Source organism: Salvelinus namaycush, chromosome 29, assembly GCF_016432855.1.
Source record: "Salvelinus namaycush isolate Seneca chromosome 29, SaNama_1.0, whole genome shotgun sequence".
NCBI classification, from domain to species: domain Eukaryota; kingdom Metazoa; phylum Chordata; class Actinopteri; order Salmoniformes; family Salmonidae; genus Salvelinus; species Salvelinus namaycush.
In genome coordinates, this window is record NC_052335.1 from 31,996,365 (window position 1) to 32,284,722 (window position 288,358).

Here is a 288,358-nt window from a genome sequence, read left to right on the forward strand (position 1 = left end):
CGCGTCTCCTCTCCCATCGATGGAGGAAAGGGTCCTCCATCACACCAGTGTTCTCCACAGAATTGGGTCGGCGATGGACCAAATGATGGAGAGGATGGATCGATGGGAGAGGAGTGGCCTTCCCACCTCATCTCCAGCACCCCCTCCTCCAACACCTCCTGTTCCTGTTACAGTATCCGGCTCCGGGGCTCTTCGGCTGGCGCTCCCACGGGAGTATGATGGAACGGCGGCCGGGTGTCAGGGGTTTCTTCTCCAGCTGGAGCTTTACCTGGCGACCGTTCGTCCTACTCCCTCCGGAGAGGAGAGCGTGAGCGCCCTCGTCTCCTGTTTGACTGGACGAGCTCTTGAATGGGCCAACGCAGTGTGGAATGGCCCAGACTCGGCGAGGGATCATTACCCTGAGTTCACCCGCCGATTCCGAGCTGTGTTTGACCACCCACCAGAGGGTCGTGCGGCGGGTGAACGGCTGTTCCACCTGCGTCAGGAGACGAGGAGCGTACAGGACTTTGCCCTGGAGTTCAGGACCTTGGCTGCAGGAGCAGGGTGGAACGACAGGGCCTTAATAGACCATTTCCGATGTAGCCTTAGGGAGGACGTCCGCAGGGAGCTAGCGTGTCGGGACACCACACTCACGCTGGACGAACTTATTGACATGGCCATCCGTCTCGACAACCTGCTGGCTGCCCGCGGACGTTCGGAACAGGTCCTGTCGTTTCCACCTCCCAGCCCTCCTGCTCCTATCCCTATGGAGTTAGGGGGGGCAGCGTCAAGGGGGACCAGAGGAGGAGTGTCCTCCTGCACCAGTTGTGGTCGGCGAGGGCACACGGCCGACCGGTGCTGGAGGAACTCTTCTGGGAGTCGGGAGGGCAGGCGGAACACTACTCGATCACCCCAGGTGAGTCAGCACCAGACTTACCCAGAGCTTCCTGTTAGTCATATGTATGTGTTAACCTATTTCCCCGGGTTTTCTCCCTCTCTACAGCATAAGGCGCTAGTCGATTCAGGCGCAGCTGGGAATTTCATTGATCGGGGGATCGCATTAAGGCTAGGGATTCCCCTTGTGTCGTTAGACCTACCTTTCCCCGTGCACTCCTTAGATAGCCGACCATTAGGGTCAGGAATGGTCAGGGAGGCCACGGTACCACTGGACATGGTAACGCAGGGTAGTCATAAGGAGCAGATTAGTCTGTTCCTTATCGACTCACCTGCGTTTCCAGTGGTATTGGGAATTCCCTGGCTAGCTCAGCACAACCCGGTGATTTCCTGGCAACAGGGGGCTCTTAAGGGGTGGTCAGAGGAGTGTTCAGGCAGGTGTCTAGGAGTTGCCGTTGGTGCGACTACGGTGGAGAGTCCAGACCAGGTTTCCACCGTGCGCATTCCCTCTGAATATGCCGATTTGGCTATCGCCTTCAGTAAAAAGAAGGCGACCCAATTACCACCCCATCGACGAGGGGACTGCGCGATAAACCTCCTGGAGAACGCTGCACTTCCTAGGAGTCACGTGTATCCTTTGTCCCAGGAGGAGACAGCGGCTATGGAGACATATGTTACTGAATCACTGGGACAGGGATACATTCGGCCCTCCGCATCACCTGTCTCCTCGAGCTTCTTTTTTGTGAAGAAGAAGGATGGCGGTTTACGCCCGTGCATTGATTATCGAGGTCTAAATTCCATCACAGTGGGGTTTAGTTACCCACTACCTCTCATCGCTACGGCGGTGGAATCATTTCACGGGGCACGCTTCTTCACAAAATTGGACCTGAGGAGTGCATATAATCTGGTGCGTATCCGGGGAGGAGATGAGTGGAAAACCGCATTTAGTACTACATCTGGTCATTATGAGTACCGCGTCATGCCATATGGGTTGAAAAATGCTCCAGCTGTCTTTCAATCCTTCGTAGATGAGATTCTCCGAGACCTGCTCGGGCAGGGAGTGGTAGTGTACATTGATGACATCTTGATCTACTCTGCCACCCGCGCGGCGCATGTGTCTCTGGTGCGTAAGGTACTTGGGCGACTGCTGGAGCATGACCTGTATTGCAAGGCGGAGAAATGTGAGTTCTTCAAACAGGCCGTTTCCTTCCTGGGTTATCGTATTTCCACCTACGGGGTGGTGATGGAGGATGACCGCGTTACAGCCGTGCGTAATTGGCCGACTCCGACCACGGTGAAAGAGGTGCAGCGGTTTTTAGGGTTTGCCAATTACTACCGGAGGTTTATCCGGGGTTTTGGTCAGGTGGCTGCTCCCATTACCTCACTGCTGAAGGGAGGACCGGTGCGGTTGCGTTGGTCAGCAGAGGCGGACAGAGCTTTCAGTCGTCTGAAGGAGCTGTTTACCAATGCGCCCGTGTTGGGGCATCCGGACCCCTCTTTAGCGTTCATAATGGAGGTGGACGCGTCCGAGGCGGGGGTCGGGGCCGTGCTGTCCCAGCGCTCGGGCGAACCACCCAAGCTCCGCCCTTGTGCCTTCTTTTCGAGGAAGCTCGGTCCGGCGGAGCGAAACTATGATGTGGGGGACCGGGAGTTGTTAGCTGTAGTCAAGGCTCTGAAGGTGTGGAGACATTGGCTTGAGGGGGCGAAACACCCTTTTCTCATCTGGACTGACCATCGTAATCTCGAGTACATCCGGGAAGCGAGGAGACTAAATCCGCGTCAGGCTAGATGGGCCATGTTTTTCACCCGGTTTCAGTTCACCATCTCGTACCGACCAGGCTCCCAAAACACCAAGGCCGACGCGCTGTCCCGTCTCTATGATACCGAGGAGCGGTCCGTTGAGCCAACTCCCATCATTCCACCTTCATGTCTCGTGGCACCGGTGGTATGGGAGGTGGACGCGGAGATAGAGAGAGCCTCACGGTTAGAGCAGACCCCTCCTAACTGTCCAGCGGGGGTTCAGTACGTGCCAGGAGGGGTCCGGGATAAGCTAATCCGTTGGGCTCATACTCTCCCCTCCTCGGGTCATCCTGGCATCGAGAGGACAGTGCGAAGTCTTAGAGGGAGATACTGGTGGCCCACGTTGGCTAAGGACGTGAGATTTTATGTCTCCTCCTGCTCGGTGTGCGCTCAGAGCAAGGCTCCTCGGCACTTGCCTAGAGGGAAGTTACAGCCCCTCCCCGTTCCACAACGGCCGTGGACACACTTATCGGTGGACTTTCTTACCGATCTTCCCCCGTCCCAGGGAAGCACTACGATTTTGGTCGTTGTGGATCGGTTTTCTAAGTCCTGCCGTCTCATCCCGTTGCCCGGTCTCCCTACGGCCCTGCAGACTGCGGAAGCCTTGTTTACCCATGTCTTCCGGCACTATGGGGTGCCTGAGGACATCGTTTCTGATCGGGGCCCCCAATTCACGTCCAGAGTTTGGAGGGCGTTTATGGAAAGACTGGGGGTCTCGGTCAGCTTGACCTCGGGTTTTCACCCCGAGAGTAATGGGCAGGTGGAGCGCGTAAACCAGGATGTGGGCAGGTTTCTGCGGTCATATTGCCGGGACCGGCCTGGTGAGTGGGCGAGGTATGTTCCTTGGGCTGAGCTCGCTCAGAACTCCCTCCGCCACTCCTCAACGAACATGTCCCCGTTTGAGTGTGTGTTAGGTTACCAGCCGGTCCTGGCCCCATGGCACCAGAGTCAGACCGAGGCTCCTGCGGTAGAGGAATGGGTACAGCGCTCCAAGGACACCTGGAAAGCCGTCCAGGATTCGCTAAAGTTAGCAGGACAACGGCAGAAGAGGAGCGCTGACCAGCACCGCAGTGAGGCCCCCGTGTTCACACCGGGGGACAGGGTCTGGCTCTCGACCCGAAACCTGCCTCTCCGCCTGCCCTGTCGGAAGCTGGGGCCGCAGTGTGTGGGGCCGTTTAAAGTCCTGAGGAGAATAAACGAGGTGTGTTATAGGTTACAACTCCCTAGGTATTACCGTATTAACCCCTCGTTTCATGTGTCTCTCCTCAGGCCGGTGATGGCTGGTCCCCTGCAAGAAAGTGAGGTGCCTGAGGTCCCTCCACCCCCTCTGGAGATCGAGGGGTCCCCGGCGTACACAGTACGTGCCATTCTGGACTCGAGACGCCGGGTGAGGGGCCTACAGTACCTCGTGGACTGTGAGGGGTACGGTCCGGAGGAGAGATGCTGGGTTCCGGTGGGGGACATTTTAGATCCTACTCTACTGAGAGACTTCCACCGCCTCCACCCGGATCGCCCGGCACCTCGCCCTCCGGGTCGTCCTCGAGGCCGGTGGCGGCGCGCTGCGGGAGCCGCGCGTCAGGAGGGGGGTACTGTCACGACTTCCGCCGAAGTTGACTCCCCTGCCTGTTCGGGCGGTGCTCGGCGGTCGTCGTCACCGTCCTACTAGCCGCCACCGATCCCTTTTTCGTTTGTCTGTTTGTTTTGTCTTATTAGTTGCACCTGTTTTTTGTTTCGTAATTAGCTTCCCTATAATTAGGAGTTTAACCCGCCCTTGTTTTGTGCGGGATTGTTTTTTGTTACGTGTGTGTATTTTGGGTGTTTGGCAAGTGTTCTCTCTGCGCCCTGGATGTTCGGGCTTATTCAGTTTTTGTTAAGTAAAAATATAAGGAATATTTTTCCCAAGCGGCTCTCTCTCTCTGCGTCTGGTTCTTTCGCAAACCTAGTCCCGCGTGACACGTATCACATGTATATACTGGATTTTATACCATCTACTGCATCTTGCCTATGCTGCTCAGCCATCGCTCATCCATATATTTATATGTACATTATCTCATTCACCCCTTTAGATTGGTGTTTGTGTGTATTAGGTAGTTGTTGGGGAATAGTTATATTACTCTCTAGAGACAGCAGGAGCGGTAGAGATACTCTTAATGATCGGCTATGAAAAGCCAACTGACATTTACTCCTGAGGTGCTAACTTGCTGCACCCTCGACAACTACTGTGATTATTATTATTTGACCATGCTGGTCATTTATGAACATTTGAACATCTTGGCTATGTTCTGAATCACAATACATATAGAATTATGAGAATCACAATACATATAGAATCATGAGAATCACAATACATATAGAATCACAATACATATAGAATCTCAATACATATAGAATCATGAGAATCTCAATACATATAGAATCATGAGAATCACAGTACATATAGAAATCATGAGAATCACAATACATATAGAATCATGAGAATCACAATACATATAGAATCACAATACATATAGAATCTCAATACATATAGAATCATGAGAATCTCAATACATATAGAATCATGAGAATCACAGTACATATAGAAATCATGAGGATCACAATACATATAGAATCATGAGAATCTCAATAAATACAGAATCTCAATACATATATAACCATGAGAACCTCAATACATATAGAATCAAAATACATATAGAATCTCAAAACATATAGAATAACAATACATATAGAATCTCAATACATATAGAATCACAATGCATATAGAATCATGAGAATTACAATACACATAGAATCTCAATACATATAGATTCACAATATAAGGAATCATGAGAATTACAATACATATAGAATCACAAAACATATAGAATTACAATAGATATAGAATCACAATACATATAGAATCATGAGAAACTCAATACAAATATAGTCACAAAAGATATAGAATCATGAGAATCTCAATACATATATAATCATTATACATACAGAATCATGAGAATCTCAATACATATAGAATCACAAAACATATAGAATCTCAATATATATAAAATCACAATACATATAGAATAATGAGAATCACAATAAATATAGAATCTTAATACATATATAATCACAATACATATAGAATCATGAGAATCTCAATACATATAGAATCACAAAACATATAGAATCACAATACATATAGAATCATGAGAATCACAATACATATAGAATCATGAGAATCACAATACATATAGAATCATGAGAATCACAATACATATAGAATCTCAATACATATAGAATCATGAGAATCTCAATACATATAGAATCACAAAACATATAGAATCGCAATACATATAGAATCATGAGAATCACAATACACATAGAATCATGAGAATCTCAATACATATACAATCACAAAACATATAGAATCACAATATATATAGAATCATGAGGAATCACAATACATATAGAATCTCAATACATATAGAATCATGAGAATCTCAATACATATAGAATCTCAATACATATAGAATCGCAATACATATAGAATCACAATACATAAAGAATCATGAGAATCTCAATACATATAGAATCATGAGAATCTCAATACATATAGAATCACAATACATATAGAATCATGAGAATCTCAACACATATCGTATCGGCACCTAAGTATGGTGATAATATCGTATCTTGAAGTCCTTGGTAATTCCCAGCCCTAACCAGAATCAGAGGATTCTGTGGAAAATATCAGATGAACAATGCTTAGAGACACGGCGTGAACTCATTCTATAATGAGTCCAACTGTAAATAACTCATTCTATAATGAGTCCAACTGTAAATAACTCATTCTATAATGAGTCCGACTGTAAATAACTCATTCTATAATGAGTCCGACTGTAAATAACTCATTCTATAATGAGTCCGACTGTAAATAACTCATTCTATAATGAGTTCGACTGTAAATAACTCATTCTATAATGAGTCCGACTGTAAATAACTCATTCTATAATGAGTCCGACTGTAAATAACTCATTCTATAATGAGTCCGACTGTAAATAACTCATCCTATAATGAGTCCGACTGTAAATAACTCATTCTATAATGAGTCCGACTGTAAATAACTCATCCTATAATGAGTCCGACTGTAAATAACTCATTCTATAATGAGTCCGACTGTAAATAACTCATTCTATAATGAGTCCGACTGTAAATAACTCATTCTATAATGAGTCCGACTGTAAATAACTCATTCTATAATGAGTCCGACTGTAAATAACTCATTCTATAATGAGTCCGACTGTAAATAACTCATTCTATAATGAGTCCGACTGTAAATAACTCATTCTATAATGAGTCCGACTGTAAATAACTCATCCTATAATGAGTCCAACTGTAAATAACTCATTCTATAATGAGTCCGACTGTAAATAACTCATTCTATAATGAGTCCAACTGTAAATAACTCATCCTATAATGAGTCCGACTGTAAATAACTCATTCTATAATGAGTCCAACTGTAAATAACTCATTCTATAATGAGTCCAACTGTAAATAACTCATTCTATAATGAGTCCAACTGTAAATAACTCATTCTATAATGAGTCCAACTGTAAATAACTCATTCTATAATGAGTCCAACTGTAAATAACTCATCCTATAAGTAGTCCGACTGTAAATAACTCATTCTATAATGAGTCCAACTGTAAATAACTCATTCTATAATGAGTCCAACTGTAAATAACTCATTCTATAATTGACTGTAAATAACTCATCCTATAAGTAGTCTGACTGTAAATAACTCATGGCACATTATGAATTAGCTCCCAAAGGCACTGTAGTCTACAGAGATATGGGCTCATAGTCTCCTATACCCACTGACAGAGATATGGGCTCATAGTCTCCTATACCCACTGACAGAGATATGGGCTCCTAGTCTCCTATACCCACTGACAGAGATATGGGCTCATAGTCTCCTATACCCACTGACAGAGATATGGGCTCATAGTCTCCTATACCCACTGACAGAGATATGGGCTCATAGTCTCCTATACCCACTGACAGAGATATGGGCTCATAGTCTCCTATACCCACTGACAGACGGCCGGTATGTGTCTGTACATGGCCACATGAGATGTTTCTGCCTGACTGGCCATCTAATATCTCTCCTCTCTCCCTCTCTCTCTTCCTCCAAGTCTCCCTCTTCATCTCTGCGCTACAATGACCTTTCTTCCAGGGGAGCCGCCAGGGAGAGGCATTAGCCCTGGATAGAACACACATAGTCGTAGACTCACTGAGCCCAGTTTAGCTGGAGAAAAGTGGAGTGTACAACAGAACTATAATGTACTGTATGTGAATGGGTTGGCAGGTAGCCTAGCGGCTAAGTGTACCGTATGTGTATGGGTTGGCAGGTAGCCTAGCGGCTAAGTGTACTGTATGTGTATGGGTTGGCAGGTAGCCTAGCGGCTAAGTGTACTGTATGTGTATGGGTTGGCAGGTAGCCTAGCGGCTAAGTGTACTGTATGTGTATGGGTTGGCAGGTAGCCTAGCGGCTAAGTGTACCGTATGTGTATGGGTTGGTAGGTAGCCTAGCGGCTAAGTGTACTGTATGTGTATGGGTTGGCAGGTAGCCTAGCGGCTAAGTGTACCGTATGTGTATGGGTTGGTAGGTAGCCTAGCGGCTAAGTGTACTGTATGTGTATGGGTTGGCAGGTAGCCTAGCGGTTAAGAGCGTTGGGCCAGTTCGAATCCCTGAGCCGACGAGGCACTTAACCCTAATTGCTTCTGAAAATTGCTCTGGATAAGAGCGTCTGCTAAATGACTAAAATGTAAAATGTACCTCTCCTGACGTGATTTCTTCTAGTCATTCTTTGTCCTAGTTTTCTGTTAAACTAGGATGAAGTTGCCCATGGATGCTGATCTCAAGTCAGTTTTTCTTCCAACGTCCCTAATGGTTGAGCTCAGAATGGCGAGTGTATAGTAGGCTTGGGCGGCAGCCAGATTTTCATATCGTCATGGTCCTTCTCTCATCCAGGGATTTACAGTATTACCGGCATTACAGTATTACCGGCACCCACCCGTAGCACGCGCTACAGCAGGTATATCTCACTGGTCACCCCCAAAGCCAATTCTTCCTTTGGCCGCCTCTCCTTCCAGTACTCTGCTGCCAATGACTGGAACGAACTGCAAAAATCACTAAAGCACCAGCTGTCAGAGCAGCTCACAGATCACTCCACCTGTACATAGTTCATCTGTAAATAGCCCATCCAATCTACCTCATCCCCATACTGTATTTATTTATTTATTTGCTCCTTTGCACCCCAGTATCTCTACTTGCACATTCATCTTTTGCACATTCTACCATTCCAGTGTTTAATTGCTATATTCTAATTACTTCGCCACCATGGCTTATTTATTGCCTTACCTCTCTTATCCTACCTCATTTGCACATGCTGTATATAGACTTTTTCTACTGTATTATTGATTGTATGTTTGTTTATTCCATGTGTAACTCTGTGTTGTTGAATGTGTCGAACTGCTTTGCTTTATCTTGGCCAGGTCGCAGTTGCAAATGAGAGCTTGTTCTCAACTAGCCTACCTGGTTAAATAAAGGTGAAAAAAAATAATATAAAAAAAATTAAAAATTGCCCACAAAGGTTACTAAAAATGCACGAAAAGCCCATTGGGCCTCTATTACCAGAATGCTAACAGAATAAGCACAAACTAATAGCAAAATCACATAGAAGCTGTTAGCTAAATGGTAACAAGCGGGGAAAAAAAGCACAGAACTAATTGCAAAGACAGGCAAATCCAGCTCATAAGGTTAAACAAGTATAGCTAGTAGCTACCGAATGTCATTTTCGGTGAGTGTGGACATTTTAGAAGCGAAAATGAACGAGAGAAATTGTGCAAATGAACAACTTTGTGATGCATGGTTTTCTTAAAGGAGTCTAACTGTAAATAACTCATACTAGAATGAGTCTAACTGTATTGGGTGAGTAACTTGATTAGGGCGTCCATCCACAGTGCTCAGAATGACAGAAATCATATTTAGATTATTGTAATTCATATAAAAAAGAACATGCAAATCGAGGATGCAAGAATGATGCGGTCTTTCTTACCGAATTCTGATGTTCACTTTGAAGATGTTAGAATGACTGTCAAGATGTACTTTTCCTCATCAACAAGACAAGTAACGTACAGCAGAATCACTATCTTATGTCAATCTAATACACCCCCACACCATAGTAGAAAAGTTGACCGATTCTATTGGTCAGCTTGTGGAGAAAGAAGTAGCCTATTGCAAACAGACTCTGGGACAGTTGTGGGACGACAGATCCGGGCTCTGGCTGGGTCACTCAAGGACATTCAGAGACTTGTCCCGAAGCCACTCCTGTGTCATCTTGGCTGTGTGCTTAGGGTCGTTGTCCTGTTGGAAGGTTGAAACTTCGCCCCAGTCTGAGGTCCTGAGTGCTCCGGAGCAGGTTTTCATCAAAGATCTCTCTGTACTTGGCAACGATGAACGGAGCATCGATCTTTGTTTGCCAGTCCCTGCCGCTGAAAAACAACCCCACAGCATGATGCTGCCACCATGCTTCACCGTAGGGATGGTGCCAGGTTTCCTCCAGACGTGACGTTTAGAATTCAGGTCAAAGAGTTCAATCTGGGTTTTGTTAGACAAGAGAATCTTGTTTTCTCATGGTCTGAGAGTCTTTAGGAACCTTTTGGGAAACTCCAAAGCGGGCTGCCACTCCTTTTACTGAGGAGTGGCTTCCGTCTGGCCACTCTACCATAAAGGCCTGATTGGTGGAGTTCTGCAGAGATGGTTGTCCTTCTTGAAGGTTATCCCATTTCCACACAGGAACTCTGGAGCTCTGTTAGAGTGACAATTGGGTTCTTGGTCAGCTCCCTGACCAAGGCCCTTCTCCCCTGATTGCTCAGTTTGGCCGGGCGACCAGCTCTAGGAAGAGTCTTGGTGGTTCCAAACTTATTTGATTTAATAATGATGGAGGCCACTGTGTTCTTGGGGACCATCAATGCTGCAGAACTTTTTTTGGTACCCTTCACCTGATCTGTGCCTCAACAAAATCCTGTCTCGGTGCTCTACAGACAATTCCTTCAACCTCATGGCTTGGTTTTTGCTCTGACATGCACTGTCAACTGTGGGACCTTATATAGACAGGTGTGTGCCTTTCCCAATCATGTCCAATCAACTGAGTTTACCACACGTGGACTCCAATCAAGTTGTAGCAACATCTAAAGGATGATCAATGTTAACAGGATGCACCTGAGCTCAATTTCGAGTATCATAGCAAAGGGTCTGAATACTTATGTAAACAAGGTATTTCAGTTTGACATTTTTAATAAAAGTGCAAACATTTCTAAAAACCTGTTTTCACTTTGTCATTATGGGCTATTGTGACATCATCATGGGGTATTATGATGTCATTATGGGTATTGTGTGTAGGTTGCTGAGGATGTTTTTATTTATTTAATCTATTTTAGAATAAGGCTGTAATATAATAAAATGTGGAAAAAGTCAAGCCGTCTGAAAACTTTCCAAATGCACTGTACATATGGTATATATGGTACACCGCCCAAGTCTACTGTATAGGCCTAGAGACGATCCTATACCTGTGCTCACAGCCAGTGTTCTCGGTTGCTCAGGTTAGATTTGTGATACATCCCCTAGTACAGGGCTGCCCAACCCTCTTCCTGGAGATCTACTGTCCTGTAGGTTTTCAGTCCAACCCTAATTTAGCATATCTGATTCAGCTAGTTAAGATCTTGTTGAGCAGCTAATTAGTAGAATCAGGTGTGTTAAATTAGTGTTGGACTGAAAATCCAGAGGACAGTAGATCTCCAGGAAAAGGGTTGGGCAGCCCTGCCCTAGTACTTAAGGTTATGATTCAGAGAGGATACACTGATCCTAGACCTGTGCTCACAGCCAGCGTGTTCTCTGTTACTCAGGTTAGATGTGTGTTATGTCCCCTAGTACTTAAGGTTATGATTCAGAGAGGATACACTGATCCTAGATCAGTGCTAACAGGCCAACTTCTAGACCGAGTGTTCTCTGTTATTCAGCTCAGTGAGAGGTCTTGTTCTGATTCTGACAACTAGTCAGTCAGACACTGGGATAAGTTTGACAGATTCCCTTTGAAGCTAAACCACACCAGCCAGACCCCAGGCACTCTCTCTCTCTCTCTCTCTGTCTCTCTCTGTCTCTCTCTGTCTCTCACTCTCCATATCTCTCTCTCTCTCTTTGACTTCATTTTAATGGGTATGGTGTGTTCCTTCCCCTGCAGATGGAGATGTTTAGTTTTTTTTCTCTCTCTCTGTCTGTCTCTCTCTCTGTCTCTCTCTCTGTCTCTCTCTCTGTCTCTCTCTCTGTCTCTCTCTCTGTCTCTCTCTCTCTCTCTGTCTGTCTCTCTCTCTCTCTCTCTCTCTCAATTCAATTCAATTCAATTCAAGGGGCTTTATTGGCATGGGAAACATGTGTTAACATTGCCAAAGCAAGTGAGGTAGACAATACACAAAAGTGAAACAAACAATACAAATTAACAGTAAACATTACACATACAGAAGTTTCAAAACAATAAAGACATTACAAATGTCATATTATATATATACAGTGTTGTAACAATGTACGAATGGTTAAAGCACACAAGTTAAATAAATAAGCATAAATATGGGTTGTATTTACAATGCTGTTTGTTCTTCACTGGTTGACCTTTTCTTGTGGCAACAGGTCACAAATCTTGCTGCTGTGATGGCACACTGTGGAATTTCACCCAGTAGATATGGGAGTTTATCAAAATTGGATTTGTTTTCGAATTCTTTGTGGATCTGTGTAATCTGAGGGAAATATGTGTCTCTAATATGGTCATACATTGGGCAGGAGGTTAGGAAGTGCAGCTCAGTTTCCACCTCATTTTGTGGGCAGTGAGCACATAGCCTGTCTTCTCTTGAGAGCCATGTCTGCCTACGGCGGCCTTTCTCAATAGCAAGGCTATGCTCACTGAGTCTGTACATAGTCAAAGCTTTCCTTAAGTTTGGGTCAGTCACAGTGGTCAGGTATTCTGCCACTGTGTACTCTCTGTTTAGGGCCAAATAGCATTCTAGTTTGCTCTGTTTTTTTGTTAATTCTTTCCAATGTGTCAAGTAATTATCTTTTTGTTTTCTCATGATTTGGTTGGGTCTAATTGTGCTGTTGTCCTGGGGCTCTGTGGGGTGTGTTTGTGTTTGTGAACAGAGACCCAGGACCAGCTTGCTTAGGGGACTCTTCTCCAGGTTCATCTCTCTGTAGGTGATGGCTTTGTTATGGAAGGTTTGGGAATCGCTTCCTTTTAGGTGGTTGTAGAATTTAACGGCTCTTTTCTGGATTTTGATAATTAGTGGGTATCGGCCTAATTCTGCTCTGCATGCATTATTTGGTGTTCTACGTTGTACACTGAGGATATTTTTGCAGAATTCTGCATGCAGAGTCTCAATTTGGTGTTTGCCCCATTTTGTGAAATCTTGGTTGGTGAGCGGACCCCAGACCTCACAACCATAAAGGGCAATGGGCTCTATGACTGATTCAAGTATTTTTAGCCAGATCCTAATTGGTATGTTGAAATTTATGTTCCTTTTGATGGCATAGAATGCCCTTCTTGCCTTGTCTCTCAGATCGTTCACAGCTTTGTGGAAGTTACCTGTGGTGCTGATGTTTAGGCCGAGGTATGTATAGTTTTTTGTGTGCTCTAGGGCAACGGTGTCTAGATGGAATTTGTGGTCCTGGCGACTGGACCTTTTTTGGAACACCATTATTTTGGTCTTACTGAGATTTACTGTCAGGGCCCAGGTCTGACAGAATCTGTGCAGAAGATCTAGGTGCTGCTGTAGGCCCTCCTTGGTTGGTGACAGAAGCACCAGATCTTCAGCAAACAGTAGACATTTGACTTCGGATTCTAGTAGGGTGAGACCGGGTGCTGCAGACTGTTCTAGTGCCCGCGCCAATTCGTTGATATATATGTTGAAGAGGGTGGGGCTTAAGCTGCATCCCTGTCTCACCCCACGACCCTGTGTGAAGAAATGTGTGTGTTTTTTGCCAATTTTAACCGCACACTTGTTGTTTGTGTACATGGATTTTATAATGTCGTATGTTTTACCCCCAACACCACTTTCCATCAATTTGTTTAGCAGACCCTCATGCCAAATTGAGTCGAAGGCTTTTTTGAAATCAACAAAGCATGAGAAGACTTTGCCTTTGTTTTGATTTGTTTGGTTGTCAATTAGGGTGTGTAGGGTGAATACATGGTCTGTTGTACGGTAATTTGGTAAAAAGCCAATTTGACATTTGCTCAGTACATTGTGTTCATTGAGGAAATGTACGAGTCTGCTGTTAATGATAATACAGAGTATTTTACCAAGGTTACTGTTGACGCATATTCCACGGTAGTTATTGGGGTCAAATTTGTCTCCACTTTTGTGGATTGGGGTGATCAGTCCTTGGTTCCAAATATTGGGGAAGATGTTAAAGAGTTTTAGTATAGCCAATTGGAATTTGTTGTCTGTATATTTGATCATTTCATTAAGGATACCATCAACACCACAGGCCTTTTTGGGTCGGAGGGTTTTTATTTTGTCCTGTAACTCATTCAAGGTAATTGGAGAATCCAGTGGGTTCTGGTAGTCTTTAATAGTTGATTCTAGGATTTGTATTTGATCATGTATATGTTTTTGCTCTTTTGCTCTATATTCTTTGTTATAGAGCCAAAAAGATTGGAGAAGTGGTTTACCCATACATCTCCATTTTGGATAGATAATTCTTCGTGTTGTTGTTTGTTTAGTGTTTTCCAATTTTCCCAGAATTGGTTAGAGTCTATGGATTCTTCAATTACATTGAGCTGATTTCTGACGTGCTGTTCCTTCTTTTTCCGTAGTGTATTTCTGTATTGTTTTAGTGATTCACCATGTTTTAGTGATTCACCATCTCTCTCTCTCTCACTCTCTCTTCCTCTCTCTTCCTCTCTCTCTCTTCCTCTCTCTCTCTTCCTCTCTCTCTCAGCTGCAGATGGTGAATGAAGCTTAGTTTTCCACACCTCCTAACTGCTGCAGCTGTGTTACGGGGAACGGCCAGCCCTCAGCTGTGGTACGGGGGACGGCCAGCCCTCAGCTGTGGTACATGGGAAGGCCAGCCCTCAGCTGTGGTACATGGAACGGCCAGCTCTCAGCTGTGGTACGGGGGACGGCCAGCCCTCAGCTGTGGTACGGGGAACGGCCAGCCCTCAGCTGTGGTACGGGGAACGGCCAGCCCTCAGCTGTGGTACGGGGAACGGCCAGCCCTCAGCTGTGGTACGGGGGACGGCCAGCCCTCAGCTGTGGTACGGGGGACGGCCAGCCCTCAGCTGTGGTACGGGGGACGGCCAGCCCTCAGCTGTGGTACGGGGGACGGCCAGCCCTCAGCTGTGGTACGGGGGACGGCCAGCCCTCAGCTGTGGTACGGGGGACGGCCAGCCCTCAGCTGTGGTACGGGGGACGGCCAGCCCTCAGCTGTGGTACGGGGGACGGCCAGCCCTCAGCTGTGGTACGGGGGACGGCCAGCCCTCAGCTGTGGTACGGGGGACGGCCAGCCCTCAGCTGTGGTACGGGGGACGGCCAGCCCTCAGCTGTGGTACGGGGGACGGCCAGCCCTCAGCTGTGGTACGGGGGACGGCCAGCCCTCAGCTGTGGTACGGGGGACGGCCAGCCCTCAGCTGTGGCTGCCGGCAGGAACCCTACTTCTCTCTATCCAGATGAGGTAGAGCAGCTTTATGTAACCCTAACCTCTACAGGCTCGCACACATCGATGTGGATCTAGCGTTCGTCCGACGATCGTTCAGCGCGCTGTGTTTTAGGGACTGCCTGCTGTCGACATTGTTCACGCGATTCTACATGTCAAATCGGTGCGCAATCGGTTTCTCAAATGACGTTCAGAGGTGCTCAGTAATCTGGGCCAGCAAACGCTACTGGTGTGTCTGAGCCCACACTTTCCAATTTCGTGAGAAAAATGGGCCACCATAGTACGGTTAGAATACGGAGATGCACATTGAGAAAGAAGTTCGACATTCAACAATATATTAATATTTTACTCATTCATTGATTCCCCTGGATCGATTCGATTTAGGCGGTGTGCAGAGGCTCACAAAGCAAACTTCATCCAAGGTTGCCATTACTCACATTTACAAGGTTGTCACTGCTCACATAAAATAAAAAATTGTCTAGACAGAGTGGATCACAATTAGACTGGGAAGTTTCAATTCTACCATGGGTCTTTGCAGGAGCGGTTTTTCATGTTTTGTGTTAGGCCTATGTTCCGGGTTTGTCTGTCTGTTGCAGGTTTGAATGAATGGGACCGTGTGTTCCATGCAGCTAAAATAACAACTGTTTCTCATCTACAGCTATACAACTAGGAAACTGTAGGTCCACTCCTTCTAGCTGGCATTCTTCCCAACATGACTCAACTCGCTTTGAAGTTAAACAAACACAAAAGTGACAGTCCAAACTTGTCTAGGAGGGAAGAAAAATAGAAAGACAGGGAGAGAGAGAGAGACAAGGAGAGACAGAGAAAAAGAGAGAGAGAGAAAGAACAAGAGAGAGAGGGAGAGAGAGAGGGAGAGAGAGAGGGAGAGAAAGAGAGAGAGAGAGAGAGAGAAAGAGATTTAGAGACAGAGAAAAAGAGAGAGAGAGAGAACAAGAGAGAGAGAGAGAGACAAGGAGAGATAGAGAAAAAGAGAGAGAGGGAGAGAAAGAGATTGAGGGGGAGAGAGAGCACCCCATAACACTGCAAAACACAGTAAAAAAAAGCAGTGTATCCTAGCAACAAGACTGCGTAGTATTAGAACCTGCTAGCGCTGCAGTATCCTTCCTCTTTGCACTGAGATCGGCAACCTTGAGCCCCCTCACCCCCATCCCAGACCCCCTGCTGCTACCAGCCCCCGTCAAAACCCCGAGGGTAACTTTCATCCCCCTTCCGTTTAGATTTTTTGATTTTACACCCCATAGGGTAGCTTGTGGCACCCCTCGCTAGAGAACTAGTGTACCAATAGCTCATCTTCTAAAGGGATACTGGGTTCATAGCCTGGTAATAGATAGTATACTGTAAGCTATGCAGCAGTACGTGCTGTGTATATTAAAGAGTATGTGAATATCTAGCTTGTCTAATCGTCCGAACATAGAGCTGAAAGTCCCATATTGTCTCAGCAGAGCAGAAAACATCAATGGTTAGCTGGAGATAGTTTCCAAAAAAACACGTTTTGCTCATGTTCTTCTCATCGTATCTACTCCGGAGCAAGCCAAGAAGACCAGGAATATGGAAGATGGCTGACGAACCTCGGCTCTTTTGTGGAAGAGGCAAGGAATCAAGGATGCAAGGATTCAAGAAAAGACTTTTAAAGATTCACCCAATCATTAGATCAGTCAAGGAAATTGTTCTGTAGTAGGCCACAGTGGTGATCTGATCATCGTCATTGATCATCAACATTGTTACCACCAGACAGAGAGATCAGAGATCTGAGAGAAACACTCTAGCCATCTTTCACCAAATATACTATAAGGTAACATTGTCCCATGTAGGCTTTAACCTTACAACAAGATGAAAGCCAAGGTGAATGGAGGCGGAGTCAAAATCTACTGAGCTCCTGAAACAGAGACAGAAAAAGAGGTGTGTGTGTGTGTGTGTGTGTGTGTGTGTGTGTGTGTGTGTGTGTGTGTGTGTGTGTGTGTGTGTGTGTGTGTGTGTGTGTGTGTGTGTGTGTGTGTGTGTGTGTGTGTGTGTGTGTGTGTGTGTGTGTGTGTGTGTGTAATCTAAATGAGATATTGTTTAGAGACCAAAGAGGATCTCTTTCTAATTGGCAGATAGACGGGTCATCTCCTTTCAGTGTTATGAGATGACCCCATATTGGGAAGAACTCTGCACCACAACAACCACAGAACTGTGATGCTAAAATCAAACGTATAATATCATGTTGTGTACTCAATTTTTTGGGGGACTTTATATTTAACATCTCTCTCTCTCTTTCTCTCTGTCTCTCACAGATGATATAATGGCAAGTAGGAGATTGTAGTTAATACATAAGATAGCTTACAGCTGTAGACCTAAACATGTGATCAGCTGTTGACCTAAACATGTGGTCACCTGTAGACCTAACCAGGTGGTCAGCTGTAGACCTAACCATGTGGTCAGCTGTTGACCTAACCACGTGGTCAGCTGTTGACCTAACCACGTGGTCAGCTGTAGACCTAACCATGTGGTCAGCTGTAGACCTAACCATGTGGTCAGCTGTAGACCTAACCATGTGGTCAGCTGTTGACCTAACCACATGGTCAGCTGTAGACCTAACCAGGTGGTCAGCTGTAGACCTAAACATGTGGTCAGCTGTAGACCTAACCACGTGGTCAGCTGTAGACCTAACCATGTGGTCAGCTGTAGACCTAACCATGTGGTCAGCTGTAGACCTAACCATGTGGTCAGCTGTAGACCTAACCAGGTGGTCAGCTGTAGACCTAACCACGTGGTCAGCTGTAGACCTAACCACGTGGTCAGCTGTAGACCTAACCAGGTGGTCAGCTGTAGACCTAACCATGTGGTCAGCTGTAGACCTAACCATGTGGTCAGCTGTAGACCTAACCAGGTGGTCAGCTGTAGACCTAACCAGGTGGTCAGCTGTAGACCTAACCATGTGATCAGCTATAGACCTAACCATGTGATCAGCTATAGACCTAACCATGTGGTCAGCTGTAGACCTAACCACTCAGAGAAACAGCCTTTTCACAATGATCCGATCCAGGCATTTTCTATTATGGCTTTTCCCCTATAAGCTCTTTACAATGTCCATGGAGACTAAATCCCTGGGGGTAGAAACAGCCTGTTGTCTTTATACTCTAAAGGCATTTACATTTTGATCACATCATCCTGTAAACTGGCACAGGTGAGACTAGTGTCCACAGTGACCTTAATATCTCCATGTCTGATGTAGGCTACGCTGTTGGGACTCGCTTCAGATTGTCTGTCTCTCTGTGTGTGTGTGTGTGTGTGTGTGTGTGTGTGTGTGTGTGTGTGTGTGTGTGTGTGTGTGTGTGTGTGTGTGTGTGTGTGTGTGTGTGTGTGTGTGTGTGTGTGTGTGTGTGTGTGTGTGTGTGGGTGAATTTTGGCCCATTCCTCCTGACAGAGCTGGTGTAACTGAGTCAGGTTTGTAGGCCTCCTTGCTCGCACACGCTTTTTCAGTTCTGCACACAAATCTTCTATGGGATTGAGGTCAGGGCTTTGTGATGGCCACTCCAATACCTTGACGTTGTTGTCCTTAAGCCATTTTGCCACAACTTTGGAAGTATGCTTGGGGTCGTTGTCCATTTGGAAGACCCATTTGCGACCAAGCTTTAACTTCCTGACTGATGTCTTGAGATGTTGCTTCAATATATCCACATAATTTTCCTCCCTCAAGATGCCATCTATTTTGTGAAGTGCACCAGTCCCTCCTGCAGCAAAGCACCACCACAACATGATGCTGCCACCCCCGTGCTTCACGGTTGGGATGGTGTTCTTCGGCTTGCAAGCCTCCCCCTTTTTCCTCCAAACATAACGATGGTCATTATGGCCAAACAGTTCTATTTTTGTTTCATCAGACCAGAGGACATTTCTACAAAAAGTACAATCTTTGTCCCCATGTGCAGTTGCAAACCGTAGTCTGGCTTCTTTATGGCGGTTTTGGAGCAGTGGCTTCTTCCTTGCTGAGTGGCCTTTCAGGTTATGTCGATATAGGACTCGTTTTACTGTGGATATAGATACTTTTGTACCTGTTTCCTCCAGCATCTTCACAGGGTCATTTGCTGTTGTTCTGGGATTGATATGCACGTTTCGCACCAAAGTACGTTCATCTCTAGGAGACAGAACGCGTCTCCTTCCTGAGCGGTATGATGGCTGCGTGGTCTCTTGGTGTTTATACTTGTGTACTATTGGTTGTACAGATGAATGTGGAACCTTCAAATCAAATCAAATTTATTCATATATCCCTTCTTACATCAGCTGATATCTCAAAGTGCTGTACAGAAACCCAGCCTAAAACCCCAAACAGCAAGCAATGCAGGTGTAGAAGCACGATGGCTAGGAAAAACTCCCTAGAAAGGCCAAAACCTAGGAAGAAACCTAGAGAGGAACCAGGCTATGAGGGGTGGCCAGGCCTCTTCTGGCTGTGCCGGGTGGAGATTATAACAGAACATGGCCAAGATGTTAAAATGTTCAAAAATGACCAGCATGGTCAAAAAATAATAATCACAGTAGTTGTCGAGGGTGCAGCAAGTCAGCACCTCAGGAGTACATGTCAGTTGGCTTCAGGCGTTTTGAAATTGCTCCCAAGGATGAACAAGACTTGTGGAGGTCTACAATTTTTTTTATTTGGTCTTGGCTGATTTCTTTTGATTTTCCCATGATGTCAAGCAAAGAGGCACTCAGTTTGAAGGTAGGCCTTGAAATACATCCACAGGTACACCTCCAATTGACCCAAAGTATGTCAATTACCTTATCAGAAGCTTCTAAAGCCATGACATAATTTTCTGGACTTTTCCAAGCTGTTTAAAGGCACAGTCAACTTAGTGTATGTAAACTTCTGACCCACTGGAATTGTGATCAAATCAAATTAAATATATTTATATAGCCCTTATTACATCAGCTGATGCCACAAGGTGCTGTTCAGAACCCCAGCCTAAAACCCCAAACAGCAAGCAATGCAGGTGTAGAAGCACCTGATACAGTGAGTTATAAGTGAAATAATCTTTCTTTAAACAATTGTTGGAAAAATTACTTGTGTCATGCACAAAGTAGATGTCCTAACCGACTTGCCAAAACTATAGTTTGTTAACAAGACATTTGTGGAGTGGTTGAAAAACGAGTTTTAATGACTCCAACCTAAGTCTATGTGTCACGTTCTGACCATAGTTCTTGTGTGTTTTGCTTGTTTTAGTATTGGTCAGGACGTGAGCTAGGTGGGCATTCTATGTTGTGTGTCTAGTTTGTCTGTTTCTATGTTTGGCCTAATATGGTTCTCAATCAGAGGCAGATGTTTTGTGTTGTCTCTGATTGGGAATCATATATAGGTGGCTTGTTTTGTGTTGGGGTTTGTGGGTGGTTGTTTCCTGTCTCTGTGTTTTCTCTGCACCAGCTAGGACTGTATCGGTTTGCCACATTTTGTATTTGTTAAGTGTTCACGTTTATCGTTATGTATTAAACATGTTGGTCCGATCCCTGCTATACCTCCTCTTCAGACGAAGAGGAGGAAGGCTGCCGTTACACTATGTAAACTTCCGTCTTCAACTGTATAGGCCTAAAGGCAGAGACGATAAGAAGACACAGTGGCAGAATAAATTCAACCACACCTTTGTTTCATCACAAAACCAGAGAGCAACATCTGTCTGGTGAAGCTTGGTTTTCAACAAAGCATATTGTATGTAACAAACAGCATGGTGAAGCTTGGTTTTCAACAAAGCATATTGTATGTAACAAACAGCATGGTGAAGCTTGGTTTTCAACAAAGCATATTGTATGTAACAAACAGCATGGTGAAGCTTGGTTTTCAACAAAGCATATTGTATGTAACAAACAGCATGGTGAAGCTTGGTTTTCAACAAAGCATATTGTATGTAACAAACAGCATGGTCAAGCAAGTTAATGTTTTCAACATTTCTGGACCACTAAACAACAAGGAGAGTTACCACAAGTCGCAAAGAAAACAGGAGCTGACTCCACTATTCCAGAGCTATTTAAACTTCAACATCATCAAATCACCTACGCTTAGTCTAATACAGTGACAACTAAAAGATACCAAAAACTATTTAGTCCAATCAACGTAAGCTAAATATGATGTCCATGTTTCTGATGTGTGTGTGTGTGCGTGTCCGTGTAAGTAGTAAAAACATGTTGACTCACCCTACTGGTAGAGAAACACCAATACCATCCTCCTCTCTTTCATGTTGATGAAACAGTCTATCACTGTCATACAGTACACGCTTACATGTTTTGTTGTCTTCGGCTACATGGCTAAAATGCTTGCTCGCTAGCCTAACTTCCATTCATGGGCAACGTTAGCTACTTAACATTAGCCTTCTACATCTAGCTACATATTGAACTTCCATCCTCTCAGGCCAAGGGCACAATGTATGAATTCATGATTGGATCACAATCGCCATCATAATCATCGTCCAGTACAGAGAATTAAGTAAAACCACAAGTCCAAATCCCTATCTCCATCCATGGATAAATTTAGGAAAGGACAATTTTAGTTAGCTAGCCACTGGAGAACAACAACACAACGGGATGCAACAAGTCAAGTTGTTTCTGTCAATAACGTATGCTCTCGATGTGATTTGGTAGGAGAGACGTCAAATCCAAACTGGCTTCCCTTGACACTTTATTTGGTGCGCCAGGATCATTCAAAGCTGAGATCACTCAGTTTAGCTCAACACTGATTGGCTATTATTTTATACCATTTTTTATCAAGGGAGGTCAAATGTTCGCTGGCTTCCCTTGCATTCAATGCTACGGGCAGCAACAATGTCATACTCTTTTGGACCAGACAGCATCAGATAGATGGCCTACACATACAGAGACAGAGGGGGCGCTGTTCGCTAGCTCGGATGCATTCTCCGGTTAGATACATTCAGCCTCTTGAGAACTAAAGGAAAATTATGAAACAGAGAGACGAAAGATAAATTATTAATCTATTTTTTTCTTGGTCAATTTTTTGGAGAAGCCTGGCTTCCCTTGGCATCCATGAAAACACGCCACTCACTAGACTCATCTGAACGTCCCCCGGTACCAGTTGAAAAAAATGAATGGAAGTATATACGGAGACCTTTAAGTGCCAAAAATCAGGGGTTAAATACATGTAGCTAAATGATCGTTGGTACGACCTTCTTAAAACAATTCCATATAGCTTAGTAGAACCCTACCTCCGGCATAGTCAGGGCTTGGACTGTAATGGGTTAAATAGTTTCATATGAGTGATTTGACTGATCTGGTATTGGTTACACAAAATCATCATCAAACACCATCCAAATAGCACAGAACAAATGTATAATAAATTGATGTTGACTTCGTTCTATAGCCCCTTTGTTCTATGAAGTCTTTGGTCTTTCCTTCCTCTAGGCTACACAGAGATGAACTACCTTCATATTATGACATTTTGATTGTTTCTCCTTTGTTTTCATTACTTAATAGAAGCCTGCTGCTGAGAGACAGAGTTCTCTGAGGAAAGCTGTGTGAGTGTCTGCTGAGAGACAGAGTTCTCTGGGGAAGGCTGTGTGAGTGTCTGCTGAGAGACAGAGTTCTCTGGGGAAGGCTGTGTAGTGTGTCTGCTGAGAGCCTGAGACTGCTCTTCTCTGCTCTGAGCTGCAATCTGAATGGCCTGTAAAACTCTCATACATACAGAGGGATAGAGGGATGAATTAAAGGGATGACTGATAAAGGGATGACTGCTTGATGTACTGGAGAAGACAAACGCTTTCACCTCGATTCCTGAGCTTGGTTTTCTGAGCAGGCAGTGGACAGGCGTTTAAAGTCCCTCCTCTGCTTTGTCTGGAGAACAATACCCCTAGCCAGATGGCCAAGCATTCCCAAGGCAAAAGAGGGAGACACTACGAACCCAACAACCCCACAAACTCTTATAAGACCCCCACAGGGGGAGCACAACGTCTGGAAGCCAGGCTAGGGCTGACTCAAATCAAAACAGAATGCCATTGCTTTTTCTGTCCAAGTTGCAGAAACAGGACTAATCCACTGTTGGAACTCCTGGAACAAGTCAGAGAGAAGAGATCCCCACTCCAAACCCTGACCCCTGACCCTTCGCCACCCAAAACCCAACTTCCTTAATCTCATTAGGTAATACAAGGGAAATTATAGTTAGAGAGAAATGTCTGACTTAAGGTCTGGCTCAACTCAAATGAAAACAGAAAGTGTTTCCAGAAAGTTCCAGTCTACTCTTGGCACCTGGAAGAATGAGAGCGGGCTGTAGAGCAGCAAGAGGAAATGACTGTTCAGTAAACCAGATCGAGGTAACAATTCAACAACCCTTCCTGAAGATAGAAACAACAGTTTCACTTCTCAACAATCAATTCCAGATGCCTCACTCTTCACCCGTTTAAATGTCTCTATGGTTCCATTCCAAACAGAACCCAAGACCTCATCTAGGTTCCATTCCAAACAGAACCCAAGACCTCATCTAGGTTCCATTCCAAACAGAACCCAAGACCTCATCTAGGTTCCATTCCAAACAGAACCCTATATCTCATCTAGGTTCCATTCCAAACAGAACCCAAGACCTCATCTAGGTTCTATTCCAAACAGAACCCAATTTCTCATCTAGGTTCCATTCCAAACAGAACCCAAGACCTCATCTAGGTTCCATTCCAAACAGAACCCAAGACCTCATCTAGGTTCCATTCCAAACAGAACCCTATTTCTCATCTAGGTTCCATTCCAAACAGAACCCCATTTCTCATCTAGGTTCCATTCCAAACAGAACCCCATTTCTCATCTAGGTTCCATTCCAAACAGAACCCTATTTCTCATCTAGGTTCCATTCCAAACAGAACCCTATTTCTCATCTAGGTTTCATTCCAAACAGAACCCTATATCTCATCTAGGTTCCATTCCAAACAGAACCCAAGACCTCATCTAGGTTCCATTCCAAACAGAACCCAAGACCTCATCTAGGTTCCATTCCAAACAGAACCCTATTTCTCATCTAGGTTTCATTCCAAACAGAACCCTATATCTCATCTAGGTTCCATTCCAAACAGAACCCAAGACCTCATCTAGGTTCTATTCCAAACAGAACCCAAGACCTCATCTAGGTTCCATTCCAAACAGAACCCAAGACCTCATCTAGGTTCCATTCCAAACAGAACCCAAGACCTCATCTAGGTTCCATTCCAAACAGAACCCTATTTCTCATCTAGGTTCCATTCCAAACAGAACCCTATTTCTCATCTAGGTTTAATTCCAAACAGAACCCTATATCTCATCTAGGTTCCATTCCAAACAGAACCCAAGACCTCATCTAGGTTCCATTCCAAACAGAACCCAAGACCTCATCTAGGTTCCATTCCAAACAGAACCCTATTTCTCATCTAGGTTTCATTCCAAACAGAACCCTATATCTCATCTAGGTTCCATTCCAAACAGAACCCAAGACCTCATCTAGGTTCTATTCCAAACAGAACCCAAGACCTCATCTAGGTTCCATTCCAAACAGAACCCAAGACCTCATCTAGGTTCCATTCCAAACAGAACCCAAGACCTCATCTAGGTTCCATTCCAAACAGAACCCTATTTCTCATCTAGGTTCCATTCCAAACAGAACCCCATTTCTCATCTAGGTTCCATTCCAAACAGAACCCCATTTCTCATCTAGGTTCCATTCCAAACAGAACCCTATTTCTCATCTAGGTTCCATTCCAAACAGAACCCTATATCTCATCTAGGTTTCATTCCAAACAGAACCCTATTTCTCATCTAGGTTTCATTCCAAACAGAACTCTCATCTAGGTTTCATTCCAAACAGAACCCAAGACCTCATCTAGGTTTCATTCCAAACAGAACCCTATATCTCATCTAGGTTTCATTCCAAACAGAACCCTATATCTCATCTAGGTTCCATTCCAAACAGAACCCCATTTCTCATCTAGGTTCTATTCCAAACAGAACCCAATTTCTCATCTAGGTTCCATTCCAAACAGAACCCCATTTCTCATCTAGGTTCCATTCCAAACAGAACCCTATTTCTCATCTAGGTTCCATTCCAAACTGCATCCTATTTCTCATCTAGGTTCCATTCCAAACAGAACACAAAATCCTCATCTAGGTTGCATTCCAAACTGCATCCTATTTCTCATCTAGGTTCCATTCCAAACAGAACCTTATATATCATCTAGGTTGCATTCCAAACTGCACCCTATTTGTGTTTTTTTGCAGCTAAAAGGAAAGTAAGACTGTCATCACTTCCCAGTCCAGCCAAGGTGCATGAACTAATAATCACCTCTGATGTACATGATAATTTACAAGAAGCCTTCAGCTACTCTGGAGGACAACTGAATAGAGCAGAATAAACCTAGTCTCTCTCTCACGTTCTCTTTCTTTCACTCACTCTTTTTCTCTCCATCTCTCTGCTCTCTTCAGATGTGAAGGAACTTGTAGGTTAGCTCTCTGCTCTCTTCAGATGTGAAGGAACTTGTAGGTTAGCTCTCTGTTCTCTTCAGATGTGAGGGAACTTGTAGGTTAGCTCTCTGCTCTCTTCAGATGTGAAGGAACTTGTAGGTTAGTTCTCTGCTCTCTTCAGATGTGAAGGAACTTGTAGGTTAGCTCTCTGCTCTCTTCAGATGTGAAGGAACTTGTAGGTTAGCTCTCTGCTCTCTTCAGATGTGAAGGAACTTGTAGGTTAGCTCTCTGCTCTGACCATCTGCTGTTACCTGGAGGTCTCCAGAGCTCCAACATATGTATAAAGATGTATAAAAACATGAAAATGAGGCAACTGTTTCCACACTAATTAGCAGAACACTAGACTATTAGAAAAAAGGGTTCCAAAAGGGTTCTTCGACTGTCCCCACAGTAGAATCCTTTTGGGTTCCAGGTAGAACAGTTTTTGGTATCAGGTAAATCTCTTTTGGGTTCCAGGTAGAACAGTTTTTGGTATCAGGTAAATCCCTTTTGGGTTCAATGTAGAAGCCTCTGTGGAAAGGGTTCTACATAGAACCCAAAAGGGTTTTAACCTGGAACCAATAAGGGTTCTCCAATGGGGACAGTCGAAGAACCCTTTTAGGTTCTAGATAGCACCTTTTCATCTAAGAGTTTTTTTGAGAGGACTCGAGTCTTACAACGTTGTGCCACCTTGACGTTCCTCCGGAGGAGAGGACAACCTTAAATCTGCATATTATCTCAATTCAAGGTGAAGGTTAGGTGTAGACTATGCTGAGTGACTCCTATTCAAAAACTTTGCGATCGAAAAAGCTGACAAGTAAAAATATGCCACATAGGGTCCTCCTGAGGACGACAACTTGCTGACTTTTGGCTGGCTGGCCGTTTCTCTAAAGGTCACCTGAAGTGTGTCTGCCAGACAGAATGGGTATTGCCGAGGTCATGGTTTACCGTGTCTAATAGACAGAATGGGTATTGCTGAGGTCATGGTTTACAGTGTGTAGCCAGCCAACTAGAGACTTGTTTGTCACCGTGCCACCTGGCCCCATTATCGACACCTTTCTATTCTCTATCTCATCTCATCCCAACACAGCAGGCCAGAGATCGATGTGATGGCCTCGTCTCGACCACTGCATTCTGCTACACTCATCAAAACCATGGTGTTTATAGACCACCAAGGACAGGGTATAAAGAGGTCCTGAACATTTTGTGGTGCTGAAAGATTAATGTATCACTTTAACTAGATCAAGACTATTTTCATCTGCTACCTTGTGTTCTCTCACATTATAATGTCACCATGACGACTGATGATTATCATCAATAGGTAACACACTGGCATACTTAGATATAGGTTCACTAAGGATGTGTCATTGTGACCGCACCCTGTGTGTCACATTTTTCTTATAGTTCTAAAATTCAGGCAACATCCATTGAACCATGAAACCAACACACACACACCTCTGGAGATGATGTCATTCACAATTGGTCAACCAGTGTGCTGCCAAACCCCACCACACCCATCCCCTTCCTCCACTCCACCCCTTCCTCATCCCCCTCTCTCTCCCTCCACTCCACTGGCTCCTAGGCCAGGCGTGGTGGATCCATCCACCCCACTGAGAGAGAGAGAGAGAGCGAGAGCGAGAGCGAGAGAGAGAGTTTGGCCAGACCTGCTCATTCAAGGGTTTTTCTTAAACCACGAAATAACACATATGGAATCATGTAGTAAACAAAAAAGTGTTAAACAAATCAAAATATATTTTAGACTCTTCAGAGTAGCCACCCGTTGCCTTGATGACAGCTTTGCACACTCTTGGCATTCTCTCAACCAGCTTCATGAAGTATTCACATGGAAATAATTTCAATTAATAGGTGTGCCTTGTTAAAAGTTAATTGGTAGAATTTATTTCCTTCTTAATGCCTTTAAGTCAATCAGTTATGTTGTGACAAGCTAGGGGTGGTATACAGAATATATCCCTATTTGGTAAAACACCAAGTCCATATTATGGCAAGAACAGCTCAAATAAGAAAAGATAAACGACAGTCCATCATTACTTTAAGACATGCAGGTCAGTCAATTTGGAAAATTACTAGACCTCTGAAAGTTTCTTCAAGTGCAGTTGCAAAAACTATCAAGCGCTATGATGAAACTGGCTCTCATGAGGACCGCCACAGGAAAGGAAGACCCACAGTTACCTCTTCTGCAGAGGATAAGTTCATTCGACTTCCCAGCCTCAGAAATAGCAGCCCAAATAAATGCTTCACAGAGTTCAAGTAACAGACACATCTCAACATCACCTGTTCAGAGGAGACTGCATGAATCAGGCCTTCAAATAAAATAAAATGTTATTTGTCACATACGCCGAATACAACAGGTGTAGTAGACCTTACTGTGAAATGCTTACTAATAAGCCCTTAACCAACAATGCAGTTTTAAGAAAAATAAGTGTCAAGTAAAAAATAGATAAGTAAAATGTTTTAAATAATAACAATGGCGAGGCTATATACAGAGTCGATGTATGGGGGCACCGGTTAGTCGAGGTAATTGAGGGAATATGTACATGTAGGTAGATTTAAAGTAACTATGCATAGATAATAACCAGAGAGTAGCAGCAGCGTAAAAGGGAGGGGGGATGCAAATAGTCTGGGTAGCCATTTGATTAGATGTTCAGGAGTCTTATGGCTTGGAGGTAGAAGCTGTCTAGAAGCCTCTTGAACCTAGACGTGGTGCTCCGGTACCGCTTGCCGTGTGGTAGCAGAGAAAACAGTCTATGATTAGGGTGGCTGGAGTCTTTGACAATTTTTAGGGCCTTCCTTTGACTCCGCCTGGTATAGAGGTCCTGGATGGCAGGAAGCTTGGCCCCAGTGATGTACTGGGCCGTATGCACTACCCTCTGTAGTGCCTTGCGGTCGGAGGCTGAGCAGTTGCTACAAGAGGCAGTGATGCAACCAGTCAGGATACTCTCGATGGTGCAGCTGTAGAACGTTTTAAAGATCTGAGGACCCATGCCAAATATTTTCAGTCTCCTGTTGGAGTAGTGCCTGGCCATTCAGTCATGAGTGAACAGAGAGAACAGGAGGGGACTGAGCATGCACCCCTGAGTGGCCCCCGTGTTGAGGATCAGAGTGGCAGATGTGTTGTTACCTACCCTTACCACCTGGGGGTGGCCCATCAGGAAGTCCAGGATCCAGTTGCAGAGGGAGGTGTTTAGTCCCAGGGTCCTTAGCTTAGTGATGAGCTTTGAGTGTACTATGGTGTTGAACGCTGTGGTGTAGTCAATGAATAGCATTCTCACATAGGTGTTCCTTTTGTTCAGGTGGGAAAGGGCAGTGTGGAGTGCAATAGAGATTGCATCATCTGTGAATCTGTTGGGGCGGTATGCAAATTGGAGTGTGTCTAGGGTTTCTGGGATAATGGTGTTGATGGTGTTGATGTGAGCCAATACCAGCCTTTCAAAGCACTTCTTGGCCACAAACGTGAGTGCTACGGGTCGGTAGTCATATAGGCAGGTTACCTTAGTGTTCTTGGACACAGAGAGTATGGTGGTCTGCTTGAAACATTTTGTTGTTACTACAGACTCAGTCAGGGACAGGTTGAAAATGTCAGTGAAGACACTTGCCAGTTGGTCAGCGCATGCTCGGAGTACACGTCCTGGTATTCCGCCTGACCCTGCGGCCTTGTGAATGTTGACCTGTTTAAAGGTCTGACTCACATCAGCTACGGAGAGCATGATCACACAATCGTCCGGAAACGCTGATGCTCTCATGTATGCTTCAGTGTTGCTTGCCTCAAAGCAAGCATAGAAATAATTTAGCTTGTCTGGTAGGCTCGTGTCACTGGGCAGCTCGTGGATGTGCTTCCCTTTGTAGTCTGTAATAGTTTGCAACCCCTGCCACATCCGACGAGGGTCGGAGCCGGAGTAGTACGATTCAATCTTAGTCTTGTATTGACGTTTTCCCTGTTTGATGGTTCGTCGGAGGGCATAGCGGGATTTCTTATAAGCTTCCGGGTTAGTGTCCCACTCCTTGAAAGCAGCAGCTCTACCCTTTAGCTCAGTGCGGATGTTGCCTGTAAGCCATGGCTTCTGGTTGGGGTATGCAGTTGAAGTCGGAGGTTTACATACACTTAGGTTGGAGTCATTAAAACTCGTTTTTCAACCACTCCACAAATGTCTTGTTAACAAACTATAGTTTTGGCAAGTCAGTTAGGACATCTACTTTGTGCATTACACAAGTCATTTTTCCAATAATTGTTTACAGACAGATTATTTCACTTATAATTCACTGTATCACAATTCCAGTGGGTCAGAAGTTTACATACACTAAGTTGACTGTGCCTTTAAACAGCTTGGAAAATTCCAGACAATTATGTCATGGCTTTAGAATCTTCTGATAGGGTAATTGACATCATTTGAGTCAATTGGAGGTGTACCGGTGGATGTATTTCAAGGCCTACCTTCAAACTCAGTGCCTCTGCTTGACATCATGGGAAAATCAAAAGAAATCAGCCAAGACCTCAGAAAAAAAATTGTCTGGTTCATCCTTGGGAGCAATTTCAAAACGCCTGAAGGTACCACGTTCATCTGTACAAACAATAGTACGCAAGTATAAACAGGTATAAACACCATGGGACCACGCAGCCATCATACCGCTCAGGAAGGAGACGTGTTCTGTCTCCTAGAGATGAACGTAGTTTGGTGCGAAAAGTGCAAATCAATCCCAGAACAACAGCAAAGGACCTTGTGAAGATGCTGGAGGAAACAGGTACAAAAGTATATTTTTCCACAGTAAAACGAGTCCTATATCGACATAATCTGAAAGGCCGCTCAGCAAGGAAGAAGCCACTGCTCCAAAACCAACATAAAAAAGACAGACTACGGTTTGCAACTGCACATGGGGACAAAGATCGTACTTTTTGGAGAAATGTCCTCTGGTTTGATGAAACAAAAATAGAACTGTTTGGCCATAATGACCATCGTTATGTTTGGAAGAAAAAGGGGGAGGCTTGCAAGCCGGAGAACACCATCCCAACTGTGAAGCATGGGGGTGGCAGCATCATGTTGTGGGGGTGCTTTGCTGCAGGAGGGACTGGTGTACTTCACAAAATAGATGGCATCATGAGGTAGGAAAATGATGTGGATATATTGAAGCAACATCTCAAGACATCAGTCAGGAAGTTAAAGCTTGGTCGCAAATGGATCTTCCAAATGGACAATGACCCCAAGTATACTTCGTAGTGGCAAAATGGCTTAAGGACAACAAAGTCAAGGTATTGGAGTGGCCATCACAAAGCCCTGACCTCAATCCCATAGAAAATGTGTGGGCAGAACAGAAAAAGCGTGTGCGAGTAAGGAGGCCTACAAACCGGGCTCAGTTACACCGGCTCTGTCAGGAGGAATGGGCCAAAATTCACCCAATTGTTGGAAGCTTGTGGAAGGCTACCCGAAACGTTTGACCCAAATTAAACAATTTAAAGGCAATGTTACCAAATACTAATTGAGTGTATGTAAACTTCTGACCCACTGGGAATGTGATGAAATAAATAATTCTCCCTACTATTATTTTGACATTTCACATTCTTAAAATAAAGTGTTGATCATAACTGACCTAAGACAGGGAATTTTTACTTGGATAAAATGTCAGGAATTGTGAAAAACTGAGTTTAAATGTATTTGGCTAAGGTGTATGTAAACTTCCGACTTCAACTGTACGTACAGTCAATGTGGGCGGGACGTCGTCGATGCACTTATTGATGAAGCCAGTGACTGATGTGATGTACTCCTCAATGCCATCAGAAGAATCCCGGAACATATTCCAGTCTGCGCTAGGTGGTCTATAGTTTTTTCCACTCTGGTTTAGAGGTCGACCGATTATGATTTTTCAAAGCCGATACCGATACCAATTATTGGAGGACCAAAAAAAGCCAATACCGATTAATCGGCCGATTTTTTAAAATGTATTTGTAATAATGACAATTACAACAATACTGAGTGAACACTTATTTTAACTTAATACATCAATAAAATCAATTTAACCTCAAATAAATAATGAAACATGTTCAATTTGGTTTAAATAATGCAAAAACAAAGTGTTGGAGAAGAAAGTAAAAGTGCAATATGTGCCATGTAAGAAAGCTAACGTTTAAGTTCCTTGCTCAGAACATGAGAACATATGAAAGCTGGTGGTTCCTTTTAACATGAGTCTTCAATATTCCCAGGTAAGAAGTTTTAGGTTGTAGTTATTATAGGAATTATAGGACTATTTCTCTCTATACGATTTGTATTTCATATACCTTTGACTATTGGATGTTCTTATAGGCACTTTAGTATTGCCAGTATAACAGTATAGCTTCCATTCCTCTCCTCACCGCTACCTGGGCTCGAACCAGGAACACATCGACAACAGCCACCCTCGAAGCAGCGTTACCCATGCAGAGCAAGTGGAACAACTACTCCAAGTCTCAGAGCGAGTGATGGGCTGGGTGGTTGATGGGCTGGGTGGTTTATGGGCTGGGTGGTTGATGGGCTGGGTGGTTTATGGGCTGGGTGGTTCATGGGCTGGGTGGTTTATGGACTGGGTGGTTTATGGACTGGGTGGTTGATGGGCTGGGTGGTTGATGGGCTGGGTGGTTGATGGACTGGATGGTTTATGGGCTGGGTGGTTTATGGACTGGGTGGTTGATGGACTGGGTGGTTGATGGACTGGGTGGTTGATGGACTGGGTGGTTGATGGACTGGGTGGTTGATGGACTGGGTGGTTGATGGACTGGGTGGTTGATGGACTGGGTGGTTGATAGACTGGGTGGTTGATGGACTGGGTGGTTGATGGACTGGGTGGTTGATGGACTGGGTGGTTGATAGACTGGGTGGTTTAAGGACTGGGTGGTTTATGGGCTGGGCGGTTTATGGGATGGGCGGTTGATGGGATGGGCGGTTTATGGGCTGGGCGGTTTATGGGCTGGGCGGTTGATGGACTGGGCGGTTGATGGACTGGGCGGTTGATGGACTGGGCGGTTTATGGACTGGGCGGTTTATGGACTGGGCGGTTTATGGGCTGGGCGGTTTATGGGCTGGGTGGTTTATGGGCTGGGTGGTTTATGGGCTGGGTGGTTGATGGGCTGGGTGGTTGATGGACTGGGTGGTTGATGGACTGGGTGGTTTATGGGCTGGGTGGTTGATAGACTGGGTGGTTTATGGGCTGGGTGGTTGATAGACTGGGTGGTTTATGGGCTGGGTGGTTTATGGGCTAGGTGGTTGATGGGCTGGGTGGTTTATGGACTGGGTGGTTTATGGGCTGGGTGGTTTATGGGCTGGGTGGTTTATGGGCTGGGTGGTTTATGGACTGGGTGGTTTATGGGCTGGGTGGTTTATGGGCTGGGTGGTTGATGGGACGGGTGGTTTATGGGACGGGTGGTTTATGGGACGGGTGGTTCATGGGCTGGGTGGTTGATGGACTGGGTGGTTGATGGGCTGGGTGGTTGATGGGCTGGGTGGTTGATGGGCTGGGTGGTTGATGGGCTGGGTGGTTGATGGACTGGGTGGTGTATGGACTGGGTGGTTTATGGACTGGGTGGTTGATAGACTGGGTGGTTGATAGACTGGGTGGTTGATAGACTGGGTGGTTGATAGACTGGGTGGTTGATAGACTGGGTGGTTTATGGACTGGGTGGTTTATGGGCTGGGTGGTTTATGGGCTGGGTGGTTGATGGGCTGGGTGGTTGATGGGCTGGGCGGCTGATGGGCTGGGCGGTTTATGGGCTGGGCGGTTTATGGACTGGGCGGTTTATGGGCTGGGTGGTTTATGGACTGGGTGGTTGATGGGCTGGGTGGTTTATGGGCTGGGTGGTTGATGGGCTGGGTGGTTTATGGGCTGGGTGGTTTATGGGCTGGGTGGTTTATGGGCTGGGTGGTTGATAGGCTGGGTGGTTGATGGGCTGGGTGGTTTATGGGCTGGGTGGTTTATGGGCTAGGTGGTTGATGGGCTGGGTGGTTTATGGGCTGGGTGGTTTATGGGCTGGGTGGTTTATGGGCTGGGTGGTTTATGGGCTGGGTGGTTTATGGGCTGGGTGGTTTATGGGATGGGTGGTTTATGGACTGGGTGGTTTATGGACTGGGTGGTTTATGGACTGGGTGGTTTATGGACTGGGTGGTTTATGGACTGGGTGGTTTATGGGCTGGGTGGTTTATGGGCTGGGTGGTTTATGGGCTGGGTGGTTTATGGGCTGGGTGGTTTATGGGCTGGGTGGTTTATGGGCTAGGTGGTTGATGGGCTGGGTGGTTTATGGGCTGGGTGGTTTATGGGCTGGGTGGTTTATGGGCTGGGTGGTTGATGGGATGGGTGGTTGATGGGATGGGTGGTTTATGGGATGGGTGGTTTATGGGCTGGGTGGTTTATGGGCTGGGTGGTTGATGGGCTGGGTGGTTGATGGGCTGGGCGGCTGATGGGCTGGGCGGTTTATGGACTGGGCGGTTTATGGGCTGGGTGGTTTATGGACTGGGTGGTTGATGGGCTGGGTGGTTTATGGGCTGGGTGGTTTATGGGCTGGGTGGTTTATGGGCTGGGTGGTTGATAGGCTGGGTGGTTGATGGGCTGGGTGGTTTATGGGCTAGGTGGTTTATGGGCTAGGTGGTTGATGGGCTGGGTGGTTTATGGGCTGGGTGGTTTATGGGCTGGGTGGTTTATGGGCTAGGTGGTTTATGGGCTGGGTGGTTTATGGGATGGGTGGTTTATGGACTGGGTGGTTTATGGACTGGGTGGTTTATGGACTGGGTGGTTTATGGACTGGGTGGTTTATGGACTGGGTGGTTTATGGGCTGGGTGGTTTATGGGCTGGGTGGTTTATGGGCTGGGTGGTTTATGGGCTGGGTGGTTTATGGGCTGGGTGGTTTATGGGCTAGGTGGTTGATGGGCTGGGTGGTTTATGGGCTGGGTGGTTTATGGGCTGGGTGGTTGATGGGATGGGTGGTTGATGGGATGGGTGGTTTATGGGATGGGTGGTTGATAGACTGGGTGGTTTATGGACTGGGTGGTTTATGGGCTGGGTGGTTGATGGGCTGGGTGGTTGATGGGATGGGTGGTTTATGGACTGGGTGGTTTATGGACTGGGTGGTTGATGGGCTGGGTGGTTTATGGACTGGGTGGTTTATGGGCTGGGTGGTTTATGGGCTGGGTGGTTTATGGGCTGGGTGGTTTATGGGCTGGGTGGTTGATAGACTGGGTGGTTTATGGGCTGGGTGGTTTATGGGCTAGGTGGTTGATGGGCTGGGTGGTTTATGGACTGGGTGGTTTATGGACTGGGTGGTTGATGGGATGGGTGGTTTATGGACTGGGTGGTTTATGGGCTGGGTGGTTTATGGGCTGGTTGGTTGATAGACTGGGTGGTTTTGGGCTGGGTGGTTGATAGACTGGGTGGTTTATGGGCTGGGTGGTTGATGGGCTGGGTGGTTTATGGACTGGGTGGTTTATGGGCTGGGTGGTTTATGGGCTGGGTGGTTTATGGGCTGGGTGGTTGATGGGCTGGGTGGTTGATGGGCTGGGTGGTTGATGGGCTGGGTGGTTTATGGGCTGGGTGGTTTATGGGCTGGGTGGTTTATGGGCTGGGTGGTTTATGGGCTGGGTGGTTGATGGGCTGGGTGGTTGATGGGTTGGTTGGTTGATAGACTGGGTGATTTATGGACTGGGTGGTTGATGGGCTGGGTGGTTTATGGACTGGGTGGTTTATGGGCTGGGTGGTTTATGGGCTGGGTGGTTGATGGGCTGGGTGGTTGATGGGATGGGTGGTTGATGGGATGGGTGGTTTATGGGCTGGGTGGTTGATGGGCTGGGTGGTTGATGGGATGGGTGGTTTATGGACTGGGTGGTTTATGGTCTGGGTGGTTTATGGGCTGGGTGGTTTATGGGCTGGGTGGTTGATAGACTGGGTGGTTTTGGGCTGGGTGGTTTTGGGCTGGGTGGTTGATAGACTGGGTGGTTTATGGGCTGGGTGGTTTATGGGCTAGGTGGTTGATGGGCTGGGTGGTTTATGGACTGGGTGGTTTATGGACTGGGTGGTTTATGGGCTGGGTGGTTTATGGACTGGGTGGTTTATGGGCTGGGTGGTTGATGGGCTGGGTGGTTTATGGACTGGGTGGTTTTGGGCTGGGTGGTTGATAGACTGGGTGGTTTATGGGCTGGGTGGTTTATGGGCTAGGTGGTTGATGGGCTGGGTGGTTTATGGACTGGGTGGTTGATGGGCTGGGTGGTTGATGGGATGGGTGGTTTATGGACTGGGTGGTTTATGGGCTGGGTGGTTTATGGGCTGGGTGGTTGATAGACTGGGTGGTTTATGGGCTGGGTGGTTTATGGGCTAGGTGGTTGATGGGCTGGGTGGTTTATGGACTGGGTGGTTTATGGGCTGGGTGGTTTATGGGCTGGGTGGTTTATGGGCTGGGTGGTTGATGGGCTGGGTGGTTGATGGGCTGGGTGGTTGATGGACTGGGTGGTTTATGGGCTGGGTGGTTTATGGGCTGGGTGGTTTATGGGCTGGGTGGTTGATGGGCTGGGTGGTTGATGGGCTGGGTGGTTGATGGGTTGGGTGGTTGATAGACTGGGTGATTTATGGACTGGGTGGTTGATAGACTGGGTGGTTTATGGGATGGGTGGTTTATGGGCTGGGTGGTTTATGGACTGGGTGGTTTATGGACTGGGTGGTTGATGGACTGGGTGGTTGATGGACTGGGTGGTTGATGTACTGGGTGGTTGATAGACTGGGTGGTTTATGGGATGGGTGGTTTATGGGCTGGGTGGTTTATGGGCTGGGTGGTTGATGGGCTGGGTGGTTGATGGGATGGGTGGTTTATGGGATGGGTGGTTTATGGGCTGGGTGGTTTATGGGCTGGGTGGTTGATGGGATGGGTGGTTGATTGGATGGATGGTTGATGGGCTGGGTGGTTTATGGGCTGGGTGGTTTATGGACTGGGTGGTTGATGGACTGGGTGGTTGATGGGCTGGGTGGTTGATAGACTGGGTGGTTTATGGGCTGGGTGGTTTATGGGCTGGGTGGTTGATGGGCTGGGTGGTTTATGGGATGGGTGGTTTATGGACTGGGTGGTTGATGGGATGGGTGGTTGATGGGATGGGTGGTTGATGGGATGGGTGGTTTATGGGCTGGGTGGTTTATGGACTGGGTGGTTGATGGGCTGGGTGGTTGATGGGCTGGGTGGTTGATGGGCTGGGTGGTTGATGGACTGGGTGGTTTATGGGATGGGTGGTTTATGGGCTGGGTGGTTTATGGACTGGGTGGTTTATGGACTGGGTGGTTGATGGACTGGGTGGTTGATGGACTGGGTGGTTGATGGACTGGGTGGTTTATGGGCTGGGTGGTTGATGGACTGGGTGGTTTATGGGCTGGGTGGTTGATGGGCTGGGTGGTTTATGGGCTAGGTGGTTGATGGGCTGGGTGGTTTATGGGCTAGGTGGTTGATGGGCTGGGTGGTTGATGGACTGGGTGGTTTATGGGCTGGGTGGTTGATGGGCTGGGTGGTTGATGGGCTGGGTGGTTTATGGGCTGTGTGCTCTACTGACCAGGGCCTAGAACCTCATTCTGTCGGATGGGAGCTACGCTGATTGGAATGAAAGAACAGATCAGACAGCAGGTTCAGGGACAGATAGAGAGACAGAGAGAGAGAAAAGAAAGAGAGACCCACTTCCACCATTGTTTGTCCAGGAATGCAACCTGTGTGACATCCTGACAGACAGGCTGTGTGTTTTCTACAATACCCAGCTGAGAGGTTCCCTCTGTTGATCTGTGTATTCATCTTCTATGGCTCCCTGTGGGTCTCTCTATCTCGCATATAAACAGGACCGCCTAGTCAGTACTGTAGTGTACTGTACAAGCCTTGAGGTGAGGCGAGGACTAGTCAGTACTGTAGTGTACTGTACAAGCCTTGAGGTGATGCGAGGACTAGTCAGTGATGTAGTGTACTGTACAAGCCTTGAGGTGAAGCGAGGACTAGTCAGTGATGTAGTGTACTGTACAAGCCTTGAGGTGATGCGAGGACTAGTCAGTGATGTAGTGTACTGTACAAGCCTTGAGGTGAGGCGAGGACTAGTCAGTGATGTAGTGTACTGTACCAGCCTTGAGGTGAGGCAGTACACATTACCATGACAAATGGACCACTGAAAAACAAATCAAATTGTATTGGTCACATACACATATTTAGCAGAGTCTAAGAATACTGAAGTCTGAAGGCAGAATAATGTGTCTAAGGCTGGATAAACAGGATACGAGCAGTAGAAACATCCGATTCCTGTCTGTTTCTGTTTCTGCCCCAACCAGTCAGAACTAGATGACTAGATGACAGAGAGCAGAATGGAAAAGAACACTGCTGTGAAATCCATATGAAAAAAGTACAGAATGAAACTCAATGTTTTGTTCGACTGGTGATGTTTGATATCTTCCAAATGTTTATCTTATAAGCATAGTAGTAATAGTCTAATGGGGAAATTGAAAACTAAATAGGCAGCTTTAAAAAAAAAAGTTAACCAGAATTTGTAGTGCTGTAATAAACCATCTGGTGATGTTTGATATCTTCCAAATGTTTATCTTATAAGCATAGTAGTAATAGTCTAATGGGGAAATTGAAAACTAAATAGGAAGCTTTAAAAAAAAAAGTTAACCAGAATTTGTAGTGCTGTAATAAACCATGAATACTTGAGCCGTGCTTTTCACATATTTAGTTACTCCATCTCCGTTCTCTTTCCTTCAGGCCTATTTGTTCAACAGAACATGTACACAGACTGAGTGTCTCTATAGACTCTCTACTTCTCAATGAATCACTGCCACTTGTCTTTGCTGACTTAATTACTTTTTTAACTGGAGAGAAGCCCATTCAGGTAGGCTAGGCTCACAGGAGAGTTGCCACACAGCTGAGCCAGGTGAGTGAATAGCCTCACCTTCTCAAGGTGTGGCATTACACACCAACACAGTTCAACTAATACAGACTGAATGACTGTGGAGGGGAGCTAGAAGCAATAGGTGAGACAGGTGAATGTGAGATGCTGACTCATGTCCTGTGGTGAATACAGAGTGACAGAATTTCATATATATATATATATATATATATATATATATATATTTAACTAGGCACATCAGTTAAGAACAAATTCTTATTTACAATGACGGCCTACACCGGCCAAACCCGGACGATGCTGGGCCAATTGTGTGCCGCCCTATGGGACTCCCAATCACAGCCAGTTGTGATACAGCCTGGATTTGAACCAAGGAGTCTGTAATGACACTTCTAGCACTGAGATGCAGTGCCTTAGACCACTGTGCCACTCGGGAGCCCGAGACGGACGGACGGACGGACGGACAGACAGACGGACAGACAGACAGACAGACAGACAGACAGACAGACAGACAGACAGACAGACAGACAGACAGACAGACAGACAGACAGACAGACAGACAGACAGACAGACAGACAGCTTGAGACTGGTGCCGGAGGGGATGGCTGCCGTTTCGAGGGCGTTGTAACTTTTTTTGTAAATTATTTTGTAAATTTTTCTGCCACCATTTCTTATGACCGAAAAGAGCTTCTGTACATCAGAACGGCGATTACTCACCTCGGACTGGACGAATATTTTTTCTTTAATGAATCGGAGGCGAAAGATTTACGTCTCCTCCCGGACCAGGCCCAAATCCACATCACTCGCATGAAGAGGAAACGCCGATACAGGGGGCGCAGATCCGGGTGCTTCATGAGAATTCGTCGTCGAGTGGATAATCCGCCTTTACCATCCGTCCTACTGGCGAACGTGCACCAACGGGACATCAAAAACTATAATATCTTATGTTTCACCGAGTTATGGCTGAACGATGACATGGATAATATCAAGTTTGCTGGGTTTTCCGTGCATCGGCAAGAGAAATCAGCAACCTTCGGTAAGACGAGCGGTGGTCTGTGTTTATTTGTCAATAACAGATGCTGCGCGATCTCTAGTATTAAGGAAGTAATCTATATTTTTCGTAGCCGTCTATTTACCACCACAAACCGTTGCAGGCGCTAAGACCACACTAAATGAGCTGTATAAGGCCATAAGAAAACAAGAGAATGCTCATCCAGAAGCGGCGCTCCTAGTGGCCGGGGACTTTAATGCAGGAGACATTGAATCAGATTTACCTCATTTCTACTAGCATGTCACATGTGCAACCAGAGGGGAAAAAAACATGAGACCACCTTTACTCAACACACAGAGACACGCACAAAGTTCTCCCTCGCCCTCCATTTGGCAAATCTAACCATAATTCTATCCTCCTGATATCTGATATCAAACGCCTGAAGGTACCACGTTCATCTGTACAAACAATAGTACGCAAGTATAAACACTCTGGGACCACGTTACCATCATACCGCTCAGGAAGGAGACGTGTTCTGTCTCCTAGAGATGAACGCACTTTGGTACGAAAAGTGCAAATCAATCCCAGAACAACAGCAAAGGACCCTGTGAAGATGCTAGAGGACACAGGTACAAATGTGTCTATATCCACAGTATAACGAGTCCTATATCGACATAACCTGAAAGGCCACTCAGCAAGGAAGAAGCCACTGCTCCAAAACCGACATAAAAAAGCCAGACTACGGTTTGCAACTGCACATGGGGACAAATATCGTACTTTTTGGAGAAATGTCCTCTGGTCTGATGAAACAAAAATATGACTGTTTGGCCATAATGACCATCGTTATGTTTGGAAGAAAAAGGGGGAGGCTTGCAAGCCGAAGAACACCATCCCAACTGTGAAGCATGGGGGTGGCAGCATCATGTTGTGGGGGTGCTTTGCTGCAGGAGGGACTGGTGCACTTCACAAAATAGATGGCATCATGAGGTAGGAAAATTATGTGGATATATTGAAGCAACATCTCAAGACATCAGTCAGGAAGTTAAAGCTTGGTCATGTCACGTTCCTGACCTTATTTTCCTTTGTTTAACTTTGTTTAGTTGGTCAGGACGTGAGCTGGGTGGGTAGTCTATGTTATGTGTTTCTATCGTTACAGAATCACCCACCAACGAAGGATCAAGCAGCGGGTTAACGGGCAGCAGCAACAGCGCAAGAAGGAGGAATGGACATGGGAGGAAGTTTTGGATGGCAAGGGTTGCTACACATGGGAGGAGATCCTGGCTGGAAGAGATCGCCTCCCATGGGAACAGCTGGAGGCAGTTAGGAGAGCAGAGGCAACCGGAGAGAGGAACCGGCGTTATGAGGGTACGCGGCTAGCACGGAAGCCTGTGAGTCAAGCCCAAAAATTTCTTGGGGGGGGGGGGGGCTACAAGGGAGTGTGGCGAAGTCAGGTAGGAGACCTGCGCCAACTCCCCGAGCTTACCGTGGAGAGCGAGAGTACGGGCAGACACCGTGTTATGCGGTAGAGCGCACGGTGTCTCCTGTACGTGTGCATAGCCCGGTGCGGGTTATTCCACCTCCCCGCACTGGCAGGGCTAGATTGAGTATTGAGCCGGATGTCATGAATGGCATACATGGCACCAGCCTTACGCATGGTGTCCCCGGTTCGCATACACAGCCCAGTGCGGGTTATTCCACCTCCCCGCACTGGTCGGGCGACGGGGAGCATACAACCAGGTAAGGTTGGGCAGGCTCAGTGCTCAAGGGAGCCAGTACGCCTGCATGGTCCGGTATATCCGGCGCCACGTCCCCGCCCCAGCCCAGTACCACCAGTGCCGGCACCACGCACCAAGCCTCCTGTGCGTCTCCAGAGCCCTGTTCCTCCTCCACGCACTAGCCCTATGGTGCGTGTCTCCTGCCCATTACCACCAGTGCCTACACCACGCACTAAGCCTCCTGTGCGCCTCCAGAGTCCTGTGCGTCCTGTTGCTGCTCCCCGCACTAGCCTGAAGGTGCGTGTCCTTAGCCCGGTACCTCCAGTTCCGGCACCACGCACCAGGCCTACAGTGCGCCTCAGCCGGCCAGAGTCTGCCGTCTGCCCAGCGGCGTCTGAACTGCCCGTCTGCCCAACGGCGCCTGAACTGCCCGTCTGCCCAACGGCGCCTGAACTGCCCGTCTGCCCAACGCCGTCTGAGCTGTCCGTCTGCCAAGCGCCGCATGAACTGCCCGTCTGTACTGAGCCTTCAAAGCCGCCCGTCTGTCATGAGCCTTCAGAGCCATCTGCCAGACAGGAGCCGCTAGAGCCGTCCGCCAGACAGGAGCCGCTAGAGCCGTCCGCCAGACAGGAGCCGCTAGAGCCGTCCGCCAGACAGGAGCCGCTAGAGCCGTCCGCCAGACAGGAGCCGCTAGAGCCTTCCGCCAGACAGGAGCAGCCAGAGCCTTCCGCCAGACAGGAGCAGCCAGAGCCTTCCGCCAGACAGGAGCAGCCAGAGCCTTCCGCCAGACAGGATCCGCCAGAGCCAGCCAGCCAGGATCCGCCAGAGCCAGCCAGCCAGGATCCGCCAGAGCCAGCCAGCCAGGATCCGCCAGAGCCAGCCAGCCAGGATCCGCCAGAGCCAGCCAGCCAGGATCCGCCAGCCAGTCCGGAGCTGCCCCTCAGTCCGGAGCTGCCCCTCAGTCCGGAGCTGCCCCTCAGTCCGGAGCTGCCCCTCAGTCCGGTGTTGCCCCTCAGTCCGGTGGGGTTAATTTGGAGGGTGGCCATTTGGAGGAGGCTACGGAAGCGGGGATTGACTATGGTGGGGTGGGGACCACGTCCGGAGCCGGAGCCGCCACCGTGGACAGATGCCCACCCAGACCCTCCCCTTGAGGTTCAGTTATGCGGCCGGAGTCCGCATCTTGGGGGGGGGGGGGGGGGGGGGGTACTGTCACGTTCCTGACCTTATTTTCCTTTGTTTAACTTTGTTTAGTTGGTCAGGACGTGAGCTGGGTGGGTAGTCTATGTTATGTGTTTCTATGTGGGGTTAAATGTGTTGCCTAATATGGTTCTCAATTAGAGGCAGGTGTTTGACGTTTCCTCTGATTGAGAACCATATTAAGGTAGGCTGTTCTCACTGTTTGTTTGTGGGTGAATGTTGCTGTGTCTGTGTCTGTGCACCACACGGTACTGTCTCATTCGTTCACGTCGTTTATTTGTTTTGTATTTTGTCAGTGTTCTGTTTTGGTTGGATCTTCATTAAATTTCATTATGTATTCAGCACCCGCTGCGCATTGGTCCGCTCAATCACCTATAGACGATCGTTACAGGTCGCAAATGGGTCTTCCAAATGGACAATGACCCCAAGCAAACTTCCAAAGGTGTGGCAAAATGGCTTAAGGACAACAAAGTCAAGGTATTGGAGTGGCCGTCACAAAGCCCTGACCTCAATCCCATAGAAATTCTGTGGGCAGAACTGAAAAAGCGTGTGCGAGCAAGGAGGCCTACAAACCTGACTCAGTTACACCATCTCTGTCAGGAGGAATGGGCCAAAATTCACGCAACTTATTGTGGGAAGCTTGTGGAAGGCTACCGTTTGACCCAAGTTAAACAATTTAAAGGCAATGGTACCAAACAATAATTGAGTGTATGTAAACTTCTGACCCACTGGGAATGTGATGAAAGAAATCAAATCTGAAATAAATCATTCTCTCTACTATTATTCTGACATTTCACATTCTTAATATAAAGTGGTGATCCTAACTGACCTAAGACAGGGAATCTTTACTCTGATTAAATGTCAGGAATTGTGAAAAACTGAGTTTAAATGTATTTGGCTAAGGTGTATGTAAACGTCCAACTTCAAATGTACATGTTTCAAGCAGACCACCATAGTCCTTGTGCCCAAGAACGCCAAGGTAACCTGCCAAAATGACTACCGCCCTGTAGCACTCACGCCTGTACCCATGAAGTACTTTGAAAAGCTGGTCATGGCTCACATCGACACCATCATACCAGAAACCCTAGACCAACTACAAATCACATACCACCCCAACAGATCCACAGATGATGCAATTTATATTACACTCCACACTGCCCTTCCCCTCGACAATGCCTACTTCCCCTCAGGAGACTGAAAAGATTTGGCATGGGTCCTCAGATCCGCAAAAAGTTCTACAGCTGCACCATCGAGAGCATCCTGATTGGTTGCATCACCGTTTGGTATGGCAACCGCTCGTCATCTGAGGGTAGTGCGTACGGCCCACTACATCACTGGGGCCAAGCTTCCTGCCATCCAGGACATCTATACCCGGCGGTGTCAGAGGAAGCCCCAAAAATTGTCAAAGACTCCAGTCACCCAAGTCATAGACTGTTCTCTCTGCTATCGCATGGCAAACGGTACCGGAGCGCCAAGTCTAGGTCCAAAAGGCTCCTTAACAGCTTCTACCCCCAAGCCATAAGACTGCTAACCAGTTAATCAAATGGCCACCGGACTATTTGCATTGACCCCATTTTTACGCTGCTGCTACTCTGTTTACTATCCATGCATAGTCACTTCACCTTTACCTACATGTACATATTACCTCAACTAACCTCAACCAACCTCGACTAACCTCGACTAACCTCAACTAACCTGTGCCCCCGCACATTGACTCTGTACCGGTACCCAGGGTGCTCCGTGATATTCTCTGCCCACCAGAGAGATAGAGAGAGAAAGGGGAGGAGAGAGATTCCAGCCTGAATGATGACCCGGTGATAAAATCAGACAGAAAAGAGGTCGAACACACAAACACGTTCACACACACACACACACCGGGCCCAGTAATGACGCAATTAAAGCAATTATGTGTGTAGGTGTTAAAAGTCACAGTTTAAAAAGCCATTCTATTTTATGGTGTTTCTCTGCGTGACTAACAGAGTCTAATTTGAATCTAATTTAGTCCAAGAGCTTGAGTTTTATGGTGCGACTAAATTATTACTCAAAGAGTTAGTGTTCCTCTAAAAATAACATTAAAATCAACTTAATGAAACATCAAAATGGTTTATCTTCACCATATTATTAAGAAACAGAAAGATAGCCTAGGTCTAGTTACAAAATCAAAAACACTTTTTCACAGCATTGTCATTCTCTGGAGAACCCAGTTCCTAACTGAATAACACCATGGTAACCAGCGCTAACTCCTGAAAGACATAATGGATACAGAAGACGGATCATTTATCAATGTCTGTGGCCCACTGTTCTAAATCATGGCCTTTAACTCTCAACAGAGTTTAATTCCGGTGCTGCATTCCCTAAAAACTGACACACACACACACACACACACACACACACACACACACACACACACACACACACACACACACACACACACACACACACACACACACACACACACACACACACACACACACACACACACACACACACACACACACACACACACACACTAAAACCAAATTAACCCTTGAGGGGTCATCTGCTGCTGGGACCAGAGCAGGGCGGGTCTGTCTCTAATTAGCATATATAGCTAATAGACTAACCCTCCCACAGCTGGCCTAGAACTGTTTACTAATTCAACACTTTAAAACTGGTTTATGACTGTCTAATCCTCATTAATAACGGCCCCAATTATACCATCAACAACAGTGATGTGATTTAGACTGCTATACTCGAGAATATATCTTGCACTGTCTTATTTACTTAAATGGAAATCAGACTTCTGCATATTAGATAAAGTGCACCAACATTTGCACTTAGGCCTATACTTTTTGTGAGAAAGTTTGCTTTCTTAGCAGCTTGGTTGAGCGTGAGGTGGATTCCCAGGTAACTATGACTAATTTACAAACTACACTGACTCTCATGTACAGGCAGCAATGTAATGAAAGAGAGAGGGAGGGAGGGAGGGAGGGAGGGAGGGAGGGAGGGAGGGAGGGAGGGAGGGAGGGAGGGAGGGAGGGAGGGAGGGAGAGTCTACTGTTTGCTGATGATCTGGTGCTTCTGTCCCCAACCAAGGAGGGCCTACAGCAGCACCTAGATCTTCAGCACAGATTCTGTCAGACCTGGGCCCTGACAGTAAATCTCAGTAAGACAAAAATAATGGTGTTCCAAAAAAGGTCCAGTTGCCAGGACCACAAACACAAATTCCATCTAGACACCGTTTCCCTAGAGCACACAAAAAACAATACATACCTCGGCCTAAACATCAGTGACACAGGTAACTTCCACAAAGCTGTGAACGAGCTGAAAAACAAGGCAAGAAGGGCCTTCTATGCCATCAAAAGGAACATAAATTTCGACATACCCATTAGGATCTGGCAAAAAATACTTAAATCAGTTATAGAACCCATTGCCTTTTATGGTTGTGAGGTCTGGGGTCTGCTCACAAACCAAGACTTCACAAAATGGGACAAACACCAAATTGAGACTCTGCATGCCGAATTCTGCAAAAAAATCTTCAGTGTACAACATAAAACACCAAATAATGCATGCAGAACAGAATTAGGCCGATACCCGCTAACTATCCAAATCCAGAAAATATCTGTTAAATTCTACAACCACCTAAAAGGAAGATTCCCAAACCTTCCATAACAAAGCCATCACCTACAGAGAAATAAACCTGGAGAAGAGCCCCAGGACAGCAACACAATTAGACCCAACCAAATCATGAGAAAACAAAAAGATAATTACTTGACACAATGGAAAGAATTCTCAAAAAAACTGAGCAAACTAAAATGCTATTTGGCCCTAAACAGAGAGTACACAGTGGCAGAATACATGACCACTGTGACTGACCCAAACTTAAGGAAAGCTTTGACTATGTACAGACTCAGTGAGCATAGCCGTGCTATTGAGAAAGGCCCATGTAGGCAGACCTGGCTCTCAAGAGAAGACAGGCTATGTGAACACTGCCCACAAAATGAGGTGTAAACTGAGCTTGCACTTCCTAACCTCCTGCCAAATGTATGACCATATTAGAGACACATATTTGTGACATCACAGCAGCAAGATTTGTGACCTGTTGCCACAAGAAAAGGTCAACCAGTGAAGAACAAACACCATTGTAAATACAACCCATATGTACATACATTTATTTTCCCTTTTGTACTTTAACTATTTGCACATCGTTACAACAGTGTATATAGACATAATATGACATTTGACATGTCTTTATTCTTGTGGAACGTCTGTGAGTGTAATGTTTACTGTTAATTGTTATTCTTTATTTCACTTTTTGTTTATTATCTACTTAACTTGCTTTGGCAATGTTAACATATGTTTCCCATGCCAATAAGGCCCTTAAATTGAAATTGAATTGAGAGAGAGAGATTTGATTCTTATTATTTTCATATTGTAAACATGAGCTTGGCAATATGTACATTGTTACGTCATGCCAATAAAGCAAATTAAATTACATTGAATTGAGAGAGAGAGAGAGAGAGAGAGAGAGAGAGAGAGAGTGAGAGACAGAGAGAGAGACAGAGAGAGAGTGAGAGAGGTCTTTGTAGGGTCAGGAATAGGGCTGGGCGGTATACCTTATTTTACTATATACCGGTATTGATGCACAGACCGGAGTTTTTACTTTACCTTCTATAGCGGTATTTCAATGTTTGGTTTGTTAAATGTGATACGCACATAGTCACGTAGTCAGATTGAACAGTGTAAATGAAGAAAGTCCCTTTGAAATCACTCATAATTTATGTTGACACCCTAGGGTCATGAACTACACTAGGGTCATGAACCACCCAGAAAGCCTACTTAGAACATGTATTATTCAGAAACATCAAATACTGTTAAATACCATCAAATATGTGACAAATATCATGATATGATATTTTGTCCATTTCGCCCAGTCCTAGTCAGGAGGCGTGGCCTGTGAAGGGACTATCCGTATTTGCATATCTGTGCTATTTCAACCCAGCAGCACTAAGACACAGAGACAGACAGGTTTAGAGAAATGTATTGGTCTCATCAGGTCTGGAGCCTTACAAAAAATACAAACCAGACCTCAGGACAGAACTGTAGACACACACACACACACGTACGCACACAGACATGCACACACACACAAAGTCAAGTCACCACAATGCACTGCAAGTCTTACTGTACATGTGCAACTCAACTGCATCATATTTCAGAGCCTTGGGTGGAATCCCATTCCAGATTCCAGACCACCAATGATATAAGTGAATGCAGACAGTGGCTCCTGGAAACAGAACACAAGTGACTGCTGTACTATACACACAGACACACGCAATATAACATCCATATAGGCTACATAGTTTCTGTTCAGGCTCCACTCAATGCTCGGTGTCATCACCGAACCTAGCCAGCACACGCTGAAATCAGCATGTAGCCTATATGGATGGAAGGTTAGCCTAATGCAGGCACTGACTCCTGGACATAAAACAAAAGTCACGCACGGTTGTATACATAGGCACACGCAATGTACAGGCAGTATAGTTTCAGGCATAGTTTTAGTTCAGGCTTCAATCAAGCAAAGATCTTTAATAACCCATCCCATCAAAGATCTTTAATAACCCATTCCATCATTTACAACCCATCCCATCAAAGATCTTTAATAACCCATTCCATCATTTACAACCCAACCCATCAAAGATCTTTAATAACCCATTCCATCATTTACAACCCATTCCATCAAAGATCTTTAATAACCCATCCCAGCAAAGATCTTTAATAACCCATTCCATCATTTACAACCCATCCCATCAAAGATCTTTAATAACCCATTCCATCATTTACAACCCATTCCATCAAAGACCTTTAATAACCCATCCCATCAAAGATCTTTAATAACCCATTCCATCATTTACAACCCATTCCATCAAAGATCTGTAATAACCCATCCCATCAAAGATCTTTAATAACCCATTCCATCAAAGACCTTTAATAACCCATCCCATCATTTACAACCCATTCCATCAAAGATCTGTAATAACCCATCCCAGCAAAGATCTGTAATAACCCATTCCATCAAATATCTTTAATAACCCATCCCATCAAAGATCTGTAATAACCCATCCCATCATTTACAACCCATTCCATCAAAGATCTGTAATAACCCATTCCATCAAAGATCTGTAATAACCCATTCCATCAAAGATCTGTAATAACCCATCCCATCATTTACAACCCATTCCATCAAAGATCTGTAATAACCCATTCCATCAAAGATCTGTAATAACCCATTCCATCAAAGATCTTTAATAACCCATCCCATCAAAGATCTTTAATAACCCATCCCAGCAAACAGAAGTCTGGAAAAAGAAGTTGCATGTAAAGCATCCATTGGTGTTTCAATACTTGTAGGCTAACCTCCATCTCTCCAGGTTAAGAAAGCTCAACTTTAGATGTGTGTGTATAGAGCTAGTTATCCCCAAGAGGAGAGAGGGTGTGTCACCAGACTCAAGCTCACTCAAAAATGCAATTACACTGACCCCCCCCCACTACTACCAAGCCTACCCACAACTTCACCCCAGCAATACCGCCACCTCTCCCTAGCCTAACCCCCCACCACCTCCCAGCCAACCCCCTACTACCAAGCCTCTTTGAAGGCCTTTTGTTTGCTTGCCTGTCTCGCGCCCCTTGCTTGCTCTCTCTCCCTCCTCTTTCTTATTAAGGGGTAGAGGAGCCAGAAATGTGGCGAGGGCTATGTGGGGGATCTTTTTGAGTGGAGACCAGGCAGAACAATAGTATTCTGTAGTTGTTGGTTGGATTCATTCTTTAAGAGGATGCCAGCTCTAGAATTCCCACTCCTCCCCTTCTTCCATCCATCTGCCCATCCTCCCACTCTGGCACAGTGGTCTCTCATTTAGCACCTCGGTAACGGTTTTAATGTTTGTCTGCTAAAGTCCCCAAGGCTTCCTTGGCATCTGGATGCCTTGACTGAAGCTACAGAACTCAGCATCCAGTCAGCAACTAACAACTGTTCCCCTTGGACTTCAAACAACAGATCTACACATCGCCTCCTCTCCTCATCCATCAGCTTGGCTCTGACTGACTGACTGAGTCAGTCAGACTGACTGACTCTGACTGACTGACACTGACCGAGTGAGGAGAGAGCTGGGATAGTGGAGAGAATGTCCCCATCAAAAAGATGTCAGATTTAATTACAAATATATATACATATTTTTACATGTACAGATAGAGTAATCATTCCCTACAGTGAGTCTTGTGTTGACACACAGTCCATGCCAGTCATGGAGACAAGCTATGGAGATCCAGATTGTCTGACAGTGATGAGCATAGGGTTGTACAGTACAGTGTCAGCCCAGGGCATAGACGGACGGTTTGGTTCAGGGGCTTCGCAAGAACATCACTTAGCATAACATCAGCTTAGAGAGGCTAGAGAGGTGAGCCCTGCCCAGCCCCATTCCGCCACAGGCAGACAAGCACACACAATATTGCTGTTACGCAATGATGCACAAACATGGCCAAAAAATGTGTTTGTGTGCAGATTAAAAACAGCTCCGCTTGCTAACATGCTGCTAGGATACGGTATATCTACCTTCAGGGTTTTAAGATTCTAGAATTCCTGGAATGTCAAAAGACACCAGCTATGGAATCCGAACATAGAAGGATATTTCCTTGAGGAAGCGCACCCGTGTTGCGTTCCTAAAACAAACGAATCAGAGGCTGGATTTAGGCGGCCTGTCTGTTTGTATGCTACAGCCAGAAACAGACTGTATTTATCCTAAAGAACAAATCACTGTGGTGTGTTTGTGAGTGAGTGAGTGAGTGAGTGAGTGAGTGAGTGAGTGAGTGAGTGAGTGAGTGAGTGAGTGAGTGAGTGAGTGAGTGAGTGAGTGAGTGAGTGAGTGAGTGAGTGAGTGAGTTGTGAGTGAGTGAGTGAGTGAGTGAGTGAGTGAGTGAGTGAGTGAGTGAGTGAGTGAGTGAGTGAGTGAGTGAGTGAGTGAGTGAGTGAGTGAGTGAGTGAGTGAGTGAGTGAGTGAGTGAGTGAGTGAGTGCGTACGTGAGTGAATGAGTGCGTACGTGAGCGTGGGTGGGGTAATGGTGGTGATGTGCAGATTAAACTCGGCTTAGCATCCTATTTCATTATGGTATTTCATCCAACACTCTGCTAAAGCCTGGGTATTTAGGTCTTAGAACAGCGCATTGATTTCTAGTCCGCTTGATGCATTTCAAATGTCCCCTAAGCAGAGAGACAGAGACCCTTAGCAGAGAGAGAGACCCTTAGCAGAGAGAGAGACCCTTAGCAGAGAGAGAGACCCTTAGCAGAGAGAGAGACCCTTAGCAGAGAGAGAGACCCTTAGCAGAGAGAGAGACCCTTAGCAGAGAGACAGAGACCCTTAGCAGAGACAGAGACCCTTAGCAGAGACAGAGACCCTTAGCAGAGAGAGGAAGAGAGCGAGTACAGAGGCACAGAGACACAGAGAGAGAGAGAGAGAGAGAGAGAGAGAGAGACAAACATCCAATCGAAATACTGCATACAGAGTTTTGCAAGACCGTATTGCAAGTGCAAAGAAAAACTCATGTAGATCAGAATTGGGCCAATACCCCCTCCATATTTGAATAGAAAAAAAGAGCCATCAAATTGTACAACCATCTAAAAACAAGGGACCCCAAAACATTTCATCACACAGCCCTACAATGTCAAGATATGGAACAAGAGAACAGTCCCCTCAGCCAGCTGGTTCTGAAGCTCACTTCACTAACCAAACCAACCACAAAGAGCCTCAGGACAGCACTCAGAAAATCTGGCCCAACCAAATCATCACAAAGCAAAAAGAAAAATATATCACCTATTGGAAAGACACCACAAAAAATCTAAGTAAACTTCAATGCTATTTGGCTCTAAACAGACAGTACTTGGTGGCAGACTATCTGACCACTGTGACTGATAGAAAACTGAGGAAAACACTGACTAGGTACAGACTCAGTGAGAACAGTCTGGCTATAGAAACCGGTCGTCACAGACAAACCTGGCTGCCCAGAGGACAGGTTGTGCTAACTCTGCTCCAGGGGAGAGGTAGAGACAGAGCTGCATTTCCTATTACACTGTGACAAATACTCAGACATAAGATAATCTTTCTTTCCCCAAATTTTAATTCATTACAAAAAATGTGAAACTATAACAGCTGAAGAATTTTTTACAAATATTTATTGGGTGAAAAGACTAAATGTTTTGGCAGCCAAATATGTGTCCTCCTGCTACAACCTGAGGGACAGCCAGTGAAAATGTAATGTAATGTCAATCATATTTCCCATTTTGTTTTGGCTTTCATACCATGTGATGGGGCTTCTCAGTCATGTTACTGCCTTACAGCTATTGCTTTAACGGATTCATATTCTCATTGATATTGATGCCTTATTGCTGTTGGTCACACTATTTTTTTTATATGTATACTTTGACAATGTAACTAATTTAACTTATCATGTCAATAAAGTCTCCTGAATTGAATTGAAATTGAGAGAGAGACCCTAAACAGGCCAGAGAGAGAGAGAGAGAGAGAGAGAAAGCTCCTCAAGAGCCAAAGACAACAGTGATAATCAGTGAACTCATCCAAAATCAATTTGCCTGAGACCTTCTAAAAGCGATTAAAATAGTCTGCTCTTCTTCCTTCAGGGCCGTGATACTCAGTGACCTAATTCACCACACATCAATCTGATGGTAGGACACTGAAGAGGCTACTTAGGCATCCATTGTGTGTGTGTGTGTGTGTGTGTGTGTGTGTGTGTGTGTGTGTGTGTGTGTGTGTGTGTGTGTGTGTGTGTGTGTGTGTGTGTGTGTGCACATTACCTGTGTTACAGTAAGCATCCCAATCATGACTTCATCTCAGGATGAGAAGCTGATTTAAACACAGCAACAGTGAGGTAATCACAACAATAATAATAGTTTAGTCCAACACATATGGTGCTGGCTGTCTGTCGGGGAGAAAAAAAACAGTCAGTCAGACTGTCATATGGCAGGTTGATCCACTGCTGTACGGGCCTTGACTGGATCCGTCTGGAGGAGGGAGGGGTACTCAGGCCTGGGCAGCATCACTGTCCAACGTGCCTGTGTTATGAAATAGGTCTGTCTGTCTGAAGGGTCAGTCTGTCTGAATGGTCAGTCTGTCTCAGAGTCAAATAGTGATGGCTCTGCTTCTTTAGTCCCTACTGCTGGTGGAACGTCTAATTCAAAATTTAAAAAGTACTTAGTTTACAGCAGGTATTCAGTGCAGCGAAATGCTTACTTGCAAGCTCCCTCAACAATGCAGTACAAATATCAATACTGATGTTATCCCCCCTTCTCCTATGCATTTAACATCCCAGCTCACGCCCGGCTGGTATGGACCATTGAGATGAGATGGCCATTGGACAGGTGTGTACAGGTGCATACAGATGTGTGGACCGATGTAGGCCATGACAAGTGTATGGCAGGTGTATATTACAGGTGTATTACAGGTGTACAAACTTACCATTGAGTCCATTAGGGATGCTCCTGTGATGGTGTGGCGCTGACAGGTCATCCATGGACCTCCTCTGGAAGGTGCTGCCCAGCTTGCCCTCCCTCTCCGTGGGCAGCTTGTGTATGTGGTTGTGGCTGTGGTGGTGGTCGGGGCTACCTGCGCTCCCCGTGCTGGAGGTACTACTGCCATCCCCGAAGTCCCGAACTATCCCTGTCCCGCCGTTCAGGTTGGTGAGGCTGGACTGAGAGTCTATGGAGCTCCGGGAACCGGCTCCGTTCCTCTCTTCATCCAGCATGAAGATGATCTCCTTCAGGTCCGTGTTCTCGCGCACCACTGTCTCCTGGTTGGCCTCGAGTTCTTTGAGCTTTAGCTGGTAGGTGCCCACCTCCTTCCACATGGCGTTCGCTGAGTACCGGCCAAACCGCTGCCACTCCCGGGACAGCTTCTTGCCCTTCTGCCGGTCGTCGTCCAGGAAGCAGCAGAGCTCGCGGAGCTCGTTGTTGTCGTCCTGGAGCTTCTGGTTGATCTCCTTCAGGTTGCGGATCTCGTGCAGGTGCACCTGCAGCCTCCGGTTAATGTCTTTCATCATGTTTCCGTGCTCGATCATCAGGTATAACTTCTCGCTGTCCACTCTCCTTAGCCTGTTGACCAGCTGCTCCTTGCCCCATTGCAGCAGCTCTTCGTCCGGTAGCTGATTCAGATCTGGCTCATTGGGTCCCTCGGACGGGTTTTTAGCCATGTCTCCGTCTGTGCTCTCTCCTCGGTCCAATAACGGTACGGAAATAAGCTGGATATTTAGGCTAAACTATCCGAGTCTCAATTGCGGAATTGTATTGAAATGTGAATACATGATAAGGAAATGATGCAAACAGTGGCACTTCGGATGGAAAAGTTCAATTAAACAAATTAAAATGGCAATGAAATGTTGGCTATTGCAACCATGCAGAAGACTGCACGCACAACTCTTTCAAAAAAAGATCACTGTCGAATCTTTGCAGTGCTTCTTGGTATTTTTTCATTCGTTCATAAATTGTGTATATATTGTGCAAAAACAAAACATGCGAATGTTTACTGATCAAATCTCCATCACTCATCTGAGAACTGTCAGGAGACCCATGAGCATCCCACCGCATGTGCACATCGTGCTCCGCACGTTCCACAGTGGAAGAAAATAACGAAAATATCCACGAAAATAAATAATTATTCAGATAAAAATCCAACAGAAATGTGCGCTTGGAAGGAATAAAAAAACAACTATTAGCCCTATATTTACTATACCAGCATGTTGCTTTTCCGAGACAACGGAAACGAACGAATTTTACAACAGACACAGTGCTCGACCTATTTCAAAGATAAGCCTTTTTTCCCCGAAGTGGTGACTGGTTAGTGCCTTGGCAGCGGATTGAATCCCCGAGCTCGTTGGGAATTTTCACGGTCCTCCCCCGCTTCCGCAGACTGTAGAGTAGCGCAGACTCGGGTTTGAAATGGTACAGTAGAATCTCCGTCAAGACGGCCAATCAAGACGCAGGCAGGTAGCGAGATGGAGAGCGTGCCAACTCCATGCAATGAATGGACCAGGAAGGAACTTCACACGTTATGAGAGGTGAAAATACATGAATTATCAATAGAATTAATAAAATGGGTCTGTTTTAAAAACAGCAATCTGCAATTGAAATGGTCAGTTCCAGGTGATTTGAGACAGGAATAGAAATTCAACAGAATAATTATGAAAATAGACCACTAGCTATTATTTTGTATTTTTTTCTATAACATTGTCAGTGGTTCATTCTGAAAACTACATCATGATTATTTCAATGATTTCTATATGATCTGCTATAACCATGTCATAAACATGATGATACCAGCCACCGTAGTCATAGACTGTTCTCTCTGCTACCGCACCGCAAGTGGTACCGGAGCGACAAGTCTAGGTCCAAGAGGCTTCTAAACAACTTCTACCCCCAAGCCATAAGACTCCTGAACAGGTAATCAAATGGCTACCCAGACTACTTGCATGATCTATTATCTATGCATAGTCACTTTAATAACTCTACCTACATGTACATATTACCCCAATTACCTCGACAACGTTGCCCACCCACATTGGCCCGCTATTGTTATTTACCGCTGCTCTTTAATTATTTGTTATTCTTATCTCTTACTTTTCTTTGGTATTTTCTTAAAACTGCATTGTTGGTTGCCTATAAACATGTTATTAAAGTAACACAATGAAGCACTCTCTTGCTTTTAGTCAACTGAATGGCATAGCCCTCTTAATTGCTATTCGCAAATGTTAGCTTTAGTCTACACATCATTGCACTGGCATGTTGACCCAATTCCAACAATGGATACACCATTTCCAAACTTTGGACTAATTAATAAAGACACATCAAAGCTGAGGCTACAGAGAAAAATAAATATCACACTTGAGATTGACTTTTCACAATGTCACCCATCATAAAAATCTAAGTAGAGCCCTTCCACTTGCTATTCAGTCAACAGGTGTCTAAAATGAGGTCATATGGGGCTGCAGGTAGTCTAGTGGTTAGAGCGTTGGACCAATAACCGTAAGGTTGCAAGATCGAATCCCTGATCTGACAAGGTAAAAATCTGTCATTCTGCCCCTAAACAAGGCAGTTAACCCACTGTTCCTAGGTCATCATTGAAAGTAAGAATTTGTTTTTAACTGACTTGCCTAGTTAAATAAAGGTTAAATAAATATAAAAATGCATGTAAACAAAAAAGATACAAAACATGAGAATCAATGTTCTTGGTTTGTCTGCAGGTTCACAGCGACACCTTGTGGATAAAAGTATTCTAACCTTCAGGAGCTCAGTGATGTTTGGTCAATTATTTTTTATTAAAATACAGTAAATTCACTCCAGAGGCACTGTGGTAATGTTGGTTAGGAAGTTCATCAAATGAGTTAATATACTTTATAAAGCTCTTTATATTATGTGATAAATGGTATACTGCATAGTAACCTTTATATGATGTGATAAATGGTATACTGCATAGTAACAACATGATAAGGGTGTATTAAGCAACAAGGAATCAGTACAATAACAAACACTCCTATGTCAAGTCTGTCCTAGTAACTCTCTTCATCACATAGAACCGTTATATTTAAGATATTATAAACTGGGTGGTTCAAGCCCTTATGCTGATTGGCTGAAAGCTGTGGTATATCAGACCGTATAGCACGGGTATGACAAAACATTTATCTTTACTGCTCTAATTACGTTGGTAACCAGTTTATAATAACAATAAGGCACCTCTGGGATTTGTGGTATATGGCCAATATACCACGGCTAAGGGCTGTATCCAGGCACTCTGCGTTATGTCGTGCATAAGAACGGCCCTTAGCCGTGGTATATTAGCCATATACCACACCCCCTCGGGCCTTATTGCTTGATTATATTATTTCACCATTGATACAAAAAATAAACAATTGTTCAAAATCGATTTATTAAAAATAGCTAGATATTTGAATAAGCTGCTTCATTGAAAGAAAGAGGTAATTTGCTCCACTAGGAAGTGTAAGGAATAAGACAAGTAAGTTATAGAGAAGTACTAGTCATGTTCAGGCCCCAGTCAGGTCAGGCTGCGGGTGTCTGTCCTCTGTGTCTGATGTTACACACCACTCCACTCTTTGGTCTCAAAGACCCAGTGTCCAGGATGTCAAAGGACTGGCCAGGCAGCAGGCTGACATCAAACCTCTGGAGCAGCTTGGCCATCACTACCTTGGCCTCCATCTGTGAACAACAGATCTCTTTAAAAGGATGACAAATCTGGTGTGCTCAACTATAAAGAAGTCTAAATTGGAGGCAGAAGTCCAGGAGTAATCTAACTAGGATGGATAATAGGATCAGCAGAGAACACTCCCAAATAAAGTTGTTTCAATGTATTTCATATGGACAGTCTGCTCACCTGTGCGAAGCTCTGTCCCAGACATGAGCGTGGTCCCAGGGAGAAAGGGTAGTAGCAGTAATAGGGTCTTCAGGACAGAAACAAACACAACATGTCTGTTAGCTCTTAAAGAGTGACTGAATGCACAGATTCCAAATGTGTTTTTCTGTTGCTCATTAAGAGAAATTAGGAGGGTGTATCCTCAAAATAGTCAGAATGAATCTAAGATAACTCAAGAAAGCTGTTATTAATTAGGGCATTTTTGTCGACAAGGTTTTAGTCGCGCAATTTTACATCTAGCTAAGGTGTTTGGTGCAGTATAAAATGCATAAATTGTTGTCTTATGTAAACAAAATCCGGTCCGCTGTGCTGCTGGGCAGGTCTGTCTCACTGTCTGTGTGTTGTGCCGTACCATTGGATGGAGCACAATCACCGCAGCTGTTTCTCTCGTGTTAGTGGGAAATGTTGAAATCAAAACCCAACACACATGTAAGTAATGATGAACTCTTGTACACAAATCTCACAAAACTCCTTTTTGGACGATACGGACTTAAATTAACCTACTTGCACCTTTTAGTCAATTTTGGCACTGGAAGAAATGTTTCTGGCTAATATCGATGTCACATATGCCGTTTTCAACGAGAGAAGTTGATTCGAGTTCAGTTCTGCTTTAATCAATTCAAATGTTGTAAAGAAACAATAAAACAATAAAAACGTATCGTGTGACTTACTTGGCAGCGTCTGGATGGAACCTCTCTGGGTCAAACTTCAGTGGGTCCTCAAAGAACTTATCCAACCTTCCACAGACATACGAATTGAACTGTAAACAGACAAGATAGGGGGCAAACTGTCACCTTAGAGAAATAAAAAGGCTCTCTATTTGGTTAGGTCAGGGTGTGATTTGGGTGGGCATTCTAGTTTTCTATTTCTTTGTTGGCCGGGTATGGTTCCCAATCAGAGGCAGCTGTCTATCGTTGTCTCTGATTGGAAATCATACTTAGGCAGCCTGTTTTTCCACCCTAGTTTGTGGGGAGTTGTTTTGCACAGTAGCTGAGAGCCCTGCAGAACTTTACGTTCGTTTATATTGTTTTGTTGTTTTGACGGTATTTCATTATTAAATTATCATGAATACTTTCCACGCTGCGCTTTGGTCTCACTCATTCAACGACGGTCGTAACACAAACAAAAGATTTAAGACAGTTTAGTAAATAAAATGAGTGCTGAGGTGTTGACTACACTGTTAAAATGAAGGGAATTGTAACACCTAAACTAGTGGCAACTGAGCTGCCACCAACTTGAAGGAGACAAAACCATATCTTTGCTGGAGTATTTAAACACATCATCCTGAGATGTTTTGAAACATTACTTGGTGTGTTGTAACAGCACTAAATCAAATATTGTGCAACACCTTGCCAGGGACTGGGAGCACTAACACTATTTTGGTGTTTCGAGTTCTGTCTAGTGCAGAACTAGATCCCTTTATCTGGTGTCTTAATGTTTAACATTGTGTTATGTATTTGATCATTTACCATGATACTGTATACCATTTTGGCATGCATTGTCAAGCACAGTGTTCAAACCACCAGCAGTAACTGGAGGTTGAACTGCAAGCACCGAGGACTCTGCAGTTACCTCTTCCTCTGAAACTCATGAATGTGAGAATGGGTGCTGTCCTCACTGAACGTCAAATTGTCTGGTTGGTTTTGATATCCGTTCATCATGATCCATTACACTGCACGGCACAACAAACTGCTTAATACCAATATAGAAATACAGTCTTCCTTCTTCAAACATGTAAACAACATTGTGTGAAAGAATCATAGTCTAAAAATGTTGAATTACCCACAATCCTCTAAAAACAGTCATGCGTTAAGATAAGAAATGCAATGTGATTAAAACCAAAGACTTCCAATGAGTTCAATCAATCTATTGTCTCTCACTTTGGTTATCCTCATAAAAGATTATTACATTTTGAGTAACATTAAATCAAATTTGTCACATGCGCCGAATACAACAGGTGTCACGTTCCTGACCTTATTTCCTTTGTTCAGTCTTGTTTAGTTGGTCAGGACGTGAGCTGGGTGGGCATTCTATGTTATGTGTTTCTATGTTTGGTTTAGGGTTGTCAACTAGCCTGATATGGTTCTCAATCAGGGGCAGGTGTTTTACATTTCCTCTGATTGGGAACCATATTTAGGTAGGCTGTTCTCACTGTGTTTGTGGGTGATTGTTCCTGTTCATTGCGTTCTTCGTTGTCTGTATGTTCACATGTTCAGGTCTGTAGCGTCGTTAGTTTCATTTTCTGTTTATTGTTTTTGTTCGTGTTGTTAAGTGTTTCCAATAAATATGGAAACATACCACGCTGCGCTTTGGTCCTCCTCTTCCACCTAACGACGAGCGTTACAACAGGTGTAGTCCTTACCGTGAAATGCTTACTTACAAGCCCTTAACCAACAATGCAGTTAAGAAATAGAGTTATTTACTAATTAAAGTAAAATGAATCAAATCAATCTAAAAGTAACACACTATGAAAAGCCAACTGACATTTACTCCTGAGGTGCTGACTTGCTGCACCCTCGACAACTACTGTGATTATTATTTGACCATGCTGGTCATTTATGAACATTTGAACATCTTGGCCATGTTCTGTTATAATCTCCACCCAGCACAGCCAGAAGAGGACTGGCCACCCCTCATAGCCTGGTTCCTCTCTAGGTTTCGGCCTTTCTAGGGAGTTTCCTAGCCACCGTGCTTCTACACCTGCATTGCTTGCTGTTTTAGGCTGGGTTTCTGTACAGCACTTTGAGTTATCAGTTGATGTAATAAGGGCTATATAAATACATTTGATTTGAATAAATGTACATAACAATAACGAGGCTATATACAGGGGGTAAGGTAGGGCTACTGAGTCAATGTGCGGGGGTACAGGTTAGTCAAGGTCATTTCTAAGTGATTATGCATAGATAGTAAACAGCAAGGAGCAGTGTAAAAACAAAGGGGGATCAATGTTAATAGTCCAGGTAGATTAATTGTTCATTAAATTGGATTTACATTACATTGGTGAAATGAAATTAAAAAATCCTTGAAAAAAACTTGCATACTTTTGGGGGTATTTTTACTTTATTGAGACAGTTCTGAAATTACAGAGGGGATACAGACAATTGGGAGAAACAGATTGAAGGGTTGGGGTGGGGAATTGAACCCTGGTCTACAGTGAGGAAGGAGTGACCTGTCTTAACCAGGTGTGTTACCTCTAGACCACAGGCTCTGCATGACTTATATTCATTTTTATTAAATATATGTTGGTAGTTTTTTAGTTTCAATTTCAATTCAGCCCAGAATAATTTTTACAGTGTGGCCGAGTAGTTAAAATTTCAACTAAATGTACCATGTATTTTTATTTATTATTAACTTTTTACCCCTTTTTCTCCCCAATTGGTAGTTACAGCCTTGTCCCATCGCTGCAACTCCTGTACGGACTCGGGAGAGGCGAAGGTCGAGACCCATCAGTCCTCCGAAACACGACCCTGCCAAGCCACACTGCTTCTTGACACACTGCTTGCTTAACCCGGAAGCCAGCCGCACCAATGTGTCAGAGGAAACACCGTCCAACTGGCGACCGTGTCAGCTTGCAGGCGCCCGGCCCGCCACAGTAGTCGCTAGAGCGCGATGGGACAAGGACATACCGGCCGGCCAAACCCTCCCCTGACGACGCTGGGCCAATTATGCGCCGCCTCATGGGTCTCCCGGTCACGACTGGCTGCGACACAGCCCGGGATCAAACCCGGGTCTGTAGTGACGCCTCAAGCACTCCACTCTGGAGCGCAAAATGTGCCATGTTACTGCCCCTCCTGTTTCTAACCTGTCTAAGTAAAGCATTAAAAGAAAAGAAGTGGAATTCCACCCCAAAAAATTATCCTTAGGCCCTTATCATCAATCAATATTTAGGCTATAAACCATTTGTATTTCTAAACCATTGATTGTATGAGAAACACCGTTTTTTAGTTTTGATGCTGCCTTTCACATGAAACCCCAAAAAGTGTTTCACACCAATATTCAAGTTGAAAACCCACTTTGGTTGTTTCAGAGTTCCTACAATTCTGTTTTAAAACACATTCTGTGTATTAAAACATTTACATTGGGTTCACATTCAAAACACCCAGATCTCAGCTTAGGTGCTCTACCTGTCATAGTTCCATTACACAATCAGGGTGTTTTGAGACATTTTATGTTTACAGTGTAACAGAAGAAAAGTCAATGATAGAAAAATTCTAAATCTATCCATTAAATAAATGGGAGCCATACTGGCTTAGACAAGGCTACTTCATTCCTTTACTACATTGAGGTATGAGCCATACTGGCTTAGACAAGGCTACTTCGTTCCTTTACTACATTGAGGTATGAGCCATACTGGCTTAGACAAGGATACTTCATTTACTACATTGAGGTATGAGCCATACTGGCTTAGACAAGGATACTTCATTCCTTTACTACGTTGAGGTATGAGCCATACTGGCTTAGACAAGGACACTTCATTCCTTTACTACATTGAGGTACCACAGCGTATCACGTTACACCACAACTACACTTAGAGATATTATCATACAACAACACTCATCCACATTGTTTTTGAGGTGACTACTCACGAAGCATGAGACTCCTGCTGGGATGGGGATGCCGTTGATGACGATGTCGTTGGGGATGAAGCGAGAAGTGCCTGGTGCTGTAGGGTACAACCTTAGAGTCTCCTTCAAAACCTGACGGGGGGGAGATGATATGAATCAAACACACCATGCTGATTAATTAACGATGTGAAGCGTTACCTGACCCGAGACTTGAACACTTGCGTTAGCTCCCTGAGGTACATTCCACTGGGCACATACGTCAATTCAACGTCTAGTTTTGATTTATATTTGATTGAGTTGTCAACATGAATTAAACGTGAAATCAACAAAACATTTCACCATGTCATTGGATTTAAGTTAAAAGTTGGGTGCAAAAAGACGAAATGGCCTCGTCTTTTTGCAAATCCAATCGGTTTTCCACGTTGATTCAGCGTCATCGCATAGATGCTTTTTAGTTGAAATGACGTGGAAACAATGTCGACAACCAGTTGTTGCCCAGTGGGATGTAATAGGCTTTAGCTCAGCCGGCTAAAACAGTCTTGTAGCATTCAGACGAACCGGGTTTACATCCAGTTGGTCACAGTTAACTGCAGTTAATATAGTACAAGTATAGTTGAGATGGCACCGACAGAAATGGCAGCTCTGCTTCTAGCTCCTAAGCAACTTTGCAGAATTGCTTTTTTGTACAGTATGAAATAGTATACTAGATAATTAGTAATGACAAGACAACACAAAATTGACATGGGACAGGTAGATCATTTACCTGAGACAGGTAGGTCATTTCCCCCAGGTCGTCGAAGTTGATTTCCTGTTTCATCCCGAGGACGTCATCCACTTCCTGCCTCACCCTGGAGAGGTCAGAGACACTCACAAACTCAACCAACCTGTTTTTATTACAGAAATGATCAATAACCAAAATATAAATTATGAAAACAAGTCCTACTGTCACGCCCTGATCTGTTTCACCTGTCCTTGTGATTGTCTCCACCCCCTCCAGGTGTCGCTTATTTTCCCCAGTGTATTTATCCCTGCGTTTCATGTCTCTGTGCCAGTTCGTCTTGTATGTTTCCAATCAACCAGCAGTTTTCCTGTTCTCCTGCTTTTTGCATTTTCCTTTTTTTAGTCCTCCCGGTTTTGACCCTTGCCTGTTTCTGGACTTTGTACCCACCTGCCTCATCATTCTGCCTGCCTTGACCACAAGCCTGTCTGCCACTCTGTACCTCCTGGACTCTGATCTGGTTTTGACCTTTTTGCCTGTCCACAACCATTCTCTTGTCTACCCCTTTGGATTAATAAACATTGTAAGACTCCAACCATCTGCCTCCTGTGTCTGCATCTGGGTCTCGCCTTGATAGTACGAACTAGCACGGAGAGACAGGAAACACAGGGATAAATACACTGGGGAAAATAAGCGACACCTGGAGGGGGTGGAGACAATCACAAGGACAGGTGAAATAGATCAGGGCGTGACACCTACTTCGTCAATATCTCTGGCAGCCTTCCCAGTTCCATGATGGCAAAAGCTAGTTGATTGGCTGTTGTCTCTTGCCCTGTCAAGATTAAAACAACAAAAACACTGTCACTTTTGTTTCTTCAAACTTCAATTGTGCGGGAAAAACTATATTAGTAAGATGGAATAAAAGAAAGAATAGCGCTTATTTCAGGGAGACGTACCAGCAATGAAGAACGTCACAAAGTTGTCCAGCATAAGCTCCTCATCATCGTTTGCTATGTTTTCCTCTGAAATGATGGAAATATATCAGTTTACAGCATTGAGACAGTAGTGCTACTCAGGGCCCGATTAAGAACTCATAGGCACCGTGCCAAACACACTTTTAAGACAATACGTTGGTGTTTCCTTTATTTTGGCAATTTCTTGTTTTTGCCTTATGTATGGGCTTAGGCTTGCAGCTTATTTCATTTTCTTTGTATTAATCAGTTATCCAATCAAGGCAGTTAATCCAATTAATCACGGTACTCCATTTTGTTTATCTGTCGGCCCCAGCCTCGAACTCAGGCCCTGTGTGTAGTTAACTGACCCTCTCTGCCCATTCATCGCCATTTTACCTGTTGTTGTTGTCTTATCTGATTAGCTGTTGTTGTCTTACCCATTGTTGTCTTAGCTAGCTCTCCCAATCAACACCTGTGATTGCTTAATGCCTCGCTTTATGTCTCTCTCTGATGTCAAAATGCCTTGTATACTGTTGTTTAGGGTAGTTATCATTGTTTTATTTTACTACGGAGCCCCTAGCCCCACTCAACATGCCTCAGATACCTCTTTTGTTCCACCTCCCACACATGCGGCGACCTCACCTAGCATAACTAGTGCCTCCAGAGATGCAACCTCTCTCCTCGTCACTCAATGCCTGGGTTTACTTCCACTGTACCCGCACCCCACCATACCCGTCTGTACATTATGCCCTGAATGTATTCTACCACGCCCAGAAATCTGCTCCTTTTATTCTCTGTCCCAACGGACTAGACGACCAGTTTTGATAGCCTTTAGCCGTACCCTCATCCTACTCCTCCTCTGTTCCTCGGGTGATGTGGAGGTTAACCCAGGCCCTGTGTGTCCTCAGGCGCTCTCATTTTTTGACTTCTGTAACCGTAAAAGCCTTGGTTTCATACATGTTAACATCAGAAGCCTTATTTTACTCACTGCTTTAGCACACTCCGCCAACCCCGATGTCCTTTCCGTGTCTTGAATCCTGGCTTAGGAAGGCCACCAAAAATTCTGAGATTTCCATACCCAACTACAGACATTTTCCGTTGAGATAGAACTGCCAAAGGGGGAGGAGTTGCAATCTACTGCAGAGATAGCCTGCCAAGTTCTGTCATACTTTCCAGGTCTATGCCCAAAAAGTTCAAGCTTCTAATTTAAAAAATGTATCTCTCCAGAAATAAGTCTCTCACTGTTGCCACCTGTTATAGACCCCCCTCAGCTCCCAGCTGTGCCCTGGACACCATATGTGAATTGATTGCCCCCCATTTATCTTCAGAGTTCGTTCTGCTAGGTGACCTAAATTGGGATATGCTTAACACCCCGGCCGTCCTACAATCTAAGCTAGATGCCCTCAATCTCACACAAATTATCAAGGAACCCACCAGGTACAACACTAAATCCGTAAACATGGACACCCTCCTAGATATTATCCTGACCAACTTGCCCTCCAAATATACCTCTGATGTTTTCAATCAGGATCTCAGCGATCCCTGCCTCATTGCCTGCATCCATTATGGGTCCGTGGTCAAACGACCACACCTCATCACTGTCAAACGCTCCCTAAAACACTTCTGCGAACAGGCCTTTCTAATCAACCTGGCCCAGGTATCCTGGAAGGATATTGACCTCATCCCGTCAGTAGAGGGTGCCTGGTTGTTCTTTAAAAGTAATTTTCTCACCATCTTAAATAAGCATGCCCCTTTCAAAAAATGTTGAACTAAGAAGAGATATAGTCCTTGGTTCACTCCAGACTTGACTGCCCTTGACCAGCACAAAAACATCCTGTGGCGTACTGCACTAGCATCGAATAGTCCCCACGATATGCAACTATTCAGGGAAGTCAGGAACCAATACACAGTCAGTTAGGAAAGCAAAGGCTAGCTTTTTCAAACAGAAATTTGCATCCTGCAGCTCTAACTGGGACACTGTAAAGTCCATGGAGAATAAGAGCACCTCCTCCCAGCTGCCCAGTGCACTGAGGCTAGGAAACACTGTCACCACCAATAAATCCACGATAATTGAGAATTTCAATAAGCATTTTGCTATGGATGGCCATGCTTTCCTCCTGGCTACCCCAACCCCGGCCAACAGCTCAGCACCCCCCGCAGCTACTTGCCCAAGCCTCCCCAGCATCTCCTTCACCCAAATCCAGATAGCAGATGTTCTGAAAGAGCTGCAAAACCTGGACCCGTACAAATCAACTGGGCTAGACAATCTGGACCCTCTCTTTCTAAAATGATCTGCCTCCATTGTTGCAACCCCTATTACTAGTCTGTTTAACCTCTTCTCTGATTCTTTGATCCACCTCTATGCAGATGACACCATTCTGTATACATCTGGCCCTTCTTTGGACACTGTGTTAACAATCCTCCAAACGAGCTTCAATGCCATACAACACTCCTTCCGTGGCCTCCAACTGCTCTTAAATGCAAGCAAAACTAAATGCGTGCTCTTCAACCGATCACTGTATATAGATTTTTCTATTGTTATTGACTGTACTTTTGTTAATCCCATGAGTAACTCTGTGTTGTTTTTTGTCGCACTGCTTTGCTTTATCTTGGCCAGGTCGCAGTTGTAAATGAGAACTTGTTCTCAACTGTCCTACCTGGTTAAATAAAGGTGAAATATATATATATTTTTTTTCATCTGTGGAGATGGGAGAACCTTCCAGAAGGACAGTCATCTCTGCAGCACTCCACCAATAAGGCCTTTAAGGTAGAGTGGCCAGAACGAAGCCACTCCTCAGTAAAAGGCACATGACAGCCCGCTTGGAGTTTTCCAAAAGCCACCTAAAGACTCTCAGACCATGAGAAACAAGATTCCCTGGTCAGATGAAACCAAGACTGGACTATTTGGCCTGAATGTCTAGCGTCACGTCTGGAGGAAACCTGGCACCATCCCTATGGTGAAGCATGGTGGTGGCAGCATGTTTTTCAGCGGCAGGGACTGGGAGACTAGTCAGGATCGAGGCAAAGATGAACGGAGCAAAGTACAGAGATATCCTTGATGAAAACCTGATACAGAGTGCTCAGGACCTCAGACTGGGGTGAAAGTTCACCTTCCAACAGGATAACGACCCTAAGCACACAGCCAAGACAATGCAGGAGTGGCTTCGGGACAAGTCTCTGAATGTCCTTGAGTGGCCCAGCCAGAGTCCAGACTTGAACCCGATCGAACATCTCTGGAGAGACCTGAAAATAGCTGTGCACCGACGATCCCCATCTAACCTGACAGAGCTTGAGAGGATCTGCAGAGAAGAATGGGAGAAACTCCCCAAATACAGATGTGCCAAGCTTGTAGCATCATACCCAAGAAGACTTGATGCTGTAATTGCTGCCAAAGGTGCTTCAACAAAGTACTGAGTAAAGGGTCTGAATACTTATGTAAATGTGATTATTTCAATTTTTTAAATTAGCAAACATTTCTAAAAACCTGTTTTTGCTTCATCATTATGGGGTATTGTGTGTAGAATGATGAGGGGAAAAAACGATGTAATCAATTTTAGAATAAGGCTGTAACGTAACAAAATGTGGAAAAAGTCAAGGGGTCTAAATAATATATAGTGTATACATTTCCCTTTTTTGTTGAAAATATAATTTATTTTTTATTTTGCTGCCTCTTGGGCCCCCCATGGGCCTGGGCCCAGGGACTTAAGCCCCAGTAAGTCCCTGCATTAACCTGGTGCTACTGAACCTCATCAATAACATCACTGTTTTAGCAAGTCACATGCAGAGTCACAGGTAAAAGGTCTCCAATGTTAGCCTGGTCCCAGATCTGTACAGATCTAGGATCAGGCTACTACAACATGCCTTTGCCAGCCGTCTTGAGGATCTGTGTGAGGATGTCTTTTGGAACGTCCTCTCCGTTTTGGATGGCCATTTTCCTCTCGTTGATCCACTGTCTGCCTGTCGAACGCAGCAGCTGACAAGACTTCTTCACCTCGTTGATGAACTTCTTGTTCTTTGGGTATAACTACATATGTAGGATCTTAATTTGATTACTCTTTTTAAATTATGTGAATTTTCCTGCACAGCAGGAAATGCAAATGTGTGTATTGAATGTTTAAAGAGGCTTGTAAAGTTTGTAATTTCCACTTAAAAATGTCAGACTTGATATGCCCTGATGTAAAATGTATCAACCCCTACAAAAACAAAAAATGTCCATTAATTATAATCCACATAATAATTCACATTTCTGTTGCTGCAGGATTATTTTCCTGCTGTAGCAAACGAGCTCAAAATAAAATCCTACATCTTTAGAGATATGTCATCCGACCATTTATTTAAATTCCATCTAGGGACTGTGACGCTGTAAAACGCATTATGGTGCATTTAGCCACATCTTACAGGCTTCCTACATGGAAAGATGACAACAAGAGACTAGAACAAACTGTTCATGAGTGTCAATGTTTTCACTGTATTTGTTTCTTATAAAATAGGATTGTATCTGATGAAACTGTAGGATTTCAAATAGATAAATTCAATAAGCCATCGTTCTCGAGAAGCATCACTAACATACTTGATGTCATTATTTACCTGGAAGGTGAAGTCTCTGAGATAGTGGATCGCTCCCTTCAGACACATCTCTATAGCGTTGGGGAACGGAGAGTCACTCTCCTTCAACAGATCCAGCTCCACTCCAAACGCCACCTACAGATGATACAAAAACAGAGGATTGACAACATCTTACAACATGATAGGGTAAAACTCCTGGTTCTAGTTATGCTAATTATAGCTAGCACATTGGCATGGTGAGACTAAATTGTATATAGCTTAGGTAATGAGTGTGTTATCAGTTGTCATAAGCAGAAAACTGCCTGTTATGACAATTTTTTACTGTCAGATATACAAACAAATGTAGCTTTATAAGAGTAAGAATAAAGCATAAGGGCAGTGTGGTGATCTGATGGGAACAGGAAGTGACCGTTACCTTAGTGATGACATCCAGTGTTACACAGTTGAACATGTGGTGCATGTTGGCAGCTGTGTTGGTATCAGCCATGTCTGCCAGTTTATCCATCAGCTTCTCTGCCCTCTCGTTGAACGCACCCATCTGACCCCGCAGGTACCTAACAATACACAGCAATGATGGATGGATGAACAGATGGATGGCTGGATGGATTGATCAATTGATTATTACACCATGTGAAATGGATAAGTGACTTACAGACTGCTAAAGGCAGGGTCCATTATTCTTCGCTGTTTGTACCACTCATCATGATTCTGTGCTGTGACCAGGCCATTTCCAAAAAACCTATGAAGAAGAAGGACAACAGAGTATTTACCCTAAGACTGAATTAACTGACCAGTGACCAAGTTGTCCCGGTTGAATGTCTATATGCTCTGTAGGCTACGCATGCGATAACAAGCATTAGGAGGGATTGTGTTGAAAGAGTTTGTACCAACCAAAACATTGACACAATAAGTAGTAGTAGGAAGTATATTTAGATAACATTAATTATACAGAGGACTCACCTCTGTCCAAACAGGTTGAAGAGACGCTTGTAGAACAGTGGGGCTTTGGGGTACTTAGGTGACATCAGGACTTCCTGTGGAGACAAAGCAAAGTGTCAGATTGAAGGGGAATTGGGGTAATGGGTTATTTTACAGCACTTTAAATTCAGAAATTAACATGGTAAAATGTATGATTACACTAATCTTGGTTAACCCAGAACTAAAATCTTGCTTAATTTGGTCAGGTGTTTACGTAGTCAGTCCATCAGAGATTATAATTATAGTAATTTCACAGGTTTACCTTGGTGGTATCAGGACAGGTCACACACAACATCACAACATGCATACCGTTGATACGGTAGACCGGTCCATATGTCTCAGCCCTGTCAAAGATAGAATAGATCTTTATTGTCCCGGGAAAAACAACACCTGATCATGTGTATGTGTGTGCGTGCGTGTATGTCGACTGCTGCTCAATAGCATTCAACTCACCATTCCAGGAATTTGTCGTGGATAACTCGATCATTGCTCATCTCCCTCTGAATGGTTGGTAAATGTCCAAATAAAAAACTGGGGAGAACAAGAGACGAATTAATCCATAAATGAAAAATAAGGGGGATTGGAAATGATGCAGACAATTACATTGATGGAAGCAACATTCTTTCCGCAATATTAAGCTCATCCACCCCCAATTTTTTTTTTTTTTTTTTTTTTTAAATTTTTTATAAATAAAATTAAATAAGAACTTTATGACATGAGTGATACCTTCACCTAGTGAAAATGAAAATGCAGGTGAAACAGCGACCCTGACTGTTGAGGTTAACTTTCACCTAGTTCCTTATCAACAAATCCGATGCGTTGTCACTCGATATAGTTGAAAATAACTTTTAGGTACAGCATTTTAAAATAAATATTCAAGTTACATCATACTGACTCACCTATCCCTTGGTGGTCCCGGTATGTGATCATATTTCAGATGAATATATTTTATGTAAAGACAAAAACAGAGAAATGCGATGAAAATCAATCCAAGCAGGCAAATAAGCAAATAACCGATCCAACCTGCAAAGAAAGGGAAAAGTGCCATATTACCAAAGACTAGATAGCTCGCGGTGACCCTGCAAACCAGTTAAGTGGTCGTTTTTTTTAACAGAATTTGGTCACCCGTAGTACTAGTAGTAGAGAGGCATATGTGAAGCGAGATGGTTTACTCTGCATAAAATATGTCCACGTTAAGCAGATCGTTAATTATTAATTAGTTTTGGAGTGGCTGCGGTTCCGCATTTTCTGGAACCCCACTTGTATGGAGCAAGATAGCTGCCAAAAGGTTGAATATACATATCGTTAGGAATGTAAGAAAATCCATATGTAAATTGTAAGGATGGTAAGAAAAGCCATGCGTGAAACATGAAATGTAAACGTTAAAATAGATCTGTAAACGTACAGATGTTCCGACTATGAATGAACATTTACATGTTCAATTCTTACTTTACAACTCCCTTCACTCGGTAATAGATCTTTTAAATACAGTGCATTCGGGAAAGTATTCAGACCCCTTCCCTTTTTCCACATTTGTGACTCGTTTCAGGAAACTAGACATATGTCGCAGGTCACTACTTAACAGGAGAGCCGTTTGAACGTAAACTTATTTTTTTAATCAAAATGCGTTTTGGGGCAGAAATGCCTTCTTGAACATGTAAACTTGCATGTGCCTTACAAACAAACTTGTATGCCATCTGTAAATACGAATACAATTGTTAAATTACGAGCCTAGTTGGTTTAGCCACAGAACAAGTTGACAAGCTTCCCGCAAGCCATGATAGGCTGAGATAATGAGTGGCCTGGACATGCCGAGAGATGAGTTTGGATTGGTCTGCCAAATAGCACACTTCTGTCTATTTGAGCTGGTCAGTATGTCTAGGTAATCCTGTCTAACGCAGATTTTTTACATCTATACATCTATTGTGTAATAAAACTGCTTAAGTGTTGCTCTCCACTTTCTGGACGACCAAGTTTTGAAATTAGTGATAATCAAGCATGATAGCCAAGGAGATGGAGAAAACACCTGTCTCCATATTCCATCTTCAAACTAAGGGTAACCATGGCATCTGACAGATGTGTCCATCCATGAATGATGTGCACGGGTAAGATAGTCTAGCTAGCTACATTTTCAGATATTACACGTTTCTAATTTTGACAGAAAGTGGTTTCATTTCAAGTTAAAGTGTACTGTTAGCTAGCTAGCTAACGTTAACTGGCTGGCTCGCTAGATAACGTTACATGTATGATCGTATTATTTGTATCTCAGAGCCATTTGCTTGGCTAGCTGTAGCCTAATGTTAGCTAGCTAACATTGAACCTGGTTAGTTAGCTACCTGCAGATTCATGCAGGGTAGTAACATCATGAGTTGGGATTATGGTTCATTGTTTACCTAGCTAGCTAGCTACATGTCTTAACAAAAGACTCCACTATGCAAGTAACCATTTCGGGTGCGTTTGTAAATTAAATCTGGCCATCTTTCAGAGCACTCTCGTCTGAGTGTGCCAGAACACAGAGTAACTGATGAATTTATGAACACTCAACACACGTTCAATATGGCCGGTGTCAGTAAACGTCGGCAAAAAGCGTAATTCAATTGTTGCCAGCAGCACAGTTACAGGCACCAATGTTCTAGATAACATGAAAACAGCATAACCAGCTCTGCTTGGGTGTGTAATGTTCAGAGTGGTGTGTTCTCTCATTTGTGTCTGGAAGTAGCTAGCAAGCTAGCCAATGTTAGCCAGTTAGCTTGGGTGCTTGAGTGCCGTTATGAGGTCAGAACGTTTGGCGTACGGTGTGCGCTCTGAACGCTCCGAGAGCTAAACGCTCTGAATTTACGAACAGCACAGTTGCAGTCACCAACGTTCTGGATAACATAACATCTTAACCAGCTCTGCTGGGGCGAGTTATGTTCATTGAGCTGTTGTCTCATTTGTGTCTGGAAGTAGCTATCAAGTTCGCTTGGGTGCTTAACTGCTGTTGTTAGTACAGAATGCCCAGATCAACCCTTACAGAGATGGGTGGGGCTAAATCTTAAGAGGGTGTGAACGATTTTGTAGCTCTGAGTCTACTTTTATCCAATGTAAAAAACACAATTTCATTTGAGTCGGTTGGTCACATTTTGTCACGTTACAGCCTTATTCTAAAATGTATTAAATTAAATGTTTTCCTCATCATCTATCTATACACAATACCCCATAATGACGAAACGAAAACAGTTTTTTTTAATGTATAAAAAACAAAAAAACAGAAATACCTTATTTACATATAAAACTGAGCTCAGGTGCATCCTGTTTCCATTGATCATCCATGAGATGTTTCTACAACTTGGAGTCCACCTGTGATAAATTCTATTGTTTGGACATGATTTGGAAAGGCACACACCTGTCAATATAAGGTCCCACAGTTGACAGTGCACGTCAGAGCAAAAACCAAGCCATGAGGTTGAAGAAATTGCCAGTAGAGCTCAGAGACAGGATTGTGTCGAGGCACAGATCTGGGGAAAAGAACCAAAACATTTCTGCAGCAATGAAGGTCCCCAAGAACACAGTGGCCTCCATCATTCTTAAATGGAAGAAGTTTTGAACCACCAAGACTCTTCCTAGAGCTGACCACCGGACCAAACTGAGCAATCAGGGGAGGGCCTTGGTCAGGGAGGTAACCAAGAACCTGATGGTCACTCTAACAGAGCTCCAGAGTTCCTCTGCGGAGATGAGAGAACCTCCCAGAAGGACAACCATCTCTGCAGCACTCCACTAATCAGGCCTTTATGGTAGAGTGGCCAGACAGAAGCTACTCCTTAGAAAAAGGCACATGACAGCATTCTTGCAGTTTGCTAAAAGAAAATTAAAGGACTCTGACCATGAGAAACAAGATTCTCTGGTCTGATGAAACCAAGATTGAATTCTTTGGCCTGAATGCCAAGTGCCACGTCTGAGGGAACCTGGCACCATACCTACCGTGAAGCATGGTGGTGGCAGCATGCTGTGGGGATGTTTTTCAGCGGCAGGGACTGGGAGAATAGTCAGGATCGAGGCAAAGTACTGAACGGAGCAAAGTACAGATAAATCCTTGATGAAAACCTGCTCCAGAGTGCTCAGGACCTCAGACTTGGGCAAAGGTTCACCTTCCAATAGGACAACGACCCAAAGCACACATCCAAGACAACGCAGGAGTGGCTTTGGGACAAGTCTCTGAATGCCCTTGAGTGGCCCAGCCAGAGTCCAGACTTGAACCGAATCAAACATCCCTGGAGAGACGTGAAAATAGCTGTGCAGCAACGCTCCCTATCCAACCTGACAGAGCTCGAGAGGATCTGCAGAGAAGAATGGGAGAAACTCCCCGAATATGCATGTGCCACGATTGTAGCGTCATACCCAAGAAGACTCGAGGCTGAAATTGCTGCCAAAGGTGCTTCAACAAAGTACTGAGTAAAGGGTCTGAATACTTATGTAAATGTAATATCAGTTTTCAAATTTTTTAAATGGGCAAACTTTTTTTTGCTTTTGTCATTATGGGGTATTTTGAAAATGTTGGAATAAAGCTGTAACGTAACAAAATGTGGAAAAGGGCAAGGGGTTTGAATACTTTCCGAATGCACTGTCCAGGCTGCATCACATCCGGCCGTGATCTGGAATCCCATAGGGCAGCGCACAATTGGCCCAGCGTCGTCCGGGTTTGTTCCGGGGTAGCCCGTCATTGTAAATAATAATTTGTTCTTAACTGACTTGCCTAGTTAAATAAAGGTTACATTTTAAAAAATTAAAAAACTGTACAAACTTTTGCCAGTAATGTGGCATCTGCAAAGGACAAGAACCGAATGTAGCTAGTTGAATGTAACTAGTCGAATGTAGCTAGTCAATCTAGCAACTCTATCCCAGACGTTAGAGTAGCTTTGCAGCTTCCGGTTTCATTTCCCAAATAAAAGTCTAGAGCTTGTTTTTGAACTGCGTTCTATAATGACGTTATACCAGTCGATGGCGTAGTATAGGCTTGGGCCTTCAGCAAATGACTTGTGTGTGAAAGAGAGACACAGAAGAGCCTTGTCTAGAATCACCGTATGAGCTGCAAAATAGAAAGTATTTATGATTTAGGCTTGGTCTATGTTGGTGTTTCATTTACTGGAGAGTGAGACCAAATCATGGACACTGGACAGAGTGGAATCAAGTATAGCAAAAGGCAGTTTATTAAAGTCAAAGATATCTTGTCCGGCAGTTTAGCGTGACACGGACCTAATCCTATGGCTCTTAAGGAGTCAGCTGAAAAGGGTCCCTAAACAGAGATTACAGCAGATTTTATACATGGAACAATGTAGGTAGAATCTCTTCGTGTTGGTCTTCTGACTGGTCCTGAAGAGTTGGAGGCGGGTCTGCTCTGGCCATAGCAGTAGCCCCATTGGTGCACAGCAGAGTCCTCTGCTCTTGGCACCCGACCAGTAGAGATGGGAGTGAGGTGTGTGTGTTCATGCGATGATGAAATATTTGTGTGTCCAAGAGTCATGAGATAAGGGGAACTGTAACTGGCCGTTACTGTCTGGGGCTAGGGGGTTTCCTGATTAGAGGGATGTGAGCAATTACTTAAGTCAGGCGGTTTAGATTTGGCGCTCTATAACTGTTTTGTGCGGTTAGTGTCTTTGTGACAAAATGGGGAACCATGTGTTATGCAACATCAGTCTTATGTCTTAGCAATGGGGTGCGTTGTGCAAGCTTTAATCCTATGGTCACAAGCAGGCTCTAAATCAGCCGGTGGGCCCTAAAGCCTCCTAAATAATGCTTAATATATGTGCTTGATATATGAGCTAGGTATATGAATATATGTATATATGACATCTATTCCACTATCTAAATATGCCATGCTGTTGTGTTATTTAATGACCATATCATTTCATAATATATTTTTTATAGCCGTGTAGGGATACTGTGGTGATCATGTAAACTAATGAATCACACTTTGTCTAATATTTGGGAGCACGGACTGTTGGCCTTATATTAGGCCTTTTAGACTGTTGTATTAGTGAATTCCACTCTGTATGTAGGCTCGTTATAGCCATTTGCGTTACACAACCCCATCACAAAGAGGCTATATCCATATCAATAAATGAGACAAAACTAAATATCGATTAAGTCTTGGCTATAACCTGTCCTGAGCCAAATAGCCAAGTGGTCCCAAATGGTCAAGACTATCTACAGCCTATTCTTATTGCCAGATTAGTTTTCCCTATCAGCCACTGCACGTATGTGTTTCACTATTTTGTTAAAAATGTATTTAGAGGCAATATTTAGAGGCCTGTGAGCTAGGGTCTCTTTTTAAAGAGAGCCCTATAATAAAAACACAAATAGAGTTCTAAAATTGTTCCTCAATACACCAGTCCCCAAAATGATAGCCTAAATTGCAATGCCTACAAGTTCAAGGCCTATTTTTTTTTTTTTGGATGGGACTAAATTAAACATTGAATTATTAAAGTGATAGGCTAAAGAACTTTGGGGAATTTAGATCATTTTGAATACGCACATGGTATTCAATAAACACATGGATGCATGGCTTCAGAAGGACATCTTCTGAGACTGAGGGGTGCTTTTCCAAAGGCGCATGGTGCTGCATGGAGATCACCAGCTCTTCCACTGGACAGCGATGGAGGGAATAGCCTATATGGAGACTACCTAAGACCACTGCAACATAATTCATGTAAGCTTATGCCAGACTTAGCCTATGTTTAACCTCTCCCTTATGTCCATGACCCGATTCATATAAATCATGTCAATTTGTTTGTACATTAATTTGAACCCAACTACAGAATATGCTTTGGCAAGATTTTGAGTGATGAAATCATATTAAAATATTCAGTAAAAAAATATTAAGAGTGACAAAGACTCCAGTGGTCATACATGATTAATAGATTCACTAAACATTTATTATAATTCTATGTGTCATTATTCATGGTAGATACTACTTGTTCTGATTCATTATTCCTGGTAGATACAGTTGAAGTCGGAAGTTTACATACACCTTAGCCAAATACATTTAAACTCAGTTTTTCACAATTCCTGACATTTAATCCTAGTAAAAATTCCCTGTTTTAGGTCAGTTAGGATCAGCACTTTATTTTAAGAATGTAAAATGTCAGAATAATAGTAGAGAGAATGCCCAGTGGGTCAGAAGTTTACATACACTCAATTAGTATTTGGTAGCATTGCCTTTGAATTGTTAAACTTGGGTCAAGTTGGGTGACTTTTGTCCCATTCCTCCTGACAGAGCTGGTGTAACTGAGTCAGATTTTTAGGCCTCCTTGCTCGCACACATTTTTTCAGTTCTGCCAACAAATGTTCTATAGGATTGAGGTCAGGGCTTTGTGATGGCCACTCCAATACCTTGACTTTGTTGTCCTTAAGCCATTTTGCCACAACTTTGGAAGTATGCTTGGGGTCATTGTCCATTTGGAAGACCCATTTGCGACCAAGTTTTAACTTCCTGACTGATGTCTTGAGATGTTGCTTCAATATATCCACATAATTTTCCTACCTCATGATGGCATCTATTTTGTGAAGTGCACCAGTCCCTCCTGCAGCAAAGCACCCCCACAACATGATGCTGCCACCCCGTGCTTTACAGTTGGCATGGTGGTCTTTGGCTTGCAAGCCTCCCCCTTTTTCTTCCAAACATAATGATGGTCATTATGGCCAAACAGTTCTATTTTTGTTTTATCAGACCAGAGGACATTTCTACAAAAAGTACAATCTTTGTCCCCATGTGCAGTTGCAAACCATAGTCTGGCTTTTTTATGGCGGTTTTGGAGCAGTGGCTTCTTCCTTGCTGAGCGGCCTTTCAGGTTATGTTGATATAGGACTCGTTTTACTGTGGATATAGATCCTTTTGTACCTGTTTCCTCCAGCATCTTCACAAGGTCTTTTTCTGTTGTTTTGGGATTGATTTGCACTTTTCACACCAAAGTATGTCTATCTCGCGTCTCCTTCCTGAGCGGTATGACAGCTGCGTGGTCCCTTGGTGTTTATACTTGTGTACTATTGTTTGTACAGATTAACGTGGTACCTTCAGGTGTTTGGAAATTACTCCCAAGGATGAATCAGATTTGTGGAGGTCTACAATTTGTTTTCTGAGGTCTTGGCTGATTTCTTTTGATTTTCCCATGATGTCAAGCAAAGAGGCACTGAGTTTGAAGGTAGGCCTTGAAATACATCCACAGGTACACCTCCAATTGACTCAAATGATGTCAATTAGCCTATAAGAAGCTTCTAAAGCCATGACATCATTTTCTGGAATTTTCCAAGCTGTTTAAAGGCACAGTCAACTTAGTGTTTGTAAACGTCTGACCCACTGGAATTGTGATACAGAGAATTATAAGTGAAATAAATGTGTTAAGTGGTTGAAAAATGAGTTTTAATGACTCCAACTTAAGTGTATGTAAACGTCCGACTTCAACTGTACCTCTAGATGGGTAATTTTAGATAATGAGAATGACAGATCTATAACTCACATTTCTATGTGAATTTGGTCGAGTCGCCCAAAAAGTGACATATTGCAGCTTTAAAAGTGGACAAGTAGACTTCTAGCACAGATACTGGATATAATGATGAGATGCTTGCCTCTCCGCTCTAACAATGGGATTCGTTGTCCACAGGGCGGAACGGCGGGCTGTGAAGCTCCCTCCTATCCCTATCTTTGGATTGGTGGATACATCTCGTTATTTTAATACATTTTTAAATATCCGATGTGGGGTATTGACGTCACAGCCAGTATTCAGTAGAGAGTGAGATGCTATGCTAGCCTCATGTACATGTATAGACCGTCTCAAATCAACAGAGAAGGTGCTATTTTAGCCTCATCAAATTAAATCAAATTTTATTGGTAACATACACATGGTTAGTAGATGTTAATGCAAGTGTAGCAAAATGCTTGTGCTTCCAGTTCCGACCATGCAGTAAAATCTAACAAGCAATCTGACAAATTCACAAGAGCTATCTTATACACACAAATGTAATGAATAAGAATATGCACATATAAATATATGGATGAGTGACGGCGTGCGGCACAGGCAAGATGCAGTAGATGGTGTAGAATACAGTATATATATGAGGTGAGTAATGTAGGATATGTAAACATTATTAAAGTGGCATTATTTAAAGTGACTAGTGATACCTTTATTAAGTCAATTTATTAAAGTGGCCAGAGATTTGAGTCTGTTTGTTGGCAGCAGCCTCTCTATGTTAGTGATGGCTGTTTAACAGTAGCTGTTTTTCAGTCTCTTGGTCACAGCTTTGATGCACCTGTACTGACCTCGCCTTCTGGATGATAGCGGTGTGAACAGGCAGTGGCTCGGGTGATTGTTGTACTTGATAATCTTTTTGGCTTTCCTGTGACATTTGGTGCTGTAGGTGTGCTGGAGGGCAGGTAGTTAGTGATGCGTTGTGCAGAACCCACTACCCTCTGGAGAACCTTGCAGAAATTCTTGGTTTGTGCAAACCCACAGTTGCATCAGCAGTCTGGATGGCTGGTCTCAGACGATCCTGCAGGTGAAGAAGCCGGATGTGGAGATCCTGGACTGGCGTGGTTACACGTGGTCTGCAGTTGTGAGGCCGGTTGGACGTATTCTCTAAAATGATGTTGGATGCGGCTTATGGTAGAGAAATTAACATTACATTTTCTGGCAACAGCTCTGGTGGAAATTCCTGCAGTCAGCATGGTAATTGCATGCTCCCTCTAAACTTGAGACATCTGTGCCATTGTGTTGTGTGACAAAAGAACACATTTTAGTAGCCTCTTATTGTCCCGAGCACAAGGTGCACCTTCGTAATGATCATGCTGTTTAATCAGCTTCTTGATATGCCACACCTGTCAGGTGGATGGATTATCTTGGCGAAGGAGAAATGCTCACTAACAGGGATGGAAAGACATTTGTGGACCAAATTTCTGTGAAATAAGCTTTTTTTTACATATGGAAACGTTCTGTGGGATCTTTTTATTTCAGCTCATGAAACATGGGACCAACACTTTACATGTTGCATATATATTTTTGTTCAGTATAGATCAAATAAACATCACCTATGAAATTGCAATACTTTTTTATATTGTCTAAATTCGACACTCTCATTGTCACCCATACAAAAACACATCACTTGCTTAATAATTTGGCCGTGGCTACAAAGACTGAGTTTTCGCCCCTCCCCCTCCTAGAGGAAACCTCTTTTCTCAAAGCTAAGAATCCAGATCTTGGGAAAATATGAGGTGGGAAAATATGTTTTGAACAGTCATCCAACTCAGAATTCCAAGTCGGGAACTCGGGCCTCTTTCTAGAGCTCCGACCTGAAGATCAATGACGTCATGATTCAACAGTTCCCAGTTGTCTTGAAAGCACCATAAATCCAGAGAATGCCAGACTTTGATGACAAAATTTGCCCACGAAGGACCGTCACACCACCTTCCTGTTCAAGTGAGCACAGCACAACAAGGTGAGTCCAGAAATGTATTGTATGCTGCTGCGTAAATGATGTAATATGACAGGGAGATATGTATACTGTAGCTAAGAAAGTAATACTAAGTGTATGTTCGTTGCTCATGTGCCTCACCCTAATAATTTGGTCCCTTTTCTCCTTATAACTTAACCTACTGTTCTGACTTGGTGGTGCAAATTTAGCCTATAGCCTGTTTTAGAGAAATGTCATCGAATATTGTAAGAGCTTTCATTGTCTGCTTATATGCCCCCTTTTATTTATCCTACCGTTCTGACTTGGTGTACAGGGAGAAAACTGTAAGAATGGCCCATGTTCTGAATTCTGTCACTGTACATTTCAAAAGTGCTGAACAAATATTTATATTGACTACGTCCCTCCTAGCTCGCTCAATAATGTCTTAATTGAAATTGCCTCTTATCCGTTCGTCGTCCCTTATGCCATAGTTTGCACCTCTGAATTGTCAGTCGAAACCACATTTGTTTTAAGCAAGTCAGTCATATCTGCTATGTTACTGTATTTGCATTTATTATGGATCCCCATTAGCTGCTGCCAAAGCAGCAGCTACTCTTCCTGGGGTCCAGCAAAATTAAGGCAGTTTATACAATTTTAAAACATTACAATACATTCACAACACACTGTGTGCCCTCAGGCCCCTACTCCACCACATATCTACAGTACTAAATCCATGTGTATGTACAGTGCGTATGTTATCGTGTGTGTATGCATGTCTGTGCCAATGTTTGTGTTGCTTCACAGACCCGCTGTTCCATTTATCTGTTTTTTTAAATCTAATTTGACTGCTTGCGTCAGTTACTTGATCTGGAATAGAGTTCCATGTAGTCATGGCTCTATGTAGTACTGTGTGCCTTCCATAGTCTGTTCTGGATTTGGGGACTGTGAAGAGACCTCTTGTGGCATGTGTTGTGGGGTATGCATGGGTGTCCAAACTGTGTGCCAGTAGTTTAGACAGACAGCTCGGTGCATTCAACATGTCAATACCTCTCATAAATAAAATTAGGGATGAAGTCAATCTCTCCTCCACTTTCAGCCAGTAGAGATTGACATGCATATTATTAATATTAGCTCTCTATACATCCAAAGGTCAGCCGTGTTGCTCTGTTCTGAGCCAATTGTAATTATCCTAAGTCCTTTTTTATGGCACCTGACCACACGACTGAAGAGTAGTCAAGGTGTGACAAAACTAGGGCCTGTAGGACCTGCCTTGTTGATAGTGCTGTTAAGAAGGCAGAGCATCGCTTAATTACAGACAGACTTCTCCACATCTTATCTACTACTACATCAATATGTTTTGACCAAGACAGTTTACAATCTAGTGTTACTCCAAGCAGTTTAGTCATCTCAACTTGCTCAATTTCCACATTATTTATTACAAGATTTAGTTGAGGTTTAGGGTTTAGTGGGTGTTTTGTTCCAAATACAATGCTTTTAGTTTTAGAAATATTTAGGGCTAACTTATTCCTTGTCACCCACTCTGAAACTAACTGCAACACTTTGTTGAGTGTCGCTGTAGTAGCTGACGTGTTGAGTCAAACGCATACATAGACACACTGGCTTTACTCAAAGTCTGAGACATGTCGTTAGTACAAATTGAAAAAAGCAAGGTCTTATGGGTGTAAACAAGAAAGATACAAAACATGAGAATCAATGTTCTTGGTTTGTCTGCAGGTTCACAGCGACACCTTGTGGATAAAAGTATTCTAACCTTCTGGAGCTCAGTGATGTTTGGTCAATTATTTTATTAAAATACAGTAAATTCACTCCAACAGAGGCACTGTGGTAATGTTGGTTAGGAAGTTCATCAAATTAGTTAATATACTTTATAAAGCTCTTTATGTGATAAATGGTATACTGCATAGTAACCTTTATATTATGTGATAAATGGTATACTGCATAGTAACAACATGATAAGGGTGTATTAAGCAACAAGGAAACACTTCTATGTCAAGTCTGTCCTAGTAACTCTCTTCATCACATAGAACCGTTATATTTAAGATATTATTTCACCATTGATACAAAAAATAAACATAATTGTTCAAAATCGATTTATTAAAAATAGCAAGATATTTGAATAAGGTGCTTCATTGAAAGAAAGAGGTAATTTGCTCCACTAGGAAGTGTAAGGAATAAGACAAGTAAGCTATAGAGAAGTGCTAGTCATGTTCAGGCCCCAGTCAGGTCAGGCTGCGGGTGTCTGTCCTCTGTGTCTGATGTTACACACCACTCCACTCTTTGGTCTCAAAGTCCCAGTGTCCAGGATGTCAAAGGACTGGCCAGGCAGCAGGCTGACGTCAAACCTCTGGAGCAGCTTGGCCATCACTACCTTGGCCTCCATCTGTGAACAACAGATCTCTTTAAAGGATGACAAATCTGGTGTGCTCAACTATAAAGAAGTCTAAATTGGAGGCAGAAGTCCAGGAGTAATCTAACTAGGATGGATAATAGGATCAGCAGAGAACACTCCCAAATAAAGTTGTTTCAATGTATTTCATATGGACAGTCTGCTCACCTGTGCGAAGCTCTGTCCCAGACATGAGCGTGGTCCCAGGGCGAAGGGGTAGTAGCAGTAATAGGGTCTTCGGGACAGAAACAAACACAACATGTCTGTTAGTTCCACATGTGTTTTTCTGTTGCTCATTATGAAAAACAAGATTTCAGTTTTGTGGGTGTGGTTCGATGTGACAGTTACTGATGTATGTCCCCCATGAGACCAGGTGGTGTAAAGTACTTAAATTCATCCCTACTGCCTCTGATTGGGTAGACTCACTAAACACAAATGCTTTGATTGTAAGTTACGTCTGAGTGTTGAACTGTGACCCTGGCTATCCGTAAATTAAAAAAACAAGAATATCGTGTCGTCTGGTTTGCTTAATATAAGACATTTTAAATGATTTATACTTTTACTTTTGATACTTTAGGACACTTAAAACCAAATACTTTTAGACTTTTACTCAAGTAGTATTTTACTGGGTGACTTTTACTTGAGTCATTTTCTTTTAAGGTATCTTTACTTTTACTCAAGTATGAAAATTGGGTACTTTTTCCACCACTGCATGAGACACCATAGGAACAAAGCCAGTATCACTTCCTCAAAATAGTCCAAGTTAACTCAAGAAATCTGTAATTAATTGTGTTTTTTGTCGACAAGGTTTTAGTCACGCAATTTTACATCTAGTTAAGGTGTTTAGTGCAGTATTTCTCAAGTAAAAAATGCGCGACATGTTGTCCGATCCACTGCGCTACTGGGCAGGTTTGTCTGTGTTCTGCCATCGGATAGAGTGCAATCGCCACAGCTGTTTATCCCGTGTTAGTGGGCGAAATCAAAACCCAACCCAACTTTGACTTCATGACCAAAAGTAGCCCTTTCCTTCAATCACTGATCAAAAGTGCCATCTTTGGCCTCATGGGTGGAATATTATGAATATGTTTAATAATTAATATACACTACTGCTCAAAAGTTTGGGGTCACTTAGAAATGTCCTTGTTTTGAAAGAAAATCCCAAAAAATTGTCCATTAAAATAACATAAAATTGATCAGAAATGCAGTGTAGACATTGTTAATGTTGTAAATTACTATTGTAGCTGGAAACGGATGATTGTTTAATGGAATATCTACATAGGCGTTACAGAGGCCCATTATCAGCAACCATCACTCCTGTGTTCCAATGGCACGTTGTGTTAGCTAATCCAAGTTTACCATTTTAAAAAGCTAATTGATCATTAGAAAACCCTTTTGCAATTATGTTAGCACAGCTGAAAACTGTTGTTCTGATTAAAGACGCAAAAAAACTGGCCTTCTTTAGACTAGTTGAGTATCTGGAGCATTTGTGGGTTCGATTACAGGCTCAAAATGGCCAGAAACAAATAACTTTCTTCTGAAACTCATCAGTCTATTCTTGTTCTGAGAAATTAAATCTATTCCATGTGAGAAATTCCCAAGAAACTGAAGATCTCGTACAATGCTGTGTACTACTCCCTTCACAGAACAGCGCAAACTGGCTCTAACCAGAATAGAAAGAGGAGTGGGAGGCCCCGGTCCACAACTGAGCAAGAGGACAAGTACATTAGTGTCTAGTTTGAGAAACAGACGCCTCACAAGTCCTCAACTGGCAGCTTCATTAAATAGTACCCACAAAACACCAGTCTCAACGTCAACAGTGAAGAGGCGACTCCGGGATGCTGGCCTTCTAGGCAGAGTTGCAAAGAAAAAGCCATATCTCAGACTGGCCCATAAAAAGAAAAGATTAAGATGGGCAAAAGAACACAGACTGGACAGAGGAACTCTGCCTAGAAGGCCAGCATCCCGGAGCCGCCTCTTCACTGTTGACGTTAAGACTGGTGTTTCTATGTTTTGTTATATTTCAGTCTTCTGTGATGTATATACAGTGCAATATTGGGATGCAAACTCAAAATGTAAGACATTTCAACTCTATATCTGATATGGTACAGGTGTCTTATTTTTATAAGCCCATAACCATGTGTGTGAGGTGTATACAATTGTTTTAAAGTAAATTTGTTTGTTACTATCAAGAACCATTCTGTGTGACCCTGATTTAGCCAACTGCAGTAAAAGGTTAACCAACTTGCACTTTTTAGTTAATTCTGTCAATGGAATAAATGTTTCTGACTAATATCGATGTCACATACAGTGCATTTGGAAAGTATTTAGACCCCTTCACCTTTTATACATTTTGTTACGTTACAGCCTTATTTTAAAATGGATTAATTCATTTTCCACCCTCATAAATGTACACACAATACCCCAAAATTACAAAGAAAAAAAGCAAAGGTTTTTAGAAATGTTTGCAAATATTACATTTAAATAAGTATTCAGACCCTTTACTCAGTACTTTGTTTAAGCACCTTTTGGCAGCGATTACAGCCTTGAGTCTTCTTGGGTATAAGCTTGGCACATCTGTATTTGGGTAGTTTCTCCCATTCTTCTCTGCAGATCCTCTCAAGCTCTATCAGGTTGGATGGGGAGCGTCATTCCACAGCTATTTTCAGGTCTCTCCAGAGATGTTAGATCGGGTTCAAGTCCAGGCTCTGGCTGGGCTACTCAAGGACATTCAGAGACTTGTCCCGAAGTCACTCCTGCGTTGTCTTGGCTGTGTGCCTAGGGTCGTTGTCCTGTTGGAAGGTGAACCTTCGCTCCAGTCTGAGGCCCTGAGAGCTCTGGAGCAGGTTTTAATCAAGGATCTCTGTACTTTGCTCCGTTCATCTTTGCCTCGATCCTGACTAGTCTCCCAGTCTCTGCCGCTGAAAAACATCCCCACAGCATGATGCTGCCACCACCATGCTTCACCGTAGGGACGGCGTCAGGTTTCCTCCAGACGTGACACTTGGCATTCAGGCCAATGAGTTCAATCTTGGTTTCATCAGACCTGAGAATCTTGTTTCTCATGGTCTGAGTTTTTTAGGTGCCTTTTGGCAAACTCCAAGTGCGCTGTCATGTGCCTTTTACTGAGGAGTGGCTTCCGTCTGGCCACTCTACCATAAAGGCCTGATTGGTGCAGTGCTGCAGAGATGGTTGTCCTTCTGGAAGGTTCTCCCATCTCCACAGAGGAGCTCTGGAGCTCTGTCAGAGTGACCATTGAGTTCTTGGTCACCTCCCTGACCAAGCCCCTTCTCCCCCGATTGCTCAGTTTGGCCGGGTGGTCAGCTCTAGGAAGAGTCTTGGTGGTTCCAAACTTCTTCCATTTAAGAATGATGGAGGCCACTGTGTTCTTGGGGTTCCTTCAATGCTGCAGACATTTTTTTTGGTACCCTACCCTAGATCTGTGCATTGACAGAATCCTGTCTCGGAGCTCTATGGACAATTGCGTCAACCACATGGCTTGGTTTTTTCTATGACATGCACTGTCAACAGTGGGACCTTATATATACAGGTGTGTGTCTTCCTAAATCATGTCCAATCAATTTAATTTACCACAGGTGGACTCCAATCAAGTTGTAGAAACATCTCAAGGATGATCAATGGAAACAGGATGCACCTGAGCTCAATTTTGCAAAAATGTCTAAACCTTTTTTTTTCCTTCGTCCTTATGGGGTATTGTGTGTAGATTGAAGAGGGAAAGTTTTTTTTAAAATACATTTTAGAATAAGGCTGTAACATAAAAAAGTGAAGTGGTCTGAATATTTTCTGAATGCAATGTATGCCAGTTTCAACGAGAGAAGTTCTACTTTAATCAATTCAAATGTGGTAAAGAAACAATAAAACAATAAAAACTAATCTTGTGACTTACTTGGCAGCGTCTGGATGGAACCTCTCTGGGTCAAACTTCAGCGGGTCCTCAAAGAACTTATCCAACCTTCCACAGACATACGAACTGAACTGTAAACAGACAAGATAGGGGCAAACATAAAAGATTTAAGACAGTTTAGTAAATAAAATAAGTACACCCACACCCAAAATAGTTAATGAGGTGTTGACTACACTGTTAAAATTAAGTGCATTGTAACACCAAAACTGTTTCAAAATGCTTTGTGTTGTAGTCACGACAGACAAAGATATATAGTTAAGCAAACTTTACTAGGCATGTTGTCAACCAGCACATTAATAAAGTAAGTAAAAACTGGTTTCCGTTTCCTGTGTAACATCAATATTGCTACACAAACTAGTGCCAACTGAGCTGCCACCAACTTGAAGGAGACACAACCTTATCTTTGCTGGAGTATTGACACACATGGTGTGTTGTAACACCACTAAATCAAATATTGTGCAACACCTTGCCAGGGACTGGGAGCACTAACATTATTTTGGTGTTTCGAGTTCTGTTTAGAGCAGAATTAGATCCCTTCTCTTTTGTTGTCATTTCCTTTGTCTATGTGGGAATGGGTGTTGTCCTCATTGAACGTCAAATTGCCTGACAGTTTTGATATCCGTTCATCATGATCCATTACACTGCACGGCACAACAAACTGCTTAATACCAATATAGAAATACAGTCTTCCTTCTTCAAACATGTAAACAACATTGTGTGAAAGAATCATAGTCTAAAAATGTTGAATTACCCACAATCCTCTAAAAACAGAGTCACGCTTCAAGATAAGAAATGCAATGTGATTAAAACCAAAGACTTCCAATGAGTTCAATCAATCTATTGTCTCTCACTTTGGTTATCCTCATAAAATATAATTACATTTGGAGTAACATATTCAGTTGGATTTACATTACTTTGTTAAAATTAAATTAACAAATCATTGAAATGACTTGCATTTGTAAACCATTGATTGTATGAGAAACACCGTTTTTTAGTTTTGATGCTGCCTTTCACATGAAACCCCAAAAAGTGTTTCACACCAATATTCAAGTTGAAAACCCACTTTGGTTGTTTCAGAGTTCCTACAATTCTGTTTTAAAACACATTCTGTGTATTAAAACATTTACATTGGGTTCACATTCAAAACACCCAGATCTCAGCTTAGGTGCTCTACCTGTCATAGTTCCATTACACAATCAGGGTGTTTTGAGACATTTTATGTTTACAGTGTAACAGAAGAAAAGTCAATGATAGAAAAATTCTAAATCTATCCATTAAATAAATGGGAGCCATACTGGCTTAGACAAGGCTACTTCATTCCTTTACTACATTGAGGTATGAGCCATACTGGCTTAGACAAGGATACTTCATTCCTTTACTACATTGAGGTACCACAGCGTATCACATGTTAACACCACAACTAGAGATATTAAAGGATACTTTCCTCCAGAGTCAGATGAACTCGTGGATACCATTTGTATGTCCTTGTGTCCAGTATGAAGGAAGATAGAGGTAGTTTCCCGAGCAAATGCTAACTAGCGTTAGCGCAATGACGAAGTCTATAGGTGTCTGCTAGCATGTATCCTTTTAACATACAACAACACTCATCCACATTGTTTTTGAGGTGACTACTCACGAAGCATGAGACTCCTGCTGGGATGGGGATGCCGTTGATGACGATGTCGTTGGGGATGAAGCGAGAAGTGCCTGGTGCTGTAGGGTACAACCTTAGAGTCTCCTTCAAAACCTGACGGGGGGGAGATGATATGAATCAAACACAACATGCTGATTAATTAACGATGTGAAGAGTTACCTGACCCGAGACTTGAACACTTGCGTTAGCTCCCTGAGGTACATTCCACTGGGCACAGATGTCAATTCAACGTCTAGTTTTGATTTATATTTGATTTAGTTGTAAACGTAAATTCAACTTGAAATCAATAAAAATTGTTACCATGTCATTGGAGTTAGGTTAAAAGGATTTCTGCAACTCCGATCTGTTTTCCAAGTCATAACATAGATTTTTTTTGGTTGAAATTAAGTGGAAACCTACGTTGATAATGGGATGCAATGCCTAGGCTTTAGCTCAGCCGGCTAATACAGTCTTGCAGCATGCAGACGAACCGAGTTAACATCCAGTTGGTCACACAACTGCTTTTAATATAGTACAAGTATTGTATAAAATAGTATATTAGTATACTAGTAATAAGTATCAAATTTTATTTTTCACATGCGCCGAATACAACAGCTTACCTTGAAATGCTTACTTACAAGTCTTTAACCAAAAATTTAGTTTCAAGAAAAATATGAGTTGAGAAAATATTTACTAAATAAACTAAAGTAAAAAAATAAAAGAGTAACAATAAGTTAATGAGGCTATATACAGGGGTTACCAGTACAGAGGCAATGTGTGGGGGTCAAGGTAATTGTGGTAACATGTACATGTAGATAGGGGTAAAGTGACTATGCATAGATAATAAACAGCGGGTCAAAGTAAATAGACCGGGTGGCCATTTGATTAGTTTAGTTGTTCAGCAGTCTTATGGCTTGTGGGTAGAAGCTGTTAAGGAGCCTTTTGGTCCTGAGCTTGGTTCTCTGGTACCGTTTGCCGTGCGGTAGCAGAGAGAACAGTCTACGACTTGGGTGACTGGAGTCTTTGACAATTTTTTGGGCCTTCCTCTGACACTGCCTAGTATATAGGTCCTGGATGTCAGGAAGCTTGGCCCTAGTGATGTACTGGGCCGTACACACTACCCTCTGTAGCGCCTTCTGGTCAGATGCCGAGAAATTGCCATACCAAGCGGTAATGCAACCGGTCAGGATGCTCTCGATGGTGCAGCTGTAGAACTTTTTGAGGATCTGGGGACCCATGCCAAATATTTTCAGTTTCTTGAGGGGGAAAAGGTGTTGTCGTGCCCTCTTCACAACTGTCTTGGTGTGTTTGGACCATAATAGTTTGTTGGTGATGTGGACACCAAGGAACTTGACACTCAGGACCCGCTCCACTTCAGTCTAGTCAATGTTTGTGTGGCCTGTACGGCCCTCCTTTTCCTATAGTCCACGATCAGCTCCTTTGTCTTGCTCACATTGAGAGAGAGGTTGTTGTCTCTGACCTCCTCCCTATAGGCTGTCTCATCGTTGTCAGTGACCAGGCCTACCACTGTTTTGTCGTCAGCAAACGTAATAATGGTATTGGAGCGGTGGGTGAACAGGGAGTACAGGAGTACAGACTCAGCACACACCCCTGAGAGGCCTCAGTGTTGAGTATCAGCATTATATCCTTTGAGTCCAACTCTTTAAAGAAAAAATCTTCATCCAGTTCGAGGGGAGTAATCACTGTTCTAATATCCAGAAGATCTTTTCAGTCATAAGAGACGGTGGTGGAAACATTATGTACAAAATAAGTTACAAAGTGAAAACACACAAAATAGCACAATTCGTTGGGAGCCCGTAAAACGGCAGCCATTTCCTCCAGCGCCAATCTATCAGCCATCGTACAACATTGTATAACGTACAATATGGTTTCTGTTTATAGATGTCATAGAGTCCTGGATCTGGTTTGTAGCTCCATTGCTGTCACTGTCAGGCCAATGACAAGACAGCACAAACGGACCTGGGACAGGTAGATCATTTACCTGAGACAGGTAGGTCATCTTCCCCAGGTCGTCAAAGCTGATTTCCTGTTTCATCCCGATGACGTCATCCACTTCCTGCTTCACCCTGGAGAGGGCAGAGACACTCACAAACTTAACCAACCTGTTTTTATTACAGAAATGATCAATAATGAAAATAGAAATGATGAAAACAAGTCCTACTTCGTCAATATCTCTGGCAGCCTTCCCAGTTCCATGATGGCAAAAGCTAGTTGATTGGCTGTTGTCTCTTGCCCTGTCAAGATTAAAACAACAAAAGTACTGCCACTGTTGTTTCTTCAAATTTCAATTGTGTGGGAAAAACTATATTTCTAAGATGGATTTATATATATATAAATAAATATATACACTGCTCAAAAAAATAAAGGGAACACTTAAACAACACAATGTAACTCCAAGTCAATCACACTTCTGTGAAATCAAACTGTCCACTTAGGAAGCAACACTGATTGACAATAAATTTCACATGCTGTTGTGCAAATGGAATAGACAAAAGGTGGAAATTATAGGCAATTAGCAAGACACCCCCAATAAAGGAGTGATTCTGCAGGTGGTGACCACAGACCACTTCTCAGTTCCTATGCTTCCTGGCTGATGTTTTGGTCACTTTTGAATGCTGGCGGTGCTCTCACTCTAGTGGTAGCATGAGACGGAGTCTACAACCCACACAAGTGGCTCAGGTAGTGCAGCTCATCCAGGATGGCACATCAATGCGAGCTGTGGCAAGAAGGTTTGCTGTGTCTGTCAGCGTAGTGTCCAGAGCATGGAGGCGCTACCAGGAGACAGGCCAGTACATCAGGAGACGTGGAGGAGGCCGTAGGAGGGCAACAACCCAGCAGCAGGACCGCTACCTCCGCCTTTGTGCAAGGAGGAGCACTGCCAGAGCCCTGAAAAATGACCTCCAGCAGGCCACAAATGTGCATGTGTCTGCTCAAACGGTCAGAAACAGACTCCATGAGGGTGGTATGAGGGCCCGACGTCCACAGGTGGGGGTTGTGCTTACAGCCCAACACCGTGCAGGACGTTTGGCATTTGGCAGAGAACACCAAGATTGGCAAATTCGCCACTGGCGCCCTGTGCTCTTCACAGATGAAAGCAGGTTCACACTGAGCACATGTGACAGACGTGACAGAGTCTGGAGACGCCGTGGAGAACGTTCTGCTGCCTGCAACATCCTCCAGCATGACCGGTTTGGCGGTGGGTCAGTCATGGTGTGGGGTGGCATTTCTTTGTGGGGCCGCACAGCCCTCCATGTGCTCGCCAGAGGTAGCCTGACTGCCATTAGGTACCGAGATGAGATCCTCAGAGCCCTTGTGAGACCATATGCTGACACATGCACATTTGTGGCCTGCTGGAGGTCATTTTGCAGGGCTCTGGCAGTGCTCCTCCTTGCACAAAGGCGGAGGTAGCGGTCCTGCTGCTGGGTTGTTGCCCTCCTACGGCCTCCTCCACGTCTCCTGATGTACTGGCCTGTCTCCTGGTAGCGCCTCCATGCTCTGGACACTACGCTGACAGACACAGCAAACCTTCATGCCACAGCTCGCATTGATGTGCCATCCTGGATGAGCTGCACTACCTGAGCCACTTGTGTGGGTTGTAGACTCCATCTCATGCTACCACTAGAGTGAGACCACCGCCAGCATTCAAAAGTGACCAAAACATCAGCCAGGAAGCATAGGAACTGAGAAGTGGTCTGTGGTCACCACCTGCAGAATCACTCCTTTATTGGGGGTGTCTTGCTAATTGCCTATAATTTCCACCTTTTGTCTATTCCATTTGCACAACAGCATGTGAAATTTATTGTCAATCAGTGTTGCTTCCTAAGTGGACAGTTTGATTTCACAGAAGTGTGATTGACTTGGAGTTACATTGTGTTGTTTAAGTGTTCCCTTTATTTTTTTGAGCAGTGTATATATATATATATATACAGTTGAAGTCGGAAGTTTACGTACACTTAGGTTGGAGTCATTAAAACTAGTTTTTCAACCACTCCACAAATGTCTTCTTAACAAACTATAGTTTTGGCAAGTCGGTTAGGACATCTACTTTGTGCATGAAACAAGTAATTTTTCCAACAATTGTTTACAGACAGATTATTTCACTTCTAATTCACTGTATCACAATTCCAGTGGGTCAGAAGTTTATATACACTAAGTTGACTGTGCCTTTAAACAGCTTGGAAAATTCCAGAAAATGATGTCATGGCTTTAGAAGCTTCTGATAGGCTAATTGACATAATTTGAGTCAATTGGAGGTGTACCTGTGGATGTATTTCAAGGCCTACCTTCAAACTCAGTGCCTCATTGTTTGACATCATGGGAAAATCATAAGACATCAGCCAAGACCAAAGAAAAAAAATTGTAGACCTCCACAAGTCTGGTTCATCCTTGGGAGCAATTTCCAAACGCCTGAAGGTACCACGGTCATCTATACAAACAATAGTACGCAAGTATAAACACCATGGGACCACACAGCCATCATACCGCTCAGGAAGGAGACGTGTTCTCTCTCCTAGAGATGAACGTACTTTGTGCAAAAAGTGCAAATCAATCCCAGAACAGCAGCAAAGGACCTTGTGAAGATGCTGGAGGAAACAGGTACAAAAGGATCTATATCCACAGTAAAACGAGGCCTATATCGACATAACCTGAAAGGCCGCTCTGCAAGCAAGAAGCCATTGCCCCAAAACCGGCATAAAAAAGCCAGACTACGGTTTGCAACTGCACATGGTGACAAAGATCCTACTTTTTGTAGAAATGTCCTCTGGTCTGATGAAACAAAAATAGAACTGTTTGGCCATAATGACCATCATTATGTTTGGAGGAAAAAGAGGGAGGCTTGCAAGCCGACGAACACCATCCCAACCGTGAAGCACGGGGGTGGCAGCATCATGTTGTGGGGGTGCTTTGCTGCAGGAGGGACTTCACAAAATAGATGGCATCATGAGGTAGGAAAATTATGTGGATATATTGAAGCAACATCTCAAGACTTCAGTCAGGAAGTTAAAGCTTGGTCGCAAATGGGTCTTCCAAATGGACAACCACCCCAAGCATACTTCCAAAGTTGTGGCAAAATGGCTTAAGGATAACAAAGTCAAGGTATTGGAGTGGCCATCACAAAGCCCTCAATCCCATAAAAACTTTGTGGGCAGAACTGAAAAAGTGTGTGCGAGCAAGGAGGCCTACCAACCCGACTCAGTTACACCAGCTCTGTCAGGAGGAATGTGCCAAAATTCACCCAACTTATTGTGGGAAGCTTGTGGAAGGCTACCCGAAACGTTTGCCCCAAGTTAAACAATTTAAAGGCAATGCTACAAAATACTAATTGAGTGTATGTAAACTTTTGACCCACTGGGAATGTGATGAAAAAAAATAAAAGCTGAAATAAATCATTCTCTCTACTATCATTCTGACATTTCACATTCTGAAAATAAAGTGGTGATCCTAACTGACCTAAAACAGGGAATTGTTACTAGGATTAAATGTCAGGAATTGTGAAAACTGAGTTTAAATGTATTTGGCTAAGGTGTATGTAAGTTTCCAACTTCAACTGTATATATATATATAAAAAGTATAGGACTTGTTTCAGGGAGACGTACCCGCAATGAAGAACGTCACAAAGTTGTCCAGCATAAGCTCCTCATCATCGTTTGCTATGTTTTCCTCTGAAATGATGGATATATATCAGTTTACAGCGTTGAGACAATAGTGCTACTGAACCTCATCAATAACATGACTGTTTTAGCAAACACTTGTCTCACAATGTCACATGCAGAGTCACAGGTAAAAGGTTTCCAATGTTAGCCTGGTCCCAGATCTGTTTGTGCCGTCTTGAACAGTGGCAGGAGTTGTCAAGACAGCACAAACAGATCTAGGATCAGGCTACTACATGCCTTTGCCAGCCGTCTTGAGGATCTGTGTGAGGATGTCTTTTGGAACGTCCTCTCCGTTTTGGACGGCCATTTTCCTCTCGTTGATCCACTGTCTGCCTGTCGAACGCAGCAGCTGACAAGACTTCTTCACCTCGTTGATGAACTTCTTGTTCTTTGGGTAGAGCTAGAAATATGACAGCCGACCATTTATTTAAATTCCATCTAGGGACTGTGACGCTGTAAAACGCATTATGATGCATTTAGCCGCATCTTACAGGCTTCCTACATGGAAGGATGGCAACAAGAGACTAGAACAAACTGTTCATGAGTGTCAATGTTTTCACTGTATTTGTTTCTTATAAAATAGGATTGTATCTGATGAAACTGTAGGATTTCAAATAGATAAATTCAATAAGCCATCGTTCTGGAGAAGCATCACTAACATACTTGATGTCATTATTTACCTGGAAGGTGGCGTCTCTGAGATAGTGGACCATTCCCTTCAGACACATCTCTATAGCGTTGGGGAACGGAGAGTCACTCTCCTTCAACAGATCCAGCTCCACTCCAAACGCCACCTACAGATGATACAAAAACAGAGATACAACATGATAAGGTAAAACTCCTGGTTCTAGTTATGCTAATTATAGCTTACACATTGGCTTGGTGAGACTAAATTGTATATAGCTTAGGTAATGAGTGTGTTATCAGTTGTCATAAGCAAAATACTGCCTGTTCTGACAATTTTACTGTCAGATATACAAACAAATGTAGCTTTATAAGAGAAAGAATAAAGCATAAGTGCAGTGTGGGGATCTGAGGGGAACAGGAATTGACCGTTACCTTAGTGATGACATCCAGTGTCACACAGTTGAACATGTGGTGCATGTTGGCAGCTGTGTTGGTATCAGCCATGTCTGCCAGTTTATCCATCAGCTTCTCTGCCCTCTCGTTGAACGCACCCATCTGACCCCGCAGGTACCTAACAATACACAGCAATGATGGATGGATGAACAGATGGATGGCTGGATGGATTGATCAATGGAGTGATCAATGAGTTGATTGATTAATTGATTATTACACCATGTGAAATGGATAAGTGACTTACAGACTGCTAAAGGCAGGGTCCATTATTCTTCGCTGTTTGTACCACTCATCATGATTCTGTGCAGTGACCAGGCCACTTCCCAAAAACCTATGAAGAAGAAGGACAACAGAGTATTTACCCTAAGACTGAATTAACTGACCAGTGACCAAGTTGTCCCGGTTGAATGTCTATATGCTCTGTAGGCTACGCATGTGATAACCAGCATTAGGAGGGATTGTGTTGAGAGTTTGTACCAACCAAAACATTGACACAATAAATAGTAGTAGGAAGTATATTTAGATAACATTAATTATACAGAGGACTCACCTCTGTCCAAACAGGTTGAAGAGACGCTTGTAGACCAGTGAGTCTTTAGGGTACTTAGGTGACATCAGGACTTCCTGTGGAGACAAAGCAAAGTGTCAGATTGAAGGGGAATTGGGGTAATGGGTTATTTTACAGCACTTTAAGTTCAGAAATTAACATGGTAAAATGTATAATTACACTAATCTTGGTTAACCCAGAACTAAAATCTTGCTTATTTGGCCAGATGTTTACATTGTCAGTCCATCAGAGATTATAATTACAGTAATCTCACAGGTTTACCTTGGTGGTATCAGGACAGGTCACACACAACACCACAACATGCATACCGTTGATACGGTACACCGGTCCATATGTCTCAGCCCTGTCAAAGATAGAATATATCTTTATTTATTGTCCCAGGATAAACAACATCTGACTCAATGTGTGTGTGTGTAGCATTCAATAGCATTCAACAAACCATTCCAGAAATTTGTCGTGGACAACTCGACCATTGCTCATCTCCCTCAGCATGGTTGGGGAATGACCAAATATAAAACTGGGGGAGAACAAGACACGGTTTAATAACTGAAAAGTAAGAACGTTATGACATGAGTGATACTTTCCCCAAGTGAAAAGGAAAAAGACAGGTGAATCAGCGACCCTGGCGGCTGTTGAGGTCAACTTTCACCTACTGTAGTTCCTTATCAACAAATAATTTGCGTTATGTCGTCACTCCATATAGTTGAAACTAACGTTTAGCTAAAGCATTTTAAAATAAATATTCAAGTTACATAATACTGACTCACCTATCCCTTGGTGGGCCCGGTATGTGATCATATTTCAGATGAATATATTTTATGTAAAGACAAAAAATTAGAAACGCGATCAAAATCAAACCAAGCAGGCACATAAGCAAATAACCGATCCAACCTGCAATCAAATGAAAAAGTGCCATATTTCCGAAGACTAGATAGCTCGCGGTGACCCTGCAAACCAGTTATGCGGTCGTTGTTTTGGACGGAATTCGGCCACCTGTAGTACTAGAAGCAGAGAGGAAGAGACGAAGCGAGAGGGTTTACTACGCCTAAAATGTGATCATAAATTATTATGGAGTGGCTGCTTGACAAGATTTTCTGGAACCTGATTTTCCGTGGCTATTGATACGGAGATTTCTGCGCATGAGCGTGATGTTTTTTTGTATGTACTGTAGCTGCTGTCCACTCTGCTGTTTACGTAGCTTCTGTTCAGTACTCCCACTGCCACTTCCTTCCTCTGGCTGCGTGAGAAAGTTCGGCTGCCCAGAGGTTGAACAGGTTGAACTCGTGCGGTACTTGCATGATCATTGAGTGGTTAAAGCGCATATTGTTTTTTTGCCCCTTTGCAAAACTTTTTGCAGGAATTCTGGCTAGTGGCTACGATATGGCGGCAACTATAATGAGTAGCCTACATCATCACACAACATTCTATTTTGCCCTGTTCTATCAAACGTGTTGTAAAAACTTGTCAATAATCATTTGGCTTTCTTGATGTCTATAGTATTCTCTCTGGTATGCAATCTGGTTTCAGCTCAGGTTATGGATGTGTCACTGCAACCTTAAAGGTCATAAATGATGTCAACATTGCCCTTGATTCTAAGCAATGATGTGCTGCTATTTTTCTTGACTTGGCCAACGTTTTTGATACAGTAGACCATTCCATTCCTGTGGGCCGGCTAAGGAGTATTGGTGTCTCTGAAGGGGGGCTTTGGCCTGGATTGCTAACTACCTCTCTCTCAAAGAGTGCAGTGTATAAAGTCAGAACATCTACTGTCTCAGCCACTGCCTGTCACCAAGGGAGTACCCCAATGCTCAATCCTAGGCCCCAGGCTCTTCTCAATTTACATCAACAGCATAGCTCAGGCAGTAGGAAGCTTTCTCATCCATTTATATGCAGATGATAGTCTTATACTCAGCTGGCCCCTCCCTGGATTTTGTGTTAAAAGCTCTACAACAAATCTTTCGTAGTGTCTAACAAGCGTTCTCTGCCCTTAACCTTGTTACGAACATCTCCAAAACAAAGGTAATGTGGTTTGGTAAGAAGAATGCCCCTCTCCCTACCTGTGTGATTACTACCTCTGAGGGTTTAGAACTTGGGAGTATGGCTAGATGGTACTGTCCTTCTCAGCACATATCAAAGCTGCAGGCTAAAGTTAAATCTAGACTTGGTTTCCTCTATCGTAATTGCTCCTCTTTCACCCCAGCTGTCAAACTAACCCTGATTCAGATGACCATCCTACCCGTGCTAGATAGCTAGATACGTGCTAGATACGTAATTTATAGATCGGCAGGTGTGTGCCTTCGAGCGGCTAGATGTTCTTTACCATTCGGCCATCAGATTTGCCACCAATGCTCCCTACAGGACACATCACTGCACTCTATACTCCTCTGTAAACTGGTCATCTCTGTACACCCGTCGCAAGACCCACTGGTTGATGCTTATCTATAAAACCCTCTTAGGCCTCACTCCCCCCTATCTGAGATACCAACTGCAGCCCTCATCCTCCACATACAACACCGTTCTGCCAGTCACATTCTGTGAAAGGTCCCCAAAGCACACACATTTTCAGTTCGCTCCTCTTTTCAGTTCGCTGCAGCTAGCGACTGGAACGAGCAGCAAAAAACACTCAAACTGTACAGTTTTATCTCCATCTCTTCATTCAAAGACTCAATCATGGACACTCTTACTGACAGTTGTGGCTGCTTTGCGTGATGTATTGCTGTCTCTACCTTCTTGCCCTTTGTGCTGTTGTCTGTGCCCAACAATTTTTGTACCGTGTTTTGTGCTGCTACCATGTTGTTGTCATGTTGTGCTGCTGCCATGTTGTGTTGCTAGGAGGTTGTTGTCATGTTGTGCTGCTGCCATGTTGGGTTTCTAGCATGTTGTTGTCATGTTGTGTTGCTAGGAGGTTGTTGTCATGTTGTGCTGCTGCCTTGTTGTGTTGCTAGCATGTTGTTGTCATGTTGTGTTGCTAGGAGGTTGTTGTCATGTTGTGCTGCTGCCATGTTGGGTTTCTAGCATGTTGTTGTCATGTTGTGCTGCTGCCATGTTGTGTTGCTAGCATGTTGTTGTCATGTTGTGCTGCTGCCATGTTGTGTTGCTAGCATGTTGTTGTCATGTTGTGCTGCTGCCTTGTTGTGTTGCTAGCATGTTGTGTTGCTAGCATGTTGTTGTCATGTTGTGTTGCTAGGAGGTTGTTGTCATGTTGTGCTGCTGCCATGTTGGGTTTCTAGCATGTTGTTGTCATGTTGTGCTGCTGCCATGTTGTGTTGCTAGCATGTTGTGTTGTTGTCATGTTGGGTTTCTAGCATGTTGTTGTCATGTTGTGCTGCTGCCATGTTGTGTTGCTAGCATGTTGTGTTGCTAGCATGTTGTTGTCATGTTGTACTGCTGTCATGTTGTGTTGCTAGCATGTTGTGTTGCTAGCATGTTGTTGTCATGTTGGGTTTCTAGCATGTTGTTGTCATGTTGGGTTTCTAGCATGTTGTCTTGTTGTGCTGCTGCCTTGTTGTGTTGCTAGCATGTTGTTGTCATGTTGTGCTGCTGCCATGTTGTGTTGCTAGCATGTTGTGTTGCTAGCATGTTGTTGTCATGTTGGGTTTCTAGCATGTTGTTGTCATGTTGGGTTTCTAGCATGTTGTTGTCTTGTTGGGTTTCTAGCATGTTGTTGTCTTGTTGGGTTTCTAGCATGTTGTTGTCATGTTGTGCTGCTGCCTTGTTGGGTTTCTAGCATGTTGTTGTCTTGTTGGGTTTCTAGCATGTTGTTGTCTTGTTGTGTTGCTAGCATGTTGTTGTCTTGTTGGGTTTCTAGCATGTTGTTGTCTTGTTGGGTTTCTAGCATGTTGTTGTCATGTTGTGCTGCTGCCTTGTTGTGTTGCTAGCATGTTGTTGTCTTGTTGGGTTTCTAACATGTTGTTGTCATGTTGTGCTGCTGCCTTGTTGGGTTTCTAGCATGTTGTTGTCTTGTTGGGTTTCTAGCATGTTGTTGTCATGTTGGGTTTCTAGCATGTTGTTGTCATGTTGTGCTGCTGCCTTGTTGGGTTTCTAGCATGTTGTTGTCTTGTTGGGTTTCTAGCATGTTGTTGTCATGTTGGGTTTCTAGCATGTTGTTGTCATGTTGGGTTTCTAGCATGTTGTTGTCATGTTGTGTTGCTAGGAGGTTTTTGTCATGTTGTGCTGCTGCCTTGTGTTGCTAGCATGTTGTTGTCATGTTGTGCTGCTGCCATGTTGGGTTTCTAGCATGCTGTGTTGCTAGCATGTTGTCATGTTGTGCTGCTGCCATGTTGTGTTTCTGCCACCATGTTGTGTTGCGAGCATGTTGTGTTGCTTGCATGTTGTTGTCATGTTGTGTTGCTTGCATGTTGTTGTCATGTTGCTACCATGTTTTTGTCATGTTGTGTTTTTACCATGCTCTGCCCCACCTGCACGGAATAATGGGTCGCCAATGATAGGCACGAAGATTATATTTACGACAATATCTAGCCTAATAAAAATAAACCCTCAACCTTTGCACAGTGACCAGACTGTACAAATGTACCTAGGTAGGTAGGTAGACAGTATCTACCTACAGCCATGTCTATCAGGCATGCTTAGGCACATATTTTTTTATAGTAAAATCAGCGTCAGTTTGAGATTTACAACAGTAAACAGTTGTATTAATGTTTCTCCTCACTGTTTTTTGTAAACTTAGCTAGCTTGCTGGATGTGCAATACTTGTTATTGACATCTGTTTGGAATCGTATCTTGCATCACGCCTATAATTTTGTGAGATTGGAATGCATCCCAGGTGTTTGGAATCCTATCTGGCTTCATGGCCATAATTTTGTGAGATTGGAATGCATTCCAGGTCATAATCATAACTAATGTCAATCCTCGTAAATTATGTTACATAGCTAACCAGTAAAATTATTTACAGTTGCTGAAGTTACACGTTTGCTAACAAGTTACAAATGTGAGGCGTGGCACATAACATGTTAGCAGACTAGCTAGCCAACTCCAGTCATGTGCTAACGTTTGCTGGTAAACCTAGCTTTAGGTGGCTGGTTGTAATGTTGTAGCTTGCTGTTTAGTAGCCATATCTATGACTAAAAAGAAAACAGGTTTTACAATCAAGATACAAAAGATCTCTGATTGTAAAACCTCTTCCATTTTTAGTTAGCTAGCTACATAGTTAACCAGCTAAGTTAGCAAACAGAACAATTATTTGATTTCCCCCACTGTAACACAGTAATATATTAGCCAGCCATACACAATATGGGTTTCAGTAAATAAGCTGAAGTTAGCTAGCTAGCTAACATAGGTGGCTTGCAGGACAAATAACTTACTTAGCTAGCCACCGTATTTGTCATCTGCCCTCTTAGTGCTGGCATCGGCTGTAGCTGAGCTTCTAACATTAGCTAAATCCTACTAGGGTTCCAGAGTGGAGCAGCGGTCTAAGATACTACATCTCAGTGCTAGAGGCGTCACTACAGACCCTGGTTCAAATCCAGGCTATATCACAACCGGCCGTGATTGGGAGTCCCATAAGGCGGTGCACAATTGGCCCAGCGTCGTCTCGATTTGGCCGGGGTAGGCCGTCATTGTAAATAACAATTTGTTCTTAACTGACTTGCCTAGTTAAATAAAGGTAAAAAAACATTTGTTTTGAATCCTCTTAGCTATATTCTGGTTGAAACATGTATGGAGGACCTCCGACACAAGTGTAGTCTTTCGGAGACTGAAAGAAATGTGTCTGTTTGAATATTTAGCAATGAATCCACCAAAAAGAACACAGCTAAAAGACGTCCAATGGCTCTATCGAACAAGGACAACCATATCAACACCCACAAAAACATGTTTTGCGATCAGTATTTAACATAGTGCCTTCCCGAAATGCCCCATCAACACACCGGAAGCCGTCATAGGGTGTATCATTCAGCGTGCAAAACTCTGACCCGCCTTCCTCCTGGGCAATTATGTGTGAACCACATTTCACTGTCCTAGAAATACCTCAGATCTGACGAAGACAAGCCCAGATTTCCCCCAGGGTGAAATTCCCCTTTAAGAATAGCAGTAGGTGTTAAGCTTGGAGCTGTGTAGATTAATTAAATACTACAAAACTAGTAGTTCAATTCAGTGTTCTAATTCAAGTGAATTCCTTGGTGTCCATAAGACAATGAATCTGAAACACTGGTAACGTGCATTATGTTTCTGTAGATATGGCCTTCCTGTGAGTCTACACTGTAAAATGAATGGTTACACATAAAATCAATGAACATAATCACTTTATTTTTAAATAACAGGCATAGTAAATTAAACCAAGTTAAACCAGTGTATCACACCAGTATGTGTGTGAATTGTAAATGCAGTCTCAGCAGTGGGAGAACATGACAAAGTGCATGTGCGGTCCAAGTCGTACCGTTGGGCCTGGTACAGGTGGGAGCACATTGAGGCTGTAGAGGGTCAGCTCCAGGTGGGAGCACATTGAGGCTGTAGGAGGTCAGCTCCTGGTGGGAGCACATTGAGGCTGTAGGGGGTCAGCTCCTGGTGGGAGCACATTGAGGCTGTAGGAGGTCAGCTCCTGGTGGGAGCACATTGAGGCTGTAGGAGGTCAGCTCCTGGTGGGAGCACATTGAGGCTGTAGGAGGTCAGCTCCTGGTGGGAGTACATTGAGGCTGTAGGAGGTCAGCTCCTGGTGGGAGCACATTGAGGCTGTAGGTCAGCTCCTGGTGGGAGCACATTCAGGGGCTCAGCCTCCTCATCACTCGGTCTGTCTGTCTGGACTGCTAGATGGACCTGGTGGCTGGGTGGGAGCTGCTGGTTGTCTAGGTGGTAGCATATCGCTTTTCGTTAGCCTGTTCTCAAGTAAGGGTGTGAGGAACCTCATGACAGCTAAGAATTTCCCGGGCCGATGGTCTGGCACGTGACCCTCTCCCACTCCTCTTTTTTAAAAGTGACCCTCAGATTCTTCTATTTCTTTTGGCAAGAGTTAGCTAATGAAAATAAGCAAAACAATTCACAACATTTCATTGAATCACACAATATATGTCAAAGCCACAATGTATTTTACCCAGAGTACCCATTCATGTGAATTACAGTCCTATGTACACTGCATTCGGGAAGTATTCAGACCCCTTGACTTTTTCCACATTTTGTTACATTACATCCCTATTCTAAAATGGATTAAATAAAACAGTTTCCTCAATCTACACACTATACCTCAATGATAAAGCGAAAACAGGTATTTAGAAATTGTTGCAAATGTATTAAAAACAAATGTTTTTGCAGACCCTTTGCTATGAGACTCGAAATTGAGCTCAGGTGAATCTTGTTTCCATTGGATTCAGGTATTAAATAAGGTATTTCTTTTTTTATAAAACCTGTTTTCGCTTTGTCATGTGTACAGTCATGGCCAAAAGTTTTGAGAATGACACAAATATTAATTTTCACCAAGTCTGCTGCCTCAGTTTGTATGATGGCAATTTGCATATACTCCAGAATGTTATGAAGAGTGATCAAATTAATTGCAAAGTCCCTCTTTGCCTTGCAAATGAACTGAATCCCCCAAAAACATTTCCACTACATTTCAACCCTGCCACAAAAGGACCAGCTGACATCATGTCAGTGATTCTCTCGTTAACACAGGTGTGAGTGTTGACGAAGACAAGGCTGGAGATCACTCTGTCATGCTGATTGAGTTTGAATAACAGACTGGAAGCTTCAAAAGGAGGGTGGTGCTTGGAATCATTGTTCTTCCTCTGTCAACCATGGTTACCTGCAAGGAAACACGTGCCATCATCATTGCTTTGCACAAAAAGGGCTTCACAGGCAAGGATGTTGCTGCCAGTAAGATTGCACCTAAATCAACCATTTATTGGATCATCAAGAACTTCAAGGAGAGCGGTTCAATTGTTGTGAAGAAGGCTTCAGGGCGCCCAAGAAAGTCCAGCAAGCGCGAGAAACGTCTCCTAAAGTTGATTCAGCTGCGGGATCGGTGCACCACCAGTACAGAGCTTGCTCAGGAATGGCAGCAGGCAGGTGTGAGTGCATCTCCACGCACAGTGAGGCGAAGACTTTTGGAGGATGGCCTGGTGTCAAGAAGGGCAGCAAAGAAGCCACTTCTCTCCAGGAAAAACATCAGGGACAGACTGATATTCTGCAAAAGGTACAGGGATTGGACTACTGAGGACTGGGGTAAAGTCATTTTCTCTGATGAATCCCCTTTCCGATTGTTTGGGGCATCCGGAAAAAAGCTTGTCCAGAGAAGACAAGGTGAGCGCTACCATCAGTCCTGTGTCATGCCAACAGTAAAGCATCCTGAGACCATTCATGTGTGGGGTTGCTTCTCAGTCAAGGGAGTGGGCTCACTCACAATTTTGCCTAAGAACACAGCCATGAATAAAGAATGGTACCAACAAATCCTCCGAGAGCAACTTCTCCCAACCATCCAGGAACAGTTTGGTGACAAACAATGCCTTGTCCAGCATGATGGAGCACCTTGCCATAAGGCAAAAGTGATAACTAAGTGGCTCGGGGATCAAAACATCGATATTTTGGGTCCATGGCCAGGAAACTCCCCAGACCTTAATCCCATTGAGAACTTGTGGTCAATCCTCAAGAGACGGGTGGACAAACAAACCCACAAACTCCAAGCATTGATAATGCTAGAATGGGCTGCCATCAGTCAGGATGTAGCCCAGAAGTTAATTGACAGCATGCCAGGGCCGATTGCAGAGGTCTTGAAAAAGAAGGGTCAACACCGCAAATATTGACTCTCTGCATCAACTTCATGTAATTGTCAATAAAAGCCTTTGACACTTATGAAATGCTTGTCAGTATTCCATAGTAACATCTGACAAAAATATATAAAGACACTGAGGCAACAGACTTTGTGAAAATTTATATTTGTGTCATTCTCAAAACTTTGATGCATTTTTTTTTAAATAAGGCTGTAAAAGTAACAAAATATGGAAAAAAGTCAAGGGGTCTGAATACTTTCCGAATGCACTGTAAGTCATCAATTTCGGCATCAGGCGTGACTATAGCCTCTCCCTGCAAAATTACATGAATCGCAGAATTCTTGTTTTTCAATACCATTCCATTTTCCTAGCAAGGTTCTTGCATTCAATTCTCATTAACTTTTCACTATATATTTCTCATTCTTTACTTGATGCATCACAAAAACAAAATCTACATTCATAGCATCAACATTGTGTGTTCTGAGCTGACAACAATTCATAAAATAACAATACTGTATATAAAAACAACACACAAAGCACACAGAGACAAGAGAAGCACAACAGATACTCTTTTATTGTCTGTTCAAATGTTTGTTGCTAACAATTCAATAATTACAAAGATTCCAACTGGTGATTTTTTTTTTTTAAGAGGAAAAAAAAGCAGTTGTGTTTCGAAGAGAGAAAAAAAAAGTCCCGTCTTCGGAGAGCTGAACAGAAGTCCGGGAAGAATAAAAGGAACGAGAACGATCACTGACACAAAATCAAAAGATGATATTCCTTGGACTAAAACATGTGCAAGTTTAATACAGTGTTTCTGAAAAAAAAAAAACTCACCGATAGCCTGCAGGTTTAAAATCACTTCGGGAATTGATCTGAACGAGGTGCTATAAAACAAAATGGCACTGAAGGCACACTAGAGTGATTAAACTGGATATGCCACACATGCCTGTACTGTATCTCATACTTCTGTACAATGAAACATCCCACACTGGAGGAAAAACTATTCAGACACCCCCCTGTGGCGGTACGGCACTATGACTGTACACCACCGTTAATGCTTCCCACTCTCATGATTGAACGATTTAAAATGCGAGGGCCTTGGCCAGGGGGGTTCTCTCTATAGTGAGCAGGCCTTCACACACATACCTATTTATTTATTTAAACATAGCACACGAAAGCAGCAGCAGCTTGTGAAGGACTCTTATTAATAATCCTATGAGTAATGTGGTCCTTTTCGCTATGTTCAGATTCCCACCACTTATCAACTTAAAACCGCATATCGAGAAATTAAAGTCTCATGATTCTGTTTTTATTTCTTCTTCCATTTCTGGTTGCTATGGCGCCAACTATACGTTTTCTGGCAAAAGATCCAAGTTAAAAACAACGCATCTTACAAAGGCTGGCAGGAGATGTAAAAGCTATAAAATATGCCCACTAATTTAGCTTTACACTAAAACCCCTGCAGTCAGTTGAGTTGAATGGCAGCTCGTCCCCTAGGAAGGTACAGCTCTCAAAATGGTCCGGGAACAGCTCAATAGGATTACAACGCCAGTACAGAAGGGGCTGGGAAGTGTGTGTGTGTGTGTGTGTGTGTGTGTGTGTGTGTGTGTGTGTGTGTGTGTGTGTGTGTGTGGGGGTTATGGTTCTTAAAAAAAGTCTGCCATTTCTTTCACCGTTCTGTTTTGTGTCCGCAAAGTCGAGCTCAACATGTCCGTGTAAAAGACTATACGCTTTAAAAACAACAGTTATTTCCCTCTCGTCTTTGTTTTTTTTTAAACAAACTTATACCTATGATTAGGACAGTTCATCATTAATGCTTTTTCTGTGAGTCCCCCATCAGTAATCTCTGTTTTTAATTCAGCCCCATCTCACCTCTATGTATTGATCATTTCAACTAAGTAATAATAACCTTAACTCATAGGAAACATTTATGGCCTGAAATGAAGAAAAACAAAAACAAATCTATACTGGCTGATTTGTTGTTGTTTTTTTAGCGTTAGCTTCAAATACCATGTGCCCCTCTCTTTTTGAGGGTCTATGCTCGTCACACGCAGAAAAGGCTTCAGCGGTGGCATTTTGTCCACAAAGTCTGTTCTTGGCACTTTGCAGCGATACACAAGTTCTATGTCGAATGTAGGTGTTGAGTGATTAAGCACGCATTATATGTGTGTGTGTGTGTGTGTAAGGTGTGTGTATATCAGGTGTGTGTGTGTGTGGGTGGGTGGGTGGGGGGGGGTGGTCCTCAGCCGTCCAGGGTGTGCTCCAGGCCGTCCAGTGTTAGCTGGCTGCGGTGGGGGGAGTTGGGGCTGGGGGGGCTGCTGGGGTCGGAGCTGTTGGAGAGGGTGGAGTGCTTGGTGGAGTCGGAGTCCGGCTGAGGGAATACAGAGTGTTTTTATATATCAACGCTCTATTAAAGAAGTTCAGTTGCTAATTCTTTGGCTCAACTGTTGGCTGGGTGGTTCATATACATATAAAATAAAAATATGAATCTTAGTTTTTAATCATGAAACCACACATATCCTTAGTTTTAAATAGACAATATAACATTTTGCTCATCGGTGTTGAGAGATGTATCCATTTCTATCAAACATTTTTAGATGATATTTCTGTCTATTTAGGGGACGTTTTGGATAAAGAGCACCCCTGAGGTAAAAGTTCCATTTAGCCTCTTTAACGATAAACAAACTTTAATTATTAATGTTTGCTTTGGCAATGTAAGACAACTTATCATACCCAGGAAGCGAGTTGAATTAAATTGTATTGAGAGAAATTGAGTGAAGTGTGAGTGATTGAATGTGTGTGTACAATCAGTATGGCTGGGACGATACTACTGTCACAATACTTGTTAGTAGTGTGGCAAGAACACAAAGCGGATTTAACTTCTTTAGGAAAACAGCCCTAATGTTGGAAACAAACATCATTATGTCGTCATCCAGAGTCACATGGATTTATTTTCCAAACTACAGCACAACATATGTTACATACAGCAGGTTTTTAAAGGACCAAAGAGTCCTGTCTGCTTCGTGTTCTCATTTTTGCCCTGGAAAAAAACATTACGATACTGCTATCGTCACAACCCCAACAGTCAGTGTGTGTGTCAGGGTTTCCGTTAGCCGGTAATTAACAGCTTTTGGTCGATAAATAAAATGGGAGACGATTTCGCTCTTCAACATCCTCTCACTACTTGTGCCTGATGCTGAGGACGAGCGAGAGAGGAGCCTAGGCTACTGTCGATTACAAAAATGGAGACCTTTTTCATTGACGTAATACTAAAGTTAGAGAACATGCCTTAAGTGAAAAGGGGAATGTCCTACTTATGGACAAGTTTTTATATTGTATTGGACAAAGATGAGAAGAAAGTTGGCCCGGCCAAATGCAGGCTACTGTGCAACTTGTTATTGAGGTAGGATGCAATTTTGGAATTTTATTTATTTATTTATTTTTTTCGCATTTATAATAATTTGTTTTATCATTATCATTATTATTGTATATCATTGTTATTATTATAGACCTATTTATTATTCTAAACTATTTTTTTTAAATATGAAAAACATTTATTGGATACATGAAGTTTGATCTGTGCGCTTTGGTTTAAGATAGGTCTTTTGAAAAATATATAATTAGCCTATAGCTGTCATCTGTTGGGTACAGTAGGCACTAATCTTTAGTTTAGTTTTTTTCCTAACCTTTTCGGAAGGTTTAAACCAGTTCGCAGTGTTTTGTTTCATTCTGTTACAACTGTAATGTTGTGTTTGCCGCAATATAATATCTTGCTCGTATCTTCCCTATAAACAACGGCTTGACTTACTTTTGATATTACACTAATAAAGTTTAGAAACATTTGTGAAGGTTTGGTGTCGCTATTAACCCATTATTATTATTACTATTAACCTATTACACTGCAGGCCTATGTAACAGTATAACTTTAGACCGTCCCCTCTAACTAGCTAGCCATTTCACATCCGTTACACCTATGCACTGGCGATCCAACTGACTCCGAAGTTGAACTTGGTGAGGAAAAATGTTTTAGGCTTACCAGAGTTACTCCTATAATATCTAACAACATAATGCTTATCGTTCAACAAACAAAAATCTGATATAAAATGTACAAATTAGCCTCCTTCTGTATGCCTATATGGGTATAGCAGGCGATGTAGCCTACCTTAAAAGAAAATGACTGAAGTAAAAGTGAAAGTTACCCAGTAAAATACAAAAAAAAGTCTAAAAGTATTTGGTTTTAAATATACTTAAGTATCAAAAGTAAATGGAATTCGTAAAATATACTTACGTATCAAAAGTATTCATAATTTCAAATTCCTCATATTATGCAAACCAGATGGCACAATTATATTGTGTTTTTTTAAATTTACGGATAGCCAGAGGCACACTCCAACACTTAGACATTAATTTACAAACTAAGCATTTGTGTTTAGTGAGTCCTCCAGTTGAGGCAGTAGATGACCAGGGATGTTCTCTTGACAAGTGCGTGAATGACCATTTTTCTGTCAAAATGTAATGAGTACTTTTGGGTGTCAGGGAAAATGTATGGAGTAAAAAAGTACATTATTTTCTTTAGGAATGTAGTGAAGTAAAAGTTGTCAAAAATATAAATAGTAAAGTACAGATACCCCCAAAAACAACTTAAGTAAAAATACTTTAAACTGCCATTTTGAGAATTTGATTCTCCCTGACTGTTTAGTTTTTATTTTGGTGACTGTTAGTTCTTAAAGATGATCTAATTTTAAACTACATAGAACCATGATCTTTTAGATCTAGTTTTAGTCGTTCAAGTTCACATTGAAAACGTTTTACCATTCTGATTCATTTTTGTAAAAAAAAGTGGCGGATATAGGGGAAACACCGGCACCCAAAGCATACGGACCACCGGTACATTTCTCAAATGTCCGATAAAATCTTCCCGGTCACTTTCCTAACGGAAACCCTGGTGTGTGTGCACTGTGTTGGGGTTCTTTACCTCTCTCTCAAAGTCCCCGTCTGGGTCGGAGATGTTCCGAGACGAGCCTGCTCCTCCAAAGTCTGCACCTCCTTCATGACACAACACACAGAAACACACACACAGAGCATAGCATCAATGACAGAGAGAGAGATAATGGATTTACTAAAGTGTGTTTGTTGAAATCAGTGTTCACATGCAGAAGGTGTGTGCTCGGGGTCATCTCACCAGAGGCCGTGCGGGTGATATGGGTCATGCTCCTCTGTTGCCGGGAGATACTGGAGAGTGGGCGGGGCTTGTCCTTGGCCGGGTCATCCTGAGAAGAATGCATCACACTCTGTACCCCCACGCAGTCGCCAAGACACACACACACACACACACACACACACACACACACACACAGTAAGACAATGACACATATGTGACTATATGGGTGAACAGGTTTGTGTTCATTAGGACACACAACAGAAAACATTTATAAACATTTTGCTACGAAAATTAGCGTTTCTTATTGGACAAGTCCCAGTTTGGACATAGCCATTTCGTTGAGTTTAATTTCATTGGTTGCCTAATGAACACAACCCCAGGTACATGATTGGACACGGTCAAGACATTTAGATGGATGCTTATGCACACACATGAAACCAACAGCCTTGTACACGCACAGTGATAAACTCCACAGCAAGTCACTCGTTTGACTGAAAAAAGTCACACTCACGCTGGTATGTTTTTGCAAAATTCAATGGGAGAACAGTCACGGAGAAGTCTCTACATTACTTTGGTGGCCGTCTACTAATAGAATAAACCTTCTAGGGAGCTTTTCCAATTTGCTGTGCCCCATTTTTAATAAGCTCTCTCTCTCCATTGAACCCTATGCGAAGCTTATCAAGCGTGTTGCCCTGTTTTAACATGACAAATAAGCAGAGATCACACAAAGCATAACCACACTGCAGCCAGTACAGAAAAACACATTCACTATGACGTCAGCCGAAATAAAACCACCCCAGCTTCTGAAAAACTCACTGCACTCGAGAAAATTTAAAAAAGGAACCGTGAGGAAGAATGGGAAGGAGAGAAAAAGGGGTGGGGGGGGGGGGCTGGAAATATGACCGATCCCAAGTCGACCCAAGCACCTGCTCCCTATTCACTGGTGTAGATGGAAGAGTAACGGTTAAATATAGACACCTCCATTATTATTGGCACCCTTGATAAAGATAATAATAATAACATTTATACAAATACTGAGCTATGATGTATGCAAGAAAAAATTTGGGGGGACAATTGCTTAGAGTTTAAACATGTAATTATTTATTTTCTCCAAAAGAATAGCACTGTTTCTAATACTTTTTGCATCTTCTCCTTGCTAGGATAATGGCACCTAGCCTTTATCCTGAGTGTTCTATACGATTAGAGAACACATCGGGAGGGATCTTAGACCATTCCTTTGTCCAGATAATTGATATCCTTTGGTCTGATCTGACTGCCCTCTTCAAATCAAACCACAGGTTTTGAATGGGGTTCAAATCCGGAAAACTGACGTGGCCATTGCAACACTTGTATTTTGTGGTCAATTAACCATTTCATTGTCTTTCTGGAAGATCTACAGTTCATTCGGAAAGTATTCAGACCCCTTGACTTTTTCCACATTTTGTTAAGTTACAGCCTTACTCAAATGGATTCGTTTTTTTCCCTCATCAATCTACACACAATAACCCCATAATGACAAAACAAAAACAGATTTTTTGATTTCTTTGCCAATTTATATATTCTTTTTAACACGAAAATATTGCATTTACATAAGTATTCAGACCCTTTACTCAGTACGTTGTTGAAGCAGCGATTACAGCCTTGAGTCTTCTTGGGTATGACCCTACAACCTTGGCACACCTGTATTTGGGAAGCTTCTACCGTTCTTCTCTGCAGATCCTCTCAAGCGCCATCAGGTTGGATGGGGAGTGTCGCTGCACAGCTATTTTCAGATTTCTCCAGAGATGCTTGATTGGGTTCAAGTCTAGGCTCTGGCTAGGCCACTGAAGGACATTGAGACTTGTCCCGAAGTCACTCCTGCATTGTCTTCGTGAACCTTCGCCCCAGTCTGAGGTCCTGAGCGCCCTGGAGCAGGTTTTCATCAAGGATCTCTCTGTACTTTGCTCCGTCCATCTTTGCCTCGATGCTGACTAGTCTCCCAGTCCCTGCCACTGAAAAACATTCCCACAGCATGATGCTGCCACCACCATGCTTTACCGTAAGGATGGTGCCAGGTTTCCTCCAGACGTGACACTTTGCATTCAGGCCAAAGAGTTAAATCTTGGTTCATCAGACGAGAGAATCTTGTTTCTCATGGTCTGAAAGTCTTTAGCGGGCCTGTCATGTGCCTTTTAGAGTGGCTTCCATCTGGCCACTCTACCATAAAGGCCTGATTGGCAGAGTGCTGTTTATAGACATCTCAAGGATGATCAATGGAAACAACTGAGCTCAATTTCGAATCTCATAGCAAAGGGTCTGAATACATGAAAATGCATGTACAGTAGTAGTACCCCAGACATCCAGGCTCGGATTCAACAACCAGTACCCCAGACCTCCAGGCTCGGATTCAACAACCAGTACCCCAGGAATAGAGGCTAGATCACTAGGAGACAAGGGCTACTGCGGGTGTCGATTTGGGATTGTGCAAAAGAGATGGTGGTGGTGTCAAAAGGAGGAGAGTGGGGGAAGGGGGGGAGAGGGAGGAGGGGAAGCGTCAGGTCAGGCCTACCCTTCCTAGGGAGGAGGTGGAGGGAGAGGAGGAGGAGGAGGATGAGAGCTGGGGCATGCTGCAGTGCTGCAGCGAGGAGGTGGAGGAGGAGGTGGCCGAGGAAGAGGCGGGCTCTTTCTGCAGGTAGAGGCCGGCCGACACAAGGCTCATGTGATAGACGTGCTCAAAGTTGCTCGGTGGGGAGATCAGGGCGTGGTGGCGGGAGGATGAGGGGGAGGGGGTGGTGGCGGCGCTCTCGCTCTGCTGCTGGGCCGGGCGGGGAGGGGGGTGAGAGAAGGAAAGAGAGAGCGGAAACAAAGGACACGAACAAGACAGATGGAAAAAAAGAGAGGGAGGGGAGGAGAAAGTGAAAGAGGGCGTGAGGGATAGACTACAGGGTCATTCTCAAAAAAGAGTAGGAAGAGGGGCAGAGGTGGTAAATAGGTAGAGAAAGGTGACATCTAGAAGGTAGGATAGCAGTGCTATTCTGTGGAGTTAGGATGGTAGGATAGCAGTGCTATTCTGTGGAGTTGGTAGTGGGAGCTGCTAGTGTCAGAAAATGCAAGGAGACACCATTTTGGCTCCAGCGGGTGTCTTGCGGTCGTTAAACAGCTGTTATGGCTCCTGTTTTGATACGTTTTAAGGGGCGGCCATTTTATCACCCGCAATTTCAGGAAGGTTAACACTGGGTGGACATTTTGGTTCCTGCGATATCAGTTAGGTTATTTTCAGTAGCTGTCCTGGGTACAGCAAATGTCAGTTAATTTGCAATAGACAGCCACTTTGGCTGCTACAATATCAGTCAGGTTATCATAGGGTTGGGAAGCCATTTTGCTTCCTATAACGTCAGTTGGGTTATGACAGATGGAAAAAGGTCCTATCTTTGTATCTGTGCCATTAAGGCTATCTCCATTTTAAAGTACATTTTCTTCTCCTTTTGATGTTTGAAAATGTGCCTCAATGTCCATGCTAAAACGGGTTATATCCAAGTTGAGTCCTTTAACTATCTCCTATGAGTTATGAATACAGTATGAGGCAGCCATTTTGGCACTAGCTGTGCTTACCAGAGGCAAATCCATGAGGACCTGCATGCCGTCGCCGGGGCCCATGTGTGCCACGTGGTTAAAGTTGATTGGGTTGGAGATCAACTTAGACCTCAGCTCAGGGTCCCTCAGCATCTCTCTGTCAACACAACACACATGGTTACAATGGTCAGTGTGTATTATTGTGAATAGTTACATTTTAGTCATTTTTGCAACATCTTATTCAGAGCAACTTTGGGTTAAGTGCCTTGCTCAAGGGCACATTGACAGATTCTTCACCTAGTCGGCCCGGGGATTCGAACCAGCGACATTTCGGTTACTGGCCCAACCACTAGGCTACCTGACGCCTGAAGTTGTACTGGGTGAGTGTACTTACAATGGTAGTAAACAGACTAACTTCTGACAATCTCTTTATTTAAGTCAAACGTATAGTTATAGTGATGTCACCTCCACTGGCGCTGGAGTCTGATCGAATGATGCCCCCCTGGCGACGGGGGTTCAAGCCCCGACTCAGACTCCCTTATCTAAACACCTATATTCTGTCTCCCCTCGCTACATTACTGCTGTACAGTCCAAAAGTCAAGAAAAGTATGAAAGGGGATTGTGGGGGGGGAAAAAAGGTTACCTCCTCTGCTGCAGTCTCTCCTCTTCCGGGACCTTGAAGAGGAACTTCCTCTTGCTGCGCGTTCTCACCATCAGCTTCTTACTGTTGTCAGATGTCTCAGGGATGGCCAGGTCACCTTCTGCAGGACGGACAGAGAGAGAGAGAAATTTGAGATATAGGTAAGTGTATTGGGGTAAATATATGTAGTGAGTATATTGAGATATACACTACCGTTCAAAAGTTTGGGGTCACTTAGAAATGTCCTTGTTTTCCATGAAAACATACATGAAATGAATTGCAAAATGAATAGGAAATATAGTCAAGACGTTGACAAGGTTATAAATAATGATTTGTAATTGAAATAATAATTGTGTCCTTCAAACTTTGCTTTCGTCAAAGAATCCTCCATTTGCAGCAATTACAGCCTTGCAGACCTTTGGCATTCTAGTTGTCAATTTGTTGAGGTAATCTGAAGAGATTTCACCCCATGCTTCCTGAAGCACCTCCCACACGTTGGATTGGCTTGATGGGCACTTCTTATGTACCATACGGTCAAGCTGCTTCCACAACAGCTCAATAGGGTTAAGATCCGGTGACTGTGCTGGTCACTCCTATATAGACAGAATACCAGCTGACTGCTTCTTCCCTAAATATTTATTGCATAGTTTGGTGCTGTGCTTTGGGTCATTGTCCGGTTGTAGGAGGAAATTGGCTCCAATTAAGCGCCGTCCACAGAGTATGGCATGGCGTTACAAAATGGAGTGATAGCCTTCCTTCAAGATCCCTTTAACCCTGTACAAATCTCCCACTTTACCACCACCAAAGCACCTCCAGACCATCACATTGACTCCACCAGGCTTGACAGATGGCGTCAAGCACTCCTCCAGCATCTTTTCTGCGTCTCACAAATGTTATTATTTGTGATGTGAACACCTCAAACTTAGATTAATCTGTCCATAACACTTTTTTTTCAATCTACCTCTGTCTAGTGTCTGTTCTTTTGCCCATCTTATTTTTGTTGGGCCAGTCAGGTATGGCTTTTTCTTTGCAACTCTGCCTAGAAGGTCAGTATCCTGGAGTAGCCTCTTCACTGTTGACGTTGAGACTGGTGTTTTGCGTGTACTATTTAATGAAGCTGCCAGTTGAGGACTTGTGAGGTGTCTGTCTAGTTAGAGAAACTTTCTAATGTACTTGTCCTCTTGCTCAGTTGTGCACCGGGGCCTCCCACTCTTTCTATTCTGGTTAAAGCCAGTTTGCGCTGTTCTGTGAAGGGAGTAGTACACAGCGTTGTACGAAATCTTCAGTTTCTTGGCAATTTCTCACATGGAATAGCCTTCATTTCTCAGAACAAGAATAGACTGACGAGTTTCAGAAGAAAGTTCTTTGTTTCTGGCCATTTTGAGCCTGTAATCGAACCCACAAATGCTGATGCTCCAGATACTCAACTAGTCTAAAGAAGGCCAGTTTTATTGTTTCTTTAATCAGCACAATAGTTTTCAGCTGTGCTAACATAATTGCAAAAGGGGTTTTCTAATGATCAATTAGCCTTTTAAAATGATAAACTTGGATTAGCTAACACAACGTGCCATTGGAACACAGGAGTGATGGTTGCTGATAATGGGCCTCTGTAACGCCTATGTAGATATTCCATTAAACAATCATCCGTTTCCAGCTACAATAGTCATTTACAACATTAACAATGTCTACACTGTATTTCTAATCAATTTGATGTTATTTTAACGGACAAAAAATGTGCTTTTCTTTCAAAAACAAGGACATTTCTAAGTGACCCCAAACTTTTGAACGGTTGTGTATGTAGTCAGTATATTGTGGTATAGGTGAGTGTATAGTGTAGTGGGGTATATGTAGTCAGTATAGCGTGGTATAGGTGAGTGTAGTGGGGTATATGTAGTCAGTATAGTGTCGTATAGGTGAGTGTAGTGGGGTATATGTAGGCAGTATAGTGTGGTATAGGTGAGTGTAGTGGGGTATATGTAGTCAGTATAGTGTGGTATAGGTGAGTGTAGTGGGGTATATGTAGTCAGTATAGTGTGGTATAGGTGAGTGTAGTGGGGTATATGTAGTCAGTATAGTGTGGTATAGGTGAGTGTAGTGGGGTATATGTAGTCAGTATAGTGTGGTATAGGTGAGTGTAGTGGGGTATATGTAGTCAGTATAGTGTGGTATAGGTGAGTGTAGTGGGGTATATGTAGTCAGTATAGTGTGGTATAGGTGAGTGTAGTGGGGTATATGTAGTCAGTATAGTGTGGTATAGGTGAGTGTAGTGGGGTATATGTAGTCAGTATAGTGTGGTATAGGTGAGTGTAGTGGGGTATATGTAGTCAGTATATTGTTGTATAGGTGAGTGTATTGGGGTATATGTAGGCAGTATAGTGTGGTATAGGTGAGTGTATTGGAGTATATGTAGTCAGTATAGTGTGGTATAGGTGAGTGTATTGGGGTATAGGTGAGTGTATTGGGGTTTATGTAGTCAGTATAGTGTGGTATAGGTGAGTGTAGTGGGGTATATGTAGTCAGTATAGTGTGGTATAGGTGAGTGTAGTGGGGTATATGTAGTCAGTATAGTGTGGTATAGGTGAGTGTATTGGGGTATATGTAGTCAGTATAGTGTGGTATAGGTGAGTGTATTGGGGTATATGTAGTCAGTATAGTGTGGTATAGGTGAGTGTATTGGAGTATATGTAGTCAGTATAGTGTGGTATAGGTGAGTGTAGTGGGGTATATGTAGTCAGTATATTGTTGTATAGGTGAGTGTATTGGGGTATAGGTGAGTGTATTGGGGTTTATGTAGTCAGTATAGTGTGGTATAGGTGAGTGTATTGGAGTATATGTAGTCAGTATAGTGAGGTGTATTTGCACCTGTGGAGTTGTTGCTGAAGTAGATGAGGCGCGGTTGTTCAGAGCCCAGCAGGTTCAAACTGCCCTCCACATTCAGAGGCCTTAACTGAGGGGCAGAGACATGGGTTACACCAATCCACTCTACAGATCAGGGTCATATATACACACACATACTCCTTTCATTCATTCATACACATTCACTTTGTAACATTCACTCACCCCCACACACACGAGATTAGAACATGCATCCTCACATTCACCAAGACACCCCATTATGGTTTGTTAGACTGAACCCAGACTGTTATATGGGCAGGACAGCCCTGCTTTTACCTTCCTCAGTGAAATTGTCTGGATCCACTCAGTGGTGTGTATGTCAAACACATCCACCCCATACTCGCTGTACACCGTAAGGTAGGAGGAGTTGGAGCCTGGCGGACACACAGGAAAGACACGCTGAGCAATCACAGAGGCCTCCACAGCTTGATACATTTGTAGGATACAATATATATTTGTAGGATACAATATACTAGATACAGTTTATGTTAGCTTCTTTTAAAAAGTGAACAATATTTAATTTGTGTCTCAGTGTCCCTTCAAAAAAATATTGTGCATGCAGCACTTACCAGGAGGCCTTCGGAGTTGGATAGCTAACAGTTTCTGGGTGTAAAGTAGCCTAGTGGGGCGGCAGGTAGCCTAGTGGTTAGAGCAGGTAGCCTAGTGGGGCGGCAGGTAGCCTAGTGGTTAGAGCAGGTAGCCTAGTGGTTAGAGCAGGTAGCCTAGTGGTTAGAGCAGGTAGCCTAGTGGGGCGGCAGGTAGCCTAGTGGTTAGAGCAGGTAGCCTAGTGGTTAGAGCAGGTAGCCTAGTGGTTAGAGCAGGTAGCCTAGTGGGGCGGCAGGTAGCCTAGTGGGGCGGCAGGTAGCCTAGTGGTTAGAGCAGGTAGCCTAGTGGTTAGAGCAGGTAGCCTAGTGGGGCGGCAGGTAGCCTAGTGGGGCGGCAGGTAGCCTAGTGGTTAGAGCAGGTAGCCTAGTGGGGCGGCAGGTAGCCTAGTGGTTAGAGCAGGTAGCCTAGTGGTTAGAGCAGGTAGCCTAGTGGTTAGAGCAGGTAGCCTAGTGGGGCGGCAGGTAGCCTAGTGGTTAGAGCAGGTAGCCTAGTGGGGCGGCAGGTAGCCTAGTGGGGCGGCAGGTAGCCTAGTGGTTAGAGCAGGTAGCCTAGTGGTTAGAGCAGGTAGCCTAGTGGTTAGAGCAGGTAGCCTAGTGGGGCGGCAGGTAGCCTAGTGGTTAGAGCAGGTAGCCTAGTGGGGCGGCAGGTAGCCTAGTGGTTAGAGCAGGTAGCCTAGTGGTTAGAGCAGGTAGCCTAGTGGGGCGGCAGGTAGCCTAGTGGTTAGAGCAGGTAGCCTAGTGGGGCGGCAGGTAGCCTAGTGGTTAGAGCAGGTAGCCTAGTGGTTAGAGCAGGTAGCCTAGTGGTTAGAGCAGGTAGCCTAGTGGGGCGGCAGGTAGCCTAGTGGGGCGGCAGGTAGCCTAGTGGTTAGAGCAGGTAGCCTAGTGGTTAGAGCAGGTAGCCTAGTGGGGCGGCAGGTAGCCTAGTGGGGCGGCAGGTAGCCTAGTGGTTAGAGCAGGTAGCCTAGTGGGGCGGCAGGTAGCCTAGTGGTTAGAGCAGGTAGCCTAGTGGTTAGAGCAGGTAGCCTAGTGGTTAGAGCAGGTAGCCTAGTGGTTAGAGCAGGTAGCCTAGTGGTTAGAGCAGGTAGCCTAGTGGTTAGAGCAGGTAGCCTAGTGGGGTGGCAGGTAGCCTAGTGGTTAGAGCGTTGGGTCAGTAACCGAAAGGTTGCTGGATTGAATCCTTGAGCTGACAATGTAAAAATGTGTCGTTCTGCCCCTGAACAAGGCAGTTTAACACGCTGTTCCCCGGTAGGCCGTCATTGTAATAAGAATTTGTTCTTAACTGACTTGCCTAGTTCAATAAAGGTAAAAAAAAGTAATATATATATATATATATATGTTTTTTGAAACGTATTGTGAATGTATTCACTTCCAATGATAGAGATTGTTAGGGTTGGGCAGTATGCAGATTTTCATACCGTCATACCGGGGTATACGGTATTACTTGAAGTGCACACAAGGGGCGCTATTCAAACAACAACAACAACCCACACAGACCATGCAAGTCGGGGGTCCCAACCTATGAAAGACAGAGAGATGTTGTGTCCAAGGACAGTAGGCTGGATTCCAACCTATTCAGACATGTGCCGGAGACTTCGGCATTACCGCTAGACCAGCCGCATTTCTTCTCCAAAACTTGCATAACTCAATCACTCAAAACAAAACCAAAGCGTGACGTACTGCAGGCAAGCGGCGTGGCGGGCCACATCAGCTCCTGGGCCCTGCTCCTCTTCCCAGTGGGGTCCACATAGATACCCAGCTGGCTGAAGCAGAGTAACAGCTCGGTCGTGCCCACCTCCAGGGCGTGCAGCGCGTCCAGGGGCTGCTGGGCCAGGAAGGCTAGCGACGGGTCCCCGGGGCTCACCAGGCTGACGGGCGACGACTCGCCCTGGAGGGCCAGCAGGGCAAAACCTGAGGGGTAGCCCACGCACAGTCGCTCGCGCACCATGCCCAGCCACTGGGCCACCCCCGGGGCTTGCACCTCCCACAGCTTGCGGTGGTGCGGCTTGGCCCGGGTGATCTCATAACACAGAACCTGGTGAAGGGGGAGAGAGGAGACGTTACTACTGACATTCTGGCAAAGCAGCAAACGGAAAGGACCTTTTAAAATCAGCCTTGATGTAACTAGCAGGGGTTTGAAAGGACCTTTTAAAATCAGCCTTGATGTAACTAGCAGGGGTTTGAAAGGACCTTTTAAAATCAGCCTTGATGTAGCTAGCAGGAGTTTGAAAGGACCTTAATAAATCAGCCTTGATGTAGCTAGCAGGAGTTTGCTTGGGCTCCCGAGTGGCACAGCATCTCAGTACTAGAGGCGTCACTACAGACACCCTGGTTCGAATCCAGGCTGTATCACAACTGGCCGTGATTGGGAGTCCCATAGGGTGGTACACAATTGGCCCAGCATTGTCAGGGTTTGACCGGTGTAGGCCGTCATTGTAAATAAGAATTGTTAACTGACTTGCCTAGTTAATTAAAGGTTACAGTGCTTATGAAGACTTTATGAATGCTCCCTTTATAAGTTGTTTGTTTTGAAATGGGGTCGATATGAGATTTATTCAGATTTAAGTCACAAAACTTCAACTACACGAGTCATGTGACATGTATTGTATTGGAACTCTTATTTTTGTGTTTGGCATCGTTTTTCACTGCATGTGTAAATAGGTAAATCAATAAATGAATAGTGACCTGGCGCTTGACGGCGGCCAGCAGGCAGGCGGGTCCCCCGGGGCGTAGCACGCCCGTGGTCAGTGCCTGGCAACCCTTGGTCTCTGTCAGCTTGATGTCGAAGGCCGCCTCGGCCCCCTCCAGAACCCCCCAGGGGTGCAGGTGCACGTGTCGGTTGCGTCCACACAGCAGGGCCACCATCTTCTCTTTGGGGATCAGCTCCATCTGGTGCACCTTCTTGCAGTCGGCCGCCCGCACGATCACTGAAGGGGGGGAAGAGAAGGAGGAGTCAACAGGGGCAAATGACACAGAGAATCGTAGTGTTTTGAAAGAAATCACAAATTATGGTTTGTGAGTCGATAGGTAAGATAGTTGCTTTCCGATTGGTCGAAACACTTTCTCTCCTTGATTTCAACCCCCCCCCCCTTTTGAAAAACCAAATGGAGGAGAAGGTACAATGAAAGGGACCTTGGCTTCTCCTCCAATGCATTTTTAGAAAGAACCGAAGAGAGAGGAAGCAAGGAGAGAGGAGGCGAGGAATCGAGGAAAGACCATGGAGAAATAGTCTTAGGATGAAGAATGAAATCGGAGACAATATACCACAAAATAAAATATGACATGTTGACATCACGTGATCACACATAAGAAACATGTTGGAAATGACAGAAATCTAAAAACTTGACCTTTGTTCTGCATGGAGGAGTCTGCATGTTGTTATCTATCATATGAGCCTCTATGGGGGGTGTCACATATCCCTGTATGATCCAGATCCTGGAGCATTTGGTACCCTGATGATCTACACTATAGAGCATTTGTGAAACGTAAACGAACCCTGGCTGAAACAAATCTTGGACCCTAGCCAGGTGGTGGGTCTAAGATCCAGTACCAGAGTATCATGTATTGTGACAATTCAGCGCAAGTCGCATGGAACTTTCTCACCCCGTTTTAAAAAAGCTAGTTGGCTAACGTCATGTGGAAAGTGAATATTAGATTTTTTTTTATAAGGCAAAATATATTTGTTTGAATTTTCTGAACCATACCAGGGTACCGAATGTCATATGTGAAAACGCCCTATGAGTGGATATGACCAGATGTGGGATAGGTGTGTTCTTACCATCTCTGGTGACCTCCACCACAAACAGGCCTTCCTCTGTTCCCAGGGCGATACGCTCTCGATCTGCAGGGAGACAAAGGAGCAGTCAACACAGTCTTCTCTCTCTCACTGCCATCCTCCACACACAACAACAACACCTATCGCAAACACACACACACTTTGAGTAAACCCACCATAAACATTTTAAATAATTGGAGATCTCAAACAGCAATTTGCAATTGCATTCTGTGTTTCGCGTGTATCCACTACAAAAACAACATAACTTCCTCCTCACGGAAATTGTCACAGAAAAGTTACAACATTACTTACACCGCAGATTATAATTTCACTCGTCGAGTACAGGTGATAATTCCCCTCATCCAGTACAGGTGATAATTCCCCTCATCCAGTACAGGTGATAATTCCCCTCATCCAGTACAGGTGATAATTCCCCTCATCCAGTACAGGTGATAATTCCCCTCATCCAGTACAGGTGATAATTCCCCTCATCCAGTACAGGTGATAATTCCCCTCATCCAGTACAGGTGATAATTCCCCTCATCCAGTACAGGTGATAATTCCCCTCATCCAGTACAGGTGATAATTCCCCTCATCCAGTACAGGTGATAATTCCCCTCATCCAGTACAGGTGATAATTCCCCTCATCCAGTACAGGTGATAATTCCCCTCATCCAGTACAGGTGATAATTCCCCTCATCCAGTACAGGTGATAATTCCCCTCATCCAGTACAGGTGATAATTCCCCTCATCCAGTACAGGTGATAATTCCCCTCATCCAGTACAGGTGATAATTCCCCTCATCCAGTACAGATGATAATTCCCCTCATCCAGTACAGATGATAATTCCCCTCATCCAGTACAGGTGATAATTCCCCTCATCCAGTACAGGTGATAATTCCCCTCATCCAGTACAGATGATAATTCCCCTCATCCAGTACAGATGATAATTCCCCTCATCCAGTACAGATGATAATTCCCCTCATCCAGTACAGATGATAATTCCCCTCATCCAGTACAGATGATAATTCCCCTCATCCAGTACAGATGATAATTCCCCTCATCCAGTACAGATGATAATTCCCCTCATCCAGTACAGATGATAATTCCCCTCATCCAGTACAGATGATAATTTCACTCATACGGTCTATCTGAAATGTTACGATGCGTTTGCTGACAGCACAGGTGTGTGTTTGCGAGAGGGAAAACGGCCCACAATTTCTTCAGTAGTTCCCCAACTCACCGACGATGGCGGCGCAGAGCGTGGTCTTGATGGCGGGCAGCGAGGAGTCGTAGGCCTCGTGCAGGACGTGCACTACGCGGTTCCTCAAGCGGTTCTTGGCCAGGATGCTCTGCAGGCTCTCCAGGATGCCCATCCACTTCTTCTTCTCTGCCTCGCTCTCAGCCAGCACCAGCAGGGAGACGGCACCCGCCGGCGAGCTCAGCAGGGACGACGTCACCTAACGGAGGTTTATAATGCGTTATGATTCGTTTCTATGTCGTTACTCCCGGCTTGGGTTAATAATAATAGCAACTTTATTAAGTCTCTTTGGGTCCTTGAAAAGTGCTATATAAAACCCATGTATAGTTACTATTTCACGTTTCTCACATAGGAAACATCATCCCGTAGTAGCAATAGACTGTAATAAAAAACGACAGTAATCAATATAACGTTTTTCACATAAAGGGTTATAATGCGTTACGATACACCATAACCTTACGTAGTAACTCACAAAAAGTATTTACATCCATTAGATGTAACTTAATTTCAAGATCATTTATTGGGTTCTCTCACATCAGAAAGATCATATTAGGAATAGATTACAATTAAATAATACATGGGTCAATATCCTAACTTTAGTCAGATGGGATTTTTCACACAGCAGTTGAAAGCTTACCCTGAATATGCAGGGGACGTCTTTCTAACTTTAGTCAGATGGTATTTTTCACACAGCAGTTGAAAGCTTACCCTGAATATGCAGGGGACGTCTTTCTAACTTTAGTCAGATGGTATTTTTCACACAGCAGTTGAAAGCTTACCCTGAATATGCAGGGGACGTCTTTGCGGGTGGCGTGGATGACGTCGGAGGCCAGGACAGAGCTGACGGAAAACTCCTCATCTCTGTGGACATACACAGAGCACAGTGTTACAAACACACCCACCCCAAACACACACACACACACACCCCCACCCCAAACACACACACACACACACCCCCACCCCCCCCACCCCAAACACACACATCCCCCACCCCAAACACACACATCCCCCACCCCAAACACACACATCCCCCACCCCAAACACACACATCCCCCACCCCAAACACACACATCCCCCACCCCAAACACACACATCCCCCACCCCAAACACACACATCCCCCACCCCAAACACACACATCCCCACCCCAAACACACACATCCCCACCCCAAACACACACATCCCCACCCCAAACACACACATCCCCACCCCAAACACACACATCCCCACCCCAAACACACACATCCCCACCCCCACCCAAGGGCTGCAACGTAATGGAATTTGGGGTAACCGTTATTTGTCAGGCAAATGTCCATGGCCACTTATAACCATTCAGATAGCAAAATGAAGCCATGATGATTTTCTCCTTTACTCTCAGTCTGCTTTGCAGCAGCACATAGTCAAAGATTTGGATAACTAACTCAAGATGGACCAGAGCCTGTCGTTTCCAATGGGAGCCAATTAATCATAGTGGGCAGAACAAGAGAAATGGCAGAGCCAAGCACGAGCTAGTGAGATCCTATTGGCACGTTCTAGCATATATTTGCATATTTCCCTTAGGGAATGCCTACTGTGTGAAGGGCACGTGTGCAATAACTAAATTTGCCCTCGCACTCCTAAACAACATTTTTTGAAACTTTGGCAAAGGGTAAAGTCTACAAAACACAGTCCACTCAGTTACAGATTCTAGTTTTGGAAACAGAAAACTGTATTGAGATCAAATGTTTAATTGATGACAAAATCAGCAGAATGTCGGCCAAAATCCATCTCTCTCCATCTTCTCCCACTGCCGACCACTGGGCTTCCTCTCATCACCATATTTGGTATTGAGTGGAAACACCAACCGGATGCTTCACATTTATAAATCTGGTGAAATATCTAGCTCATTGTTCTGTTGCCTAGCAACCGCAGTAAACAACCATCAGGCAGTGGTCACGCAGCGGCGGCAACGCATTATATGTTCGCTTAGCCTAGCATGGATCTCAAATCGGGTATATCATCACTGTCTCGGATTCACATTCACTTTAGATGTCCACGCTCACCAAGAATTACATTTTGTAGTTAAAAATGACGGCTTTCAACATAATTTTAACATCTTTGTAAACCGGATCAAACGTATCGCCAGATCACTCTGTATAGTAGGATACAGATCATGCTAACTCCACAGCAACAAAGGGAGTGTATTTTTAAAGGAGAGCGTTGAAGGAGGCAGCAGATGGGAGTCACGGATTAAAACAATTGTTTATAATAATCATTCATTTACACTACTGCTATTGTGTCAGTATAGGATATATTAACTTAAAAATAAAGTTGATACAAAAATAATCTAAAATGAATGCATTAGAGCGGTAAGGAAAATCATTTTATTCACGGTCTTCATCCATAACGTGCCAGCCCTCCCACACCCCCTTCACCCCCTCCCACACACCCCCCTCTCACAAACCATCCCACTCCCACACACCCTTCATCTCCCAAACACCCTTCATCTCCCAAACATCCTTCACCTACCACTCCCAAACACCCTTTCACCTACCACTCCCACACCCTTCCCCTCCCACACACCCTTTCACCTACCACTCCCACACACCCTTTCACCTACCACTCCCACACACCCTTTCACCTACCACCCTTCACCTACCACTCCCTACCACCCTTCACCTACCACTCCCTAACACCCTTCACCTACCACTCCCTAACACCCTTTCACCTACCACTCCCTAACACCCTTTCACCTACCACTCCCTAACACCCTTTCACCTACCACTCCCTAACACCCTTCACCTACCAATCCCTAACACCCATCACCTACCACTCCCTAACACCCATCACCTACCACTCCCTAACACCCTTTCACCCCAACATAGTGGTCTTACCTCAGGTCCAGGACCTGACTGGTCACCACGCCTGGCTGGGTGGACTTGCCCTCAGGCACCTCGTACAGGAAGAGTTTACAATCACACACCACGGCGTACGCCCGCTGCCAGCCCTTCTTCACCCCTGTGGGCTTGGGGATCTGACGGAGAGGGCAGAGCAGCAACTTTTCAATTGAGAGGTCTGTTCTTGTTGTTAATATCCAATAAACTGGACATCACACGTTCCTATCTTGTTAAGCTGAACAGAATTGCAATGTCTTGATTACGTCAAAGCAACAACATTCAAGGAAGATATTAGCGTATCACCATGAAAAGACCATGATGTAATCATAGAACTAGAATGACTAGAATGGGGGGAGGGGGAAACAAAAAACCTGGCTGCAAACTTAAGGGTACACTCAATATAGCCGCAGGAACGCAAACTGTAGTCATTCTATTTCCACGGTGATAACTGGTTACTAAGTGCGCGGTGCTCACCCTGACGAAGCCCTTGTAGGCGGTGCCGATGCCCCTCTGTACGTCGATGCCCAGAGGCCTCTTGGCCTGCTCAGGGGGGATGGGGCACACCTGGGGGGCATTGTCCTTACAGGATACATGGCAGATGAAGGAGCACACTGGAGAGAGGGGAGGGGAGAGAGAGAGAAAGAGGGAGAGAGTACTCGTATACACAAGGATACATGCAGTCCAATCATAAGTGGTGTGTCTGCGGGAGGAAAATGCTGCACCCAATCTCCCCAGTCCCCCCAACTAGCCGGCACAATCTCCCCAGTCCCCCCCAACTAGCCGGCACAATCTCCCCAGTCCCCCCCAACTAGCCGACACAATCTCCCCAGTTCCCCCAACTAGCCGGCACAATCTCCCCAGTCCCCCCAACTAGCCGGCACAATCTCCCCAGTCCCCCCAACTAGCCGGCACAATCTCCCCAGTCCCCCCAACTAGCCGGCACAATCTCCCCAGTCCCCCCCAACTAACTGACACCGGTGACAGAGAGCGTGGTCGTGTGTGTCTGACGCTCACCTTCGCAGGCGTAGCCCTGGCGGATGAGACCCACCATCAAGGAGGTGCAGTGCGTGCACTGGTGTGGGCTGGAGAAGGTCTTGATGCTCAGCTGGTGAGCTTTGGGCTGCAAACATACACACAAGAAGAGAGAGATAAGAACACTTAGCCAAGTGTTAGAGACTAGCTGACAGCGTGTGTGTGTCAAATTATTCTATGAGTATGAGTGGTAGCACATATGCGGGAGCATGTTGTTTTCATTGTGTGAGAGCGGTGTGTGTGTGTGCGCGTGTGTGAGTGAGAGAGCGCTGTGTGTGTGTGTGTGTGTGTGTGAGTGAGAGCGCTGTGTGTGTGTGTGTGTGTGTGAGTGAGAGAGCGCTGTGTGTGTGTGGGGCCAGGCGGTACCTTTGGTGTGGTCAGCAGCGATGTTGGATAGACAAGGGAGGGGACGGTAGGGGTAACAGCAGGGGGCTTGGGGACTGGCTCCTGTGGGAGAGGGGTCAAAGTTTAAAGGTCAACAGGTCAGACTGGGGAGAGGACAGCGCTGGGTTCATTAGGCACCAAATGGAAGAACATTTACTAAAGCAGGGAGGGACTACATTGAGTTACCCAATAAGAAACAAATAGTTTTCCGTTGCAAAACGTTTTCCCTTGCGTACCTTAATGAACGTGACCCTGGTTCTATAATGTGAAAACATGCACTATGCTTTACTGGGATAAGAGTCATTAAATTAGCTAACAATCAGGAAGGGGGTCAAGAGAGTAATTTAATTAGCTAACAATCAGGAAGGAGGTCAATTGTTACTTCTGAAGATACATTTAATTAATTTGTTGGAAAAATTGCCCTGCATTTCATCTCTTCTCCTATATGACAGTGAGTTTCAACCAATGATGTGTATAAACCCCGGATTGGTGATGCTATGTATTGGCCATTGAGAGGTTTTCAATTAAATGTTTCAAGGACCATATTACATCTATTTGTGTTGTAGTGAGGACAGTAACATTCGTAATCTTAAAAAATGATACTTTAAGGAAATATGATTGTTAAGTGTTTATGTTGAGTTCACATTAGGGGTGGCAGGTAGGTTAGTGGTTAGAGTGTTGATCTAGTAACCCGAAAGGTTGCTAGATCGAATCCCCGAGCTGACAAGGTACAAAACTGTCGTTCTGCCCCCTGAACAAGGTAGTTAACCCACTGTTCCTAGGCCGTCATTGTAAATAAGAATTTGTTCTTAACTGACTTGCCTAGTTAAATAAAGGTTAAATAAAACATATAATTTAAAAGTGTGCATTAAGATGTCTGTAATAGAATAAATATGGGAAAAATATATATTTTTCTACAATGGTGGGGGAGGTAGTGCCAAAATGGAAAGGACCGTGACTTCAACACAGTGCCCCCTACCAGTTATCTAGTGTATATATAAATCATTGGTGACAATGCACCTAAACCCTGTTAAAATGAACAATAGCCATTGTGGATCATAGTATACATTAAAATATTAAATTGTACAATGGTGACCAATAATTTATTATTATTTATTACTTTTCTATTTTCTCTCTCTCTTACATTGTAAGTTAGCATTTCACTGTTAGTCTACACCTGTTGTTTAACAAGCATGTGACAAATAAAATGTGAACTGGGATGAGACATAGGGAACTGTCTGGAGAAAGGATGTCTGGGAGGGATGTGCGATATGGACGGAAGTGTGTGTGTGCGCGATGGAACACTCACATCCTGCTCAGAGGCCACGGAGGGCGACGAGGAAGGGACGTCTGACTTCTGGGGCGTGGCATCTATCTCGCTGACAGAGCTTGTCTGGAGGAGGGAGAGGGATGACGGGACAGATGAGTTTGTGTGTACTGGGCGGAAATGTATGCGTTTGCTATAGGCTGAGACATATACACTAGGGTCACCAGAACTGACAACTATAGCACTAGGTGGCATGCTTGAGGTTGCACTTATCCACAGCTCTAGAATCAGACTAGCCAATCTCCAATCCATTAGGGAGTTAAAATATAGCTGACCCTGTATCCGTGATTCATTTCTATCTAAAGGGCTGAAATGAGCATTAGGCAGCCAGTAGGTGGTGCTAAGTGCCCATCTCTCGATGCCTCCTTGAATATTTGCGTTCCCCATGTACAAAATTGTGTTTTGATAAAATTGTGTCAGTATCTGAGGAAGGGAACACATCTCAACAACTCATACACATTGGAACTGCCTATGCTATATTTAAGCAATAAGGCACGGGGGGGGGTATATGGCTAATATACCACAGGGCTAAGGGCTGTTCTTAGACATATACCACAAACCCACGAGGTGCCTTATTGCTATTATAAACTGGTTACCAACATAATTAGAGCAGTAAAAATACATGTTTTGTCATACCCGTGGTATACGATCTGATATACCACGACTATCAGCCAATCAGCATTCAGGGCTTGAACCCCCCAGTTTATAATATAATAATATATATGCCATTTTGCAGACTCATAGTATTTCACCATCGTGAAGGCATACTCGGAACAGGTATCGAGCTGAAGTGGTTTTGTGAATAAAACCAAAATACAAAACAAGCCCACTTTTAACATGTCACAATCCTAATACGAGCAGTATACTGTTTTACACACAAATAATTTAATCATTCAGTATTTTCATGGTCTACTAGACTGTTGTAAGAAACCTTCAGTGTACGGTCCACTTAAGAGTCTAACAATGAGATAACAGATGACACATTGAAATTATAAACAATACTTACCATATAAACATTGTTATTTTAAATGTGATTCTTTACATCGACTCAAATGTTATGTAGCCTACATCAAACACTTATAGCCTAACAATGTTACTGATAAGGTTTTAACTTTAAAAAAAATACAACAAAAAAGATTGACAAAATTAGGAGAAATCATGGAGGTAATTTGGGATCCTACGCTAATCATCTTTTAATTAAACTAAAATGAAGGCAGGGTCTACATCCTCCCAACCAATCACTGGCTAAAGACACACACACTGAAAAGGTCTAGCTCATCAATAGTCTCAGTGTGCTGTCGTAGGGTTAGTATGTTTTGTTTCTTCGTTAGTTGTGTAGGCAGCTAACAAATATGCTAATGGTTAACAGGGTTTTGTGAGGTGACTGGTTATACTACTGAGGAATTCTGACGGACGTTAGCAGTATTGGCGGTTAGAGGGGGGGGGGGGGGGGGGTTAACGCTAACATTGGGGATGCTAATGCAGAGGCACGTTCCAGAGGAGATGCTCGCAAACCTTTTAGCGCCCAACGTAAGCTAATGCTAACATAGGGGAAGGTTAACTACAGGAGGAGAGTGCCACCAGCTGTGAAAAGGTCTATTTTAGCATAACTTTAATCCTTCTAGCTAAATTAGCATTAGCTACAATCTGTGCTACTCACAGTCATGTTATTCAACTAAACGTGTAGCAGCTAGCCTGTTCACAATAGTAACAATAGAAATACTAGGAAAAGTTTAAACTATCATGCACACTACCATAAGAGACAAGAAGCTAAAGTATTAGCCCGTATTAGCATGCTAATTGCTAGAAACAGGGCAACACACCTGGAGAAACCTCTATTTTCTCCCAACCTTTTTGTATGCTGGCAGCACAACCCCCCTGGGTTAGGGATTAACTGAGAAAATGGGGGAAGGAGCTCTGAGGAAACCACTTACTTCATCCCAAAACGCTAGCAGAGAGGACGCGGACGAGGAAGAGACCGATTCCTTTTTTGGAAGGGTGACACACGTGGGGGACAAAAAAAAGCACAGGTTTTTGGGGGTTTATGGTTTATCTTTCGGGGTTTATGGGGTTCTTTTGCAGAATAAGAACACAATGGGGGCCAGAGTTGATAAGGTCATTCAACAGGGTTTACTGCGAGGACATGCTTAGACCACCGCTTCCGATGGTTTATCGTGTGCCAATTTATGGCCCTGAGAAAATTGAGGGAACTAAGACAAAATGGCCCCTTCACCACAAGCCGTTTCCTCTGAAACAACACTGAATCAGGTCTTCTGGGGCCTTTACGCTGACCTAGCGGCTTCAATGCTGACTAATGCCTATTTTTACAACCTTGAGGTAGCCAGGTGGTGAAAAAAAACCAGGTTCACGGTTGCGCTGAGCAGCAAGATCTTTCGACCACAAAGCAGCGTGCGCTAGTGGTGTTGAAAGTGAGAAGCAGTTAGCAGCTGATAGTTTTGTCCATCTTCTCCCTCTCATTAAGTTCAGGTCATGGCAAGCTTTCTTGTACCTCTGCTTACTCCGTTGCAGTCCCTTTGCGGCCTTGAGCCCTTCTCATAACGTTGTCCCATTAGCTGCAGATTCTGTCCAAACCTTGGCAGCTGCATCAGGTTACCGTGTGCGGATGGGTAAAATTACCCCAATTTATTCCATGGGTTGGAGGGTCAGGAGGTATTTTTCTGCTTGCTCCCCCCTCTCCGTACCTTTGAAGTTCTTTGTGGTGATGACCTGATTGAGTACATCAGAGGACATGGTGATATAAACTCCGGAGCTTGGCCCTTTCGCACTTTGAACTGTGTGTACCTCAATCCGGGTCTCTCTTTTTAAGGATTTCAGTGTAAGTGTGTATAAATGTGTGCATGTCTGTTTATAAATTGTGTGACTATGCGAGTGTGACAAAAGCGCTAGCCAGCCAGCCAGTCTGTGTGTGTGTGTCTGTATGCATTTAACCACAGCGGTGCCGTCTGCAATGCCGTCTCCATTCTGACTCCTGTCTAGCAGGGTGCTCTATGGGACACTAGCCATGCCAAGTCCTCCACCCTCTATATATTTATCAACTCCCACCGGCCTGTCACCACCGATACACACAGAGACTGCGAGAAAGTGGCTGTTAAAGTTTGTTACGGACATGTGACGGGGGAGAGAAAGACGTGCAGAGAGACACTCACTCTGAACGTCAGGTCGTGGGCCAGTGGAGAGGTGTTGAAGTACTCGAAAATGGAGTCCTGGAAATCGGGCAGTTTCAGACCTGTATTTAGAAGACAAGGACAGCCTGAGCATAGCCTGCATTTATACTATTCTAAAGAGGAATACTGTTCACATAAGTACAGTTGAAGGGAAACATGTAACTGACAATACTAGAGAATGAAATGAAATGTTTCTCTATGAGAGGTAATCATTAGCAGTTATGGATGAATGGACCAAAAGGCTAATCAACAGCTTCTACCCCAAGCCATAAGACTGCGGAACAATTCATAAAATAGCCACCGGACAATTTACATTGACCCCCCCTCTCTTTTGTACACTGCTGCTACTCGCTGTTTATTATCTATGCATAGTCACTTCACCCCCACCTACATGTACAAATTACCTCAATTAACCTGTACCCCAGCACACTGACTCGGTACCGGTGCGCCCTGTATATAGCCTCCACACTGACTCGGTAGCAGTGCCCCCTGTATATAGCCTCGTCATTGTTATTGTGTTACTTTTTATTATTACTTTATATTTTAATCTACTTGATAAATATTTCCTTACCTCTAGTTGAACGGCACTGTTGGTTAATGGCTTGTAAGTAAGCATTTCGTGGTAAAGTCTACACATGTTGTATTTGGCGCATGTGACAAATAAAGTTTGATTTGATGAATGTGTATCTCCAATGATCAAATAAAACCAAAAACAAACGTTTCGTATCCGTACGAACAACACCAATTATACATTTGTGTTAGGTAGAGAAACTAACAACCTATTTCTGTACTTTGACATTTGCCAGGGACAGTTGAGAGCAGGGATAATCAACTAGATTCAGCCGAGGGACGATTTCTTCTTGAGCGGATGGGTCAGGGAGCCGGAACATAATTACTAATAATTTGCAAATTGACCGCAAGATGCCCGAACATATATATCTGACTAAAACATAACAATTTCAAACCTTGTATGTAAATATATACAACTTTAAACATCTGCTTCTATTATGCAAATGGAAATACTTTTTAAAAAATGACTTCGAGCTGATTAGCTGGTGTTTTTACAGTCTTATGTGAAGAAGAAAAAATATTTGTGGGACAAATAAAATCACCCGCGGGGAAAGTTCATCTCGCCAGCTGTGGTACCCTGTTTTAGGGTAAGAACAAGGGTTAAGAGTATGGTCGACCAACCTTTGTCTGAGCGGGAACGGCTCTCTTCCAAGTCCTTCTTCATGACCTCCAGCTGCTCCACCATATCCCTGCTCCTGGACTCTGAATCCTTCAGTTTGCTGTGTGTGTGTGTGTGTGTCAAGGAAAGAGAGAGGGGAAAAAGTGGGTTATGATTCATCCTCTTCCCTCTTTCCCATTTATGCCCACTTAAAACCGAAATAAAACTTCACCTTTGCATCAATCAGCATGTAGCTAGCTAGCTAACCGGCACAAGCTCTTTCACGCTAGGGGCCAACCGTGTGGGGTGGTGAATGTTTGTGTCTAGGTATGTGGGGTTAGGGTCAGGGTCTAGGTATGTGGGGTCAGGGTCTAGGTATGTGGGGTTAGCTCATCTGGTAAGCTTGGATCACTGGGCAGCTCGCGGCTGGGTTTCCCTTACCGATTACAAGCATACCCATAACATGATGCAACCACCGTGCTTGAAAATATGGAGTGTGTTTGAATTTGGTTGTATTGGCACCAAACATAACACTTTGTATTTAGGACAAAAAGTGAATTGCTTTGACACATTTTTTGCAGTATTACTTTAGTGACTTGTTGCAAACAGGACACATGTTTTGGAATATTTTTTTTCCTTTTCACTCTGTCAATTAGGTTAGTATTGTGGAGTAACTACAATGGTGTTGATCTATCCTCAGTTGTCTCCTATCACAGCCATTAATCTGGGTTTCCTCCCTCTCTGGTAACGGCGTTAAGCAGGATACCTGTATCTTTGTGGTGACTGGGTGTATTGATACACCATCCAAATGTAATTATTAACTTCACCATGCTCAAACGGATATACAATATATATTTATTTACCCATCTACCAACAGGTGCCCTTCATTTCGAGGCATTGGAAAACCGCCCTGGTCTTTGTGGTTGAATCATTGTTTGAAATGTACTGCTCGACTGAGGGACCTTACAGATAATTGTAATGTGTGGGGTACAGAGATGAGGTAGTCATTCAAAATTCATGTTAAACACTATTATTGCACACCGAGTGAGTCCATGCAACTTATTATATCATTTGTTAAATTTAAATTTGAACTCCTGAACTTATTTAGGCTTGCCATTACAAAGGGGTTGAATACTTTTTGACTCAAGACATTTCATATTCTCATTTCTAATTGATTTGTAAGAATAAAACATTTAAAAAACAATTCCACTTTGAAATTGCGGTATTGTGTGTAGGTCAGTGACAACCTAATCGCTATTTAATCTATTTTAAAATCAGACTAACACAACAAAATGTGGATAAAGTCGAGGGGTTTGAATACTTTCTGAAGGTACTGTATGTAGGTATGTATGTATGGATGTATGTATGTATACACACATATATATATACACATACACACACAGCGTTGTGGTTAAAATACCAGTGTCCACCTTTCCTACTGTACTCCCCACTTACCCATCTTCCTCTCTGTTTCCATCTGTCTAAACCAAGTGTACAATGTGGGGGGGGGGGGGGTCACGGTTGGAGTTGTGGGGGCAGGGCTGACCTTTCGAAGGAGATGTTGGAGGCCTTGACCTTGCGAAGCTCCTCCTGGACCAGCTGCTTGGCCCGTATCTCGGCGTCCAGGGCAGACTGCAGCTCCAAACGGGCCGACATGTCCAGCTTCTGGCTGCGTCGCACCTTCCACAGGGGGTCCTGGGGACGAGAGCAGGATTACTGTATTGTATTCGGGGGGGGGGGGGGTTGATGTGATAACATTCATCAGTGGCCAATTATTGGGTGTGATCGATTGAAGTCGCTCTGAACATGGGGTGTAAACGGTGCAGGCAACACCAGGAACGTAGTTTCGATTCACCGATTGGCCACAAATCACTCAACTGATTCCTTTTAGAGGTGGGTGGCCACAAATCACTCAACTGATTCCTTTTTAGAGGTGGGTGGCCACAAATCACTCAACTGATTCCTTTTTAGAGGTGGGTGGCCACAAATCACTCAACTGATTCCTTTTTAGAGGTGGGTGGCCACAAATCACTCAACTGATTCCTTTTAGAGGTGGGTGGCCACAAATCACTCAACTGATTCCTTTTAGAGGTGGGTGGCCACAAATCACTCAACTGATTCCTTTTTAGAGGTGGGTGGCCACAAATCACTCAACTGATTCCTTTTAGGAGGTGGGTGGCCACAAATCACTCAACTGATTCCATTTAGAGGTGGGTGGCCACAAATCACTCAACTGATTCCTTTTTAGAGGTGGGTGGCCACAAATCACTCAACTGATTCCTTTTTAGAGGTGGGTGGCCACAAATCACTCAACTGATTCCTTTTTAGAGGTGGGTGGCCACAAATCACTCAACTGATTCCATTTAGAGGTGGGTGGCCACAAATCACTCAACTGATTCCATTTAGAGGTGAGTGGCCACAAATCACTCAACTGATTCCTTTTAGAGGTGGGTGGCAACAAATCACTCAACTGATTCCTTTTTAGAGGTGGGTGGCCACAAATCACTCAACTGATTCCTTTTTAGAGGTGAGTGGCCACAAATCACTCAACTGATTCCTTTTAGAGGTGAGTGGCCACAAATCACTCAACTGATTCCATTTAGAGGTGGGTGGCAACAAATCACTCAACTGATTCCATTTAGAGGTGGGTGGCAACAAATCACTCAACTGATTCCCTTTTAGAGGTGAGTGGCCACAAATCACTCAACTGATTCCCTTTTAGAGGTGAGTGGCCACAAATCACTCAACTGATTCCCTTTTAGAGGTGAGTGGCAACTGGCCAATGCGGTTAGTTCCACTGTGTATTGAATCTGCTTCTGTGTTTGTATGCTCTCCTATAGATCGTCTTGTGACTGTCACGCTGTGATGTAATAGTCCCTGTGTAATGCAATAGTGTATAAGATGTAGGAATCCATTCAACTAGAAAAAAAAGCTAACTGAACATGCCCTCAAGAAAATGGCTGTCCAATCATGTCAGCTAAACCTCAAAAGACAACCATATCGTCCCAACTCAAATACAATTCAGCAGGTGCAAAAAATATTTGAGATTTCATCATCTCCACCGTACCCTCCCTTACACACACACACACACACACACACACACACACACACACACACACACACACACACACACACACACACACACGATGGACATCTTTTATCGAGCGAATGAGGGAGCCAATGACAAATGGACTTTTCTGGAAGCTGAGATGACATTCCGCGGATGCTGGCGGATCGCGTGACATCACGGCCCAGGAAATGAGGCATCATATCCTCTAACCCAGCCCGTCCCACTACGCCCCCCCCCCCCCCCCCCCCCCCCCCCCATACCTAATACCTATTCCCCCAGACAGTCTGACTGAAATTCTAGCCAGTCTCGTACGTTACAGGAGAGAGAGAGAGATGAAAGAGAGCGAGAGAGAGAGAGAGAGAGAGAAACCGAGAGAAGAAAGAGCAAGAGAGACAGCGAGAGGAGAGTGTGAGAAAAGAGAGAGAGGATCCATAGTGCTCCTGCACAGCACAAATGTGGAGCTCTTTGTACTCTAAGGAGCTCCCTACCCCCCCATCCTAAACTTAACCATTAGGGTGATGGAAGAATATATGAATATCAGTATTTAAGGGCAACTTCTACTAACCCGCTCCCCTGAAATGTATTCCTAGGTTCTTGTAAGCAATGGAAGCATCTTATAGTATCCGTCTTGTCTGAAACACATGTGGCCCCTTCAAACTCCTCAGATAATTTACACTCCGAATCCAATTTTGCTTTCTAGGTCTCCGAATGCTTCAAAGCAGTGCCAGTATTTTTAAATACTCAGTATCTGGGGACGTCAAACCCACTTTCAAACGGGCCTAAAATATCATGTTAGAATTCAGATCACGCTGGCTATTCCAGGTCATTTTCTCTCTCAAGAAAATCAAAATCACCAATCGGTATTAAATGGGCCATATGAGTGACAGACTGGCGACACAATCGGCATGAGAGCAGTCCTCTCACATCCGCAGTGATTGGAGGCTGGCTTTGATTGAAGGACGCACTCACCCTCTTGTCCCCCCCAGCTGAGGGAAAGGGCTTCAGGGGAGGAGTGGCCACTCCTGAGCCTTGCTGGGGGCGGGGGGTTAAAACAGAAGAGCACTCAACGCAACTCACAGACACTTCACCAGAGTACACCAACACAACTTTGCAAAGGAAGGAAATGATTGCCAACCAAAATATTTTTCTACAATTTCTCCATCATTGGGGAGTTTAATGCTTTCCCTCCTACCCCCCCCCCCCCCCCCCCCCCCCCCCCCCCCCCTTTGTTTTGATTGCTTGAGCAAATCTACTACTATGTAGGGAACAGGGTGCCATTTGGGATGATCACAACGTTACTCCACTCTTAAAACAGTATCAGCAACAACAGCGGGCATAGCCTTTCTCCGTCTGGTGAGCACTATGCTTCCAAAAGTACCCAGACAGACACCAGGAGCTAATATCATTAAGCTAACGCTACTAATGCTAAGTCTGCCATAAATAGCCCTGTCTAATGGGAATGGATGGAGGGGAGATGACAGGTGTGCCAACGTTGCTGCTAACGCTAGCTAAATAGCCCTGTCTAATGGGAATGGACGGAGGGGAGATGACAAGTGTGCTAACGCTAGCTAAGGGAACTGCACTCAAGGTCACGTTTGATGTAATATTCCTCTCCCTGTAACCAGGTTAAGGCAGAAAATAAGAGGAAGATGGACTCCCTACACACACAGAATAAACTACAGAGTTATATCTAAAGAGATTATAAATGGCGCCAGACAGACGATCTCTCAACACTAATGTCGCTCTGTAGATTAACAGGTGACTAATTATGTATTGATACAAATGCATTGTGAAATATAGTAGATATGGAATATTTAAGAACAAATTATGTGATTTCTAATTCATTTCACATTGATTGCTAAAACCAATTTGAAGTAAAGACTACCATGTCTGATACAACACCTTTCCATCCATAGAAAGTACTGCACAAGGCCCAAGGCTTTGTGGAAAGATATCGTGGCGCCGGGAGGAAAAGGCTACAGTGGGGCGCCGGGAGGCTACAGCGGGGCGCCGGGAGGCTACAGTGGGGGGAGGGAAAGGCTACAGTGGGGCGCCGGGAGGGAAAGGCTACAGTGGGGCGCCGGGAGGCTACAGTGGGGCGCCGGGAGGCTACAGTGGGGGGAGGGAAAGGCTACAGTGGGGCGCCGGGAGGGAAAGGCTACAGTGGGGCGCCGGGAGGGAAAGGCTACAGTGGGGCGCCGGGAGGGAAAGGCTACAGTGGATCGCCGGGAGGCTACAGTGGGGCGCCGGGAGGCTACAGTGGGGCGCCGGGAGGCTACAGTGGATCGCCGGGAGGCTACAGTGGATCGCCGGGAGGCTACAGTGGGGCGCCGGGAGGCTACAGTGGGGCGCCGGGAGGCTACAGTGGGGCGCCGGGAGGCTACAGTGGGGCGCCGGGAGGGAAAGGCTACAGTGGGGCGCCGGGAGGCTACAGTGGGGCGCCGGGAGGGAAAGGCTACAGTGGGGCGCCGGGAGGCTACAGTGGGGCGCCGGGAGGGAAAGGCTACAGTGGGGCGCCGGGAGGGAAAGGCTACAGTGGGGCGCCGGGAGGCCAAAGTTACATGTCCAGTGTAGCAGACCTGTCTGGCTGATTGCCTGATACAAAGTCCATAGGAATGTATGGGACTCCATTTTCATAACTTGTTCTAGTTATTATATAATTCTACAATACTGCACCTTGGCAGTAATGCCATAGGGTGAAATGAGTAGACTGGGTGCTGCCTCTACACAGCTTGTGGGGCATGGCCTATATACAGCTGCTGTCCCCTCCAGTCAGGCACCTGACCTGGATCTCTTCAATTTACATCCAGCTGCACTGTGTCAATGGACTGTATGCAATATGGGATAAAAGCAATGTGTTCAGCAGAGGAACATTAGAATCACCACAACAAGGGAAGTACCGTGTGATGTGGTGGTATCCCCTAATTACGCCTGTGCTCAGACCAGGGGCCCTAATTTGACAGTTGGACTCTGTTGATGCCAACAAACATACCTCGGAGGAGATGGGGCCATGTTGTATGTGTGTGGGGCGAAGGTCTGTATACATCTAAATTTGCGTGTGTTTGTTAGATTAGTATACGTTTAAGTGTGTGTGTGTGTGTGTGTGTGTGTGTCTGTAGTGTATCTTACCAGGGGTCGTGGGCCCAGGCTGGAGCTGCGGAGAGACTCCAGCTCCTCAGTCATCTTGGAGGCCAGGGCCTGCAGGTAGCCGCGGGCATCCTTCTCATCGCTCACCCTACGGGTTCACACACACACACCAGTTTAGGAAAGGTTTCATAAGCATCTATACAGGCCGTACACAGTTCATATTCATTTGGGCACACAATGGCAAAACATTTTACAACGGAAAAGGAAAAGGAGCTATCCCATTGGACAAGTCCTCGGCCCTGTACAGCTAGCTGCCTTTGCACTGACCACTGGATGATCTCAGCGATCTGGGCCTCCCAGTGAGCCACGCTCTCCTTCTTAGAGGCCAAGTCTTGCAGCTCATCCTCCAGCTGGCGGTTCTGAGCAGTCAGCTTGTCCACAAACGTACACAGCTGAGAAAGAGAGACGCAGAGGAGGTGAGAGAGAGAGATAGAGGGAGAGGGGGGAGGTGTAGACAGGGAGGGGGGAGGTGTAGACAGGGAGGGGGGGAGGTGTAGACAGGGAGGGGGGGAGGTGTAGACAGGGAGGGGGGGGGGTGTAGATAGGGAGGGGGGGGAGGTGTAGATAGGGAGGGGGGGAGGTGTAGATAGGGAGGGGGGGTGTAGATAGGGAGGGGGGGTGTAGATAGGGAGGGGGGTGTAGATAGGGAGGTGTAGATAGGGAGGTGTAGATAGGGAGGTGTAGATAGGGAGGTGTAGATAGGGAGGTGTAGATAGGGAGGGGGGAGGTGTAGATAGGGAGAGGGAGGTGTAGATAGGGAGAGGGAGGTGTAGATAGGGAGAGGGAGGTGTAGATAGGGAGGGGGGGTGTAGATAGGGAGGTGTAGATAGGGAGGTGTAGATAGGGAGGTGTAGATAGGGAGGTGTAGATAGGGAGGTGTAGATAGGGAGGGGGGAGGTGTAGATAGGGAGAGGGAGGTGTAGATAGGGAGAGGGAGGTGTAGATAGGGAGAGGGAGGTGTAGATAGGGAGAGGGAGGTGTAGATAGGGAGAGGGAGGTGTAGATAGGGAGAGGGAGGTGTAGACAGGGAGGGGGAGGTGTAGACAGGGAGGGGGGAGGTGTAGATAGGGAGGGGGGGAGGTGTAGACAGGGAGGGGGGAGGTGTAGATAGGGAGGGGGGGAGGTGTAGACAGGGAGAGGGAGGTGTAGACAGGGAGGGGGGAGGGGAGGTGTAGATAGGGAGGGGGAGGTGTAGATATGGAGAGGGAGGTGTAGACAGGGAGGGGGGAGGTGTAGATAGGGAGGGGGGGAGGTGTAGATAGGGAGGGGGGAGGTGTAGATAGGGAGGGGGGGAAAGAGAGCAAGTCAGAGAGAGCAATTAAGAGTCCATTCGCAACACCTGTCTTTCCCATAGTGTGTAAACTCTACCTATGTGTGGGCCTTACCCTGTCAGCCTCTGTGGTCAGCTTGCGGTTCTCCTCAGTCAGCATGCTGCGCTCACGCTCGTACTTGTCCTTTAGAGCGCCCACTGCCTCGTCTGTCTCGGTTTGTCTGCGCACACACACACACACACACACACACACAAAGGATGAGATCTCAAGTCTGCAGTTCAAACAATAACACAGGCACCCCACCATCTTTTTGGGTAAACAGCTTAACTTCTTATGGCTGCAGGGGGCGTTACTGAGTAGCCAGCTAAATCGTGCCCATTTCAAACGGCCTCGTACTCAATTCTTGCTCGTACAATATGCATATTATTATTATTATTGGATAGAAAACACTCTCTAGTTTCTATAGCCGTTGGAATTTTGTCTCTGAGTGAAACAGAACTCCTTCTACAGCACTTTTCCTGACAGGGAGTCAGATTTCAGAAATCTTGGCCCCTGATCTGGGGTCAGTTTAAAAGTCCCTGTAAATGCTATGAGGATACAAACACTGCTTACGTCTTCCCCTGGATGTCAGTACGTGGTGACGCTTTGAATGGAGTCGATTGCGCAATCAGGGCCTGTATAAAACAGCACAAGGTGGAAGTAGCTTCCTTTTGCTGCCTGCGCCTGACGCACGAAGGACGTCGGACTCGCCTCCTTCCAACCTGTTGTTTAGCCAGTAATATTTCTCCGGTCATGTTTTTACTCGTTATAGGTGTTAAAAACATCATAAGGTAGTTAATTTAAACCGTTTTATAGCAATTTATATCCGTTTAGTGCGATTTTGAGGCAACGTTAGTGGTCATTTCCACATGACAAGAGGACAGCTTTCGACCAAAAGACGATTAGACCGGAGAAAGGATTCATTGCCCAAGATTCTGATGGAAGAACAGCTCATAGTAAGAACAATTTATGATGATAAATCGTGTTTCTGTCAAAAAATGTTAAACGCTTATGCCGCCATTTTGTTTGGTATAGCTTCGCTTGGCGCAACCTGTATTGAAAAGTAAGGATAATTTAAAAAATGTAATTCAGCGATTGTATTAAGAATTAAATTGTCTATCAATCGCTGTCCACCCTGTATTTTTTAGTCAAGTTTATGAGTATTTATGTATAAGACTAGATCACTGTCTAATATGGCGCACGACATTTTCTGACCAGCTGGGCTACTTTTCTCATTGTCTAACCATGATTTTGGTGGCTAAATATGCACATTTTCGAACAAACTCTATATGTATGTTGTAATATGATGTTACAGGAGTGTCATCTGAAGAATTCTGAGAAGGTTAGTGAAAAAATTAATACATTTTGGTGGTGATAATGCTATCGCTCTTTTTGCCGTGAATCAATGCTGGGGTAATGTTTGCACATGTGCTATGGTAATATAACGATTTTTTGTGTTTTCGCTGTAAGACACTTAGAAAATCTGAAATATTGTCTGGATTCACAGGATCTGTGTCTTTCAATTAGTGTACGCTGTGTATTTTTAAGAAATGTTTTATGATGAGTAAATTGGTAATACACGTTGCTCTCTGTAGTAATTCTAGTCGCTTTGGTGAGATTTGTGATGGTGGCTACAATGGCAAACTATGATTTATACCTGAAATATGCACATTTTTCTAAAAAAACCTATGCTATACAATTAATATGTTATCAGACTGTCATCTGATGAGGTTTTTTCTTGGTTAGTGGCTATCAATATCTTTATTTGGTCGAATTGGTGATAGCTACTGGTGTTGAGAAAAAATGGTGGACTAAGAAAAATGGTGTCTTTTGCTAACGTGGTTAGCTAATAGATTTACATATTTTGTCTTCCCTGTAAAACATTTTAAAAATCGGACATGTTGGCTTGATTCACAAGATGTGTACCTTTCATATGCTGTATTGGACTTGTTAATGTGAAAAAGTTAAATATTTTAAAAAAATAGATTTTGAATTTCGCGCCCTGCACTTTGAGCTGGATGTTGTCATAGGTGTACCGGTGTCGGGCTGCAGCCATAAAAGGTTAAGGATGGGGCAGGAGAAATGTAGCCCCTCTTTAACACATAGATGGTTCATGGATGAGAGGACTGACCGGCCATGAGAAATCTAAATGAGTTTTAACCGAGCTATACAGTCTTTGTTCACATTTATGAGTAAAACAAGCTTATATTTTGGGTTCTGATGGGGATTGACAGTAAGCTCATGAGGCATTTATAAGTTATATTCTTCAAGAATCAAAAATGGGGTATTCATCATTCATTTTCATGTCCAAAAATGGATGTAGCAATCACAGATTTCCACTTGAATGTAGAAATGTAAAGGTCTGGACAATTCTCTTTAGAAAAGCTCCCTCTAATCCTGAAGAGATTCTCATACTTGACCCCATAGCTCAAGTCTTCCATTAATGGGTAGTTACGCCATTTTAACTTTAGCCACATAGTGGATGCTAGCCTAACCTACCTCTCAATCTCGGCAAAAGCCTAAATCTATCCTATCCTAAACCCACCTCTCTCTCTTGGCTTTCTCCAGCTTGTCCTTGAGCATGAGCAGCTCCTTGTGGAGAGAGAGCTGCTGGCCCTCTGAGTCGTGGAGCTCCTTCCGGAGGCCCTTGAGCTCGCTGGTGTGGGAGGCCTCCCGGCGCACCAGCTCCTCCTCGTAGAACAGCACCTTCTTGTCCAGCTCCGACTTCACCTTGGACAGCTCCTGCTGCAGCTCTGGGCTGCTGCTTCCGGCCCCACGCCCGCTACCCTGCTGCTTCACCTGGGAGGAGAAAGACACAGTATTGTTTCTATAGGGGTTTTAATGTGTTTTTAAATCATGAGTTAGAAATTAGCATCATTTTGTTTTTTATAATCTCAAATGCCAAATAAACTGAAAACTTGACGTTTATTTATTTATATATACACACACATTATATTATTATTATATTATTACTAGTAGGGCTATAATAATAATAATAATAATAATAAGTAAAGGAAAGAGGCGTAGAATAACAGGAGTATGTTATAGGGGAAAGGAGAGTGGGAGGGGGGAGACAGGAGGAGGGGGGAGACAGGAGGGGGAAAGAGGTGAAGAAAGGGTGACAAGGGTTTAAAGGAGGACAGACAACAGAAACAGTGAGTGGGGACAAAGGACAAAGAAAAACATCTGCAAAAGGGGAGGACAAAGTGACAGACAGGCTAGTAGCCTGACAAAAACAGCAAACAAGAACGTCTTGAACATTTATCTTATTTCTGCTCTTATCATTATAGCCAAGGGACCTCCCAAACCAGCCCTCACTGAGACTCAGCCTGCCCTGCTTTAGAGGAGATGGGAGGGAGGGGAATGGGATTGAGGTGGTGGAGGGGAGAAAGAATGTAGAGAGGAGAGACAGGTGAATGAGGAGAAAGAGGAGGGTGGAGAGAGGAGAGATACTAGAAGGGCTAGGTAGAGGAGAGATACTAGAAGGGCTAGGTAGAGGAGAGATACTAGCAGAGCTAGGTAGAGGAGAGATACTAGCAGAGCTAGGTAGAGGAGAGATACTAGCAGAGCTAGGTAGAGGAGAGATACTAGCAGGGCTAGGTAGAGGAGAGATACTAGTAGGGCTAGGTAGAGGAGAGATACTAGAAGGGCTAGGTAGAGGAGAGATACTAGCAGGGCTAGGTAGAGGAGAGATACTAGCAGAGCTAGGTAGAGGAGAGATACTAGCAGGGCTAGGTAGAGGAGAGATACTAGCAGGGCTAGGTAGAGGAGAGATACTAGCAGAGCTAGGTAGAGGAGAGATACTAGCAGAGCTAGGTAGAGGAGAGATACTAGCAGAGCTAGGTAGAGGAGAGATACTAGCAGAGCTAGGTAGAGGAGAGATACTCGTAGGGCTAGGCAGAGGAGAGATACTAGTAGGGCTAGGCAGAGGAGGGATACTAGTAGGGCTAGGCAGAGGAGGGATACTAGTAGGGCTAGGCAGAGGAGGGATACTAGTAGGGCTAGGCAGAGGAGGGATACTAGTAGGGCTAGGTAGAGGAGAGCTACTAGTAGGGCTAGGTAGAGGAGAGCTACTAGTAGGGCTAGGTAGAGGAGAGCTACTAGTAGGGCTAGGTAGAGGAGAGCTACTAGTAGGGCTAGGTAGAGGAGAGCTACTAGTAGGGCTAGGTAGAGGAGAACTACTAGTAGGGCTAGGTAGAGGAGAACTACTAGTAGGGCTAGGTAGAGGAGAGATACTAGTAGGGCTAGGTAGAGGAGAGATACTAGTAGGGCTAGGTAGAGGAGAGATACTAGTAGGGCTAGGTAGAGGAGAGATACTAGTAGGGCTAGGTAGAGGAGGGTGGAGAGAGGGGAGATACTAGTAGTAGAGGAGAGATACTAATAGGGCTAGGCAGAGGAGAGATACTAGTAGGGCTAGGCAGAGGAGGGATACTAGTAGGGCTAGGCAGAGGAGGGATACTAGTAGGGCTAGGCAGAGGAGGGATACTAGTAGGGCCAGGCAGAGGAGGGATACTAGTAGGGCCAGGCAGAGGAGGGATACTAGTAGGGCTAGGCAGAGGAGAGATACTAGAAGGGCTAGGTAGAGGAGAGATACTAGTAGGGCTAGGTAGAGGAGGGTGGCGGTAGAGGATGGCGAGAGGAGAGAAGGATGGAGAGAGGAGAGAAGGATGGAGACAGGTAGAGGAGGATGGAGACAGGTAGAGGAGGATGGAGAGAGGAGAGAAGGATGGAGAGAGGAGACCGGTAGAGGAGGATGGAGAGAGGAAGGGAACGAAAACTGGAAGATGAGTAGGAAAGTAGTGTGTGTGACCTCTAACCTTGAGGGTCTCAAGCTCCATCTCCAGCTGTTTAGAATAGACTTCGCTGTGGTCACGCAGCTTTCGCTCCTTAGATGCCTCTGCCTTGGCATCCTCCAACTGGGCCTCCAACTAACAAACACACAGAGACAAAGCAGAGGTCAACATCACACACTAAAGTTTCATATCCCTTTACCAGGATAGATTTACCCATACATATAACAGGTATGGGTAAATCTATCATCTATGAACGTTTGAACATCTTGGCCATGTTCTGTTATAATCTCCACCGGGCACAGCCAGAAGAGGACTGGCCACCCCTCAGAGCCTGGTTCCTCTCTAGGTTTCTTTCCTAGGTTCTGGCCTTTCTAGGGAGTTTTTCCAAGCCACCGTGCTTCTACACCTGCATTGCTTGCTGTTTGGGGTTTTAGGCTGGGTTTCTCTACAGCACTTTGTGACATCAGCTGATGTAAGAAGGGCTTTATGAATAAATGTGATTGATTGATTCTCACATTGGCTTATCACCCTGCCATCATTGACCCCCCCTCTCTTCCTTTACTAGAGTCCCCATCCCTGACCCCATGAACTTTAGCTGGGGTCACCAACAACCATCTGGACCCTGTTAGCGCTTAGCGTTTAGCTATGGGGTCACCAACAACCATCTGGACCCTGTTAGCGCTTAGCGTTTAGCTCTGGGGTCACCAACAACCATCTGGACCCTGTTAGCGCTTAGCGTTTAGCTCTGGGGTCACCAACAACCATCTGGACCCTGTTAGCGCTTAGCGTTTAGCTATGGGGTCACCAACAACCATCTGGACCCTGTTAGCGCTTAGCGTTTAGCTATGGGGTCACCAACAACCATCTGGACCCTGTTAGCGCTTAGCGTTTAGCTATGGGGTCACCAACAACCATCTGGACCCTGTTAGCGCTTAGCGTTTAGCTCTGGGGTCACCAACAACCATCTGGACCCTGTTAGCGCTTAGCGTTTAGCTCTGGGGTCACCAACAACCATCTGGACCCTGTTAGAATTTAGCTGGGGTCACCAACAACCATCTGGACCCTGTTAGCATTTAGCTGGGGTCACCAACAACCATCTGGACCCTGTTAGCGCTTAGCTCTGGGGTCACCAACAACCATCTGGACCCTGTTAGCGCTTAGCATTTAGCTCTGGGGAAGGATAGAGGGTGTGGGTTTGTAGGCCTGGGGATCATCTCAATAGTGTCAATTGGCCTCCTTTCCTTGTTCAGATTAGAGCAGATGAGGGAGAGGAGACACTACAGCAATATGGAGAATGCCTACTAGGAATTCGTGTTCAACTGCCGAGCGACAATGCAGACAGCACCAGACAGGCGAGGCCCTCAAGGGAATACTGGCATTCAAATGGAGAAATGAATGAATAGATAAGAACTAGTTGTGTGTTGAGTTTGAAAGTCTGGAATTGTTATACATGCATAGACACACTCATATAGGCAGACACACCCACACACTGGAATGTAATAATACAGATATGCCCTCGTCACAGAAAGCTAAAGTAGCTAAACGTCGCTAACACACTGCCACTTTGCCTCCAGCTTTGACAGCCCCTGACAGCTAACTTCATTCACGATTGTTAGCATGCAAAGTGTTAGCATGCTAAATGTTAGCATGCAAAGTGTTAGCAAGCTAAATGTTAGCATGCAAAGTGTTAGCAAGCTAAATGTTAGCATGCAAAGTGTTAGCAAGCTAAATGTTAGCATGCAAAGTGTTAGCATGCTAAATGTTGGTAAGCTATGTGTCATACAGCTGAGTGTCATACAGCTGAGTGTCATACAGCTGAGTGTCATACAGCTGAGTGTCATACAGCTGAGTGTCATACAGCTGAGTGTCATACAGCTGAGTGTCATACAGCTGAGTGTCATACAGCTGAGTGTCATACAGCTGAGTGTCATACAGCTGAGTGTCATACAGCTGAGTGTCATACAGCTGAGTGTCATACAGCTGAGTGTCATACAGCTGAGTGTCATACAGCTGGGTATAACCAAGCTGAGTGTCATACAGCTGAGTATAACCAAGCAATGTGTTAGTTAGCTAAATATTAGCAAGCTAAGTGGTTAGTTAGCAAGCTAAATGCTAGCACGTTACGTGTTAGCAATAGCGAGCTACACTCTGCTAGACAACTTTTACAACTCACCTCCTTGCGGGCCTTCTCGGTCTTGCGGATGTCCTGGCGCATGGCGTCCACCTTCTGCACAGCAGCGTCCATCTCCTCCTCCTTGTCGCGGAGCTGGCGTGAGAGGCGTTGCTTGGTGGAACGCAGCTCAGCCATGCGCTCGCTCAGCTCAGAGAACTCCTGTAGGGCCAGCTTCCGCTGGCTGTGGGCCTCCTTCAGCTCCTTGGTCTGGGACTTGAGGCGCTCCAGGGACTCCACCAGTTGCTGTTGGTGGTGATAGGAGAGGGAAGGAGAGAGAGAGACAAAGAGAGAGGGGGGGCGAGAGGGTGGGAGAGAGTGGGCGAGGGAGGGGGGAGAGAGTAGATGAGGGAGGGGGGGGGGGGGGAGTAGATGAGGGAGGGAGAGAGGGGGGGTAGGTGAGAGAGGGGTGGAGTGGATGAGGGAGGGGGAGAGGGGGGAGGTAGGTGAGAGAGGGGTGGAGAGAGTGGATGAGGGAGGGGGGGTAGGTGAGAGAGGGGTGGAGAGAGTGGAGAGTGGATGAGGGAGGGGGAGAGGGGGGAGGTAGGTGAGAGAGGGGTGGAGAGAGAGTGGAGAGTGGATAAGGTAGGGGAGAGAGGGGGGGTAGGTGAGATAGGTGTGGGAAGAGAGAGAAAGGAGGAAGGGTGAGGGAGCGAGAGAACCAGCGAAATAAAAGAGAGCAGAGGAGGCACGAGACATGGGGAGAGGGAAAGACAGAATGACAGGCGTGGAGATTAAGTGAGAGGGAGAGAGAACGTGTGAGAGAGGGAGAAAGGAGGACAGCAAGAGTGACAGAAAGAGACGAGGGGAGGGAGGGAGGAGACCAAGAAAATAAAACAAGTCAGTAAACTACCAATTCTAAACTTGACTTCCATTATAAAAGTACACACAGAAAAAGAGCCACAATCAATTGGATCACACAGAAAAAAAAGGAAATTCTACCCTTTTCAACATTAAATACATTATCTCCAGCACCACCCCAACGTGTGAAAATGATGGGTTCCTATGGCCGTGTCCGAGAGCATCAAATCCTTGATGCATTGTGGGTAAATGGTGACCGACTGACTGCTCTACAAAAAATTATGAGCAGTTGTTTATGACGCACGGGGATTTGAATATCAGTCAAACAAGCCCTTTGTTGTGAAGTAAACAAGATACAAGACAAGTATTTCTGATGACATCATCTGGGCTGATGACATCATCTGGTGTGCATCATGAGATTTGAACAACTCAGAGCAGGCAACGGTTTTGTATAGTCAACTAAAAACAAACACTATCCCAGGGTAAAAGGAAGAGGATGGGGGTCAAATAGTTTTGCTAATGGAATTAGACAGAAATGTGGTGTTTCTGTCCAGAACCCTGACTCCAGCTAACCCATGACATGATGGAATTAATCACAAGAAAAAAGGTCCCAGTGTTTACACACCGTGGTGATCCAATGATCTGAGGATATTAGGTTAGGCTGTGTGTGTGTGTGTGTGTGTGTGTGTGTGTGTGTGTGTGTGTGTGTGTGTGTGTGTGTGTGTGTGTGTGTGTGTGTGTGTGTGTTAAAGCCTAATGCGTCACGAATGATAAAATGAGACCTGACACACAGAGAGACGACCTCTATGCAGTGAACAGACAACGGTGAACTAACATTGGTCCTTGAGAGTAACAGTGAATCATGTCATCTCTAGTTATGCATTCACCTGACCGTATTCACTAGACACCAAACAGAAGGAAGCGGACCGGAACGGGAAAGGACTGACAAAACTTGCAAAATAGTGTGGGGGGGGGGTTACCTTGTGGATATCCTCCTTCTCCTGTCTCAGGGCTTTAACCTGTTTGTCCAGGGCCTTCAGCTTGGAGGAGGAGCTCTCGTAGTCCTGGCGCAGAGTCACCGCCTCCTCTAGCTGGTGCTCCAGCCTATCAGAGTCTGAGTGGGGGGGGAGAAGGGGAGGGACTTCCTGGTTAGTGGGATGGTGAAAGGTACTAGTGCTGCGCTGGAACAGCCCCAAAAGTGCAAACTGTGTGTTCCACCCAGGCCTGGTTTAAATGATCTGTGTGTTCCACCCAGGACTGGTTTAAATGATCTGTGTGTTCGACCCAGGCCTGGTTTAAATGATCTGTGTGTTCGACCCAGGCCTGGTTTAAATGATGTGTGTTCGACCCAGGCCTGGTTTAAATGATCTGTGTGTTCGACCCAGGCCTGGTTTAAATGATGTGTGTTCAAATCATACCCATTTTAAATGCCCAGACAGTAGTTCACCTGTGTGTTTGACTCAGGCATGGAGTAAATGCCCAGACAGTGTTGGGTTGCCAGATGAGCCGACTAGTGGTGCGTTGCCAGATTGGGTTGCACAGAGAGCACTGACCTGCCAGTTTCTTCTTGAGCCGGTCGATCTCCTCGTTGAGCTTCTTCATCTCCTTGTCCCGGCCCAGGGTGCTGGCCCCGCGGCCCGGCCCGTGGAGAGACTGCACTGCTTGAGTGGACTCTGGAGGGAACAGAAGGGGCAACACACAGGTTAAGGGTCAGAGGTCATGTCCACATTTACACTCAGGGTCACAGAGGTTGTTTGTGTGTCTCTTTGTCCTCTACCGCCCCCTAGCTCACCCTGCAGCTTGCGGTTCAGCTCCTGCTTCTCCTGCTCCAGCCGGCGGATCCTCCTCTCAAAGGCTTCCACCTCCAGCCCCCCCTCCTGGTCCGGGGGAACCCCCTCTTCTCCTCCCCCATCCTGGGAGCTCCCATCGGACAGGCCGGCCCTGTTGACGCTGCCGCGGTCCGAGAAGCAGCTGTCCGTGGTGTAGGTGAAGCCTACGAAGGGCAGATGCTGGCCGGTGAAGCCGCTGTGTGTGACTGGAGGAGCGATGTCCTGTTGGGTGGGGGGTGAGAGAAAGACACACAGAGACAGAGAGAAAGCCAAGGAGGGGGCATCAGATTAGTTAGAGTGGAACAGCCAAACAGACCAAGAAAACAGCCAAGTAAAATGTTTACAACAGGAAACACCAGTTAGCTCTGGGCCGTTCAACTGAGGAACTGGATGTCCCAAACAACTCCGTTTTTTATTCTTCCCTTCTAATCAGAGACCTACGACTTCAGGTGGAGTATCACTTATATTGATTGATCTATTACTATCTATTAAAAAAGAAAAACAGAAGTATTTTGTTCCTCGATGGCTGGAAGTTGAATAGTCAGCATTAGCTTGCTGGTTTCCAGGTTTCCAGCTAGCTGTTTTCTAGTTAGCCATCTAGCTGATAGTTTTTTTCTTTCTAATTAGTGTTAGCTAGCCAGCTCGTTTCCAGTTAACATGAGCTAGCCAGCTCGTTTCCAGTTAACATGAGCTAGCCAGCTCGTTTCCAGTTAACATGAGCTAGCCAGCTCGTTTCCAGTTAACATGAGCTAGCCAGCTCGTTTCCAGTTAACATGAGCTAGCCAGCTCGTTTCCAGTTAACATGAGCTAGCCAGCTCGTTTCCAGTTAACATGAGCTAGCCAGCTCGTTTCCAGTTAACATGAGCTAGCCAGCTCGTTTCCAGTTAACATGAGCTAGCTAGCTCGTTTCCATTTAACATGAGCTAGCTAGCTCATTTCCATTTAACATTAGCTAGCGAGCTCGTCCCCAGTTAACATTAGCTAGCGAGCTCGTCCCCAGTTAACATTAGCTAGCCAGCTCGTTTTCCCCAGTACACCCACCGGGTTTTTAAGAATATCGTCGTCCACGTCAAAGTTGGAGGTGTCAGATGGGGAGCTGACGTCGGGGATGTAGGGCGCCTCAGTGGAGCGGATGTGTTCCCAGTCGATGCCGGCGAAGAAGGGGTGATCCTTGAAGTCGCCGATGCCATTCTGGCCCAGGCGACGCTCGCGGCCGCAGATTAGGCGCGAGATCAGGTCCTTGGCGTCCTCCGACACGTCACAGATGTTTGAGGGGAACTGGAAACGTTCCTGTGAGAGAAGGGTGGAGAGAGGGAGGAGAAGAAGAAGTGGATTATTTTTATTTTTTTAAGTTCCTTTATTGGGTCATTAGCACACATTACAAACATCACATATCCCCCCTAACACACACACCAGCAAAATATTAAGGAAGTGGGGGATAAAAAAGAGGGAGCGAGAGAGAGGGAGCGAGAGAGAGGGATGGGCGAGACGGGGCGAGAGAAAGAGGGAGAGAGAGGGAGCGAGACGGGGGCGAGAGGGAGGGAGAGAGACGCGGGCGGAGGGAGGGAGAGAGACGCGGGCGGAGAGAGGGAGGGAGAGAGACGCGGGCGAGAGGGAGGGAGAGAGACGCGGGCGAGAGGGAGGGAGAGAGACGGGGGCGAGAGGGAGGGAGAGAGACGGGGGCGAGAGGGAGGGAGAGAGACGGGGGCGAGAGCGAGGGAGAGAGACGGGGGCGAGAGCGAGGGAGAGAGACGGGGGCGAGAGCGAGGGCGAGAGACGGGGGCGAGAGCGAGGGCGAGAGACGGGGGCGAGAGCGAGGGCGAGAGACGGGGGCGAGAGCGAGGGCGAGAGACGGGGGCGAGAGACGGGGGCGAGAGACGGGGGCGAGAGCGAGGGCGAGAGACGGGGGCGAGAGCGAGGGAGAGAGACGGGGGCGAGAGCGAGGGAGAGAGACGGGGGCGAGAGCGAGGGAGAGAGACGGGGGCGAGAGCGAGGGAGAGAGACGGGGGCGAGAGCGAGGGAGAGAGACGGGGGCGAGAGCGAGGGAGAGAGACGGGGGCGAGAGCGAGGGAGAGAGACGGGGGCGAGAGCGAGGGAGAGAGACGGGGGCGAGAGCGAGGGAGAGAGACGGGGGCGAGAGCGAGGGAGAGAGACGGGAGCCAGAGGGAGAGAGACGGGAGCCAGAGGGAGAGAGACGGGAGCCAGAGGGAGAGAGACGGGAGCCAGAGGGAGAGAGACGGGAGCCAGAGGGAGAGAGACGGGAGCCAGAGGGAGAGAGACGGGGGTTTGACAGAGACGGGGGTTTGACAGAGACGGGGGTTTGACAGAGACGGGGGTTTGACAGAGACGGGGGTTTGACAGAGACGGGGGTTTGACAGAGACGGGGGTTTGACAGAGACGGGGGTTTGACAGAGACGGGGGTTTGACAGGGACGACTTCCCCTAACACAGGGGTGTCAAAGTCAAATGGACGGAGGGCCAAATAAAAAATTTAGCTACAAGCCGAGGGCCGGACTGTTCGAATGTTCATTGAAAAATTTTTAAATGACGCATATAGTCTAGTGAACCTAATTGAACCTACTGAAAACCTAACAAATATATTCCAATATGATCAGATAAATAAAGCAATATTTTCTTATGGCTCTGTCAGTAATCTTTAATTTTCAACAGACACAAAAGACAAATTTCCTTTATATAAAAATCCCCATAACATGAACATTAAATGAAAGAAACCGGTATTCAAGGCACCATCAGTAGCCTATATTTTCTATTTTAGCAAAAGTGGGCTAAATTTACTTCAAAGAAAAAAACAATAATAGCAATTTTCTATCATCCACTCAACTGAAATATTTTTAAAATATAATTGGATTGAAATACAATAAAATAAAGTGCAAAAATCTATTAATCAAAAACAACACTTTGTTTAAGGAGAAGTAACATGCAGTGAAAACAAATATTAAACTTTAACTTTTAAACTTGAACTGAGTAAAAACTCTAAATATGTGATTGCACAGTAATGTTCACTTGTTTGAGGTTGAGGGTGATACTTGGTGGTGTCCCATCTTTTCCACAAGTTCATCAATGTTCGGGGTAAGGCTCTGAGCTGAGGAAATCCTCAGAATTGAGTGGAGGTGTTCAGCAGTAAGTCGACTTCTGTGTGATGTTTTGTTCAGGTTCATCAAAGAAAACAGTTGTTCACACAGGTATGTGCTGCCAAACATAGACAACGTTTGAGCAGCCTGGATGCGCAGCTGGGGCATTGTGTCGGGGAGGAAACGGGCGAACTCCGCAGCACCCACTGCCGCATATTTTGCCCTCAGTGCATCATTGCATTGGAGGTCAATCAACTCCATTTGGAGGTTTGGTGGTGAGCTTTCCACGTCAACAGCAAATGGGTTACCGAGCAGTTCCAACCTGCTTTTTTGTGCTTCAAAGTCAGCAAATCGGCGTCGAAAGTCAGCGGCAAGCATACCTATTTTATCAGCCAACTGTGCGCTCGGGAACGCACTGGTAGAGAGCTTCTCTTTCATGGTCTGGCAGCTGGGAAAGTGGCTCAAATTTTCTTTCCGCATCTGCGTCTCCCACAGAGTCAGTTTGGTTTTAAATGCCTTCACTGTACTGTACATATCAGAGATGACATGATCCCGACCCTGCAGCTGCAAGTTCATTGCATTCAGATGACTCGTAATGTCACACAGAAAAGCCATTTCACACAGAAACATTTCGTCTCGGAGTTGTGTTGTGTCTTTCCCTTTGCTGTCCAAGAACAGACAAATCTCCTCACGAAGCTCGAAACATCTTTGAAGCACCTTTCCCTGGCTTAGCCATCGCACCTCTGTGTGATAAGGCAAATCACCATGCTCCGTTTCTAACTCCGTCAGAAATGCCTTGAACTGGCGGTGATTCAAACCTTTGGCTCTGATAAAGTTAACTGTGCGCGTGATGATGCTCATTACATGCTCCATTTTCAAGGCTTTACCGCACAACGCTTCCTGGTGTATGATACAATGATAAGCTGTCAGCTCACCTGTCGCGTTTTCCTCTTGCATCTTTTCCCGTATCTTCGCCACCAGTCCGCTCCTGTGTCCACACATCGCAGGTGCTCCGTCGGTTGTCAAACCCACGAGTTTTTCCCAAGGCAGCTCCATCTCATTTACACATCTTGACACCTCTTCATACAAATCATGCCCCGTAGTTGTGCCATGCATAGGACGTAAAGCCAAAAACTCCTCTGTCACGCTTAGGCTGGAGTCCACTCCGCGGATGAAAATTGACAACTGGGCAATGTCAGAAATGTCGGTGCTCTCATCCACAGCCAAGGAATATGCAATGAAATCTTTTCCCTTTTTCACAAGCTGCTCTTTTAGATTGATGGACAACTGGTCTACTCTCTCGGCAATGGTGTTTCTGCTCAGACTCACATTTAAAAAGAGTTGCCTTTTTTCTGGGCAAACTTCGTCACAAACTTTAATCATGCAGTTTTTGATGAAATCCCCCTCCGTAAATGGCCGGGCTGATTTAGCGATCTCTTCTGCCAAAATAAAACTGGCCTTGACAGCAGCCTGGCCTTGTGATTTGGCTTTTTTGAACAGAACCTCTCGAGATTTGAGGCCTCGGTTTATTTCCTCTGCCTTTTGTAGCCTTTGTTCCATGTCCATATTCTTGTTTTTGTCCGCGTGTTTCGTTTCATAATGTCGTCTCAGATTATACTCTTTCAGTACCGCCACACTTTCTCCACACAGAAGACACACAGGTTTTCCAGCTACCTCCGTGAACATATACTCCGACTCCCACCTTGTTTGAAACCCCCGGTTGTCAGTGTCCACCTTCCGTTTTGCCATTTTTGATGGGTATCTGAAAGTTAATTTTACTGTGATGCTGACGACTGCTGTGCCAATAAATATTGAAATGAAGCAGCCTACTGCTCGGTGCGTCACCGTTGCATTGTGGGAAATGTAGTATTGGTGCGTGTAAAAGATCTGCGGGCTGCCGGCTTGCTGCGGTCTGCGGGCCGGTTCTAATAATAAATCAAGATCATCCCAGGGGCCGTAAAAAACCTTCTCGCGGGCCGGATGTGGCCCGCGGGCCTTGACTCTGACATATGTGCCCTAACACATAATAGCTGAGAATGAGAACGATCCCGAGACAGAACCCGAGACAGAGAGAACGTGTTCGATAATGCATGACAAGCACCGGTTTAGATACTGACAGAGACTTTGATGAAAATAGTTGTTAGAAAGTAGGCTAGTGTTTCAGGAACTGGACCCTTGAGAAGGAGCATTAACCTGGATATCTTCAGGAAGTAATCAGACCATGTAGGTGACCAACTTGTTAATAAAACACCCCAGTACCTACACCACCAAACAATCACAAACTTTTGGAACAGGCAACACAAGTCTACACGCGCTGTATTCGCCGCATGTTACAAATACAATTTAATTTGATTAGACTGAAGGGCATCAAATCAACAGACTTACACTACATCCCCTCAAATTAGGATTCGGCTATTTCAGCAACAACCGTTGCTGACAGGTGTACAAAAATCGAGCACACAGCCATGCAATCTCCATAGACAAACATTGCCAGTATAATGGCCTTACTGAAGAGCTCTGTGATTATCAACGTGGCACCGTCATAGGATGCCACCTTTCCAACAAATCAGTTTGTCAAATTTCTGCCCTGCTAGAGCTGCCCCGGTCAAATGTAAGTGCTTTTATTGTGATGTGGAAACGTCTAGGAGCAACAACAGCTCAGCCGCAAAGTGGTAGACCACACAAGCTCACAGAACAGCACCGCCGAGTGCTGAAGTGCATAGCGCGTAAAAATAGTCTGTCCTCGGTTGCAACACTCAATGCCGAGTTCCAAACTGCCTCTGGATGCAACGTCAGCACAAGAATTGTTAGTCGGGAGCTTCATGAAAATGGTTTCCATGGCAGAGCAGCCACACACAAGCTTAAGATCACCATGAACAATTCCAAGCGTTGGCTGGAGTGGTGTAAAGCTCGCCACCATTGGACTCTGGAGCAGTGGAAACGCGTTCTCTTGGAGTGATGAATCACGCTTCACCATCTGGCAGTCCAACGGATTAATCTTGGTTTGGCGGATGCCAGGAGAACGCTACCTGCCCGAATGCGTAGTGCCAACTGTAAACTTTGGTGGAGGAGGAATAGTGGTCTGGGGGTGTTTTTCATGGTTCGGGCCCCTTAGTTCCAGTGAAGGGAAATCTTAACGCTACAGCATACAATGACATTCTAGACGATTCTGTGCTTCCAACTTTGTGGCAACAGTTTGGAGAAGGCCCTTTCCTGTTTCAGCATGACTATGCCCACGTGCACAAAGCAAGATCCATACAGAACTGGTTTGACGAGATCGGTGTGGAAGAATTTGACTGGCCTGCACAGAACCCTGACCTCAACCCCATCAAACACCTTTGGGTTGAATTGGAACATCGACTGCGAGCCAGACCTAATCACCCCAACATCAGTGCCCGACCTCACGAATGCTGTTGTGGCTGAATGGAAGCAAGTCCCTGCAGCAATTTTAAAAATGTTTATTAAATGTAACCTTTATTTAACTAGGCAAGTCAGTTAAGAACAAATTCTTATTTACAATGACGGCCTACCAGGGAACAGTGGGTTAACTGTCTTGTTCAGAGGCAGAACGACAGATTTTTACCTTGTCGGCTCAGGGATTTGATCTAGCAACCTTTCGGTTACTGGCCCAACGCTCTAACCACTAAGCTACCTGCCACCCCTATGTTCAAACATCTAATGGAAAGCCCTCCCAGAAGAGTGGAGGCTGTTATAGCAGCAAATGGGGGACCAACTCCATATTAATACCCATGACATTGGAATGGATGTTCGACGAGCAGGTGTCCACATACACTACACGACCAAAAGTATCTTGAAGTAAACAATCCACATGAACAACTATTTCAAACGATTAATAATCCAAAAGTTTGTTATATTTAATAAGTGTAGCATATAATTAACTGTGAAATACTGTACATTTGGACGCAAACAATCAATAAATCATGAAACAAAATCATTCATTATTAAAATGTTTGGAATATTTAGCACTTATTGCTGGCCCATAGATTTGGTATAGGCTAGCTCTTCTGGTCGCTTTGAGTTGTCAGTTTGTGGAGCATTCTTTCTTTCGACATGCATAATAGAATATATGCATATTGCTTGTTACCAAGGCAGTTTGGATGCTGATGACACACAGAAGCTAAATACCCTACATCTACATTGTTGCACTAGAGACCCCTGGCTTTGGTCTGCCTCAGAGGTACACTACATGCTTGTCCCTACACCCGGACCTATGATCACATTTCCCTATCCATACCTGTGGCTAGTGGCGCTGTCCCAATTCTCATGCATGACATCCTATCCTTGTTTCCTTTCCTTAATGACTACTGTTTTCATGAATGGACGCTAATTGAAATGGTAGAGACATTTTAAGAATCGTTTTCCACTTTCCGTCGCAAGGTTGTCAACACAACCTAAAAACGTATCACCTAAATGTCCGCCAGTTTACCTCGTGGTTCATGATCTTGCCGTAGGTCTCCACCAGGGACTCTGCGTAGAAGGGCGTCTCCCCGTAGAGCATCTCGTACATACAGACCCCCAGGGACCACCAGTCACACTCTGGACCGTACTTCCCCATGCCGTCCTCCATGGCCTGCAGGATCTCAGGGGAAATGTAGTCCGGAGTGCCTACAGCCACCGATGACTGGACCTGGAAGAAGAAAGAGCGGGAAGAGTGAGGTTAGGAACTACACATGAGAGGGTTGAAGTAAAGTGAACTCAGAGAAACATGTAAAAGAAAAACGGTCCAAATCAAATCGTATATGTCACATGCTTCATAAACAACAGGTGTAGACTAACAGTGAAATGCTAACTTACAGGCCCTTCCCAACAATGCAGAGAGAAAAAGAGAAATAGTAGAAAGTATATTTCTGTTTTGAAAATAATAACACAAGGAATACATAGAAAAATAATAACTGTGACATAAGAGGTGTGTGTGTGTGTTTTCATAATAAGAGTATTAACTTATTAAAAACCGATTGAGTTTGCTTTGACCTGGATTCAAATATTTTGAGTCTTTGCTTTAGCCTGTATAGAGTGTCAGATGGGAGGGTTCGGAGTTTTGAGATTATTCTATTTGTCCATTAAGCCAGGCAAGCTCAATCAAGCACAGATTAAGTATTTGAAATTATTTCAAATAATATTTGAACCCAGGTCTGGAGATGAGAGCTATAGTGAATAGTATTTGAACCCAGGTCTGGAGATGAGGGCTATAGTGAATAGTATTTGAACCCAGGGCTATAGTGAATAGTATTTGAACCCAGGGCTATAGTGAATAGTATTTGAACCCAGGGCTATAGTGAATCTTGCTATACTCCCCCTTAGGCCTTCAATCACGTCATCAAATTCTACCGGTTGGGCTACACATTTGACATCACTACCAGACCCCTTTCACTAAAACCCTGAACCTCCATACATCTGACAATTCACCTCAGGTCAATTTCTGTCTCAGACAAAAATTATTTTTCTTTCACACAAACAGCTGAGTAGTACAAAGGGGCTCTGTGGTAGAATCTCTGAGCGATGAAAAACGAATGAAAACTTAGCACGATAGGGCAGAAAAGGAGTTGAACCATAAAGTTATTTAATAAAACAGTGTGAACCCTCTATTAATTCACACTATAAAAACCATTAGGATCCATGAGAGCCCTTGAGAAAGTCCCAAATGGCACCCTATTCTCTTAACCAGGGCTGCCCAACCCTCTTCCTGGAGATCTACTCTCCTGTAGGTTTTCAGTCCAACCCTAATTTAACACACCTGATTCAGCTAGGTAAGATCTTGTTGAGCAGCTAATTAGTAGCATCAGGTGTGTTAAATTAGGGTTGGACTGAAAACCCAGTAGACAGTAGATCTACAGGAAAAGGGTTGGGCTGCCCTGCTCTAGATAGGGCTCTGGTCAAAAGTAGAGCACTACGTTACCCATAGGGCTCTGGACAAAAGTAGTGCACTATGGCAATGTAGTGTACTACTTTTGACCAGAACCTTATGGGTAACGTAGTGCACTGTAGCAAACGGGCTGTAAATCCCAAATGTCACCCTTTCTTTACATTTTACACCCTCTGAATTCAAAGGGCATATCATGTCGTTGACTTTCTTTTTTTATTTTCCCTTTACAGTAGTGCAATAAGGACGGGGGTAAATTTGAGCTATGTTTTTAAGAGGGAGCTGGAGTAAAACAAATTAAGTCTACCACTTGGCTCCTTTGAGAGGATAAGTTGGTGTCGAAGGCCTGGACTGTCCTTAATCTTTGTGTAAGAAGTTTATATCACAGACTATAGACATATAGTCAATGCTGATTACAAATCTAAATGTTACTTCATGACTAAACCCTAATTGAGCATAGTTATTTTTGTCATTTAATCAGGGTCTGTGAAAAGGCCACAGTGAATCAAATCGTTTTATCATCGTAGAAAAGGCCACAGTGAATCAAATCATTTTATCATCGTAGAAAAGGCCACAGTGAATAAAATCGTTTTTATCATCGACAGCCCCCTACGAGACTGAACTCTGATTATATAGCCAGCATTGTTATTTTAATCCACTAAAACTGGATAATGATGATAACGATAGCTGTTGTGTAATCTGTTCTGTAGACATGTCCTCGTTATTGCTCATTGGTTTAAACCCGTTCCGAGTGTAGTAGGTTGAAATTGCCCTGGATGCTGATCTGGTTAAGTTTTTCATTTTCCCCACTAATAGTTAAGGTTAGGATTGGGGCAGGAGATTTGTTCCTAGTGGAAACTTCACCCCCAGAGCGCGGCCGTTGTATGAACGTTGGTTTTACTTCTGGTAGTCATTCTCTTTACCGTTGTTCAGTTCCTTGTTGTACGGACAGAATTAGAATATTCAAATCTCAAGTCCTTGTATTTCTATAGTTGTATGTATTTACTCTAAGTTACTCATCATTGACCTGAGTAAAGTGTGGGAGAGCCTCTTATTGGCCACTGACTGACTCTGCATCCCAAATGGCACCCTATTCCCTATATAGTGTACTACTTTGGACCAGAACCATATGGGTCCTGTCTAAAAGTGGTGTACTAGAGAATTGGGTGCCATGTCCCCTATTTTAGCGGTTGCGACAAACAGAGTGGGTCTCAAACAGAGTGGGTTTTCGTCCTACAAATGTGGCTCTAAATCTTTGAACGGTAGGAGCTATTATGACCCCATTTCTGAAAAGGTAAGACTCGTGAACACGCACATTTAAAAAAATGTTTTTGTTTCCCTCTGCAATGCTCACCATTTCAGATACATACCGATGCAACCACAAATTTGTAAAACTTTCACGAAGGCTACTCAAGTGATTTGACATCTTTTCTTATTAGCCTTTATGCATATAAAAACTTGGTGCAGTTTATGCTACAACTAGGTAAAAAAATACATTATTTATATTACAATATAAAGTGCCTTCAGAAAAGTATTCATACCCCTTGATTCTATATTTTGTTGTGTTACAGCCTGAATTCAAAATGGATTAAATATATTTTTCACCCATCTACACACAATATCCCACAATGACTAAGTGAAAACATGTTTAGACATTTTAGCACATTTATTGAAAATGAAATCTAGAAATATCTAATTTACATAAGTATTGACACCCCTGAATCAATACATGTTGGAATCTCCTTTGGCAGTGATTACAGCGGTGAGTCTTTCTGGTTAAGTCTCTAAGAGCTTTCCACACCTGGATTGTACAACATTTGCCCATTATTCTTTAAGCTCTGTCAAGTTGGTTGTTGATCATTGCTAGACAGCCATTTTCCAGTTTTGCGATAGATTATCAAGCCGATTTAAGTCAAAACTGTAACTAGGCCATTCAGGAACATCCAATGTCAGGTTATTGTCCTGCTGAAAGGTGAATTTTCTGTTTATTTTTATCAACAAAAAAAACCCCTCCCTATTCCTTGCCGATGACAAGCATACACATAACATGATGCAGCCACTACCATGCATGAAAATATGTAGAGTGTCCGTCAGTGATGTTGTTTTTGTCCCCAAACATAACGCTTTCTTTTCAGGACATAAAGTTCATTTCTATGTAATATATTTGCAGTTTTAACTTATTGCAAACAGAATGCATTTTTTAATTAACATTTTTACTCTGTACAGGCTTCCTTCTTTTCACTCTGTCATTTAGGTTAGTATTGTGGAGTAACTACGATGTTGATCCATCCTCAGTTTTCTCCTATCACAGCCATTCAACTCTGTAACTGTTTTAAAGTCACCATTGGCCTCATGGTGAAATTCCTGAGCAGTTTTCTTCCTCTACGGCAACTGAGTTAGGAAGGACGCCTGTATCTTTGTAGTGACTGGCTGTATTGATACACCATCCAAAGTGTAATTAATAACTTCACCATGCTCAAAGGGATATTCAATGTCTGCCTCTTTTGTTTTTGACCCATCTACCAATAGGCGCCCTTGTTTGCGAGGCATTGGAAAACCTCCTTGGTCTGTGGTTGAATCTGTGTTGGAAATTCATTACTCGATTGAGGGACCTTACAGATACTGTAACTGTATGTGTGTGTAGTCATTCACAAATCATGTTAAACACCATTATTGCACACAGAGTGAGTCCATGAGTCATTGCAACTTTGTATGTGATTTGTTAGGCAAATCTTTACTCCTGAACTTATTTAGGCCTGCCATAACAAAAAGGGGCTAAATACTTATTTAAATTGTTTATTAAATTGTAAAAATAAAAACAAAATCAACATTACTGACATTATGGTGTGTAGGCCAGTGACAAAAAAAATAGCAATTTAATAAATTTTTTAATTCACGCTGTAAGATCAAAAAGTGGAAAAAGTCAATGGGTGTGAATACATTCTGAAGACACTGTAGGTAAAACCACTATTGGCGAAACAGTGATCAGATATAGGCTTGTAACATGTTGATAGATTCTTCTAAATATTATTGTAATAGTAGGCCTATCTACACAGTAACCTCATATTCCAGTTACTGACCACCATCCATTGAATTAATAACAAGAAGTATTGATTATTTGGCCTCAGGGAGAAGCAAAAATAGCCATGGGAAGGGGTGTTGCAGATCCATTTAAATACATTTGCAAAATGTATATAATTACTCCTATCTGTAGATAAATACATTAAATCATTGAAATAGACCAGGAATAATGACGACCAATAGCTTATTTATGTTATATATTTTTTTTAAAGTGCTGTGGGTTGTGTTTTATCACGACTAGTGCATGTAGGACTACAGTTGAGGAGCCAATTGGGCAGCAGGCCTGGTACATATCAAACCCCTGATTGTTGAGTAGTGGCTGTCAGGGAACAGCAGGCAGCAGCTAGAAGGCCTTTCGCAATATTTCAAAATACTATTGCTGGAAAAACAGTTTGAAAAGCAAATGGCTTGTCTAATCTGTCTGTGTCAGTGTAGCCTGTAATTTTGGTCATTTGTGTGGTATTAAAAAATAATACACATTTTAAAAAGGACATTTTTCTCAGAACCACAAATAAGATGATAGAAACATGCAACACTATTATACAGGTGGGTTTTTTCCACAAAATAATATTTGTGGCGTGTCTGGGGTGGGGCGTGTGTGGAGCGTGTGTGGGGTCTGGGGTGGGTCTGGGGTCTGGGGTGGGTGTGGTGCGTGGGGGGGTCTGGGGTGGGGTGGGTGTGGTGCGTGGGGGGTCTGATGTCTGGAGTGTGGGGTCTGTGTTGCTCACCGTGCCGTCCTGCATCATTTTCAGGCAGGAGCCAAAGTCGGCCAGACGGATATGACCCTTCATGTCTAACAGCACGTTGTCTGGTTTGATATCTCTGGAGGGAGAGAGACAAAGAGCGAGCGAGACAGAGAGAGAGAGAGAGCGAGCGAGACAGAGAGAGAGCGAGCGAGACACAGAGAGAGAGAGAGAGAGAGCGAGCGAGACACAGAGAGAGAGAGAGAGAGAGCGAGCGAGACACAGAGAGAGAGAGAGAGAGAGCGAGCGAGACACAGAGAGAGAGAGAGAGAGCGAGCGAGACACAGAGAGAGAGAGAGAGAGCGAGCGAGACACAGAGAGAGAGAGAGAGCGAGCGAGACACAGAGAGAGAGAGAGAGAGAGCGAGCGAGACACAGAGAGAGAGAGAGAGCGAGCGAGACAGAGAGAGAGAGAGAGAGAGCGAGCGAGCGAGACACAGAGAGAGAGAGAGAGCGAGCGAGACACAGAGAGAGAGAGAGAGAGAGCGAATGACAGCGAGCGACAGAGAGAGAGCGAGCGAGCGACAGAGAGAGAGCGAGCGAGCGACAGAGAGAGAGCGAGCGAGCGACAGAGAGAGAGCGAGCGAGCGACAGAGAGAGCGAGCGAGAGCGAGCGAGCGACAGAGAGAGAGCGAGCGAGCGACAGAGAGAGAGCGAGCGAGAGCGAGCGAGCGACAGAGAGAGCGAGCGAGCGACAGAGAGAGCGAGCGACAGAGAGAGCGAGCGAGAGAGAGCGAGCGACAGAGAGAGCGAGCGAGAGAGCCAGCGAGCGAGAGAGAGCGAGCGAGAGAGCCAGCGAGCGAGAGCGAGCGAGCGAGAGAGAGCGAGCGACAGAGAGAGCGAGCGACAGAGCCAGCGAGCGAGAGAGCCAGCGAGCGAGAGAGCCAGCGAGCGAGAGAGCCAGCGAGCGAGAGAGCCAGCGAGCGAGAGAGCCAGCGAGCGAGAGAGCCAGCGAGCGAGAGAGCCAGCGAGCGAGAGAGCCAGCGAGCGAGAGAGCCAGCGAGCGAGAGAGCCAGCGAGCGAGAGAGCCAGCGAGCGAGAGAGCCAGCGAGCGAGAGAGCCAGCGAGCGAGAGAGCCAGCGAGCGAGAGACAGAGCGAGCGAGAGAGAGAGAGAGCGAGCGACAGAGAGAGCGAGCGACAGAGAGAGCGAGCGACAGAGAGAGCGAGCGACAGAGAGAGCGAGCGACAGAGAGAGCGAGCGACAGAGAGAGCGAGCGACAGAGAGAGCGAGCGACAGAGAGAGCGAGAGCGAGCGACAGAGAGAGCGAGCGACAGAGAGAGCGAGAGCGAGCGACAGAGAGAGCGAGCGACAGAGAGAGCGAGAGCGAGCGACAGAGAGCGAGAGAGAGAGCGAGAGCGAGCGACAGAGAGAGCGAGAGCGAGCGACAGAGAGAGCGAGAGCGAGCGACAGAGAGAGCGAGCGAGCGACAGAGAGAGCGAGACAGAGGCAGACAGACATGCAGACAGAAAGACAGACAGAGACAGAAACGGGTTAGGATAAGGTAAGTGCATAAAACCAACCTCTCCACCAATATAAAGCCCCGTTTATCACTATGTGACATTGTATCAGATTCACTCTAAGACAATGTACAGTTCAATAACACATAGCCCTCCTTAACATTTCTCTCCCGGGTGGTTCTCTGAGCTGAACAGCTTGTCATTGTTCATTCACCCTCCCTCTCCTTTCCCTCTCTCCCGATCCCCCTCTCCTCACGCTCCCTGGCTTGACACAGGCCACACACACTGTGCCCTCTGTTGTACTAACCCTGGCACCACGCTGGGCACAGCGGGCACGGAGTAAACACCTAAACACAAACACGCCCAGCCCAACGCAAAGTAACGGGCCACACACACACACACACACACACGCGCGCAATAGTGTCATTTACAATATCACAACCACACACAGAACATTTCATTCATACGTCTCTCTCATACAGGAGACCCACACACACACATACAAACACACACACACACACACACACAACCCTTTGTTTATACATTACTCTTTACACACTCAGTCACTCGCACAAACCGAAGCATACACAAACTCCCAACCACTAGAGTAAGATGTGTTTGTCAATCAGTGCACTAAACCAATCTTCCAAGGCTCCCCTAATTTCAGACTAGACTTCTCATCCATCCTTACTCCTTTCTTACCTTCATTGCTTCCTTCCTTTCCTTGATTAATTCACTGATCAGCTATTTCTGAGACGGCAATAGGACGGAAACCATCCAAACATATACAGATCAGTGTTGACTTCAAGGAAGGAAGGAAGGAAAGATAGAAAGCTGTATTCAAAATATTGGAACAGGGCCGCAAGGCTGTTTTGATATATAGACTTGTCTCTGTGTGTTTTGTTAGGCACTGGGCTCGAGTACAACCAGACTATAAACACTGTCAGTGTGTGTGTTTGTCTCAGAGAGAAAGTAGGCTTCCCGACTCTTTCGTTCTGTTGCTCCGTCTCTCTTGTTCACACTCCATCTCTCTCATCAATTCCCTTCTATCCCACACTCCATCTCTCTCTCAGTTGATTCATCTCGTCTCTCCACTATTTCGCTACAGTGCATCCCAGAAGGCCCTGTTCCAGTGCATCCCAGAAGGCCCCGTTCCATTTCGTCTCCTAGCCCCTTCCCTAGCCCCCTGTCCAGTGGAATCTGAAAGGATGTCATAAGATAGGGCGTTTACTCCCTGCTGTACAATGTGAAGAAAAACAGGACAATTCAAGAAGGTGCTACGAAATGAAAGTCAAAACGTAATGAATCATTAGATTGTTCTCTACAATATTGACAATGTTGATGAAATTAAAACGTATATTTGCTGTGACCGTCGCTGGCTTAGACTTTTAGCCACATTGTTGCCAATTACACCTGATCCATCCCATTCAGATGGGGTAGGCACTGAGGGAAAGGGACTGTAGGTCAAAATGGTATCAGACTCTTCCGTCCTCTGGCTGCGGTCCAATTCTCTCCCTGTTCCATTCCTTCTCAAGGATTCCAAAGCATTAGATTGCTGTAAGCATGGGGGCTTAGAGGGAGTGTTCACCACATTCATCAAATAAGTCCTTCCTTTCCCTATTAAATACATGAGGGGGAGTAAACAAGTGAACACTTCAGAGAAGGGTACTATGGAATGGGAGAGCAGCCCTGGTCTGTGGCTAGAGCAGGAAGGAAACAGACAGGATTGTTGGCCAGGACTCCGTTTCCCAGGGGGCATTGCTGCCAGGAAGAGGCCCCTCCATATCCCACATCCACACAAGGCTGGCTGGTCAGTCATCTGGGTACAGGGTCAGTGACGTGGGGAGAGACTCCCTAACACACACACACACACACCAAACCTGCCAACCTTGAAGAATTTTTATGAGTATCACTTCAGCACGGTGACAGCACCCACACTACCCAAATCATATGCAAATGCAAATGTTTTAGACTAATAACAATGTTGGTAGAAGACTGGCTCAGTATTATCAGTAGGTTACAGACTTATGTATACTTGGTAATTTCCTGCTCCTCAGTCGCTAACTAGAAATACATTTACACTGAACAAAAAATATTAAACAACATGGAAAGTGTCGGTCCCATGTTTCATGAGCTGAAATAAATAAAAGCGTATTTCTCTCAAATGTTGTTGCACAAATGTGTTTACATCTCTGTTAGTAGCATTTTATCCATTGTCAAGCTAATCCATCCACCTAACAGGTGTGGCATATCAAAAGGCTGATTAAACAGCATGATCCTGACAGGTGCACCTTGTGCTGGGGACAACAAAAGGCCACTAAAATGTGCAGTTTGCTGAGGAGTATTTGTCTGTAATAAAGCCATTTTTGCAGGGGGGGAAATGTATTCTAATTGGCTGGTTGGACTGGCTCCCAAGTGGGTGGGCCTATGCTCTCCCAAGCCCACCATTGGATGTGCCCCTGCCCAGTCTTAGATTAGGGCCTAATTTATTTCAACTAACTGATTTCCTTACATGAACTTTAACTCTGCAAAATCTTTCAAATTGTTTAATGTTGCGTTTATATTTTAATTCAGTATAAATGTACAATCTGGGCTCTCCCTAGGATTTTCTGACAAGGTGGTGTTGATGTAGGCCTAAGGTTGGGGGGGGGGGGGGGGGGGGTCAGTCAACTTCCCCCTCAGGAAGTTGGAGCATTTAGAAAAACCTGTAACTGCCATTTCCTGAAACCTAGAGCCATAAATGATATCAAGCAATGTAGTGAAAACTGAAGTGCTGGGTTTGATCCTAAATCAAATGGAGGTGGGCTCAATGACTATTTTCTAGAACATGCAACTACTGTCAAAGGACAACAGGGCTCTAAAAGACAGACATTTCAGGTGACAGAGACAGAGAGAGGGAAAATGTAAATATGCAACAACTAGGATGGGTTGCTATCGCGACTAGGGTGGGTTGCTATCGCGACTAGGGTGGGTTGCTAACGCGACTAGGACGGGTTGCTAACGCGACTAGGACGGGTTGCTAACGCGACTAGGACGGGTTGCTAACGCGACTAGGACGGGTTGCTAACGCGACTAGGACGGGTTGCTAACGCGACTAGGACGGGTTGCTAACGCGACTAGGACGGGTTGCTAACGCGACTAGGACGGGTTGCTAACGCGACTAGGACGGGTTGCTAACGCGACTAGGATGGGTTGCTAACGCGACTAGGATGGGTTGCTAACGCGACTAGGATGGTGCCTATGACTTCTGGACAACGAAAGAAAGTTGAAAACCAGTAGAACAGGAGAGAAAGACCAACTTTTTGGGGGAGTTGCTAGTTTAGCTGTTTGCTGCTGCTCCTCCCTCTCCCACCGGTCCCTGCCAAACACACGCACCTCTCCCTCCACACACACACCCCCTCTCTTTACACACCCCTTCACACACTCAGAGCAAGATCTGCCTATTATAGATCAGTCAGACACACCAATCACGGTTAACCCAGAACTAGTCTTCCGTAATTGGTCAGCTGCTCGACTAAGTTCAGGGTCCGTAAAAGAAGAGATTAAGAGATGTTAGAACGAGGAGCTCTCTCGCCACTCCCTCCCCAAGTCTCCTCCCTCATTTGAAAGATGCGAACACCTGGGAAATCGTGATTGGTCCAAATAAACCCAAGCAGCGGAAACTATTGTTGCTCCTTAGCCATCAGTGCCCATAGCAAAAATACTTAAAAACTGGGTGGTTGAGGCCCTGCATGCTGATTGGCTGACAGCCATGGTATATCAGACCGTATACCACGCGTATTACAAAACATGTATTTTTAACAGCTCTAATTACATTGGTAACCAGTTTATAATAGCAATAAGGCACCTCAGGGGTTTGTGACCAATATACCACAGCTGTGAATATACCAAGAATGTGAAATGTCAGGATAATAGTAGAGAGAATGATATATTTCAGATTTGATTTCTTTCATCACATTCCCAGTGGGTCAGAAGTTTACATATACTGAATTAGTATTTGGTAGCATTGCCTTTAAATTGTTTAACTTGGGTGAACGTTTTGGGTGGCCTTCCACAAGCTTCCCATAATAAGTCGGGTTCTATAAATAGGATGAGGTCAGGGCTTTGTGATGGCCACTTCAATACCTTGACTTTGTTGTCCTTAAGCCATTTTACCACAACTTTGGAAGTATGCTTGGGGTCATTGTCCATTTGGAAGACCCATTTGCGACCAAGCTTTAACTTCCTGACTGATGTCTTGAGATGTTGCTTTAACATATCCACATAATTTTCCTACCTCATGAGGCCATCTATTTTGTGAAGTGCACCAGTCCCTCCTGCAGCAAAGCACCCCAACAACATGATGCTGCCACCCCGTGCTTCACGGTTGGGATGGTGTTCTTCAGCTTGCAATCCTCCCCCTTTTTCTTCCAAACATAACAATGGTCATTATGGCCAAACATTTCTATTTTTGTTTCATCGGACCAGAGGATATTTCTCCAAAAAGTACAATCTTTGTCCCCATGTGCAGTTGCAAACAATAGTGTGGCTATTTTATGGCGGTTTTGGAGCAGTAGCTTCTTCCTTGCTGAGCGGCCTTTCAGGTTATGTCGATATAGGACCTGTTTCCTCTAGCATCTTCACAAGGTCTTTTACTGTTGTACTGGGATTGATTTGCACTTTTTTCACCAAAGTACGTTAATCTCTAGGAGACAGAACGCGTCTCCTTCCTGAGCTGTTTGACGGCTGTGTGGTCCCATGGTGTTTATACTTGCGTACTATTGTTTATACAGATGAACGTGCTACCTTCAGGCGTTTGGAAATTGCTCCCAAGGATGAAACAACTTGTCAAGGTCTATAATTTTTTCTGAGGTCTTGGCTAATTTCTTAATTTTCCCATGATGTCAAACAATGAGGCACTGAGTTTGAAGGTAAGCCTTGAAATATATCCACAGGTACACCTCCAATTGACTCAAATGATGTCAATTAGCCTATCAGAAGCTTCTAAAGCCATGACATCATTTTCTGGAATTTTCCAAGCTGTTTAAAGGCACAGTCAACTTAGTGTATGTAAACTTCTGACCCACTGGAATTGTGATACAGTGAATTATAAGTGAAATAATTTGTCTGTTAACAATTCCTGGAATAATTACTTGTGTCATGCACAAAGTAGATGTCCTAAACGACTTGCCAAAACTATAGTTTGTTAACAAGAAATTTGTGGAGTGGTTGAAAAATTAGTTTTAATGACTCCAACCTAAGTGTATGTAAACTTCCGACTTCAACTGTATATGTTGAAGAGGGTGGGGCTTAAGCTGCATCCCTGTCTCACCCCCTGGCCCTGTGGAAAGAAATGTGTTCTTGCCAATTTTAACCTCACACTTATTGTGTACATGGATTATATAATGTTGTATGTTTTTCCCCCAATACAACTTTCCATCAATTTGTATTGATGCATGTACCCACATGCCAAATTGAATCGAAAGCTTTTCTGAAATCAACAAAGCATGAGAAGACTCTGCCTTTGTTTGTCAATTAGGTTGTGCAGGGTGAGTTCTCACTCACCCACCCTTACCTGTGCACGTAGTGTTGTTGGTGTATAGAGTGGATGGCCAGCACCATCTCTGCCACATAGAACTTGGACATGTCCTCTGGGAGACGGTCCTCGAACTTACTGAGCAGGGTCAAGAGGTCACCGCCCACATAGTAGTCCATCACCAGGTACTGCAGAGACAGGGTTATACTGTGGGTTATACTGTGTACACACACCCGCACACAGAGTATACACAAGTGTGTGTGCGTGTGAAGCTGTACCAGGAAGTTGTCGTCCTGGAAGGCATAGTGTAGGGTGGTGATCCACTGGCAGTCTCCGTTCACCAGAACATTCCTCTCCTCGCGGAAACACGCCGTCTGAGGGGCAAATAATGGTATCAACTATAACACACTCCCCCACACACACACAGGCTACAACCTTAACACACACTCTCAGTAAAAAACACTTTTAAAAAGGTAAATTTCATTCAGGTCAGATTGAACTTGGAATTCTTGATAAATCACCAAAACCACATCGTTGACCCTTCTCATCTCAGTCACTAAGTTTGCCGTACCCTTAATCTCACTCCAGTAGTCTGTCCCTGGCATACAAACCATCATTCATAGCCCCCCCCCCCTCCCCGCTCACAACCTCTCACTCACGCTCCCTATTAGATGACAAGACTGATGTCATGTGGGAAAACTGGACTAGCGGTATGTTGCTGTTTGCTACTCCCTACTGATTTCAGGAATCCTCCAACCAGTATTTCCGAAAAACCTGGAAACTTTAGGAAAGCTTCCGGAATGTTGGGAAAGCTTTTGTAAATGTTGCAACCCTACTTGGAATGTGTCTAAAAAGACTCAGCATTTATAATTCCCTACTCTGTCAATTTAGTCCATATTATCAAAATAGTTCACCAAATAATTTACGTTAAATGCCAACATTATAAAGCAAAAGTTGCAGCAAACGTTATTTTTATATTTTACGGGAAGGTACTACCTAAACTAAGAACTCAGTGACCTTGTGGTTTAAGTATGGAAGGTTGGGAGTTTGATCCCCGGGACAAGTCATACCAAAGACTGTAAAAACGGCACCCGATGAGTCTCTGCTTGGCACTCAGCGTTAAGGAGATAAGTTGGGGAGGGAAGGTCCAGGAGGTGTACTTGTACATCAAGCTGCCTCCCGCTACAGAAACAAGAGCCATTCCAGCTCGCACAAGCCAATGATCGTACAAGGTTACTTACAGTGCATTTTGGAGAGTATTCAGACCCCTTGACTTTTTCTACACTTCGTTACTTAACAGCCTTATTCTAAAATGTATTCAATTGTTGTTTTTCCCACATCAATCCACACACACACCCCATAATGACAAGGCAAAAACAGGTTACATTTTTCACAGATTCAAATATAACTGAAATATCACATTTATTCAGACCCTTTACTCAGTACTTCGTTGAAGCACCTTTGGCAGCAATTACAGCCTTGAGTCTTCTTGGGTATCACGCTACAAGCTTGGCACACCTGTATTTGGGGAGTTTCTCCTATTCTTCTCTGCAGATCCACTCAAGCTCCATCAGGTTGTAAGGGGAGCATCGCTGCACAGCTATTTTCAGGTCTCTCCAGAGATGTTCTATCAGGTTCAAGTCCGGGCTCTGGCTGGGCCATTCAAGGACATCGAGACTTGTCCCAAAGCCACTCCTGCAATGTCTTGGCTGTGTGCTTATGGTCGTTGTCATGTTGGAAGGTGAACCTTCGCCTTCCAACATGACAACGACCATAAGCACACAGCTTAGGTTCTCCCATCTCCACAGAGGAGCTCTGTCAGACTGACCATCGGGTTCTTGGTGAAGTCACTGACCAAGGCCCTTCTCCCCCGATTACGCCGTTTGGCCGGGTGGCCAGGTCATAATTTTAGAATTATGGAGGCCATTGTGTTCTTGGGGACCTTCAATGCTGCAGACATTTGTTGGTACCCTTCCCTAGATCTGTGCCTCGACACAATCCTGTCTCTGAGCTCTACGGACAATTCCTTCGACCTCATGGCTTGGTTTTTGCTCTGACATGCACCGTCAACTGTGGGACCTTATATAGGTGTTTGCCTTTCCAAATCATGTCCAATCAATTGAATTTACCACAGGTGGATTCTAAACAAGTTGTAGAAACAAAGATAATCAATGGAAACAGGATGCACCTGAGCTCAATTTCTAGTCTCATAGTAAAGGGTCTGAAAACATATGTAATATATGTTTTGTTTTTTTCCCGCTTTGCCATATTTTGTGTAGATTGACGAGGATGTATTATTTATTTATTTAATGCATTTTAGAATAAGGCTGTTACGTAACAAAATGTGGAAAAAGTGAAGGGGTCTGAATACTTTCCGAACGCACTGTACTTTACTACCTGAACTTGACCAATAAGAAAACAGATTTTAGTTTACCATTGCAAAACATTTTGCTACAGTCTGCCATACTGAACACGCCCCTGGTGTTATTACCTTCTCTGTTCCACAGCAAATAAAACAAAGGAAAAGTTATGTTAAATAGCTTTTTTTAAACATTTTTTTTATTCCCCTTTGTAAAGTAACTGAACAGGTTCAGATGCTTACTAAAATCTATCCCTAGATTTACAAAAACTCAACCTATTGGGAAATGGGCATACTCACACAACTGATTGTTGTGACAGTATATCTACGATCTAAATACCAATTTATTTACCTCTCCATCTAGCTATTCATCTATAAAGACTGAACATTCCTCCTCTGCTGCTGGTTGTAATGCCATGCTGCAGTGCTGTATGTAACAGTAGAGTCTAGTCCAGGGGTACTCAACTACTATCTGAGAGGTCCAGTGACACAAATTTCCCAGGTGGCAAAGGTCCGGATGGATTTCGTCCTTTACCGGCGCTGTGGTACAGCGTAGTAACAAACAGTCGTCTACGACTTAGGAAACATGTTGTTATATAAAATGTACATTCCTCCCGGGTGGCGCAGTGGTCTAGGGCACTGCATCGCAGTGCTAACTGCGCCACCAGAGTCTCTGGGTTCGCGCCCAGGCTCTGTCGCAGCCGGCCGCGACCGGGAGGTCCGTGGGGCGACGCACAATTGGCATAGCGTCGTCCGGGTTAGGGAGGGTTTGGCCGGTAGGGATATCCTTGTCTCATCGCGCTCCAGCGACTCCTGTGGCGGGCCGGGCGCAGTGCGCGCTAACCAAGGGGGCCAGGTACACGGTGTTTCCTCCGACACATTGGTGCGGCTGGCTTCCGGGTTGGAGGCGCGCTGTGTTAAGAAGCAGTGCGGCTTGGTTGGGTTGTGCTTCGGAGGACGCATGGCTTTCGACCTTCGTCTCTCCCGAGCCCGTACGGGAGTTGTAGCGATGAGACAAGATAGTAATTACTAGCGATTGGATACCACGAAAATTGGGGAGAAAATGGGATAAAATTTATTTAAAAAAAAAAAAAAAAAAAAAAAAAAATGTACATTCAAATATGTTAAATGAGACTAAGAATTTGAATTAATTACAAGTTCTTTTGAATGTAAACACGTGCAACATTGCATCAACATTACTGAAGAACAAAAGTGGTTGCATGATGGTCTGTGCAAGAAGTGCACTGTGAACCACTACACACGGGTCATGAATTATGTTTTTTATATAAAATAATGTTTTCTTGAGAACAAAGGAGAGATGAACAGAAAGAATACTCTGAATGCCCAGAACATCACTGTGGGCCGTGCAACAGCCATGTATCAGTCACTGTGGGCCGTGCAACAACCATGTATCAGTCACTGTGGGCCGTGCATCATCCATGTATCAGTCACTGTGGGCCGTGCATCATCCATGTATCAGTCACTGTGGGCCGTGCATCATCCATGTATCAGTCACTGTGGGCCGTGCATCATCCATGTATCAGTCACTGTGGGCCATGCAACAGCCATGTATCAGTCACTGTGGGCCATGCAACAGCCATGTATCAGTCACTGTGGGCCGCGCAACAGCCATGTATCAGTCACTGTGGGCCGTGCAACAACCATGTATCAGTCACTGTGGGCCGTGCAACATCCATGTATCAGTCACTGTGGGCCATGCAGCAGCCATGTATTAGTCACTGTGGGCCGCGCAACATCCATGTATCAGTCACTGTGGGCCGCGCAACAGCCATGTATCAGTCACTGTGGGCCGTGCAATATTCATGTATCAGTCACTGTGGGCCGTGCAAAATCCATGTATCAGTCACTGTGGGCCGCGCAACAGCCATGTATCAGTCACTGTGGGCCGTGCAATATTCATGTATCAGTCACTGTGGGCCGTGCAAAATCCATGTATCAGTCACTGTGGGCCGTGCAAAATCCATGTATCAGTCACTGTGGGCCGTGCATCATCCATGTATCAGTCACTGTGGGCCGTGCAATATTCATGTATCAGTCACTGTGGGCCGTGCAATATTCATGTATCAGTCACTGTGGGCCATGCAACAGCCATGTATCAGGCACTGTGGGCCGTGCAACAGCCATGTATCAGTCACTGTGGGCCGTGCATCATCCATGTATCAGTCACTGTGGGCCGTGCATCATCCATGTATCAGTCACTGTGGGCCATGCAACAGCCATGTATCAGTCACTGTGGGCCATGCAACAGCCATGTATCAGGCACTGTGGGCCGTGCAACAGCCATGTATCAGTCACTGTGGGCCGTGCATCATCCATGTATCAGTCACTGTGGGCCGTGCAACAGCCATGTATCAGTCACTGTGGGCCGTGCAACAGCCATGTATCAGTCACTGTGGGCCATGCAACAGCCATGTATCAGTCACTGTGGGCCGTGCAACAGCCATGTATCAGTCACTGTGGGCCGTGCAATATTCATGTATCAGTCACTCTTGACCTTGCCCTGCATTAATGCCCTCTCTTTTATACTGCTGCTACTCTGTTTATTATCTATGTATAGTCACTTTAACTCTCCCTACATGTACATTTTACCTCGACTAACTGGTGCCCCCGCACATTGACTCTGTACCGGTACCCCCTGTATATAGCCTCGCTATTGTTATTTTACTGCTGCTCTTTAATCATTTGCTACTTTTCAATTTTTTACATAACACTTATTTTTCTTTCAACTGCATGGTTGGTTATGGGTTTGTAAGTAAGCATTTCACTGTTAGGTCTACAGCTGTTGTATTCGGTGCAGGTGACAAATAAAATTTGATTTGATTTCATGAGAGAAATGACTGAAATTCGATTTTTCCAACAACCCAGGCTATCCTCAGTGAAGAATCCATTGCATGTTGTTGGGCTGTCAGGGAATTGATAAGGACTTTGGTGGACCTCTCATATTGGGATTTTAAGTTGGTTAATCTCGTTTGATCTCACCTCAGTGTTCAGGGGATACGTCTGATTGAATTTACTATACCCGGTGTCAAAATGGCACTTAACATTGGCACTTTTCACGAGAGCTACGAACACCCTGCATTTCAGGCACATTGGTTTTGTGCTAGTTGCGGGGAGAATTAATAAATACTGTTCCATTGACTTGTCTTTGAACATAGTTTTCAGTCAACTTTATATATATATATTTTTTTTAATTAAATAAAAATTAACAAGCCATATTAACAAAGATACTGGTAACTAAGCTCCTCCTATCTGTGATATTTACAGTTGAAAACACGGTCAAATCTTTGTTTATTTCTTCCTGCTTGTCCCAAGGTTCCGCGGAGGATATTTGGATTAATGTGATAGGGTAAGTTAATGTGATTGGTGCGGAGTTAAAGAGGCCGCTGCGCCCGGTTGATTATTTAAAAGCTGTCTAAAAAATAATGTATTGACTTTTATAACAAAATGCATTGTTGTCCGGTCCGGATTGACCTGGGTCCGGACACGGACCGCGATCCGCCAGTTGAGTTTGGCTGGTCTAGCTATCCATCTGTCCGTCCGTCTGTCTACACATCTATCCATTCATCTTTAAAGACTGCTTTCCTACTTCGCTGCAGGTTGGAATGCCACGCTGCTGGTTGGAATGCCCGCTGCAGGTTGGAATGCCACGCTGCTGGTTGGAATGCCACGCTGCTGGTTGGAATGCCACGCTGCAGGTTGGAATGCCACGCTGCAGGTTGGAATGCCACGCTGCAGGTTGGAATGCCACGCTGCAGGTTGGAATGCCACGCTGCAGGTTGGAATGCCACGCTGCAGGTTGGAATGCCACGCTGCAGGTTGGAATGCCACGCTGCAGGTTGGAATGCCACGCTGCTGGTTGGAATGCCACGCTGCAGGTTGGAATGCCACGCTGCAGGTTGGAATGCCACGCTGCAGGTTGGAATGCCACGCTGCTGGTTGGAATGCCACGCTGCAGGTTGGAATGCCACGCTGCAGGTTGGAATGCCACGCTGCAGGTTGGAATGCCACGCTGCAGGTTGGAATGCCACGCTGCAGGTTGGAATGCCACGCTGCTGGTTGGAATGCCACGCTGCAGGTTGGAATGCCACGCTGCAGGTTGGAATGCCACGCTGCAGGTTGGAATGCCACGCTGCTGGTTGGAATGCCACGCTGCTGGTTGGAATGCCACGCTGCAGGTTGGAATGCCACGCTGCAGGTTGGAATGCCACGCTGCTGGTTGGAATGCCACGCTGCAGGTTGGAATGCCACGCTGCAGGTTGGAATGCCACGCTGCAGGTTGGAATGCCACGCTGCAGGTTGGAATGCCACGCTGCAGGTTGGAATGCCACGCTGCAGGTTGGAATGCCACGCTGCTGGTTGGAATGCCACGCTGCTGGTTGGAATGCCACGCTGCTGGTTGGAATGCCACGCTGCTGGTTGGAATGCCACGCTGCTGGTTGGAATGCCACGCTGCTGGTTGGAATGCCACGCTGCAGGTTGGAATGCCACGCTGCAGGTTGGAATGCCACGCTGCAGGTTGGAATGCCACGCTGCTGGTTGGAATGCCACGCTGCAGGTTGGAATGCCACGCTGCAGGTTGGAATGCCACGCTGCAGGTTGGAATGCCACGCTGCAGGTTGGAATGCCACGCTGCAGGTTGGAATGCCACGCTGCAGGTTGGAATGCCACGCTGCAGGTTGGAATGCCACGCTGCAGGTTGGAATGCCACGCTGCTGGTTGGAATGCCACGCTGCAGGTTGGAATGCCACGCTGCTGGTTGGAATGCCACGCTGCTGGTTGGAATGCCACGCTGCAGGTTGGAATGCCACGCTGCAGGTTGGAATGCCAAGCTGCTGGTTGGAATGCCACCCTGCTGGTTGGAATGCCACGCTGCTGGTTGGAATGCCACGCTGCTGGTTTGAATGCCACGCTGCTGGTTTGAATGCCACGCTGCTGGTTGGAATGCCACGCTGCTGGTTGGAATGCCACGCTGCTGGTTGGAATGCCACGCTGCAGGCAGTGCTGTGTGTACAGTAGAGTCGTTAACGCCTCCCCTCTGTATTGCCCAGGCTGCACAAACACTGAGGGATTGTGGGATGGGGATTACTGACCATTACTGACAAAAGCTCTGGCGATGCGGTGTGCCAGGCCTCAGGCCACTGTCAGAGCCCATTGGGCTAAAACTAGGTCAAGAGGTAGAGAACAGCACAATAAAAGAAGATGTCAGTCCGTCAGTCCGTCAGTCCGTCAGTCCGTCAGTCAGTCTCCACTCTCCAGCTAGAATACCGGTGTACGGTAAACTAAACATTTCCTCTATATGCTGATCTTGGATCAGCTTCCCCTTCCCCAATACTAATCTTAACCATTAGTGGGGGAAATGCAAAACTGACCCAAGTTCAGCATCTAGGAGCAAATTCACCCAACACCAGAATATGTCCAGAGGCTGACCAGAACTAGGTTCAGCTCAATTTTCTTCATCACAGTTCTAGGATCAGTTGTTTAGGATCAATCCTAACCTTAAGCATTTCAGGGATTAATTAATATGTGACCGTGGGTCAGTGGTTAGGGGCAGCGTTGCAGACTATACTCAGGGGCAGTAGTATTACACTAAAGCCAATACTCTAAGGGTAGTCCGCGGTACCGTGAAACCCATTTCCCTTCAAAATGGTTGCAAGGGATGCAACAAAATAAAACTGATTCCCACAAAGTGCCCAGGTTTTTCAGAAATACAGGTTGGAGGATTCCCGGAACAACAAGCAGGGAATAACCAGCGAGGAAAACCTTCTTAGAACCAGGAGCAGGGAATAACCAGCGAGGGAAACCTTCCTGGAACCAGGAGCAGGGAATAACCAGTGAGGGAAACGTTCTTGGAACCAGGAGCAGGGAATAAATCATCCAACCAGGATTTTTTTTTAAACAAAAGAACTCTGGAACTTCAGGAACGTTTCTGGGACTAACCAGGGAATTGGTCTAGGCTGTATTTAGGTACGTAGGGAATCTCATGAGTGGATAGGTGATCGTGCACGTCTGGGTGAGCGTGGCTAACAACCATTGTCGACCATGCAAATGAAGCCTTGAGCACTTTTTGGCAGCAAAATCAGTAGACGGGTATGGTTCTTCTCTACGGCATAGAAATAGAACATCCAACCTTGACTTGAGCATGAGTGTACGCTCTAGAACTTCTATTTCTTTGTGTCAAATGGTAGATTCTACAGTCCCATTATGATCCTTACCTCGGCTCTCTTCAACATCTCCCACTTGTTCAGGATCTTCATGGCGTACACCCGTTCCGTGTTTTTCATCTTCACCACCGCAACCTAGAGGGAGAAGGATGGAGGGTGAGATGAAAAAAGGGAGAGGAAGGAGAAAGGGAGAGAGATGGAGTGGGGAGAGAGATCATTACACAATTAAAATGCAGCGTAATTAAGAGAGCTGAGAATTGCGGACTTTTCCTTATTAATGTTTCCATCCCCCTCCTACTAGCCTAGTTACTGTAAGCCCGCAGCAGTCTCCCCTAGGACCCACTGCTTTCTATGATAGTGGATGTGTCTCACTTAGCACCTAGTCAAAAGTATAGGGTGCCTTTTGAGACGCAGGCAGTGTTGTGATCCTTAATTCTCATGTACATTCATCAACATCCAGCATGTATTGGGTGAATACAGGCTTGTGTTCATTACTTACCAAACGGATGAAAACAGAATGAAACAGGAAGGGACTTAACACTAAGTGGACTGTGTAATAAGAAACACTCATTTTGGGTTTTATTAAAAAAATATATATGTGCAGTTGAGTGCCCTAATGAACATGACCCCCTAGATAATTTTCCAGGCGGGGTGCAATTACGCCTCAAATCAACAGCCAAAATGTTGAAGTCAAATAATTTTAGATGGGGGGGGGCCCACCGCCTTATTTGAACAATGGTAGGGGAAACACTGTAGTACGCTGGCTTGTGATTCTGGTCGGTAAAACAGTTCTGCGCCTAGACATGTATATGAGAGCCGTCACACTGAGCTATGATTATAAACTAAGGCTTTCAGATGCATTCAAAACCGTACACGTATTTCTTAGAGGCCAAATACAGCTAAGCCAGCAGTAACGGTGCTTCAGACACACCCCAGGACAGGGCTTAGTAAAAGGGATAATCCACCCAAAACCACTCACTCCTATAATTTACTGTGAAATACCACTAATATGTGAGAACAATACTGCCCTACCAAGCAAAAAAGGCAGTAACTGCTCAGTGTGGAACTGAGAAAAACAGCTTTTATTTACCTTGGTTTCACAGTAACTTTATGCAGTTACTGCTAACACGACCACCATATTCTACAAACAACAATACGAGGCAGGATACTTGTACATGATTAAGCATGTATTTAATGAAGCAAAAATGACAACTTAATTTTCAACCAAATGAGCAGTCACTGCCTTTTTGCTTGGTAGGGCAGAATAGTTGTTGTGAACAAATGTTTCATTTTGTCTTATAATACGGTTGGTAGCAAATCGACAATGCAATGCTTTCTCTATGGGCTGGCTGGCTAGCAAGCAAACGTAGCTACACACAATATTACCAAAGTCAATATCAGCATGTGAAGTAGCAAGTTAGTGCAGTCGGTTTAGGCGATTTTAGAGCTATCCATTTAGGAGTCTACAATCTCACCATGTCCAACATGCAGATCGATGTGCCTCGCAGAGTGGAGGTATGCAACGGCACCATGCAATGCACCCTGGACTGAAGAGGCAGACAAGTTACACATTTCTCGAAGGTAGGAATTAGAGGTCGACCGATTATGATTTTTCAACGCCGATACCGATTATTGGAGGACCAAAAAGGGCCGATACCGATTAAATCGGCCGATTTCTTTAACCTCTAACGCCTACCAAACCCGGATCCGGGATCCCCCCCAACACAAAAGCTGACTAGCATAGCCTAGCCTAAAGTTACAGGGATATCATAAAAAAAAATGTTCATGAAATCACAAGTCCAAGACACCAAATGAAAGATACAGATCTTGTGATTCAAGCCATCATCTCTGATTTGTAAAATGTTTTACAGGGAAGACACAATATGTAAATCTATTAGCTAACCACTGTTAGCAAAAGACAACAATTTTCTTACTCCACCATTTTCTTACTGCATCAGTAGCTATCACCAATTCGGCCAAATAAAGATATTGATAGCCACTAACCAAGAAAAAACCTCATCAGATGACAGTCTGATAACATATTTATGGTATAGGATAGGTTTTGTTAGAAAAATGTGCATATTTCAGGTATAAATCATAGTTTACAATTGCACCCACCATCACAACTCGACTAGAATAAATACACAGAGCAACGTGTATTACCTAATTACTAATCATAAAACATTTCTTAAAAATACACAGCTCACAGCAATGGAAAGACACAGATCTTGTGAATTCAGACAATATTTCAGATGTTCTAAGTGTTTTACAGCGAAAACACAATAAATCGTTATATTAGCATACCACATGTGCAAACGTTACCAGAGCATTGATTCTAGCCAAAGAGAGCGATAACCTTCTCAGAATTCTTCAGATGACACTCCTGTAACATCATATTACAACATACATATAGAGTTTGTTCGAAAATGTGCATATTTAGCCACCAAAATCATGGTTAGACAATGAGAAAAGTAGCCCAGCTGGTCAGAAAATGTCGTGCGCCATATTAGACAGTGATCTAGTCTTATACATAAATACTCATAAACTTGACTAAAAAATACAGGGTGGACAGCGATTGATAGACAATTTAATTCTTAATACAATCGCTGAATTACATTTTTTAAATTATCCTTACTTTTCAATACAGGTTGCGCCAAGCGAAGCTATACCAAACAAAATGGCGGCATAAGCGTTTAACATTTTTTGACAGAAACACGATTTATCATCATAAATTGTTCTTACTATGAGCTGTTCTTCCATCAGAATCTTGGGCAATGAATCCTTTCTCCGGTCTAATCGTCTTTTGGTCGAAAGCTGTCCTCTTGCCATGTGGAAATGACCACTAACGTTCGGCATGAACTGGAAACGTGCCCAGCGGTTCAAAGTGTCTCAGAAAGAAATGCCTCAAAATCGCACTAAACGGATATAAATTGCTATAAAACGGTTTAAATTAACTACCTTATGATGTTTTTAACACCTATAACGAGTAAAAACATGACCGGAGAAATATTACTGGCTAAACAAAAGCTTGGAAGGAGGCGAGTCCGACGTCCTTCGTGCGCCAGGCGCAGGCAGCAAAGGGAAGCTACTTCCGGTATTTGCTGTTTTATACAGCCCCTGATTGCGCAATCGACTCCATTCAAAGCGTCATCACGTACTGACATCCAGGGGAAGACGTAAGAAGTGTCTGTTTCTCCATAGCATTTACAGGGACCTTTAAACTGACTCCAGATCAGGGGCCAAGATGTCTGAAATCTGACTCCCTGTCATGAAAAGTGCTGTAGAAGGAGTTCTGTTCAACTCAGAGACACAATTCCAACGGCTATAGAAACTAGAGTGTTTTCTATCCAATAATAATAATAATATGCATATTGTACGAGCAAGAATTGAGTAGGAAGCCGTTTAATCTGTAGAGCAAATTATGCTAATGCGAAACAGCACCCCCTATAGTGGCAAGAAGTTAATTTACTTGTAATAATGACAATTACAACAATACTGAATGAACACTTATTTTAACTTAATATAATACATCAATAAAAATAAATTTAACCTCAAATAAATAATGAAACATGTTCAATTTGGTTTAAATAATGCAAAAACAAAGTGTTGGAGAAGAAAGTAAAAGTGCAATATGTGTCATGTAAAAAAGCTACCGTTAAAGTTCCTTGCTCAGAACATATGAAAGCTGGTGGTTCCTTTTAACATGAGACTTCAATATTCCAAGGTAAGAGGTTTTAGATTGTAGTTAATATAGTATTTATAGGACTATTTCTCTCTATACCATTTGTATTTCATATACCTTTGACTATTGGATGTTCTTATAGGCACTTTAGTATTGCCAGTGTAACAGTATAGCTTCCGTCCCTCTCCTCGCCCCTACCTGGGATCGAACCAGGAACACATCGACAACAGCCACCCTCGAAGCATCGTTACTCATCGCTCCACAAAAGCCGCGGCCCTTGCAGAGCAAAGGGAACTACTCCAAGTCTCAGAGAGAGTGACGTCACCCATTGAAACGCTATTAGCGCGCACCCCGCTAACTAGCTAGCCATTTCACATCGGTTACACCAGCCTAATCTCGGGAGTTGATAGCTTGAAGTCATAAACAGCTCAATGCTTGAAGCACAGCAAAGTGCTGTTTGAATGAATGCTTATGAGCCTGCTGGTGCCTACCACCGCTCAGACTGCTCTATCAAATATCAAATCATAGACTTAATTATAACATAATAACACACAGAAATACGAGCCTAAGGTCATTAATATGGTCGAATCCGGAAACTATCATTTAGAAAACAAAACGTTTATTCTTTCAGTGAAATACAGAACCGTTCCGTATTTTATCTAACGGGTGGCATCCCTAAGTCTAAATATCGCTGTTACATTGTACAACCTTCAATGTTATGTCATAATTACGTAAAAGTCTGGCAAATTAGTTCGCAATGAGCCAGGCGGCCCAAACTGTTGCATATACCGACTCTGCGTGCAATGAACGCAAGAGAAGTGACACAATTTCACCTGGTTAATATTGCCTGCTAACCTGGATTTATTTTTGCTAAATATGCAGGTTTAAAAATATATACTTCTGTGTATTGATTTTAAGAAAGGCATTGGTGTTTATGGTTAGGCACAGTCGTGCAACGATTGTGCTTTTTTCGCAAATGCACTTTTGTTAAATCATCCCCCGTTTGGCAAAGTTGGCTGTCTTTGTTAGGAAGAAATAGTCTTCACACAGTTCGCAACGAGCCAGGCGGCCCAAACTGCTGCATATACCCTGACTCTGTTGCAAGAGAAGTGACACAATTTACCTAGTTAAAAGAAATTCATGTTAGCAGGCAATATTAACTAAATATACAGGTTTAAAAATATATACTTGTGTATTGATTTTAAGAAAGGCATTGATGTTTATGGTTAGGTACACGTTGGAGCAACGACAGTCCTTTTTCGCGAATGCGCACCGCATCGATTATATGCAACGCAGTACGCGCTAGATAAACTAGTAATATCATCAACCATGTGTAGTTAACTAGTGATTATGATTGATTGATTGTTTTTTATGCATTCGCGTAACAGGCAGTCTCCTCGTGGAGTGAAATGAGAGGCAAGTGGTTAGAGCGTTGGACTAGTTAACTGTAAGGTTGCAAGATTGAATCACCGAGCTGACAAGGTAAAAATCTGTCGTTCTGCCCCTGAACAAGGCAGTTAACTCACCATTCCTAGGTCGTCATTGAAAATAAGAATGTGTTCTTAACTGACTTGCCTAGTTAAATAAAAGGTGTAAAAAAAATAAAAAAAAATAAAATAAAAAAAATAAAAAGGCAAAATCGGTTTCCAAAAATACCGATTTCCGATTGTTATGAAAACTTGAAATCGTCCCTAATTAAATCGGTCGACCTCTAGTAGGAATACTGCAAAAAATATGATCAATGGCTCAATCGAGAGAAGTCAACGTCCCGCATTATGACATCAGCCAGTATTGTAATCTGACATGTATGATAGACGTTTTCACCATCTAAAAGTCATATTCCTATGAACTTCCAGTGTAGTGAGAAAGACTATCACAGTGCTAAGTCATACCGGCCAAATTTCTGCCTACACGAACGGCAATAGCTCAGAAACACGTGAAATTACACATGAAATGTCCCAGGAATCGATAGAACATCACTCAGATGCACGAAAACAAATATAACATTCAAAATGGGTGAATCTTTCCTTTAATGAGAAAATACTTTCCAGGGCAACTGAGGCACTAATACATAATAAGGCAAAGGATCACGTGTGTGTGTGTGTGTGTGTGTGTGTGTGTGTGTGTGTGTGTGTGTGTGTGTGTGTGTGTGTGTGTGTGTGTGTGTGTTTCCTGAACCTTGGCTTACTCCACGCCACAAGTGACATGGTGTGTGTACACCCAAGTGAACTGCCAGAGAGGAGGTGCGTCAGAGGGACACACTGGACTGGAGGCCGGTATGCTGCCTAAGCAAGCCAGGAGACCAGACAATCACACACACCCGGGCAGGTATACAGGCAAATACACAGGCGCACACACATAAATCACACACTTTGGCAGAGAGAGGGACAGAGAGACCCCCATCCACCACACACACACAATATTTCTCATCTCCAGACCTGTGTTCAAATATTACTGGAAATATTTTCAAATATTTTATCTGTGCTTGATTGAGCGTGCCTGGCTTAATGAACCAATAGAGGAATAAAAAAAGTGGCAAAACTGACCAATCTGGCAGACTCAAAGACTTCAAATGTTATTTTAACCCAGATCTGTCTCACAATAACAGCAAGATACCACATAGCCAGTAGTCAGTCAATGTAAACAGATCAAAACCACACAGCCAGTAGTCAGTCAACGTAAACAGATCAAAACCACCTAGCCAGTAGTCAGTCAACGTAAACAGATCAAAACCACACAGCCAGTAGTCAGTCAACGTAAACAGATCAAAACCACACAGCCAGTAGTCAGTCAACGTAAACAGATCAAAACCACACAGCCAGTAGTCAGTCAACGTAAACAGATCAAAACCACACAGCCAGTAGTCAGTCAACGTAAACAGATCAAAACCACACAGCCAGTAGTCAGTCAATGTAAACAGATCAAAACCACACAGCCAGTAGTCAGTCAATGTAAACAGATCAAAACCACACAGCCAGTAGTCAGTCAACGTAAACAGATCAAAACCACCTAGCCAGTAGTCAGTCAACGTAAACAGATCAGATAAGAAGCGGAGAGGAAAGAGAGGACAGAACATACATTCACACAAAAATAAACAAACACAGAGTACAAGATATACTCACTAGCAAGCACACACAATCAGGTTAGGCTACAACACAGGGACATATAGACATAGGTTGTATACACTGAGTGTATACAGGACTGGTTAGAACACAGTGATAAACCACACTCCGGACTCTTTATCACTCCTCCCGACCACACCAGATAAATGACCTCTGACCTAGAAAAACAAACCCAACCCTTGGTGCTCTGAATCCTTATCCCCCCCTCCCTCTTGTCCTATTTCCTCCTCTCCTTTTTTAGACACAGATTTAGACGGAGGCAGTCAGGCTGACCTGATTCTACAGCAGGAGGGAGATGGTGGGAGGCGTGCGATGGCGGGGCCTCACACACACATCACTGGAGCTCTTTGACATTTTGCCGAGAGCTTGTCAAGCGCACACACACCCACACAGCCACCGTGGACATGGTCACACTTCCAGGGTACATCGTGTATTCAAAAGATTCAGGATTTAACTCATATATGGAAGGACATGCGTCGCTACATATCGAGAGAGAAAAGCTGTGTGTGTGGAGATCAAGGAGTAAGACTTGACAAGGGCCTTTCAATACATTCTAATAGAATTCGCATCAAGTCCGTCAATGATTGACTGGGTGGAAGGAGAGGGGAGCGGAGAGCTTCCATTGGGTCCGCTGTCGATGATTGACTGGGTGGAAGGAGAGGGGAGTGGAGAGCTTCCATTGGGTCCGCTGTCGATGATTGACTGGGTGGAAGGAGAGGGGAGTGGAGGGTCTGCTGCCCGGGTTACTAATTGACTAGAGGGTACAGAATCGCTCTGTGCCCTCCAGCTATAGGGCTGGAGGTGTGGAGTATTTGGGTACGAGGATCTCTCCTGTGTTAGCAGCAGCAGCCCTGTGGGTGAATGTGTGCGCGTGTGGTGGGGCTGGAAGAGTGCACTGCAGTAGTGTTGTGTATACAGCGCATTCGGAAAGTAATCTTTTTGTTACGTTACAGCCTTATTCTAAAATGGATTAAATCATTGTTTCCACCTCATCAATCTACACACAATACCCCATAACGACATCACAATACCCCATAACGACATTACAATACCCCATAATTACAAAGAGAAAAAAAAAATGCAAAAATAAATTAAACGGAAATATTACATTTACATAAGTATTCAGACCCTTTACTCAGTACTTTGTTGAAGCACCTTTGGCAGCGATTACAGCCTCAAGAATTATTGGGTATGACGCTATGAGCTTGGCACACCTGCATTTTGGGGAGTTTCTCCCATTCTTCTCAGCAGATACTCTCAAGCTCTGTCAGGTTGGATGGGGAACGGCGCTGCACAGCTATTTCCTGGTCATCAAGAGATGTTCGATCGGGTCCAGGCTTTGGCTGGTCCACTCAAGGACATTCAGAGACTTGTCCAAAGCCATTCCTGCGTTGTCTTGGCTGTGTGCCCCAGTCTGAGGTCCTGAGTGCTCTGGAGCAGGTTTTTGTCAAGGATCTCTCTGTACTTAGTTCCGTTCATCTTTCCCTCAATCCTGACTAGTCTCAATCAGGTTCTTGGTCACCTCCCTGACCAAGGCTCTTCTCCCACGATTGCTCAGTTTGGCCGGGCGGCCAGCTCTAGGAAGAGTGTTGGTGATTGCAAACTTCTTCCATTTAAGAATGATGGAGGCCACTGTGTTCTTGGGGACCTTCAATGTTGCAGAAATATGTTGGTAGCAGATCTGTGTCTCAACACAATCCTGTCGTCTCTGAGCTCTACAGACAATTCCTTCGACCCCAATGCTTGGTTTTTGCTCTGACATGCACTGTCAACAGTGGGACCTCACAGGTGTGTGCCTTTCCAAATCATGTCCAATCAATTGAATTTACCACAGGTGGACTCCAATCAATTTGTAGAAACATCTCAAGGATGATCAATGGAAACAGGATGCACCTGAGCTCAATTTCGAGTCTCATAGCAAAGGGTCTGAATACTTATATAAATAAGTTCTGTTTTATATTTTTTATTTTAAAAATGCTCAAAAACCTGTTTTCACTTTGTCATTATGGGGTATTGTGGTTAGATTAATGAGGGGAAAAATAAGGTTGTAACAAACAATGTGGATAAAGTCAAGTGGTCTGAATACGTTCCAAATGCACTGTATATACTGTATGTGTGACAAAATGGCTACAAAATGGGATATAGTCTAGGGCCTATGCAGGGATCTTACTGAGGACAAGTTGCAGTGAATATGGAAAGCAAGTGGTATTGTAGATAACGATCATAATGACGTCGGTGCCCATTGTCTTACGTCAGACAGCGCGTCGATTAGGCCTCCAATGATCTGTCTCGTATCAGTCGCATATACGGCTGGGCGGTATACCGTATTTTACTATATATCAGTATTGATGCAGGGACCGATTTTCTTCTGTACCAGTATTTGAATGTGTAGTTTGTTAAATGTGATACGCCATGTGTAACGTCGTTTTTTCTATAGTTTACTTTGCTAGTCTAGAGTCATCTCTCGCTCTGCTCTTTCTCTCCATACAACTTTCCACACAGACCTAGCCCCCTGTCACTCAAGGAGCGCATTTGATGTTCCTCAACCACGAGACACTTGCGTTCAGTCTGCCTGGTCAATGCAGCACATACAATGTTGATGACAACAAAGTTGTTTTCACTTTGCTTCTTAATATAAATCCACTAACGTTCTATAATGACACTATTAGTTTGTGTTTCTTACATCAGCAAACCGCTAGTTTGTCTTTTCTTAGCAAGTTGCCCTGAATCTTGTTAGCCGCTAATGCTAATAGCTAATAAATGTACTGAGTAAGAGCAAACGTAGCAAGCTAATACAGCCTGATAATTCCAGTGACGGTGTAGACCTAAATCAGCATGTTGTTTGTGCAACAGTATCTTCTAAATCAGAGGAATATGCAAAGCAAGAATATGTTAGCTACATTAAGTATCTAAGAGAAAACAAGCAATGTAGCCAAAGCTTATTGGGTCCCCTAGGAAACACTTTAGTTCCTACCATGTCACAATAACTCCTCCCTGGCAGTTTAATTCGTTGTCATCGCAAACACTGTATTCAAAGTGCCCACTATTATATTCTAACTATAGAATTAGAATAGTCATTCTATTTCCATGATTCCAACAGTTTTGCTCTAATTCGCAAGTCAAATCGCATTTGCAATTTTTGGTTAAAAATAAGTCCTAGATTATTTGCCCATATCGTGCAGCCCTACATGGCAGTGTGGAAATTATCTCTACTGAGCAGTGGTGTAAAGTACTTAAGTAAAAATACTTTCAAGTACTACCTAAGTCGTTTTTTTTTGGTATCTGTACTTTACTATTTTTGGCAACTTTTACTTTACTACTACATTCCTAAAGAGAATATTGTACTTTTTACTCCAAACATTTTCCCTGACACCTAAAAGTACTCGTTACATTTTGAAAGGTTGGCAGGACAGGAAAATGGTCCAATTCACCCACTTGTCAAGAGAACATCCCTGGTCATCTACTGCCTCAACTGGAGGACTCACTAAACACAAATGCTTTGTTTGTAAATTAATGTCTAAGTGTTGGAGCGTGCCTCTGGCTATCCATAAATAAAATAAAATGGTGCCATCTGGTTTGCTTAATATAAGGAATTTGAAATTATTTATACTTTTGATGTACTTAAGTACATTTTACCAATTACATTTACTTTTGATACTTAAGTATATTTAAAACCAAATACTTAGACTTACTCAAGTAGTATTTTACTGGGTGACTTTCACTTTTACTTGAGTAATTTTCTATTAACGTATCTTTACTTTTACTCAAGTATGACATTGGGTATTTTTTCCACCACTGCAATTGAGTGCAGGAAATGCAGAAATGATAAAAGTGCTGAAATGTGTTTTGGTTGAATTGAACAGTATAAAACAATCAGAATGGAGAAAGACCCATTGAAATCACCTAGAATGTATGAAGCAAATGTAAAACTTTTAGTATTCAAAAACTAAAAATATCGTCATACCGGCCTTTTTTTTTTTATACCGTGATATAATATTTTGGCCATATCGCCCAGGCCTAGTCTCGTATCGTGTCAGTCTCGTATCTCGCAAAGGGTAATGCGATAGATCAAAAGTAGTTTGGCTACAATGTGCTGTCGAACATTCAAAAATATTACGTTATTGACATCGTCCACTGAACCCCATTCCTGCCTCAAAATAAATCTGAATTAATCTAAACTAGAACTAATCATGTTGACGTTTTTCTGTTGAGGAAGTCTTCGTCCCACCATTTTACATCTAGCTAAGGATTTGTGTGTTTCATGGAGCATTATTTCTAAAGTTAGGCACGAAAGCTAGCATAAATTTAACCAACATTCAGCTTGCTAGCTGAGCCAGTAACTGAAACGATGCTGACTAACCAGCTACCTACTTAGCTAGTGCTGCACACACGCAATAGTGAATGCTTCCAAACTAAAGCTAGCTAGTAAGCTACTGTAGTAGTGCTATTGCTAACATTATTATGAGTTTTCATGAAGCAGCTGTTTCTCTGCGAGTCAATGCGGTAGCCTCCTGAGTCAGCCGCTGTACTCAGCTGACAATGATACAAAGTTACACGTTAGCGATAGCGGAGAAACATGCCAATATACGGAGAGATTTCCGATAACAATTCCTCCTAACTTTAGGGCTGCATATCGACAACTTCAGGGCAAGGTTTCCGTTAGCTGGTAATTGCTTGCTTTTTGCCGATAAAATAAATGAAAAGCCAAGAAATAAAATTGTAGCTGGACAAATTATCCGGGGCTGCCCTGCTGCTGAGGAGAGTGAGAAAGCGAGAGAGGATCCTTGGCCTAGGCTACTGTTGATTGCGAAGATGGGAGGCCTTTTTCATTGAAGTAAAACGAAAGTTGGAGAGTATGTCTATAGTGAAAATCCTATAAGGCAGGGCTCCAGACTGAGGTCATTTAGTTGTATTTTGCGACCCTTGGCTTGGCTGTACTCGACTTGGCTGTACAGTTGCATCGGTGTGGGCTGCACATTCACTCACCTCAATAAAAACGTCCTATTTTTTTTAGGAGACTAACACCATGATTTGGTCAAACAGTAAAGTACATTATCCCCATGATTCCTGTATTAAAAGTGTCTGCATACCTGTCCCGGTTTCGCTGGGGCCTGCTGTTGTGTCCAGCGAGCCACTCTTTTCCCCAGCGAGCCACTATTTTCCCTGAGGGAAAAAAGCTCTGGGAGAAAGGAAAGTGTTCTGATTGTATAACATTTTAAAATCTGGGAAAACACAGCTATCTTGTCACAGACGTAGACAGGAGGTTCTCAGTTTTCTGTAGGTATAATTTTAATTTCTCAACTATCAGTTATGAGCTCAATAACAACTATTTTACAAAGATGTCTGATATGACTAAGATACGGAGCGATATAGACCGTTCAAAACATTTGTCAAGGTTTAAACCAGTTCGCAGTGTTTTGTTTCATTCTGTTACAACTGTAATGTTGTGTTTGCCGCAATATAATATCTTGCTCGTATCTTCCCTACAAACAATGGCTAAACTTACTTTATATATTACACTAATAAAGTTTAGAAACATTTGTGAAGGTTTGGTGTCGCTATTAACCCATTATTATTATTATTACTATTAACCTATTACACTGCAGGCCTATGCACTGGCCATCCAACTGACTCAGAAAATGTTTTAGGCTATAATATCTAACAATATAATGCTTATCTTCATAAAACATATTTGAATTTAAAATTAACCTCCTTATGTACGCCTATATCTGTATAGCAGACGCAGTAGCCTATCTAACAAGTATAAAAGAAATTCATGTCGGTGTGGTGGCAAAATATTACTACAATACAGTGGACGCCTAAGCTTATAGGCCTATGCATGCAATGCCCTAATTAATTTAGTGCTCAAACCTCCGACAGCTGAACCGTGAGGTGGTCAATATACCTAGTTTATTGATGGCGCTGGCTGTGTAACCTCATGGGTTATACATCCAATGCATAAGAAGGACTTGTCAGATAGATTAAAATCTTGCCAGTCACGTGTCCTGCGGCAAATTTACCTGACGGAAAACCTGCTTCAAACAGGCTTGGAAAGCTTTTAATATCTGTTAAAAGGTAGAGTTAGCTAACTTACGTTAGCAAAGCTGCTCATTAAATCACTGCGTTGTCGACCGACGTCCTTGCACACAATGTGCATGTAATAACCACCACTTGGCTTTGTATTTTCTCTCAATTGCAAACTATTAAATCAGTTAAAGTTGTTCATAATTGTGCTAGTTATTCTGCCTATTCATGGAGAGTTTTATGAGAGTGCAGTGATATAAAAATGGACGAGCTTCGCGTAGGAGTGACACCATCTGATGTAAGACAGTGGTCGGTGCCACTACTAACTGTTATGCGTTGATAAACTCAAAAATGAACATAACTCACAAATTTGAGCCAAGATGGTAACATGGTGAAATGTAACAGTAACAGCTAGTTTTCAGACACATTCAATGATTGAGCCTTGCGTGCTTCTCCGAAATCCATCTCCCCACTTCCCCTCTACCGTCCATCGCACTTCACCTTCTCCCCTCCACCGTCCATCTCACGTCACCGTCTCCCCCTCCACCGTCCACCTCACGTCACCGTCTCCCCCTCACGTCACCGTCTCCCCCTCACGTCACCGCCTCCCCCTCACGTCACCGTCACCCCCTCACGTCACCGTCACCCCCTCACGTCACCCCCTCACGTCACCATCTCCCCCTCACGTCACCATCTCCCCCTCACGTCACCATCTCCCCCTCACGTCACCATCTCCCCCTCACGTCACCATCTCCCCCTCCATCTCACGTCACCATCTCCCCCTCCACCGTCCATCTCACGTCACCATCTCCCCCTCCACCGTCCATCTCACCATCTCCCCCTCCACCGTCCATCTCACCATCTCCCCCTCCACCTCACCTTCTCCCCCTCACCTTCTCCCCCTCTACCGTCCATCCCACTTCACCTTCTCCCCCTCTACCGTTCATCCCACTTCACCTTCTCCCCCTCTACCGTCCATCCCACTTCACCTTCTCCCCCTCTACCGTCCATCCCACTTCACCTTCTCCCCCTCTACCGTCCATCCCACTTCACCTTCTCCCCCTCTACCGTCCATCCCACTTCACCTTCTCCCCCTCTACCGTCCATCCCACTTCACCTTCTCCCCCTCTACCGTCCATCCCACTTCACCTTCTCCCCCTCTACCGTCCATCCCACTTCACCTTCTCCCTCTCTACCGTCCATCTCACCTTCTCCCCCTCCACCGTCCATCTCACCTTCTCCCCCTCCACCGTCCATCTCACCTTCTCCCCCTCCACCGTCCATCTCACCTTCTCCCCCTCCACCGTCCATCTCACCTTCTCCCCCTCCACCGTCCATCTCACCTTCTCCCCCTCCACCTCACCTTCTCCCCCTCCACCGTCCACCTCACCTTCTCCCCCTCCACCGTCCACCTCACCTTCTCCCCCTCCACCTCACCTTCTCCCCCTCCACCTCACCTTCTCCCCCTCCACCTCACCTTCTCCCCCTCCACCTCACCTTCTCCCCCTCCACCTCACCTTCTCCCCCTCCACCTCACCCCCTCCACCGTCCACCTCACCTTCTCCACCGTCCACCTCACCTTCTCCCCCTCACCTTCTCCCCCTCCACCTCACCTTCTCCCCCTCCACCGTCCATCTCACCTTCTCCCCCTCCACCGTCCATCTCACCTTCTCCCCCTCCACCGTCCATCTCACCTTCTCCCCCTCCACCGTCCATCTCACCTTCTCCCCCTCCACCTCACCCCCTCCACCGTCCACCTCACCCTCTCCACCGTCCACCTCACCTTCTCCCCCTCCACCTCACCTTCTCCCCCTCCACCTCACCTTCTCCCCCTCCACCGTCCACCTCACCTTCTCCCCCTCCACCGTCCATCTCACCTTCTCCCCCTCCACCGTCCATCTCACCTTCTCCCCCTCCACCGTCCATCTCACCTTCTCCCCCTCCACCGTCCATCTCACCTTCTCCCCCTCCACCGTCCATCCCACTTCACCTTCTCCCCCTCTACCGTCCATCCCACTTCACCTTCTCCCCCTCTACCGTCCATCCCACTTCACCTTCTCCCCCTCTACCGTCCATCCCACTTCACCTTCTCCCTCTCCACCGTCCATCTCACCTTCTCCCCCTCCACCGTCCACCTCACCTTCTCCCCCTCCACCGTCCATCTCACCTTCTCCCCCTCTACCGTCCATCCCACTTCACCTTCTCCCCCTCTACCGTCCATCCCACTTCACCTTCTCCCTCTCCACCGTCCATCTCACCTTCTCCCCCTCCACCGTCCACCTCACCTTCTCCCCCTCCACCGTCCACCTCACCTTCTCCCCCTCCACCGTCCACCTCACCTTCTCCCCCTCCACCGTCCACCTCACCTTCTCCCCCTCCACCGTCCACCTCACCTTCTCCCCCTCCACCGTCCACCTCACCTTCTCCCCCTCCACCGGCCACCTCACCTTCTCCCCCTCTACCGTCCATCCCACTTCACCTTCTCCCCCTCTACCGTCCATCCCACTTCACCTTCTCCACCGTCCACCTCACCTTCTCCACCGTCCACCTCACCTTCTCCACCGTCCACCTCACCTTCTCCACCGTCCACCTCACCTTCTCCCCCTCCACCTCACCTTCTCCCCCTCCACCTCACCTTCTCCCCCTCCACCTCACCTTCTCCCCCTCCACCTCACCTTCTCCCCCTCCACCTCACCTTCTCCCCCTCCACCTCACCTTCTCCCCCTCCACCTCACCTTCTCCCCCTCCACCTCACCTTCTCCCCCTCCACCTCACCTTCTCCCCCTCCACCGTCCATCCCACTTCACCTTCTCCCCCTCCACCGTCCATCCCACTTCACCCCCTCCACCTCACCTTCTCCCCCTCCACCGTCCATCCCACTTCACCCCCTCCACCGTCCATCCCACTTCACCTCCTCCCCCTCTACCGTCCATCCCACTTCACCTTCTCCCCCTCTACCGTCCATCCCACTTCACCTTCTCCCCCTCTACCGTCCATCCCACTTCACCTTCTCCCCCTCTACCGTCCATCCCACTTCACCTTCTCCCCCTCTACCGTCCATCCTACTTCACCTTCTCCCCCTCTACCGTCCATCCCTCTTCACCTTCTCCCCCTCTCCCATCCATCTCACTTCCCCTATTCCCCTCTTACCGTCCATCTTACTTCATCTTCTCCTCCTCTACCGTCTATCTCACCTCTCGGTCTATCATCTTTCATCTCATCCTTTATTTTCTCTCCAATCATCTTGCTCTCTCTCATTTGAAATCGCTCTTGTTATTGCTCTCCATTGCTTTCTAAGTCCAGCGAGGGTGAGTTTCTGGGGGGTGAGCTTTTTGACAGCGAGCCAAGGTCCAAGGCGTAGTTGTCTGGAACAGTCTGTACTCAGAGGGAGGGTTCTCCATCAGTCCCTCAACCTCCCTTTCTCCCCGAAAAGGACGTTGTTGAGCGAGGAGAGAGTGGGGGAGAGGAGAGAGACACCACCCATCATAAACAGGAAATGCAGGCCCAACACTTATCTGGAAAGGCATCCTGTAACTTAAGAGCCCACAGGAAACTGCAGAGGGAGCAAGGGAGGGCTGAGTCGACAGCAACAATGGCTAACAGGACGTAGCTGGAGAGTCGCAGTCTTGTTCACACACAATGTGAAAACTCAAAGTAGCAAGTATATGTGCGTGCGAGTGACCAAGCTATTAGAACTAGGCCTAATTTGTTGAAATCGACAATAACAATGATTATGTTGAATTGTGTGAATTTAGCAAAAACCGACACGGAGCATTGGTTTCACACAGTATGATATTAAAGTTAGATTTTTTTTGCAGAGTCACCACCCTTAAACCAAACAAACCACATCCTAGCTACCAGCTAAAGCACTGAACTGAACCCAAGAGGCAGAACAAGTGGCCCTGCCCAGTTTGCAGGAAATGGCACATTCTCGGTGTCTGTGTGTCTGGTGAGCAACACCAAGTAGAAGTCCAAAGCCAAGGAGGTCTAGGTATACACACAGACAGGGATACACACAGACAGGGATACACACAGACAGGGATACACACAGACAGGGATACACACAGACAGGGACATACACAGACAGGGACACACACAGACAGGGACACACACAGACAGGGACACACACAGACAGGGACACACACAGACAGGGACACACACAGACAGGGACACACACAGACACTGCTGGCTCAGACTCTCGGTCTCAGTCTCCATCTGAGGGACAGAGCAGCTAATGGTCTGACCATTGATTAACTTCGTGCCTCATTGATCAGTTCTGCTTCATTTACGTGGAGAGGCCCTCACCTCATTAGACCACAATCACTTCACTGATGGGGAAACGTTACGGGAATGTTCCCCGAGAACGTTTGTGGAGGTGAACCAACTTCACACAATGTGGTGTTAAATCACAACGATGTAATGGCTGATGACACCTATCATCAAAACGATAAATGGGGAATGTTCAGAAGGATGCAACGTTACAAAGTTTCAAAAATACATTCATTCTGTTGAACAGATACGATTCCCTGTCATGTAGAATTGGGCATCATGTCATTACATATGTGCAATGTTCTGAACGTTTCAGATCACTACAGACCTGGTCTTTGCTCTTCCAGTCATTATTTGACAGTATATCTGACTAGGACAGCCATTTCCCTAATCCAGATTGAAACAACGCATATGTTTTTTAACCTTACGATCATCAGACATTTGATCGTCTCTCTGTTCACCTTGTGTTGACATCTGGAATTAAAATGGGAAACATTGCGTTAAAACGACGGACACAAAAACATATGTTTTCTTTTCTAGGAATGGTCCCATACAGAGGGGCTGGCAGTTGGATCCGCATAAAAATCCGATTTAATTAACTTTAAAAAGGAACAGAATGTCAAGGCCATCTTTACAATAGAAATTACTTGAAAAAATATTTCAGTCTTTTAAGGACACCGTAATTTCTGAAAAAAAAAAAAAAGTTTCAATATTGACCCATAAGGACTTCAGGCAGAGCTGTACATTGAACAGACCAAAGTGTGTGTGCGCATTTGTGCACTTTTGTGAAGCACAGTCAGGGGACAAAGCAGATGCAGATTTCACCTTTATTAAGGAGTCAAAGAGGAGGACAGTCAGAGCCACTGACATTGTCGTCAGGACAGAACTTGTTAGCAATATGGTAACATGCACATACCACACGTAAAAATAAATAAAACGCCCTGATTTGTCCAAGCCCAAAATGGCACATCTTTGCCAGACCAACACCCTTCAGGAACTTGGAGGAGAAAGCATTAGAAGACAGGGAGGATGAAGGAGAGAGATAAATTACTCTTTTCGGGAAGGAGAGAAGACGGTTTGAGGGTAGCTGAATGTCACATCTCTCTTCAACATGCCGACTTTGAACAGCTGAATTATAGTTGAATTAAACTTTGATGCAGAGCCGTAAAGATACTTCTACTGTACGCATTTTATTTGTATTTATTTAACCAGGCAAGTCAGTTAAGATGAAATTATTTTTTACATTTATGGCTTACCCCTGCCAAACCTGGACGACGATGGGCCAATTGTGCGCCGCCCTATGGAACTCCCAATCACGGCCGTATGTGATACAGCCTGGATTCAAACCAGGGACTGTAGTGACACCTTGCACTGAGATGCAGTGCCTTATACCGCTGCGCCACTCGGGAGGCAAATTATTTACAATGCCAGTGCAACAAAAGAGTCAGGACTACTGAATACTGTTACATCTCAGGATATTATTTTTGGCAATATTATTTTTGTGCTAACGTTGTTATCAGCACTTTCATTTCCACGACTGAACAAAATTTGTTTTCTCATGGTTCGATCTTGTTCCTGTGCAGGAGACATACGTTTGGGACATCGAACCACAATACATAGAATTGTGAGAATGAATTATCATGATATCGTATCGTGAGGTCTCTACCAACTCCCAGGCCTAATGTAATATCTACAAAATGGCCCTGGGACTTCTCTCAACACATAACCACTCTTGACGTCTGAAAACATTTCACAAACTTCGGGAAATACCTCTTCTCAGGCTCTCAGGTTTTCCACTCAGTATAGTGGGAGATTAACCCATGTATTTAATGCCAAGAAAGCTCTATACTGAATTGAAGAGTGAACGGAGGGTTCAGGCAGTCTTACCTCGCCAAATGCTCCTCTGCCGATCACCTTGAGCATCTCGAAGTCGTCCCTGTGCAGACGCATCTCCTTCACGGTGGTGGTGAACGGCTTCACTGCAAGAAACAAAACAGGAATCAAGAAACTTTAGGCCTACGTCCAAACAATATCTCACATTACACCATGATATAATGTCCCTAGTTTTTCATATGTTAGGTTTTAGCCTAAAGGTTACGTCACGAGACTTGCACGAGCAGTAGATCTGTGTCCCTCAAAGGGTTCTCAAAATATAGGATGAACCTGTGTGGCTTATCCACGCGTATTGTTACACAATCATATCAAAAGACCATGATGTTTCTTACTGCCATTAGTCAACACTATCCAATGAAATGAAGGTGTCAACTTCCAGGAATACATGTGTGTGTTATACTGATGTGTTCCGTACAGTGTGATCAAGGAGGGTCTGTAGCAATGTTAGTACCGGCACAGAAAATGTAACTTAGGCTTTTAAGTGCTGCCACTTCATTGTGTTTATATGCGTGAACTTCATCATAAACTATTTGGGCAAGGGCAGCCAAGTATATTTGTGTATGTTTATTTACAAAATAAACCTGTCTCCAACGTGCACTGGTCAAGAGAGAGGAACCAAACAGCATGTTGGTCGTAAGGCAGTAGTATGGCTGGTCAATAGACCTCACAACAGAGCCATAGACTGAGCGCTATACTCCATCCCTCTATCCCTCCTCCCTGTTTTACAAGGCTCTGCAGGGGGGGGCTAGCATGGCCTGCGAGTTGCCGAGCAGCAGCACTCCTCGCCATATGAGGACATGCAGACTGTCTCCCTGAGCCTGTGAAGAGGGTGTTTATCACTCCCAAGGTGATAAACTCTAAAACACACAAGAGCGAGACGTGTGTTCCCCCTCCATGGGTGGAGTGGGGGGGGGCAACGGTGTGGGTTGGGCATCAGCTGCTCTCACTGGGCAGATCCTTCAAGCGCCTACACACAGACTGACGGGTTTATGACTCTGCGATGGGGCTCACGAAAGGGTCGCGATACGCCCATGACGTGTGTTGTAATGGCTACCGCAAAATGTTAGAGAAACACGCATGATAAAATATGTGGAGAATTATCACCGATGATTTGACGGCAACTTAAGAGCACTCTTTGCCTTCAGATCCATGTTCGTCAAAAAATTCTACATAATCCCTGATGTGATTGATCCGGCAGGTAGCCTAGTGGTTAAGAAGTTAGGCCAGTAACCAAAATGTTGCTGGTTCGAATCCCTCTGTCGATGTGCCCTCGAACAAGGCACTTAACCCTAATTGCTCCAGATCAGATGTCTAAAACGAAGGGGAAAAATTGTTTTTTTGTAGTTTTTTTTTACAAAATGCACTGTTCAACTGAAGCCTCACAGCACGCAAGACACATTGGGTGAGGTGTTGAGGATTTCCTTAACCCATACAAATGTGTGTAGGCATTGTCCCCTTGACAGAGCAAGTAGCTGTGGGCCAAGCGACCACCCACCCATCACCCACAATCTAAAGCTGGTCACGCAACAAACACCTTGACAAAGTCTATGGGTCTTGTTCTATTACCGAAAGGCAAGAATTACTCACAAAAACCACTTAAACAACATTCAAGAAAACCAAGTGATGCAAAATTCATTAAGGGAGACTATCATACAATGATAGGGGAAACACATTCAATTAAAAAAAAAAATGGCATAACAATGGGTGGGGAGGACCATTGAGGACTAGCCCAGCCATGCAGTCTGACCATATGACTCTGGGTTCACTAGTTTGTGTAGGCTCAGTGCTCTGGGAGGATATGGCATTGATGGTCTGACAGATTACATAAACCAGCATTCCGAAATGAGAGCCTATTCCAAATCCCATTGGATGCCCTGCATATATGCATACCAAGAGAACGACAGTGATAGGCCTACATAGTGGCCTTGGTAGAATAAGGAAAGACAACCAAAATGATTGACACACACTAGTGTCTTTGTACAAGCACCAGGCATCCCATGTCGACTGAAGAGCCAACCTTGTTACTCCAACAAAGCCCCTTAGAGACAAAGACCCGTCTTTCATATTCTGTGTCGCAGGGGGTGTTTCATATGTGTAATCTGATAATCCTCTCAGCCTAAATAACGTGGCATTTCTATAATTTCACAAACGCCCAGTCTTCTCAATTACAATAAAATCCCTCTGAATGATTACGTGCCCGAAAGTGGGGGGGGGGGGGGAAAGTGCAAAAGCTTTATCTGGACATTTGATCATATGTACTTTTTATATGACTCGTGTTCCACTGCAAATGTAGCACCTCATTTCTGCGACTGAAATGAGTGGTGTTTATCAATAAAAGTACTTGCAGTTTTTTCTCCTCGCAAACATCACAACGGCGTGAATGGAATTGTAAAGCGCTGCTTGTGACTTTTTCCATTCATAGCTCAAACTCTAATTAGGCTGACAGACCGAGTGCGGCTTTGGCAGAGGTCTTCAGCACATATATCTACTTCGCCACTATCAGCCAGTGTCTGTCTGAACTATTTGAGTAGTTGGCAGTTCCTTTGGCCACATTATGCTCAGAATTCAGTTGGTGATCCTCGTTCTTCTGGCTCACATCTGCCAAACGGGATGCAGTAGGGACGCCTGCAGTTTTGACAGCTGCTTTAAGCTCCCTTACAGATCCAGAGGGTATCCGCTTGGCACAGCACGGAGTGCCACTTGGAGAAGGGGCAGGGGGCAGTAAGAGGCATCAGCTGCTCACACTAATAGAAAGAAGAACCATTGTCTTTTAATTAAATAGATGACCGTTAGCCCTATAAATGAATGCCATTCATGTCAACGCAATGACGATTTGTGGACATGCAGTGCAAGATGTTAAAAAAGGAAGCTTGAATTTCAAGTAGGGCTGGGCGATATGGCAAAAAAATATCATAGCACAATATTTTCCACTTGACGGTATTTTAGGTTTTTGAATATTAATAGTTCTAAATATGCTTTATGAGTAGTGCGTGACCCTAGGGGTGGCAACACACACATTCTAATTGTTTTTTAAATGGGTCTTTCTCCATTCTGATTGAACAGTATAAAACAATCACACTTCAACCAAAATGTTGAATACAGTGGGCACTTTGAATACAGTGTTGCTAGGCATGACAACGAATGAAAAAAGCCAGGGAGGGGTTATTGTGACAGGGTAGGAACAAAAGTGTTTGTCAGTGTTTTCAAGTGGACCCTAATTAGATGTTACATGAACATTTTATCTTACTTGATGTAGCAAAAATACTTATGCCTCGCCTATTTCTCAGATTTAGAATTGACCATTGCGCAAACATGCTGATCTAGGCATACATCAGCACTGGTTTCATGCTGTATTAGCGAGCTATGTTTGCAGTGACTAAGTACATTTAGCTAGCTAGCCAGCTAACTAGCAAGTAGCATTAGCAGCTAATAAGATTTATTTTAGCCACAACTTGCTAAGAAAACAAACTGTTTGCAGCCAAGATACACAAACTAATAGTGTAATTAAAGAAAGCTCGCCAACAATCTTTCAGTGGGAATCGCTTTCGGCTCCTTGATTTGTCGGACGCAGTTGTTGTGAGGACACAGCTGCGGTCCCCCCAACAAAGACTTTTCGCCCTCTCTCCTTGTGCTTTTCAGCCTCTGTTGCTATGACTTCTGTAGCAGACAGCTTCTCCCACTCTCGTTTGCGGCAGAAGAGTCGGAAAAGTCGCTAAAAGCTATCAAAACCATCCAAACTCTGACAAAACTCCCCAAAGGCAGCCTGAAATGTAGATTAATTTGTCGCTAGCCTCTTTTACCAAAGCTGCTAAATTTGCAACACTATGCGAGTCAACAGCAAAAAGCGGTTGTGACTAGAGGTCGACCGATTATGATTTTTCAACGCCGATACCGATTATTGGAGGACCCAAAAAAGCCGATACCGATTATTCGGCCGATTTTTATTTATTTGTAATAATGACAATTACAACAATACTGAATGAACACTTATTTTTAACTTAATATAATACATCAATAAAAATAAATGTAGCCTCAAATGAAACATGTTCAATTTGGTTTAAATAATGCAAAAACAAAGGGTTGGAGAAGTAAAAGTGCAATATGTGCCATGTAAAAAAGCTAACGTTTAAGTTCCTTGCTCAGAACATGAGAACATATGAAAGCTGGTGGTTCCTTTTAACATGAGTCTTCAATATTCCCAGGTAAGAAGTTTTAGGTTGTAGTTGTTATAGGAATTATAGGACTATTTATCTCTATACCATTTGTATTTCATATACCTTTGACTATTGGATGTTCTTATAGGCACTTTAGTATTGCCAGTGTAACAGTATAGCTTCCGTCCCTCTCCTCGCCCCTACCTGGGCTCGAACCAGGAACACATCGGCAACAGCCACCCTCGAAGCAGCGTTACGCATGCAGAGCAAGGGGAACAACCACTCCAAGTCTCAGAGCGAGTGACATTTGAAACGCTATTAGCGCGCACCCCGCTAACTAGCTAGCCATTTCAAATCGGTTACACCAGCCTAATCTCGGGAGTTGATAGGCTTGAAGTCATAAACAGCTCAATGCTTGAAGCATGGCGAAGAGCTGCTGACAAAACGCACGAAAGTGCTGTTTGAATGAATGCTTACGAGCATGCTGGTGCCTACCACCGCTCAGTCAGACTGCACTATCAAATCATAGACTTAATTATAACATAATAACACACAGAAATACGAGCCTTAGGTCATTAATATGGTCGAATCCGGAAACTATCATTTCGAAAACAAGACATTTATTCTTTCAGTGAAATACGGAAGCGTTCCGTATTTTATCTAACGGGTGGCATCCCTAAATTGAAATATTCCTGTTACATTGCACAACCTTCAATGTTATGTCATAATAATAAAATAATAAAATTCTGGCAAATTAGTTCGCAACGAGCCAGGCAGCCCAAATTGTTGCATATACCGACTCTGCGTGCAATGAACGCAAGAGAAGTGACACAATTTCACCTGGTTAATATTGCCTGCTAACCTGGATTTATTTTAGCTAAATATGCAGGTTTAAAAATATATACTTCTGTGTAATGATTTTAAGAAATGCATTGATGTTTATGGTTAGGTACAGTCGTGCAACGATTGTGCTTTTTTCGCAAATGCGCTTTTGTTAAATCATCCCCCGTTTGGCGAAGTTGGCTGTCTTTGTTAGGCAGAAATAGACTTCACAGTTCGCAACGAGTCATGTTAGCAGGCAATATTAACTAAATATGCAGGTTTAAAATATATACTTGTGTATTGATTTTAAGAAAGGCATTGATGTTTATGGTTAGGTACACATTGGAGCAACGACAGTCCTTTTTCGCGAATACTCACCGCATCGATTTTATATGCAACGCAGGACACGCTAGATAAACTAGTAATATCATCAACCATGTGTAGTTAACTAGTGATTATGATTGATTGATTGTTTTTTATAAGATAAGTTTAATGCTAGCTAGCAACTTACCTTGGCTTCTTACTGCATTCGCGTAACAGGCATCCTCCTCGTGGAGTGCAATGTAATCAGGTGGTTAGAGCGTTGGACTAGTTAACTGTAAGGTTGCAAGATTGAATCCCCAAGCTTACAAGTTAAAAATCTGTCATTCTGCCCCTGAACAAGGCAGTTAACCCACCGTTCCTAGGTGGGTTAACTAGTCATAGGCAGTCATTGAAAATAAGAATGTGTTCTTAACTTCTCTAGGATTGGGGGCAGCATTTTCACTTTTGGATAAATAGCGTGCCCAATTTCAACTTCCTTCTACTCATCCCCAGATTATAAGATATGCATATTATTAGTAGATTTTGGATAGAAAACACTCGGAAGTTTCTAAAACTGTTTGAATCATGTCTGTGAGTATAACAGAACTTATGTAGCAGGCAAAACCGAGGACTAACCATTCAGATTTTTTTTTGAGGACACTGTTCAATGAGCTTTCTTTGGGATACTAGATTTCTAAGGGACTTGTTTGCAGTTCCTACCGCTTCCACTGGATGTCACCAGTCTTTGGAAAATGGTTGAGGTTATTCCTTTGTGCAATGAAGAAGTACGGCCATCTTGAATCAGTGTAACGTTATGTGTACTGTTTGAGAGTTGCGCAAGACTAGAGAAAAGTAGCGTTAGTTTGTTGTCCTCCTGTATTGAAAACAGATAGACCCGTCTTCAGTTTGATCGATTATTAACGTTTAAAATACCTAAAGTTGTATTACAAAAGTAGTTTGAAATGTTTTGGCAAAGTTTACACGTAACTTTTGAGATATTTTGTAGTGACGTTGCGCAAATTGGAAGCTTTTTTTCTGGATCAAACGCGCCAAATAAATGGACAATTTAGATATATATGGACGGAATTAATTGAACAAAAGGACCATTTGTGATGTTTATGGGACATATTGGAGTGCCAACAAAAGAAGCTCGTCAAAGGCATGATTTATATTTTATTTCTGTGTTTTGTGTTGCGCCTGCAGGGTTGAAATATGCTACACTCTCTTTGTTTACTGTTGTGCTATCATCAGATAATAGCATCTTTTGCTTTCGCCGAAAAGCCTTTTTGAAATATGACATGTTGGCTGGATTCACAACGAGTGTAGCTTTAATTTGGTATCTTACATGTGTGATTTAATGAAAGTTTGATTTTTATATCATTTTATTTGAATTCGGCGCTCTGCATTTTCCCTGGCTATCCCAGAGAGGTTAACTGACTTGCCTAGTTAAATAAAGATGTAAAAGGAAGAAGAAGAAAAAGAAAAGAAAAAAAATATCGCCCAAATCGGTGTCCAAAAAAATCTGATTTCCGATTGTTATGAAAACTTGAAATCGGCCATAATTAAAAATCGGCCATTCCGATTAATCGGTCGACCTCTAGTTGTGACTTGTGGTTTCCTTCAGTGACGGTGCAGGGTGTGTGTGGAAGGAGAGAGACGACTCAAGTACCAAACAGAATAAACTATAAAAACTAACAATTACACAAGGCGGAATGGCTTAACATAAACATTGAAATACCATTACACAAGGTAAAGTAAAACCAAAACTGATCCGTACATCAATACCAGTATATTATAAAATACGGTATACCTCCCCAGCCATAATTTCAAGTGAAAGCATGTTGTTTTTCCTTAATTCCCCCTGACATGTATTTTTTTGCTATATGAACCATTAGCCTAAATTGTATATGTTTTCTTAATAGGACAGGACAGAGTGGGCGGAGGTAATAATTCGCAAATGTCTCACAATAATATAGTCTAGACCAGGTATTCCCAAACTGGGGCAATGCCAAATAAAAAAGTAAAATATATATTTTTTTATATATATTTTTTTTCTTCATATTTTCAAACAGTCCATTTATATTTTCCACGAAGCTATACATTTGGGTGAGGTTTTTTTCTCGCATGAATAGCCTCGTTTCACTGCCAAAAATACAATTAAACCATAAAGTGTACAGCGAAATAACAACACAATGTCAAAAACAGGTAGCCTAGTCAAATAATTAACATCCAATCACATTAACCGTTACTCTCTCACGGGAATTCCACTAATGGTCCGTATGTAGCCAAACGTAGCTGCTGCTCATTCTGTTTGCGCGAAAATTCATAAATGGTAAAAAAAAAAAAAAGGCCCGCGTCCATAGAGACACATACAAGCTCTACTGGTAGTACTGCTACTACCAGCAGTACTACACCTGCACCTGTCGATGACACAAGTTGTTCTGCTTCCAAGAGCATATCCAATGCTAGCATCAGTAATTCTACATTTGTTGTTAGCCCAGCTAGCATGGACACTGACAGTTGTGAATCTGATGCAGCCGAAGAGTTCCTGCCCCTTACCCAGGTAAGGACCGAACAACAGACAGGGATGTTGGACCACGAAAGAGGCGCAAATATGATGAGAACTACATTGATTTGGGGTTCACTTATATTGGGACAACTCAATGAAACCTTCACTCTTGAGCAGACATTTAGAAACAAAATATGCCAATTTCAAAAATAAGCCACGGGAGTTTGAGCGAGAATTAATACAACTTTCGAGAAATAAAACATAAAAGCAACAGATACCATTAATAAGAAGGGGCTAGAAGCAACTTATATGGTGAGCTACCGAGTGGCTAGGACAGGCAAGCCCCTACTTGCCTGTCCTACTATGGACTACTATGGAGGACTTAATTCTTCTTGCTGCCACGGATATGCAGGGACAATGCTGGGGAAAAAGGCCCAAAAAACTATACAGACAATGCCTTCATTAAACAACACTGTTTCACGACGCATCAGTGACACGGCAGAAGATGTTTTGAAACAATTACTGCTTCGCATACAAGCCAGTGAATTCTATGCGTTACAGCTGGATGAGTCAACAGACGTGTCGGGCCTGGCACAGCTCCTGGTATATGTCCGTTATGTTTATGAGGGGTCAATTAACCTCTGGGGTAGGGGGCAGTATTTTGACATCCGGATGAAAAGCGTGCCCAAAGTAAACTGCCTGTTACTCAGGCCCAGAAGCTAGGATATGCATATAATTGGTAGATTTGGATAGAACACTCTAAACTTTCTAAAACTGTTAAAATAATGTCTGTGAGTATAACAGAACTGACATGGCAGGTGAAAGCCCGAGGACAAACCAACCCCCCCCAAAAAATTTTAAACTTACCACTTTTGTCAATGGCAATTACTTTAATTATAAGGCCAAGTCCTCCCAGATTGCAGTTCCTAGGGCTTCCACTAGATGTCAACAGTCTTGAGATCGAGTTTCAGGCTGGTTTTTTGAAAAATGACACAGAAATTGTAGTTTTTCTAGGTGGCTCCCATTTTGGCTGTAGTGTTTCCAAGCGCGTGGAAGAAAGCGTGTTCTTCGGTATTTTTCTCCGGTAAAAACAATAACGATTCTCCGTCTTAAATTTTATCGTTTATTTGCGTATTAGGATACTTAAGGTTTGATTATAAACGTTGTTTGACTTGTTTGGAAAAGTTTATTAGTAACGCTTGGGATTCATTTTGTATGCATTTTGATGGAGGGAAAATGGGTGGATTATTGACTGAAGCGTGCCAGCTAAACTGAGTTTTTATGGATATAAAGAAGGACATTATCGAACAAAAGGACCATTTCGGATGTAACTGGGACTTTTTGGAGTGCCAACAGAAGATGATCATCAATGGTAACTTTTGTGTCGCACCTGCCTGGTTGAAATAAGATTTATGTGTTTGTATGCGGGGCGCTGTCCTCAGATAATCGCATGGTTTGCTTTCGCCGTAAAGCCTTTTTGAAATCTGACACGGCGGCTGGATTAACAAGATGTTAAGCTTTATTTTGATGTACAACACATATTTTCAAGAATGTTAAATACTTGAATTTAGTATTTATGAATTTCGCGCTCTGCAATTTCACTGGACGGTAGCGTCCCACCTACCCTAGAAAGGTTAAGGAAGACATCCTCTTGTGCAAACCACTGGAAACCAGGACAACAGGAGAGGATATTTTTAAAAGTACTGGACAGCTTTGTGACATCAAATGGACTTTGGTGGTCAAGATGTGTTGGTATCTGTACTGATGGCGCAAAAGCCATGACAGGGAGACATAGTGTAGAGCTAATGCGCATGCAAGCAGTTTCTCCCGACGCCAGTTGGGTGTCACTGCAGCATCCACCGAGAGGCTCTTGCTGCCAAGGGAATGCCTGACAGCTTGAAAGACGTTTTGGACACTACAGTGAAAATGGTTAACTTTGTTAAAAGCAAGGCCCCTGAACTCTCCTGTATTTTCTGCACTACGAAATGATATGGGCAGCGACCATGTAACACTTTTACAACATACAGAAGTGCGCTGGTTATCAAGGGGCAAAGTATTGACACATTTTTTTCAATTGAGAGATGAGCTTAAAAGTTCTTTACTGACCATAAATTTCACCTGTCTGACCGCTTGGATGATGATGAGTTTCTCACACGACTGGCCTATCTGGGTGATGTTTTTTCTTGCCTGAATGATCTGAATCTAGGATTACAGGGATTCTCCGCAACTATATTCAATGTGCGGGACAAAATTGAGGCAATATGATTAAAAGGTTGGAGCTCTTCTCTGTCTGCAATAACAAGGACAACACACAGGTCTTTCCATCATTGCATGATTTTTTTGTGTGCAAATGAACTCAAGCTTACGAACAATGTCCAATGTGATATAGCGAAGCACCTGAGTGAGCTGGGTGCGCAATTACGTAGGTACTTTCCCGAAACGAACGACACAAACTGGATTCGTTATCCCTTTCATGCCCTGCCTCTAGTCCACTAACCGATATCTGAACAAGAGCCTCATCGAAATTGCAACAAGCGTTTCTGTGAAAATTGAATTTAAAATCAGAAGCCCCTGGCAGATTTCTGGATTGGGCTGCGCTCAGAGTATCCTGCCTTGGAAAATCGTGCTGTTAAGACACTGATGCCCTTTGCAACCATGTACCTATGTGAGAGTGGATTCTCGGCCCTCACTAGCATGACAACTAAATACAGGCACAGACTGTGTGTGGAAAATGATTTAAGACAGACTCTCTCCAATACAATCCAACATTGCAGAGTTATGTGCATCCTTTCAAGCACACCCTTCTCATTAACCTGTGGTGAGTTATTCACAAATTTCAATGAACAAAAAGTTTTTTATGTAAGATGGCTAAATAAAGAGCAACATTTTAGATTTTTATTATTATTTGTGCCCTGGTCCTATAAGAGCTCTTTGTCACATCCCCATGAGCCGGGTTGTGACAAAACTCACACTCATTCTTATGTTTAATAAACGTATCGTATAGTGTGTGTGTGGCAGGCTTACAATGATGGCAAAAAAACAACATTTGAGAGTGCGCTGACCCTGGTGCTAGAGGGGGTACGCAGCTGGAGGTTGAATGTTTGAAGGGGTATGATACTATAAAAAGTTTGGAAACCACTGGCCTAGATAGAGGGAATACTGACACAAGTCAGCCAGTGCTGTATGACACCGGAGTAATGACATAGGCTACCGGTGACGGAGCACAGACGTGAGGATAGAGTCCACAGGGCATAGATTGGGGACTGGCAGCCCTATTCAGAGTCCGACCCTGACGGATGTGCAGCACTACCCAAAGTGAACCCAATAATCTCAAGTCTCTCCCCAGCTCCCCCGCAGTATGAGCCAGACTGTCCAGCCCCATTCATCATCATTACCAAAGCATGGGTTCTCAGACGGAATACTTTCACACAATAAGCTGGGTCAGTTGTCATTTTGAGGACAGACTGCTGTACCCAAAACAGAATCGTCCATCATTGAGATATTTCTAGGACTTTGTTATACCTAAAGTCTCTAGTTAGTGGATAATCTTCAGTTAAGTCTTTACGATATCTTCAACCCTTGTACATGGCACTATTTTACAGTCTTAACACTTGCCTCAGTTTGAATGAATGGCTCTTTATGTAAATACTTATCAGAATTAAACTGAATAACCTTTCATCAAAATGGCAAACGACTTCCTGTGTTTTGCTCAACGTACAAAACAGCCACCAGTGGCACCCGCTCTCAGCTCACATCAAGTCTGGGACTGGGTGGATGTGATCCAACAACACTTCTCCCTGAATCACTAGATATAAATATGTCTCCACAAAACAGCCGTTTCCCCAGAGGCTCAGGGCAGACGTTATTACAGACAGACATTGAGCAGGAGACCACAGGACAGAGAATGGTGCTCACAGTTTTCAACTGCCATTCAAATTACACCCCTGGTTCAACCATGGTGGGATTTGAATAAAAATGCATTAATAACTGAATATCTGTGTGAGAGAGTGGACGATAAGGCCCCTTTTGTCCTGAACTCGTCAGGGGGTAAAGGCAGTGGTCGCTGGTACTGTGTTAACACTGCACACACTGTTCATCTGTCCACATAGGGTCAGTCATGGAGACCAAGGGCACCATCGTTTGGCTTGGGGCTGGGACAATGTTGTTGACCCTGTTGTGCATTTGGACCACTCCTGAGGGCCATGTTAGGTCAGCGTTGTTAACATTGGCAGTTTGTCGGAGGCTCGAGGGGTAGGAGGAGGGAGAGGAATGCATTAGACCAAGAAGGACAGTCTGAGCTCAGTTCCAGGCACTGAGATGTAAAAAAAAAATAATAATAATAATCTTCATTCATTCAGATGAAATGTAGCAGTACATTTCCTCAGCCCCCATACTTGTTTCACTATCTATTATGTCTCTGCTCTGCAAGCTGTGCCAACATTAAATGGATGCCACTGCTAATGCAGAATACACTAATTCAACAGAATGGCTGATGGGTTCCTGACTACTTATAAGTAGCATTAATACTTTACATTTTATTTGCCACTTTGCAGTTAAAAGTCAGAGCTTTAAATCCTTTCAGATCCCGTTCCCTGTTCTGACTTGTAGCCTAAACATATCAGTGAATACACTAGACACTAAAACCATGCAAATGGCAACCCAGCTCCAGTGGCTGCTTCTTCCTTGTGAAACAGTCAAAAACATTCTATTCATCTTTTATTTATCAGTTTGCTTGGCAGGCGCCATTATCTAGGGTGACTTGGTCTACATTTTGATACACTGTGCTGCTCTATCATGATAGGCTTTCCCTTGCTTCCTGGCACATGGCTCTCAAGACAAACCAACTGAAACGGCAAGACTAAGCACCTCTGTGCAGGCATATGGAATACTACCCGACAAGCGATTTTGAAACCGATTATTTGTAAGTAAGGGAATTGCATGAAGATTCCATCTGAATTCCCGACATGTCCGCAGTGATTGGCAGGGTATCTGAGGTCCTGTAGAGCATGCTGAGAAATTCTTGGGAATGAGTGACATGGGAAGGGGTTCCATAGCTGAGACTGCGAGGCCAGGGGAGGGGGTCTGTGAACAAGAGGTGATGTGCTGTCGCCATGAAAACGTGTCTGATACAAACTCACAAAGTATGCATGAGCAGATGTTCATATCACTCCCAGGTTCACAACCAGAAGCAGATTGGTTTCCATCTCGGGCAGTGGAAGGCACTAAGATTAATGCTTTTACACGTTCCAAAAATTATCATTTTCCTTTCCCTTAGCCTCGAGTAAGAAACCTCTGCTGTTTGCATTACACTTTGTGCCATCACTTCTGACTTAGATGTTTGCAAAGACCCCTTTTCCATCTGTTTGAACAGAAATCAAAGCCTTTGCTTATTCCTAATATTTAGGATTGAAAATAGTTGAAAAATGTACACCTTAAAAAAAGGTAGGAAGCATAAACATAACCACACGTAACATATGGATTGCAAAGTGACCTCACTTTTCTATTTACTGAGTTATTACATGAAACTTAACAGAATTCGGAAGAATGTGTGATGTAATACAGAGAGGATCCGGCAAGCCAGCCTATTCCCTATAATGTAAACATGAACAGAAATAACTACAACATCAAATTAAACCAAATCATTTGCACTCATGACTACTGGTTTCAATTACATTTTCAGCCAACTTACAAGTAAATACTTTATGAATGTATTGTTACAAATCAGCTTGCAAGGTTGCTAGCCAACTAGCCTGCTAACGTTAGCCCTACTAGCACTGTATGAGTCAGCAAGTTGCTATCAACTCATAGCTTACATCAACATTAACAGCCTTTTACTGCAGTGGGCTAAATCAGGGCCACACAGAGCGTTTCTTGTTAGTCTTAAATCTACTTTGAAATTAAAGTAAACACCTCGCACACATGGTTATGGGCTCCAAAACAAGAAAACACCTGTACCATGTCAGATATAAAGTTGAAATGTATTACATTGAGTTTGCATCCCAATATTACACTTTATATCCATCACAGAAGACTGAAATCACCCCAAAAATCATTTGACATAGAAATAATGTTTATTAATTATAAAAGTATGAAAAATATTAATAACATTCCACCCATGAGGCCACTATTCATTTGACTGCAGGAAAGGTAAAGTAAACCAACATTTTAGAAATACATAACACCATTAACCAATAATCAAAAACAATTACTGGTATATGCAGTTCTCTTAGCCAGCAAGCCAACCACCTACATTTTGTTATTTTAGCCTGCTAGCTACCATAGCCAGTTAACTAGCCTAGCCAGCCAACCACCACGGTCAACATAGCGAATTAGCTGATGGCTGAGTTAGCTACCAAAGTCAAAGAAGATTCAAGAACAGCCTTTCAGGAGGGAGAGTCAGCTAGCTAATCCAATAGCGATAGTGAGGCAAATTCACATTGAATTCACCCGGTTTATTGCCATCACTGCTGACATTCATGATGTACCGGTCGGTCGGTAGGAAATAGAGGAAGCAGGCTTGGCACAGCACCTGGTTTCAGTCAGAGTCTCATTCCAAATCCTCACTTCCACTGGTAATACTAAGCTATCGAAGTACTCTGAGGTGAAATGCGCACCGCATACAGTAGACGTGTGCATAGTTCCCATACACCAATCTCCTTGCGTCAACCGGAAAAACCATTCAGACTTCAAAACTTGCATCTCATTTTTGGGCCACAAATTAGTCGTAAGCCCATCCTTGTGGGTATTACTGTACTGTGGGTATTACTGCACTAGCTACAAATGACAGAAAACGACAACAAAAAAATTGTTCAACTGCCAAAAGCACAGGAGAAGAGTTGCAGTTTTTTGCATTAATTTAGATGGTTTCTTCTTCGTGGATGCTCACCAGTGCCAACACTTGGTTTGAAATGTAATTACATGCTAGCATAGCTCATAGCTAACTTTAGCCAGCTGGAACTAGCTAGGTAGCAATAGTGCATTGTGGGTAGCTTCAAATATATCCGTAATGAAGTTAATATGTAAAAATGCTAAAACATAACTATGTTTGTAGTTATAGGTAACCAGACCGCTCATCCACATACTTACATGTACATATTCTCATTCACCCCTTTAGATTTGTGTGTATTAGGTAGTTGTTGGGGAATTGTTAGATTACTTGTTAGATATTACTGCACTGTCGGAACTAGAAGCACAAGCATTTCGCTACACTCGCATTAACATCTGCTAACCATGAGTATGTGACAAATAAAATTTGATTTGACTAAAACTAAGTTAAAGTTTTTGACCACACAGTTGTTACTTTGGTGAGTAACCTTTAATAAAAAAAATATATATACAATCTCGGCTTTCATTTGACATGCTCCTGTAAACTACACATTGGTGCTCATCGGTTCTTTTTACATGGAAATGCCTGAATATACTTTTTTTTTAATTTAAAGATCAAAATATGCTACATAAAATATTCACACATTTAAATTGATATATTGGAAGAAACCTTATATAAATTCCCCAACGCCATTGAAAACCCCAGCGGTTCCTCCAGCAGCATCAGGTCATGAGAAAACTCCTTTAACTCTATCTAGGAGGGAGCAGTCACTCAAAGACAGCACTTGTCATATTGGAGTAGTGACCCAGATGACTCACACAAGCCTGTCTGGATGCATTGCCACTCACTTCACCAGCCATGCCATCAAAATCATTCAACCCCAGTTAACCATCTCCTTCCCCTACCAGCCAATGATTCTGGCAGGCACAACATGGCTAACATAAACATTGGTGGGGTTGTCTAATTGAGACGGCCATGCCAGGAGCAGGGCCTAATCTGTGTTTAAAGGCCCAGTGCAGTCAAAAATATTTCATATATATGGTTTCCACACTATAAGTTTGGAATAATACTATAATGCCATTTTAGTTTAAGAGCTGTTTGAAAAGAAATGATTTGATTGAAATTATTAGATTTTTAAAACGGCTGTATTGGACTTTTAAGCAGAGGGTGGGTGGGGTGGAGGTGGCTGGTAGCAGGAGGTTAAACCATCAGGGCTCCTCCCAGGGTTAATCTATTATCCAGCACCAGCTGCCACACATCCCCCTGCCCCCACCACACCGGCCATTTACAAGCGGCTCCATGCTTGGCCTACTGCTCGCTGTGCACTCGGCTAAGCCACTGGGACCGTAGCACCGGGCATCTCGGTGTACCCTACTGAGGAGCATCCAGGCCCAGGGATCAGGACACAGGTAGTGTGTCACGGAAGATAAAGCCGCTGTGACGAAGAAGGACACACGCAGCAGGGACCTCCAAGACTCAGTGGGATTTGCCTCAGGGTTCTGTGAGGGATAGCTGCTGTGTTGCAAGGTGAGCTTCAGAACGTTGAGAAACCATGAAAACCTGGTCTGTTCTCTTTCTTTGCAACATTTTTAATTTATATTTCATCAAGTCCCCGACAGCACTGTCCCACCCCTGAACTGTTGTCTTGAAGGTGACTGTAGGTTCATGGGTTCAATTTGGTACCGTCCTTCAGGCCTTGATCTGTCTTGACACCTTGGCAAAGGATGACAAATGGCCACAGCCCTTCCTGGACAGGCCTCTTACCCAGCAGGCCTTTAAACCTCCATTAACCCACTTCCTCCATTGCTGCCTTTAAGACGCCAATTGTTTCTTATGTGGTTTCGCACTGATAGAACAAAACAAAAAAATCTAATTCCCAGCTGGCATCTACCAAATTGCATTTACAGATCAGTGCAGATGAATGAGAGTGAACAGAGGGAGGAACAGAAGTGAACAGCCCTGAACAAACAGGAAACTGAGGTGACAAGGTTCCCTATGACCTGGACCATCTATGGGCATGGTCTCCACAAATTTGACTGCATGAATAGTCACATGATGCTTGGAAGATTATAATTATAAGGCCTTGATAGATTGTGTTCAGATTTGTATTGGTGTTACTCGCATACTCTTGCTATATAACAAAAGACAAGGACAGCAAGTTAATGGCAGCTTTACTCAGCCATTGTTGTGGTAGTCATAGATACAGGGATAAGCGCACATGCACACAACGATAACGAAACTGAACATGTTCATATCACATGACTGATTCACTAATTTCTCTCAAGTTATCAGGTAAGTAATAGTGAGTGTTTCAATTAGGGCAATAAAGCAACATTGTAAAACTGTGGTAGTCATAAATACAGTTGAAGTCGGAAGTTTACATACACCTTAGCCAAATACATTTAAACTCAGTTTCACAATTCCTGACATTTAATCCTAGTAAGAAATCCCTGTTTTAGGTCAATTAGGATCACCACTTTATTTTCAGAATGTGAAATGTCAGAATAATAGCAGAGAGAATGATTTATTTCAGCTTTTATTTCTTTCATCACATTCCCAGTGGGTCAGAAGTTTACATACACTTAATTAGTATTTGGTAGCATTGCCTTTAAATTGTTTAACTTGGATCAATTGTTTCAGGTAGCCTTCCACAAGCTTCCCACAATAAGTTGGGTGAATTTTGGCACATTCCTCCTGACATAACTGGTTGTAACGGAGGTTTATATGCCTCCTTGCTCACACACGCTTTTTCAAATTCTGCCCACAAATTTTCTATGGGATTGAGGTCAGGGCTTTGTGATGTCCACTACAATACCTTGATTTTGTTGTCCTTAAGCCATTTTGCCACAACTTTGGAAGTATGCTTGGGGTCATTGTCCATTTGGAAGACCCATTTGCGACCAAGCTTTAACTTCCTGACTGATGTCTTGAGATGTTGCTTCAATATATCCACATAATTTTCCTACCTCATGATGCCATCTATTTTGTGAAGTTCACCAGGCCCTCCTGCAGCAAAGCACCCCCACAACATGATGCTGCCACCCCCGTGCTTTACAGTTGGGATGGTGTTCTTCGGCTTGCAAGCCTCCCCCTTTTTCCTCCAAAAATAACAATGGTCATTATGGCCAAACAGTTCTATTTTTGTTTCATCGGACCAGAGGATATTTCTCCAAAAAGTAAGATCTTCGTCCCCATGTGCAGTGCAAACCGTAGTCTGGCTTTTTTATAGCGGTTTTGGAGCAGTGGCTTCTTCCTTGCTGAGCGGCCTTTCAGGTTATGTCGATATAGGACTCGTTTAACTGTGGATATAGATACTTTTGTACCTGTTTCCTCCAGCATCTTCACAAGGTCCTTTGCTGTTGTTCTGGGATTGATTTGCACTTTTCGCACCAAAGTACGTTCATCTCTAGGAGACAGAACGCGTCTCCTTCCTGAGCGGTATGACGGCTGCGTGGTCCCATGGTGTTTATACTTGCGTACAGTTGTTTGTACAGATGAAAGTGGTACCTTCAGGCATTTAGAAATTGCTCCCAAGGATGAACCAGACTTGTGGAGGTCTCCAATTTTTTTTCTGAGGTCTTGGCTGATTTCTTTTGATTTTCCCATGATGTCAAGCAAAGAGGCACTGAGTTTGAAGGTCGGCCTTGAAATACATCCACAGATACACCTCCAATTGACTCAAATTATGTCAATTAGCCTATCAGAAGCTTCTAAAGCCATGACATCATTTTCTGGAATTTTCCAAGCTGTTTAAAGGCACAGTCAACTTAGTGTATGTAAACTTCTGACCCACTGGAATTGTGATACAGTGAATTGTAAGTGAAATAATCTGTCTGTAAACAATTATTGGAAAAATTACTTGCGTCATGCACAAAGTAGATGTCCTAACCGACTTGCCAAAACTATAGTTAACAAGAAATTAGTGGAGTGGTTGAAAAACGAGTTTTAATGACACCAACTTAAGTGTACGTAAACTTCCGATTACAACTGTACATGGATAAACTGGTAGTTATATCACGACTGATTCACTCTTATTTCTCTAAAGTTGTAAGTTAAGTAATAGAGTGTTTTCAATTAAGGCAATAAAGCAACATTCTAAAAAGTAGCCTAGTATCTTCCAGCAAAGGTTACCCTTCACACAACACCTTACACAGAAGTGAAACTGCCTACAACAGACTTCTTAATCTCAGACTTTCACTAGCTAGCACAGTTCCCACAGCTTCCCTTTCGCAAGAGTGGCATTCACACTTCCTTTTCCTGTGGGTTTGTGAGAAACCTCAGATGAGACCACAGAGTTCCACGTCACCCTGGCTTGTCCCACCAGCTGCAGACACAGTGCCCTTTGGGTGTGTTGTCATCCGAGATGGGGGGGGGGCTATAGGGTGACCTCACTTGGGGCTGCAGCACTTAATGTTGACAATAGGGCTGGGACAATACCAGTATATATATTTTTTTTAAATTTAACTAGTCAAGTCAGTTAAGAACAAATTCAAATTCTTATTTACAATGACGGCCTACCCCGGCCAAACTCGGACGACGCTGGACCAATTGTGCACCGCCCTATGGGACACCTAATCACGGCCGGATGTGATATAGCCGGGATTCGAACCAGGGACTGTAGTGACATCTCTTGCACTGAGATGCAGAGCCTTAGACCGCTGCGCCACTCATGATACTCGTTATTAGTATCGTGGCAAGGAAACAAAACAAGAAGCGGATTGGGAACAAAACACTATTGTTCAGAGGCACATTTATTTATTTTCCAAGCTATAGTGAACAATGAGTATTTACTCATGCTCCGAGTGCATTCTTCAACAAGGTGGCTAACTAGTAATTCTTCGTGGCTAGCTAGTTATCCAGTTAACCCTACTGACTTACTATGGACTTGGGACTTATTCACTGAACTGTCTTCAAGCCAGGACAATGGCAATAGAGGCAAAACGATACACAAAGCAACCATTTTACTTCACAACTATCAGCTAGCTCTATGAGAATCGTAATAATGTAGCTAACCAGATAGTTTTTGCCTGTTAAACTGTTATTTTTTTTTTTTACATGGTTTACATATTTTTTTTGCATAGTTTCCGTTGAAGGTTGCACGCTTCAACATATGTACAAACGGAGTAAAGCATTCAAGAAGAGCCCTCTGTGCTCCGTTTCGCAAACTTTGATTTGGACTCATACTCCGACCCTCCCGTGCTCTAATTTGCGCGCTTGGAGCACAGTAGTATGCATTTTGAGAAACAAAACACACACAGCAGGTTTTTAAAAAGGACCAAAGAGTATGGTCTGCTTTGTGTTCCAATTTTTGACATGGAAAAAAAATATTGCGTTACAGGTATCGTCACAGCCATGGTTGACAACATTGTTCTAATGGACCAGTGGAGTGTAAATGTATCGGGGACCCACATTTTTGTTGTGGTGCTTAGGTACTTCTTTGATGTTCCAAAAGTTCTCAAATTTAGTGACTGCTGTGTTTCAGTGTTATTTTCACCTCAAACGTGGAAACTAGAGGCCGACCGATTATGATTTTTCAACGCCGATGCCGATTATTGGAGGGCCAAAAAAAGCCGATAGCGATTAATCTGCCGATTTTTGGGGGGGGGAATAATGACAATTACAACAATACTGAATGAACACTTATTTTAACTTAATATAATACATAAATAAAATCAATTTAGCATTATTATTATTTATTTTTTTAATCGGCCAAATCGGTGTCCAAAAATACCGATTTCCGATTGTTATGAAAACTTGAAAATCGGCCCTAATTAGATCGGCCATTCCGATTAAATCGGTCGACCTCTAGTGGAAACAGCTCAACCACCAAGTGAAATGTGATACGCCGACTCTTTCAGCTTTGTAGCCAAGAGGAGGTCCGTGGTGACAAACTCCAAAAGCTGTGGAGGAAAGTGCTCGGTAAATGTACACCACAGTTCTCTAAACAAGCTGCTCAGTTAGTGGCACAACAGCAAAGACTACACAGGTCTGACAGAACATTACAATATCTCTCACTGGACTGTTTTCACTCAGGGGGAAACGGTCTCTCTGTGTGGTGTATGGAAACAGTCTTCTAGTTCAGGTACCTTCGCTTCTTGGATACAGAAACAATGGTGGACATCTTAAAACAAAATGGGGACAGCAGACTGGGATAGGGAGAGATTGAATATGTCCATAAACACTCCAGCCAGCTGGTCTGCGCATGTTCTGAATGCCGGCAGCCTTGAGGGGGTTAACACGCTTTAAAATGTCTTACTCACATCGGCCACGGAGAGCGAGAGCTCACAGACCTCGGGGGTGGCCTGTGTCAGCGGCACCGTGTTATTCTCAAAGCGGGCGAAGAAGGTGTTTAGCTTGTCCGGGAGCGAGACAGTGTCTGCGACGTAGCTGATTTCCCCTTTATAACACGTGATTGTTTGGAGTCTCTGCCACATACGTCTCGTATCTGAGCCGTTGAATTGCAACTCCACTTTGTCTCCGTACTGACGTTTTGCCTGTTTGATTGCCTTATGGACGGAATAACTCAGCTCAGAGGCAACACAGAACACATCCCAGCACGTGTGATAAAAACAGTCTTGAAGCATGGATTCCGATTGGTCAGACCAGTGTTGAGTAGACCTTAAACAGGAAGTACCCGTGTATCTGCCTATAGGAAGTGAAGGGAACAGAGTCGTGATCCGATTTGCCGAAGGGAGGGCAGGGGGAGGGTCTTGTAGCCATCCTGGAAGGGCGAGTGACAATGGTTGAGAGTTTTTGAAGCGCGAGTACTGCAGGCGATGTGTTGATAGAACTTTGTAAGCGTTTCCCTTTAGATTTGCTTTATTAATAACCCACATTTCAGTTAAATCGTTCAGCACTACAGCCTACATTTTCAATACATTTGGTAGAAATATGTAAGGGTGCAACAGCAAATCTGTAAAAGTCATGGGGCACAGCTAGGTTTATAGCTAAGTTTTTAAGCTGCCACCATGTGACCATTGTGTTTCAATTCAGAAATGAGAGGGTATTGACTATAAAAGGTCTCTCCCCTGGAGAGTCAGAATATCCACAGTGGGCCCTGAAATTACAACAGATATGTGAAAAACTGTGTCCACACCACATTGTACATTTATTTACAGCGTAAATATTTATATAGTATTTATTTTTAATGACCATTTAATTTACTTCTCACTTCCTTCCTCCTATGGACATTCCCAAACTGACTCGTACCCTGCGCACACGACTGTACATATTATTATTCACTTTGTCTAATTAACTTTTATTTATTTTACTTTTTCCTTTTACCTGCTCTGTTATAATTTCAGGGTACAGTGAAAATTATATGCCTCCCTGTGACTAATAAACTATCACTGTGAAATTCCAAAAGAATGCCAAAACCCTGTTCATCAACTATTCCTCACTGCTACACAGAGTCATCACACACAGGGCCAGTTGAACAGCTGAGAGGCCAAACCAAAACGTTGGTAATCAATGTCTTTGGGGCACCGGGTGTGACGGATCCAAATGTGTGTGGCACGTGGTGACCTTGAGCAAGGTCCCATCATCCCACCAGCATCACTTGGCAACAGGGCCACAATCGCAACAGAACTACATTACCCATCCAGGTGCGTGGGGATGGTAATACCACACTGAGCCATTTTCCACTGTGGAGGCCTCATGCCTGTGAGGAAGGCTTTGAGGGAAATGCTTGGGAGCCAAACGGCTAGGCCTAATCTGTGTCATGCCTGCAGCCTAGCGCCTGGGAGCAGAGGAGGGGAGAACGCCCACACGTCTGGTGTTGGGGGAGGATATTAGCAGGAATGAACGGAATTCTCTATGGTCATGCCATGGCTGCAAGCCAGGAGACTCCTGTTCCCCTGTGACATTAACTTTACAAAACAGACCTTAGCTCAACAAGTAAGATTCCATTTCAAACTTGCCAAATATCTCATTAGTAAGCAAAAAGACAGGGCCGTAAAGTAAGAATGAAAGACAGAGGAATCCCTTTCCAAACACTGCCTTTGTTCCAGTAACATCACTCCTCTTGTTTAGCTGCATCAATGGGAGTTAGCGCTTGAATATCCTCCATTCTGAGAGGCATTCCTGAATCCTGACAAGCCCCGTCCTGTCTCTGTTCAGTCTGTCTGTGAAGAGTGGGGTGTACGCGTGTGACGCAACAGCCCTGTTTGTGAGGTATGTTTTGAGTCAGGGTGGCCCTGGGAGAGAAGATGCCTCATGCAAGAAACACACCGAGCCAGTCGGGCAAATGTGAGTTGTCAGGCAGCAAAAACTAAACATGGAGAACAGAGGACATACCAGACATATCCTCAGTAATAGGAGTCGCCGCCTCCCTTTCTGCAGATTCCTTATGCAGTACAGACCTCCTAAGCTCAACCATTATGAAGCAGACGCGGAAAAGAGCACCTTCATTTCCCTGAGATTGGGCCTCAAAAGTCTTAAATTTGTCAGTGTTGTAAGTCATTGTATGAAATGGATCATTATGGATAGGCACCTCAAATGTAATAATGATCATGGGCTAGGTCTATGATGAGAGTTGTTCCAGAGTGACTAACTGATAGGAATGATGATCCTATCCTGGCTCCGAGTAGCATTCATTTGCTGCAGTAAGAGGGTGTGGCCTGTTAACATTTGGCTTGGCATGCTGGCACAGCGGAGCATTCTGAAAGGTAAGCAAGAAACCACACTTAACAATAGTACCCCTCCCCAGGACATCCACAACGAGTGCGGTCACAATATTTAACGTATCATTAAAAAAAGGGGAAAACAGCACGTGTTACACAATATCTTGATTGAATTGAGGCTTATAAAAGTAAAGGTATTCTGAAAGTGGGTGAGGCAAGTACGGTTAATGGCAGTCTAACATGGAGGCATATTATTATTATTATTGTGTTATTATTGTTATCAGTTATTGTTATGTATTAGTTATTATTATTATGATATTATTATGTTGTATGGATGTATAGATGTTGATGCAATGTAAACAGTAGTAACACTTCCAGAGTGTAAAGGGCTGTAGGGAGCAGCTGTTCCACAGAAGGGGGACTAGAAATGAGAAACTCAGGATGTGTAGTGCAATCATGATTTTCAGAAGGCAATCACCGACTATTATGTTGGCCTATGCCCAAATTAAGAACAACCCTAGTTTAAATAAAATGGGTGGCACAGTGGTCTATGGCACTGCATCGCAGCGCTAGCTGTGCCACCAGAGACTCTGGGTTCGTGCCCAGGCTCTGTCGGAGCCGGCCGCGACCGGAAGGTCCGTGGGGTGACGCACAATTGGCCTAGCGTCGTCCGGGTTAGGGAGAGTTTGGCCGGTAGGGATATCCTTGTCTCATCGCGCACCAGCGACTCCTGTGGCGGGCCGGGCGCAGTGCGCGCTAACCAAGGGAGCCAGGTGCACGGTGTTTCCTCCGACACATTGGTGCGGCTGGCTTCCGGGTTGGAGGTTGTGTTTCGGAGGACGCATGGCTTTCGACCTTCGTCTCTCCCGAGCCCGTACGGGAGTTGTAGCGATGAAACAAGATAGTAATTACTAACAATTGGATACCACGAAATTGGGGAGAAAAGGGGGTAAAATTATTAAATTTAAATTTAAATAAAAAGGTGATGCTTATTTTGTGTGAGAGTGAGGATGCACAAGAGGAGACGCAGCAGTAAAAGGGAATATGGCCAATATCATTTCACAATATTTTTGACGGTATTTTTAGTTTCTGAATAATACAGGTTCTAGATTTGCTTTAGGAGTAGTGAGTGATCCTAGGGGTGGCAACCCACATTCTAGGTGATTTCAATGGGTCTTTCTCCATTCTGATTGTTTTATACTTTTTAATCAAATTTAAACCAAAAATAAAATCAGCATTTATCCATTTTCAGCACTCATTTGAGATTATTTCCACACTACCGCGTAGCATACTACCAGATACCTATAGACTTCCAGTCACTGCATTAATGTTACTTAGCATTGGCTAGCAAAACTACCTCTAACTTCCTTCATACTGGACACAGACATAAAAATGGTATCCACGAGTTCATATGACTCTGGTGAACTAACTAACTGTACCCATTTTGTGTCTCAACTCCTCAAATTGCAGGAAGAGCAGAACCTACTAAAAATGAGAGCATTTATTCTGGAAAATGTATGCTCAGTTTGACGAGCTCAGCATTGCAATACCACATACCGCTAGCAGCTTTTTAGCCAAAGACTGTTACACTAGCTGTCTAGTCTGTTGTATAAATGTGCAATGAGCATAAAAAAAACTATTATATAAGGAATGGGCAACTCATTCTCATTCTGAAATAAGGTAGGTCACTTGATTTCAACATCTGAACAAAGTGGACAGGCTAACATGCTGTTCAAACAGTTGGAGACGGACAGAAGGGTGTGTACAATTCAACTACTCTACCTTGTTAGTTAGCAAATAGTTCCAAGTTTGCTAGACTTAAAATATAAAGATTAGCTCGCTACTCACTAGCATGTGGGGTTGTGCTTAAGAGATTGTTTATGAAATCTTGCTGTGTTAATTTTCTATAATGCCTCCTACAAAAAGTGAGTCATTATTAGTGAATACACATTATACATGGTTCTGGTTACATTTGTAACAAAAAGTGCATTTTAATAGACTGCCTTGAAAGCCAGATCACTGATGATTGCAAAAAAAGCAGGTTAAACTATTTTGATAAAATAATACAATTATTAGTGGTTCTTGTGATTGTGGAAGACTTATGTAAAGTGACAGTCCCATGTTTCATGAGCCGAAATAAAAGATCCCAGAAATGTTCCATACGCACAAAAAGCTACATTTTCTCAAAAATGTTGTGCACAAATTTGTTTACATCTGTTAGTGAGCATTTCTCTTTTGCCAAGATAACCCATTCAATTGACGTGTGGCATATCAAGAAGCTGATTAAACCGGGTGATTATTACAAAGGTGCACCTTGTGCTGGGGTCAATAAAATGCCACTAAAATATGCAGTTTGTCACAACACAATGCCACAGATGTCTCAAGTTGAGGGAGCATGCAATTGGTATGCTGACTGCTGGAATTTCCACCAGAGCTATGGCCAGATAATTGAATGTTCATTTCTCTACCATAAGCCGCCTCCAGTGTAATTTTTGATTATTTGGCAGTACGTCCAAACAGCCTCACAACCGCAGACAACGTGTACCCACGCAAGCCCAGGACCTCCACATCCGGCTTCTTCACTTGCGGGATCGTCTGAGACCAGCCACCCGGAGAGCTGATGAAACTGTGGGTTTGCACAACTGAAGAACTTCTGCACAAAGTGCCCCATGGTGGCAGTGGGTTATGATATGGGCAGGCATAAGCTACGGACAACAAACACAATTGTATTTTATCGATGGCAGTTTGAATGCACAGAGATACTGTGACAAGGCTCATTGTCGTGCCATTCACCCGCCGCCATCACCTCATATTTTAGCATGATAATGCACGGCCCCATGTCACAAGGATCTGTACATAATTCCTGGAAGCTGAAAATGTCCCAATTCTTCCATGGCCTACATACTCAGACATGTCATTCAATGAGCATGTTTGGGATGCTCTGGTTAGATGCGTGCGACAGCGTGTTCCAGTTACAGCCAATATCCAGCAACTTTGCACAGCCATTGAAGGGGTGTGAGACAACATTCCACAGGCCAATATCAACAGCCTGATCAACTGTGAAGGAGATGTGTCGCACTGCATGAGGCAAATTGTGGTCACACCAGATACGGACTGTTTTTCTGATCCATGCCCATACCTTTCTTTTAAGGTATCTGTGATCAACAGATGCATATCTGTATTCCTAGTCATATGACATCCATAGATTAGGGCCTAATGAATTTATTTCAATTGACTGATTTCCTGACATGAACTGTAACTCAGTAAAAACGTTTAAATTGTTGCATATTGCGTTTACATTTTTGTTCAGTGTAGACAGAAAGATAATTGCCCATAAATTGGAGAAAATAATCAGCCAGGACTAGTAGGAACCAATGTTTTGGTCAGTGTTTCCCAGGGGACCCTTTAGTCTTCTTCCTAAAATGTATTATTTTACTTCATGTAGCTAACATATTCATGCTTTGCCTATTCCTCTCTGATTTAGAATATACTTGCACAGACAACATGATGATTGAGGCCTACACCAGCAATGGTATCATGCTGTATTAGCTAGCTACGTTTGCTACGACTCAGTACATTTATTAGCTAGCCAGCTGATTAGCTATTAGCATTAGCAGCTAAAACTATTTCATTTAGCCACAACTTGCTTAGCAAAGACAAACTAGATGCTTTCAGACAGTAAGATACACAAACTAATAGTGTAATTATAGAACGCTTGTGGATTTATATTAGGAAGCAAAGTGTAAAGCAGCAACTTGTCAGCAACATCTTTCTGCATCTGCTGCATTGACTATGCAGACTGAAGACAACTGCAAGTGGTCAAGCAACAACGACACTCCTTGAGTGACAGGAGGCGGGGCTTAGCGAGAGAGAGTGAGAGCGACGAATCAAGTAGCGGAGTAAACTTTTTTTTTTTTTTTTTAAATGGACGTTACACACAGCGGAGGGGCGTATCACATTTAACATACCAAACATTGAAATACTGTGCATCAACCGGTCCGTGTATCAACACGCTTTATATAGTAAAATACGGTATAAGCTTACCGCCCAGCCCAGGTTTGGAACTGGCAAAGATACACTAGCGCCGCTCCCAAGGGTGCTTGCTGGAAATCAAGTCGCAGCAGAATCCTATGCTGATACTCACCACTGACTGCAAATAGTAATTAATATTTTTATACCGTCTTATCCTCCATGGAGTTGGCTGCAATAGCCCTCTTGTCCGAGTGGCAGTGGGGCAATAAACACCTGCACAGCAGTCTCCTTCTCCCACTGACCTTGGCAGCTAATTCACTCAGCTAACAGTTCTTGCTGCACAGGTGCACAGGAATCTGGGCTCTCCTTGGGTATACTAATGGGAGAAGGCCACTTCAAGCATGTCAACTTAATAACGCCATCGATATACAACACACAGGTTGGTGGTTGTAAAGTGTGTACATATGTTGAACGCAGAACATTCACAAGACCTGAATTTCAAAAGAAAATTGTTGGTGAAGCAAACTGCAATTCATCAACATCTGCTATTCAGCAATTCTTCAAGGGGACTTTTAGGCTAAATATGTGATGTGGCCACTGGAATTAGGGGAGTGGAGTAGATTCTGCCAGAAGGTTACAGTGTGAAGTAGATTCTGCCAGAAGGTTACAGTGTGAACTTGCTGCACTGGTCAATATTAGAGTGTGAGGCGCGGTCAATATGTCTGTCACTGATAATGAGGGGCAGATCATACCGCTGCTCTTCAGTGAACTAGCTAGACTCCCAGCCCTTGACCAATGTATTTGCTGAGATCCAACTTTGCTTTGTCAGTGCCAGAGCAATAAATATATGAACCTTGGTGGATATCAAAGGTCCAATACACTTTTCTTAACATGGCGGTGTAAAAGGATGGGAGGACTGAAAAACCACAAACCTCCACTAAGCTATTTAGCCTGTTGGGCAGATGACAGCCTCCTTTTGACAGAGTAGAATCTTCATGGTTTGTGTTAAGTAGGACAAGACGTGGGCAAAACATTTGCTACAGAAAACTAAAATAAGTATTTTTCTACGACAACTTTGAGTAGGCTAGTAAGCTAGCCTACCTCCCCATTTGAAAACACTTTTACCCATTGTGTGTGGACTGAACACAACCCTGATGTGTTGGATCAAACCAAAACCACAGACACAGATCAGTCTCATGGACCTGCCTGTCACAAATCATGTGTAGGGCTTTGGGAACTGTTCATTATGCTACAGTGTCATTTGGCAGTCCTGGTTGAGTTCCCAAAGGACGATTCACACACAGGCCAAGGCTGGACCATTCACTCACAGGCCAAGGCTGAACCAAACGAGCCCAGAGGTCAGGCAGGTAACTGTGTTGTTCAGGCTAGAGGAGAATTGGTCTTGGACAGTCAAAACCGAGTTGTGGCACCTGCTGATGATAGCTCCGAGGACAGCAACAGTCTTACATTTTACATTATAGTAATTTTGCAGACGCTCTTACTCAGAGCAATTTACAGGAGCAATTAGGGGTAAGTGCCTTGCTCAAGGGCACAACGAGAGATTTTCACCTAGTCAGATCGGGGATTCGAAACCAGCGACCTTTCGGTTACTGGACCAATGCTCTTAACCGTAAGACTACCTGCCGCCCTACATCTTTTCGGGAGCAGACACACTGGGGTGTAATCTCATTACTGACGTCAATGAAATGCCCAGGGAAGAGAATCCTCTCATTGTGTTGGATGACTGCAGCCCAAAGGCCAGGTTGGACTACGTGTCTGGATTGGAGCAGATTGTGGGAGGGGGGTGGTACTGTGAGCAGCCTAGGTGAGCCATGGTGCATAATAGTAAAGACTGTTTCACAAGTTATGTCCTGATATAAAACGTGAGGAATTCTGGCACTAAAAAAAGGTTGCTTATTATTCATTCTGAAAAATAACAAGCAGCCTAGTAGGCTAAATTAATAACTTTAGCCTCAAATTGGAACAGTCCTCCATTAACCTCGACCTGGAAAGTATAAACCTAAGGTTATGAGCCTCATCACCTGATTCTAAACACCAGTCCTTAGGCTCAACCTGGAGATGGTTACATTTGTATAACAGCTCTGACAAGCAAAAAGTAAACAATACCTGATAGGACAGAAGAAATGACAAAAATAGGCAACTGGTTTCTTTAACAAACACAATCTTTTTGAGTTGCACACTGTTTGTAATCTGAGTCCAAGCACTGAGTCACAGTAGATAGTCCAATAAACAGTACATTCACCTCTGTAAGAGAATATTAACCAGGCAACAGTTCAGAAACCACTGTTTAGTGTTAAGAGATTTCAAGAACAAGGAATTGTAATGAAGGTATTGGTTATTCCACAAAGTATATGCACAAGGTATCATTACTTGTAATATAAGTAGGTAGGCTAATAACTTTAGAATTGATTCATGGAAATGTTGCTGTTTGCTGTCATTTCATTGTTCCAAATGATTGACTAACGTTACTAGGCCATCCCATTTTCAGAAATGGGGTGAACTAGTCAGCTAGCTATCTGTCTACTGTACATACCTAGCATAGCTAGGATTACAAGTAATGGATCATTGCACATAGATTGCACGGGCTGTGATCACTCGTACTGTCATATAACTTGTTATCAAATCTAACAATTTAACTTACCCCATTCCAGAAAGTCTGTCACGTGCTTCTCCCGTTTTAAAGGAGAGTTGCTGCATTCGTTGTACAAACATATCAATATATCCAGAAGGGTCTCGACGCTCAGTGAACTTGCATTATTTGGAGTTCCGTCCACTAGCAATTGCTCCAACTTCTTCAGGCGCACCTTCGCTGACATTTTTCTATCAATTAGCTACCACTCCCTTCGCCGAAGAATCGCTCCCCGAGTTAGTATGGGAGACGAAATCGAGCTAACCCTGCCCCCTTCAAGCGCAACCGAAAATACTTATTTGGCCAATATTGGAGCACTGAAGTCCGAGTCTCCAACTTGCTATCTAGACGTGTACTAGTAGCTAGCTAGCTAAAAAAATAAGACCGACATGTTGTATAGAAAATGCTTTGTTTTTAGCGTCGCCACTGTGTTCCCTTCACTCAGATTCGAGGCCCAGTGCGTCCCATTTACTTTAATCCCGACAAATCTGTACTTTCTACCTAGAAAATGGGATGTCGGGTTTCCCCCAGTCGAATCTCAGGTTGACCGGTCGTCCATTCTCTCCTTCGGATTATCTACTCGCTCGCATGCCCGATATATGTTCTTCAACACTGCTAAATAGAGGTATGTCCACCAAAATTGGGGAGTGGCTGTCTTTTCGTAGATGAATCCCTTTTTCTTACTAGCTTCTACTAGTAGCTAGCTGGTGTCTCTCACTATTGAGCGTAATATGGCAAAATTCGTGTCCAGCCTTGTCTCTCCCTACCTTCCAAAAGAATCCAGACCGGGGACTATGGAGTACCCGCCTACCCACACCGGAAACGCTATGGATAGGTGACGTCATTCGATGATTGACAGACACTGGGAGTAAACTGGCACTGACCTCACCAGCAGAACGCCATCATTATTATAGTATCGGTGTGTGGATAACACTTACCGGCACATATATTAGATAAATAAGTTGAAGGATGTGTGTTAAAGGCATACCATACCAAAAACGAACAATATATATGTATATATATATATGTGAATGTGCAAATAGACAATTAAACTACAATCTTTCTACCAATAGTGTTTATGCTTTGGGAATTGCAAAAACATTTTAGTATTGAATGACAGGACAAAAAACATAATGAATAAAGTCATCATCATCATCCTATAGCTGTGTGGTTGACTGGAGAGTATAATGGTATAGTTGATGGGGAGGGAGAAGAGGACTAGGGATTGTTGGATTCATCTTAGGGTGGTAGTGGTGGAGGAGGAGAGGGACATGTTAGGGTGGTAGTGGTGGAGTAGGAGAGGGACATGTTAGAGTGGTAGTGGTGGAGGAGGAGAGGGACATGTTAGAGTGGTAGTGGTGGAGGAGGAGAGGGACAGGACATGTTAGGGTGGTAGTGGTGGAGGAGGAGAGGGACAGGACATGTTAGGGTGGTAGTGGTGGAGGAGGAGAGGGACATGTTAGGGTGGTGGAGGAGGAGAGGGACAGGACATGTTAGGGTGGTAGTGGTGGAGGAGGAGAGGGACAGGACATGTTAGGGTGGTAGTGGTGGAGGAGGAGAGGGACATGTTAGGGTGGTAGTGGTGGAGGAGGAGAGGGACATGTTAGAGTGGTAGTGGTGGAGGAGGAGAGGGACATGTTAGAGTGGTAGTGGTGGAGGAGGAGAGGGACAGGACATGTTAGGGTGGTAGTGGTGGAGGAGGAGAGGGACAGGACATGTTAGGGTGGTAGTGGTGGAGGAGGAGAGGGACATGTTAGGGTGGTAGTGGTGGAGGAGGAGAGGGACAGGACATGTTAGGGTGGTAGTGGTGGAGGAGGAGAGGGACAGGACATGTTAGGGTGGTAGTGGTGGAGGAGGAGAGGGACAGGACATGTTAGGGTGGTAGTAGTGGGGGAGGAGAGGGACATGTTAGGGTGGTAGTGGTGGAGGAGGAGAGGGACATGTTAGGGTGGTAGTGGTGGAGGAGGAGAGGGACATGTTAGGGTGGTAGTGGTGGAGGAGGAGAGGGACATGTTAGGATGGTAGTGGTGGAGGAGGAGACGGACATGTTAGGGTGGTAGTGGTGGAGGAGGAGAGGGACAGGACATGTTAGAGTGGTAGTGGTGGAGGAGGAGAGAGACATGTTGGGGTGGTAGTGGTGGAGGAGGAGAGGGACATGTTGGGGTGGTAGTGGTGGAGGAGGAGAGGGACACGTTAGGGTGGTAGTGGTGGGGGAGGAGAGGGACATGTTGGGGTGGTAGTGGTGGAGGAGGAGAGGGACATGTTAGGGTGGTAGTGGTGGAGGAGGAGAGGGACAGGACATGTTAGGGTGGTAGTGGTGGAGGAAGAGAGGGACATGTTAGGGTGGTAGTGGTGGAGGAGGAGACGGACATGTTAGGGTGGTAGTGGTGGAGGAGGAGAGGGACAGGACATGTTAGGGTGGTAGTGGTGGAGGAGGAGAGGGACAGGTTAGGGTGGTAGTGGTGGGGGAGGAGAGGGACATGTTAGGATGGTAGTGGTGGAGGAGGAGAGGGACATGTTAGGGTGGTAGTGGTGGAGGAGGAGAGGGACATGTTGGGGTGGTAGTGGTGGAGGAGGAGAGGGACATGTTGAGGTGGTAGTGGTGGAGGAGGAGAGGGACAGGACATGTTAGGGTGGTAGTGGTGGATGAGAAGAGGGACATGTTAGGGTGGTAGTGGTGGAGGAGGAGAGGGACATGTTAGGGTGGTAGTGGTGGAGGAGGAGAGGGACATGTTAGGGTGGTAGTGGTGGGGGAGGAGAGGGACAGGACATGTTAGGGTGGTAGTGGTGGAGGAGGAGAGGGACATGTTAGGGTGGTAGTGGTTGAGGAGGAGAGGGACAGGACATGTTAGGGTGGTAGTGGTGGAGGAGGAGAGGGACATGTTAGGGTGGTAGTGGTGGAGGAGGAGAGGGACATGTTGGGATGGTAGTGGTGGAGGAGGAGAGGGACATGTTAGGGTGGTAGTGGTGGAGGAGGAGAAGGACATGTTAGGGTGGTAGTGGTGGAGGAGGAGAGGGACATGTTTGGCTGGTAGTGGTGGAGGAGGAGAGGGACACGTTAGGGTGGTAGTGGTGGAGGAGGAGAGGGACATGTTAGGCTGGTAGTGGTGGAGGAGGAGAGGGACATGTTAGGGTGGTAGTGGTGGAGGAGGAGAGGGACATGTTATAGTGGTTGTGGTGGAGGAGGAGAGGGACATGTTAGGGTGGTAGTGGTGGGGGAGGAGAGGGACATGTTGGGGTGGTAGTGGTGGAGGAGGAGAGGGACATGTTGGGGTGGTAGTAGTGGAGGAGGAGAGGGACATGTTAGGCTGGTAGTGGTGGAGGAGGAGAGGGACAGGACATGTTAGGGTGGTAGTGGTGGAGGAGGAGAGGGACATGTTGGGGTGGTAGTGGTGTAGGTGGAGAGGGACATGTTTGGCTGGTAGTGGTGGAGGAGGAGAGGGACAGGACATGTTAGGGTGGTAGTGGTGGAGGAGGAGAGGGACATGTTGGGGTGGTAGTGGTGGAGGTGGAGAGGGACATGTTTGGCTGGTAGTGGTGGAGGAGGAGAGGGACAGGACATGTTAGGGTGGTAGTGGTGGAGGAGGAGAGGGACATGTTAGGGTGGTAGTGGTGGAGGAGGAGAGGGACATGTTTGGCTGGTAGTGGTGGAGGAGGAGAGGGACAGGACATGTTAGAGTGGTAGTAGTGGAGGAGGAGAGGGACAGGACATGTTAGGGTGGTAGTGGTGGAGGAGGAGAGGGACATGTTAGGGTGGTAGTGGTGGAGGAGGAGAGGGACATGTTAGGATGGTAGTGGTGGAGGAGGAGAGGGACAGGACATGTTAGGGTGGTAGTGGTGGAGGAGGAGAGGGACAGGACATGTTAGAGTGGTAGTGGTGGAGGAGGAGAGAGACATGTTGGGGTGGTAGTGGTGGAGGAGGAGAGGGACATGTTGGGGTGGTAGTGGTGGAAGAGGAGAGGGACACGTTAGGGTTGTAGTGGTGGGGGAGGAGAGGGACATGTTGGGGTGGTAGTGGTGGAGGAGGAGAGGGACATGTTAGGGTGGTAGTGGTGGAGGAGGAGAGGGACAGGACATGTTAGGGTGGTAGTGGTGGAGGAGGAGAGGGACATGTTAGGGTGGTAGTGGTGGAGGAGGAGACGGACATGTTAGGGTGGTAGTGGTGGAGGAGGAGAGGGACAGGACATGTTAGGGTGGTAGTGGTGGAGGAGGAGAGGGACAGGTTAGGGTGGTAGTGGTGGGGGAGGAGAGGGACATGTTAGGATGGTAGTGGTGGAGGAGGAGAGGGACATGTTAGGGTGGTAGTGGTGGAGGAGGAGAGGGACATGTTGGGGTGGTAGTGGTGGAGGAGGAGAGGGACATGTTGGGGTGGTAGTGGTGGAGGAGGAGAGGGACAGGACATGTTAGGGTGGTAGTGGTGGATGAGAAGAGGGACATGTTAGGGTGGTAGTGGTGGAGGAGGAGAGGGACATGTTAGGGTGGTAGTGGTGGAGGAGGAGAGGGACATGTTAGGGTGGTAGTGGTGGGGGAGGAGAGGGACAGGACATGTTAGGGTGGTAGTGGTGGAGGAGGAGAGGGACATGTTAGGGTGGTAGTGGTTGAGGAGGAGAGGGACAGGACATGTTAGGGTGGTAGTGGTGGAGGAGGAGAGGGACATGTTAGGGTGGTAGTGGTGGAGGAGGAGAGGGACATGTTAGGATGGTAGTGGTGGAGGAGGAGAGGGACATGTTAGGGTGGTAGTGGTGGAGGAGGAGAAGGACATGTTAGGGTGGTAGTGGTGGAGGAGGAGAGGGACATGTTTGGCTGGTAGTGGTGGAGGAGGAGAGGGACACGTTAGGGTGGTAGTGGTGGAGGAGGAGAGGGACATGTTAGGCTGGTAGTGGTGGAGGAGGAAAGGGACATGTTAGGGTGGTAGTGGTGGAGGAGGAGAGGGACATGTTATAGTGGTTGTGGTGGAGGAGGAGAGGGACATGTTAGGGTGGTAGTGGTGGGGGAGGAGAGGGACATGTTGGGGTGGTAGTGGTGGAGGAGGAGAGGGACATGTTGGGGTGGTAGTAGTGGAGGAGGAGAGGGACATGTTAGGCTGGTAGTGGTGGAGGAGGAGAGGGACAGGACATGTTAGGGTGGTAGTGGTGGAGGAGGAGAGGGACATGTTGGGGTGGTAGTGGTGTAGGTGGAGAGGGACATGTTTGGCTGGTAGTGGTGGAGGAGGAGAGGGACAGGACATGTTAGGGTGGTAGTGGTGGAGGAGGAGAGGGACATGTTGGGGTGGTAGTGGTGGAGGTGGAGAGGGACATGTTTGGCTGGTAGTGGTGGAGGAGGAGAGGGACAGGACATGTTAGGGTGGTAGTGGTGGAGGAGGAGAGGGACATGTTAGGGTGGTAGTGGTGGAGGAGGAGAGGGACATGTTTGGCTGGTAGTGGTGGAGGAGGAGAGGGACAGGACATGTTAGAGTGGTAGTAGTGGAGGAGGAGAGGGACAGGACATGTTAGGGTGGTAGTGGTGGAGGAGGAGAGGGACATGTTGGGGTGGTAGTGGTGGAGGAGGAGAGGGACATGTTAGGGTGGTAGTGGTGGAGGAGGAGAGGGACATGTTGGGGTGGTAGTGGTGGAGGAGGAGAGGGACATGTTGGGGTGGTAGTGGTGGAGGAGGAGAGGGACATGTTTGGCTGGTAGTGGTGGAGGAGGAGAGGGACAGGACATGTTAGGGTGGTAGTGGTGGAGGAGGAGAGGGACATGTTGGGGTGGTAGTGGTGGAGGAGGAGAGGGACATGTTTGGCTGGTAGTGGTGGAGGAGGAGAGGGACAGGACATGTTAGGGTGGTAGTGGAGGAGGAGAGGGACAGGACATGTTAGGGTGGTAGTGGTGGAGGAGGAGAGGGACATGTTGGGGTGGTAGTGGTGGAGGAGGAGAGGGACATGTTAGGGTGGTAGTGGTGGGGGAGGAGAGGGACATGTTGGGCTGGTAGTGGTGGAGGAGGAGAGGGACAGGACATGTTAGAGTGGTAGTAGTGGAGGAGAAGAGGGACATGTTTGGGTGGTAGTGGTGGAGGAGGAGAGGGACATGTTAGGGTGGTAGTGGTGGAGGAGGAGAGGGACATGTTGGGGTGGTAGTGGTGGAGGAGGAGAGGGACATGTTAGGGTGGTAGTGGTGGAGGAGGAGAGGGACAGGACATGTTAGGGTGGTAGTGGTGGAGGAGGAGAGGGACATGTTGGGGTGGTAGTGGTGTAGGAGGAGAGGGACAGGACATGTTAGGGTGGTAGTAGTGGGGGAGGAGAGGGACATGTTAGGGTGGTAGTGGTGGAGGAGGAGAGGGACATGTTGGGGTGGTAGTGGTGGAGGAGGAGAGGGACATGTTAGGGTGGTAGTGGTGGAGGAGGAGAGGGACAGGACATATTAGGGTGGTAGTGGTGGAGGAGGAGAGGGACATGTTGGGGTGGTAGTGGTGTAGGAGGAGAGGGACATGTTAGGGTGGTAGTGGTGGAGGAGGAGAGGGACATGTTGGGGTGGTAGTGGTGGGGGAGGAGAGGGACATGTTGGTGTGGTAGTGGTGGGGGAGGAGAGGGACATGTTATGGTGGTAGTGGTGGAGGAGGAGAGGGACATGTTGGGGTGGTAGTGGTGGAGGAGGAGAGGGACATGTTTGGCTGGTAGTGGTGGAGGAGGAGAGGGACAGGACATGTTAGGGTGGTAGTGGTGGAGGAGGAGAGGGACATGTTAGGGTGGTAGTGGTGGAGGAGGAGAGGGACATGTTTGGCTGGTAGTGGTGGAGGAGGAGAGGGACAGGACATGTTAGAGTGGTAGTAGTGGAGGAGGAGAGGGACAGGACATGTTAGGGTGGTAGTGGTGGAGGAGGAGAGGGACATGTTGGGGTGGTAGTGGTGGAGGAGGAGAGGGACATGTTAGGGTGGTAGTGGTGGAGGAGGAGAGGGACATGTTGGGGTGGTAGTGGTGGAGGAGGAGAGGGACATGTTGGGGTGGTAGTGGTGGAGGAGGAGAGGGACATGTTTGGCTGGTAGTGGTGGAGGAGGAGAGGGACAGGACATGTTAGGGTGGTAGTGGTGGAGGAGGAGAGGGACATGTTGGGGTGGTAGTGGTGGAGGAGGAGAGGGACATGTTTGGCTGGTAGTGGTGGAGGAGGAGAGGGACAGGACATGTTAGGGTGGTAGTGGAGGAGGAGAGGGACAGGACATGTTAGGGTGGTAGTGGTGGAGGAGGAGAGGGACATGTTGGGGTGGTAGTGGTGGAGGAGGAGAGGGACATGTTAGGGTGGTAGTGGTGGGGGAGGAGAGGGACATGTTGGGCTGGTAGTGGTGGAGGAGGAGAGGGACAGGACATGTTAGAGTGGTAGTAGTGGAGGAGAAGAGGGACATGTTTGGGTGGTAGTGGTGGAGGAGGAGAGGGACATGTTAGGGTGGTAGTGGTGGAGGAGGAGAGGGACATGTTGGGGTGGTAGTGGTGGAGGAGGAGAGGGACATGTTTGGCTGGTAGTGGTGGAGGAGGAGAGGGACAGGACATGTTAGGGTGGTAGTGGAGGAGGAGAGGGACAGGACATGTTAGGGTGGTAGTGGTGGAGGAGGAGAGGGACATGTTGGGGTGGTAGTGGTGGAGGAGGAGAGGGACATGTTAGGGTGGTAGTGGTGGGGGAGGAGAGGGACATGTTGGGCTGGTAGTGGTGGAGGAGGAGAGGGACAGGACATGTTAGAGTGGTAGTAGTGGAGGAGAAGAGGGACATGTTTGGGTGGTAGTGGTGGAGGAGGAGAGGGACATGTTAGGGTGGTAGTGGTGGAGGAGGAGAGGGACATGTTGGGGTGGTAGTGGTGGAGGAGGAGAGGGACATGTTAGGGTGGTAGTGGTGGAGGAGGAGAGGGACAGGACATGTTAGGGTGGTAGTGGTGGAGGAGGAGAGGGACATGTTGGGGTGGTAGTGGTGTAGGAGGAGAGGGACAGGACATGTTAGGGTGGTAGTAGTGGGGGAGGAGAGGGACATGTTAGGGTGGTAGTGGTGGAGGAGGAGAGGGACATGTTGGGGTGGTAGTGGTGGAGGAGGAGAGGGACATGTTAGGGTGGTAGTGGTGGAGGAGGAGAGGGACAGGACATATTAGGGTGGTAGTGGTGGAGGAGGAGAGGGACATGTTGGGGTGGTAGTGGTGTAGGAGGAGAGGGACATGTTAGGGTGGTAGTGGTGGAGGAGGAGAGGGACATGTTGGGGTGGTAGTGGTGGGGGAGGAGAGGGACATGTTGGTGTGGTAGTGGTGGGGGAGGAGAGGGACATGTTATGGTGGTAGTGGTGGAGGAGGAGAGGGACATGTTGGGGTGGTAGTGGTGGAGGAGGAGAGGGACATGTTTGGGTGGTAGTGGTGGAGGAGGAGACGGACATGTTAGGGTGGTAGTGGTGGAGGAGGAGAGGGACATGTTTGGGTGGTAGTGGTGGAGGAGGAGAGGGACATGTTAGGCTGGTAGTGGTGGAGGAGGAGAGGGACATGTTAGGATGGTAGTGGTTGAGGAGGAGAGGGACATGTTAGGGTGGTAGTGGTGGAGGAGGAGAGGGACATGTTAGGGTGGTAGTGGTTGAGGAGGAGAGGGACATGTTTGGGTGGTAGTGGTGGAGGAGGAGAGGGACATGTTAGGCTGGTAGTGGTGGAGGAGGAGAGGGACATGTTAGGATGGTAGTGGTTGAGGAGGAGAGGGACATGTTAGGATGGTAGTGGTGGAGGAGGAGAGGGACATGTTGGGGTGGTAGTGGTGGAGGAGGAGAGGGACATGTTAGGGTGGTAGTGGTGGAGGAGGAGACGGACATGTTAGGGTGGTAGTGGTGGAGGAGGAGAGGGACATGTTAGGGTGGTAGTGGTTGAGGAGGAGAGGGACATGTTAGGATGGTAGTGGTGGAGGAGGAGAGGGACATGTTGGGGTGGTAGTGGTGGAGGAGGAGAGGGACATGTTGGGGTGGTAGTGGTGGAGGAGGAGAGGGACATGTTAGGGTGGTGGTGGTGGGGGAGGAGAGGGACATGTTAGGGTGGTAGTGGTGGAGGAGGAGAGGGACATGTTAGGGTGGTAGTGGTGGAGGAGGAGAGGGACATGTTAGGGTGGTAGTGGTGGAGGAGGAGAGGGACATGTTGGGGTGGTAGTGGTGGGGGAGGAGAGGGACATGTTAGGGTGGTAGTGGTGGAGGAGGAGAGGGACATGTTAGGGTGGTAGAGTTGGGGGAGGAGAGGGACATGTTGGGGTGGTAGTGGTGGAGGAGGAGACGGACATTTTATGGTGGTAGTGGTGGAGGAGGAGAGGGACATGTTAGGGTGGTAGTGGTTGAGGAGGAGAGGGACAGGACATGTTAGGGTGGTAGTGGTGGAGGAGGAGAGGGACATGTTAGGGTGGTAGTGGTGGAGGAGGAGAGGGACATGTTAGGGTGGTAGTGGTGGAGGAGGAGAGGGACATGTTGGGGTGGTAGTGGTGGAGGAGGAGAGGGACATGTTAGGGTGGTAGTGGTGGAGGAGGAGAGGGACATGTTGGGGTGGTAGTGGTGGAGGAGGAGAGGGACATGTTGGGGTGGTAGTGGTGGAGGAGGAGAGGGACATGTTAGGCTGGTAGTGGTGGAGGAGGAGAGGGACATGTTTGGCTGGTAGTGGTGGAGGAGGAGAGGGACAGGACATGTTAGGGTGGTAGTGGTTGAGGAGGAGAGGGACAGGACATGTTGGGGTGGTAGTGGTGGAGGAGGAGACGGACATGTTAGGGTGGTAGTGGTGGGGGAGGAGAGGGACATGTTGGGGTGGTAGTGGTGGAGGAGGAGACGGACATGTTAGGGTGGTAGTGGTGGAGGAGGAGAGGGACATGTTAGGGTGGTAGTGGTGGAGGAGGAGAGGGACATGTTAGGGTGGTAGTGGTGGGGGAGGAGAGGGACATGTTAGGATGGTAGTGGTGGACGAGGAGAGGGACATGTTAGGGTGGTAGTGGTTGAGGAGGAGAGGGACAGGACATGTTAGGGTGGTAGTGGTGGAGGAGGAGAGGGACAGGACATGTTAGGGTGGTAGTAGTGGGGGAGGAGAGGGACAGGACATGTTGGGGTGGTAGTGGTGGAGGAGGAGAGGGACATGTTGGGGTGGTAGTGGTTGAGGAGGAGAGGGACATGTTAGGATGGTAGTGGTGGAGGAGGAGAGGGACATGTTAGGATGGTAGTGGTGGAGGAGGAGAGGGACATGTTAGGGTGGTAGTGGTTGAGGAGGAGAGGGACATGTTGGGGTGGTAGTGGTGGAGGAGGAGAGGGACAAGAAATGTTAGGGTGGTAGTGGTGGAGGAGGAGAGGGACAGGTCATGTTAGGGTGGTAGTAGTGGGGGAGGAGAGGGACAGGACATGTTAGGGTGGTAGTGGTGGAGGAGGAGAGGGACAGGACATGTTAGGGTGGTAGTGGTGGGGGAGGAGAGGGACATGTTAGGGTGGTAGTGGTGGAGGTGGAGAGGGACATGTTAGGGTGGTAGTGGTGGAGGTGGAGAGGGACATGTTAGGGTGGTAGTGGTGGAGGAGGAGAGGGACATGTTAGGGTGGTAGTGGTGGAGGTGGAGAGGGACATGTTAGGGTGGTAGTGGTGGAGGAGGAGAGGGACATGTTGGGGTGGTAGTGGTGGAGGAGGAGAGGGACATGTTAGGGTGGTAGTGGTGGAGGAGGAGAGGGACATGTTAGGGTGGTAGTGGTGGAGGAAGAGAGCGACAGGACATGTTAGGATGGTAGTGGTGGAGGAGGAGAGGGACAGGACATGTTAGGGTGGTAGTGGTGGAGGAGGAGAGGGACATGTTAGGGTGGTAGTGGTGGAGGAGGAGAGGGACAGGACATCGCGGCCCTCCACTGGACAGCTCCCATAGTTGTCTCTCCAAGACGATGTACGCAGATGCATTCCTCACAGCCTTAGCTTGCATGCATTACATACATACACACACACACACACACAGAGAAATGGAAAGGGCAACGAAACGTCACAAACACAAATGTAGAACATGTACTGTATTATGTATTTACGGTGCATTCGGAAAGCACTCAGACCCCTTGACTTTTTCCACATTTTATTACATTACAGCCTTATTCTAAAATGTATTAAATAGTTTTTTTCCCTCATCAATCTGAACACAATACCCCATAATGACAAAGCGAAAACAGGATTTTATCATTTTTAGCAAAGGCACATGACAGCCCGCTTGAATGCCAAGATTCACGTCTGGAGGAAACCTGGCACCATCCCTACGGTGAACCATGGTGGTGGCAGTATCATGCTGTGGGGAAATTTTTCAGCAGCAGGGACCTAGTCAGGATCGAGGGAAAGATTAATGAAGCAAAGTACAGAGAGATCCTTGATGAAAACCTGCTCCAGAGTGCTCAGGACATCAGACTGGGGCGAAGGTTCACCTTCCAACAAGATAATGACCCTAAGCACACAGCCAAGACAATGCATGAGTGGCTTCGGGACAAGTCTTTGAATGTCCTTGAGTGCCCAGCCAGATCCCGGACTTGAACCTGATCGAACATCCCTGACAGAGCTTGAGAGGATCTGCAGATAAAAATGGGAGAAACTCCCCAAATACAGGTGTGCCATGCTTGTAGCGTCATACCCAAGAAGACTTGAGGCTGTAATCGCTGCCAAAGGTGCTTCAACAAGGTACTGAGTAAAGGGTCTGAATACTTATGGAAATGTGATATTTCAATTTTATTTTCTTTATTTTTTGTGAAAAAAATTAAAACTTGCTTTTGCTTTGTCATTTGGGGGAATTTCGTGTAGATTGATAAGGGAAAAAAACAATTTCATCCATTTTAGAATAAGGCTGTAACAAAATGTGGAAAAAGTCAAGGGGTCTGAATACTTTCCGAATGCACTGTATGTATGCATGTACTGTACGTGTGTATATTCAGGTAACTGCCAAAATAATGGAAACACTTCAGTATATGAGGGATACAAAGTATATTGAATGCAGGGGCTTCCACACAGGTGTGGTTCCTCAGTTAAGTAGTGTCCCTTTCCTGCACTCAAATGACTAAATCTCCCTCTAGTGGCCTCATGGGTGGAATGTTATTATAATTTTTCAAAATGTCATGATTAATCGACATTATACAATTTAAAAAATATACACTACAGTTCAAAAGTTTGGGGTCACTTAGAAATGTCCAAGTTTAAAAAAAAAAGGTCCTTTAAAATAACATCAAATTGATCAGAAATACAGTGTACACATTGTTAATGTTGTAAATGACTATTGTAGCTGGAAACAGCATGATTTTTTATGGAATATCTACATAGGCGTACAGAGGTCCATTATCAGCAACCATCACTCCTGTGTTCCAATGGCAATTAACATCCCATCATGCATAGGGCCATGTATAAAATGCCAGGCAGGGCATTATTTTGTCTATCATGGCTATGCCCTCATAGGATGGAAATTCCCCAATCCAGAGGGTACAGTGGTCTCTGAATGGTTTAATGAGCATAAAAACAATGTAAAGCCAATATGCCATGGCCGTCTCAGTCACCAGATCTCAACCCAATTGAACACTTATGGGAGATTCTGGAGCGGTGCCTGAGACAGCATTTTCCACCACCATCAACAAAACACCAAATGATGGAATTTCTCGTGGAAGAATGGTGTCACATCACTCCAATAGAGTTCCAGACTCTTGTAGAATAAATGCCAAGGTGTATTGAAGCTGTTCTGGCAGGTGGTGGCCCAACGCCCTAGTAGGACAATTAATGTTGGTGTGTCCTTTATTTTGGCAGTTACCTGTATGTATATATGTATGTATAGTGCACACACCCACACCCACACCCACACCCACACCCACACCCACACCCACACCCACACACACACACACACACACACACACACACACACACACACACACACACACACACACACACACACACACACAAAGAGCCTATAGTGTAACCCTTATGGAAAAGTCCTATGGGAATCCCATGAGAGAAATCCCAACAGTCAATACATTACTGGACACAACATTACTGACAGGTTTATTGTCCGCTTGGAATGTGTAGTTAGCGTGTTGGATTAGTAAAATAATATTACCTGAAATATGGACAGACAAAGATCATGTTGTTTCTACATCATGTCTGAGCAATTTCATTTCAATCACTTGTGACTGGACAATTTTTCAAACAGCAACCAGAACAATGGAACCAATCCTCAAGCTATTCAGTCTTACAGTATTTGATTTCAACCAATGCATGCAATATTGTAACAAAAAGATTAGTCGGGTCTGAAAACATTAAGAACAGGGAGGGAGAACAGCCCTAACTCGACCGGTGTTGCAGGAAGTTCCTGCCTGCTCGCCAGACATTCCTTCACTGACAGGGAGGGGAGGGGGGAGACCATGAGCACCAAAAGATCTGACTCAACATGCCCATGCCTGAGGTTGAGCGTGTGTTTGTATGTCTGTGTTAGTGTACTTTGCATTATTGTGTTCTGGTTGTGGTGGTGGAGGGGGATATCTGTGTGCCTGTGTGTGTGTGTGTGTGTGTGTGTGTGTGTGTGTGTGTGTGTGTGTGTGTGTGTGTGTGTGTGTGTGTGTGTGTGTGGGGGGGGGGGGGGGGGTGTTCTTGTGTGTGGGTGTTCTTGTGTGTGGGTGCGTGTTGGTTGTAAATAGCCTTTTAAGGGCAAAAAGCTTGGTGGAAGTATTAGTGGAGCATCAGTCTTTGAAGAGCCCTGCAGTGATTGACAACTACTCTAATAACAACTACTCTACTGACAACTACTCTACTGGCAACTACTCTACTAACAACTACTCTACTGACAACTACTCTACTGGCAACTACACTACTGACAACTACTCTACTGACAACTACTCTACTGACAACTACTGACAACTACTCTAACAACAACTACTCTACTGACAACTACTCTACTGACAACTACTGACAACTACTCTAACAACAACTACTCTACAGACAACTACTGACAACTACTCTAACAACAACTACTCTACTGACATAACAACTACTTCACTGACAACTACTCTAATAACAACTACTGACAACTACTCTACTGAAAACTAGTCTACTGACAACTACACTACTGACAACTACTGACAACTACTCTAACAACAACTACTCTACAGACAACTACTGACAACTACTCTAACAACAACTACTCTACTGACATAACAACTACTTCACTGACAACTACTCTAATAACAACTACTCTACTGACAACTACTCTACTGACAACTACTCTACTGACAACTACACTACTGGCAACTACTCTACTGACAACTACTCTACTGACAACTACTCTACTGGCAACTACTCTACTAACAACTACTCTACTGAAAACTACTCTAATAACAACTACTGACAACTACTGACAACTACTCTACTAACAACTACTCTAATAACAACTACTGACAACTACTCTACTGAAAACTAGTCTACTGACAACTACACTACTGACAACTACTCTACTGACAACTACTCTACTGACAACTACACTACTGACAACTGCTCTAATAACAACTACTGACAACTACTCTAATAACAACTACTCTACTGACAACTACTCTACTGACAACTACACTACTGCCAACTACTCTAATAACAACTACTGACAACTACTCTACTGAAAACTAGTCTACTGACAACTACACTACTGACAACTACTCTACTGACAACTACTGACAACTACTCTAACAACAACTACTCTACAGACAACTACTCTAAAAACAACTACTATACTGACATAACAACTACTTCACTGACAACTACTCTACTAACAACTACTCTACTGACAACTACTCTAATAACAACTACTCTAATAACAACTACTCTAATAACAACTACTCTACTGACAACTACTCTAACAACAACTACTTCACTGACAACTACTCTAATAACAACTACTCTACTGACAACTACACTACTGACAACTACTCTACTGACAACTACTCTACTGACAACTACACTACTGACCACTACTCTACTAACAACTACTCTACTGACAACTACTCTAATAACAACTACTCTAATAACAACTACTCTACTGACAACTACACTACTGACAACTACTCTACTGACAACTACTCTACTGACAACTACTCTACTGACATCTACTCTACTGACAACTACTCTAATAACAACTACTCTAATAACAACTACTCTACTGACAACTACACTACTGACAACTACTCTACTGACAACTACTCTAATAACAACTACTCTAATAACAACTACTCTACTGACAACTACACTACTGACAACTACTCTACTGACAACTACTCTACTGACATCTACTCTACTGACAACTACTCTAATAACAACTACTCTAATAACAACTACTCTACTGACAACTACACTACTGGCAACTACTCTACTGACAACTACTCTAATAACAACTACTCTACTGACAACTACTCTACTGGCAACTACTCTACTGACAACTACTCTACTGACAACTACACTACTGACAACTACTCTACTGACAACTACTCTACTGACAACTACTCTACTGACAACTACTCTACTGACATCTACTCTACTGACAACTACTCTACTGACAACTACTCTACTGACAACTACTCTACAGACATGACAACTACTCACCTGACAACTACTCTAATAACAACTACTCTACTGACAACTACACTAATAACAACTACTCTACTGACAACTACTCTACTGACAACTACACTACTGACAACTACTCTACTGACAACTACTCTACTGACAACTACTCTACTGACAACTACTCTAATAACAACTACTCTACTGACAACTACACTACTGACAACTACTCTACTGACAACTACTCTACTGACAACTACTCTACTGACAACTAATCTACTGACAACTACTCTAAAAACAACTACTCTACTGACATCTACTCTACTGACAACTACTCTACTGACAACTACTCTAATAACAACTACTCTACTGACATCTACTCTACTGACAACTACTCTACTGACAACTAATCTACTGACAACTACTCTAAAAACAACTACTCTACTGACAACTAATCTACTGACAACTACTCTACTGACAACTACTCTACTGACAACTACTCTACTGACAACTACTCTAAAAACAACTAATCTACTGACAACTACTCTAAAAACAACTACTCTACTGACAACTACTCTACTGACATCTACTCTACTGACAACTACTCTACTGACAACTACACTACTGACAACTACTCTACTGACAACTACTCTACTGACAACTACTCTACTGACAACTACTCTACTGACAACTACTCTACTGACAACTACTCTAAAAACAACTACTCTACTGACAACTACTCTACTGACAACTACTCTACAGACATGACAACTACTCACCTGACAACTACTCTAATAACAACTACTCTACTGACATGACAACTACTCTACTGACAACTACTCTACTGACAACTACTCTACTGGCAACTACTCTAATAACAACTACTCTACTGACATGACAACTACTCTACAGACATGACAACTACTCACCTGACAACTACTCTACTGGCAACTACTCTACTGGCAACTACTCTACTGACAACTACTCTACAGACATGACAACTACTCTACAGACATGACAACTACTCACCTGACAACTACTCTACTGGCAACTACTCTACTGACAACTACTCTACTGGCAACTACTCTACTGACAACTACTCTACTGACAACTACTGACAACTACTCTACTGACAACTACTCTACTGACAACTACTCTAATAACAACTACTCTACTGACAACTACTCTAATAACAACTACTCTACTGACAACTACTCTAATAACAACTACTCTAATAACAACTACTCTACTGACATGACAACTACTCTAATGACAACTACTCTACTGGCAACTACTCTACTGACAACTACTCTACTGGCAACTACTCTACTGACAACTACTCTACTGGCAACTACTCTACTGACAACTACACTACTGGCAACTACTCTACTGGCAACTACTCTAATAACAACTACTCTACTGGCAACTACTCTACTGACAACTACTCTACTGGCAACTACTCTACTGACAACTACACTACTGACAACTACTCTACTGGCAACTACTCTACAGACATGACAACTACTCACCTGACAACTACTCTACTGGCAACTACTCTACTGACAACTACTCTACTGACATGACAACTACTCTAATAACAACTACTCTACTGACAACTACTCTACTGACAACTACTCTAATAACAACTACTCTAATAACAACTACTCTACTGACAACTACTCTACTGACATGACAACTACTCTAATAACAACTACTCTACTGGCAACTACTCTACTGACAACTACTCTACTGACAACTACTCTACTGATAACTACTCTAATAACAACTACTCTAATAACAACTACTCTACTGACAACTACTCTACTGACATGACAACTACTCTAATAACAACTACTCTAATAACAACTACTCTACTGACAACTACTCTACTGACAACTACTCTAATAACAACTACTCTAATAACAACTACTCTACTGACATCTACTCTACTGGCAACTACTCTACTGACAACTACTCTACTAACAACTACTCTACTGACATGACAACTACTCTAATAACAACTACTCTACTGACAACTACTCTAATGACAACTACTCTACTGGCAACTACTCTACTGACAACTACTCTACTGGCAACTACTCTAATAACAACTACTCTACTGACAACTACTCTACTGAAAACTACTCTAATAACAACTACTCTACTGACAACTACTCTACTGACATGACAACTACTCTAATAACAACTACTCTACTGACAACTACTCTACTAACAACTACTCTACTGACATGACAACTACTCTACTGACAACTACTCTACTGACAACTACTCTACTGGCAACTACTCTAATAACAACTACTCTACTGACAACTACTCTACTGACAACTACTCTACTGGCAACTACTCTACTGGCAACTACTCTAATAACAACTACTCTAATGACAACTACTCTACTAACAACTACTCTACTGACAACTACTCTAATAACAACTACTCTACTGGCAACTACTCTACTGACAACTACTCTACTGGCAACTACTCTAATAACAACTACTCTAATAACAACTACTCTACTGACAACTACTCTACTGACAACTACTCTAATAACAACTACTCTACTGGCAACTACTCTACTGACAACTACTCTACTGACAACTACTCTACTGGCAACTACTCTACTGAAAACTACTCTAATAACAACTACTCTACTGACAACTACTCTACTGGCAACTACTCTACTGACAACTACTCTACTGACAACTACTCTACTGACAACTACTCTACTGGCAACTACTCTAATAACAACTACTCTAATGACAACTACTCTACTGACAACTACTCTAATAACAACTACTCTAATGACAACTACTCTACTGGCAACTACTCTAATAACAACTACTCTAATGACAACTACTCTACTGACAACTACTCTACTGGCAACTACTCTACTGGCAACTACTCTAATAACAACTACTCTAATGACAACTACTCTACTGACAACTACTCTACTGACAACTACTCTAATAACAACTACTCTACTGGCAACTACTCTACTGACAACTACTCTACTGGCAACTACTCTACTGGCAACTACTCTAATAACAACTACTCTAATGACAACTACTCTACTAACAACTACTCTACTGGCAACTACTCTAATAACAACTACTCTAATAACAACTACTCTAATGACAACTACTCTACTGGCAACTACTCTACTGGCAACTACTCTACTGACAACTACTCTACTGACAACTACTCTACTGACAACTACTCTACTGACAACTACTCTACTGGCAACTACTCTACTGACAACTACTCTACTGACAACTACTCTACTGACAACTACTCTACTGACAACTACTCTACTGACAACTACTCTACTGACAACTACTCTACTGACAACTACTCTACTGGCAACTACTCTACTGAAAACTACTCTAATAACAACTACTCTACTGACAACTACTCTACTGGCAACTACTCTACTGGCAACTACTCTACTGGCAACTACTCTACTGACAACTACTCTACTGACAACTACTCTACTGACATGACAACTACTCTAATAACAACTACTCTACTGACATGACAACTACTCTAATAACAACTACTCTACTGACAACTACTCTACTGACATGACAACTACTCTAATAACAACTACTCTACTGACAACTACTCTAATAACAACTACTCTACTGACATGACAACTACTCTAATAACAACTACTCTACTGACAACTACTCTACTGACATGACAACTACTCTAATAACAACTACTCTACTGACATGACAACTACTCTAATAACAACTACTCTACTGACATGACAACTACTCTACTGACAACTACTCTAATAACAACTACTCTACTGACATGACAACTACTCTACTGACAACTACTCTAATAACAACTACTCTACTGACATGACAACTACTCTACTGACAACTACTCTACTGACAACTACTCTACTGACAACTACTCTACTGACAACTACTCTACTGACATGACAACTACTCTAATAACAACTACTCTACTGACATGACAACTACTCTAATAACAACTACTCTACTGACAACTACTCTACTGACATGACAACTACTCTACTAACAACTACTCTACTGGCAACTACTCTAATAACAACTACTCTACTGACATGACAACTACTCTACAGACATGACAACTACTCTACAGACATGACAACTACTCTACTGACAACTACTCTACTGACAACTACTCTACTGGCAACTACTCTACTGACAACTACTCTACTGGCAACTACTCTACTGGCAACCACTCTACTGATATCTACTCTACACAGAAATATTTTCTCCTATCCATATGCCTATTGCTCATAGCAGGTCTGTTACGTTCTTTGTAAATACCAGAATTTCATAGATCTGGTGTCACAATTGTGTTTGTCTGTGTGTGTGTGTGTGTGTGTGTGTGTGTGTGTGTGTGTGTGTGTGTGTGTGTGTGTGTGTGTGTGTGGGTGCGTGCGTGCGTGCGTGCGTGCGTGCGTGCGTGCGTGCGTGCGTGCGTGCGTGCGTGCGTGCGTGTGTGTGAACCTGGTGATAGTTAGTGTCTACAACATTTCAATCAGCAATGGAAATAGTACATGTCATTTTATGCATTTCCTATGTACAAATATCCAGTATTTCAAAGGTAATATAGTACTCTGTTACTTGCTGTATGCGTAATGTATATTTCATAATGATCAAAATGGTAATTTTTGGGGTAATTTATAAATTTGCAAACAGCACTTTCTGCTGTGTCTACATGGTATTACAACCAATTATCTCAACTCTCTATTGCCCCCTTACAGAGCGTGTTCATTCGGTGAGTTGCAAGCTTTTGTCAGGGTGGTGAAAGTGTGTCAGTGACTGCTAAATCCTTTATGAGTTGTGAAGCCCCCAGGTCGATGTGGAGCTTTGGTTGGAAGAGGAAACATTGTGCATGAAAATAAGTTAATAATTGCACTGTCTGTCCTTTTTTTTAAATCATTTAAACCCCACAAACACATTGACAGATATCTCAGCGAGAGAGTGAAAGAGAGAGATGAGAAAATGTTTGTTTATAATCTCCCAATACTCTCCTTTTCATTTGATTGACAGCCCGGGAGGGGGGGGGGGGGGGCCATTTCACCACTCACTTTCTTCTGTACGCTTCCCTCCAATCAGCTCTGTGCTGGTCTACCAACACGGTGTTGCTGTTTGATAGAACTCCAAGAGATTCAATTTATTGAATGTAGAAATATACTGTGTATCGGAGACGAAGTAAGAGCTTTGTGATTTTGGTGATGGATTCACTACTGGATTGCAAAATTAATGTAGCTTTCACAAAATTCCCATATTTTCCAGAAATCATAGTTGGAGGATTTTGGAAAACTTGCTTTTTTCCTCCTCCTGATTCCTGGAATCTTCCAAGTGGGATTTCTGGAAAACGTGAGTCATTTGGGATAGGTTTACAACCCTAGATTGATGAATAAACATCTAGTTCAACTGAGTATATTAGAACAGACAGTTGTTTCTTATAGTGACATCATGATGGCTATATTGTATGTATGGGAGATGAGTATAGATTGTATTCAAATTGATTTTACTTGTGCTCCTCCTTATCAATTGTGACTTATCCCATATGACTAATAGGAGGCATGTTGGATGACAGTTCTGTGACTGTGTGAGAAACCAAATCTGTCATAAACAGCATGTGAGCTCCCATCGTAGATGCTATATAGTCTGTGGATCCAATTACAGATTTGAACATTGAATGTCAATTAAGATAGATTTTCTCTACTTTTCATGTTTATGATTATACAGAAAATACAGACAGAACAGGTAGACAGCAAAACACACACGGTTCCCCTACCAAATCAAACCCACCCCAACCATGCTCCAACAGAATACACACGGTTCCCCTACCAAATCAAACCCACCCCAACCCCCCAAACCCCCCCCCCCCCCCCCATGCTCCAAAAGAGCCCCAACCCAAAACTAGACTTAAAGCAGGTATGATATAACATTTGAGTAATATAAACAAACAAGAAGTAAAGAAGAGTAAAAATAGTCATACAGATTCTAATTTGAGTTGTGAAATTATCTGGGTCCATATCTTCTACAAAGGATAGGAAAGGTTGCCAGATATTATCAAATGTAATTGCAGATCCCCTAACGAGAAGCGTATTTTCTCTAGCTTGAGATGTTGCATAACTTCCTTTATCCAACGGTTAAAAGTAGGAGGAAACCCATCCTTCCACTCAAATAGTAGAAGACGTCTAGCTAGAAGAATAGTAAATGCCAGTATGTTGCCATAGAACTGTTTAGAGGGGGCTCCTGTGGTGCCACTCCATATAACTGTTTAGGGGGGGCTCCTGTGGTGCCACTCCATAGAACTGTTTAGAGGGGGCTCCTGTGGTGTCACTCCATAGAACTGTTTAGAGGGGGCTCCTGTGGTGTCACTCCATAGAACTGTTTAGAGGGGGCTCCTGTGGTGTCACTCCATAGAACTGTTTAGAGGGGGCTCCTGTGGTGCCACTCCATAGAACTGTTTAGAGGGGGCTCCTGTGGTGTCACTCCATAGAACTGTTTAGAGGGGGCTCCTGTGGTGCCACTCCATAGAACTGTTTAGAGGGGGCTCCTGTGGTGCCACTCCATAGAACTGTTTAGAGGGGCCTCCTGTGGTGCCACTCCATATAACTGTTTAGAGGGGGCTCCTGTGGTGCCACTCCATATACCTGTTTAGAGGGGGCTCCTGTGGTGCCACTCTATAGAACTGTTTAGAGGGGGCTCCTGTGGTGCCACTCCATAGAACTGTTTAGAGGGGCCTCCTGTGGTGCCACTCCATAGAACTGTTTAGAGGGGATTCCTGTGGTGCCACTCCATATAACTGTTTAGAGGGGATTCCTGTGGTGCCACTCCATATAACTGTTTAGAGGGGCTTCCTGTGGTGCCACTCTGAATAATGCAATAAAGGCAGAAGGTTCTATAGGTCTCTTCAGTATCGTAGAAAACGTCTCAAAAATGTATATCCAGAAATCTGTCAATTTCGGGCATGTCCAACACATGGCAATAAAGTAGCAGGAGCCTGCTTACATCAGTCCCAAGTGGGATCTAGTTCTGGTCTAATCTCGGATCATTTTGCCTTTGATCAATGCAGCCGATGAACTATTTTAAATTGAACTGCAACATGTCTTAGACATATGGATGAAGAATGTATTCTCTGAAGCATACTCTGCCAATTGAATCTGAAAGTTGTTAACCTAAATCCTCTTCCTATTGGTTCTTAAGCAAATTCAGGGATTCCAGATTGTGGGAGTATAATAACGTATAGACTAAGTTTATGTCGCTTTTGATACAATGGTTAACTATACAGGTAAGTTGGCGTGATGGGAAGTGGCTACAGTATTTAAGATACAAAACTACGCAGTTGTAGGTACCTAAAGAAATGGGATGTAGGAATATTTGCCTTTTGTACTTAACTGTTCAAAAGATGCAAAACCCATATCAATGTAGTTCAGTAAGGAGATCCCATTTCCACATCAGATAGGAAACACCTTGTCTAATAATGATAGAGAGAATGTATGGTTATTTAACCCTTGTGTGGTGTTTGGGTCTGTGGGACCCATTTTCAATGTTAACTAAAATAAAAATGATACAATTAATGATTTTTTTTCAACCTGAGACTCATTGGCCTTGGCTGATTTGCTGTGAAGAACATGTAAAATAAGCACACTGTGCATCCCCCTACACATTTATATTACATACTGTATGTGTATAAGGGCACAAGGCGAGACCCAAATGCAGATGGTACAGCGCCGATATTTATTATAACAAAGGGAGGTCGGTGACGGGCGAGAGTTCATAACCCAGGTCAGAGTCCGAACAGTACCAGACGACAGGCAGTCTCGAGGTCAGGCCAGGCAGGGGTCAGAAACCAGATCCGAGTACAAAACAGTACAAGGGGATAGTCAGGCTGGTAGTCAGAACAGGCAGAGTGGTCAGGCAGGTGGGTTCGGAGTCAGGACAGGCAGAGTGGTCAGGCAGGCGGGTTCGGAGTCAGGACAGACAGAGTGGTCAGGCAGGCGGGTTCGGAGTCAGGACAGGCAAGGGTCGAAACCAGGAGGACTAGAAACAAACAGAGACCGGGGGAAAAATAGGAGCAAGGAAAAACGCTGGTTGACTTGGCAAACAAGACGAACTGGCACAGGGAGACAGGAAACACAGGGATATATACATCGGGGAATAATAAGCGACACCTGGGGGGGTGGAGACAATCACAAGGACAGGTGAACCAGATCAGGGTGTGACAATGTGGTGTTCGTGGTCCACTGTCCACATTCACTCTGTCTTCCTCCTCCCTGGGCTTGCTGTTTCAATATAGCACCAAGAACCTGTCTGTCTTCCTGCCTGTCTGCCTGTCTCACGCTTTTCTCGTGCTCTTTATCCTTTGTGGTGTGTGAAACTACACAATGTCTTGCGGGAACCTGCACAATGTTATTACAGTACATTATTTTGACACATTATTTCGATACATTGTAAAAAAATGCAGTGGTTTCCCACACTCTACACCAGCCAGGTGCAAATTGGGGGAGGTACACAACAAATAAATAGCTTTGCATGTGTGGCTCCTTACCACAATCAATCAGTATGGCATAAATAATCTCTGCTCAGAGGGCCTTAGAAACTATTTTTGCAGAGAGAGAAGCTAGTGTGGCAGGAGCGTCTTCCACTTTGAAAGATAAAGGATTTTCTGAATATCAGGATCATGGCTGTCAATTGGGAGTCTGACAGTGAGTTGGAAGAAGAGGATGAGATTGACCCTCAGCCACCCCCAGGACCAGCCCATCAGCAACCAGCAAATCTGCAGCCTGCAGGAGGAGAAATATGGATGTCAAAAAATTGTGAAATTGAATGCTCTTCTTGCCCAAGGAATGAATCACCCCGCATGGCTGCCAATGTGATAAGGATACAACCAGGGCCAACGCGGATGGCGATTACTCATGTGCAGGACATATAGTCTTCTTTTGAACTGTTCATCCCAGACACCATCCAGAAAATCATTCTGAACTGCACTAATTTGGAGGAAGGTATGTTTTTGGAGAGAGATGGAAGGAGATGGACCAAACTCATTTACATGCATACTTTGGGGTTCTTATCCTTGCTGGTGTTTTCAGATCCAATGGGGAATCCACAGAATCCCTGTAGGATGCAGAAACTGGCAGAGAACTTTTCCGTGCAACAATGTCTCTGGAAAAATTCCTCATTATTTTCAGGATTATCCGCTTCGATACCCGAGACACCAGACCAGCTTGGCGGCAGAGAGACAAGCTAGCTGCAATCAGGTCAGTGCAGAGAGACCAGCTAGCTGCAATCAGGTCAGTGCAGAGAGACCAGCTAGCTGCAATCAGGTCAGTGTGGGACAAGTGGGTGGGCCGCCTTCCCCTGTTTTACAACCCTGGGCCCAACGTTACTGTTGATGAGAAGCTTTTGCCATTTAGGGGCCGCTGCCCCTTCAGGCAGTACATACCGTCTAAACCCACAAAATATAGAATCAAGATCTGGGCTGCCTGTGATGCTGCTTCATCATATGCGTGGAACTTGCAAGTGTATACAGGGAAGCCAGATGGAGGAGCCCCTGAGAAGAACCAAGGGATGCAGGTTGTCCTGGATGTGACACAGGGACTCCGTGGCCACAACATCACATGCGATAACTTTTTTACTTCGCACAAGCTGGGACAGGAGCTCCTCAAGAGGAAGCTGACGATGGTAGGAACAGTACGAAAAAACAAGCCAGAGCTTCCACCTCAGCTGTTGAATATACAGAACAGGCATATCAATTCCTCTAAGTTGGTGCTCACGGCCGACACGTCCCTAGTGTCCTACGTGCCAAAGAAAGGCAAAGCTGTGGTACCCATGAGCACACTGCACATGGATGGGAGAATCTGTGGCCAGGAACATCAAAAAACAGAAATCATAATGGATTACAATGCCACAAAAGGAGGAGTGGACAATTTAGACAAGCTGGTGACTGGCTATATGTGCAAAAGAAGAACCCTACGCTGGCCACTTGTGATATTCTTCAACATCTTGGACATCTCGGCGTACAACACGTTTGTCATCTGGATGGAGTTGAACCCAGATTGGAACAGAGGGAAGCTCCAGAGGAGACGGCTCTTTCTCGAGGAGCTGGGCACGACATTGGTAAGACCTCAAATCCAGAGGAGGCAACATATCCCAAGGACCCCAGCTTCTACAGCCATCATGAGAAGGATTCAGGAGGAGGATGCAGGTGCCCCATCCTCCCAACCCACAGAACCAACAACTCTAATACCGGAAGTAAGTGTGAGTGATGCTGTTGCATGTGTTTCTGACTCTCCTACCTTGGTCTGCTGTAACTATATATGTGAGGGAGTGAGATATTAGTAAAATTGCTGAACTAAGTGTTTTCATCATTCTAGATTGCAGCCGGTAGCAACAAGAAGAAGCAATGTGTGTGAACACAGAAAACACAGTACACATGCATCAAGTGCAAGAAATACATTTGGAACACACACACACAGTAAAACTCTGTCCCTCATGTGGTGTGTAGACTGGCCATAATTTGTGTTCAATGGGGCTCATGTATCATTTCCATAAAATACTGTATGTAAAATGTGTCCTTCAATTTGCTCAGTTCAAAGCAATAAACATGAATAGTGATGAACACGTTGTTTCATTTATATTTGTTGGCGATAGAATGAAAGGTTATTATTTGTCCGCACTGCAGCCACAGGGGAGGAGTAAAGGACGTTGATCCAGGATATAAAATTGGGACCAAATCCAAATTGTTTGAGAGTATAGAAAAGATGATCCCACTACACACGATCAAACGCCTTCTCAGCATCAAGTGATAACAATATCTCTAGAGTGTCAGATGAAGAGGGGTTATAAGGTATACTATAAAGACGTCCGATGTTGAAAAAAATTATGATTATTTTTAATGAAACTAGTTTGAGCTGTAGAGATAGTGGAGGGAAGGACTGACTTTCTAGGGACCTGACAGCATTGCTTGCTGTTTGGGGGTTTAGGCTGGGTTTCTGTACAGCACTTTGAGATATCAGCTGATGTAAGAAGGGCTTTATAAATACATTTGATTGATTGATTGATTGACTGACTGACTCAAAATGACGGGCAAGCATTTTAATAAAGAAATTGTCCTTCCTTTTTTCAGAATAAGTGAAATACAGTACATTCCTGTCTCATTGTTGAGGGTAAAGAGTTCGAGGAGAAGGATTCCTTAAATACGGTGTAACGTCCTGACCAGAGTTCTTATGTGTTTTGCTTGTTTAGTGTTGGTCAGGACGTGAGCTGGGTGGGAATTCTATGTTGTGTGTCTAGTTAGTCTGTTTCTGTGTCCAGCCTAATATGGTTCTCAATCAGAGACAGCTGTCAATCGTTGTCCCTGATTGAGAATCATATATAGGTGGCTTGTTTTGTGTTGGGGATTGTGGGTGGTTGTTTCCTGTCTCTGTGTTTGTATTCTGCACCAGATAGGACTGTTTCGGTTTGCCACATTTTGTTATTTTGTTCGTTGTAAGTGTTCACTGTTTTTGTTTAATTAAACATGTTGAGCACTGGCTACGCTGCGTGTTGGTCCGATCCCTGTTTCACCCTCTCTTATAGTGAAGAGAGGGAAGGCTGCCGTTACAGAACCACCCACCAAACTCGGACCAAGAGCGTAGCAACGGGCAGCAGCGGCAGCAGCAGCAGCAGCGGGACCAGGAGAGATGGACATGGGAGGACGAGCTGGACGGAAAAGGACCCTGGGCAGAGCCAGAGGAGTATCGCCGCCCCAAAGCAGAGCTGGAGGCAGCAAAAGCAGAGAGGCGGCGTTTCGAGGAGCTAGCTCGGCAACAGGAGCCGGATCTGGGTTACACCACTTGGGAGGAAATAGACAGGTGGTCGGTTGACCCAGGGAGAGTGCCGGAGCCCGCCTGGGATTCGATGGAGCAATGTGCAGAGGGATACCGGCGAATGAGGTTAGCACGACGACGCGGTAAGAAGCCCGTGAAGAAACCCCAAAAATTTCTGTGGGGGGGGGGGGGGGGGGGGGGGGGCTAAAGGATAGTGTGGCGAAGTCAGGTAGGAGACCTGCGCCCACTTCCCATGCTTACCGTGGAGAGCGGGAGTACGGGCAGACACCGTGTTATGCGGAAGAGCGCACGGTGTCTCCTGTACGTGTGCATAGCCCGGTGCGGGTTATTCCACCTCCCCGCACTGGCCGGGCTAGATTGAGCATTGAGCCAAGTGCCATGAAGCCGGCTCTACATATCTGGCCTCCAGTACGTCTCCTCGGGCCGGTGTACATGGCACCAACCTTACGCATGGTGTCCCCGGTTCGCCAACACAGCCAAGTGCGGGTTATTCCACCTCCCCGCACTGGACGGGCTACGGGGAGCATTCAACCAGGTAAGGTTGGGCAGGCTCGGTGCTCAAGGGAGCCAGTACGCCTGCACGGACCGGTATATCCGGCGCCACCTTCCCGCCCCAGCCCAGTACCTCCAGTTCCAGCACCCCGCACTCGCCTTATGGTGCGTGGCCCCAGCCCAGTACCACCAGTGCCTACACCACGCACCAGGCTTCCAGTGCGTCTCCAGAGCCCTGTTCCTCCTCCTCGCACTCTCCCTATGGTGCGTGTCTCCAGCCCAGTACCTCCAGTTCCGGCACCACGCACCAAGCTTCCTGTGCGTCTCCAGAACTCTGTTCCTCCTCCACGCACTCTCCCTGTGGTGCGTGTCTCCAGCCCGGTACCACCAGTTCCGGCACCACGCACCAAGCTTCCTGTGCGTCTCCAGAGCCCTGTATGCACTGTTCCCTCTCCCCGCACTCGCCCTGAGGTGCGTGCCCTCAGTCCGGTACCACCAGTTCCGGCACCACGCACCAGGCCTATAGTGCGCTTTGAGAAACCAGTGTGCCCTGTTCCTGCTCCCCGCACTAGCCTTGAGGTGCGTGCCTCCAGTCCGGTACCACCAGTTCCGGCACCACGCACCAGGCCTACTGTGCGCCTCAGCAGGTCAGAGTCGGCCGTCTGCCTAACGCCGCCTGCACTGCTCGTCTGCCCAGCGCCGTCTGAGCTGCCTGCCTGCCCAGCACCATCTGAGCCATCTGTATGCCCAGCGCCATCTGAGCCATCCGTCTGCCCAGCGCCATCTGAGCCGTCCGTCTGCCCAGCGCCATCTGAGCCGTCCGTCTGCCCAGCGCCATCTGAGCCGTCCGTCTGCCCAGCGCCATCTGAGCCGTCCGTCTGCCCAGCGCCATCTGAGCCGTCCGTCTGCCCAGCGCCATCTGAGCCGTCCGTCTGCCCAGCGCCATCTGAGCCGTCCGTCTGCCCAGCGCCATCTGAGCCGTCCGTCTGCCCAGCGCCATCTGAGCCATCCGTCTGCCCAGCGCCATCAGAGCCGTCCGTCTGCCCAGCGCCATCAGAGCCGTCCGTCTGCCACGAGCCTTCAGAGCCGTCCGTCTGCCACGAGCTGCCAGAGCCGCCAGCCAGTCAGGAGCTGCCAGAGCCGCCAGCCAGTCAGGAGCTGCCAGAGCCGCCAGCCAGTCAGGAGCTGCCAGAGCCGCCAGCCAGTCAGGAGCTGCCAGAGCCGCCAGCCAGTCAGGAGCTGCCAGAGCCGCCAGCCAGTCAGGAGCTGCCAGAGCCGCCAGCCAGTCAGGAGCTGCCAGAGCCGCCAGCCATGAGCTGCCCTCCAGTCATGAGCTGCCCTCCAGTCATGAGCTGCCCTACAGTCATGAGCTGCCCTACAGTCATGAGCTGCCCTACAGTCATGAGCTGCCCTCCAGTCATGAGCTGCCCTCCAGTCATGAGCTGCCACTCAGTCCGGAGCTACCTCTCTGTCCGGAGCTACCTCTCTGTCCTGAGCTACCTCTCTGTCCTGAGCTACCTCTCTGTCCTGAGCTACCTCTCTGTCCTGAGCTACCTCTCTGTCCTGAGCTACCTCTCTGTCCTGAGCTACCTCCTAAATCATGTGGGGGCCTTGGGGAGGATTCTTAGGCCAAGGTCGTGGGCGAGGGTCGCCACTCAAAGGACGCTAAGGAGGGGGACAAAGACAGTGGTGGAGTGGTGTCCTCGTCCTGCGCCGGAGCCGCCACCGCGGACAGATGCCCACCCAGACCCTCCTCTTGAGTTTTAGGGGTGCGTTCGGAGTCCGCACCTCAGGAGGGGGGTACTGTAACGTCTTGACCAGAGTTCTTATGTGTTTTGCTTGTTTAGTGTTGGTCAGGACGTGAGCTGGGTGGGAATTCTATGTTGTGTGTCTAGTTAGTCTGTTTCTGTGTCCAGCCTAATATGGTTCTCAATCAGAGACAGCTGTCAATCGTTGTCCCTGATTGAGAATCATATATAGGTGGCTTGTTTTGTGTTGGGGATTGTGGGTGGTTGTTTCCTGTCTCTGTGTTTGTATTCTGCACCAGATAGGACTGTTTCGGTTTGCCACATTTTGTTATTTTGTTCGTTGTAAGTGTTCACTGTTTTTGTTTAATTAAACATGTTGAGCACTGGCTACGCTGCGTGTTGGTCCGATCCCTGTTTCACCCTCTCTTATAGTGAAGAGAAGGAAGGCTGCCGTTACATACGGAAAGCAAGAGAGGACAAAGTTGATCTGAAAATTCTTTTTTGAATTCACTCTGAAATCCATCGGGCCCAGAGGATTTACCACATTGTATATATTTAATTGCCAACACAATCTCTTCTACAGAGAACTCTTCTTCCAATTCAGCAGCTATTTTCGGTTCGACTGTAGGATTATCTAAGTCGGTGAAGAAGTTGTCGAATAAGGTAGCGTTACCAACGGATTCCGTAGTGTGCAATCGTGAGTAAACGTTATGAAAGCATCAATTGATCTCTCAATGATCAATACATGTGTTACCCAGCTCGTCAGTTATCTCAGCTATGGTTTGACTTGCACTTCTCTGACGCAGCTGGTGTGCTGACATTTTCCCTGATTTCTCTCCATTTTCATAATTCTGGTATCGAGATTTACTACGATTTTTCAGCTTGTCGAGTTGAAAGAAGATCAAACTCTGTCTGTCTGAGTGTCAAATGTTCTTTTAGTAGGTCTGCGGATGAAGAGTGTGAATATGCCATATTCAAATCCAAGATTTTATTTGTAAATTCCCCAAGGTGTTGAATATTGGACTTCCTTAATCTTGCACTGTACAAAATAATTTGGCCCCTTAGATAAGCCTTCATTGATTCCCATACTGTTGTAGGTGTTTGATTAAGCTCAAGAAACAGCTCAATTTGAGATGGTGTCAATTTAAATACAATTTAAATGTGCTCAATGCCCCCAGCAGATGGGGCTGCTAGATGCTATTTAGCCTGCAGCTAAACAAACCATGGTAGAGTCTCAGTTGCATTTCCTTGATTTATCACATCTTTACAAAGATAGGCAAGGACCTTGAGCATTCTCTCTTTGTTATTGGAGGTAGGGGGTATGTCTATATTAAAGAAAAAATGATTAGATAATCACACCCTTTTAGTATGTCATTGAGATTCTCCCCTTGAGAATTATGGTACTATTTGGTATTTCCTGTGCTGAATGACACAGTCAAATTTCCTCACAAAGGATGACATCAGAAGGGATGCACAGGAATCCCCCAATACTCCCCCCCACCAATCACAGTGCAGTTCATTAATGTCTTCCCGTAAACGAGAGATTTTCCCAGAGTCTACTGGGGCTCATTACCCTCTCCCGGGGAGCCAATAGGGCGACAGTACAAACAGGACAGTATGTGATGTTGACCTATTGACGAAGGTCCCTTTCACTGAGCTCAATTAGCCAACAGCTATAACCTCCTGAGGTGTAAACGGAGAGAGAAGTTGAGAAATCACACATCCTTAATTGTTCGTCTGAGACAGCTTTTCCGTGTGCCTGACAAAACTTCTACATGGTTGTCGATAGCAGGGAACAATCACAGATTGTATACTATACTCACTTTATTAACGTCCAGAATATTAAACACTAGCACCAGCAGCATAATATAGTAAGTACCCTTATAGTGAAGTACAGCCATACTAGCATCAATGTAATATTCTGCTATAGAATAGTACACTTTCATATCCCAAATTTAAAATTTCCCTATGGGATATGCTATACTATTCTTTGCTATGCTATGCTATGCTACACTATACTATACTGACATTGACGCTAGTGTCGCTATGGTCCCTTCCTACTGACATTGACGCTAGTGTGGCTATGGTGCCTTCCGACTGACATTTTTTGTCTTGACCTGCTTTGGCTGTTGAAGCCTGTGCTGGCTAGTGTTTATGTGATCATCATGGTAAAAGCCTTTTGGGATGGCCCCTGTCGTTTTCCCAGCCATGTAATCTGCTTAGGATCATAATGTCTGATGGTTAATGTAATCTCTCTCTCTCATATGCACTCTCTCTTCCTCCCTCTCCCTGTCATAAACAGTTCCCCCCTCCCTCTGTCATCTGTCATTACACTCTCTCTCTAGTACTTTAACACACGAGTGGGATGCATAGCCTACTAATTTGCTTTGACAGCCTGTTGCACTCACTCACTCTCTCCCTTTCTCTTTATTTTTCTCTCTCTTTCTCGCTCTCTCTCCTGCGGTAGAATGTATGTTGGCAAGTCAAGAGAACATAGATCACTCACTAACAGTCCAAGCTCACCTCTTTTTGTTATTTTCTTTACATACACATTTTATTATTACTAAACTCTGTATTATGAGCATTTCTATCTTTGTATGCATCGATTTTTCTTTTGGGTGGGAGCCCACAGTACAACAACAATATTATGTGAAAATATGTGAATGGAAAAATACGATGTAAACCTGTCACCCCCGCCCCAATTTTTTTTATTTTTACAAACAAAATAAAAAGTTGGTCACAAAAAAAGGAAGGAATTTGGAAAAGAAGCACCAACGTAAATCACAACAACATTTGAGAACTATTAAAATCAGAGATACAGTATTCATGAGTATTGTTTTGAATAATATTGTTTTGTTACAATACTGTTTTGAACATTAATTTTATGACTGATGCCCAACTGAGCATTCTACTCAATGCATCGTCAATGGGCACCGATGAAGATTTAATCAAAAGTGCATTAAAGTGGCTTGGAATCACTAAGACATTTCAAAAGTAGTCACGTAATTACTAGGAAAACCTGTTGTCATCATTGTGATGTCACCAGATTGACTTTAGATGCAGTATAACTTTAGCTCGCTAGCTAAGATTGAGGGTACAAAACCACATTTTATCTAGCTAACGTTTGCATTGCTAGCTATTTTTGATGAACTTTGCTAGTTAATGACAACATTGCCATCTCTCTGAAGTAAATTTGACGACATCATAATGCAGGAAAAGTTGTTTCCTACTAATTACTAGCCTACTGTAGCAATGTCATCATATGTCCAGGCCACTATAGTGTAATTTAGAGGAAACAGTCATTAGCCCTGATTCACAATGGTTGTGCACCAATATGGCGGAGGTGTCTTAACAACGTTCATAACAATGACATGACACGACCGAGTGACGGAGGTGCAACTGTTATGTAATAAGTAGTGTAGTGGCGTAGTGTTTATTTTCCTCTCCATCTGAACCAACAATAATCCACCTGGACTGGCTGACCACGAGGTCACAAGAGACAGCGCTGGCCCTGGACCAAGGTGCTGTCTCCCTGGACCAAGGTGAGGTTGCTGTCTCCCTGGACCAAGGTGAGGTTGCTGTCTCCCTGGACCAAGGTGAGGTTGCTGTCTCCCTGGACCAAGGTGAGGTTGCTGTCTCCCTGGACCAAGGTGAGGTTGCTGTCTCCCTGGACCAAGGTAAAGCTGCTGTCTCCCTGGACCAAGGTAAGGCTGCTGTCTCCCTGGACCAAGGTAAGGCTGCTGTCTCCCTGGACCAAGGTAAGGTTGCTGTCTCCCTGGACCAAGGTAAGGTTGCTGTCTCCCTGGACCAAGGTAAGGTTGCTGTCTCCCTGGACCAAGGTAAGGCTGCTGTCTCCCTGGACCAAGGTAAGGCTGCTGTCTCCCTGGACCAAGGTAAGGCTGCCGTCTCCCTGGACCAAGGTAAGGCTGCCGTCTCCCTGGACCAAGGTAAGGCTGCTGTCTCCCTGGACCAAGGTAAGGCTGCTGTCTCCCTGGACCAAGGTAAGGTTGCTGTGTCCCTGGACCAAGGTGAGGTTGCTGTCTCCCTGGACCAAGGTGAGGTTGCTGTCTCCCTGGACCAAGGTACGGTTGCTGTCTCCCTGGACCAAGGTAAGGTTGCTGTCTCAGGCTGTCAGGACTTAGACCCCTAGACATAATGAGTCAGATTACAGACCAGGTAGCTAGGCCTTAGACCCCTAGACATAATGAGTCAGGTTACAGACCATGTAGCTGGGCCTCAGACCCTTAGACATAATGAGTCAGGTTACAGACCAGGTAGCTAGGCCTTAGACCCCTAGACATAATGAGTCAGGTTACAGACCAGGTAGCTAGGCCTTAGACCCCTAGTATAATGAGTCAGGTTACAGACCAGGTAGCTAGGCCTTAGACCCCTAGACATAATGAGTCAGGTTACAGACCAGGTAGCTAGGCCTTAGACCCCTAGTATAATGAGTCAGGTTACAGACCAGGTAGCTGGGCCTTAGACCCCTAGACATAATGAGTCAGATTACAGACCAGGTAGCTAGGCCTTAGACCCCTAGACATAATGAGTCAGGTTACAGACCATGTAGCTAGGCCTTAGACCCCTAGACATAATGAGTCAGGTTACAGACCAGGTAGCTAGGCCTTAGACCCCTAGACATAATGAGTCAGGTTACAGACCAGGTAGCTAGGCCTTAGACCCCTAGACATAATAAGTCAGGTTACAGACCAGGTAGCTAGGCATAAGACCCCTAGTAGAATGAGTCAGGTTACAGACCAGGTAGCTAGGCCTTAGACCCCTAGACATAATGAGTCAGGTTACAGACCAGGTAGCTAGGCATAAGACTCCTAGTAGAATGAGTCAGGTTACAGACCAGGTAGCTAGGCCTTAGACCCCTAGACATAATGAGTCAGGTTACAGACCAGGTAGCTAGGCCTTAGACCCCTAGACATAACGAGTCAGGTTACAGACCAGGTAGCTAGGCCTTAGATGCCTAGACATAATGAGTCAGATTACAGACCATGTAGCTAGGCATTAGACCCCTAGACATAATGATTCAGGTTACAGACCAGGTAGCTAGGCCTTAGACCCCTAGACATAATGAGTCAGGTTACAGACCAAGTAGCTAGGCTTTAGACCCCTAGACATAATGAGTCAGGTTACAGACCAAGTAGCTAGGCCTTAGACCCCTAGACATAATGAGTCAGGTTACAGACCAGGTAGCTAGGCATTAGACCCCTAGACATAATGAGTCAGGTTACAGACCATGTAGCTAGGCCTTAGACCAATAGACATAACGAGTCAGATTACAGACCAGGTAGCTAGGCATAAGACCCCTAGACATAATGAGTCAGGTTACAGACCAGGTAGCTAGGCCTTAGACCCCTAGACATAATGAGTCAGGTTACAGACCAGGTAGCTAGGCCTTAGACCCCTAGACATAATGAGTCAGGTTACAGACCAGGTAGCTAGGCCTTAGACCCCTAGACATAATGAGTCAGGTTACAGACCATGTAGCTAGGCCTTAGACCCCTAAACATAATGAGTCAGGTTACAGACCAAGTAGCTAGGCCTTAGACCCCTAGACATAATGAGTCAGGTTACAGACCAGGTAGCTAGGCATAAGACCCCTAGTAGAATGAGTCAGGTTACAGACCAGGTAGCTAGGCCTTAGACCCCTAGACATAATGAGTCAGGTTACAGACCAAGTAGCTAGGCCTTAGACCCCTAGACATAATGAGTCAGGTTACAGACCAGGTAGCTAGGCATAAGACCCCTAGACATAATGAGTCAGGTTACAGACCAGGTAGCTAGGCCTTAGACCCCTAGACATAATGAGGCAGGTTACAGACCAGGTAGCTAGGCCTTAGACCCCTAAACATAATGAGTCAGGTAACAGACCAAGTAGCTAGGCCTTAGATGCCTAGACATAATGAGTCAGGTTACAGACCAGGTAGCTAGGCATTAGACCCCTAGACATAATGAGTCAGGTTACAGACCAAGTAGCTAGGCCTTAGACCCCTAGACATAATGAGTCAGGTTACAGACAATGTAGCTAGGCATTAGACCCCTAGACATAATGAGTCAGATTACAGACCAGGTAGCTAGGCATTAGACCCCTAGACATAATGAGTCAGGTTACAGACCAGGTAGCTAGGCCTTAGACCCCTAGACATAATGAGTCAGGTTACAGACCAGGTAGCTAGGCCTTAGACCCCTAGACATAATGAGTCAGGTTACAGACCAGGTAGCTAGGCCTTAGACCCCTAGACATAATGAGTCAGGTTACAGACCATGTAGCTAGGCCTTAGACCCCTAGACATAATGAGTCAGGTTACAGACCATGTAGCTAGGCATTAGACCCCTAGACATAATGAGTCAGATTACAGACCAGGTAGCTAGGCCTTAGACCCCTAGACATAATGAGTCAGGTTACAGACCAGGTAGCTAGGCCTTAGACCCCTAGACATAATGAGTCAGGTTACAGACCAGGTAGCTAGGCCTTAGACCCCTAGACATAATGAGTCAGGTTACAGACCAGGTAGCTAGGCATTAGACCCCTAGACATAATGAGTCAGGTTACAGACCAGGTAGCTAGGCCTTAGACCCCTAGACATAATGAGTCAGGTTACAGACCAAGTAGCTAGGCCTTAGACCCCTAGACATAATGAGTCAGGTTACAGACCAGGTAGCTAGGTATAAGACCCCTAGACATAATGAGTCAGGTTACAGACCAAGTGTCTAGGCCTTAGATGCCTAGACATAATGAGTCAGGTTACAGACCAGGTAGCTAGGACTTAGACCCCCCCTAGACATGAGTCAGGTTACAGACCAGGTAGCTAGGCCTTAGACCCCTAGACATAATGAGTCAGGTTACAGACCAGGTAGCTAGGCATAAGACCCCTAGACATAATGAGTCAGGTTACAGACCAGGTAGCTAGGCCTTAGACCCCTAGACATAATGAGTCAGGATACAGACCATGTAGCTAGGCATTAGACCCCTAGACATAATGAGTCAGGTTACAGACCAGGTAGCTAGGCATAAGACCCCTAGTAGAATGAGTCAGGTTACAGACCAAGTAGCTAGGCCTTAGACCCCTAGACATAATGAGTCAGGTTACAGACCAGGTAGCTAGGCCTTAGACCCCTAGACATAATGAGTCAGGTTACAGACCAGGTAGCTAGGCCTTAGACCCCTAGACATAATGAGTCAGGTTACAGACCAGGTAGCTAGGCCTTAGACCCCTAGACATAATGAGTCAGGTTACAGACCAGGTAGCTAGGCCTTAGACCCCTAGACATAATGAGTCAGGTTACAGACCAGGTAGCTAGGCCTTAGACCCCTAGTATAATGAGTCAGGTTACAGACCAGGTAGCTGGGCCTTAGACCCCTAGACATAATGAGTCAGATTACAGACCAGGTAGCTAGGCCTTAGACCCCTAGACATAATGAGTCAGGTTACAGACCATGTAGCTAGGCCTTAGACCCCTAGACATAATGAGTCAGGTTACAGACCAGGTAGCTAGGCCTTAGACCCCTAGACATAATGAGTCAGGTTACAGACCAGGTAGCTAGGCCTTAGACCCCTAGACATAATGAGTCAGGTTACAGACCAAGTAGCTAGGCCTTAGACCCCTAGTATAATGAGTCAGGTTACAGACCAGGTAGCTGGGCCTTAGACCCCTAGACATAATGAGTCAGATTACAGACCAGGTAGCTAGGCCTTAGACCCCTAGACATAATGAGTCAGGTTACAGACCATGTAGCTAGGCCTTAGACCCCTAGACATAATGAGTCAGGTTACAGACCATGTAGCTAGGCCTTAGACCCCTAGACATAATGAGTCAGGTTACAGACCATGTAGCTAGGCATTAGACCCCTAGACATAATGAGTCAGATTACAGACCAGGTAGCTAGGCCTTAGACCCCTAGACATAATGAGTCAGGTTACAGACCAGGTAGCTAGGCCTTAGACCCCTAGACATAATGAGTCAGGTTACAGACCAGGTAGCTAGGCCTTAGACCCCTAGACATAATGAGTCAGGTTACAGACCAGGTAGCTAGGCATTAGACCCCTAGACATAATGAGTCAGGTTACAGACCAGGTAGCTAGGCCTTAGACCCCTAGACATAATGAGTCAGGTTACAGACCAAGTAGCTAGGCCTTAGACCCCTAGACATAATGAGTCAGGTTACAGACCAGGTAGCTAGGTATAAGACCCCTAGACATAATGAGTCAGGTTACAGACCAAGTGTCTAGGCCTTAGATGCCTAGACATAATGAGTCAGGTTACAGACCAGGTAGCTAGGACTTAGACCCCCCCTAGACATGAGTCAGGTTACAGACCAGGTAGCTAGGCCTTAGACCCCTAGACATAATGAGTCAGGTTACAGACCAGGTAGCTAGGCATAAGACCCCTAGACATAATGAGTCAGGTTACAGACCAGGTAGCTAGGCCTTAGACCCCTAGACATAATGAGTCAGGATACAGACCATGTAGCTAGGCATTAGACCCCTAGACATAATGAGTCAGGTTACAGACCAGGTAGCTAGGCATAAGACCCCTAGTAGAATGAGTCAGGTTACAGACCAAGTAGCTAGGCCTTAGACCCCTAGACATAATGAGTCAGGTTACAGACCAGGTAGCTAGGCCTTAGACCCCTAGACATAATGAGTCAGGTTACAGACCAGGTAGCTAGGCCTTAGACCCCTAGACATAATGAGTCAGGTTACAGACCAGGTAGCTAGGCCTTAGACCCCTAGACATAATGAGTCAGGTTACAGACCAGGTAGCTAGGCCTTAGACCCCTAGACATAATGAGTCAGGTTACAGACCAGGTAGCTAGGCCTTAGACCCCTAGTATAATGAGTCAGGTTACAGACCAGGTAGCTGGGCCTTAGACCCCTAGACATAATGAGTCAGATTACAGACCAGGTAGCTAGGCCTTAGACCCCTAGACATAATGAGTCAGGTTACAGACCATGTAGCTAGGCCTTAGACCCCTAGACATAATGAGTCAGGTTACAGACCAGGTAGCTAGGCCTTAGACCCCTAGACATAATGAGTCAGGTTACAGACCAGGTAGCTAGGCCTTAGACCCCTAGACATAATGAGTCAGGTTACAGACCAAGTAGCTAGGCCTTAGACCCCTAGTATAATGAGTCAGGTTACAGACCAGGTAGCTGGGCCTTAGACCCCTAGACATAATGAGTCAGATTACAGACCAGGTAGCTAGGCCTTAGACCCCTAGACATAATGAGTCAGGTTACAGACCATGTAGCTAGGCCTTAGACCCCTAGACATAATGAGTCAGGTTACAGACCATGTAGATAGGCATTAGACCCCTAGACATAATAAGTCAGGTTACAGACCAGGTAGCTAGGCATAAGACCCCTAGTAGAATGAGTCAGGTTACAGACCAGGTAGCTAGGCATAAGACCCCTAGTAGAATGAGTCAGGTTACAGACCAGGTAGCTAGGCCTTAGACCCCTAGACATAATGAGTCAGGTTACAGACCAGGTAGCTAGGCATAAGACTCCTAGTAGAATGAGTCAGGTTACAGACCAGGTAGCTAGGCCTTAGACCTCTAGACATAACGAGTCAGGTTACAGACCAGGTAGCTAGGCCTTAGATGCCTAGACATAATGAGTCAGATTACAGACCATGTAGCTAGGCATTAGACCCCTAGACATAATGATTCAGGTTACAGACCAGGTAGCTAGGCCTTAGACCCCTAGACATAATGAGTCAGGTTACAGACCAAGTAGCTAGGCTTTAGACCCCTAGACATAATGAGTCAGGTTACAGACCAAGTAGCTAGGCCTTAGACCCCTAGACATAATGAGTCAGGTTACAGACCAGGTAGCTAGGCATTAGACCCCTAGACATAATGAGTCAGGTTACAGACCATGTAGCTAGGCCTTAGACCCCTAGACATAACGAGTCAGATTACAGACCAGGTAGCTAGGCATAAGACCCCTAGACATAATGAGTCAGGTTACAGACCAGGTAGCTAGGCCTTAGACCCCTAGACATAATGAGTCAGGTTACAGACCAGGTAGCTAGGCCTTAGACCCCTAGACATAATGAGTCAGGTTACAGACCAGGTAGCTAGGCCTTAGACCCCTAGACATAATGAGTCAGGTTACAGACCATGTAGCTAGGCCTTAGACCCCTAGACATAATGAGTCAGGTTACAGACCAAGTAGCTAGGCCTTAGACCCCTAGACATAATGAGTCAGGTTACAGACCAGGTAGCTAGGCATAAGACCCCTAGTAGAATGAGTCAGGTTACAGACCAGGTAGCTAGGCCTTAGACCCCTAGACATAATGAGTCAGGTTACAGACCAAGTAGCTAGGCCTTAGACCCCTAGACATAATGAGTCAGGTTACAGACCAGGTAGCTAGGCATAAGACCCCTAGACATAATGAGTCAGGTTACAGACCAGGTAGCTAGGCCTTAGACCCCTAGACATAATGAGTCAGGTTACAGACCAGGTAGCTAGGCCTTAGACCCCTAGACATAATGAGTCAGGTTACAGACCAAGTAGCTAGGCCTTAGATGCCTAGACATAATGAGTCAGGTTACAGACCAGGTAGCTAGGCATTAGACCCCTAGACATAATGAGTCAGGTTCCAGACCAAGTAGCTAGGCCTTAGACCCCTAGACATAATGAGTCAGGTTACAGACAATGTAGCTAGGCATTAGACCCCTAGACATAATGAGTCAGATTACAGACCAGGTAGCTAGGCATTAGACCCCTAGACATAATGAGTCAGGTTACAGACCAGGTAGCTAGGCCTTAGACCCCTAGACATAATGAGTCAGGTTACAGACCAGGTAGCTAGGCCTTAGACCCCTAGACATAATGAGTCAGGTTACAGACCAGGTAGCTAGGCCTTAGACCCCTAGACATAATGAGTCAGGTTACAGACCAGGTAGCTAGGCCTTAGACCCCTAGACATAATGAGTCAGGTTACAGACCATGTAGCTAGGCATTAGACCCCTAGACATAATGAGTCAGATTACAGACCAGGTAGCTAGGCCTTAGACCCCTAGACATAATGAGTCAGGTTACAGACCAGGTAGCTAGGCCTTAGACCCCTAGACATAATGAGTCAGGTTACAGACCAGGTAGCTAGGCCTTAGACCCCTAGACATAATGAGTCAGGTTACAGACCAGGTAGCTAGGCATTAGACCCCTAGACATAATGAGTCAGGTTACAGACCAGGTAGCTAGGCCTTAGACCCCTAGACATAATGAGTCAGGTTACAGACCAAGTAGCTAGGCCTTAGACCCCTAGACATAATGAGTCAGGTTACAGACCAGGTAGCTAGGTATAAGACCCCTAGACATAATGAGTCAGGTTACAGACCAAGTGTCTAGGCCTTAGATGCCTAGACATAATGAGTCAGGTTACAGACCAGGTAGCTAGGACTTAGACCCCCCCTAGACATGAGTCAGGTTACAGACCACGTAGCTAGGCCTTAGACCCCTAGACATAATGAGTCAGGTTACAGACCAGGTAGCTAGGCCTTAGACCCCTAGACATAATGAGTCAGGTTACAGACCAGGTAGCTAGGCCTTAGACCCCTAGACATAATGAGTCAGGTTAAAGACCATGTAGCTAGGCCTTAGACCCCTAGACATAATGAGTCAGGTTACAGACCATGTAGCTAGGCCTTAGACCCCTAGACATAATGAGTCAGGTTACAGACCATGTAGCTAGGCATTAGACCCCTAGACATAATGAGTCAGATTACAGACCAGGTAGCTAGGCCTTAGACCCCTAGACATAATGAGTCAGGTTACAGACCAAGTAGCTAGGCCTTAGACCCCTAGACATAATGAGTCAGGTTACAGACCAGGTAGCTAGGCATAAGACCCCTAGACATAATGAGTCAGGTTACAGACCAGGTAGCTAGGCCTTAGACCCCTAGACATAATGAGTCAGGTTACAGACCAGGTAGCTAGGCATTAGACCCCTAGACATAATGAGTCAGGTTACAGACCAGGTAGCTAGGCACAAGACCCCTAGTAGAATGAGTCAGGTTACAGACCAAGTAGCTAGGCCTTAGACCCCTAGACATAATGAGTCAGGTTACAGACCAGGTAGCTAGGCATTAGACCCCTAGACATAATGAGTCAGGTTACAGACCAGGTAGCTAGGCCTTAGACCCCTAGACATAATGAGTCAGGTTACAGACCAGGTAGCTAGGCCTTAGACCCCTAGACATAATGAGTCAGGTTACAGACCAAGTAGCTAGGCCTTAGACCCCTAGACATAATGAGTCAGGTTACAGACCAGGTAGCTAGGCCTTAGACCCCTAGACATAATGAGTCAGGTTACAGACCAGGTAGCTAGGCATTAGACCCCTAGACATAATGAGTCAGGTTACAGACCAGGTAGCTAGGCATAAGACCCCTAGTAGAATGAGTCAGGTTACAGACCAAGTAGCTAGGCCTTAGACCCCTAGACATAATGAGTCAGGTTACAGACCAGGTAGCTAGGCATTAGACCCCTAGACATAATGAGTCAGGTTACAGACCAGGTAGCTAGGCCTTAGACCCCTAGACATAATGAGTCAGGTTACAGACCAGGTAGCTAGGCCTTAGACCCCTAGACATAATGAGTCAGGTTACAGACCAAGTAGCTAGGCCTTAGACCCCTAGACATAATGAGTCAGGTTACAGACCAGGTAGCTAGGCATTAGACCCCTAGACATAATGAGTCAGGTTACAGACCAAGTAGCTAGGCCTTAGACCCCTAGACATAATGAGTCAGGTTACAAACCAGGTAGCTAGGCATTAGACCCCTAGACATAATGAGTCAGGTTACAGACCAAGTAGCTAGGCCTTAAACCACTAGACATAATGAGTCAGGTTACAGACCAGGTAGCTAGGCCTAGATGCCTAGACATAATGAGTCAGGTTATAGACCAGGTAGCTAGGCCTTAGACCCCTAGACATAATGAGTCAGATTACAGACCAGGTAGCTAGGCATTAGACCCCTAGACATAATGAGTCAGATTACAGACCAAGTAGCTAGGCCTTAGACCCCTAGTATAATGAGTCAGGTTACAGACCAAGTAGCTAGGCCTTAGACCCCTAGACATAATGAGTCAGGTTACAGACCAGGTAGCTAGGCCTTAGACCCCTAGACATAATGAGTCAGGTTACAGACCAGGTAGCTAGGCATTAGACCCCTAGACATAATGAGTCAGGTTACAGACCAGGTAGCTAGGCATAAGACCCCTAGTAGAATGAGTCAGGTTACAGACCAAGTAGCTAGGCCTTAGACCCCTAGACATAATGAGTCAGGTTACAGACCAGGTAGCTAGGCATTAGACCCCTAGACATAATGAGTCAGGTTACAGACCAGGTAGCTAGGCATTAGACCCCTAGACATAATGAGTCAGGTTACAGACCAAGTAGCTAGGCCTTAGATGCCTAGACATAATGAGTCAGGTTACAGACCAAGTAGCTAGGCATAAGACCCCTAGACATAATGAGTCAGGTTACAGACCAAGTAGCTAGGCCTTAGACCCCTAGTATAATGAGTCAGGTTACAGACCAGGTAGCTAGGCATTAGACCCCTAGACATAATGAGTCAGGTTACAGACCAGGTAGCTAGGCCTTAGACCCCTAGACATAATGAGTCAGGTTACAGACCATGTAGCTAGGCCTTAGACCCCTAGACATGAGTCAGGTTACAGACCAGGTAGCTAGGCCTTAGACCCCTAGACATAATGAGTCAGGTTACAGACCAAGTAGCTAGGCCTTAGACCCCTAGACATAATGAGTCAGATTACAGACCATGTAGCTAGGCCTAAGACCCCTAGACATAATGAGTCAGATTACAGACCATGTAGCTAGGCCTTAGACCCCTAGACATAATGAGTCAGATTACAGACCAAGTAGCTAGGCCTTAGACCCCTAGACATAATGAGTCAGGTTACAGACCAGGTAGCTAGGCCTTAGACCCCTAGACATAATGAGTCAGATTACAGACCAGGTAGCTAGGCATTAGACCCCTAGACATAATGAGTCAGATTACAGACCAAGTAGCTAGGCCTTAGACCCCTAGTATAATGAGTCAGGTTACAGACCAAGTAGCTAGGCCTTAGACCCCTAGACATAATGAGTCAGGTTACAGACCAGGTAGCTAGGCCTTAGACCCCTAGACATAATGAGTCAGGTTACAGACCAAGTAGCTAGGCCTTAGACCCCTAGACATAATGAGTCAGGTTACAGACCAGGTAGCTAGGCCTTAGACCCCTAGACATAATGAGGCAGGTTACAGACCAAGTAGCTAGGCCTTAGACCCCTAGACATAATGAGTCAGGTTACAGACCAGGTAGCTAGGCATTAGACCCCTAGACATAATGAGTCAGGTTACAGACCAAGTAGCTAGGCCTTAGACCCCTAGACATAATGAGTCAGGTTACAGACCAGGTAGCTAGGCCTTAGACCCCTAGACATAATGAGTCAGGTTACAGACCAAGTAGCTAGGCCTTAAACCACTAGACATAATGAGTCAGGTTACAGACCAGGTAGCTAGGCCTAGATGCCTAGACATAATGAGTCAGGTTATAGACCAGGTAGCTAGGCCTTAGACCCCTAGACATAATGAGTCAGATTACAGACCAGGTAGCTAGGCATTAGACCCCTAGACATAATGAGTCAGATTACAGACCAAGTAGCTAGGCCTTAGACCCCTAGTATAATGAGTCAGGTTACAGACCAAGTAGCTAGGCCTTAGACCCCTAGACATAATGAGTCAGGTTACAGACCAGGTAGCTAGGCCTTAGACCCCTAGACATAATGAGTCAGGTTACAGACCAAGTAGCTAGGCCTTAGACCCCTAGACATAATGAGTCAGGTTACAGACCAGGTAGCTAGGCATTAGACCCCTAGACATAATGAGTCAGGTTACAGACCAAGTAGCTAGGCATTAGACCCCTAGACATAATGAGTCAGGTTACAGACCAAGTAGCTAGGCCTTAGACCCCTAGTATAATGAGTCAGGTTACAGACCAAGTAGCTAGGCATAAGACCCCTAGACATAATGAGTCAGGTTACAGACCATGTAGCTAGGCCTTAGACCCCTAGTATAATGAGTCAGGTTACAGACCAAGTAGCTAGGCATAAGACCCCTAGACATAATGAGTCAGGTTACAGACCAGGTAGCTAGGCCTTAGACCCCTAGACATAATGAGTCAGGTTACAGACCAAGTAGCTAGGCATAAGACCCCTAGACATAATGAGTCAGGTTACAGACCAAGTAGCTAGGCATTAGACCCCTAGACATAATGAGTCAGGTTACAGACCAGGTAGCTAGGCCTTAAACCCCTAGACATAATGAGTCAGGTTACAGACCAGGTAGCTAGGCCTTAGACCCCTAGACATAATGAGTCAGGTTACAGACCATGTAGCTAGGCGTGTAGCTTAGACCCCTAGTATAATGAGTCAGGTTACAGACCAAGTAGCTAGGCATAAGACCCCTAGACATAATGAGTCAGGTTACAGACCAGGTAGCTAGGCCTTAGACCCCTAGACATAATGAGTCAGGATACAGACCATGTAGCTAGGCATTAGACCCCTAGACATAATGAGTCAGGTTACAGACCAGGTAGCTAGGCATAAGACCCCTAGTAGAATGAGTCAGGTTACAGACCAAGTAGCTAGGCCTTAGACCCCTAGACATAATGAGTCAGGTTACAGACCAGGTAGCTAGGCCTTAGACCCCTAGACATAATGAGTCAGGTTACAGACCAGGTAGCTAGGCCTTAGACCCCTAGACATAATGAGTCAGGTTACAGACCAGGTAGCTAGGCCTAAGACCCCTAGACATAATGAGTCAGATTACAGACCATGTAGCTAGGCCTTAGATGCCTAGACATAATGAGTCAGGTTACAGACCAGGTAGCTAGGCCTTAGACCCCTAGACATAATGAGTCAGGTTACAGACCAGGTAGCTAGGCATAAGACCCCTAGTAGAATGAGTCAGGTTACAGACCAGGTAGCTAGGACTTAGACCCCTAGACATAATGAGTCAGGTTACAGACCATGTAGCTAGGCCTTAGACCCCTAGACATAATGAGTCAGATTACAGACCAGGTAGCTAGGCCTTAGACCCCTAGTATAATGAGTCAGGTTACAGACCAGGTAGCTAGGCCTTAGACCCCTAGACATAATGAGTCAGGTTACAGACCAGGTAGCTAGGCCTTAGACCCCTAGACATAATGAGTCAGGTTACAGACCATGTAGCTAGGCCTAAGACCCCTAGACATAATGAGTCAGATTACAGACCATGTAGCTAGGCCTTAGATGCCTAGACATAATGAGTCAGGTTACAGACCAGGTAGCTAGGCCTTAGACCCCTAGACATAATGAGTCAGGTTACAGACCAGGTAGCTAGGCATAAGACCCCTAGTAGAATGAGTCAGGTTACAGACCAGGTAGCTAGGACTTAGACCCCTAGACATAATGAGTCAGGTTACAGACCATGTAGCTAGGCCTTAGACCCCTAGACATAATGAGTCAGATTACAGACCAGGTAGCTAGGCCTTAGACCCCTAGTATAATGAGTCAGGTTACAGACCAGGTAGCTAGGCCTTAGACCCCTAGACATAATGAGTCAGGTTACAGACCAGGTAGCTAGGCCTTAGACCCCTAGACATAATGAGTCAGGTTACAGACCAGGTAGCTAGGCCTTAGACCCCTAGACATAATGAGTCAGGTTACAGACCAGGTAGCTAGGCCTTAGACCCCTAGACATAATGAGTCAGGTTACAGACCAGGTAGCTAGGCCTTAGACCCCTAGACATAATGAGTCAGATTACAGACCAGGTAGCTAGGCCTTAGACCCCTAGTATAATGAGTCAGGTTACAGACCAGGTAGCTAGGCCTTAGACCCCTAGACATAATGAGTCAGGTTACAGACCAGGTAGCTAGGCCTTAGACCCCTAGACATAATGAGTCAGGTTACAGACCAGGTAGCTAGGCCTTAGACCCCTAGACATAATGAGTCAGGTTACAGACCATGTAGCTAGGCATTAGACCCCTAGACATAATGAGTCAGGTTACAGACCAGGTAGCTAGGCATAAGACCCCTAGTAGAATGAGTCAGGTTACAGACCAAGTAGCTTGGCCTTAGACCCCTAGACATAATGAGTCAGGTTACAGACCAGGTAGCTAGGCCTTAGACCCCTAGACATAATGAGTCAGGTTACAGACCAGGTAGCTAGGCCTTAGACCCCTAGACATAATGAGTCAGGTTACAGACCAGGTAGCTAGGCATAAGACCCCTAGACATAATGAGTCAGGTTACAGACCAGGTAGCTAGGCCTTAGACCCCTAGACATAATGAGTCAGGTTACAGACCAAGTAGCTAGGCATTAGACCCCTAGACATAACGAGTCAGGTTACAGACCAGGTAGCTAGGCCTTAGACCCCTAGACATAATGAGTCAGGTTACAGACCAAGTAGCTAGGCATAAGACCCCTAGACATAATGAGTCAGGTTACAGACCAGGTAGCTAGGCCTTAGACCCCTAGACATAATGAGTCAGGTTACAGACCAGGTAGCTAGGCCTTAGACCCCTAGACATAATGAGTCAGGTTACAGACCAGGTAGCTAGGCCTTAGACCCCTAGACATAATGAGTCAGATTACAGACCAGGTAGCTAGGCCTTAGACCCCTAGTATAATGAGTCAGGTTACAGACCAGGTAGCTAGGCCTTAGACCCCTAGACATAATGAGTCAGGTTACAGACCAGGTAGCTAGGCCTTAGACCCCTAGACATAATGAGTCAGGTTACAGACCAGGTAGCTAGGCCTTAGAACCCTAGACATAATGAGTCAGGTTACAGACCAGGTAGCTAGGCCTTAGACCCCTAGACATAATGAGTCAGGTTACAGACCAGGTAGCTAGGCCTTAGACCCCTAGACATAATGAGTCAGATTACAGACCAGGTAGCTAGGCCTTAGATGCCTAGTATAATGAGTCAGGTTACAGACCAGGTAGCTAGGCCTTAGACCCCTAGACATAATGAGTCAGGTTACAGACCAGGTAGCTAGGCCTTAGACCCCTAGACATAATGAGTCAGGTTACAGACCAGGTAGCTAGGCCTTAGACCCCTAGACATAATGAGTCAGGTTACAGACCAGGTAGCTAGGCCTTAGACCCCTAGACATAATGAGTCAGGTTACAGACCAGGTAGCTAGGCATTAGACCCCTAGACATAATGAGTCAGGTTACAGACCATGTAGCTAGGCCTTAGACCCCTAGACATAATGAGTCAGGTTACAGACCATGTAGCTAGGCCTTAGATGCCTAGACATAATGAGTCAGGTTACAGACCAGGTAGCTAGGCCTTAGACCCCTAGACATAATGAGTCAGGTTACAGACCAGGTAGCTAGGCCTTAGACCCCTAGACATAATGAGTCAGGTTACAGACCAGGTAGCTAGGCCTTAGACCCCTAGACATAATGAGTCAGGTTACAGACCAGGTAGCTAGGCCTTAGACCCCTAGACATAATGAGTCAGATTACAGACCAGGTAGCTAGGCCTTAGACCCCTAGTATAATGAGTCAGGTTACAGACCAGGTAGCTAGGCCTTAGACCCCTAGACATAATGAGTCAGGTTACAGACCAGGTAGCTAGGCCTTAGACCCCTAGACATAATGAGTCAGGTTACAGACCAGGTAGCTAGGCCTTAGACCCCTAGACATAATGAGTCAGATTACAGACCAGGTAGCTAGGCCTTAGACCCCTAGTATAATGAGTCAGGTTACAGACCAGGTAGCTAGGCCTTAGACCCCTAGACATAATGAGTCAGGTTACAGACCAGGTAGCTAGGCCTTAGACCCCTAGACATAATGAGTCAGATTACAGACCAGGTAGCTAGGCCTTAGACCCCTAGTATAATGAGTCAGGTTACAGACCAGGTAGCTAGGCCTTAGACCCCTAGACATAATGAGTCAGGTTACAGACCAGGTAGCTAGGCCTTAGACCCCTAGACATAATGAGTCAGGTTACAGACCAGGTAGCTAGGCCTTAGACCCCTAGACATAATGAGTCAGGTTACAGACCAGGTAGCTAGGCCTTAGACCCCTAGACATAATGAGTCAGGTTACAGACCAGGTAGCTAGGCATTAGACCCCTAGACATAATGAGTCAGGTTACAGACCATGTAGCTAGGCCTTAGACCCCTAGACATAATGAGTCAGGTTACAGACCATGTAGCTAGGCCTTAGATGCCTAGACATAATGAGTCAGGTTACAGACCAGGTAGCTAGGCCTTAGACCCCTAGTATAATGAGTCAGGTTACAGACCATGTAGCTAGGCCTTAGATGCCTAGACATAATGAGTCAGGTTACAGACCAGGTAGCTAGGCCTTAGACCCCTAGTATAATGAGTCAGGTTACAGACCATGTAGCTAGGCCTTAGACCCCTAGACATAATGAGTCAGGTTACAGACCAGGTAGCTAGGCCTTAGACCCCTAGACATAATGAGTCAGGTTACAGACCAGGTAGCTAGGCCTTAGACCCCTAGACATAATGAGTCAGATTACAGACCAGGTAGCTAGGCCTTAGACCCCTAGACATAATGAGTCAGGTTACAGACCAGGTAGCTAGGCCTTAGACCCCTAGTATAATGAGTCAGGTTACAGACCAGGTAGCTAGGCCTTAGACCCCTAGACATAATGAGTCAGGTTACAGACCATGTAGCTAGGCCTTAGATGCCTAGACATAATGAGTCAGGTTACAGACCAGGTAGCAACATCAGTAGGCTAGTTATTGGTTTTGCAACACCATCCAAGAATAAAGAAAACATGTTTCAATGTGCAGTGGCATTGACAGAGAAAAGCCTCATGGGTAATGTAGGAGAAATAAACTCTAACAAAGAACATGGTTTCGATCAGGGTTGGCATGGGGGGACAGAACTAATGTAGATACTTTTGTGAGAGCTGGGAAATGTGGAGATTCAATGAAAAGTCAAGGGGAGAGTCTTAATTGGATTTCCTTGATTCCTTGCATACTCTCATCCATCCTCTCCTCCCCTTCTTTTGAAAAAGGTCAAAGGTAGTCAAGGAGAGGAGGCTAGGAGAGGAAACGTGGGTACAATTGCGGTTGTATGAAATTACTCTTCTTCCCTAGCGTCATCATGACACTTAGAGAGGTGGCATCCCAAAATATATGTGTAAAGTGGTAAAAAGATATGTAGCTAGCTGTGCTTCACATGTTATTGCTAAAAGGATAAGTAGTGTATTGTTTTGTAATGTGTGCATGTTTTTCTACAGCGAGAAAATAACAGCTGTGTGGCGTACTTCAAAACTCTTCTGCTGTAGGATACACCTGAGCATCCTCCGCTAGAGGAAGCCATCGAGGCGAGAAGGAAACTCCTCCATTCACCTATTAATGAATTTACACTCTCCTGCAGCGACCACATATCGGTTTCTGGGTCACGGAGGCGTGGAGGAGGGCGGAGTCGGAGAGGACAGACTTTTGCCCAATTGAGAATCTCCCAATGACTCACGACATGTATTTGACACCATGAGTTTGGTAGCTTTGAGCCGTCAGACATTATTATTTGAAACAACAATTGAACTGACATTGTTTTTGCATTTTATTGACTATAGTCAGGAACATTATAATTGGTGAAATAGTTTGCAGAGGTCCGTGAAGTTTCCAATTATTATATCTTTCCATTTCTAAATCCTGAGAGATTTAGGGAGTTGAAAGTAACCTATATTTAGTTTGTTCTTGGAGAATGTACAAAAGAGTGAAAACTTTGGATTAAATTTGAATGAACACCTTCAGAGAGCGAGAGAGAGAGCGAGAGAGAGAGAGAGAGAGAGCAATAGATAACAGATAACAAAGAAAGGAAAGTTGTGGATAAAGACATAACTTACTTTGCGCTGGAAGGATGTCAGTATTGCAAAAAGGTGAGGTATCGTAGTTACATAACCGTGCTTACCTATAATTGCTCATGACATTTAAGACTACAAATATACAATACCTAGAACCATTACAGCAAGTAACTGTAAAAATATACATAGAAGCATTACAGCAAGTTAATGTAAAATGTATTAATAGGTATATATAGAGGTAGCTGCCAAAATAAAGGAAACACCAACATAAATCTAATCAAAGTTTATTGGTTGCGTACACAGATTCACAGATGTTGTAGCAGGTGCAGCGAAACGCTTAAGTTTCTAGCTCCAACAGTGCAGTAATATCTAGCAATACACACATAATACAAAAGTTAAAAAATAAACTAATTAATTAAGATAAACAAGCAAAATATCAGAACGAGCAATGAGAGACCGGAATGTAAATACAGTATATATGTATATACAGGTACATGGTATACAGTATATATGTATATCCAGCTACAGTTGAAGTCGGAAGCTTACATTCACCTTAGCCAAATACATTTAAACTCAGTTTTTCACAATTCCTGACATTTAATCCTAGTAAAAATTAATTCCCTGTCTTAGGGCAGTTAGGATCACCACTTTATTTTAAGAATGTGAAATGTCAGAATAATAGTAGAGAGAATGATTTATTTAATATTTTATTTCTTTCATCACATTCCCAGTGGGTCAGAAGTTTACATACACTCAATTAGTATTTGGTAGCATTTCCTTTATTTTTTCACCTTTATTTAACCAGGTAGGCCAGTTGAGAAAAAGTTCTCATTTACAACTGCGACCTGGCCAAGATAAAACAGAGCAGTGCGACACAAACAACAACACAGAGTTACACATAAACAAACAACAGTCAATAACACAATAGAAAAAAAGTCTATATACTGTACGTGTGTGCAAATGAGGTAAGATAAGGGAGGTAAGGCAATAAATAGGCCATAGTGGCGAAATAATTACAATTTAGCAAATTGAACACTGGAGTGAAAGATGTGCAGAAGATGAATGTGCAAGTAGAGATACTGGGGTGCAAAGGAGCAAAACAAATGAGGTAGTTGCATGGGCTATGTACAGATGGGCTATGTACAGGTGCAGTGATCTGTGAGCTGCTCTGACAGCTGGTGCTTAAAGTTAGAGAGGGAGATATGAGTCTCCAGCTTCAGTGATTTTTGCAATTCGTTCCAATTATTGGCAGCAGAGAACTGGAAGGAAAGGCAGCCAAAGCAGGAATTGGCTTTGGGGGTGACCAGTGAAATATACCTGCTGGAGCGCGTGCTACGGGTGGGTGCTGCTATGGTGACCAGTGAGCTGAGATAAGACAGGGCTTTACCTAGCAAAGACTTATAAATGACTTGGAGCCAGTGGGTTTGGCGACGAAATGAAGCGAGGGCCAGCAAACGAGAGCATACAGGTCGCAGTGGTGGGTAGTAATATGGGGCTTTGGTGACCGTTTCGGGTAGCTATTCACAAGCTTCCCACAATAAGTTGGGTGAATTTTGTCCCATTCCTTCTGACAGAGCTGGTGTAACTGAGTCAGGTTTGTAGGCCTCCTTGCTCACACACACTTTTTCAGTTCTGCCCACAAATTTTCTATAGGATTGAGGTCAGGGCTTTGTGATGGCCACTCCAATACCTTAACTTTGCTGTCCTTAAGCCATTTTGCCACAACTTTGGAAGTTTGCTTGGGGTCATTGTTCATTTGGAAGACCCATTTGCGACCAAGCTTTAACTTCCTGACTGATGTCTTGAGATGTTGCTTCAATATATCCACATCATTTTCCTCCCTCATGATGCCATCTATTTTGTGAAGTGCACCAGTCCCTCCTGCAGCAAAGCATCCGCACAACATGATGCTTCCACCCCTGTTCTTCACAGTTGGGATGGTGTTCTTCGGCTTTGAAGCCTCCCCCTTTTTCCTCCAAACATAACGATGGTCATTATGGCCAAACAGTTCTATTTTTGCTTCATCAGACCAGAGGACATTTCTCCAAAAAGTACGATCTTTGTCCCCATGTACAGTTGCAAACCGTAGTCTAGCTTTTTTATGGCGGTTTTGGAGCAGTGGCTTCTTCATTGTTGAGCGGCCTTTCAGGTTATGTCGATATAGGACTCGTTTTACTGTGGATATAGATACTTTTGTACCTGTTTCCTCCAGCATCTTCACAAGGTCCTTTGCTGTTGTTCTGGGATTGATTTGCACTTTTCGCACCAAAGTACGTTCATCTCTAGGAGACAGAATGCGTCTTCTACCTGAGCGGTATGATGGCTGCGTGGTCCCATGGTGTTTATACTCGCGTACTATTGTTTGTACAGATGGACATGGTACCTTCAGGCATTTGGAAATTGCTCCCAAGGATGAACCAGACTTGTGGAGGTCTACATTTTGTTTTTTGAGGTCTTGGCTGATTTCTTTTGATTTTCCCATGATGTCAAACAAAGAGGCACTGAGTTTGAAGGTAGGCCTTGAAATACATCAACAGGTACACCTCCAAATGACTCAAGTGATGTCAATTAGCCTATCAGAAGCTTCTAAAGCCATGACATCATTTTCTGGAATTTTCCGAGCTGTTTAAAGGCACAGTCAACTTGTGTATGTGTATGTAAAGTGTATGTAAACTTCTGACACACTGGAACTGTGATACAGTGAATCATAAGTGAAATAATCTGTCTGTAAACAATTGTTGGAAAAATTACTTGTGTCATGCACAAAGTAGATGTCCTAACCTACTTGCCAAAACTATAGTTTGTTAACAAGAAATTTGTGGAGTGGTTGAAAAACGAGTTTTAATGACTCCAACCTAAGTGTATGTAAACTTCTGACTTCAACTGTACATATTATACAGTATGGACAGTATGATTAGAAAATATGTGTAATCGTTATATAGGATGAGCCATGACTATAACACAGTACATACAGTACAGTATAAAGTGCCTTAACAGGGCCACCACGATCCACCAGAACAGCTTCAATGCGCATTGGCATAGATTCTGCAAGTGTCTGGAACTCTATTGGAGGGATGTTTTGTTGTTGTGTTTGAAAACGCTGTCTCAGGCGCCGCTCCAGAATCTCCCAGAAGTGTTCAATTGGGTTGAAATCTGGTGACTTTTGGCTTGCGCTACAGATGTCTATATTGGTCCGCTACTACAGGACTAGTCCATTTATTCCGATTTATCAGGGGGTGCTGCAGCACGCTCAGCACCACAGCTTCCTGTGGCTATGCATTTGGCATTAGAGAAAGAGAACAGTCAGGTTGCCTTGTTTCCAGGTAATTTCATTTGAAAAGTATAGAATTACGTGTTTGGACGAGTGCAAAGTGTCCACCAGTAAGGAAATAAAACATCACTACCTATGAGTCCCTGTAACAAAGCATACGGTATGGCAAAGAGGCCATAATGGTTAGAACAATGGTAAAAATCTGGCAAAGAGGTCATAATGGTTAGAACAATGGTAAAAATCTGGCAAAGAGGTCATAATGGTTAGAACAATGGTAAACATCTGGCAAAGAGGTCATAATGGTTAGAACAATGGTAAACATCTGGCAAAGAGGTCATAATGGTTAGAACAATGGTAAACATCTGGCAAAGAGGTCATAATGGTTAGAACAATGGTAAACATCTGGCAAAGAGGTCATAATGGTTAGAACAATGGTAAACATCTGGCAAAGAGGTCATAATGGTTAGAACAATGGTAAACATCTGGCAAAGAGGTCATAATGGTTAGAACAATGGTAAACATCTGGCAAAGAGGTCATAATGGTTAGAACAATGGTAAACATCTGGCAAAGAGGTCATAATGGTTAGAACAATGGTAAACATCTGGCAAAGAGGTCATAATGGTTAGAACAATGGTAAACATCTGGCAAAGAGGTCATAATGGTTAGAACAATGGTAAAAATCTGAAACAAAAATCAGTAAAGCTGTAGTTACATTGTATTTGAGTTATTCTATGATGATATGTGTTTTGTTGTTACACAAGTAACTATAAGGAACTGTTTATGTAATCGCAAAAATAACCCTCAACACCATTACTATGCAATAACTGAAGTACTACGTAACAACACATCATTAATACAATGTAATTACAGCATTACTACGCAGACAAAATTAATTTAATGTTGTTTTTTAAATAAAAATGTTTTCTCAAAGTGACTCTTGTGCTCAGTGTTTAAACATTTACAGGGGAGTGGTGTGTATGTCTGGATACCGGAATCCTTTGAGTCACTGAGACGCTGGAAAAATCTCCCTGCCAAGTGCTGGAGGGTGCCTCATCATTTTTGCTAGAGCTCTGGAGGCAGATCGATCACCTAGGTTACCGTCCCAAATACCACCCTATTCCCTTTATAGTGCACTGCTTTTGACCAGGGCCCATAGAGAATAGGGTGCCATTTGAGACGTAACCTTGAAGTGGCCTTATGAGGAATGGAAATGTCTTTTCTCTCTGGTTTCACTTGGTGACATCACGGCCAGGCCTCAGCCAATGAGGCGTTGCGGTGACCTGGCGTGTGCGTCTGGGGACTGAACTTTGACCCCCTGGTCCTGGTTTCCATTGGGAGTTCTGCTGCTGTGAAAGATGAGCAGTGGGGTTTTGCTGCTTTCTGTGAATGTGAGTCCACGCACGCACACATTCATGAGCATGAGTTGTTTGTGTAAGTATAGTATTGAGTGAAAACCTGTCAAAGAATACATTTCATATTCCCTATTATATGCTTGTATACCATTTGTCATACATATTATGGTGATGGGAATATTGAAACAGGGGTGTCACCAGGGGGCAGTGTGGTCTACCTCAGTGTGTGTGTGTCAATTTAATCCCAATGCCACTGTAACATGATCAATAATCCCTTAAAGGCTCCATTGTTCAATAATGTATTGACATAGATAAATCAGCAACTTCCCTAGGCCTCCAAACCACGTAAAGGATGCAGGTAGGTGATTAGGTAACAAGTTTCCACTTTGAAGATGAGATACGCCGGTATTCTATTGGGCGTAGTCTATTCGTAATCAAGGCTACTGGATCTATCTATAGAACAAGACGTGTCATCAAGTCACTATGTCAGTGCGTATGTTATTGTGATAGGGAAAATATATTCTAGAATCTAGGGCAGTTAGGTGGCTAAATGGTGTTCAAAATCTACTCAATTTGTTTATATTTTTTTTACACTGATCAATGTTTAAATGAATGTATCCATTTTGTGTCAATAAAGAACAACAATTGCCATTTGCTGAGGGGAAAATTTCATGGTACTTCAAATAAACTGGAGTCCTTAGTTCCACCACTCAGCACTCAGAAATAAAATATTAGATTTGTTCTTAAAAGAGGTACAAATGTTTGTTGTAGTGGTACCCAGTAAGTTACAGGTACATAATTATACCTTTGCAGTTTGTACCTTAAAGGAGCCAATAGGGGACAAGATAGTACAGGTACAAGAGCATACCTTTGGAAAAAGGTATACATTTGCCTGTTTAGGGTACCACAAATGTGACAAAGCTGTTCGTTCCTTTTAAGTGTCAAACATTTTCCTCTAAAAAAGTTTTTGGGTGTTGTTTAACACTGTAGGGTTTAAAGCCTTATTTCATATTTCCCATGGTGCCTTTCAAGTTAATTTTTAGAGTTACCAGTACCACCCGTGACTGTGTTTTCTAGTGACAGAGAAATGGTTGGTGCATTCAATGGTGAGTGAATAAGTTTATATTTCATCATTAAAATTACTCTTTATGATAACACATTACATATAAGGCCATACTTTGACAGCCTAGTTTTAACCCCCAATACAGTGGTCTGAAACTGCTGGTTTGCAGGCCACATAGGATAAGTCACATTATGCTGGCGTGCAAAGTGATTAGAATACAGCTCGAGTTAAGCTATCCAAAAATTTGAACTTTCGATCACCTGCACTTAGAAATGACCACAAAAGAAAATGTATTAACCATTTAAACCAGAATAACAATCTTTGTAACGGGTGTATGTTAAGAATTAATTTTTGTGTAGCGTAAATTCAATCAATTAATGTGCAGGCAAAAACACAGAAAATCTATTCTAAAATTCTACCTGCAATAAAGCATGCTGGGAAACATAATGGGTGTGATTTGAATGGGATGATTGTACCCGTTATATTCAAAATATTGGCTTCCATTGTACTAGATTATCCACACATGTACCCTAAAGGTAGCGTACAATACCATGTGAGATTATAAGTGTACCTCTGAAGGTAAGCCTATTTTATGTGTTTTTTCAATATTTTTGTAACTTCGGGAACATTACTGTTCAAACTAAAACATTAGTGTTCCTCAAGGGTTCTTCAGGACAGATTATGGTTCTATATGGAACCATAATTACTCAAAGAACCCTTAGAGCTCTCAAAAGGGTTCTTTGCTTTTTGTTGTGATAATTAAAATGTGAGGCAGTTCAAAAAAATATTTTGGGGTGTGGTTTTTTTGTGCAACCTTCAGTGCAAGTGTCATTCCAGTTTATGTTATGCCACTACATGTATGACTATGGCAAGTGACAGTGTCTTCTGAAAGACTCACGTATGGCCCAGTCAATTGTTCTCAATTCTTGTAGGCTTCAGACGGTGTAACAGGTAACATGATTAAACTAGGATGAACAGAAACAACGTTAAATGTGAAACAGAGGCACACATACCCAAATTAAATACTCCAAACACTACAGTGTTACACAATTAGCAAAAACAGCAAGTGCACTTCAATCAAACATTAAACATTGCACAACAATCAAACATTAAATCTACATAACACATTAAATACATTGGATGCCACACCATATTAATTTACTACTCAGTCAATAACACATCTCGTGATCTGTGCTATTTGGTTGAAAAATTCCACATTTTTGTGGGACGTATGCAGGAGGGCATACATCCACATCTTGGAATGTCCCTCCTACACACTGCTGCGACACGATCATAAACGTTGCACCTGAAACAGCACAGTGGATTCGCCACAAAAGCTCTTACAGTATAACTGATATATCCTAACATGACTGCCGGGTAAAGACAAAACTCAAAGGCCTGACCGTGACTCCTCTTTCACCACACTCACCACCAGGTCTGCATCGCACCAAAAGGAGGGCGTCACAAACACCAGCAATCTTCAACTTCAATTGCTCCACCTCCACATTTAACACTACCCCAGAAATCACTCCTTTCAATGGTGCCCTGTTTTTAAGAGCAAAGCAAGAAACAGCTCTTTACCCAAGTTGTGACATGGAGCGGCCGCTCCCTCTGGTCAGAATAAACAAATATCACAAGTCCACTACAGGTTACCTTCACTGATTCAACTGCACCCAACTCCTTTTCCCACCCACTGTGAAACCACACATGATCCACCAAAAAGCAAGCATTCACTTTCTCCAAAAATGTCACACCTACTGGACCAAACATATTGTAATGAAACAGGCAAGGAGCAGGTCTCGAACCCTCAGCCTTCTAGCCCGAAGACCAGCGCGCTAGCGACTGTGCCCCAAAAACATGTTCAAGCGGCAGAGTCAATATTTGCGCTTATAAACACTGGATCATTACAGTATCTTTCTCATAAGCATGTCCACCAACGCATGGCTCGGGCTCTGAACATCTCACAACACCTACCCCTTTCATTTCACTTCCAGAACTCAAACTGGTAGCCGTCTCACCGTTCTAACTTGACACCAACATTCCTTGACATACCCTCTACCTTGTTATTGCTAGCGTCAACAGATTCAAACCCATCCTCTGCCTCCCTCAGTCTTTTCCACCTCCACTCTTTTCCCTCCAATGTTCTCCCTCCAATCCTCCTCTCTTAACCAATTACCCAACTCCTTCTGAAAATATTTAACTTCCCCAAGCCAAAATCTCTTTCTAGCCTCCTAGAGAAACATGCTAAGCCTTGTACACCCTCCACTCCAAACTCAAGCCCCAAAAATCACTAATGATTGCAGGTGTGGCATTTAAAGGGGTAGCCTTACCTCCTTCAGGTGGATGTGATTGTTTTTAACAAGCTTTGATGGAGGTGTGTGGCGACCAATGAGGGGAGGGCTCCCCTCCAGGTAGGAGGGGAATGGGAGGGATTTTGTACACCCTATCTGGTACTATTTACAACAATTTTTTCCATGTGTACCCTAAACGTACCCCGGGAAAAATACTGTACCCCTAACCGTATCCTTTTTTCTGAGAGTGAAGTGTGAGGCCAGTAAAAGGGATATGAAAACCGTTTGATTGTCGTATTAGCTTATCAATAAAATGCACACATGCTTGTGCCCATTAAATCTGTATTCAGTTTGTTCAGGTGAATGACAGAAGTTCTGCATGCTTCATGCTTTTTTGCATAATTAAGCCACGAATTCTGTGGGAGTCCCTGCAACCTTCAATCCCAAGTCAAGCACGAACAACCACAATAATTGTCTGATCACGATTCCGTGATTGCTGGCAAATTACCAACATAACAGTTGCCTGCATCTTAGCCCGAACTACGTAATAGGGTGGCTTCGAATAGAGGCGGAAATAAATGACTTCTTTCTTCACGGAAGTTTCTCAATCTTACATATGAAAGAAACCGAAAGGTAATGTTTAAACCAATTAAATATAATCTTTCATTGCTTTTAAAAGTGGGACCCACTTGTATAGGGAGCCTAGCAGATAAGGCTACATTGTCCTTTGTAGAACATGGCGCTTGTAACGGCAGGATAGTGGGTTCGATTCCCTGGACCACTCGTATGTAAAATGTTTCCACGCATGACTATGAGTCGCTTTGGATAAAAGCATCTGCTAAATGGTATATACAGTGCTTTCAGAAAATATTCATATACAATTGACTTAATCTACATTTTGCTATGTTAAAGACTGAATTCACCCATCTACACACAATATCCCATAAAAATGAAAATGCAAATATTTTGAAAATGTAATACAGAAATATATAATTACACAAGTATTCACACCACCGAGTCAATACATGTTAGAATCACATCTGTCAGCGATCACAGCTGTGAGTCTTTCTGGGTAAGTCTCCAAGAGCTTTGCACACCTGGAATGTACAATATTTGTACATTATTATTTTTTAAATTCTTCAAGCTCTGTCAAAGTTGGTTGTTGATCATTGCTAGACAGCCATTTTCAAGTCTTGCAGTAGATTTACAAGCAGAATTATGTCAAAACTGTAACTAGGCCACTCAGGAACATTCCATGTCATCTTGGTAAGTAAAAATATCTAAAAAGATATTCCACTTTGACTTTATGGGGTATTGTGTGTAGACCAGTGACACAAAATCTCAATATAATCCATTTTAAATTCAGGCTGTAATACAAAAAAATCTGGAACAAGTCAAGAGGTGTGAATACTTTCTGAAGGCCCTGTAATATTTATATTATATTGATGAGCTTTGGGTTTGTGCCGAAGTAGCCTAGATTTGGTAAAAAGTGAGAACCACTTGTCTACAAAGTGGTTGTCCTCTTTTTCTATCCTCCTCTATCTTGCTATCTAACTCCCTCTCACCCTCTCTCTCACCCTCCCTCTCTCTCACCCTCCCTCCCTCTCACCCTCCCTCCCTCCCTCTCACCCTCCCTCTCACCCTCTCATCCTCCCATGACCAGGCATGTTCCCAGATAGGGCAAAAAAAACCATACATATAACTGAAGTATAGACTACCGATTGCTGTCCATGGTGTTGAAATTGCGATATGTCTATGCGATTGCATACCTATCGAATCGATGATAGGTTTTTTTGTAGTGCCAGGCATTAACTTTGCTTTAGCTAATGAATAAATTTTTATTGGTAGGTCTATTTGGTCGTTATTTTCTCATGTTAAGCCTAACATTTCACAAATCTATACACAGTGTTGCAATGCTGCCATTTTTAGACTGCTGGCTGCTGGCAATAATGTAAATACTTGTTCAGTAATTAAAGTTAGAAATTCAAACATTGCAGATCGTAAAATAAATGTTTGATGCAGCAGCATACTAATCAGCTACTAATTGATTGTAACGCCCGGGGTGTAGTGGGTAAGAAGTCAGGCGCAGGAAGCAGAGAGTTCAGGGTAGTGCTAACTTTTAATGCATCACAACGGTGAACATACGCCAACCAAACAAATGCCCCAAACACGGGGGACTTAAACAGTCCAGCAAAAAACCCAAACACATGGGAAAACCGTGACACACTTTATTTACCAGCTGGCCAACCAATCAGCCTAAAACAAACACAGGTGAAACCAATAAACAGAAAAGGGGAAAAGGGATCAGTGGCAGCTAGTAGGCCGGTGACGAGGACCGCCGAGCGCCACCCGAACAGGAAGGGGAGCTACCTTCGGTAGGAGTCGTGACATTGATAAAAAAATATATATAGACAACTATCCTGTACAGGCTATCTGAACCTGCATGACATGAGCCGTCCTCGCGCTCTCTCCCAGCTTGAATAGAAAGTTGTGAGTAAAACCAGTCTATTAATAACAAATAATATACTGAACAAATATATGAAGGCATCATGCAACAATTTCTAAGATTTGACTGGAGGAAAGCAGTCAATTGAAATAAATTCATTAGGCCCTAATCTATGGATTTCACATGACTGGGAATACAGATATGCCTCTGTTGGTCACAGACACCTTAAAAAAAAAGTAGGGCCATGGATCAGAAAACCAGTCAGTATCTGGTGTGACCACCATTTGCCTCATGCAGTGCAACGACCAGGCTGTTGATTGTGGTCTGTGGAATGTTGTTCCACTCCTCTTCAATGGCTGTGTGAAGTTGCTGGATATTGGCGAGAACTGGAACACGCTGTCGTTCACGTCAATCCACAGCATCTCAAACATGCTCAATGGGTGACATGTCTGGTGAGTATGCAGGCCTTGGAAGAACTGGGACATTTTCAGCTTCCTGGAATTGTGTACAGATCCTTGCAACATGGGGCCGTGCATTATCATGCTGAAACATTAGGTGATGGCGGTGGATGAATGGCTGCAACACAATCTCACACACAATTTATGCAAATATGTCCAAAAAGTATTTCAGCAGATTTTGTGAGTTTTTGTGTGATTTGTGTGGCTTAATCTGTGTGAAAATGCACACATTTGTATGAGACTTAATTCGTAAGAAAATAAACATTTTTGTATGACTTCCTTCACAGGAAAATAACATTTTGGGGGGAAATCTTCGGAAGAATAATTTGAAAGTTATTGGAACAATACATTTATGGCAATGGTGTTCTACATTTCCTTTTCTTGTGTCCCACATGTATTTATATATAAATAATAACATGTTAACAACCAAACATTGTTAATCAACCAGGTTGTTAGCGAAAAACTTATAATACAATAGTAGCCTTAGGTTAATTTTTTTATTTTATTAATACCAATGTTGTTTTCTATGCTTTTTTCTGTTTAATACTTTGGGATACTGGTGTTATGTTGGATTATATGAGGGTTGCCAGATTTGAGTAAAAATCAGTATTTGTCAGTTTTCTTTTGTGATCTCGATTAAGGTATTTTTGGGGGGAATGGGGATACATTTTCATGATGGGAAATTAATTTATCAATAAACGTTACAGCCTTATTCTAAAATTGATTATATAAAAAAAAATTCTCTTCAATCTACACACAATACCCCATAATGACAAGGTGAAAACAGGTTTATAGAACTTTCTGCAAATTCTAAAAGATATATTTAAAAAATACCCTATTTACATAAGTATTCAGACCTTTTGCTATGAGACTCGAAATTGAGCTCAGGTGCCTCCTGTTTCCATTGATCATCCTTGAGGTGTTGATTGGAGTCCACCTGTGGCCAATTCAATTGATTGGACATGATTTGGAAAGGCACACCCCTGTCTATATAAGGTTCCACAGTTGACAGTGCATGTCAGAGCAAAAACCAAGCCATGAGGTCGAAGGAAGAGCTCCGAGATAGGATTGTGTCGAGGCACGGATCTCGGGAAGTGTACCAAAAAAAATTGGCAGCATTGAAGGTCCCCAAGAACACAAGATGGCGTAGCAGTGCAGACGTGTTTGTCGTTGTCCCATGTAAATGTAGTCTTTTTTCGTCTATTTTTGTATATATTTCAATCTCTTTTTCCATTTTTAAATTAAATATACCTTCCGGCAACCCGCCTCACCCAATGTGATACGGATCTGCTATTTTTTAGACCTTATAGCTAGAACCTCCATCAGAAGCTAGCCATCAGATGCTAACCAGCTAATTAGCTACTAGCTATTTAGTCATTGTTAGCCACTGCTAGTGGCCTTTACCTCTAGCTCAGACACCAGCCGCTTTTACCCTGGATAATACCCGCCAGTCTGCACAGCGCGATATCAAACCTGAGCATATCGCACTGCTTTTCTCCACCATTACTCCAGATTACTCCATTACTAGA

At 44.7% G+C, this 288,358-nt stretch overlaps 4 protein-coding genes across 8 annotated transcripts in view; all 4 read right to left on the bottom strand.

Annotated features, from left to right (window-relative positions):
* LOC120024161 (coiled-coil domain-containing protein 85C-B-like) overlaps positions 1-54,673 on the bottom strand; it is a 110,620-nt gene extending 55,947 nt beyond the window's left edge. The window contains exon 1 of the mRNA XM_038968327.1: positions 53,143-54,673. Coding sequence (XP_038824255.1) covers positions 53,143-53,872 — 730 coding nt within the window. The 5' untranslated portion in view covers positions 53,873-54,673. The remainder of the gene's footprint in view (positions 1-53,142) is intronic.
* A 1,909-nt stretch (positions 54,674-56,582) lies between these two features.
* On the bottom strand, positions 56,583-70,066 carry LOC120024159 (cholesterol 24-hydroxylase-like). Of its 3 annotated transcripts, XM_038968325.1 has the most exons (16): positions 69,936-70,060; positions 69,782-69,787; positions 69,336-69,413; positions 69,145-69,226; positions 68,865-68,938; positions 68,557-68,643; positions 68,320-68,458; positions 67,926-68,039; positions 67,200-67,362; positions 63,342-63,407; positions 63,145-63,217; positions 62,431-62,551; positions 61,689-61,799; positions 57,774-57,862; positions 57,064-57,130; positions 56,583-56,888 (listed from the first exon to the last, which is right to left on the bottom strand). In XM_038968325.1, the coding sequence occupies exons 3-16, from the start codon at positions 69,374-69,376 to the stop codon at positions 56,733-56,735; spliced, it is 1,383 nt and encodes a 460-aa protein (XP_038824253.1). In that variant the 5' UTR covers positions 69,377-69,413; positions 69,782-69,787; positions 69,936-70,060; the 3' UTR covers positions 56,583-56,732. The 3 variants fall into 3 exon arrangements, with proteins under 3 accessions (XP_038824253.1, XP_038824251.1, XP_038824252.1); XM_038968323.1 differs by having other exon boundaries at positions 69,782-70,066; XM_038968324.1 differs by having other exon boundaries at positions 62,431-62,515; positions 69,782-70,064.
* Positions 70,067-81,086: 11,020 nt separating this feature from the next.
* Positions 81,087-95,732, bottom strand: LOC120024160 (cholesterol 24-hydroxylase-like). Its single transcript, XM_038968326.1, has 15 exons — positions 95,354-95,732; positions 95,026-95,103; positions 94,848-94,929; positions 94,569-94,642; positions 94,263-94,349; positions 93,998-94,136; positions 93,619-93,732; positions 93,176-93,338; positions 92,882-92,947; positions 89,446-89,518; positions 89,266-89,350; positions 87,267-87,377; positions 85,613-85,701; positions 81,877-81,943; positions 81,087-81,702 (listed from the first exon to the last, which is right to left on the bottom strand). The coding sequence occupies exons 1-15, from the start codon at positions 95,500-95,502 to the stop codon at positions 81,547-81,549; spliced, it is 1,533 nt and encodes a 510-aa protein (XP_038824254.1). The 5' UTR covers positions 95,503-95,732; the 3' UTR covers positions 81,087-81,546.
* Positions 95,733-103,849: 8,117 nt separating this feature from the next.
* Positions 103,850-225,620, bottom strand: LOC120024298 (serine/threonine-protein kinase MRCK beta-like). Of its 3 annotated transcripts, none has more exons than XM_038968505.1 (37): positions 225,446-225,620; positions 195,571-195,662; positions 176,638-176,721; positions 168,324-168,419; positions 168,085-168,233; positions 161,058-161,151; positions 155,815-156,015; positions 149,318-149,566; positions 148,240-148,498; positions 148,001-148,120; positions 147,428-147,561; positions 145,650-145,892; positions 143,501-143,611; positions 141,229-141,482; positions 138,759-138,864; positions 137,641-137,765; positions 137,356-137,461; positions 132,703-132,851; positions 131,180-131,277; positions 129,971-130,050; positions 126,786-126,869; positions 125,459-125,539; positions 125,075-125,180; positions 124,535-124,671; positions 124,058-124,197; positions 121,966-122,047; positions 121,169-121,385; positions 119,929-119,991; positions 118,836-119,077; positions 117,831-118,185; positions 115,825-115,922; positions 115,516-115,600; positions 112,657-112,774; positions 112,053-112,170; positions 108,483-108,591; positions 108,276-108,346; positions 103,850-105,671 (listed from the first exon to the last, which is right to left on the bottom strand). In XM_038968505.1, the coding sequence occupies exons 1-37, from the start codon at positions 225,618-225,620 to the stop codon at positions 105,543-105,545; spliced, it is 5,160 nt and encodes a 1,719-aa protein (XP_038824433.1). In that variant the 3' UTR covers positions 103,850-105,542. The 3 variants fall into 3 exon arrangements, with proteins under 3 accessions (XP_038824433.1, XP_038824434.1, XP_038824435.1); XM_038968506.1 differs by lacking the exon at positions 225,446-225,620 and adding an exon at positions 222,990-223,360; XM_038968507.1 differs by lacking the exons at positions 195,571-195,662; positions 225,446-225,620 and adding an exon at positions 183,391-183,561.
* Positions 225,621-288,358: the final 62,738 nt, after the last annotated feature.

What these genes read in the sequence shown, in the direction of transcription:
- LOC120024298 (XM_038968505.1), bottom strand. Translation starts at nt 225,620, where the DNA reads ATGTCAGCGAAGGTGCGCCTGAAGAAGTTGGAGCAATTGCTAGTGGAC. An exon ending in GCTCTGCGCCGCCATCGTCG is followed by an intron (nt 119,992 to 121,168) that starts GTGAGTTGGGGA and finishes GTCTCCCTGCAG; the next exon opens with ATCGAGAGCGTATCGCCCTG. An exon ending in GGTGGAGGTCACCAGAGATG is followed by an intron (nt 119,078 to 119,928) that starts GTAAGAACACAC and finishes CCCCCCCTTCAG; the next exon opens with TGATCGTGCGGGCGGCCGAC.
- LOC120024159 (XM_038968323.1), bottom strand. Translation starts at nt 69,930, where the DNA reads ATGGCACTTTTCCCTTTCTTTGCAGGTTGGATCGGTTATTTGCTTATT. An exon ending in CCTGTCCTGATACCACCAAG is followed by an intron (nt 68,939 to 69,144) that starts GTAAACCTGTGA and finishes TTGTCTCCACAG; the next exon opens with GAAGTCCTGATGTCACCTAA. An exon ending in CTGCCAGAGATATTGACGAA is followed by an intron (nt 62,552 to 63,144) that starts GTAGGTGTCACG and finishes TAATAAAAACAG; the next exon opens with GTTGGTTGAGTTTGTGAGTG.
- LOC120024160 (XM_038968326.1), bottom strand. Translation starts at nt 95,502, where the DNA reads ATGGCACTTTTTCATTTGATTGCAGGTTGGATCGGTTATTTGCTTATG. An exon ending in CCGGGCCCACCAAGGGATAG is followed by an intron (nt 95,104 to 95,353) that starts GTGAGTCAGTAT and finishes GTTCTCCCCCAG; the next exon opens with TTTTATATTTGGTCATTCCC. An exon ending in TTCAACCTGTTTGGACAGAG is followed by an intron (nt 94,350 to 94,568) that starts GTGAGTCCTCTG and finishes TCTTCTTCATAG; the next exon opens with GTTTTTGGGAAGTGGCCTGG.